Source organism: Saccopteryx bilineata, chromosome 1 (genome assembly GCF_036850765.1).
Source record: "Saccopteryx bilineata isolate mSacBil1 chromosome 1, mSacBil1_pri_phased_curated, whole genome shotgun sequence".
In the NCBI taxonomy this organism is placed as follows: domain Eukaryota; kingdom Metazoa; phylum Chordata; class Mammalia; order Chiroptera; family Emballonuridae; genus Saccopteryx; species Saccopteryx bilineata.
Genome location: NC_089490.1, coordinates 129,220,690 through 129,509,047, shown reverse-complemented (window position 1 = coordinate 129,509,047; position 288,358 = coordinate 129,220,690). Strand labels below are relative to the sequence as shown.

The following is a 288,358-nucleotide window of genomic DNA, read 5'->3' as shown; positions in this document are numbered from 1 at the left end:
TCATCAATAAAACAACACAGAATAAGTGCTGGCGAGGATGTGGAAAAAGGGAACCCTCCTGCACTGCTGGTGGGAATGCAGACTGGTGCAGCCACTGTGGAAAACAGTATGGAGATACCTCAAGAAATTAAAAATCGAACTACCTTTTGACCCAGCTATACCACTGTTAGGAATATACCCCAAGAACACCATAGCACTGTTTGAAAAGAAGAAATGCACCCCCATGTTTATGGCAGCATTGTTCACAATAGCAAAGATTTGGAAACAGCCCAAGTGTCCATCAGAGGATGAGTGGATTAAAAAGCTTTGGTATATATATACTATGGAATACTACTCAGCCATAAGAAATGATGACATAGGATCTTTTACAACAACATGGATGGGCCTTGATAACATTATACTGAGTGAAAGAAGTAAATCAGAAAAAACTAAGAACTATATGTTTCCACACATAGGTGGGACATAAAGATGAGACTCAGAGACATGAACAACAGTGTTGGGGTTACAGGGTGGGGGGAGGAGAGGGAGGGGGTTGGGGGAGGGGAGGGGCACAAAGATCATGGCTTTTCAGCATTGGCCATATTCCCCCCTTAATCTATAGACAGACAGCAAATATTTACGTATGGTGTTCCCACTATAAAGACTGCTGTCTTAGGGACAAATGCTGACAAACTATTTCAGCAGTTCCTCCTTCTTCAAAGTCTTATATGTAAACATAGAGCTCCAAGTTTCATAGGACATACTCAAGCTCACTCCATGCTTCCTGGTGCTTTAGCACAAGGGAATGCCCCCCCCCCCTTTTATTTTTTGTATTTTTTTTTTGTATTTTTTCTTTTATTTATTTATTTTTTGTATATTTCTGAGGATGGGGATGGGGAGGCAAGCAGACAGACTCCTGCATGCGCCTGACTGGGATCCACCTGGCATGCCTACCGGGGGGAATGCTCTGCCCATCTGGGATGTTGCTCTGTTACAACCGGAGTCATTCTAGCAACTAGGGCGGAGGCCATGGGGCCATCCTTAGTGCCCAGGGTGGATTTGCTCCGGTGGAGCCTTGGCTGTGGGCGGGAGGAGAGGGACCGGGAGGGGTAGAGGGGGAGGGGTGGAGAGGTAGATGGGCGCTTCTCCTGTGTGCTCTGGCCGGGAATCGAACCCGGGAATCCTGCACACCAGGCCAATGACTCCGACGGGTCTACCATATCATGCTTTTTACTTAAAAAAAAAAAAATTTACATTTCTTTTGAAAGCTGATGAACAGGAGACACCAAATCTACCTTCTTTATTAGATCTAGCTAATAACACTGTTCTGTCTTTTTTCCAAATAGCTCCAGATATATGGAAAAGATTTATATAGGCGGATGGGGATCCTCAAACCCCTCAGCGAGATCTTCTGAGAATGGCTTTTAAGATACCTAGAGGCAGAAAAAGCCCAATAGAGATCAGGGGGAACTACCAGCTTTTAGGATACACCCTTAAAGGCTCCAGCACCCCAAAGGGGTCTCATAGGATGCCATCTGGGTCCTGCTTCAATTAGGGAAAGGAAGGTCATTGAGCTAAAGCCTGCCAGGCTTACACACCTCTGCTGTGAGGAAACAGGGACACTGGAAGGTGGGCTTCCCCCTTGCTCCTCTAAGGGAGGGTTCAGTCTCTTCCAGGCCTGCTCCAGCCACCTATGACCTAACCTTGCCCAGAATGCTGGGGTTTGCCATTGAAGGCTGAAGGTGCCCAGGGTCGTCGACCCCATCTACGACACTGTGGACGAGCCTAGGGTATTTCTTCCAAGAAGCAGGTAAACTGATCTCATTTGCACAAGGGCCACTTAATTATGTTTTGCCTGAATAGTCAGGTTCTTTATTCTTCCCTCAAAGATCTCTGTTGTGGGTGTTGATAGTCCTATTTTCTGCTGCTTTGCTTAATATATAGTGATTCCTTTATTCCTCCTACCTCAATGCCCCACTCATATTTCAGGCTGGGACCTACTCTTAATTTAGAGCTCTCTTTCCTCCTTTTGCCAACTTGTATTATGAATTTACCTTTGCCACCCAGCTTAGTGTATCCCAAGGTTCTCTTTACCAGGCCACAGTCACAGAGCTCCAGGGAAAAGCAATCTGGTCTCAACTCTCCAGGCAGAGGAGAACAGAAGCTCCATATCCACGCATGCTGCAAATGGCTTTTTCCAGTCTACCTGAATCATTACCAGCTAGAAGCAGCGGTCATTGGGACTTGGACATGAGCTGCAAAGTATAGAATGGTGACAACAATTCCAGTGCCATACGGACTTTTCCTGTGGGGAACTTTCCTGGACTCCTGCTCCCTGTGACAGCTCCTAACAGACTGAACTGTGGTTGGGTTGCATTTTTCAGGGATTTGGCATGGTGAGGGGGCCAACTTGGACTTGGGGAACATGTTAAGGACACTACTCATTTATGGATTCTTGCTGTATTGGCCAAGAGTTTGCTTAAAGGCATTTAATCACTGTAAAAAAAATAGAGGACTAGATGAAGAAGATGGGGCACACATACACCATGGTATATTATTCATCTAGGAGAAATGGTGACATTGGATCACTTATAGCGGAATGGTGGAGTCTTGGTAGCATTGTGCGGGATGAAATAAGCGAATCAGAAAAAAAAACAGGAACTGCAGGATTCCATACATTAGTGGGACATAAAAGCGAGACTGAGAGGCATGAACAGGAGTGTGGTGGCTAAGGGGGGTGGGGGGAGGGAAGGAGGGAGAGGGGGAGGGGAGGGGGAGGGGTACAGAGAGAACTGGATGGAGGGTGGCAGAGGACGATCTCTCTTTGGGTGATGGGTATGCAACATAACTAAATGACAAGATAACCTGGAAATGTTTTCTTTGAATGTATGTACCCTGATTTATTGATGTCACCCCATTAAAATAAAAATTTATTTATATATATAAAAAAACAATAAAATTTTCCAAATATGAAAAAAAAAACAATATATTTTTATATAACACTGTTCATAATTATGCTTTTAACTTTATAATTGTTTTTATAATTAGAGGAATTGAATAAAATCATGTTGGCCTATATGTTTGAATAATCAAAAGAGAGCTAGAGAAATGGAAGAAATGAAGATAACCAGGGTAGAGTACATTATTTAGAAAAGAAACGAAGATTTTAATTTGTCACTGTGGTTTCCCAGAATTCAGGGTATGGTTGCAGAGATGCAGAGGATGAGGGAGAGAAAGCAGAAAAACAGAGAAGGACCCTGGGGAGGGTAGAGGAAGAGTGCTTGCTGTAAACTGGCTATAATTTTTTGAAGTAAATGTCTTGGGCATCCTCAGACTACAAGACTTTCTAAAATCAAATGGAGATAATTAGTTTAGATTTTGTTTTGTTTTGCTTTGCTTTGCCTCAGGGGGGATTAACTATATACATCTGCATCAGGTAAATAAGAGTTGACTGTGGAAACTTAAAATTGTTTACTCAAAATAGTCATTGTCCAGGTGGGTCCTGGATGTGACAATGGAATGAGTAGTGAATCTGTGTTCTTGATTCTGAAGAGGATGTTTAAAATTCCTCTCCACAGCTTCTGTAGAAGAAAAAAGTGTTTGCAGATCGTTCAAGAAGTAAGCTCCCTTATGAGTCCTCCTAATATAAAGGCTGGTAAACAAGGAAAAGAAAAAAAGCAACTAGATTACCTTTGTTCTATTTCTCAGTTTGGGCAAGGTTTCAAACACTGGGGAACAAAATTTTTGTTGCATCCACAAAAACACTTGTTCTTACCTAATTCGAGTGTGCTGATCTCAAATCTGACATTAGGTTTTCCTCTGTAAGCTATAGTTTCTTTGCAATTCAAGATTTTAGGTTTTCATCTTATTGTAAAATTTTCAATATTTAGTTTAACATAATGAAGTAGAATGTCTTCTTGGGCATCATCTTTGTGAAAATATAATAATTTATATAATGCAGTAAATACACAAATACACTAAAAGATATGATTGCAACAGAATTTGTCTACAATTTCGAAATAGAACATATTAAAACACTTATTTTAATCATAAAAAAAAAATTAAAAATTTAACTGTCTTTTGACCCAGCAATCCCACTTCTGGGCATATATCCAAAGGAATCCAAAACACTAATTTGAAAGAATATGTCACCTTCATGGTTTTTTTGAAGCATTATTTATAATAGCCAAGATATGGAAGTTACCCAACGCATCAATAGATGAGTGGATAAAAAATAAAAAGCTGTGGTACATACATACAATTGACTATTACTCTGCCACAGAAAGAATGAAATCTTACCATCTGTGGGCAGCACTGAGAGACCTGGAGGATACTATGCTAAGTGAGTTAAGTCAGTCAGAAAAAGACCAATACCATATGATCTCACTTACATATGAAATCTAAAGAAGAAAATGGCCTGACCTGTGGTGGTGCAGTGGATAAAGCATCAACCTGAAATGCTGAGGTCACTGGTTCAAAACCCTGGACTTGTCCAGTCAAGGCATATACAGGAAGCAACTACTATGAGTTGATGACCCCTGCTTCTTCCCTCACTTTCTCTCTCTCTCTCTCCATCCCCAAATCAATAAATAAAATCTAAAATAAATAAATAAAAATAAAGAACAAAATTAATAAAACAAAATTGTAACAGACTGAGAGCTATAGAGAACAGACTGGTGGTTGGCAGAGGGAAGGGAGCTTTGAGGGACTGAATAAAAAAGGTGAAGAAATTAAGAAGTGCAGATTGGTAGTTACAGAATAGTCACGGGGATGTAAAGAACAACCTAGGGAATACAGCCGATTATTGTAATAACTATGGAACAGGTAGGTACTGGAAGTACCAGGTGGACCACTTTGTAAGGTATAAGATTGTCTGACCACTATGCTGCACACCTGAAACTAATGCAAAATACTATTGAATGTAAACTGTAATTGAAAAATAAACATTTTTAAAGAATATGTAATATATAAAATGCTTTCTATCATGACTTAAAAAACAAAAGTTCTATTGAACATATAACCACTAAAATGTAAGAAGTAACATACTAGAAATAAAAACTTGCATGATAAACCCACAGATAACCTCTTCTACTTTCCTAATCTTTTAAAGAGTATATATTATTTTAAAAATGAAAACTGCAAAAAATGACATTTGCTTTTAAGTGGAAAAATTCCAAAAGAAGAAATCAGGAGAAAGATTTTTTACACAAACTAAGCTGACCCAGTAGCGCGGAGGCAGAGCAGTGGGAAATGAAACCATCAGCCAGCCGTGCAGAGCACATGCTAGGAAGCTGGGTTCTTTTTTTTTTTTTTTTTTTCAGAGACACAGAGAGAGTCAGAGAGAGGGATAGACAGGGACAGACAGACAGACAGGAATGGAGAGAGATGAGAAGCATCAATCATTAGTTTTTCGTTGCGACGCCTAAGGCTTAGTTGTTCATTGATTGCTTTCTCATATGTGCCTTGACCGTGGGCCTTCAGCAGACCGAGTAACCCCTTGCTTGAGCCAGTGACCTTGGGTTCAAACTGGTGAGCTTTGCTCAAATCAGATGAGCCCGTGCTCAAGCTGGCGATCTCGGGGTCTCGAACCTGAGTCCTCCGCATCCCAGTCCGACGCTCTATCCACTGCGCCACTGCCTGGTCAGGTGGAAGCTGGGTTCTGATTTTATTTTAATTGATCATTTTCTATAAATGCATCTTTTAAAGAAAACGTTGATCATGCTCTTTGTAGTGAAATCATAAGCAGAGCACATGCAGCTTCATGGCATTTTCGTCAGTTTTTGCTGGGGTGGTGTTGCCTGGTATCTTTCGGAACATCTCAGGAGAAAAAGGTGCGAAGTGAAAATTCAAGAAGCCTGTAGAATTCGAATTCACCCTTCTGACAGAAACCTATTTAAGACTGGAATGTAGTTCTCCATGACAACCTCAACAGTGTTTGAAGCTGGCTTATTGCTAGGTATCATATTCCAGGAAAGTGTTGCAACTAAACTTCTTGCCATATTTGCCTTAGCTATGGACCTGAAGCTAAGAAAGGCTTTGGCCATGTTCACCGTTAAAATCTCTGCTTATCAAACTGGAGCAGGCATGATAGCGAATAAACCTTGCAATAAATGACACAGAAATACTGATAGAGAGATAAAACGCTACACACTTTTCAATCTGAGCTTCTTACAGATATTCAAATATATGGACCTCAACTCAGTTCCCCCAAATTCTTTCTAATCAGATTGTGTCTACTTTCCAGAACCCTTCAAGACTATTGTATAAATCTTTAGTGTTTTTCCTATTGAGGTAGGATGACACTAGAGAAAACTCAGTTTTCCTTCAAATGCTGCACTCACCACAGCTGCCTCACACAGACTTTTGTTTCCCTGATAGGGTGGACACCTGCCTCACACATCACTTCCTACCCATGCTTGTGTGTAATGAAGATAACGCAACGCCAGGTTTTGAATACATGCTCACTTCCATGTAGGCTGTTTAAGAGTCTATATTTGCATTGTAGAATTTCTAAAAGGTAAGTGTAGGTGGGACCAGAGGGTAGACGGCGAGTAGTCGTAGTGAGTTTAAGAAAACTTGTTAGCTGTACCTGTTCTGTTTGCTCTGATACTGGTTTACTCACAGGTCACAATTCCTCCATTCCCACATCCTTTGAAACATTCTTCACTAGAGTCATTCCATAATTTTCCATATCTCTGATACTAACATTTCTTAATATATGCCATCTCCTTTAACACACATGCATACATACACCCATGAAAATGTATACCATATTGGTTTTTCAGCAGCTATATTACAAATCTATATTAGCTTTAGTTTGCATTCTTAGTGTTAATCATCCAGTTTGTAGTCATTAGTATTTTCTTCCAACTTAGTATTTATCTAACTTGGTTTTTTCCCTCAGAGATATTCTTCTTGCCAGTCCTACTCTGTGAAGCCAGGGACATGAAAAGGAGAGAGAGCTCATTCTCTCTACTCCCGCCCCCGCTGTGACAGCCCCCCAATCCGAGGGGCATCATCCACCAGGCCACATTCATGTCTATTTCTGATACAGCTTTTGTTCTTTCCCAAGACCCCTGTTAAAGTTTATGTTGCATTAAATGCTTTCATGTTGTTCCACTTCTAAATATCCACCCATTTCTTCCACCAAATTGATGGAAGCATCAGCCTCATTTCCTCCCTGTGTTCTTTTCATCCATGACTAGGTCAGCTTCTACCCAAAAAAGACATAGGATCTGGACACAGAAAACTAACTGTGTTGTCATCCACCTTACAATGTTCTTATAAAACAAGTAGATGTAAACGCTGTGAATAGTTTACAGTTTATTCAAAGTTAACGGGACACACTAGCAGTCACTTAACTCATTCAGCAAATACTCATTGAGCAGCTCCTATATGCCAAGAACTAGAATAAATGGTAGATAATACAGAGTGATATGAAATCATTTCTGCCCTCAAGAAATTTGACCTACACATCCTTTAGAGAATGCCAGTATATTTCTGTAAGTCATGTAAAATTGAGTAGGTATTAAGGAATAAGAAAAAAACTTGATTTAAAATATTTTTAGAATTATATAGCCTGGTTTGCATCATGCTTAAAGATTGATTTGTAAAATCAGAATTAGGGTGAGAACACATTACCCTTTAAGCATTAGAATGTCATCAAAAACTGTCACGTACTTGTTCTCGTGAAGGTTAGATGCTATCGAACAGAGAAGCGCAGATGGACACCCCCCCACCACCATGCCTCAGGCTCTTGCCAGAAACTACACCCACTGATAGGCAGGCAGGATCTCCTCCACTAGTCAAATTGTTATTTTCTTCTGTTTTGCTGAACAAAATACCAAAGTCTAAATTAAATTTGACTATATTTCTACTTCACAATAAAAGTCAAGCTACTGAATTTCTTGGCTTGCCCTTTTCCTCTGATAGGGATGTGTTATCATGTATAAAGAAAGCATTTGGTGGGGGAATGTGAGTTTAGAAAACTGGTTCTTTGAGGAAAAAGAAATCAAGCCATATACTGTCACCCAATAACAGTAAGTATAATAGCACATGTACTTCAAAGCTTACAAACAAACAAACAAAAATGCCTCAAACTTACATTTAAAAAATAAAATTTTTCTTATTTTTCCAAAGGTAGAAGCAGAGAGGCAGTCAGACAGACTCCCGCATGCGCCTGATCGGGATCCACTCGGCATGCCCACCAAGGGGAGATGCTCTGCCCCTCTCGGGTGTTGCTCCGTTGCAACTGGAGCCATTCTAGCACCTGAGGCCAAGGCCATGGAGATGTCTTCAGCAACCAGGCCAACTTTGCTCCAATGGAGCCTTGGCTGCAGGAGCAGAAGAGAGATAGAAAGAAAGGAGGGGGAAGGGTGGAGAAGCAGATGGACGCTTCTCCTGTGTGCCCTGGCTAGGAATTGAACCCAGGACTTCCACACACCAGGCTGACACTCTACCACTGAGCCAACCGGCCAGGGCCCAAACTTACATTTTTATTATAATTATTAATCATAGACATTCTCAGGGTAGAAAAGACAGATCTGAGGTGGTTTGTATGACAATTAAGTTACGTCAAATATTTTCACATAAAATATATTAAAGTATTAGCTCAACAAAATAGCTAACTAATAAAACTGAACATCTGTAAGAATAGTATTTTCTACTTATAAAAGCCAAATGTTTCTATTATTTGTTTCCATAATTAATCCTCAGTTGAAATAAATGTATGTCTTCTGTCTGTTGTATGTCAATTTCTTATAATCAAGTATTATTTGGTAATGTAGCTTGACACTTGCTAATGTGCTTAGAAATTCCAGAGAAGACAAAAATAGGGACTTTTTTTTTAAGTCACACAAACTTAAAATGTATAGAAAGAGAAGAAAACCAGCACAAAAGTAATGGAAGGAAAAGCAAAGGGAAGAGGAGAAGGGCGGAGGAGGGAGGAAAATGATGAGAGTGATAAATAACTACCTCTGGGATGCCACCCGAGTAAGACAGACACTAAGAAGGGCCGGCCTCTCTAGGGCCAGCCAACTACTCAGCATCCGTCTATTTCTTTGGGTGTTAGAACCCCAGTGCTACCGATGCTTCCACTAACTGCTTTTAAAGGAATAAAAAGATGCATTTATATTGAAAATAGTTGCCTCCCACATATAGTAATTAAACAACTGAACACTAAGAATTTCTTTTTTTTTTTTTTACAGAGACAAAGTCAGAGAGAGGGATAGATAGGGACAGACAGATAGGAATGGAGAGAGATGAGAAGCATCAATCATTAGTTTTTTGTTGCGACACCTTAGTCGTTCATTTCTCATATGTGCCTTGACCGTGGGGCTACAGCAGACGAAGTAACCTCTTGCTCAAGCCAGCGACCTTGGGTCCAAGCTAGTGAGCTTTTGCTCAAACCAGATGAGCCCGCGCTCAAGCCGGCGACCTTGGAGTCTGGAACCTGGGTCCTCCACATCCCAGTCCGATGCTCTATCCATTGCACCACCGCCTGGTCAGGCTGAACACTAAGAATTTCTGATTTTGTTTTCTCAAGGATATAACTTATTCTCAAACAACTAATAAAAATATTTGCACATTAATTTTGACCAAATCTACAGTATATCTTGGATTTATATTCCATTTGCAAAACTTGCAATTGAGGTACATTAACTGGGCTTATACCTTTTTCTAGTATACATCATTACTATGCATTTTGTGAATAATAAAGACATGTTTGCAAAAAACAAAATTGTAGTAATTATCAAGCAGTATCACATATCATCAGTTACATATTGTACACTAGAAATTTTCAACTAACCTGGACTAACACCTCACTGAAGGTCAAGAAGAAAAAAACCTCCATATTATAGTCACCCTTTAACAACATGGTCTGCTTATAAGATAGAGACTTAACTTTCCAAATATTAATGTTTAATATGAATCCTTACAACAAAATTTTCTTGGCTTAATCATTTATGCAAAGACTGCTCAGAACAACTTTATCACTTATGACATGTTTTAACAGTTTTTACAAAATTCAGAATTATTTTTATGTCCCCTTGAGCTACATACACTTAAACAGGTACAGTGGAAGAAAGGGAGAAAATGTAAAATATACTTATAAGTGTGAAAATATGGAGAATATCAGTAAATGCAAACAAACATGATATATGTTATTACACCAGTGGTTCTCAAAGTGTGCGCCAGGGCGCACTGGTGCGTCCTATAAGATTTCCAGGTGCGCCCTATGGTATTCCAGAGAAATATGTGCCTCTTGGGGACCAAAAAACCAACAGGGTTTTTGGAGTTTAGATTTTGGGGGGACAGAGGTGTGGGGAATTGGCTGTAAGATGACAGTCTGCCCAACCCCCCACCTCACTTGCCTGATTAGTTTGCAAAAAGCTGTTAAAATGTGGTGCTGGATTGTTTACACTACCCCCATGTTCCCCAGAAAGACTGGAGGCAAGTTTCTTCTATCTTTTGTTTGGTGTCAAGTTAAGATGATATGTATGGTGGGGGTTTTCAGCATTCATCAAAATTAAGAGTAAAAAGGGAGGAATTCTTCAATGTATTGACGAGGAAATGAGAGTTTGCCTTTCAAATATATGCCCAAACATTGAAGAAATCGCTAGGACACATCAGGCTCATCTTTCTCATAAACACAAGAATGAAAAAACTTAACACATTCGTGCTGGGATCTGCCAAATTTACTAAATCTTAGTAAGAATGTATCTATATAAATAAAAAAATAGCTTTTTTGTCGGTTTTTCATTTTTTAACCCCTCTTTTTTATGAATTCTAGAAAGCGTAACTCAAAAAATGTAACATAAAAATGTCTTTTAATGTCAGAATAAATTTAATTTTGTCATATTTATTTCGTTTAATTACGATAAAAGCACACTTGGACTTTACATTTTTTTCTTTAATATTTGACTTAATTACTATAACATATTTCTCAGAAATTTGTATATAGTGTGCCTACAATTACTTGTAGAAATTTAAATGCGCTCTGACTTCAAAAAGTTTGAGAACCACTGTATTAGACTATCAGAACTTGTTTCTTTGGTATTATTTTTGAGAAAATAAAAAGAAGTTGTCTTTTCTCATTTTTTGTTTAAGTGAGAGTAAGGGCAAGAGTGAAATAGGCTCTTGCCTGTGCCCCTACCAAAATCCACCTGGCAACCCTCAATTCTGGACAATGCTTAAATCAATCGAGATATTTTAAGTGCCTGAGACTGACATGCTTGGACCAACTGAGCTATCCTCAGCGTCTGGGGACAACACTTTAACCAGTCAAACCACTGGCTGCAAGAGAGGAAAAGGGAGAAAAGGGGTAGAGGGAGGAGAACAGAAGCAGATGGTCACTTCTCTTGTATGCCCTGACCAGGAATTAAACCTGGGAGGTACATACACCAGGCCAACACTCTATCTACTGAGCCATCTAGCCAGGGCCCCTTTTCTCATTATTTATTTATTTTTTATTTATTTATTTTTTTGATAGAGACAGAGAGTCAAAGAGAGGGACAGATAGGGACAAACAGGGAGGAAGAAAGATGAGAAGCACCAATTCTTCATTGTAGCACCTTACTTGTTCAATGATTGCTTTCTCATATGTGCCTTGACTGGGGAGGCTACAGCTGAGCAAGTGAACCCTTACTCAAGACAGTAACCTTGGGCTTCAAGCCAGCAACCTTTGGGCTCAAGCCTGCGACATTGCACTCAAGCTAGTGAGCCTACACTCAAGCTGGATGAGTCCACGCTCAAGCTCATGACCTCGAGGTTTGAACCTGAGTCCTCCACATCCCAGTCTGACACTCATCCACTGCACCGCCGTCTGGTCAGGCTTATTTATTTATTTGTTTGTTTATTTATTTTATTTAGTGAGAGGAAGAGAGGAAGAGTGACAGACTCCCGCATGTGCTCTGACCAAGATCTCCCCAGCAAACCCACTAAGGGCATTGCTCTTTTCTCAGCAACCAAGTGCCAATGGAGGCCATGGAGCCATTCTCAGCACCTGGGGTCAACTTGCTTTAATCGAGCCATGGCTGCAAGAGGAGAAGACAGACAGAGAGAGAAGTGAAAGAGGGGTGGGGTAGAGAAGCAAATGGGCACTTCTCCTGTGTGCCCTGACTGGGAATTCAACCCAGGACATTCAAACACAGGGCTGATGCTCTACCACTGAGCTAACTGCCCAGGCCTTTCTTTAAAATTTTGTTTATTTATTGATTTTTAGAGAGAAGAGAGAGAGAAAGATGTGGGAAAGCAGGAAGCATCAACTAGTAGTTGCTTTTTGTAAGTGCCTTGACCAGGCAAGCCCAGGGTTTCAAACCAGTGACTTCAGCATTTCAGTTCGATGCTTTATCCACTGCACCACCACAGGTCTGGCACTTTTTCTCATTTTTAATCAGTCCTCTAATGTGTAATGAAAAGTACACAATAGGTTCCAGCTGCATATATAGTTTGTCCCCTTCAAATTTTTCATCTTCATTCTGAGTAAAAGAATTTCTCAAATTGGATTTTATAAGCAGAAAATGCATCTATTCTCTATTTGGTACAATTCCAAAAGTTATATTATTAAATTTTATGTGATCTGAAGAAAATTGCCTTATAAATTTGTGACAGTTGTATAAAGGTAAAATTTATATTCTTGGTAGGTGTTCTACAAACCACCCTAGAACGAAAGTTCTTTGATCTCTCTGTAACACTTGCTATTGCAGATGGACAGGAAATTCCTTATTCATCGGTTTGTTCAACATAATTTTATAGCACATGATTCAAGACGTACTGTAGGAGCAGAGGGTGTGCCTCAAAGAAGAGAAAGGAATCGATGATCATGAGCTTTGTATTATCCAGTCTTATTATGAGAAATGACCGAGTCAACAGTATGAATTACTCTTAATATCCCCAAAATAACATTAATAAGGTGCTAATTTCTACATCTAATTTTCAGTTTACATTTTTAAATTCCTTAAGATTTTATAGGTGGAGAAATGAAAACATGTACTTTGGTCGATGTTTCTGAGGGTGTTTATTAGCAATGCAAAATGAGGTGGAGAACCAAAGCAGGCCTCTGGGTGTCTCCTGCCATCAGGAAACAATCATATGCTTGCGTTTAAGCCTAGGTATCTGTTTTTGCTCTATTTGGTTGCTTTCTTTACAGCTCAGTTTTTCTATTCATCCTGAAAATAGAACAGACTTGATGTCATCTCCATACCTCGATGAATATTATTTTTTTCCAAGTGAAAAATCCAAGCACCAAATAAATTAGGCGACTTGTTCATTAATCAGGAATTAAATTAATAACCTTCCCGTTCTCAGAGTATTATATCATATACAAATCCACTTTTCTTTATTAATCCTACTAACAGTAAAATTTTTGCCTCATTTTAAAAAATAATATACAAATAAATCATGCTTGCAGCAGAAAAGTAGAAAATAGGGTTAACAGGAGGAAAAGGACCACCCATTATCCTTCAGGAGAAAAGTGTTCTAATCATCTTGGTGTATCCTAGAGTAGCATTTATTATTATGCATATTTATGTAAATAATGCTTTCACAAAAATAAGGTAATCCTAGCCAAAACATTTGGAGAGCAGCTTTCTTACTAGACAGTAGATAATTATCATACTTCTAGTATTAATAAGTTTTTATGTGCCTTGTTTCTCAAATGCTTACTTCAATTATAAAGAATTGAATTTAAAGATGGTTTAATATATATTCATACTTTCCAATCAATTTTAAAAATTAGTTACCATTATTAGCAATTAAAGTTTATTGGGAAACCTGCATGCATGAATTTGTTGCCATCACTATCACTTTTATAAAAGTATTTTTTTGCTTTGACATTTTAAAGGTATATAATAGGCATCACATTTGTTTTGCAACTATTAAACAGAAGCATTTTATTCCCCACCTCAACACCCAATATCAGATTTCAACACAACCACCATCTGAGAGACCAAGCCTTGGAGGCTTATTGTACTAGGGCTAGAATGGCCTGTTTGGAGCTTCTTGATCAAGGCAGTAAGCTAGAGGCCCTGGCCGGGTTGCTCAGTGGATAGAGGTTGCAGGTTCCACCACGGTGAGGGCACAGGGAGAAGCAATCAATGAGTACACAACTCAATGGAACTAAGTGGAGCCGGTTGATGAGGCTCCTCTCCCTCTCCATCTCTCTCTCTCTCTCTCTCTCTCTCTCTCAAATTAATGGAAAAAAAGACAATGAGCTTGAAAACCAGGCTGGTGGAAAAGAAATTTACTAAACTTTTTATCTCCCATTTAACAAAGAGCATCTGCCACAGAGTAGGGAAGTTATCTTTGATGTCATTAATGCACTCAGCTATGAGGATCAAGAGGAAGATAGGGGAATGTGGTATAGGAGAAATGGAGAGATACAGTATTAATAGAATCCAAGACAGCATTGATTGTAAGAAGCACCATTATACCACCAAAAAAGAAAATATTCTGCTAGTTACACTAGGATTTGACATAAATTCTGAGACCCTATTTCAAAGATGTTAAAATACAAGAAGGGTGGAGAGCCTTCTTCAAATGCATGAAAATGCTGTAAAGGAAAGGACCAGAAAGGAGGCAGTGGGCTATTCTGATTGCCTCACTCTGGGACTGCAGAGACAGGAGGAGGGAGGAAGGCTCACAGGCTAATCTGAGGGTGGTACTGAGGGCAGAGAGGGGATCTCACTGCTTCCAGTTAGGGTTCCAAAAGAAGGCTGCCTCTCAGACAATCCCCACAGTCAGAGAAAAAAAATGGCAACCCAGTGTAATTGGGCAGGGAGGGAAGTTTGAAACCAGGTACCCAAAGTTTCCTTCTACTCCTATGTGTTATAGATGGGACCCAAAAGTGCCGGTCCCAAGGGTGAGCATGTGAAGGCACATGCACTGCTACCCAGTGAGTTTGCCACAGGGTCCTGCAGCGTATCCCTCCCCACTCTGGTGAAGGGTGAGGTGACTCCTAGTCTACTAGGCCGGTGGCCAGATAGAGAACAGGGCAGAAACTCAGAGGGGACTGCAGTGTGCGAGGTAAAGCCAAGTCAGTCAGGGAGAACCACCCGACTCGAATCATGCTGAGTGACAAGACCATGAGTTACACAGGCAGACCTCAGTCGCAAATGCCAGCGGAGTGAGCAGCAGCCTGGCAGACAGGCAGCATTGCCACAGAGAAAAGAGAGGCCAGAGCACAGAACAAGGACACCCCCCCGCCCAAAGCCACAAGGTCACAAAACCACATCCCTCCACGTGAAATCTGAAAGACTAACATTTTACCTAAAGGATCTTATACACTTATCTAAAGAGATTTTTAAATTTATGTAACTGAATCCATTTTTAAAAGGAACGGACTGACACCCAGCTTTTTACTGGTCCTCCAGCAGATGGGGCCTTGATGATATTAGATTGGTTTTAGACAGTAAAGTTTTATTTCTCTTTCTGGCTTTATTGAGACGTATTGAATTGACAGATGACATTGCATAAGTTTAAGGTCTATAGAGTATTGATTGTCTACAATGAAGTTTTAGACAAATGTAAGAACTACATTTTTTCTGTACCTCTGATTTGCAGAGTAAGTGAATATGTGACCCCAAAAGTAATTCTTCTCTTCTTCTTAGTCAAAATACGGTATTTGATTATGTCAAACTCTGTTATTTCTAAGCATATGTAGAAAGATAAAGCATATTCTCTGTGAACCTTTCTTGATCTCTGGAGCCAGAAGCAATCGCTCCCCGTTCTAAACGTTTACAGCACATTGGTTCCCAAAATGTGACCCCTGGACCATCAGCATCCATGCCACCTGGGAACCTGTTAGAAATGAACATTGTTGGATCCCCTCTTAGAATTACTGTATCAGATACTTTGAGGGGTGAGGCCCAGCAATCTGGTTTTTGTTGTTGTTAGCAAGAAAGAGAGAGGGACAGACAGGGACAGACAGGAAGGGAGAGAGCCAGCAATCTGTATTTTAACAAAACATTTAACAAATATTCTGATCTTTGCTAAAATTTGAGAACCATTTTCATAGCACTCAGGGCTTCCTTTTATGAGATCTATTAAAATTCCATCATTATGGTGCCCAGGTTTCAAAATTCTATGTCTTCAGGCTATAAATAAACTTCAGTCATCCTTGTCGAAGTCATCAATAGACTCCTGAGTCATCCTTCTCAATTCCTTGCAGATCCACCTCCTGGCTCGAGATTACTCTTGCCAACACTTCTCTGTTCATAACTCATCTTACTTTCAATATCTATATAAATGATCTTTCTCATATCCTGGCCTCTGACTTAATGAAGCCCAATGCCTCCTTTCTGATTCAGTTGCTCTATCAGCATGCCATTGATCTTATCATTACCAGCAATTCAACCCCTAGTATCAGTCCCAAGCAGCTTACTCCCTTACTATCATCTATTTCACTGGTAGTCAACCTGGTCCCTACCGCCCACTAGTGGGCATTCCAGCTTTCATGGTGGGCGGTAGCAGAGCAACCAAAGTATAAGTATAAATAAAAAGATAGATTTAACTATAGTAAGTTGTTTTATAAAGATTTATTCTGCCAAACTTAGCGAAAATCTGACATAAAGTACTTGGTAAGTAATTATTATTATATGCTTTAACTTGCTGTAACTCTGCTTTATAAATTTTATAAAATAAAGTTACTTCCCTACTTTATAAATCACCATTACTGTGAAACCAGTGGGTGGTTAGAAAATTTTACTACTAACAGAGATACAAAAGTGGGCAGTAGGTATACAAGGTTGGCTACCCCTGATCTACTTCCTATCTTTCTAACTACTTGAACTCCAACAGCTTTTAACCCCCCATTATCCCATGAATCCACCACTGTTACATAGGAACCTGCCTTTTGTACATTCTATTTTTCTTTCTTAGTTGGATTACAGCTGATCATTATATCATTCTCATGCACTATTTTCAACTCTCTTCCTCTTCTGTCTCTCTGTGTTGTTTACTTGTAAACTCCAACCCTGGTTAAAGCCACTGCTAAGCTTGCTTGACACCTGCACTGCTGACTAATAGAGAAAAATGTAATATTGCGCTAACGGCTAGCCAGTCTCATTTTAAATGTGTTACTATTGGACCTCTAGGGAGTATGACAGTCATACTACATTCTCTTAATTCATTCACTCTCCCATCCTTCTAGATGACTACTTCATACCTTCTCCTCACTCCTCAGGTGCCAACAGCTCCTTCCCAATCCATATTGCCATTCTGCTAATGATAGCTTTGCTTCCTAGTTCACTGAGAAAATAGAAGCCATGCTAATAGGACTTTTCCCATGCACCTGCCAGTGCACCCATGCTATTTCCTGTCCTTATGACCTCACCCACTCCCATAATCCCTTTACAGAAAATCTCCCAAACAGGCTGTGCACATTTGTTGTCCCCAATATTTTTTGTCTTCTTTTCATTTGAATCTTTTGGCTCTTTTTATTTTAATCACTGATCTTTAGAGAGAGGGGGAGGGAGGGAGAGAGAGAAAGACAGGGAGAGATAGAAAGACAGGGAGAGAAAGAGAGAGACATCAGTTCACCACTCCACCCATTCATGCTGTCATTGGTTGGTTCTTGTTTGTGTCCTGACCAGGGATCAAATCCACAACCTCAGCACGTGGGGACAATGCTCCAACTAACTGAGCTACCCAGCCACGGCCAGATGTTGGATCTTTTATCAGTCTACTTGAATTCCGATATTTATATCCAATACCTAGACATCTCTACTTGTTCATCTAATAGAAAACTTTCAATCCTACTGGTCAGCCAACTTTGACACAAGATTGGCTGCCGTGTGGAGAAAGGATTCAAGAAAAACAAGAGACTACACAGGGGTCCTGGTGAGACGGCTAAAGTAGTAGTGCAAGGTATTTTTCCCCGCCGAGGAAGAAGGAAGGGCATAGGCACCAAGTGTGGATAAGCAAAAGCTTTATTTAGTACGGCGCCTCCTGCCCAACAAGGTTCTCTGGTCTGTGAAAGGGGGCCAGAGAAGTCACACGGAGGAAACCGGATGGGGGAAATTTAAAGGGTCGTTAGGGTGGTCGAGCTAATATGACGTGGCAAAATTTCATTGGCTGGCAGACAACCGCTCTTTTCCAAAAGACTCCTGGAAAGTTTCTTTTGGCGCGCATGGGTGCGAGCGGTTCCAGCCAAAGTTCCCTGGTCTGATTCCTCATGTGGCCTTCCCCCATTGCCCACCGACCTCACAAGTAGTCCTGGTAAAATATAACATTGGTGTGAACTCTAATAGTGATGGTAGAGATGAGGAGAAGTGGACTCATTTAACATCTTAAAAGTAGAATCAAAGGACTTGATGATGGATGGGATAGCAGCACAGACAAAGAAGAATTCTGTAAAAGACACTATCTTCTAATGTTCCGAGTCATCACAAACTCTCAGAAAAATGTACCAAAAGGTCTTGAGGGAAGCTGTCTCCTGAGGGCAGCAGAACAGCATGAATTTTCAAAGGCCAGTTATGTTTTAATCTCTTAAAGGATGCGGCAACGTTCTATTTTTCATGCAATACCTCATAATTGCTTCTTTGGCCAGTAGCAGAGACAAAACTTCATCCCAGGTGAAAAGTTTAACATAAAAATATGTGAAAATCTGATAAAGAGCGGGCAGAATTCTGGAGAGACTCAGGAAATAAGCTCATGCTTGTGGTGAAGGCAGAATTGAGATGTGATCATTGTATCTGAGTCCTAATACATGTGCCTCCAAACATAACACTGTGTACTGTATATGAGCTAAAGGGACAAAAAGTACTTGTGGACTCATCATCTCAAAGTCAAAAACTGAATGCAACCAAATTTTAGGTGGCACAATAGGAATTCTGAAGTCATTTTATTTTTCTCTTTTTATGAGAGCAAAAATAAGCTTAGCACACATTTATTGCTCAGATGTGGCCTGTTCCTCTCTACCATGGTGTCTCCTGATTAGTTCTCCTTTTCTCTTCATCAAAGAGTTCTTTTCAGATTAAAGAAAGAAAGAAAGAAAGAAAGAAAGAAAGAAAGAAAGAAAGAAAGAAAGAAAGAAAGAAAGAAAGGAGGGAGGCTGTGTTCGTAGAATTGTTTACCGGAAGAGGAGAGAGACACATCTGATTCCTTTTTTCTTTTTTAATGAACTGGGATGAAAGAAATGAAGAAATAGGAGAAAGTGGGACATTTAAAAGAGAAAAGAAACATGAAATAAACAGAGAAAAAGAGAGGAATGTAGGAAAATTCTCGTTTGTAGCAGGAGAATAGAGAGTTAACCTTTGCAATGAGAGGGGGTGAGATGCTGCTGGGAGCAAACACAGTTTCTATTTCTGTTTCTGAATTAAAGGGTCTATAGAAAGTTTAGGCATTAAAGAAATAACACACTGTGTAAATTTAAACTTTTGTTTAAAAATTATAATATGTTTGGTTTATTACTCTGAAACAAATAGTACCTATTTTCCTGTGATGAAAACAGTAAGGAAAAAAATTAATCAGCAGGAATTCTGTTAATTGTCACTTAAGCAAAACCATTTCCTTTCTTTGAAACCCAGCTGAAAATGTCCACAAGACAAGAAGTTTGCTGCAAATCCAAGGTACAAACAATCATTACAGGACAAACAAAGGAAATTATTCCATCATAAATCTGTCAAAACAGCCCATTCAGACCATTACAAAGGCCTTATCAGCTCTGGTTATTTCTCTTTTCTTTCTTCAAAAAGGGACAGATAGTCACTGGAATCACACAACTTGAAATGTGGGAGGGGCACTGATATTCAAGTGGCTCAGTACTCTCCATGTGTTTGCATTAATTTAATGTGAATCAAAGTCTATGCATGGAATCTTCAGTGCAAGAGAACTTAGTAGCTCTCAAGGGAACCCATTCCAGATTGGATAGAACTTCTTTCCATAGGACTGACATAATTTCCCTGAGGTTTTCAGTTCTTTTCTGAGTTTGTCCCATTACATTTTTTTACAACTCTAATGCTTATTCCATATGCTAGCCTTTCCAAAGTGGGAAGAGAGCTATCATATTCTCCCCCGACTTTCTTTCTTCAATTGACATCTCTGACTTCATACAATTTTCTCCTGATGTTTTTTTCACATTTCTTGGATTGTTCTCCTGTTTGATTATACGTATTTTTAAGTGTAGTGCCCAGAGCTGGACAAATTTTCTAAATAGTCTAATAAGGAAGAGGAGAGTAAAAGTATAACCTCTTTCATTTAAGGTATTATATTATATATTATTTTTAATGTTTTGTTGTAAAGTAGCATACCTTAATTCCATAGGTTATGTAGAGACACCAAAGCAAGATACAGAAGAATTTTTAAGAGATTTATTAATAAGCTGGCTGCATATGTCTTACACGGAGTATAGCTGACCCAAATTGTGTAGCCTTGAATGTAGCTGTGAGGCTAGTTATATAGACTTGATCACATACAGGTTGGAGAGAAAAGGAAGGGGAACATGACACAATAATCAGTCATTATAACATTTGTCTATAGGATCTATAAAAAACATTCCTACACATTAAAACAGCTATGTCACTCTACATATCAAAGACATTCACAAATCTTTTGGTGTCTTCCTCCCGTTCCTTTGTCTAGAGGTATATGTTACTCTCAGGACTCCAGGAAGGAAGGAAGAGTTAAAATCAGAGTAGCATATGTAAATATTGTCTCTTATTGAAAGGGAAAGGAAGTTCTTCAGATAATCTTTATTCCTTCAGAGAACTATAGTTAAACTAAATGACCCAGTCGTCCTTGTAAGCCAGGAAGCTCCCACATCCTTCTCCCTCCATTCTCTAAAGAAAGGAGGATGCCGAAATAGCTCAGTTGGGAGAACGTTAGACTGAAGATCTAAAGAAAGGAGGGAGCAAGAAGCCTGACTTTTCCTCTTTAAAATGGCGTTGCCAGTACTAAGTTTTACAGTTCTTTGGCACCTTACCACAGTTTGCTATATAATTGATATACTTGTTACATAGTATCAAAATAATATTTCATTTTTACGTTGATACAGGTCTTGTTCATAAATATTGTAGCAATTTACATGGCTGATTTTCTGAATGTAAGAAAAACCTTAAATATTAGCTACATCAATTTTATTTTGTTTGCTTCATCTCATCCTTTTAACTATCAAGAATTAAGACTTAGACCACACTTAAATTTTTGTAATTGTCCCTAATATGAAACTGACCAAATCTTCATATTTTAAAGAATGATAATAACTTTGTAGAGGTAATGTTAGCTGGCACAAAAGGCCACAGGATCTCTTTTGTGTACAATGTAACACCATCTGAACACCATATGTCTAATCTTAGCATATTTCTCACATGATGTACCTCCCTCCCTTCACTGGCATCCTGATCTCCAGCAAAGATATGAACCAGAGAAATACAAATAATTTGCAACATTTTTTCATGGATAATTAAGGAATTAATTATTTTTGGTCTAAATTTATTATTACTGAAAATTAGTTATAGATTGAGTTAAAAATAATTCTCTATTGTGGTGCTTCAATCAGCCAGTCATGACCTATCAGTGAAACCAATTTACTAGACCAGTATATTTTTTAAAAAATATATAAAATAGAATAGAAACTTTTAAAGCACATCCCATATAGCAAAGTTAAGTGTTCTTTTACAACATTTTGTTTTAGTGTTCTGTATGTAAATATGTATTGTGAGTTGCAACATAAATATATTTCTTATAGTAAGTTATGGTCAAGAATTTTAAAAGGCATAGCTTCATAGGCAATCCAACAAGGCCCTGTGTCTTACAGGGCTAGCTTCCTTTCCAGTATCTAGGAATATCTAGTCTTTCTTTTTTTTCCATCTATCTGCAGTTAACATGAGATTTCCTACGAATTCAAAAATCTGGGTAGTAGGAGTGGTCAACAGTGCGCTCACCAGCTACCTGAGCTCAGACTACTGTGAAATCAGATGGGTTGATGATACGAACACAAGGGATGCATACAGGATGATACGGAGAACACAGGGATGCATGCAGGATGATACAGAGAACACAGGGATGCATACAGGATGATATGGAGAACACAGGGATGCATACAGGATGATACGGAGAACACAGGGATGCATACAGGATGATACGGAGAACACAGGGATGCATACAGGATGATATGGAGAACACAGGGATGCATACAGGATGATATGGAGAACACAGGGATGCATACAGGATAATACGGAGAACACAGGGATGCATACAGGATGATACGGAGAACACAGGGATGCATACAGGATGATACAGAGAACACAGGGATGCATACAGGATGATACGGAGAACACAGGGATGCATACAGGAATCAGAACACAGAGTACGAAAGTGAAGTGGGCATGTATAGGCACCCTTAGGCCATCCATCATTGGCAAGTCAGTATGCATGAGAGCAAAGATGAGAGGTGATCAAACCATTTCTGCAGTGAAAACAATGGAACATTATACAAAAACACTTCAGGTTAGTGGTTGAGCGCTTTGGCTCTGAAGCCTGACCCTCTGACCTCTAATCTCTGTTCTCTTTCTTGCTGGCTGAGTGCCTTGTATTTATCATCTACAAAATGGGAGGAAAAGAATTATTATCTCATAGGATTGTTGTGAGGCTTAAGTGAGCCAATATGTGTAAAGAACTTATATAGATTTTGGCAAATAGTAAAGATTCAATAAAAGTAATGTGTTTGTTTTTTTGAGAAGTTTACAGAGGTTAGAGGGAGAATAGAGAGTAGTAGTTAATAAGGAAATAACTAGATAAAGCTAAATGCAATGACTTTCACAATATAATCACAGTGTGTTTATTAGATGGGTAGGATTCAATATTAAGACAGACCTGAAACTCCTTACATTTTATTCTGGGGTAAATGTCAGTTCTCATCACACTGACTTGGTTGAGGTTATCTTCATTGAAATCATGATATACAGCCATAAATGAAAAATTACTGTTGAAATGAGAAATGCAACTGTTGATTTTCTCATATTAGTGTCCTTTGTCTAATCTAAAACCACCCCTACTTTAAAATTACCTATCTTGGTGTGTGTCTTACTTTTGGAAAGATTCACCACCAACTCTGGGTGTCATCACTGCAGAGACACAGGTTATCCAAGGCAGGGAAGGCCTCGGCAATTAGAGCAAAGAGACAGGAAGGAGGTGGACTGCAGGGGCAGAAAAGCAGTTATCTGTTGAGAATGAGTTGGTGCAGGAAAGAGACACATGGTTCCCAAAATTGTGTCCCAGATTCCAGCTCAGGGCATGAGGGTGAATGGAAAGAGTGGATTTGCCTTAGGAAGCCATGCTTTACTAACTGGTACCCAAGACCTACAAAAGAATGCTGTTGCAAAATTATAGCCTGTAAGTTATCAGATAGTCTGTCTCCCCATTAAGGATAACTTTGCCTTTCAACCATAATAAGGATAGTTAACAAGTAGATAGTGATGATATATTGTCATAGCTCAAACACGTTTTTCTTTCCCTACCTCCCAAAGCATGAAAGTAGACAAAAAGCATACTTTTCATCTATTTTTTATATCTACTCTACCCCAATAGCCAAATCACTATAAAATCTGATTGAAAAACAATGTTGATCACACTTTATTTTTAATTGGTTACAGACCATAGTCATGGCAACTTTCCATAGATATCAACTATAAACAAATGTCCTTTAAATAATATTTTCAATATAAACCATATTTAGGATTCTTAAAGACATTACTCAACCCTATCTTCCATTTTATGAATTGGGTGACAGTATTTATATTCTATTCTTAATTTTTATTTTTAAATGCAAGTGGAAGGTCCCAGCCTTTGGGAGGGCTAACTGCATATACATTGATTCATTTATCTTTTTTTCCTTCTTTTCCAAGATAGAGAGACAGACTCCCACATGCAACCCAACTGGATTCATCTACAACCCCTGTCTGGGGCTGATGCTTTGCTCATCTGAAGCCATACTTGCATCTGAGCTATTTTTAGCACCTGAGGTAAAGGCTCCATGAAGCCATCCTCAGAACCTGGGACCAATGTGCTTGAATTAATCAAGTCATGGCCCTGGGAGGAGAAAAGAGAGGGAGAGAGAGAAAGGAAGAGGAGAGGTGGAGAAGAAGATGATAGTTTCTCCTCTGTGCCCTCACTGGGAATTAAACCTGGGACATCCACATGCCAAAGCAACACTCTACCACTGAGCCAATCAGCCAGGGCCCTATCTGTTTATCCTCTTTGACTCTCCATTCCTGACATAATTGCTCAAATGGAGCCTCCTCTGGTGACCTAGTATGGCTTCTAAACGCCCATGGCCAGTCCTATAGGAAAGGAAGGTGGGAGAATGTTGTTAATGTATATGTGAGTATTTATATAATATGCCTCCAGTATTTATGGCTTGAAACAAACCAGCTATCATTTGAAACCCTACTATATAATAAACATTATTAGTAACCAACTTTTAGAAATAGCTGACTTGTGCAAAGAATTACAATTCAGGCAATTATATTCCATCTTTATGATAAATAATGAAGATTGTGTCCCTAAAGCCAACTTCTACAAATAACATTTTTTGTTAAGAGCATCTATGCATTTTATTAGCACTTACATGCATCATTTAGCATGTATTAAAAGGTTTAGTCTTCATTTCAGATATCATTCCAACTACACCCTCTGTTAGGGAATTCATCAGTAGAGACATATGAGGCATACATTTTTGAAGTATTAGTCAATGTTTTTCTCTAATTTTTTCCCTACTTCTTCATTTTTTACCATATTTTATTTATTTTTTTTAATAAATAAATTTTTATTAATTTTAATGGGGTGACATCAATAAATCAAGGTACATATATTCAAAGAAAACATGTCCAGGTTATCTTGTCATTCAATTATGTTGCATACCCATCACCCAAAGTCAGATTTTCCTCTGTCACCTTCTATCTAGTTTTCTTTGTGCCCCTCCCTCTCCTCTTCCCCCTCTCCCTCCTTCCCTCTCCCCACCCCCTGTAACCACTACACTCTTGACCATGTCTCTTAGTCTCGTTTTTATGTCCCACCAATGTATGGAATCATGCAGTTCTTGTTTTTTTCTGATTTACTTATTTCACTCCGTATAATGTTATCAAGATCCCACCATTTTGTTGTAAGTGATCCGATGTCATCATTTCTTATGGCTGAATAGTATACCGTGGTGTATATGTGCCACATCTTCTTTATCCAGTCTTCTATTTTTTTTACAGTGATTAAAGCCTTTAAGCAAACTCTTGGCCAATACAGCAAGAATCCATAAAAGAGTAGTGTCTTTATCAAGTTCACCAAGTCCAAGTTGGCCCCAACACCATGCCAAGTCCCTGATAAATGCAACCCAATCCCAGTTCAGTCTGTTAGGAGCTGTCACAAGGAGCAGGAGTCCAGGAAAAGTTCATATCCAGGAAAAGTCCGCATGGCACTGGAATTGTTGTCACAATTCTATACTTTGCAGCTCACGTCCCAGTCCCAATGACCGCTGCTTCTAGCTGGTAATGATTCAGGTAGACTGGAAAAGCCATCTGCAGCATGTGTGGAGATGGAGCTTCTGTTCTCCTCTGTCTAGAGAGATGAGACCAGGTTGCTTTTCCCTGGAGCTCTGTGACTGTGGTTTGGTAAAGAGAACCTTGGGGTACACTAAGCTGGGTGGCAAAGGTAGATTCATAATAGAAGTTGGCAAAAGGGGGAAAGAGAGCTCTAAATTAGGAGTAGGCCCCAGCCTGAAATATGAGTGGGGCATTGAGGTAGGAGGAATAAAGGAAACACTATATATTAAATAAAGCAGCAGAAAATGGGACTATCAACACCCACAGTAGAGACATATAAGGCAGGATATATTTTTGAAGTATTAGTCAATGTTTTTCTCTAATTTTTCCCTACTTCTTCATTTTTACCATCTTTTAAATAGCAGATAAATTATTGTGAGCTATCAGAATGAGTTAATAAAGAACAAAGAAAAAAGATGAGGTTTTTTTTGGCATTTGAATCTCCAAAATCCAGGCTGAAAGGGAATTTGAAATAAGATTTAAAAGTCTACTTGGTGATTTAGAGAAAGAGCTCCCACCCAAAATCACACAAAGATTTCCCAGATGTGGGGAAGGAGACATATTAGAAAGAAGACCAAAAAATAGATGCTAATATGTCCCCGGAAAAAGGATCCATCCCCTCTCCTTCTCTTTCATCTATTCATATGTCAGTTGAAAAGGAGGGATTACTGAAGCTCTAGAAATGTCTGTGGGTTCCCAGATCAAGAATAGCTTCAATGAGAAAAGGCTGTGAGATGTAGAGAGATACTGAGGATATGGTCCCTGTGGGAGCTGGAGTGGTGGGAGGTTTTTATATTCCCGGTGTTGGTTGTCACAGTGGATGCCAGCACAGAGAAATGATGACCAGAGACCAGATGCAAACCATATACCCTATCCCCCAACTTTGTCACTTGGAACACCCTCCAGAAATTAGATGCAACTCTGGAAAGGGTGGGAGGAAATCCCCAAGTTGTTAGAGATTAAATTCTGCTGCATTGCAAGAATGGGAACTCAAATCAGAAATTAGGTTATAGAAAAATAAACAGGGGTCTGACCTATGGTGGCACAGTGGATAAAGCGTCGACCTGGAACCCTGAGGCACCAATTCAAAACCCTGCGCTGCCTGGTCAAGGTACATATAGGATTGGATGCTTCCTGCTTCTCTCCCCCTTTCACTCTGTCTGTCTGTCTGTCTCTCTCTCTCTCTCTCCTCTCTAAAATGAATAAATAAATAAAAATAAATAAACATGAATGTCTTGCATAGTTAACTTTGCCAACTGGCAGTCATTTTGCTTCACTTATATCTGTAGTAGATAGTCATACTTTCATACTTCAGATTGAATCAAGAAAGGAGTAGTATTTGAAGCTTACAAATAGAAATCAAGAAGAAAAAATAAATTCACTAAAGACAAAACGTCCCTTTCCACTTGACCCCTGCATCTAGTGCTATTATAGTCACTGAGGTTGTCCTATTTGTTTGTGTAACTACATGCTTATCTTTGCTTGAAAATTCCTGGACCCTGTTTCTATTGAGTTATGTGACCTTTAGCTTGCACCCTTCGGAGTCTCTGATCATGTTAAACTTTTGTCCTGGGACTTGTTTATTTTGAAGAAAAAGTTTATCAGGTGAGTCATCAATTGATGGAATCCTTTGCAAAAATCCTCCTGTCCAACATGAACTAGAATCTTCCTTTCATGGCTTTTCTCGGTGTTTTACACTTCACAGCAGCCCCTCCTTCATACTCATGGAATCTCCTATTTTCCCTCCTCCACCTGTCAGGGCATGATCCCGGACAATCATCCAGAAAAGGCAAAGATTAATGGGGGAGGAATGGAGACCACCAAGCAGATTCCTTTGAAAAAAATTAGACATTTGAAGCTTTGGAGATTCAGGGAACAACTGGACAGCTGAGTAGGTGGGAAGGGAAGGGGAAGTGGAAATAAAAAAACTAGATACAAGACTATTTTAGTGGTCCAGAAAATAGATAATTGCATTTTGGACTGATAGTCATGTTGAGATACACTTGTTTTAGGAATATACCATGTTTTTATTCCTTTTTTTTAAATTTAATAAATTACATATAAGACAAATAATAGCTGATGCCAACCCAAAATGACCTAGAAATAACACAATTGAAAACTAGAGGCAGACAACACCAAGCCTAGACTCAACCAACTCTACAAACAAAACACCCAAACACAGAAAATGAGAAGACAAAGAAGTTCAATCCAAATGAAACCACAAGAGAACCTTCAGGAGATGAACTGAGTGATATGGAAATAATCAAACTTCCAGATGTGGAGTTCAAAATAATGATTGTAAGGATGCTTAGGGATCTGAGAACAACAATGGATGGTCATTACAAACACCTAAATAAAGAAATAGCAAGTATAAAAAAGGATATTGAAATATTAAAAAAGAATCAGTCAAAGATGACAAATACAATATCAGAAATGAAGACCACAATGGAAGGAATTAAAAACAGGATGGATAGAGCTGAGGATCGAATCAGTGAGTTGGAGAACAACTTGAATGAAGGCAAGAAAGCAGAGAAGAAATTTAAAAAGGGACTCAAAAAGTCTGAGGAAACTCTTAGAGAGCTCTGTGACAACATGAAGAGAAATAACATCTGCATCATAAGGGTTCCTGAAGAAGAAGAGAAAGAACAAGGGATAGGGACTTTGTTCAATCATATCATATCTGAAAACTTCCCTAAATTAATGCAGGATAAACTCTCACAAGTTCAAGAAGCACAGAGAACTCCATTAAAGAGAAACCCAAAGAAACCTACACCAAGACACATCATAATTAAAATACAACAGCTAAGTGGTAAAGAGAAAATATTAAAAACTTCAAGAGAGGCCCTGGCCGGTTGGCTCAGCGGTAGAGCGTCGGCCTAGCGTGCGGAGGACCCGGGTTCGATTCCCGGCCAGGGCACACAGGAGAAGCACCCATTTGCTTCTCCACCCCTCCGCCGCGCTTTCCTCTCTGTCTCTCTCTTCCCCTCCCGCAGCCAGGGCTCCATTGGAGCAAAGATGGCCCGGGCGCTGGGGATGGCTCTGTGGCCTCTGCCTCGGGCGCTAGAGTGGCTCTGGTCGCAACATGGCGACGCCCAGGATGGGCAGAGCATCGCCCCCTGGTGGGCAGAGCATCGCCCCTGGTGGGCGTGCCGGGTGGATCCCGGTCGGGCGCATGCGGGAGTCTGTCTGAATGTCTCTCCCTGTTTCCAAGCTTCAGAAAAATGAAAAAAAAAATAAAAAAAAAACTTCAAGAGATCCTGACCAGGTGGTGGCGCAGTGGATAGAGCGTTGGACTGGGATGCCGAGGACCCAGGTTCGAGACCCGAGGTCACCAGTTTGAGCACGGGCTCATCTGGCTTGAGCAAAATAAAAAATACTCACCAGCTTAGACCCAAGGTCGCTGGCTCAAGCAAGAAGTTATTCGGTCTGCTGAAGGCCCACGGTCAAGGCACATATGAGAAAGCAATCAATTAACAACTAAGGTGTCACAATGAAAAAACTGATGATTGATGCTTCTCATCTCTCTCCGTTCCTGTCTGTCTGTCTCTATCTATCCCTCGCTCTAACTCTCTCTGTGTGTCCCTGTAAAGAAAAAGAAAAAAAAAGCTATCACCTACAAAGGAGCTCCCATAAGGATGACATCTGACTTCTCAACAGAAACATTTGAGGCCAGAAGGGAATGGCAAGAAATATTCAAAATAATGCAGAACAAGAACCTACAACCAAGACTACTTTATCCAGCAAGGCTATCATTTAAAATCGAAAGAGAGGCCCTGGCCGGTTGGCTCAGTGGCAGAGCGTCGGCCTGGCGTGCAGAGGTCCCGGGTTTGATTCCCTGCCAGGGCACACAGGAGAAGCGCCCATCTGCTTCTCCACCCCTCCCCCTCTCCTTCTTCTCTCTCTCTTCCCCTCCCGCAACAGCTGAGGCTCCATTGGAGCAAAAATGGCCCGGGCGCTGGGGATGGCTCCTTGGCCTCTGCCCCAGGCACTGGAGTGGCTCTGGTCACAACAGAGCATCGCCCCTGGTGGGTGTGCCGGGTGGATCCCGGTTGGGCGCATGCGGGAGTCTGTCTGACTGTCTCTCCCCGTTTCCAGCTTCAGAAAAATACAAAAAAAAAAAAATCGAAGGAGAAATAAAAAACTTCCCAAACAAAAAAAACTCAATAAATTCATTACAACCAAACCAATGCTGCAGGAAATGTTAAGGGGCCTATTGTAATCAGATCAAAGTAGGAAAAGAATATAGCAAAAAAAGGAATACAGTTTTAAAGAATAAAATGGCAATAAAGAACTACATATCAATAATAACCTTAAATGTAAATGGATTATATGATCCAATCAAAAGACATAGGGTAGCTGCATGGATAAGAAAACAGGACCCGTGCATATGCTGTCTACAAGAGACACACCTTAAAACAAAAGATGCACATAGATTGAAGGTAAAAGTATAGAAAAACTATTTCATGCAAATGGAAATGAAAAAAAAGCTGGGGTAGCAATACTTATATCAGACAAAATGGACTTTTTTAAAATTTTTTTAAAATTTTATTTATTCATTTTAGAGAGGAGAGAGAAAGGGAGAGAGAGAGACAGAGAGGGTGAGAGAGAGGAGAGAGAGACAGAGAGAGAAGGTGGGGAGGAGCTGGAAGCATCAACTCCCATATGTGCCTTGACCAGGCAAACCCAGGGTTTCAAACCGGCGACCTCAGCATTCCCAGGTTGATGCTTTATCCACTGCACCACCACAGGTCAGGACCAAAATGGACTTTAAAACAAAGGATATTGTAAGAGATAAAGAAGGCCACTACAGCCTGACCTGTGGTGGCGCAGGGGAAGCGTCGACCTGGAAATGCTGAGGTCGCCGCTTCGAAACCCTGGGCTTGCCTGGTCAAGGCACATATGGGAGTTGATGCTTCCAGCTCTTCCCCCCTTCTCTCTCTCTCTGTCTCTCTCCTCTCTCCCTCTCTGTCTCTCTTTCTCTCTACTTCTCTCTCTCCTCTCAAAATGAATAAATTAAATAAAATAAAAATAAAAATAAACAAGAAGAAGGCCACTACATAATGATAAGGGAGTAATCCAACAGGAAGATATAACTATTATAAATATCTATGCACCTAATATAGGAGCACCTAAATATATAAAGCAGACTTGTCGGCCTAGCGTGCGGAGGACCCAGGTTTAATTCCCGGCCAGGGCACATAGGAGAAGCGCCCATTTGCTTCTCCACCCCTCCGCAGCGCCTTCCTCTCTGTCTCTCTCTTCCCCTCCTGCAGCCAAGGCTCCATTGGAGCAAAGATGGCCCGGGCGCTGGGGTTGGCTCTGTGGCCTCTGCCTCAGGCACTAGAGTGGCTCTGGTTGCAACATGGCGACGCCTGGGATGGGCAGAGCATCACCCCCTGGTGGGCAGAGCGTAGCCCCATGGTGGGCGTGCCGGGTGGATCCCGGTCGGGCGCATGCGGGAGTCTGTCTGACTGTCTATCCCTGTTTCCAGCTTCAGAAAAATGCAAAATAAATAAATAAATAAATAAATAAATAAATAAAGCAGACTTTGATGGATATAAAGGGCGAGATCAACAGCAATACTATAATAGTAGGGGATTTCAATACACCACTAACATCACTAGATAGATCCTCAAGAAAAAAAATTAACAAAGAAACAGCAGACTTAAGGAACACACTAGATCAACTCAATTTAATAGATATCTTCAGAACCTTTCGCCCTAAAGCAGCAGAATATACATTCTTTTCAAGTGCTTATGGTACATTTTCTAGGATAGACCACATGTTAGGGCACAAAGCTGGTCTCAACAAATTTAAGAAGATTGAAATCATATCAAGCATTTTCTCTGATCACAATGGCATGAAACTAGAAATGAACCACAACAGAAAAGCTCAAAAATTCTCAAACACATGGAAACTAAATAGCAGGTTGTTAAATAACAAATGGATTAAGAATGAGATCAAAGAAGAAATAAAAAAATTTCAAAAAACGAATGACAATGAGCATACAACAACTCAAAATTTATGGGACACAGCAAAAGCAGTACTGAGAGGGAAGTTCATAGCACTACAAGCACACCTTAAGAAATTAGAAAAAGCTCAAATAAACAACTTAACCCTGCATCTAAAGAACTAGAAAAAGAAAAGCAAGTAAAGCCCAAATGTAGTAGAAGGAAGGAAATAATAAAGATCAGAGCAGAAATAAATGACATAGAGGCTAAAGAAACAATACAGAGGATCAATGAAACTAGGAGCTGGTTCTTTGAAAAGGTAAAAAAGATCAATGAACCTTTAATCAGACTCATCAAGAAAAAAGAGAGAAGAGAGGACTCAAATAAATAAAATTAGAAATGAGAGTGGAGAAATAACAACTGACACAACAGAAATACAAAATATTGTAAGAAAATACTATGAAGAACTGTATGCCAAAAAGCTAGACAACCTAGAGGAAATAGACAAATTCCTTGAAACATACAATCTTCCAAAAATCAATCTGGAAGAATCAGAAAACTTAAACAGACCGATTACACCAAATTAGATTGAAACTGTTATCAAAATACTCCCAACAAAGAAAAGTCCAGGGCCTGATGGCTTCACAACAGAATTCTACCAAATAATCAAAGAAGAACTAACTCCTATCCTTCTCAAGCTATTTCAAAAAATTCAAGAGAAAGGAAGACTTCCAAGCTCCTTTAATGAGGCGAGCATAATTCTGATTCCAAAACCAGGCAAAGACAACACAAAGAAAGAAAATTATAGGCCAATATCCCTGATGAATATAGATGCTAAAATCCTCAACACAATATTAGCAAACCAGATCCAATAATATATGGAAAAAATCATACACCATGATCAAGTGGGATTTATTCTGGGGAGGCAAGGCTGGTATAATATTTGCAAATCAATCAATGTGATTCATCACATAAACAAAAAGAAGGAGAAAAACCACATGATAATTTCAATAGATGCAGAAAAAGCATTTGATAAAATCCAGCACCCATTCAGGATCAAAACTCTCAGCAAAGTAGGAATACAGGGAACATACCTCAACATGATAAAAGTCATCTATGACAAACCCACAGCCAATATCAATGGGCAAAAATTAAAAGCAATCCCTTTAAGATCGGGAACAAAGCAGGAGTGCCCCCTTTCACCACTCTTATTCAACATAGTCCTGGAAGTCCTAGCCACAGCAATCAGACAAGAAGAAGAAATAAAAGGCATTCAAGTTGGAAAAGAAGAAGTAAAAGTATCATTATTTGCAAATGATATGATATTGTATATAGAAAACCCTAAAGTCTCAGTCAAAAAACTACTGGACTTGATAAATGAATTCAGCAAGGTGGCAGGATATAAAATTAATACTCAGAAATCAGAGGCATTTTTATACGCCAACAATGAACAGTCAGAAAGAGAAATTAAGGAAACAATCCCTTTCACTATTACAACCAAAAAAATAAAGTACCTAGGAGTAAATTTAACCAAGGAGACTAAAGACTTGTACTCGGAAAATTATAAAACATTGATAAAAGAAATCAAGGAAGATACAAACAAGTGGAAGCATATAATGTGCTCATGGTTAGGAATAATAAACAGCATTATAATGTCTATATTACCCAAAGCAATCTATAAATTCAATGCAATACCAATTAAAATACCAATGATATACTTCAAAGATATAGATCACATATTCCAAAAATTTATATGGAACCAAAAAAGAACAAGAATAGCCTCAGCAATCTTAAAAAAGAAGAGTAAAGTGGGAGGTATCACACTTCCTGATATCAAGTTATACTACAAGGCCATTGTACTCAAAACAGCCTGGTACTGGCATAAAAACAGGCATATACATCAATGGAACAGAACAGAGAACCCAGAAATAAACCCACAGCTCTATGGACAACTGATATTTGACAAAGGAGGTAAGGAAATACAATGGAGTAAAGACAGCTTCTTTAACAAATGGTGTTGGGAAAATTGGACAGCAACCTGCAAAACAATGAAACTAGACCACCAGCTTACACCACTCACAAAAATAAACTCAAAATGGATAAAAGACTTAAATGTAAGCCATGAAACCATAAGCATCTTAGAAGAAAACATAGGCAGTAAGCTCTCCGACATCTTCGGAGCAATATATTTGCTGATTTATCTCCACGAGTAAGTGAAATAAAAGACAGGATAAACAAATGGGACTATATCAAACTAAAAAGCTTTTGCACAGCTAAAGACAATAAGAACAGAATAAAAAGACAAACTACACAATGGGAGAACATATTTGACAATACATCTGATAAGGGGTTAATAACCAAAATTTATAAAGAACTTGTAAAACTCAACACCAGGAAAGTAAACAATCCGATCAAAAAATGGGCAAAAAGGCCCTGGCCGGTTTGCTCAGTGGTAGAGCATCGGCCTGGCGTGCAGAAGTCCTGGGTTTGATTCCCGGGCAGGGCACACAGGAGAAGCGCCCATCTGCTTCTCCACCCATCCCCCTCTCCTTCCTCTCTGTCTCTCTCTTCCCCTCCCGCAGCCAAGGCTCCATTGGAGCAAAGATGGCCCGGCACTGGGGATGGCTCCGTGGTCTCTGCCTCAGGCACTAGAATGGCTCTGGTCGTGACAGAGCGACGCCCCGGATGGGCAGAGCATTGCCCCCTGCTGGGCGTGCCGGGTGGATCCCGGTCGAGTGCATGCGGGTGTCTGTCGGACTGTCTCCCCATTTCCAGCTTCAGAAAAGTACAAAAAAAAGAAAATGGGCAAAAGAAATAAATAGACACTTCTCCAAAGAGGACATACAGATGGCCAATAGGCATATGAAAAAATACTCAACATAACTAATCATTAGAGAAATGCAAATTAAAACCATAATGAGATATCACCTCACACCAGTCAGAATGGCGCTCATCAACAAAACAACACAGAGTTAGTGTTGGCGAGGATGTGGAGAAAAGAGAACCCTCCTGCACTGCTGGTGGGAATGCAGACTGGTGCAGCCACTATGGAAAACAGTATGGAAATTCCTCAAAAAATTCAAAATCAAACTGCCTTTTGACCTAGCTATCCCACTTTTAGGAATATACCCCCAAGAACACCATAGAACTGCTCCAAAAGGAGAAATGCACCCCCATGTTTGTGGCAGCATTGTTCACAATAGCGAAGATCTGGAAACAGCCCAAGTGTCTATCAGAGGATGAGTGGATTTAAAAGCTTTGGTACATATACACTATGGAATACTACTCAGTCATAAGAAATGATGACATCAGATCATTTACAATAACATGGATGGACCTTGATGACATTATACGAAGTGAAATAAGTAAATCAGAAAAAACTAAGAATTATATGAATCCATACATAAATGGGAGATAAAAATGAGACTCAGAGACATGGACAAGAATGTGATGGTAATGGGGGTGGGGTGGGGGGTTAAGGGGGTGCGAGGAAGGAGAGAGGGAGTGGGGGAGGGGAGGGGCACAAAGAAAAACAGATAGAAAGTGACGTAAGACAATTTGACTTTGGGTGATGGGTATGCAACATAATCAAATGTCAAAATAATCTGGAGATGTTTTCTCTCAACATATGTACCTTGAAAAAAAAAAGAATTAAATTACATATAAAGTATGTGTTTTAAGTCAGCTAAGCAGTTTAAGTGAATATAAATATTTCCAGTTCCTTAAAATGGATTAAAAACTGATAATAACATAAGTCCACAAACTCAGAAATGCTATCATGAAACTGCAACATAAGCCTTTCTATTTTTTTTTTTTTTTTTTTTTTTACAGAGGCAGAGATAGACAGGGACAGACAGACAGGAACGGAGAGAGATGAGAAGCATCAATCATCAGTTTCTCGTTGTGCGCGTTGCGACTTCTTAGTTGTTCATTGATTGCTTTCTCACATGTGCCTTGACCGTGGGCCTTCAGCAGACCGAGTAACCCCCTGCTGGAGCCAGCGACCTTGGGTCCAAGCTGGTGAGCTCTTTGCTCAAGCCAGATGAGCCCGCGCTCAAGCTGGCGACCTCGGGGTCTCGAACCTGGGTCCTTCCGCATCCCAGTCCGACGCTCTATCCACTGCACCACCACCTGGTCAGGCTAAGCCTTTCTATTTTGAAAGTAGAACCACCTGGATTTGGATATAGGATATGAAATAAAGAGAAGGATTTAAGGTTTGATTCCTGTGCAGGTCACAGTTATCTGGAATTTCACTGTGCCTAGGGCTACATTAAAAAAACTAAAATTGATTAAACACCAAACTAAAAGAAAAGAAAATGTCTTAATTTTTTAAACTTGAACTTGTCATGTGTTGGGCAGATATTATGCTCACTGTGTTAAAGATGGCACTCCCCACGTGGAAGCCCATTGCCCAGATGATATTAGTTGCCCTTCTTGCTTGGGATGGGTGTGATTATATTAATGTGTGTTGGGGGCAGGCAGGATCCTTGTAGCCTGGGGTTTGGTTTTGGGACTAAGCCTTTCCCACCCTTTTTGATGTGGGGTGGTGCACTCTCATGAGGAATCCCATTATGCCTCAGATAAGTGACTTTGTATCAGAGACTTCCTTGTTTGAATATTGAATTAAAGGTTTTGATTTCTGCACTATAAAATGGGGACAGACTGGGAGCTTGCTCTCTCTCGGTTCCTGAGATTAGCAAGAGAGCAGAGCAGAGAAAGGCCATGTGGAGGAGAGGAGAAGCAGCCAAGATCATGGAGTGCTGAGTGAGAAGCCAGTTTGTGCAGAGTTTGTGCAGGGAGAAGGAAGAAGACGGGGAACAGAGGTGAATAAGTCTGGTGAGCTAAAAACCTTTGATTCTAGGAAATTCGGATAAGTCAGTAGCTTTGTGAGCGCTGAATGAGTGAGTTTTGGATCCCAGTGTGTGTTTTTACTTGCCCACCGGGTGCAAGCTAGTGTTAAAGCTAATGGCCCACCAGTTATTGGCTCTGTTGTCATTACCATCTGTCTGAATCTAATGGGAACCTGCATGTGAATGGCCATGATAGCGGCTCCTGGGCTTACATCATGGAATCAAGAACAACAACAACAAAAAAAAATCCCTGTTTAATCAAGTATTTCACCTACCCAGTAAAGCTCCATAGAAAGCACAAAGTTGCATCAGATTTAAAAGCAACATGCAAAACAGAAGTTCCCAAATTAACGGAAAGCCAGTAGGTTTTTCTTCTCCACTTAAGAGTGCAAAATGCAATCACCTGACTACAGTCAGCTAGGTTCCCTGCTGGTGGTTAGAAAATTTACCTATGGGTGAATAATAGCTAAGAGCAGTGTGTACTAATTCCGCCCTAAGCAAAATGTGTGAGGTAAGCCAAGTCATCTTCTCCTGTTCTGTCCCTCCTTTCTCTTGATGCCTAACTCACTTCTCCCAAGACTCACTGGCACCCAGGGTTCCCACACAGCAACCTGCCTGTACAGTCTATAACCCAAGAAATAGCATTTCATTTTTCTCGGATTCATGAAAACATTCTTTTATGTCCCACTCGCTAAGACAACTTCTCTTCGTAACCTAAAAACATGTGGCAAAGCGTCAGATACTTACAATTTAGTTCTGTAAATAATGTAGTGTTTTTATCTAAATACTTTTTTTTTTTCTCAAGGAAAGAGGATACGTGAAAATGTCAGGACTAGTGATGAGAAGGGCGTACTGAGCAGAATAATGTTAATGATATGAAAAAGATGAAGATTTCTAGTCATGTCAGGCTATCCTGGTAAGCATTGTGCCCATAATATTCCCTACTTAAAACCAGGCTTCCCCACTCCCAATCCCACGCCACCTGCTCCCCCTCAGGGAGCATGGTGGTCGCCGGGTCCCTTATATGGAGAAAGCAGGCATGGGGAGGGTGCTGGCTGGCCAGGAACCAAGGTAGAGGAAGCAGCCTTCGGCTTCTCCAGACAAGGTGCAGAAGACTGCTCACAGGCCCAGAGTCAGGCTTCTACAAACAACAGCAGAAGGGTCAAAGATTATTTCCTGTCATAGTCACCATGGAGACAGTCGCCAAAATAGTTAACTATCAAACTCTGCCTTCCCAGACTGAGCAGAGAGGACACAGAGGAGCCCAGGTGCTGACAAGCAGGGACCGGGCACACCAAAGGAAGCACTGGGGTAGTAAGCCAGTGCTCGGTTGGACTGCTGAGGAGCAAACACAATGATCTCTATGCTCCAGCCAGAGGATTAAGCTTTACTTAACAAACATCTGACTGCTAGAGCCATTCCTGTTCATTTAAGAGCCGGCATATTGATGGGTTCTGTTTTCCGTAATATCTGATTCTCTTACCTGAGTGGGGTGTGTTCAGAGCTCACAACCAGTATGTAAAATACTCTCTCTCTTTTTTAATCAAAAGTTTATTTTTCAGAGAAGTTTTAGGTTCTCAGAAAAATGAGTCGACTTTACAGAGGTTTCCCATACACTCCCTGCCCTGCACAGGCAGAGCCTCCCGGTTACCAGCCTCCACCACCAGAGTCGCACATTTGTTCGAGTAGTTGACCCTGTAGTGACCGTTCCTTCTCACCCAGTGTCCGTGGTTTACATGAAGGCTCCCTGTTGGTGTTGTGCCTTCTATGTGTTTGGACAAATGTGTTATAACATGTGTTCAACATTGTACATACAGAATATTTTCACTGCCCCAAAAATATTCCTTACATAAAGATTTGATTTTTAAAATAAGATTGTTCTTGTAAACATGGAAAAATGCTAAATTTGATTTCTTAGTTGTAAACAAAAAATTTTCTTCACTTCTGTTTCCAACTCTTATCTGAGAGTTTCATATACCAGGCAAATGTACCAATGTCCATGTATTAAACATCTTTTCTTGATATAAAACATTTAAAACTCCTCTGAAAGGTCAAGAAGGGTCAAATAATTGTATTTTCATCATCATTCCTCGCTGTCTTTTCCACCCCACCCTGCTCTGCCCTTCATATTTCTCTTATGCAAGGTTGCTCATTACTGGCCTGCCATTTTATATGTTCTGTGCTTGTATGTTTACCGTTTGGACTAAAAGCCAATGTGGGACTAGTAAGTGGACAGAGAGATGGTTGGGTAGGAGCTTCTGTCATTCCTCGTCCAGGCCCTCATTAAACTCCATTACCTCGGAGATCATTCAGGTTCACTGCCAGACCTCTTCAATAAAATGGGTATTACAATAAAGTAAGTTGTAACCTTTTCACCGGTGGAGGAGTATTGCCTTTGATTTGTAAAAAACAAAACAAAACAAAATCACAACATCTGTGAACCGCAATAAAACTAAGTATGCCTGTATGCTTGTCTTTTTTCTACCAGCAGTCTGTGCGCTATAGGGATGGGATTTTTTGCTCACCATTATATCCCAAACACTTAGAACAATGCCAGACCACAGCAGGCATGCAAATATTTTTTAAATGATTGAAAAAGATGTTGTTTGTGAGATCTTTTATTCAGACATTCCAAATGGCTTAACCACCCCTGTTTGCCCAGCATCCTGATTTGCCTACTTGAACAGAACTTGGGAGAAAGGAGATGGTCTCATCACTGGCCGTAAGTTGTCTCTATAATGAAGAAACAGGTTCAGCTACCACTTTCCCAGAGATAATAGAAATTTCTATCATTAGCCTGAAGCAAATCAAATAAATGAAAGCTTTTTTTGCGCTGGAAGAAATCCTGAGTCTATGTGGGCTGCAAGAAGCAGCAACTGGGTGTGGAGTTTCCCTGTTCGTTCGTCTGGTTGAAGAAGTGTATTTCAGCAGGTTTTATTGGATTCCACAGGGGGAGAAACAGGGAGATGGCCACTTACCTTTTTCTAGGAACACAGGGTTTGCCATCTCACTCTTTGCATTGAGTAGTTTGTTCACATGACTTCCCAAAGCAAACCATTTTTTAAAAAGTTCTCAGGAAACAATGCCGGTTTCTGACTTTACGGCAGCTGAGTAAGACAAAAGAAAAAGGGAAGGCAAGGAAGAATGTCTCCTCTGGGAGACGGTGCCACACATCTGGGATTCCTTCCTGCCAAATATGAACCAGTGCCGGAATGGTCACACTTAAATCAGTACAAAGTGTTTATTAACATTAGCTTACTAGGAGGGGTTTCATCCAAGTCTTGTTTAAAACTTGCATTTCACATTTCAAAGTGAATGACACAGATCTTAAGTGTTGAAATCCTGAAAGCTGGCAGGTGTCAGGTTTTAGGAGCTTCAGATGTCACAAAGGAAATAGAGCCACAGTTCCACTTACCTCAGAATAAATTCTCTCCTATTCTTTCTGCTAAACTTCATCCAAATTATGTGGCTTTTTAGTCACTGCACTCTGTGTGTCAAAAAACAAATTGCATTCATCTTGGAATTTCCAACAGCATGGCAGGTAAGGTACCCAAAGTGACTTTCCCAATAAAAACAAGTAAAATGTTGGCTAAAAATAGCAGAAATGTAAGAAAAATTCAGATCTTCCAACCAAGTAAAAGAACTCTGTGAGAGAAATTTACAGCCTGACTCTCACAGGGATTTACAGCCTGAATTCATACTGCTGCTGTGATCCAAAAAAAGCTTAGAGTATATGGCAGAAGAAAATAAAATCCAGACTTCTAAAATTTCCCAAAAGATCCAAGGCAAAGGAATAACTCACAATTGAAGATCACAAAACATACAAGGTAACAAGGCTCCACAAACAAGAGATAGAAATAACAGAGGGAAAGATCCCAAAGAGCTGCTGATTAAATACAGAATATAAAACAATTATCATCAGTATGTTTAAAGAAATAAAAGTGAAAACTCAAATATGAGTAAAGAGTAAGAGACTCTAAAGATGAATAAACAGATTTTTAAAAGAACCAAATAGAATTTCTAAATGTCAAAAATCAAATAGAACTTGAGAACTGGAAGATACAAATATTCAGAATATATCCCAGAGAGAGATATAAAAATATGAAATAGGGCCCTGGCTGGATAGCTCAGTTGGTTAGAGCATCATCCCAACATGCTAAGGTTGCAAGTTTGATCCCTGATCAGGACACATAACCAATGACATCATGAATAGGTAGAACAATAAATTAATGTTTCTCTCTCTCTCTCTTCCTTTCTCTGTAAAAATCAATTTTGAAAAACATAAAATAAAAGTTAAAGGCATGGAATGTAGAGTGAGTTCCAATTATCATTCCAGAATTACATAACAGAATAGGGAAGAAATAATATTTGTCAAGGTAAAGTCTGGGGATTTTCCAGAAGTTTTAAAAGACACAGATACAAGGGACCCAAACCAAACAAAACAAGCAAAATAAAAAACCTCATATGTAGTCACAACTGTATAACACCAAAGACAAAAAGACTTCAACAGCATGCAGAGAGGAGACACATTACCCACAACAGAATAACAGTTAGACAGTTGACTTTATAACAGCAATAATGAAAGCTAAAAATTAGTGAAATAATGTCTTCAGCCTGACCTCTGGTGGCGCAGTGGATCAAGCGTTGACCTAGAATGCTGAGGTTGCCAGTTTGAAACACCGAGCTTGCCTGGTCAAGGCACATATGAGGAGCAACTTCTATGATTTGATGCTTCCCACTACTCACCCTCCCCCTTCTCTCTCTCCTCTTTCTAAAATAAAAAAGGAAAGAAATATCTTCAATAATTATGCCAATAATGAGAAAAAAACAAATATCAACCTAGTAGTCTATATTTTAAGAACTAATGAATAATGATTTTAAATAGTAAATTAAATGATTTTCTGACCAAAAACAAAACAGACAGACAAAAAAACAGAGAGACTGTACAGTCAAAAGAGCTCACTAAAGGAATTTTAAAAGGAAGGACTCAGTTGCAAAAGAAATGGTGCACAAAGATATTGGTAGTCTGCGGGCAAAATAAAACACTGATTGTTTAAAAAACAAAAAACAAAAAAACTCCACTGATTGTTTTTAATAATTGATTATAATGTTTTAATGTAATAAAGACCAATGCTGATAATTAGACTAAAATATAGTTATAATATCTTATAAATAGTGAAGGGGTAAGCAGAATTAAACATTTCTAAGGTCTTAGCATTTTTTTGGAAGGTAAAAATAATGAATAACTGTAAACTCTGAGAAGTATTCCAGTTAAAACAGTCGAATTATAACCGAAGTGAAAGACATAGTACATATTACTTCCAAGTTAGTGCATGAGAAAAAGTCAAATAAGAAAAGGAAAGCTCCTGACCAGGCGGTGGCACAGTGGATAAAGCGTTGGACTGGGATGCCGAGGACCCAGGTTCGAGACTCTGAGGTTGCCGGCTTGAGCACGGGCTCATCTGGTTTGAGCAAAAGCTCACCAGCTTGGACCCAAGGTCACTGGTTCAAGCAAGGGGTTACTCGGTCTGCTGAAGGCCCGCGGTCAAGGCACATATGAGAAAGCAATCAATGAACACCTAAGGTGTTGCAACGAAACAGTAATGATTGATGCTTCTCATCTCTCTTCGTTCCTGTCTGTCAGTCCCTATCTATCCCTCTCTCTGACTCTCTCTCTGTCTCTGTAAAAAAAAAAAAAAGAAAAGAAAAAAGAAAGAAAGAAAAAGAAGGGAAAACTCCATGAATTTGAAAGAGCAAAAGTGAGGCGGGGTTGCAGAAAAGGGAGCGCAAACAGAAAAGGTATAACAAGGTTTATTGCTACAGTCCTAATATTCCAATAACCACAATAAATGGAAATGTATTCCATTTTCCCACACACAAACACACAAAAGCAAATACTAAACTGAATTTTTTTTAATCTAGCTGTTTAAAGCTTGTACCTCTAAAACAGAGGAATCTAAAATAATCAATAAAATAAATCATTCAGTGTTTGTGTTTTCCTGAATTTTCTAGTTTTGGAATTAAGCTAATGACAAGTAGCCTTCGCAGTCACTGTAAACAAGCAGTTACTAGGCAACCGCTGCCTGCTCTGTATCTATGTACTGTGGGAGTTCTCAGGGAAGAAAAAGAAGCAACCACTAATCCTTATAAAATCACAACTTGGATGAATTTTCTAGCCTTAGATACTTTTTTATGGGCATGGCTTTTATATCTTGTATATGAAATGTTCTTTTCTTTTCAACAAGTACCCTAAAATCAAGATTTTGAAACCATGTGTTCTTCCTCTATTTTCTACTTCCATCATCCTGCTCACCAAAAGAAACACAGAATCCAATACTCTGGCAAAGCCTGCCTTAATTTAATTCTAATTGCTATCATTTGTGTTACAGGGACTAGACACAAAGCATTAGTTCTTAATATTTAAATGGTCAGTAGCTTTCTAATTGACTACATTGCATATTCCCAAGCTATCCAGTAAATCTGTTTTAGCCTTTAATAGTATTATGTAATGGAATTTGACATGTTCCATCTCTTCAACCCTCTGGAGTCATTGAAGTGCTTCCCTCTTGAGAGCCAGGTAACAAGGGCAGTTGATTCTGTTAACTGTCCTGACTGCTACAAGGGAGAATGATTCACAATAGTAATTTTCCTGACGTGTATGACTACAAAATCATACAAAGAAGAACCAAAAGGACCATAGGAAGCTTCTCCAGGCTGATCCTCTCTAATTTAACCACTGCACAGTCTGAGACCCAGAGAAAGGAAGTGATTTTCCCAATGTGTCCCAGTTAGTTAAATGCAAAAACAAAACAAAAAAAAAAAAAAGAGAGAGAGAGAGAGAGAAAAGAAAAAAAAAGAAGTCAGGTCTCCTAACACCCTCCAGTTTAGGGAGCTGCTTATTCACTCTACCACTGTCCATCTAGCATTCTGTTAAAGCCTTAAAGGCCTAATCGGAAGAATACAAACTGTTGACCGGGGGAGCTTCTTATTTCAGTACTCATCAGAATGATGGATTCCAACATTCTTGGGTCATTAACTCCAAGATGTTACAGCAGAACAAATGGCAGCGTGTCCAGAGCCACACTCCCATTCTGAGACACGCATGTATTCCTTCTGGCACCATCATTCTATTCACAGGGAGTTCAAAGACTGAACCTCTGTATATGTGGGCAGCAGCGGGGGTGGCAGTCATTCTGGTACCAAATACTAATTTCCCAAAGGCAGCTTCACACATGGCACCAGGGCTTTGTTACATCTTACGGGTAATCGTTTTAGTGAAATGGTCTTTTTATGTTCCAACAAGATGAAGCCCTTTCTTAGTGTCTATCTACTTCTACTCTTCTCGTGTGAAACAACATTGTAGAAACTAAAAAGGATCTAAGATAAATGACTAAAAAGACTGAAGGGTGGCATGTGGTTTCTCGTAGGAATCTAATGTGGTGGGGATGTTAACCTAAAGAACAATCAGGTGGTGATTTAAGTGTAGGACAAATATATTAAGAGATATTTTAAGGAGGGATTGACTTACTGAAAATCAAAATGCTAATCTTTAAAGTAGCTTCAAATGTTGTGGCAGTTACAGAATAGCCACAAGGATGTAAAGTACAGTATAGGGACTATAATCAACAATATTGTAATGACTATATGGGCCAGATGGGTACCAGATTTATTGGGATGATCACTTACTAAGTAATATAATGTCTAATTACTGGGTTGTACCTGAAACTAATATAATATTGCATGTCAACTGTATTTGAAAAAAATTTTAAGTTATTAAAGTAGCTTCAAGTTTTGGGTTCTGTAATACAGTGTGTCCGTAAAGTCATGGTGCACTTTTGACCAGTCACAGGAAAGCAACAAAAGGCAATAGAAATGTGAAATCTGCACCAAATAAAAGGAAAACCCTCCTAGTTTCTGTAGGATGATGTGGCAGCATATGCGCATGCGCAGATGGTGACGTAACACCGTGTATACAGCAGAGCAGCCCACAGCCATGCCAGTCCAGATATGGACGGTACAGAGGAAAGTTCAGTGTGTTCTGTGGCTCGCTAAATTTGAATCCATGATCAAAGTGCAACGTGAATATTGGCGCGTTTATAACGAAGTGCCACCACATAGGAATAACATTACTCAGTGGGGTAAGCAATTGAAGGAAACTGACAGTTTGGTGGAGAAACCCCGTTCTGGTAGGTCATCAGTGACGAGTCTGTAGAGGCTATACGAGATAACTACCTAAGGAGCCCTAAAAAATCTGTGCGTGAGCCCACATCGAACTGCACTGAATAGGTATGAAACTGAGAGAGTTTTCCTTTTATTTGGTGCAGATTTCACATTTCTATCGTCTTTTGTTGCTTTCCTGTGACGGGTCAAAAGTGCACCATGACTTTACGGACACACTGTATATTGCCACTAAAACTAAGAATTAACTATGTGTTTGGTAAATTCTATAAGTATGTGATTAGCTCTGCAAGAAACTGTCAATGTGTTTTCCAAAGTGGCTGTACGCTTTTGCAACTCCATGTGCAATGTTGAGAGTTCCAGTTTTCCTACCACACTGTCAGCACCTGATATTGTCAACTTTAAAAAGTTAACCATTACAGTAATTATGTGCTTTTTATATCCTACCTAAAAATTCTCTGCCTAATCCAAGGTCATAAAGGTTTTCCCCAGGTGTTGGAACATAAAAAGACTCATATTTAGGTATAATCTTGATTTTTCTGTCTGAAATTGTGAGTCACAAGAACAAGGAATAGGTTTAGAACTCCTTTGGCAAAAAAAAAATGTAAAAAAAGAAAAGCATTGGGAAGCAGTTGGAATATATATCACACACATACACACACACCCCATTTCAATATTTCCTAACATTTGTGTAAACATACGCAACTAGGAATTATGGGCAGAAAAGATGGTTAAGACGTGGTAGAACCACTGATTTCTTTCTAATGTATTTCCTTTTATTTAAAGAGGTGAAGCCTGAGAATTTAAATAATAGAAAACATTTTAAAATCAGCACACATCTAATTAAGAAACACAAGGTAGGGACCAGTGATTCACAACAGGGCAGGAGCCACACCCTTCTATGGAAACATATCAGAAACACTGGGGAGATTTTCAAATTCTCTATACCTACATGTGATTCTGGTAAAAATTCACCTTTATCCATTGGAAATAGAGGTACATTGAACCACTTTACATAAGGGCATATCGTATTTTTGGCCCCCGTAAGACGCAAAATACTAATTGAGTAAGGGAGGAAAAACACTATCCCCTCCCCAAAAGTGGAGGGGAAAATGCCCGTGCGCCTTATGGAATAAAAAATACGGTATTTTATTAAATATTTTAACATACCATTTAGTTCAGAATATTTTCTTTCTTATTTTCCTTCATAAAACCCTAGGTGTGTCTTGTGGTCAGGTGCATCTCATGGAGTAAAAAATACGGTAATTTATCTCTCAGGTAAGTTGCCATGGACAAATCTTGTGAGTCATTGCTATCATAAGTGCCTTGGATGTTGTCTACTGAGAGTGCATGAAAGGGTTTAAACTGGGTCTTGGAGAAAGAATAGGATTTAGCCTGACCAGGCGGTGGTGCAGTGGATAGAGCGTCGGACTGGGATGCCGAGGACCCATGTTCGAGACCCCGAGGTCGCCAGCTTGAGCGCGGGCTCATCTGGTTTTGTTAGATTCAGGGAGTACTGACATGCTGGGGCTGCCAAGAGTGTACAAGGTCCCTGTGACACTGAGAACAAAGAGTTCAGCAACATCCTGCATTGAGTCAGAGACCCTTATCAGAAGTTTATGTTTGAAATTCTCCACTGAGTAATACCCCTCCCCCGTAACTGCGCACGACCTCCCTAGCCAATGACTAACAGCCATATCAGCTTCTGTGTAATGCTTGCTCATCCTAGATAGCCACCCTATAAAAAGGAGCCATTTTAGAAGCTCGTGGCGGCCCTGGCCGGTTGGCTCAGCGGTAGAGCGTCGGCCTAGCGTGCGGAGGACCCGGGTTCGATTCCCGGCCAGGGCACACAGGAGAAGCGCCCATTTGCTTCTCCACCCCTCCGCCGCGCTTTCCTCTCTGTCTCTCTCTTCCCCTCCCGCAGCCAAGGCTCCATTGGAGCAGAGATGGCCCGGGCGCTGGGGATGGCTCTGTGGCCTCTGCCTCAGGCGCTAGAGTGGCTCTGGTCGCAATATGGCGACGCCCAGGAGGGGCAGAGCATCGCCCCCTGGTGGGCAGAGCGTCGCCCCTGGTGGGCGTGCCGGGTGGATCCCGGTCGGGCGCATGCGGGAGTCTGTCTGACTGTCTCTCCCCGTTTCCAGCTTCAGAAAAATGAAAAAAAAAAAAATGAGAAGAAAAAAGAAGCTCGTGGCTGCAGTGCTCCAGTCTCTTCGGAGGCGTGGGTTGCCTGCAGTCCCTACGCAGGTTTGGGGGGCTGCAGTGTTCCCCTGTGTGGGTTACCTGCATCCCTGTGCAGGTCTGGGGGGCTGCAGTGTTCCCCTGTGTGGGTTACCTGCAGTCCCTGCACAGGTTTGGGGGGCTGCAGTGCTCCCTTGCATGGGTTGCCTGCAGTCCCTGTGCAGGTCTGCAATAAAACTTATAAAATTCACTTTGTGTCTGCTGTGGCCTATCTCGCTAGGATGTAACAGTTTGAGCAAAAAGTTCACCAGCTTGGACCCAGGGTCGCTGCCTCGAGCAAGGGGTTACTCGGTCTGCTGAAGCCCCGCAGTCAAGGCACATATGAGAAAGCAATCAATGAACAACTAAGGTGTCGCAATGCGCAACAAAAAACTAAATGATTGATGCTTCTCATCTCTCTGTTCCTGTCTGTCTATCTCTCTCTCTGACTCTCTCTCTGTCTCTGTAAAAAAAAAAAAAAAAAAGAATAGGATTTAGATAGAGCAGATGAAGATCATTTCAGGTATAATAACTGGTAAAGAGGCAAGAAATTAACAAGGAGATATTCATTTTCCCTTGGAGTACAAGTTAATGCAGGGAGATAAGTTGGGAGGGATAGATCAGGGTTAAACTGTGGAATATAAATTCCATAAAAGCAAAGATTTTGCCTATGTTGTTCACTTCTGTATGCCCAGCACCTGAAGCAGTGCCTGGCATATAATAGGCCCTCGTGTATATTGAATTAATGAAGGCTTGCTGTCAAATGAAAAAGTTAAGACGTTATCTTTCAGCATCTAGACAGTGGAGAATAATTGAAGAGAGCAATGAAGGTGTGAGCCCAGAGTTACAAAAGAACTCAGGATGAAGCTAACAATATGGAAAACTAAGGTATAGAAGGCTAAGGCCAGAGAGTTGGGTGACTGTGATTGGCAGCTATAGCAGATGATCATGAGATAAGAGAGGGAATTTTCCCAAAAGGAGATTGCTGCGGCCAAAAGAGGAACAGGGATGCTGAGAAGGAGAAACCTTGATGTCTAATACGGGGACACAGATGAAAATGGGAATAAGGCTGTCTCTGGGAAAGGCTTTTTATCATTGTTTTGTGTTTGTTTTTACTGTACTATATTCATTCTTTTAAGGGCCCTCTATTAATCTCTAGATAGAGCTGGACAGAGATCACAAGGCAGCAGTGCAAGGCAGACACTAGATCAAAATGCAGCAGTGGTTTCCCTCCCTTACTCAATTGATTGTTACTACAGAGCAGTGATGTTTTGAGATAATAGGAACTTTTATTTTAATTCTCCATTAGTTTATGTGAATAATATATGAAACCAAAAAGATTCTAAACCTTACATAGTACTCTGTAGATAGATAAAATCTATTTCCCCTTTCCCAAGAAGTACTAATAGGTTGAGCTCAAATGTCGTTGCTTATGTTTTTAAGCCACTTGTAGCTCAGTAACATGACATCCAATTACCTGAGTGGAACCAACTATACTGAGGGAATGGACATCAGTATGAAATTCAGGGGAGCAGGCATCACTGGCAGCCATTTGTTCCTGAATTGGATCAGAAGAATTTCAGCAATCACAAATCTGCGGCAGGTACTCACATCTGTCTCCACGAAATGCTGGCTATGACTACTCAGTGTTCATGTGAAGAGGTCTGAGTTCTTCATGGCATGCCAGACTGATTGCAGTTATTGGGAAATTATTCTATCATCCAGTTTCACTATATGCTTTTCAAAGGAAAATAAGTCAGTTTCAGTTAAGCATCTAAGTATCTCTAGCCTATCTGTTCAGCATTGTGCTCAGATGATAAGATAAATAGGGCTGAGGCCCTGGCTGGTTAGCTCAGTTGGTTAGAATGTCGTCCCAAAACAACAAGGTTGCAGGTTTGATCCCTGGTCAGAGTATGTATGGGAAGCAACCAATGAATGTATAATAAGTGGAAGAGCAAATTAATGCTTCCCCCTCTCTCTCCCTTCCTCTCTCTGTCTCTCTAAAATCAATCAATTAAGAAAAATAGGGCTCAAATTTTCCAAGTTGCTTCCTGTAATAATTCAAATATAAGTATCTTAGAGCACTAACCAAGAAAATAAAAACATTTTTAAAGGCTCATAAATAACAATCTACCATGTGGAATGTAGTATGAGGAGAAAAACAATTCAATATTTGTATTTGATCAAATATAGGCTGGGTTGTCAGTCATATTAAGTAGTTGCTAGGTTTTGGTAAACATTTTTGTTTGTGTGAAATAGCCAAGTTTTGGGGTTGTTTTTTTTTTTACAAAGACAGAGATAAAGTCAGAGGGAGGGATAGGTAGGGACAGACTGACAGGAACGGAGAGAGATGAGAAACATCAATCATTAGTATTTCGTTGCAACACCTTAGTTGTTCATTGATTGCTTTCTCATATGTGCCTTGACCGTGGGCCTTCAGCAGACCCAGTAACCACTTGCTTGAGCCAGTTACCTTGGGTCCAAGCTGGTGAGCTTTTGCTCAAACCAGATGAGCGAGCGCTCAAGCTGGCGACCTTGGAGTCTCAAACCTGGGTCCTCCAGCATCCCAGTCCAACACTCTATCCACTGCGCCACTGCCTGGTCAGGCTAGCCAAGTATTTTAATGACTAATAATTACTTTGTGACATCTATTTGAAGTTTGTGTTTTCCATAAGGACTTCATACGTCTTAAATGAAAGAATGTTTTAGGGTTTAAAAACAAACAAACTGGTTTTTGATTAAAATTAACAGAGATCCTTAACTCTTGGTACCAATGCTCTTCCCCAGGGACAGAGTAAACAAATTTAAAACCTCTTCCTGAAGGCAAGCTCAGACTTTGTTTCATGTGTAATTGAACAGGTTACACTGGTTCAATGTCAAACTGACGGGATGGCTGTAATTCTTCCTTGAGGACCTTGCAAGGGATGCCCTTGGAAGATAAGGAAAGAGATGACTAAATCATGGTGCTAGTATCTGGGGATCTTTGTCTTCAGCAAACACACACATCCATCATCTTTACCCTTCATGTGCTGCCTTGGAGCGAAGTGAGGGAGGCAAGCTGATTCCTTCTCCGAGTGGGTAAGTATCCTCATCAAACAGTGCCAGGGCAGCCTGACCAGGCAGTGGTGCAGTGGATAGAGCATTGGACTGAATGCGGAGGACCCAGGTTTGAGACCCCGAGATCGCCAGTTTGAGCGCGGGCTCATCTGATTTGAGCAAAGCTCATCAGCTTGGACTCGAGGTCGCTGGCTCGAGCAAGTTACTCCGTCTGCTGAAGACCCACGGTCAAGGCACATATGAGAAAGCGGTCAATGAACAACTAAGGTGGTCGCAACAAAAAATTAATGGTTGATGTTTTTCATCTTTCTCCATTCCTGTCTGTCTCTCCCTATCTATCCCTCTCTCTGACTCCCGCTGCTGTCTGGGGGGCAACGACAGGGTGTGAAGAAGCAAACTTTGTATTAGAGGAACAATGAGGAACAGAAGACCAAGTCAAAGGGGAGAAGTAGAGAAATTTTACACTGTTGCTAATGAACAGGATCTTAAAACAAAGCTTAGTGTGGTAATTTCCTTGAATTGAAAAACAACCTCTCAAAATAAAATCTTGAGAACTAAATTTTTATCTCTCATACCATTTTTTTTTTACCGTTCACTAACTGAAAACAGTCTTTCTTCTTTTCTCTTTCAAAAGGCAGCAAGCGCCTGACCAGGTGGTGGCGCAGTGGATAGAGCATTGGACTGGGATGTGGAGGACCCAGGTTCGAGACCCCTGAGGTCGCCAGCTTGAGCGTGGACTCATCTGGTTTGAGCAAAGCTCACCAGCTTGGACCCAAGGTCGCTGGCTCGAGCAGGAGGTTACTCGGTCTGCTGAAGGCCCATGGTCAAGGCACATATGAGAAAGCAATCAATGAACAACTAAGGTGTTGCAACGAAATATTGATGATTGATGCTTTTCATCTCTCCGTTCCTGTCTGTCTGTCCCTATCTATCTTTCTCTCTGACTCTCGCTCTGTCTCTGAAAAAAAAAAAAGGCAGCAAGCATCCTTGTACATGTATGCCTTATTAACAGAATACATCTAAATATTATGATAACAAAGGAGAGAAACTGGGAGATCGGGCAACCAGGGTGAAGGAATAAAAAATAAACTTTGTGTATTTTATAGTATGTTTCCTTTTGTTCCTTATAAATTTTATATTGTATTCATATATTAAGAATAAATTAAAAGGTAGTTGTACATAGTTTAACCATTTATATTTTGAGTATTTTTTATTTTCTTCAATAATTTTCCATTATGGAAATAATCGTGTTGTGCTTGACCTGTGGTGGTGCAGAGGATGAAGCATCAACCTGGGATGCTGAGGTCACCAGTTCAAAACCCTGGGCTTGCCCGGTTAAGGCACATATGAGAAGCAACTACTACAAGTTGATGCTTCCTGCTTCTCCTCCTGTCTCTTTCTCTCCGCTCCCTAAAATCAATAAATAAAATCTTTTTTAAGAAAAGAACCATGTTGTTTTACTATCCCTCTTATCTAAAATTTTGACGTTTTTCTCTAGAAAGTTACTTTTAACTTTGAAAAATTTTATAAAAATTATAGTAAGGTTAGTAACAACTAACTCCTACACTGCGGTTCACAATTTATAAAATGTTTTCATTTATATTTTGCATCTTTTTTTTATTCATTCACTCATTCATTCAATAAGGATTCGGTGAGTGCCTACTGCTTTCCAGATTCCTGAGCTAGAAGGAGGAGGTCACGTGAATAAACTGCTGCCAAGGAGCTCAGTTGAACAGTCCAGCAGGGTATGCAGAAATGTGAAAAGTAAAGATGAAAAACAACAGTATAGTGAAATAAATGCGAGAGCAGGACTATATATAAAATATGAGACAGAATCAGAATCTTAACTCAGTTTGGGGTAGGATGAAGTCATGTCGTTGATGCATTTTTAAAGCTGAAAAAGTTAGCCAGCCTGAAAAGGAGAAAAGGCACATAGGATTAAAGAAGGACCTGTTCAATGGTTACAAAGACATTCAAGAGTGTGGTATGCTTAGGAAACCGCATGAAATTTAGTATTGCTGTAGCACAGTGCATGTTGGGGAGTAGCAGGCAATGAGGCTGCAGAGGTTGGCAGAGCCTGGATCTTGAAAAACCCTGTAGACTCCATGGCAGTCACTACATTAAAAAGTCTTGGAGATGGAGGAAAGAAATAGAAGCCTTACAAATGCATAAAAAACAGAATCTACTTTACCTTAAAAATAAGTCCTATTTTTCTTTTCTTGTAAGACTTAGAATTATTTTTATACTTATTTTTTTGGTACAGCATACCTGCTCATTTCAACAGTAAATGAGGGCTATCCCACCCTGAGAGTCTTTCTGGACCTGTGAGAGTTATTACTGAGTTCCCATTCAGCAAAGCCAGGCTCTTCTAGTCGGCCTCATGACTCCAGCTCTAAACTGAGTCTATGTAACAACTAGGGGCTGTTACATAAAAGAGCACTTTTAACTGTCAGGGGCCACAAACCACGAGATCCACTGTTGGTCTAGATGCAAATGGTGTGTGAGAGAGAAGTATAAGAAAGCAGAACAAAGGGAAGGATGCAAAGAAAGAAAAGTCAAAAGGTAAGATGAAGAGAAAGACACAGGGAAGAAAACAAGAAAGGGAAGGGAAGAAAGGTCACAGAGTAGGAAAAAGAAAGAAACAAGAAAGGATGCAGTAGAAAGATTTGAGTGCCCAGTAACACCCAGAGTGCCATATAACAATTAATATTCAAAATATCTCTGCAAGGCAAATGTTATTCCTATTTCCTGTTATAAGAAACCAAGGCTCTGATCAGCTAAGTAATTCAAAATCATGTAACTAGTCTAAGTGACAAAATGGATTTAAACTTTTTAACTCTAAAACCCCACAATTTGTCCACTGAAATCTCTACTTTCCAATTTGAAGTTGGAACACCTGGATTTGGATCAGATGCTTATACTGTGCCTTTGGGCATTTTTAGTTAGCTACCTTGAATCTGTTCTGGCAATTAAAAGCTAGGGATTAGAATAATTGCCCTCTTTTTCTTCCTAGTTATTGGAGGTGGCAGTGAGATGAAGTATGTGAGAATATTATATATATACACACACACACACACACACACACACACACACACACACTGTAAAGGACTACATAAAAATAAAGTATTATTAACAAAGCAATAATCCATGCTGTGTTATTCCTTTAAATCTTCAGTGTTAAGGCCCTGGCCGGTTGACTAAGCGGTAGAGCGTCGGCCTGGCGTGTGGGGGACCCGGGTTTGATTCCCGGCCAGGGTACATAGGAGAAGCGCCCATTTGCTTCTCCACCCCGACCCCCTCCTTCCTCTTTGTCTCTTTCTTCCCCTCCCGCAGCGAGGCTCCATTGGAGCAAAGATGGCCCGGGTGCTGGTGATGGCTCCTTGGCCTCTACCCCAGGCGCTAGAGTGGCTCTAGTCGCTGCAGAGCGACGCTCCGGAGGGGCAGAGTGTCGCCCCTGGTGGGCGTGCCGGGTGGATCCCGGTCGGGCGCATGCGGGAGTCTGTCTGACTGTCTCTCCCCGTTTCCAGCTTCAGAAGAATACAAAAAAAAAAAAAAGTAAATCTTCAGTGTTAGGGGCCAAAGAGATTCAAGGACTTTTCCACCATTATAGCTGAGTGTCTGTTTTGGATATGCACACTGGCAGACTATTTCCACTTGGATCCTTCTTTAGTGACTATGAGTCCATTCAGAAGCAAGATAAATAGGCGACTATGGAATCTTCCAGTGTTGGCCAAAGATCCTTAGGCATGTCATTCCTTTACAAGGTCACTCTGTACAATTCTACTGGCCTATAGAATATAAGGTTTCTACATTACTGCCAGAGCTAATTCAAGTTTTTCAATAGAAGGCTTCTTCTAAGTCTCTTGCTCAAATTTTAGGATATTAAACTGAAGGTTGGAAATTACTTCAAAAATCTCAAAGAAGATGACCCAGGTAGTTATGGGCTATCATGGTCTCAACAAGGGAGTCAACTGAAATGACAAGAAAACTAAGCAAGCCATTCTTTTGTTTTGTTACCTACCTTAGTCACTCATTGGCTCCATAAAGATGAGGCATCATTAATCCCTATCTTATTTACTGCCTTAAGACAGATCACCCCTATTCCCGACCCTGACTTTATTCCAAATATACTAAGGTGCAGGAAGATTACAAGGCCATGCATACAGTAGTGTCACAGACTACATTAAAGGAAACATCCTTGACAATCAACCTTGAATATTCTTTTTATTTCCCTGAGGTCATTCCTTCTACATTATTAACAACTACTTCATTCACAGATTTTGATGTTTTTCAGGAAACTTCTACAGTATCAATCTTATTAGAATAACTGGGCTCTACAGAATAGGAAATAAAGAGTATATCCTAATTTACAGAACAAAAATACAATAGCATTCTGTTGTATCTGACATGGTCTCAGGATCAATTAATCAAGCTTGGTATACACAAGCCCTCCTTGACTTATCCAAGTACTCTCATTTTCTTGGGTCCTCAATCTCCTAGGAATGCAGGATATAGCCACACGTTCAGAAGGACTACCTTCAATGACATTTCTCAGCAAATGGAGTAGTTCTGTTCCAGTCTACTGCAAAATATCTGAACAGCCATCTAACAGTTTCTTGATACCTTCAGCATCAGCAAGGGAAGCAGTCAGCCTCCCATTTTCCCCTTGAGTTCAGCCCATTGTCCCTGTCAAGCCAGCTAAAGCAAAAGCATCTTTATGAGGATAATCATATGTGTGAGACTATTATTAAAGTTTCTCAACAGATTCATTCATCCCCCATTCTTACAGAAACAGTTTTGCATGAACATAAATATAAAATTTGTATGGGATATTGCGTCCAACTCAACTCTTTTTTTTTTTTTTTATATAATTTTATTTTTTTAATGGGGTGACATCAATAAATCAGGATACATATATTCAAAGATGACAAGTCCAGGTTATCTTGTCGTTCAATTATGTTGCATACCCACCACCCAAAGTCAGATTGTCCTCTGTCACCCTCTATCTTGTTTTCTTTGTGCCCCTCCCACCCCCTATCCCTCTCCCATTCCCCCCTCCCCCCTGTAACCACCACACTCTTATCAATGTCTCTTAGCTTCACTATTATGTTCCACCTACGTATGGAATAATACAGTTCCTGTTTTTTTCTGTTTTACTTATTTCGCTTCGTATCATGTTATCAAGATCCCACCATTTTGCTGTAAATGTTCCGATGTCATCATTTCTTATGGCTGAGTAGTATTCCATAGTGTATATGTGCCACATCTTCTTTATCCAGTCATCTATTGATGGGCTTTTTGGTTGTTTCCATGTCCTGGCCACTGTGAACAATGCTGCAATAAACATGGGGCTGCATGTGTCTTTACGTATCAATGTTTCTGAGTTTTGGGGATATATACCCAGTAGAGGGATTGCTGGGTCATAAGGTAGTTCTATTTGCAGTTTTTTGAGGAACCACCATACTTTCTTCCATAATGGTTGTACTACTTTACATTCCCACCAACAGTGTATGAGGGTTCCTTTTTCTCCACAGCCTCTCCAACATTTGCTATTACCTGACTTGCTAATAACAGCTAATCGAACAGGTGTGAGGTGGTATCTCATTGCCGTTTTGATTTGCATTTCTCTAATAGCTAAAGAAGATGAGCATCTTTTCATATATCTGTTGGCCATTTGTATTTCTTCCTGGGAGAAGTGTCTATTCATATCCTCTTCCCATTTTTTTATTGGATTGTTTGTTTGTTTGTTGTTGAGTTTTATGAGTTCTTTGTATATTTTGGATATTAGGCCCTTATCTGAGCTGTTGTTTGAAAATATCATTTCCCATTTAGTTGGCTTTCTGTTTATTTTGTTATCAGTTTCCCTTGCTGAGCAAAAACTTCTTAGTCTGATGTAGTCCCATTCATTAATTTTTGCCTTCACTTCTCTTGCCATTGGAGTCAAATTCATAAAATGCTCTTTAAAACCCAGGTCCATGAGTTGAGTACCTATGTCTTCTTCTATGTACTTAATTGTTTCAGGTCTTATGTTTAGATCTTTGATCCATTTTGAGTTAATTTTTGTACAGGGGGAGAGACTGTAGTCCAGTTTCATTCTTTTGCATGTGGCTTTCCAGTTTTCCCAGCACCATTTATTGAAGAGGCTTTCTTTTCTCCATTGTGTGTTGTTGGCCCCTTTATCAAAAATTATTTGACTATATATATGTGGTTTTATTTCTGGACTTTCTATTCTGTTCCATTGGTCTGAGTGTCTATTTTTCTGCCAATACCATGCTGTTTTGATTGTCGTGGCCCTATAATAGAGTTTGAAGTCAGGTATTGTTATGCCCCCAGCTTCATTCTTTTTCTTTAGGATTGCTTTGGCTATTCGGGGTTTTTTATAGTTCCATATAAATCTGATGATTTTTTGCTCTATTTCTTTAAAAAATGTCATTGGAATTTTGATGGGAATTGCATTAAATTTGTATATTGCTTTGGGTAATATAGCCATCTTGATTATATTTATTCTTCCTAGCCAAGAACAAGGTATATTCTTCCATCTCATTATATCTTTTTCGATTTCCCTTAACAATGGTTTATAGTTTTCATTATATAAGTCCTTTACATTCTTTGTTATGTTTATTCCTAAGTATTTTATTTTTTTTGTTGCAATCGTGAAGGGGATTATTCTTTTGAGTTCCTTCTCAGTTGTTTCATTGTTGGCATATAGAAAGGCTATTGACTTCTGTATGTTAATTTTGTATCCTGCGACCTTACTGTATTGGCTTATTGTTTCTAGTAGTCTTTTTGTGGATTCTTTGGGGTTTTCGATGTATAGGATCATATCATCTGCAAAAAGTGATACCTTTACTTCTTCTTTTCCGATATGGATGCCTTTTATTTCTTTGTCTTGTCTGATTGCTCTGGCTAGAACCTCTAGTACCACATTAAATAAGAGTGGAGAGAGTGGACAACCCTGTCTTGTTCCTGATTTAAGGGGGAAAGCCTTCAGTTTAGTGCCATTTAATATGATGTTAGCTGATGGTTTATCATATATGGCCTTTATCATGTTGAGATATTTTCCTTCTATACCCATTTTGTTGAGAGTCTTAAACATAAAATTGTGTTGTATTTTATCGAAAGCCTTTTCTGCGTCTATTGATAAGATCATGTGGTTTTTGTTCTTTGTTTTGTTGATATGGTATATTACATTAACCGTTTTACGTATGTTGAACCATCCTTGAGATTCTGGGATGAATCCTACTTGATCATGATGTATTATTTTTTTAATATGTTGTTGTATTCGATTTGCTAGTATTTTGTTTAGTATTTTAGCATCTGTATTCATTAGAGATATTGGTCTGTAGTTTTCTTTTTTTGTGCCATCCTTGCCTGGTTTTGGTATGAGGGTTATGTTGGCCTCATAAAATGTGTTTGGAAGTATTGCTTCTTCTTCAATTTTTTGGAAGACTTTGAGTAGAATAGGAACCAAGTCTTCTTTGAATGTTTGATAAAATTCGCTGGTATAGCCGTCAGGGCCTGGACTTTTATTTTTGGGGAGGTTTTTAATGGTTTTTTCTATTTCTTCTCTACTGATAGGTCTGTTTAGGCTTTCTGCTTCTTCTTGACTCAGTCTAGGAAGGTTGTATTTTTCTAGGAATTTATCCATTTCTTCTAGGTTGTTGAATTTAGTGACATAAAGTTTTTCATAGTATTCTACAATAATTCTTTGTATATCTACAGTGTCCGTGGTGATTTCTCCTCTTTCATTTTGGATTTTGTTTATATGAGTTCTTTCTCTTTTTTCCTTGGTAAGTCTTGCCAAAGGTTTGTCAATTTTGTTGATCTTTTCAAAGAACCAGCTCCTTGTTCTATTAATTTTTTCTATAGTTTTTCTGTTCTCTAATTCATTTATTTCTGCTCTGATTTTTATTATCTCCTTTCTTCGGCTGGTTTTGGGTTGTCTTTGTTCTTCTTTTTCTAGTTCCTTAAGGTGGGAAGTTAAGTGGTTCACTTGGGCTCTCTCTTGTTTGTTCATATATGCCTGAAGCGATATGAACTTCCCTCTTATCACTGCTTTTGCTGCATCCCATAGATTCTGATATGTCGTATTGTCATTTTCATTAGTCTGTATATATCTTTTGATCTCTGCACTTATTTCTTCTTTGACCCATTCATTTTTTAAAAGTATGTTGTTTAGTTTCCACATTTTTGTGGGATTTTTTTCCTCTTTTTTGCAGTTGAATTCTAGTTTCAAGGCTTTATGATCAGAAAATATGCTTGGTACAACTTCAATTTTTCTGAATTTGCTGATATTGTTTTTGTGGCCCAACATATGGTCAATTCTTGAGAATGATCCATGTACACTGGAGAAAAATGTATACTCAGTCACTTTGGGATGAAATGTCCTGTAGATGTCTATCATATCCAGGTGCTCTAGTGTTTTGTTTAAGGCCACTATGTCTTTGTTGATTCTCTGTTTGGATGACCGATCTAGAGCCGTCAGCGGTGTATTGAGGTCTCCAAGTATGATTGTATTTTTGTCAGTTTTTGTTTTAAGATCAATAAGTAGCTGTCTTATATATTTTGGTGCTCCTTGGTTTGGTGCATATATATTAAGAATTGTTATGTCTTCTTGATTCAGTGTCCCCTTAGCCATTATGAAATGGCCATTTTTGTCTCTAAGTACTTTTCCTGTCTTGTAGTCAGCATTATCCGATATGAGTATTGCTACACCTGCTTTTTTTTGGATGTTATTTGCTTGGAGTATTGTTTTCCAGCCTTTCACTTTGAATTTGTTTTTATCCTTGTTACTTAGATGAGTTTCCTGTAGGCAGCATACAGTTGGATTTTCTTTTTTAATCCATTCTGCTACTCTGTGCCTTTTTATTGGTGAGTTTAATCCGTTTACATTTAGTGTAATTATTGATACTTGTGAGTTCCCTATTGCCATTTTATATCTTGCTTTCTGTTAGTTTTGTGTCTTGTTTGATCCTTCTCTTTCGTTTTTCTATCTTTTGTTTTTATTTGGTTGTATTCCATACATCTTTCCTCTGTTGCTATCTTTTTTATCTCATGTGCTTCTGTGGTGGTTTTTTCAATGGTGGTTACCTTTGAGTAATGAAAAGGGTCCCTACCCTGTTCATTGTAGCGAACTATTTTGTGAGTACTTTTGCACTCCATCGTCCTTTGCTACTGTTAATCTCCGTCTTCTCCCCCTCTTTCTTTTTGTTGTTGTCACAGTTTAAATTTGGTTTTATTGTGTTCTTCTTGGAGCTTTTACTTGTGGCTCTGTTTTTTTTTGTTCTTTGTATCTGATTGGAGAACCCCCTTTAGTAATTCCTGGAGTGGGGGTTTTCTGATGATAAATTCCCTCATCTTTTCTGTATCTGTGAATGTTTTTATTTCTCCTTCGTATTTGAAGGATAGCTTTGATGGGTATAGTATTCGTGGCTGAAAGTTCCTCTCTTTCAGGACTTTAAATATTGGGGTCCACTCTCTTCTAGCTTGTAGAGTTTCTGCTGAGAAATCTGATGATAATCTAATGGGCCTTCCTTTATATGTTGTATTCTTCTTTTCCCTGGCTGCCTTGAGAATTTTTTCTTTGCTGTTGGTTTGTGTCAATTTCATTATGATATGCCTTGGAGTAGGTTTGTTGGGGTTAAGAAAACTTGGAGTTCTGTTTGCTTCTTGAACTTGAGGCTTTAGTTCTTTCCACAGGCTTGGGAAGTTCTCATCAATTATTTGTTTAAGTATGTTCTCCATTCCATTTTCTCTCTCTTCTCCCTCTGATATACCTATTATTCTTATGTTATTCTTTTTGATGGAGTCAGATAATTCTTGTAGGGCTATCTCATTTTTTTTAATTTTTGAGTCTCTTTCTTCTTCTCTCTGTTGTGCCTCAAGTTGCTTGTCTTCTATTTCACTAATCCTCTCTTCTATCTGACCTGTTCTATTAGCTAAGCTTGTTACTTTGTTTTTCAGCTCGTGAATTGAGTTTTTCATCTCTGTTTGATTTGTTTTTATAGTTTCAATTTCCTTGGACATATATTCTTTGTGTTCATGGAGTTGTTTTCTGAGCTCCCTATATTGCCTTTCTGTGTTTTCTTGTATATCTCGGAGGATTTTTAGGATTTCTATCTTAAATTCTCTGTCACTTAGCTCCAAGGTTTCCAATATATTAAATTTTTTCTCCATAGATTTTTCCTCATCTAGCTGTGTTACCTCTCTTTCTTTTGTATCCATGATATTCGATTTTCTCTTCCTTAATGGCATCTGAGGGTGGTTTTGTTGATAGTATTAATGAGATTTAATAAAGAATAAAAAGTTAAAAAAATAAAAAAATAACAAATCGAAAAGAGTTGTTTTTTTTTTGAAAAAAATTAATAATGAAATAAAGAAAAATAAAATAAAATAAAAATTTTTTAAAAAAGGAAATTATTCCCCCCCTCTTTTTTTTCTCTCCTCTCCTCTCCCCTCTTTCTTGAGAAAATCTTGTGGTGGACTGTGAGTTATAACAAACAATGCCTGTGATGGAGGGCCTGAATTGGGGAAAAGTAATAAAGGGGCAAAAAAGAGAGAAAGAAAAAAAAAAAAAAAAAGGAAAAAAAAAAAAAAGAGCGTATGGACCCACAAAAAGCAAATAAGGAAAAAATTTGGGTCAAGAATAAAATGATTTGCTTTTAGGTGTTGGTTTTCTAAGAGTTATGATGAGAGGAATAAGAGGAAAATGGAAAAATGGGGGGACAAATTAAAAACTTACTATTGTATTTAGTGGAACAAGAACTAGATAATATGGAGAGCCAGGGATGGGAGCACTGCTAGTGAGTTAAAAAGGTAAAGTAAAAACCCCCCAAAATGCCACAAACATAGGTTTGAGTCCCAGATAAGATAATTTGTTTGTTATTGAGGTTTGAATGAGAGGAGATGTAAAGGAGAAAGGAAGAAACTAATATAGAGGGAGAAAAGAAAGAGAGAGAGAGAGAAAAAAAGAGGGAACCACTAAAAGAAGAAAAAAGAAAGGAGAGAGAGAGAGAGAGTTAAGGGTTTTGGAGTGCAACCCTCATAGAGAGAAAGGAAGAGAAGAGAAATGATAATGGGAGATGTAACACTTATGGGTAGTGTAGTTCAGGGAGAGGAGAGAGTAAGACCGGTAGAGAGTTAATCGGCCAAATTGGAGGAGGAAAAAAAAGTCTCAAGAATGAAGATAAGAGAAACAAACGAACAAATATAATAAAATGGGATAGGTTATAAAGTCTGCAGATTATTCTTGATTTTGAGAGGTTATCTTCTTGCTTTTTCTTTTCTCTCCCTCTTCCTGGTCGGTGACTCTGTACCCCGGGTTCTGCCCCTTTGGCACGCTCAGGTAGAGGTTTGCAGTTGATAAGTCTCTATGGCAATGTCATGTATTGTGCTTTATTCTCGTTGGGAGTCGAGGCTCATTAGCATTTATAGGCTCCGACAGTGAGAGAGTCCGTGTTCCTGGAGCCTTTCTCCTAGTCTTTCCTTCCTCAATTAGTAGCCTGATAGCCCAGGTATGGGGTTGCTGCTGCCTCTGCCTGGATAGTAAGAGGCTCAAATTGCTGGCAACTCCCCACTCTATTTCCACTCAGCACAGGGCTCTGGGTAAGGCTCAGTCAGTCAGAGCTGCTAGCATAATCAGGCGGGTTTTCCGCCCACTCGAACACCTCTGGCTCTGCCACTCTATCCGGTAACACAAGCGGGCGCCCACTTCCGGGGCTCTTGGAGGAAACTCTCACTCACTGTCTGCAACCAGGATATCCGGCCAGCGGTCTCACGCTCTGAGTGAAACCCCCAACCGCAGGGAAAAGTTGCAGCGTTGGAATTGAGTCTCGCTCCGTCCCCGTGTGCGGCTTTTGCAAGGCGCTGGGGCGGCCCGAGATTCCGCTTTGGCCCACACAAAGGCCCCTGACTCTGCCCCTCTGTGCGATAACACGGGCGCGCACTGCCGAGGCACTCGGAGGAATCGCTCACTCCTTATCTGCGCGCGCAAACCAGGATATGAGGCTGGCTGCGGTTCCCTCTGAGTGAAACAGCCTCCAGCACGGAAAATCTCCACCGTTGGGATTAGTTCTCACTCCCTCCCGTGCATGGCTTTCCCAGGGCGCTGGGGCTGCCCAGAGACTCTGCCCTCAGCCCACAGAAAGGCCTCTGACCCTGCCTCTCCGTGGGGCAACACGGGCACCCACTTCCGCGGCTTAGGAAGAAATCTCTCTTCCACTAACTGCGCACCGACCAGGAGACCGGGTAAAATGGCCTCTCCGCTTGTCTTTCTTTGTTTGGGTTTGGCGCGAGTGTTAGCTTGTATTGCCCGGGTTGCCACAGGATCAGATTTTCCTCGGCTTGGATCTCTGAGCCACAGCCTGGTTCGGCCGTTTTTGCTGCGGCGGCCTGGATCTATTCACCCCCTTTGCCCGCCTCAGTTTCTATATTCACAGTTACCAGAAAAAGCCGCCCTGTTTAGGTTAGTGAGGAAGGCGGAGCATTTCTTACTCCCTATTTCCTTCGGGGTTTGGTTATATATTTAGCCAATTTTTCACTCAATCATACCTTTGGGTGTATTGCGAAGAATCTGGAAGCTCCAAGTATAGGTTTTTCTGTTTCTGGTTGAAGATCTTGTTGAGTTTTGGGGGAGATTTATCGGTATCGCTTCCTACTCCGCCATTACTCTCCAACTCAACTCTTTTGCCTGGGCAATTGCTTGTTTTACCAGTAACCTCTTAGAGCAGTGGTAGTCAACCTGGTTCCTACCGCCCACTAGTGGGCCTTCCAGCTTTCATGGTGGGCGGTAGCAGAGCAACCAAAGTATAAATAAAAAGATAGATTTAACTATAGTAAGTTGTTTTATAAAGATTTATTCTGCCAAACTTAGCGAAAATCCAACATAAAGTACTTGGTAAGTAATTATTATTATATGCTTTAACTTGCTGTAACTCTGCTTTATAAAGTTACTTCCCTACTTTATAAATCACCATTACTGTGGAACCGGTGGGTGGATAGAAAATTTTACTACTAAAAGAGATACAAAAGTGGGCAGTAGGTATAAAAAGGTTGACTACCCTTGTCTTAGAGGAAGGTTCATCCTTTCAATTTATTATGAAAATTCAATCTTATTCTGAGGAGGCTTCATCACTTACTCAATAACATGATCTATCTCTTTCTGAGCTGCCCAAATTTGGAAATGCATTTGGATTACCTGAAAGTATGGGCTCAAAGACTACAATGCATTTTCTTAGTGACTGGTACCCAGGCACAGAACATTAGAGCTGCCATTCTCCCAACCTCCAAAACATCAACTTCCATTCCATTATGAGGTGGATCTCACCAGCCTGATGATCTCATTAGCCTTCACTTTTCCTTAGCCAAGGGAGAAGCAATGCTATCAGAAATCCAAGTGCATCAACAATTGCATGAGAAACACAGCAAATTGATGTAGAAATTAGGTAAAATAAACAATTGTTAAATTAAATTGTCAAAAGATAAGCAATAAATCATTCCTTCTTTATGTAAATTGTATTAACACACTATCAATTAATTCTAATCACTTATTTCCCCTTGGCAGTACGGATGGTCAATTGTAAATTTATGTCACTCAGGTCACCACTATCGTAAACAATTCATGTAATGGCTCCTCCACTAGGAAAGTAATTGCATAATTAGAAACAGCATACACAAATGTGAAAATACTGTAAGTTGCCTGTTTAAAATACTCATTACAATCCTTAGCATAAAGACACAAGTAATTTAACAATAAATAATAAATTCTACAATAGGTTAAAATTCTACTATGCATGAGTGAAGAATTATTGAATCTTTACCTTTCCACTGTATTTTTATTTTAGACTATAAATAAACTCATCATACTAATTTTAAGACTACCAAAAAATAGCACTGTATCTTGCCTCAACTCTGTTCTCTTATCAAGCTACCATAACTGGCAAGGACACTTGTCTTACACACTTCTGAGACAGCTGATTACATTTGAATCCTCTACTCTAACTTAATTCATAAGTTTTTGGAAGTTAATTAATTACCAGCATCTCAACTGGCATATCCTTTGGTTGGCCTTATCTCAGTCTTCTGAATCTCTCTGCAGAGCCTGTGACATTTCTTTATTCCTTTCTCCCTCTCTATCCTTGAATTTTCCTTCTCTTCTACCCCTTTTAATAGGATCTCCATGACTGTCTTTGAACTTGGTAAATACACAAGCATAATCTAATACTTGTTTTTAAATAGGCTAACATTTTATCTGTGCTTTTAATATTTTAATCTAAATAGTTTATTATCACATTCCTTACTAAGAAAGAAATTATAGGGGCATTTAAATTCAATATTATATTTTCTCCTTTGACACTTTTCATTTTTAATTTATTTAAAACAAATATTAAATTAATTTAAAAAGTTACAAATGGGTATACTTCTAGTCAGACACTAAATTAAGTTGGCATCTTTCACTAGGAGGAACTTGTTTCAATAGACACAACCTACTAATTGAATATTGAATATTAAGACAGACTATAAAGATCATATATTAACTGAACCATATGAAATTGCCAATATTCCACTGACTTTTGCAAATAAAAATGGCAATTTTACGTTTCAATCAAGCATGTTCATTTTAATCATGGAACTAGAGATCTCAATGAAACCAAACTTGAAAAGTATAAATTCAGTTTCTGGGTTTTCCTAAATTAAGTCTAATATTTCAAATATTTACAATAATATGGAAATTTCTAGATTTGGTCACATTAGTAGTACTTCCATAACAAAATTAGCATCTTTACACTTTTGTTCTCCCCATGTGTGTAATTGTACTGGTGACTTACATTAAAATGTGCCAGAAATAATAAACCAATAACTCAGTCTCTCATAAAACAATGTTGGACAAAGTACTGTAGACCGTTTTGCCCTCAATTAAGAGCACATAAACGTACTGTAAAGTCAGGAATACAAGCACAGTATTCAATAATTCAAACATTTGGTAATCTTCCTCTAAACCAGGGGTAGTCAACCTTTTTATACCTCTCACCCACTTTTGTATCTCTGTTAGTAGCAAAATTTTCTAACCGCTCACCGGTTCCACAGTAATGGTGATTTATAAAGTAGGGAAGTAACTTTACTTTATAAAATTTATAAAGCAGAGTTACAGCAAGTTAAAGCATATAATAATAATTACTTACCAAGTACTTTATGTTGAATTTTTGCTAAGTTTGGCAGAATAAATCTTTATAAAACAACTTATTATAGTTAAATCTATCTTTTTATTTATACTTTGGTTGCTCTACTACCGCCCACCATGAAAACTGGAACGCCCACTAGTGGGCAGTAGGGACCAGGTTGACTACCACTGCTCTAACCTAAGCTGGGTCTTGTTCAGGTTGATTCTTAATATTTACATGAAGCATCAATATCAATCAATCCATATATTGAAAAGTCTATACATAAGCTGTAATGATGTTTATACACACCTACCATACAGTTATTTTGTACAATATTCAAATGAATGAACTTTCTGGATGAAAATCTCAGTGTTTATGACTGAAAATTTTGTTGTATACTATGATTACTAAAATAAAAATTTTAGTAGAATATTTTTGCTCCACATTCATTGAAATACGTATAATTGACATATAACATTGGGTAAGTTTAAAATGTACACTCGATGAACTTTTTTTTTTTTTTTTTTTCATTTTTCTGAAGCTGGAAACAGGGAGAGACAGTCAGACAGACTCCTGCATGCGCCCGACCGGGATCCACCCGGCACGCCCACCAGGGGCGACGCTCTGCCCACCAGGGGGCGATGCTCTGCCCATCCTGGGCGTCGCCATGTTGCGACCAGAGCCACTCTAGCGCCTGGGGCAGAGGCCACAGAGCCATCCCCAGCGCCCGGGCCATTTTTGCTCCAATGGAGCCTTGGCTGCGGGAGGGGAAGAGAGAGACAGAGAGGGAAAGCGCGGCGGAGGGGTGGAGAAGCAAATGGGCGCCTCGCCTGTGTGCCCTGGCCGGGAATCGAACCCGGGTCCTCCGCACGCTAGGCCGACGCTCTACCGCTGAGCCAACCGGCCAGGGCCACTCGATGAACTTATATATTGCAAACTGATTCCAGGATAGGGTTAACTATCACCTCCATCACTTCACATAATTACCATTTCTTTTTTGTGGGGAGGATATTTAAAATCTACTCTTAGTGATTTTCAAATTTATAATACAGTATAAACTATAATCATAGTACTGTGAATCAGAGTCCCAGAACTTATTTGTCCTGTAATGAAGTTTGTATCCTTTGACCAACACCCCCTCTTTTTCCCCACCCCCACTCCCTGTAATTGCTACCCAGCTTCCTAGTTCAGCTTTTCTAACCATGAGGCTTCCATAAAATATCTTATAGCTAGCTATAGTAGTCTATTTTATGCTGATAACATAACTTTAACCACATACAAAAACTCTATGCTTTTATTCCCTTTATGGTTTTGATGTCACAAACTACCTTTATATTGTGTATTGACAAATTATTATAGCTATAGTTTTTAATACTCTGGTCCTTTATCTTATACTAATGGGGTTGACATGGCACTTTATTATACTATTAGACTATTCTAAATTTTACTAGATATGTACCTTTACCATGGGTTTTATATTGTCATGTTTTCATGTTACTAAATTATCATCCTTTCAACTGATCTACTGTGGTATATTCCCTCTGCTTTCATTTGTCTCTGGGAAATTTATTTCTCCTCCATTTCTGAGAGAAAGCTTTGCCATGCACAGTATTCCTGTTTGGGAGTTTTATTTTAGCACTTTTAATATATCTTATTCTCTTCTGGCCTGTAAGATTTTTGCTGAGAAATCTGCTAAATCTGCTAAGAGCTTTATAGCCACTAGCTTATAAGTTACAAGCTTTTGTTTCTTTTGCTGTTTTTAAGATTCTCTGTTTGCCTATGATCTTTGTCAGTTTTATTATCATCATGTATCTTTTTTTGTTGTTGTATTTTTCTGAAGCTGGAAACAAGGAGGCAGTCAGACAGACTCCCGCATGCGCCCAACCGGGATCCACCCGGCACTCCCACCAGGGGCCGATGCTCTGCCCATCTGGGGCATCGCTCTGTTGCAACCAGAGCCATTCTAGCGCCTGAGGCAGAGGCCACAGAGCCATCCTCAGTGCCCGGGCCAACTTTGCTCCAATGGAGCCTTGGCTGCGGGAGGGGAAGAGAGAGACAGAGAGGAAGGAGAGGGGGAGGGATGGAGAAGCAGATGGGCGCCTCTCCTGTGTGCCCTGGCCGGGAATCGAACACAGGACTCCTGCATGCCAGGCCGACGCTCTATCACTGAGCCAACCAGCTAGGGCCTCATGTATCTTGGTGAGGATCTCTTTAATTTTGTTTGGTGACCTATGAACTTCATGAACTTGGATATCCAAATCTCAGGTGTCAATATTTGAGAAGTTCTCAGCCATTAATTCTTTAAATGAAATTTCTGTCTCTTTCTCCCTCTCTTCTTCTAATAATTTGCAAATTGGTAATTTTGGTGGTATCCCATGGAACATGTAAGTTTTCATCCCTCTCATTCTTTTTTCTTTGTTCCCCTCTAACTGAATAATTTCAAAGCCCCTGTCTTCAATATCATATCCTTTCTTCTGATTGACCTGTTGTTGATGCTCTTTGGTGTGTTGCATTTCATTCACTGTATTCCTTATCTCCAGAATTTCCATGTTTGTTTGTTTTTTGTATGATTTCTATCTGGGTTAAACTCCTCATTTTATTCCTAATTTTGTTAACTGTTTTTCTGTGTTTTCTTCTAGATCATGAAGCTTCCTTAAAACAACTATTTTGAATTCTTTGTTGGGTAAATTGTAGATCTCCATGTCTTTGGGTCCAGTTATTGAAAGACTATTGTGGATCTTTTCTTTTCTTTTTTTTTACAGATACAGAGTCAGAGAGAGGAACAGACAGACAGGAACGGAGAGATGAGAAGCATCAATCAGTAGTTTTTCGTTGCGACACCTTAGTTTTCATTGATTGCTTTCTCATATGTGCCTTGATCGCGGGCCTTCAGCAGACCGAGTAACCCCTTGCTTGAGCCAGTGACCTTGGGTCCAAGCTGGTGAGCTTTGCTCAAACCAGATGAGCCCGCTCTCAAGCTGGAGACCTCAGGGTCTCGAACCTGGGTCCTCTGCATCCCAATCCAATGCTCTATCCACTGCACCACTGCCTGATCAGGTGACTATTGTGGTTCTTTAGTGGAGTCATGTTACCTAAATATTTCATGTTCCTTGAAGTTTTCCCTTGCTGTCTTTGCATTTGAAGGAGCACCGCCTCCTCTAGTCTTTACTAGCTGTCTTTGGGGAGAGGACTAACGTCCACCAGTCCTGCGAGAGATTCTGAAGTTATTTCAGAACTCTTACCTCTTGTAGCAAAACTTTAAGTTTGTATGCCTTCTCATGCCCAGGTAGAGTGATGAAAGCCTCTTTTGTTTTTCAAAAGGTGGCACCAGAGCGAGTTTGTGGTCTTCTCCTGACCTACACATTCAAGCCAGCTTTCTGTATGTGCTATCTATCTGTGAAAGCTCACTCTTTAACTGCTGCCATCGGAAGTATGTGCTTCAAGCTGGCCACAGGTGAGAGTGTGTGAGGAACCCAAAGTACTACTGCTTGCCCATGAGCCAGTTGGGAGGACCCACGAGTAAGGTGTTCCCAGCAGCTAGGTTTCTTGATAGACTCTGCAATGCAGTCAGGAGGCTCACGTCCCTTTAAAACCCTGCAGAAGATCCAATGCTCTCTCAGCCTCTCCGCCCCCACCATCACATAGCTCACAATTCAGTTCTCTGGTAGGACAAGAAATGAGACCCCTTGGCAGTGTCCTGTACAGCCGGGGAGGCAGGTGCTCACTCACACGCTTGTTCTCTCCCCTGTGGGAGGAATCACTAGCTGAGGAGCTCTCTCAAGCCCTAAGCTGTGCCACCTCAGAGGAGGAGTAATGCAGGTAAAATCAAGCTGTATATCTTACCCACTTCAATGAGTCCAAAATCATATTTTTTGCTCCAACAATGTGCTGGAACTTCTCTAGAAACCTGGACTTCAACGAAAGCTCTCTTGTCCCTGGGTGGATGTTAAGATAGTGTCTTCCAGAGGCTCCTGGGCCATGGCTGAGAGGAGCTGGATCCAGTTCACAAGCTCCTGCAGGTAGGGTCTAGAGCTGGGGCTGAGACCTGCCAGAACTGTCTACTCCCTGACACATAGGTGGGCAAACTCCTCCCAGGTCCCCTGGCATGACAGTGGATACTACAGCTCCCTCAAAGGCAGTTTTGTCTGTGAATGGATGCCAAATTTTTGGAGATTTTTTTTTGGGAGGGGGGCAAAAACAAGAATGTCTTTTGCTATAATAATGCTGATGTTGGAATCATTTAATATAATTTAAAGTATACCCATTCTCTCTACTAGGGTAATTTTCACTCTCGTATATACTAAGTCTGGACTTAAGCTTAAATTCCAGTTTTGGATAGGTGACAAATTTTTTCAATTTAAATTTTGTCCACTATCTTGACTATAGTAAATCCTCAATATGGATCCAATTTTAAAAGAATCAACAACTAACAGGCATTCCTCTATTTTTGTCTGAAAATGGTCACTTCTACCAAAAGGCTGGAATACATACTTCAAGATAAGGTCAAGCACTGTGGGGAGGTGGAGAAGCAGGGGTGTGGGGAGGTTGTGGCAGTGAGAGATGCTTCAAGGACATCTAGTTAAGCAGATAGCGTGAGTCAGCCAAACAATCTTGACAGCAAACAACATGAAATACAGTCACAGTCTTTCAAAATGCAGCCATACAAATATTCTCCCAATTGGTTGAGCATAGTAACAGCAATTCATAAACAGTATCTACAGATGTAAACTAACATGTATATAAGACTGTATCAACAAGTAGCATAGCCTTAGCACATCAGAAAGGAAGAAACATAAATTGAGAATAGAAAAGAGCCCAGTGTTTGAAGATGGGTTATGAAACATTTTTGTATCAAGAAATAAATCAGGCCTGACCAGGCGGTGGCGCAGTGGATAGAGCCTTGGACTGGGATGCCGAGGACCCAGGTTCGAGAACCCGAGGTCGCCAGCTTGAGCGCGGGCGCATCTGGCTTCAGCAAAATAAAAAAAAAAAAATGCTCACCAGCTTGGACCCAAGGTCACTGGCTCAAGCAAGGGGTTACTCGGTCTGCTGAAAGCCTGCGGTCAAGGCACATATGAGAAAAGCAATCAATGAACAACTAAGGTGTCGCAACGAAAAACTGATGATTGATGCTTCTCATCTCTCTCCATTCCTGTCTGTCTGTCCCTATCTATCCCTCTCTCTGACTCTCTCTCTCTGTCTCTGTAAAGAAAAAATCAATCAATCAATCAGGGGAGTATCCTTCTATTTTCTGGGTAAGATACAGTGAATTCATGAGGTGCTTAATAAAGCCAATTAGGTTTTCAAAAATAATAAATAAATAAGTAAAAATAAATGAGGGACCCCAACTGGGCACACATTTAAAAAATGGGTATTAAGAATCAGACACAAAAAATTGAAGGAATTAAGAAGTACAAACTGCCAGTTATAAAAATAGTCACAGAGATGCAAAATACAGTTTAGGGAATATAATCATTAATATTATAGTAACTAGCCTGACCAGGTGGTGGCGCAGTGGATAGAGCGCCAGACTGGGATGCGGAGGACCCAGGTTTGAGACCTCGAGGTCACCAGCTTGAGCGCGGGCTCATCTAGTTTGAGCAAAAGCTCACCAGCTTGGACCCAAGGTCACTGGCTGGAGCAAGGGGTTACTCAGTCTGCTGAAGGCCCGCGGTCAAGGCACATATGAGAAAGCAATCAATGAACAACTAAGGTGTTGCAACGAAACACTAATGCTTGATGCTTCTCATCTCTCCTTTTCTGTCTGTCTGTCCCTATCTATCCCTCTCTCTCTTTCTCTGTAAAAACAAAAACAAAAAATACTATAATAACTACGTATAGTGTCAGATGGGTACCAGACTTAGTAATCATTTCATAAGTTATATATATGTCTAGTCATTATGTTATATACCTGAAACTAATATAATATTATATGCCAACTGTAACTGAGAAATAAAAAGACATAAATATCAATCCAAAAAGAAGGAAATATGAAGAAGTATTTCAGTATTGGGTTACAACGAATCAAATCTTACAAGTCTAAGATGCTAGGCTTGGTCATACTTGTTCATGATTTATGTAGGTGTATACATAAACATAGTGGTAAGGAATAAAAATGGCTCTAGCCTTAGAAGACAGATCCAAAGGCTGAGAAGTCAGGAGTTAAATAAAAAAGAGCAATGTTGTTTTCCTGGATGGAAAGGGGGCCTGCTGAACCACTTTTTATACACCATCTGTTGAGGAGATCCAACGTGGCAATGGAGTAGAGGGAAAGTACACTCACTTCCCTCCTAGGACTCAAGTGGAATTCCAACTAAAATACAGAACTGACCTGAATAACCAACTGAAGACTAGATTGTCAAGAATCTCATGACCAAGGATTTACGGAAGCCACATCAAGACCAACAGGCAGGATGGAGACATGAAAAGGGCTGGCCTGGTTCCCATGGACAGCGGCTGAGATTCTGGAGGGATATCTCTGTTGCAAAGGTTCCCCCTGAGGAGCACCAGAGCTGGGAAGAGGTGTCCACATAACATCTGGCTGTGAAAAGCAGTGGTGATTCTGCCCACCAGGGTGATATGGGAGTCTAGCAGATACAGGCACCTTCTTAAAGAGTCAATACACAAAACGTCATTCACAGCACTCACTATGGGCTCCAGCAGAGGCAAGGGAAAGTGGACTAGAGTCCCGTAAGGAGAGACTGTGGTTTGTGGCTTTGGAGAGAAAGCCACCAGGATCCTGGTGCTGAGTCATTCTCCTATATTGTGGACACCATCTTTTTGGGGTGGAATACTCGGTTCCATTAGGCATCAGCCTGGTGGAATGCAACAGCTCCACTCTTTGGACTATCTATCGCCCCACCCTCCACAACTCACACCCTGCTGAGGTCAGCTGACTGGGCTGACTCATGAGCTGTCAGTGACCAAGTCATGTGGCTTTAGGATGGTGGCCATGTCCCCCACTTTCTGGTGCACCTGAGGTGCAATGAACCTCCGCCGCATGGGAGAGCCACTAGGCCCACCACACAGGCTCCCAGTGGCCGCACCCTCTGACTTTTGGCAGACTAACCTTGCTGAGCTCAGCTTCCTGGCAGAATCTGGGACAGAATGAGTTGTGTGGCTATAGATCAGGTGTACCAACAATACATCCAACACAAGGTTAAAATCCAAAATTTATAAAGAACTTATATAACTCAACACCAAAAAACCAAAGAATTCAATTTAAAAATGGCAAATTACGTTACAGACACTTCTCCAAAGAGAACATGCAGATGGCCAAAAGACATATTAAAAGATGCTCAACATCACTAATCTTCAGAGAAATGCGAATCAAAGCCACAGTGAAATATCACCTCACACCTGTCAGAATGGCTATCATCAATAAAACAAGGCCCTGGCCAGTTGGCTCGGTGGTAGAGTGTCAGCCTGGCATGCAGGAGTCCTGGGTTCAATTCCCGGCCAGGGCACACAGGAGAAGCGCCTATCTGCTTCTCCACCCCTCCCCCTCTCCTTCCTCTCTGTCTCTCTCTTGCCTTCCCACAGCCAAGGCTCCATTGGAGCAAAGTTTGCCCGGGCGCTGAGAATGGCTCTGTGGCCTCTGCCTCAGGTGCTAGAATGGCTCTGGTTGCAACAGAGCAACGCCCCAGATGGGCAGAGTATCGCCCCCTGGTGGGCATGCCGGGTGGATCCCAGTTGGGCGCATGCGGGAGTCTGTCTGACTGCCTCCCTGTTTCCAACTTCAGAAAAATACAAAAAAATTTTTTTTAAATAAAAATAAATAAATAAAACAACAAACAAGTGATGGCAAGGATGTGGAGAAAAGGGAGCCCTCACACACTGTTGGTGGGAATGCAGACTGGTGCAGCCACAATGGAAAACAAAATAGTTACCACCAAAAAAAAAAGTAAAATGAAATTTCGTTATGATCCAGCAATTCCACTTCTGGGTATATAGTCAGAGACCTGAAACACTAATTCTAAAGAATATATGCATCCCCATGTCATTGTAGAGTTATTTATAACAGGTAAGATTTGGAAGCAAAGTGCCCATCAGTAGATGAATGGAAGAAAAGGCTGTGATAGCTATACAATGGAATACTACTTAGCCATTAAAAAGAAAGACCAGCCCTGGCCGGTTGGCTCAGTGGTAGAGTGTCGACCTGGCGTGCAGGAGTCCTGGGTTTGATTCTCGGCCAGGGCACACAGGAGAAGCGCCCATTTGTTTCTCCACCTCTCTCCCTCTCCTTCCTCTCTGTCTCTCTCTTCCCCTCCCGCAGCCAGGGCTCCATTGGAGCAAAGTTGGCCCGGGCACTGGGGGTGGCTCTATGGCCTCTGCCTCAGGTGCTAGAATGGCTCTGGTTGCAACAGAGCATCGCCCCCTGGTGGGCGTGCCGGGTGGATCCCAGTTGGGCGCATGCGGGAGTCTGTCTGACTGCCTCCCCGTTTCCAACTTCAGAAAAATACAAAAAAAAAAAAAGACCACTTATCTGCTACAGCATGGATAAACCTGGAGAGTATTAAGCTAAGTGAAACAGCCAGTCAGAGAAAGATAATAGCTTATGATTTCACATATATGTGAAATCTAATGAACAAAATAAACCAAGAAACAAAATGCCTGACCTGTGGTGGCGCAGTGGGTAAAGCATTGACCTGGAATGCTGAGGTCGCCAGTTCAAAACCCTGGGCTTGCCTGGTCAAGGCACATATGAGAAGCAATTACTATGAGTTGATGCTTCCCACTCCTTTCCCTTCTTCCCATTATCCCCCCCCCCCAAACCAATAAATAAAATAAACCAACAAAGAAAACAGAAACTGACTCGGATACAGAGAACAGACTTAAGGCTGTCAGAGGGCAGAGGGGTTGGGAGGTTGGATGTAAATGCTGAAGGAACTAAACAAAAACAAAAACAAAACAAATGAACATAGACAAGAGTATGGTGATTATCAGAGGGAAAGGGGAGTAGGGGAAGGCAGGAGTGGGTATACAGGGGATAAATGGTGAAGGACAGAGACTTAACTTTGGGTGATGAACACACAATACAACATATAGATGATGCACTAGAGAATTGTACACTTGAGCCTTATACACAGGTGGTAGCACAGTGAATAGTGTTGGCCTGGGACACAGAGGACCCAGGTTCGAAACCCTGAGGTCACTGGCTTGAGCGTGGGATCATAGATATGATCCCATGTTTGCTGGCTTGAAGCCCAAGGTTGCTGGCTTGAGCAAGGGGTCACTGGCTCGGTTGCAGCCCTGCCCCCCAGTCAGGGGACATATGAGAAAGCAATCAATGAACAACTAAAGTGCCGAAACAAAGAATTGATGCTTCTTATCTCTCTCCATTCCTGCCTATCTGTCCCTATCTGTCCCTCTCTCTCTAAAATTAAAAAAAAAAATTGTACACTTGAAAGCTATACTTTTATTAACCAGTGTCCCATAACTTGAATAAAAATTTAAAAAGTAAATAAACTCCAGTTGTTTTTTTACATAGAAAATACTTAATCTCTGTATTTAAAGAAAGAGGTTTTTCCTTCTTCCATTAAACAAAAAACGAAGAATACAAGGTATTCTGAGGTACCCAGCCAGGTAGCTGAGTACCCAGCCAGGTAGCTCAGTTGATTAGAGCTTCATTTCCATACACTAAGGTTGTGGGTTTGATCCGCAGTCAGGGCACATAAAAGAATCAACCAATAAATGCATAAATAATTGGAAAAGCAAGTCAATGTTTCTCTCTAAAAGCAATATTTTAAAAATGACAAGCCTAGAATTAGCAGTCAACATTTAAATAACATGTTTCTTACAATGTGCTATGAGCCTCCAGATGAAGAAGTTCAAGAAGACAAGTCACCGAATCTACCCATTTAACCATGACTTTTCTGAGATGAGGAGACCACTATTCTATTCAAGGACAAAAATAAATAATCTAGTCACTTTCCTTTCTTCTGAGTCTGCAAAGTAACCGCTTTTATTCTTCTATTTCAATATGAAAAGTTAATGAACATTAAATTTTTGGCAGAAAAAATGAAAGTTAACATTATCCAATATGGGTAAATAAAATCTACACCAACTACGTAAAAATTCTACTTTTAAATGAGTAACACATAAACAAAATTACTTAAACAAAACATGGTTTGTTGGAAAAGCACTACATATGCTGCAGACTAACCACCAAGATTTTATGTTAAATATTGTAAACCTCCCCTAAATTCTGTAATTTTTTAAAATTTCTAAAACTTATCAGTCATTAAATATATTTTCTTAAAGGAATACTCCAAATACTTAAATTTCATATATTTTAATAGCTTTATTTGGCAAAGAGAAGCCTAAGAATTCTTTAGAAAACATTTCTAGAGGGAAAACCTTTTACCATAAAATAAATTTGTGTGATTTGGGAGAACAAATCTCAAATGTAGTTTTTTTGACATATGTGCCAATCTTACAATTAATACAAAAAAGATAGTTAGTTGAAATATTTTAAAAATGTAAAAACCAGTCCAGCCAACATAACTATACAATCTTGCTGTAAAAGTACTTATATCAAATTCCACCCAAAATATTTATGCAATATAGTAAATTTAGTTCTTCAAAGTCATCCTTTACTGCCGGCTTGCTTTTCCATTTTCTGTTGTCTCCATTCTGAAAAACAGGAGGAAAAAAAAAAAAGTAGGTAAAATAAAACATTAGCCATCCATAATTTTTCTCCTTTCATTAATTTCATATGAAATTAAACTAATATATTCATCAAGCAGAAGAATATCAGCACTTTAGAAAAGAACTATAAAGGTAGAGTTCCTCTGGTGCAGATGAATAAAAATTGAGGCTCAGAGAGATTCAGTGACTTTCCCAAGGTTTCTTTTTAAAGGCCACATTTCCCCCTATACTTCTGCAAGTAAAACTAAGAAAAAAACTCTGCCATTTAGTCAAAGATTTATTTCTGTTTCCACTAAAGAGGTTCCGTTGCCAATACATCATCAAAAGGTCTTCTAAAAAGGAGATTAAAATAATCAAATGAGATTTATTCAATTAAAATATTCCTAATATTGTATTACATAATAATTGAAAAATATTTCCCCCCATTATTTTATAAGTTCAGTGTTACATACTATGTTTTCTCTTTGACTTTTCTCTCTATGGTGTTTACTGAACGATGAAAACAAAATGACCTAAGAAGTAAATACTTTCAGGGTTACAATCAATATAATCATGCCTATTATAAGTACTAAGAATCAAAGAAGTTAATTATTTCCCTCTTTGTAGGTAACATGTATCAATTCATGATATTACTAATAAAAACAGCTGAACACCACAAACAAGCAGTGTTTAGCATATTTTCACTTATTTAAGGCAAAACAAAACCAATTTCCACAATAAATAATACAAACCCATTTTCTTCTTTAAGATGTTGATATAACTCAGCTCTGTTATTAACAGAGTTCAAACGTCCAGCAAACTCCTGATGCTTTCTGGAATTGGCAGTATTGATTCTATTACTCCACAAGGATAATAAGGACACTGGCCCTGGTGTTATATTTGACAGAAGAGAAAAAGTTAGAAGAATTCACTATTTTGAAATTTACAAATTAAAAAAAATTACCTTTAATTCTATTGTTTTATACAATTAAAGCATTATTTCTCCCTTATTAACCCTTTGAGTAGTAAGAACGTTCATGTATGTCCTCGTGCCTCCTGACCATCCAGAGTACAATTGATTTAAAAAATGTGTAAGGCGGCCTGACCTGTAGTGGTGCAATGGATAAAGCATCAACCTGGAATGCTGAGGTCACCAATTCAAAACCCTGCACTTGCCTGGTCAAGGCACATATGGGAGTTGATGCTTCCTGCTCCTTCCCCCTTTCTCTCTCTCTCTCTCACTTTCCTCTCTAAAATGAATAAATAAATAAAAATATTTAAAAAATAAAAAATGTGTAAGGCAGCATTAAAAAAAGGCAAATGTATGTTCTTGTTTCCATAAATTGGTTATCAAACAAACATGATTTTAAGTTAATAAAACTAACTAGAACTAATTACATTTTTTGAAAAAAACAAACAAAACTCACTCCCAGGGTCAGCGAGCACAAAAAAAAATCACTACTCAAAGGGTTAAAGATTTTTTTTTCTTTTTTTATAGAGACAGAGAGAGAGTCAGAGAGAGGGATAGATAGGGACAGAGAGAGATGAGAATCATCAATCATCAGTTTTTCGTTGCGACACCTTAGTTGTTCATTGATTGCTTTCTCATATGTGCCTTGACCGCAGGCCTTCAGCAGACCGAGTAACCCCTTGCTCCAGCCAGCGACCTTGGGTACAAACTGGTGAGCTTTGCTTAAACCAGATGAGCCCACACTCAAGCTGGCGACCTTGGGGTCTCGAATCTGGGTCCTTCTGCATCCCAGTCCAACGCTCTATCCACTATGCCACCACCTGGTCAGGCAAAGGGTTAAAGATTTTATGTGTAAAGGTGTTCCTAAAGCCACCTAGTAGTTTGGTGGTTTGCTGGAAGTACTCAAATGACTAAAAATACAGTTGCAGTCACAGCTAAGAATCATTATAGTAACACAGTAAGGAGACATAGCCAAATCAGTAAGGCAAAGACAAGAGGAATCCATTTGCAGGCTTCCCATGCGCTCTCCCTCCGGCAGGGCTTACACAGAGTGCTGCCCTTGCCAGCAGCAGAAATGCAGCCCTGTGTGCACAAGACCTCTGCTGGGAAAGCCCATTTGAGACTCAGAGTTGAGGGTCTTTATTCACTGCTGGTCACAATGGCATTCACTGCCAAAATACAAATACCAGAATTCCAGACTCCCAAAAGAAAAGCAGTTGTTCAGTTCAGATGAAAGGCAAATACTTGGTCATTGAGAGAATGTTTTAAAAGCCAAATTCCCAGATATCAGTCAGGGGCCAAACTTACAAGCAGGCTTTTCTAATGTTTAATAGCCTTAAGCCTGCTATGTTAACTCTTTTCTGTATAATATGAAAAGACAAAAAGACTAGAATATCCCAAGCTACTTTGAAAAGTAAAAAAAAGTTAGAAGACTCACTACCTGATAATAAGAGTCTACTTGTAGTGATCATGATAGTACTGTAGTGGCAAAGGACAGACACACAGACCAAACATAAAAGAAAACCCAGAAATAAATTCCCATATATAAAATCAGTTGAGTTCTGATAAAGGTGCAAAGCAGTTCAACGAAGAGGGGGTCTTTCACAAAGGCTGCCGGAACAATTAAGATGTTAAGAAGAACACTGTCTCATACTTTGCAACTTATTTTAAAAAACTCAAAATGGATCATAGCTTAAATGTAAAATCCAAAATTATGGAACTCCTAAAAAAATACTTTAAAAAATTTTTTTGCGACAGGTAAAGCACAGATTTCTTACATATAACAGAAAAAGCATAATCAGAAAGAAAAAAATTGGTATTTTAGAATTTATCAAAATTAGAAACTTGTGCTCTGTAAGTCACTGTTAGGAGGAGGACATGCCACAGACTGGGAGGAAATATTTGCAAATCACATTCCCAAAAAAGGATTTGTATTCAGAATAAATTTTAAAAATTCTCAAAATTCAACAACAAAAAACAAACAGCTCAATTAAAAATGATTAAATATCTGAATGAACCCTATCAAAGAAGACGTACAGATGGTAAATAAATAAATGAAAAGAGGCTCACCATCATAAGTCATGAGAAAAATATAAAATAAAACCACAATGAAATACTACTAGATACCTATTAATAAAAAAAAAATGTAGGTAGAATTTAGAAAACAACAGAACATATAAAGGAGAAAATAAAATTAATTATAATACCACTGCTCTGACAACCATAAATATTGTCTTTTTTCAATGCTAATCTGTATCAGTAAGATTACATTTTGGTTTTTCTGTTACTACATCATACAAAGAAAGCTGAATAGATTTTCTCCAAATCTGGAGTTCATGTTTGGAATAGTCCAACCTTACATGGAGAGTAAGTATATAGCAGGTGCAATATTTACTTTGGAGAGTCCTAGGGGGTTATTTTTCAAAGCAGATTAAACTGAGGTAGAATAAAAGGCCCATATAAATTGCTAATAAGAAGAGACATGCAAATTAGGTTGTAAAATAGAATGCAAGAAAAAATAAGTTTCAAGTACCAACTTTGAATGGAAAGTTACAAGGACAGACAGTGATTTACAATTAAGCTGCTTCTCATATCGGCTCCTGAACAGAGTATTTCCAGAATGAAAGGCAACAGGAATCTACTATTTAATTTCACTGTAAGTGAGAAGCTAGTGTATAGGTATATAAAAGCTTAAAAAACAAAACAAAACAAAATAGAGATCATGGTATATATGGTTTTATAGCCTGTTTAAAAACACACACACATATATTCATTCATGTATTCATTCATTCATCAAATAATAACTAAACTTTTTTTATGGGCCAGGGACTGGACTGGGTGATAGTGATATGATAGCTATAACAGTAAAATTTTAAAAGCCCCTGTCTGTAAATGTTTCAAACTCCTAGTAGAGGAAAGATATTAAGAAGCAATGTCTGACACAGTGGATAGAGCGTTGGACTGGGATGCCGAGGACCCAGGTTTGAGACTCTGAGCTCACCAGCTTGAGTGCAGGCTCATCTGGTTTGAGCAAAAACTCATCAGCTGGGACCCAAGGTCGCTGGCTCGTGCAAGGGGTTTACTCGGTCTGCTGAAGGCCCACAGTCAAGGCACATGCTAGAAAGCAATCAATGAACAACTAAGGTGTCGCAATGCGCAACAAAAAACTAATGATTGATGCTTCTCATCTCTCCGTTCCTGTCTGTCCCTGTCTATCCCTCTCTCTGACTTTCTGTCTCTGTAAAAAAAAAAAAAAAAAAAAAAAAAAAAAAAAAAAAAAAAAAGCAATGTCAATGCAGTACAAAGTGCTATCCCACTAGTAACCCTGGGAGGCATAGAAAGCACAAAGTAACATCTGACTTAATTGGGAAAGGAAGTCAGGAAGTCTTTCCTAAAAAAGAACTTGCTTACACTGAAGTCTGAATGATGTGCAGGGTGGGGCGAAAGCAGGCTTACAATAATTAATAAATAATAATTTATAAGAATAAACTGTTTTGCGAACTCACAACTGTAAACCCACTTTTGCTCAATGCTGTATGTTAGCAAGGGGAAAGAGTAGCATTGTAGCAATAACTGTCCTTGGCCTATATAAATTACACCCTGTGAACACACCATCATTTAGTCATTTTCTTACTAATATGTGTTTTGGCTGCTTGCAACTTCTTGCCACTAAAAGTTATATTGAGTTCTATTTTTCTAAGATATTGGAAGAATTTCTTAGAATTGTTTAGATTAAACCTAAATATCTCATCCTAATCAACAGTGGCATATTTTGGCATGGGAGAAGCAGAATAATTTTTTAAATTGAATTTACTGGGGTGACAACTGGTTAACAAAATTAATACTGGTTTCAAGTGTTCAATTCTACAACACATGCAAACTAGGGAATTCATCATTAAATAAATGATTAAAAAAATCTTGATCAATTTCTCTAAAGATGTGGATGGAGGGAGATTTGACATGGGGTAGAGAAGTAGAATAATTTATCAACACTTTTATTATCCAGGCATCCAAGCAAATGCCTGAGAGGCAAATATGACAAGATCACCTTTATCTCTGATTTCAAAGAAATCAGTGAACTGGAGAATATTAGCTTAAACCACTATATATACTATAGCAGATGCATATGACACACAAGCAAGCCTACCTTTTCCCTAACATGAGCTGCCAATAATCATAACCTGACCAGCCCTGAGGTCTCATCGCCTCAGGAGAGGCATAATGGCAAGAAATCAGACCTTTAAGTACAAGTGCTCATTTTCCAAAGGCTTCATCAATGAAGCTATGACACTATTGTTCTTTAATACTGACAAATATATTTACTGCTTATATTTTCCAAGGCTGTAAACAAAGAATCTTCTAAATAAAGAATCTTCTAAACAACAACAGGACAACAGTACCTCCTCCTGACATATCCAACAATATTAGTAACACTGTACAAAACAGAACTAAGTTGAACAACTTTTTACAAACCTAGTAACCACAGTTCCTACCTTTTGATTTTTCTACTGTTGGATTTTCATCCATCTCAACAAGGGGCTTTTTATTGGGAGGTTCAGGAGAATCAGGTGAATCTTTTATAATTTCAGCTTCAGCCAACTCTTCTTTCCCACGTTCTAAGATGCCTTTTAATCTTATAGAGGGACAAAAAATAACATTTAAAGTTAATAATAATAATAATAATAAAATCATACCTCTTTAAGTCTAAGATCTTTTAGATTTTAAGAATAAATGAATACACATTATATTTACTGAAAAATGAAATAAATACACATTAAATGAACTTCTATTAAATGAGATGTGAATGTTCTATATGCAGAATATGATATGCCAAAAGGTACCATTGTGCTATGTCAATACCAACAAGTCACCTCTCTGAATCTTGCCAAGGCTTTTCCTGTTCATAATCTTTCACTGTTTTCTCTGACTTGTCCTCTTTGTCCTCTCTCTTTCTTCCTCGTTTCTTTCGTTCTTCTTCTTCTGGGGGTTTGCTCCTACAGGCCATCAGACATTCCAAGACTCTTTGATGTTTCTCTGAGTTATTGATATGGGCTCTAACAAGGGTTTCTAATTCATTCCACATTATACGGTATTGTTCATCTCTGAAGTAAAGATTTAAAATAACAGATCTTAGAAATACTCTTTAAGTAATATTAAAGTATCACTTGCTACTGGTAAAATAAAAGGAAATAATTAAACATGGACTTCTTTTCTCTTCCTACTTAATGGAGCAATTCTAAGTTATAAGGTATCCAATTCTGCTATTCTGTATCATTTCATCTCAATTATATGTGTGCACACACACACATACCCCAAACATAATTTACATATGGAATAAGTTAGCTTAAAAAACAGTATGGGCCTGACTTGTGGTGGCACAGTGGATAAAGCGTCGACCTGGAAATGCTGAGGTCACCGGTTCGAAACCCTGGGCTTGCCTGGTCAAGGCACGTATGGGAGTTGATTCTTCCAGCTCATCCCCCCTGTCTGTCTGTCTGTCTGTCTCTCCTCTCTAAAAAAAAAAAAATGAATAAAATAAAAATTAAAAAAAAAAACCCAGTATGTATTGGCCCTGGCCGGTTGGCTCAGTAGTAGAGCGTCAGCCTGGCATGCGGGAGTCCCGGGTTCGATTCCCGGCCAGGGCACACAGGAGAAGCGCCTATCTGCTTCTCCACCCCTCCCCCTCTCCTTCCTCTCTGTCTCTCTCTTCCCCTCCCACAGCTAAGGCTCCATTGGAGCAAAGTTGGCCTGGACACTGAGGATGGCTCCATGGCCTCTGCCTCAGGCACTAGAATGGCTCTGGTTGCAACAGAGCGATGCCCCAGATGGGCAGAGCATCGCCCCCTGGTGGGTGTGCCAGGTGGATCCTGGTCGGGCACATGCGGGAGTCTGTCTGACTGCCTCCCTGTTTCCAACTTCAGAAAAATACAAACCCCCCCCAAAAAAAACCCACACAAAAAACAGTATGTATCGCCTGACCAGGTGGTGGCGCAGTGGATAGGGCATCAGATTGGGATGCGGAGGACCCAGGTTCCAGACCCTGAGGTCACCAGCTTGAGCGCGAGCTCATCCAGTTTGAGCAAGGCTCACCAGCTTGAGCCCAAGGTCGCTGGCTCGAGCAAGGGGTTACTCGGTCTGCTGAAGGCCTAGGGTCAAGGCACATATGAGAAAGCAAGCAAAGAACAACTAAGGTGTCACAACGAAAAACTGATGATTGATGCTTCTCATCTCTCTCCCTTCCTGTCTGTCTCTGTCTATCCCTCTCTCTGACTCTGTCTCTGTAAAAAAAAACACAAAAAACCCAGTATGTATCAAATAAATATTATATATAGAGAAAAAATTACCTTTTAGGGCCTTTTCCTCTTGTACCAACTGTGGAAATAGGTAGAGGATCATTTTTTCTTTCCATATCAACTAAGTTGTATATTGTTTTTTGACAGTTTAACACATCTTCTTCTGTCAAAGATTCTTTCACAATAACACTGGCTAATGGAACTACCTGGTACATTAAAGAAAAAAATAAAAATCTGTCTTGAAAAACAACTATCAAAACATCAAGGCAGAAGTTCAACTTATTTTAAACATCGCGATGCCTCATCAATTTTATGTTGCTAATTATTTAACAGTAGCAAACTCATATAGTTCATTCTTTGCTTGAGAAATGGCTCTGAAAAGAATATATAACTAATCAAGAAGAAAAGCTGAAACGAACACTTACCGCTTGCATGTTAAAAATGGTGGTTTGTGAAATAATCATAGGCCAGTAACGGGTGTGTTTTTCTAACTGATCTTTTGCTCGTTCCAAAGGGATCTCAAGACTTCCATCAATTTTATATCTGGGGTCTAGAAAAGGAGTTAATCTGTTTTCCCTCATAAATTCACCAAAATCCTAATGATAACCAAATAAGATAAAATTAGAAACTATTTTCTAATGCTTCAGTATGGATTACATGTAACAAGTCTGTTTCCCTGATGTCTTCTGTCCTGTGATATGCAACAAAGCATTTTCTCTAACAGCGCCCCCTACACCACCTCGAATTTTTTTCATTTCTTTTGAACATGAAACCTACCAGCCTTTATTACAATGGAAATGCTGAGGGCCTCATATATAAATAAGTTCATTGTTGTTTCTACTTTTTAAAAATGAAGAAACACTTATTTTTCTTAAATTCTGTAATTTAACTTTTTTATCATATACAGAAAAAAGAACTAGTGAATCATAATTATATTAGAATACCAATGTTTACTAAAAAGCTATGGACATGGCATCAAAATGTCAACAGTGGTTATCTTTGAATGACTGAATTCTAAGTAATTTAGTCTTTGTTTTTTTTGTAAGACATCTATATTTCTAAATTTTCTACAATGAATATTTGTTAGTTTTCATTTTATTTAAATAAATCTAAAAACAATAAAAAAAGGTCTATCAAAAATAATCACTTACAGTATATAACACTTTAGTTTACAAAATACACTCATACACATCAATCTCATTTAATTTTTACGACCATCTCAAAAAGTATATAGCCATGAAGAGCAAATATAAATGATGGGAGGAGGAATAAAAAATTAAAATCAGAACAATCGAATTTCTACCAAAAATAAGATAGAATTTCCTTATATAAAACTTTAAATAGGCCCTGGTCAGTTGGCTCAGCGGTAGACCATCAGCCTGGTGTGTGGAAGTAAGTCCCAGGTTCAACTCCCGGTCAGGGCACACAGGAGAAGTGCCCATCTACTTCTCTACCCTTCCCCCTCTCTTTTCTCTCTGTCTCTCTTCCCCTCCCACAGCCAAGGCTCCATTGGAGCAAAGTTGGCCTGGGCGCTGAGGGTGGCTCCATGGCCTCTGCCTCAGGTGTTAGAATGGCTCCGATTGCAGCGAAGCAATGCCCCAGAGGGGCCCAGCATTGCCCCCAGGTGGACATGCTGGGTGGATCCCAGTCTGGCGCATGCGGGAGTCTGTCTGTCTGCCTCCCCACTTCTCACTTCAGGGAAAAAAAAAAAAGCTTTAAATAACACAAAAATTAAGTATTATTTCAAAGTAGCAGCAATCTAACTATTGAAATGTTTTTTGTTTGCCATTAAGTTACCAGAACTAAAGTTTCACCCAAAATATTAATTCAAATCAATTCTATACATTCTTATAATTCCAATATGTCAATGCTATTCAGGTACTTCTAAGTATACAATGAATACATAAAGAAGACTACATAGTGATAAATAGCTCTTTTGAGCAAGTATTAAAGGAAATTCACCTAATTAAAATAATCAACTTCCCAAAAACTTTTTGTCACAGATCTTATGTCACAGTATATATTAGGTACTCCATAACTACTTGATGAATGAGGACAGACTCAAATCATAAAATTTATAGACATCAGAGTCTTACTGTGATCCGGTAGTCCGTAACTCTTCCTCCACATCCTTCGCTAATTGAAGGTGGATCTTCTAGAATGGATCGAGAACTGCTAAGGACATGCAAAAATATCTCTCCTCCATGGCTACTAAGCATATGACTGATGACTTTGGAACCTGACTTTCGTGGTTGTTCCAACAAAACAGAACGACCTGTCAAAAGTAATGAAATTCAAATGGGCTCTTATTTTTTCCCTTAAGGTTTATGTTAGATTTTTCATTTTACATATTAACCCTCATATTTTACCAGCATTGCTAATTTAGTATATCTGCGTTTCAAGTCTGAAAAGTCTGAATTCTAGCCGTAGCTTCTCTTGGTCACTTCGAGCTTACATAGTTACAGGATGGTTTCCCAAAGTAAATACAGTGGTCGCCAATATAATGTTTGGTTACACTCTTCCTTCAAATACAAGTTCATATAAAATTTTTCCCCCCTTGGATAGCAAGAAGAAAGGTGAGACAACTGTTGAATAACCCTCAAGTTCTCATAGCTCTGAAACATTTGGGGGTGAAAGCAAAGTCTCAGTTCACTTCTACAATCACTATTTATCAGCACTATTATTGTTAACTACCTTCTATTTCATGTGACCAAACATTTTTAATCTGGACTTGACATAGACTGATAATCAAATTGTGCTTAATATAGCTATGAAATTAATCCTATGACAAAAGCTGGCTAACTCATCTTATCAGTGGTTAACAAACTACTTGATCATAAAAATCATCAGGGAAGCCACTAGAATATAGATTTAGTAAATAAAATCCAATAATTTGGTTTAAAAAAAATTTTTTTTCAGCTTGACCAGATGGTGGCACAGCGGATCGAGCATCAGCTTGGGATACTGAGGACCCAAGTTCAAAACTTCGAGGCTGCCGGCTTGAGCATGGGCTCACCAGCTCGAGCATGGGATCACAGACGTGCCCCTGTGGCCACTGGCTTGAGCCCAAAGGTTGCTGGCTTGAAGCCCAAGGTCACTGGCTCAGTTGGAGCCCCGCAGTCAAGGCACATATGAGAAAGCAATCAGTGAACAACTATTTGATGCTTCTCATTTCTCTCCCTTCCTAACTGTCCCTGTCTGTATTCCCCCCCACACACTCACAAAAATTCACACAACAAAACCACATTTTTAAGGCCACATGTGTAAGAATAATATTGTATATTTAAAATGTTATAATAAAGGCACAGTGTTCAAAGAGAAATAAATACACTGTATTCTTTTTTATTATTATTCATTTTAGAGAGGAGAGACAGAGAGGAGAGAGAGACAGAGAGAGAGAAGGGGGGAGGAGCTGGCAGCATCAACTCCCACATGTGCCTTGACCAGGCAAGCCCAGGGTTTCGAACCGGCGACCTTAGCATTTCCAGGTCGACGCTTTATCCACTGTGCCACCACAGGTCAGGCGAGAAATAAATACATATATACTTTGTAAGTTAAAATTCAATAGGCCAAGATAAATGGTCTGTATTATTCTATCTTCCAAAAAAAAACCCAAAACACAAAAAACTGTAGACTCTAATGACCAAATTTTTAAATTAAAAACACTATAAATAAAACTTAATTAGATACCTGAAAGAAATAAAGTCATCTTATTTTATACACTAGCAAAGGTTATTTACAATTGTATAACTTTAGAACAGTTTGGGAAATAAAATGGTTAAACAATGTTGAAAAAGTGGCTTTTCCAGAGCTCACATTTTCACATATTCTCACCAGTGATTTCACTTGTAATTATCTCAGACAAAACAATTAAATGATGAAAGTTACCATTTAGAAGAAAATTAGTAAGGCAGGAGGAAGGTCTACTATTTACATCTACAGGTGAAATTCGGTAAGCGCCAGTGCAATAGTGTAATTCTGAAATAGAAGAAAACAATGATTTGCAAGAAAATAAAAAATATTTCCAGAAAGGAGAAAAAACACTTGTTTCTTGAAACTGTAAAACAATGAAAAACAAAAATTCCAAAGGAAGCTAGTTAATGAGACTTTAGAATATTTAAGACCGTTTTAAAATACCTACCAATGTTATTTGTCCTTGGTGTGCACCACTTCAATGTTATTGTTTCTTTAAATGAGCCCTCTCTACTGCTACCACCTAGGTGGGTATCACCTGCAAAAATAAGTCAGAGAAACAGTAATGTTACATTCAAGACCACAAACTTCCAGTCATTTGCCCAAGGTTTCTGAAAGAGTTTAAATTTTATAATGTATCTCTGGGAGGACATCTTTTTTATGAAGTCTCCTAGAAAAATACCAAATAGAGTTTGGATATTAGCCATGGTAAAAATAAATATTTATTCTCTAAATTTCTCATCAATTAATGTAATCATCTCAGTCACTGCACTGAAAGTCAACAGCAAATTGTTTTTAATTTCAATAATCTACAAATGCTCCCCTCTGATACCGTTAAATAATAAAATAACATGGTTAAGTACTTAAGGAAAACTTAAGGAAATGCACAATTTAGTTATACTGAATCCTAATGAATGTATAAGAAACATAAAATGAGAGACCTAGAAAGTAAGTATATAACCTAACAGTAAGCACTTTTTGCCTGAATGCAATCTACAGTAAACAGATATTAATAAAATAATGAATAAATGCTATTCATTGGTATAATGAATAAATGTTAACTATAGAGTTAACAAAGCTCTGAGGGTAATATATTCCGTGCTATGAGAGTCTTTAAAAAGAGATCTGATCTATGCTGAGACATCAGGGAAGGTTTTTTGAGAAGTAAAAACTAGTTTGAATTCTAAAATGATGAACAGGAATTAACAAAAAAAATAAAGGAAAACATATTTGAGCAAGGAAAACAGCAGAGGCCAAAATACTGTGGCAGGTGAGAGCAGGAAGAGGTTCAGGGCCTTGTAAAATATTTAAACTGTTTTATCTTTATCTTAAGGGCAGCAGAAAAGCATTAGAAGGTGCTAAGATAAGGGGACTGTGTCATTGTCATAATTAGCACTGCGACACTTATTCTAGTTAGCAGGTCTAGAGTAGATAAGACATACCATTTACGAGGCAACTATGGGATACTAGGTTAAGAAAATAATAGGCTAGATTATGAATAAGGAGATAGTAATAGTAGTGGAGGTGTGGAGGTGCAGATGTGGATGCATTTGAGAGATACGTCATAGATAAAGCCAAAAAAATGTGATGATATGCTTATATAGAGAACCATGTGAAGACAAAAATAGCCATCTATAAGCCACAGAGAGAGAAGGAAATCAACCATGTAGTCAGCCTAATCTTGGCTTTCTAAGCCTTTAGAACAGAAAATAAAATCTCTGCAGTTTAAGCCAAAAAATAAAAATAAAAGAAACTATGATAAAAAGATTAGATATGAAGAATGACAGACCTTCTAAAGATGACTTGGAGGGTCCTGCCTTATACAGTGTGTCTGTAAAGTCATGGTGCACTTTTGACCCGTCACAGGAAAGCAACAAGACGATAGAAATGTGAAATCTGCACCAAATAAAAAGAAAACTCTCCCAGTTTCATACCTATTCAGTGCAGTTTGATGTGGGCTCACACACAGATTTTTTAGGGCTCCTTAGGTAGCTATCCCGTATAGCCTCTACAGACTTCGTCACTGACTGATGGCCTACCAGAACGGGTTTCTCCACCAAACTGCCGGTTTCTTTCAACTGCTTATCCCACCGAGTAATGTTATTCCTATGTGGTGGCACTTTGTTATAAACACGCCGATATTCACGTTGCACTTTGGTCATGGATTCAAATTTAGTGAGCCACAGAACACACTGAACTTTCCTCTGTACCGTCCACATCTCGACTGGCATGGCCGTGGGCTGCCCCGCTGTATACACGGTGTTACGTCATCATCTGCGCATGCGCACATGCTGCCACATCATTCTACAGAAACTGGGAGGGTTTTCCTTTTATTTGGTGCAGATTTCACATTTCTATCATTTTTTGTTGTTTTCCTGTGACTGGTCAAAAGTACACCATGACTTTACGGACACACTGTGTAACTAGATAAACAATAGGGTCATTCACTGAGAGAGGGAACATTAGAAAACTAGTTTAGACGGCAAAGCTCTATAGATGTTTTGGGTATGTTGAAGGCCCTCAAATAACGCTGTTTTATTCAACATCACTTCGTTTCAATGTTGATGATATGTTATAGGAACTTAACTCTTGTTTGTATCAATTAGCCTAAGGTAAAACTGGTTTTATTATATGTTATTTCATTTAAAATTGCAGAGCCTATTGAATTTAAGTAAGGAATTGCTGTAATTAGGCAATAAAATATACAGATGCTCCTTAACCTATGATAGGGTTACACCTTGATAAACCTATTTTAAGTAAAAAATGCATTTAATATACCTAACCTATTGATCATCATAGCTTAGCCTAACCTACCTTAAATGTGCTCACAACACAATATCCAAAAACACTGGCAACAGAGTGCACTGTAGACTATCAGCTGTTTACCCCCGTGAGCACGAGGCTGACTGGGAGCTGCAACTCGCTGCCACTGCCCAGCCTCATGAGAAAGTGTCGTGCTGCATATCTCCAGCCCCAGAAAAGACACAATTCAAAATTCAGAGTATGGTTTCTACTGGATGCGTATCACTTTCATGCCATCATAAAGTTGAAAAATCAAAAAAGTGTTAAGTGAGATCATTGTAAGCAGGGGACCATCTGCATAGAACTGGAGCTTGAAGAAGATATCTGGCCTAAATTTCAGCCTACTCATCAGAATCCAGGTCTATGTCACCTCCTCTGTAAAGTCTGCCCAACTCAGAGGTATAGTCACATGCCACCCACTGCGTTCCCCCAGCACTCTGTCCCTACGGCTACCACAGTGTTTTGCATGTGGCACCCATCTATAACAAAGAACTACAGCTCCATAAACAAATATTTTAGAGAAAGAGGTTGTGTTATAAAGAACATTTTTACCATTTTTTTCTAAGTTTGAAAAATATTCTAAAAACTGTATTACCTCACAGGTTCTTAATAATTCCCACATATTGTATTTGTTTAAATTCATTTTTAGAGAGGAGACAGAAAGGAAGAGAGAGAGCGATAGAGAGAGAGAGTAGATAGAGGACCAGAAAGCGTATGTGCCTTGACCAGGCAAGCCCAGGCTTTTGAACCAGCAAACTCAGTGTTCTAGGTAGATGCTTTATCCACTATGCCACCACAGGTCAAGCCTATATATTGTATTTTATTTTATTTTATTTTTTATTTTTCCAAAGTGAGATGCAGGGGGAAGCAGACAGACAGATTCCCGCATGCTCCTAACTGAGATCCATCTGGCATGCCCACCAGGGGGTGATGCTCTGCCCACCTGGGACGTTGCTCCGTCGCAACTGGAGCCATTCTAGTGCCTGAGACAGAGGCCATGGAGCCATCCTCAGCATCTGGGCCAACTTTGCTCCAATGGAGCCTTGGCTGTGGGAGGGGAAGAGAGAGACAGAGAAAAAGGAGAGGGGGAAGGGTAGAGAAGCAGATGGGCGCTTCTCCTGTGTGCCCTGGCCAGGAATCCAACCTGGGACTTCTACATGCCGGGCCAACGCTCTACCGCTGAGCCAACTGGCCAGGGCTTACATATTGTATTTTTAAAAATAACATTTTTACATTCCTTTGTTAAACATTAATATATTCATTTACCTTAATAGTTTTCCTCCTGTTATAAATTTATGTTACTTTCATGGCAAAATTCCTTATAAATGTAACAAATACTATGATTGGCTGGCTCAAGGTATTCAATTTAGAAAAGATGTATACAACATGATCAAAGTCAAGCCCTAGCCGGTTGGCTCAGCGGTAAAGCATTGGCCTGGTGTGTGGAAGTCCTGGGTTCTATTCCTGGCCAGGGTACACAGGAGAAGCACCCATCTGCTTCTCTACCCTTCTCCCTCTCCTTCCCCCCCTGCAGCCAAGGCTCCATTGGAGCAAAGTTGGCTTGGGCACTGAGGATGGCTCCATGGCCTCTGCCTCAGGCACTAGAATGGCTCTGGTTGCAATGGAACAATGGCCCCAGATGGGCAGAGCATCGCCCCCTAGTGGGCATGCTAGGTGGATCTCAGTCGGGCGCATGCAGGAGTCTGTCTGTCCCTCACCCCTCGCCCCCGGCTTCTCACTTTGGAAAAATAAAAACAAACCCAAAAACAAAAACAAAACATGATCAAAGTCAATCATTTAATTCTCTGATAGCAGCAGTTTACACAGAGAACATTTTAAAAGATTTAACAAAATGTCAAATTCTAAAGACAATTACATCAAATTTTGAGAATGCATACAATATTATAATTCATCTAATCTAACATCTTTAATTTATAAGTGCATACACTGAAGTCTAGAAACACCTGGGACTTGCTAGCTGGTGGCAAAGCTTTAGCTAAAACTATTATCTCCTAACTCCAGAGTCTTTTTCCCTAAAGTATGCTAATACTGTTGCAGAAATGGGCAGTTTGGGAGAAAAGACCTACAAATTCACTACTTTGTAGAGAAAAAACCACTAAATTTCAAGAAAATTGATTTTTATCTAGGCAAGCTGTAAGTCTAGCACTCTTTCAAGTCAGCTCCTGTCCTCCCTTCCCAAGGTGGTTTGCCTGCAAAAGAAAAACTAATAGTCATTGACATGACTCCAATGGCTCCCCTTCCCTAAGTAAATTCTACAGAAACAACACTAGTCCCATGGTCATTAATAGGTAACATTGTCAGATAAGCTTGGAAAGGAATAAACTCAAGTCAATCAGGTTTGTTTACTGAAGAAACATCTCAAAGCTGCTGGTATGCTTTCACATGTTGCAGCTTACAAATGAAGACTTTTCAATGTTTGTTACTCACCACTTTTCAGGAAATCTACATGTGCATCTTTGTGATGAAGTAGCTCCACATCATAATTGGCAGATGTGTTAGCATGTTGTTCTTCCTTAAAGCAAAATTTAAAATAACTTGGATTTCTTTTCCAAATAATGAAGTTATTTATTAACTATTAATTTTGCTTTTGCTTAAAATGAGACCAAATACACCCAACAAAAATTAGCTATAGTAATGGTATAGCTTGCTCAGTAATTAATCTATTTAAAGATGCAACAGTTTTACACTGAAATATGAACGCTATTAAAAAATTGCTGGCTATATATAAGTAATACAATACCTAATTATTTCTCGTATATTATGTCAGAATTAACACATGATTAGTCCAGAAATGTTAGAAATATTTTTATTCCTAATGCAGAGTCTTGAACAATATACACAATTGTCTGTAAACAAATACAATGTAATTGAAATAGTTTATGTAAATTGAAAGTAAAACAGTTGTTTAAAAAAGGAAAAAGCATCTTTAAATACCTACAGTCAGTCAGCAAACATCAACTACATAAAATAGCAACTACTGACTAATAACTTGTTTTTACTAAGTAGTAAACAGGAACTTTATATTATTTATCTACAAGGAAAAAAAAGATTGAAGAAAGAATCACACAAGTAACAGACAAATATAATCAAATACTAAGAGTAAGGTATCTGTCACCCTTAGAGTATTTTTCTTGTAACTCATGAAATTGTATATAATAAAGTACTCCTATTATGCTACTTTATTTGTTAACTGCCTCTGTATACCAATTATGCTACTTTACTTGTTAACCGATACAGAAGCACTTAACAAGTAAAGTAGTGTAATAGGTATACTTTATTATAAAGCTACAATTACTATTAAATGGGGATAAAGCTATAATTTCTATTAAAGAGCCAGTCAATGGTATGAGGAGGAAATTAATAATAAAAGCTATTTCTCAAGCAATTTAGTGTTCACCATACAGTTGCAAAGCAATGAAACTGGGACATATAAGGAAATCTATATGTATTTTTAGATATGGGGTTATTTTATTTGTAAACATAATTAATAAAATTAAAATCAACTCCACTTAGCAAAATTTCATTTAAAGCTTACAATGGTCCAGGCTTCTGTTAGTTCTAGACAACTTAATAATAAGATGAAAAGAAACAGGTAATAACAAATTCCTAAGAATAACCATTAATAAAATCATAAAACTCACACCCTCAGTTTTTCAGAAGGGTAATAAATTTATTTAAACTATGAGCTATTTTTCCCTAGCCAGACTTACTAGTAACAAACACCTCTATATTTGGTGGGCAAAAAACACAGAAAATAAAAAGACCCACTAGAATACACAATGTAAGTAAAATCTAATAACAACTGTTAGAAAAAGAATCACAGAAAAAGTAATCATTTAAGACAGAGATTTTACTTTGATGAAAATTATGAGAACATAAAAGCAAAAATGCTGATATAGAATTCTTATTAGAGAGAAAAACACAGCATTTTGTTCTGTGATCCTTTCTGGTTGCTTTTCAGTGTTTACTGACCTGGTCAAAGACACTGAATGTGGGCTAGCAAAACAGAAAACATAATATGGGGAGAAAAAGTTAAGGTTCAATTAAAATAAATAATGCATGTCAAATAAATGTTTAAAAAGCAAAACAGAGATTCCTAAATAATAAGAAAAAGAACTGCTCACCTTCATTGGAATATTTGTAATAGTAGTTGAAGCCAAGTCAAAATGTTGCTGTACTAAAATATTTAATTTGGTAGCAAGATGCCGTCCTGCACGAACACTATGAACTTCGCTGGTTAAAACGGGGGATAACTATAGAAAAGTATAGAAAAAATAAACCCCACAAAACATTAATACACTGTAACTGAGTACTAAATATTTTGCTTCAACCCATAAAAATTAAGTGTTTTTACTCTTTAGAATTTGGAGAAATAAAAAGGTCCATAAATTAAGCATGAGCATTATTTTAGTAATAAATGTTCCTATATTCATTCATTTAACAAATATAGGTACCAAGCAGAACTTACCACATTATATACCAGAAACTGTGTGAGCTATTGAAGGATATAGCAGTGAACAGGCAAACTTTCTGTCCTCCTGAAACTTAAACAGTCTTTGATTTAAATATATATTTTATTTGTAATCTTACTTCTATTTCTCTATATACAAATGGGTCTGAAGTGGCCCACAGAAATACTGTACAAAAAAACAATTCATTTTGTGGAAAGGACAAATTCCTGAAGCTAAAACTATTTATAATGAATGTGGAAATCACTACAGACATATTTTATCACCAAAAAATGTGATAAGGCAGTCAAAAGTTACTTATAACAAGGTAACACAAAACTTCACTCATTCCAGGGTAACAATATTTAATGCAAAGACATTTTTATAGCTATCATGCAGCAAAGCAAACACACCGCCACATTATCAAAAGATGCAAGAGAAAGTTAGTAAAAAAAGGGCTTATACTGGAAACTACCTAAAAACACAATAAAACTAGTGATCTAAAAATACCACTTAATTAGCCCTGGCCGGTTGGCTCAGCGGTAGAGCGTCGGCCTGGCGTGCGGGGGACCCGGGTTCGATTCCCGGCCAGGGCACATAGGAGAAGCAGCCATTTGCTTCTCCACCCCCCCCCCTCCTTCCTCTCTGTCTCTCTCTTCCCCTTCCGCAGCCAAGGCTCCATTGGAGCAAAGATGGCCTGGGCACTGGGGATGGCTCCTTGGCCTTTGCCCCAGGCGCTAGAGTGGCTCTGGCTGTGGCAGAGCGACGCCCGGAAGGGGCAGAGCATCGCCCCCTGGTGGGCAGAGCATCTCCCCTGGTGGGCATGCCGGGTGGATCCCGGTCGGGCGCATGCGGGAGTCTGTCTGACTGTCTCTCCCCCGTTTCCAGCTTCAGAAAAATAAAAAAAAAATTAAAAAAAAAATTAAAAATACCACTTAACAACAAAACATTCATAGACTAAGGAAAGAGTTCACATTTTATATTAAATAAGGCTAAATAAAAAACTTGAACATAAGAACATACATATTTAATATAATTATATAAACACATATATCTATATTTCTAAACATAAGACTACAGAGGATATCATGTGATGCAAATCTTTATAAAAATCAAGAAACTTATCTTCTCCCTTAAAAATGTTCAAATTAGCCTGACCAGATAGTGGTGCAGTGGATAAAGCGTCGGCCTGGGACGCCGAGGACCCAGTTTCAAAACCCCAAGGTCCCTGGCTTGTGTGCAGGGTTGCCGGCTTGGGTGTGGGGTCGTTGGCTTAAGCTCTAAGGTTGGTGGCTTGAAGCCTAAGATTGCTGGCTTGAGCAAGTGGTCACTGGCTCAGCTTGAAGCCCCCAAGTCAAGGCACATATGAGAAAGCAATCAATGAATAATTAAGATGCCACAACTATGAGTTGATGTTTCTCATCTTTCTACCTTCCTGTCTGTCTGTCTCTGCCCCCTCTAAAAAAAATTCAAATTCACGAAGTAAAATCAAGGTTGGAAATTCGTTTTTTTCCCCCATCTGAATGGGTAAAGTTAACTTCTATGTTATTGTGGAGTATTTTTGTTAAAGAGAGTATTTTTCCTAATGAGCAAATAAAAGACTTTAATAGACTAAAACATAATTAAAGCAACTAAAATCCATAGTGGTACTTAAAATTTTAGAAATAATGCACACTACGCATGTTTTTATGACACAATTAAATATCAACAGGCAAGCAAAACAGAAAACATTCTAAAATGTACAATTATAACATAAAGAACCAACCTAGGTGGATCTGCTATACAGGTTGGTCTAAATATAGGGTGAGCAAAAGTAGGTTTACATTTGTTCATATGAAAAATAATACAATAATTAATAATAATATGAGAAAAATTCCTGTTTTGCATACTCACAACTGTAAACCTACTTTTGCCCCACCTTGCATTTTCTTGGCAGAAAATGTTGGCAATATGATCATTATAATGTTCACCCTTCTCAGCATTTATGTTTTTGGGGTTTTTTTTTTACAGAGACAGAGAGAGAGTCAGAGAGAGGGATAGATAGGGACAGACAGGAACAGAGAGAGATGAGAAGCATCAATCATCAGTTTTTCGTTGCGACACCTTAGTTGTTCATTGATTGCTTTCCTTTTTTTTTTTTAATAAATTTTTATTAATGGTAATGGGATGACATTAATAAATCAGGGTACATATATTCAAAGAAAACATGTCTAGGTTATTTTGTCATCAAATTATGTTGCAAACCCCTCGCCCAAAGTCAGATTGTCCTCCGTCACCCTCTATCTAGTTCTCTGTGCCCCTCCCCCTCCCCCTCCCCCTAACTCTCTCCCTCCCTCCCTCCCTCCCATGTCCTCCCTCCCCCCCCACCCTTGGTAACCACCACACTCTTGTCCATGTCTCTTAGTCTCATTTTTATGTTCCACCAATGTATGGAATCATGTAGTTCTTGTTTTTTTCTGATTTGCTTATTTCACTCCTTATAATGTTATCAAGATCCCACCATTTTGCTGTAAATGATCTGATGTCATCATTTCTTATGGCTGAGTAGTATTCCATAGTGTATATGTGCCACATCTTCTTTATCCAGTCTTCTATTGAAGGGCTTTTTGGTTGTTTCCATGTCTTGGCCACTGTGAACAGTGCTGCAATGAACATGGGGCTACATGTGTCTTCACGTATCAATGTTTCTGAGGTTTTGGGGTATATACCCAGTAGAGGGATTGCTGGGTCATAAGGTAGTTCTATTTGCAGTTTTTTGAGGAACCACCATACTTTCCTCCATAATGGTTGTACTACTTTACAGTCCCACCAACAGTGAATGAGGGTTCCTTTTTCTCCACAGCCTCTCCAACATTTGCTATTACCCGTCTTGTTGATAATAGCTAATCTAACAGGAGTGAGGTGGTATCTCATTGTAGTTTTGATTTGCATTTCTCTAATAACTAATGAAGCTGAGCATCTTTTCATATATCTGTTGGCCATTTGTATCTCTTCCTGGGAGAAGTGTCTGTTCATGTCCTCTTCCCATTTTTTTATTGGATTGTTTGTTTGTTTGTTGTTGAGTTTTATGAGTTCTTTGTAAATTTTGGATATTAGGCCCTTATCTGAGCTGTCGTTTGAAAATATCAGTTCCCATATAGTTGGCTGTCTGTTTATTTTGATATCAGTTTCTCTTGCTGAGCAAAAACTTTTAATTCTGATGTAGTCCCATTCATTTATCTTTGCCTTCACTTCTCTTGCCATTGGAGTCAAGTTCATAAAATGTTCTTTAAAACCCAGGTCCATGATTTTAGTACCTATGTCTTCTTCTATGTACTTTATTGTTTCAGGTCTTAAATTTAGGTCTTTGATCCATTTTGAATTAATTTTAGTACACGGGGACAGGCTGTAGTCGAGTTTCATTCTTTTGCATGTGGCTTTCCAGTTTTCCCAACACCATTTGTTGAAGAGGCTTTCTTTTCTCCATTGTGTGTTGTTGGCCCCTTTATCAAAGATTATTTGACCATATATATGTGGTTTTATTTCTGGGCTTTCTATTCTGTTCCATTGGTCTGAGTGTTTATTTTTTGCCAATACCATGCTGTTTTGATTATCGTGGCCCTATAATATAGTTTAAAGTCAGGTATTGTAATGCCCCCAGCTTCATTCTTTTTCCTTAGGATTGTTTTGGCTATTCGGGGTTTTTTATAGTTCCATATAAATCTGATGATTTTTTGTTCCATTTCTTTAAAAAATCTCATAGGGATTTTGATGGGAATTGCATTAAATTTGTATATTGCTTTGGGTAATATGGCCATTTTGATTATATTTATTCTTCCTATCCAAGAACAAGGAATATTTTTCCATCTCATTGTATCTTTTTCGATTTCCCTTAACAATGCTTTGTAATTTTCATTATATAGGTCCTTTACGTTCTTTGTTATGTTTATTCCTAGGTATTTTATTTTCTTTGTTGCAATCGTGAAGGGGATTATTTTTTTGAGTTCGTTTTCTAATATTTCATTGTTGGCATATAGAAAGGCTATGGACTTTTGTATGTTAATTTTGTATCCTGCGACCTTACTGTATTGGTTTATTGTTTCTAATAATCTTTTTGTGGAGTCCTTCGGGTTTTCGATGTATAGGATCATATCATCAGCAAAAAGTGATAGCTTTACTTCTTCTTTTCCGATATGGATGCCTTTTATTTCTTTGTCTTGTCTGATTGCTCTGGCCAGAACTCCTAGCACCACGTTGAATAAGAGTGGAGAGAGTGGACAACCCTGTCTTGTTCCTGATTTAAGGTAGAAAGTCCTCAGTTTTATGCCGTTTAATAGGATGTTGGCTGATGGTTTATCATATATGGCCTTTATCATGTTGAGATATTTTCCTTCTATACCCATTTTGTTCAGAGTCTTAAACATAAAATTGTGTTGTATTTTATCAAAAGCCTTTTCTGCATCTATTGATAAGATCATGTGGTTTTTGTTCTTTGTTTTGTTGATATGGTGTATTACGTTAACCGTTTTGCGTATGTTGAACCATCCTTGAGATTCTGGGATGAATCCCACTTGATCATGATGTATTATTTTTTTAATATGTTGTTGTATTCGGTTTGCCAGTATTTTGTTTAGTATTTTAGCATCTGTATTCATTAGAGATATTGGTCTGTAGTTTTCTTTCTTTGTGCCATCCTTGCCAGGTTTTGGTATGAGGGTTATGTTGGCCTCATAAAATGTGTTTGGAAGTATTGCTTCTTCTTCAATTTTTTGGAAGACTTTGAGTAGAATAGGAACCAAGTCTTCTTTGAATGTTTGATAGAATTCACTAGTATAACCGTCTGGGCCTGGACTTTTATTTTTGGGGAGGTTTTTAATAGTTTTTTTATTTCCTCCCTGCTGATTGGTCTGTTTAGGCTTTCTGCTTCTTCATGACTCAGTCTAGGAAGGTTGTATTGTTCTAGGAATTTATCCATTTCTTCTAGATTGTTGTATTTGGTGGCATATAATTTTTCATAGTATTCTACAATAATTCTTTGTATATCTATGATGTCTGTGGTGATCTCTCCTCTTTCATTTTGGATTTTATTTATTTGAGTCCTGTGTCTTTTTTCCTTGGTGAGTCTTGCCAAGGATTTGTCAATTTTGTTGATCTTTTCAAAGAACCAGCTCCTTGTTTTATTGATTTTTTCTATAGTTTTTCTGTTCTCTATTTCATTTATTTCTGCTCTGATTTTTATTATCTCCTTTCTTCGGCTGGTTTTGGGTTGTCTTTGTTCTTCTTTTTCTAGTTCCTTAAGGTGTGAAGTTAAGTGGTTTACTTCGGCTCTCTCTTGTTTGTTCATATAGGCCTGAAGTGATATGAACTTTCCTCTTATTACTGCTTTTGCTGCATCCCAGAGATTCTGATATGTCGTATTGTCATTTTCATTTGTCTGTATATATCTTTTGATTTCTGCGCTTATTTCTTCTTTGACCCATTCATTTTTTAGAAGTATGTTGTTTAGTTTCCACATTTTTGTGGGTTTTCCCCCCTCTTTTTGCAGTTGAATTCTAGTTTCAAGGCTTTATGATCAGAAAATATGCTTGGTACAATTTCAATTTTTCTAAATTTGCTGATATTGCCTTTGTGGCCCAACATATGGTCAATTCTTGAGAATGTTCCATGTACACTAGAGAAAAATGTATACTCTGTCGCTTTGGGATGAAGTGTCCTGTAGATGTCTATCATATCCAGGTGTTCTAGTATTTCGTTTAAGGCCACTATATCTTTATTGATTCTCTGTTTGGATGACCGATCTAGAGCCGTCAGCGGTGTATTGAGGTCTCCAAGTATGATTGTATTTTTGTTAGTTTTTGTTTTAAGGTCAATAAGTAGCTGTCTTATATATTTTGGTGCTCCTTGGTTTGGTGCATATATATTAAGGATTGTTATGTCTTCTTGATTCAAGTTCCCCTTAATCATTATGAAATGACCATTTTTGTCTCTGAGTACTTTTTCTGTCTTGTAGTCAGCATTATTAGATATGAGTATTGCTACGCCTGCTTTTTTTTGGGTGTTGTTTGCTTGGAGTATTGTTTTCCAGCCTTTCACTTTGAATTTGTTTTTATCCTTGTTGCTTAGATGTGTTTCTTGTAGGCAGCATATAGTTGGATTTTCTTTTTTAATCCATTCTGCTACTCTGTGTCTTTTTATTGGTAAGTTTAATCCATTTACATTTAGTGTAATTATTGACACTTGTGGGTTCCCTACTGCCATTTTATAAATTGCTTTCTGTTAGTTTTGTATCTAGTTTGATTCTTCTCTTTTGTTTTTCTATCATTTGTTTTTGTTTGTTTGTGTTCCATACTTCTTTCCTCTGTTGCTACCTTTTTTAAGTCAAGTGTTTTTGTGGTGGTTTTTTTAAGGGTGGTTACCATTAAGTAATGAAAAGGGTACCTACCATATTCATTGTAGTACCCTATCTTATAAGTATTTCTGCACTTCATCATCCTTTGCTACTGTTAATCTCCATCCTCTCCCCCCTTTTTTTCCTTTGTTATCACAGTTTAAGTTTGGTTTTATTGTGTTCTTGGTGGAGCTGTTACTTGTGGTGTTGTTTTCTTTTGTTCTTTGAATCTGGTTGGAAAACCCCCTTTAGTATTTCCTGGAGTGGGGGCTTTCTGTTGATAAATTCTCTCATCTTTTCTGTATTTGTGAATGTTTTTATATCTCCTTCATACTTGAAGGATAGCTTTGATGGGTATAGTATTCTTGGCTGAAAGTTCCTCTCTTTCAGGGCTTTAAATATTGGGGTCCACTCTCTTCTAGCTTGTAGAGTTTCTGCTGAGAAATCTGATGATAATCTAATAGGCCTTCCTTTATATGTTGTACTCTTCTTTTCCCTGGCTGCCTTGAGAATTTTTTCTTTGTCATTGGTTTGTGTCATCTTTATTATGATGTGCCTTGGAGTGGGTTTGTTGGGGTTAAGAAAACTTGGTGTTCTGTTTGCTTCTTGAATTTGAGGCTTTAGTTCCTTCCACAGGCTTGGGAAGTTCTCGTCTATTATTTGTTTGAGTATATTCTCCATTCCATTTTCTTTCTCTTCTCCCTCTGATATACCTATTATTCTTATGTTATTCTTTCTGATGGAGTCAGACAATTCCTGTAGGGCTTTCTCGTTTTTTATTATTTTTGAGTCTCTTTCTTCTTCTCTCTGTTGTGCCTCAAGTTGTTTGTCTTCTATTTCACTAATCCTATCTTCAATCTGGGCTGTTCTGTTAGCTAAGCTTGTTACCTCGTTTTTCAGCTCTTGAATTGAGTTTTTCATTTCTGTTTGATTTGTTTTTATAGTTTCAATTTCCTTGGTAATATATTCTTTGTGTTCATTGAGTTGTTTTCTGATCTCCCTATATTGCCTTTCTGTGTTTTCTTGTATATCTCTGAGTATTTTTAAGATTTCTATTTTAAATTCTCTGTCATTTAGCTCCGAGGCTTCCAATATGTTAAGTCTTTTCTCCATAGATTTTTCCGCATCTATTTGTGTTACCTCTCTTTCTTTTGTATCCATAATATTCGATTTCCTCTTTCTTATCGGCTTTCTGTTGATAAATTCTCTCATCTTTTCTGTATTTGTGAGGGTGAGGGTGGTCTTATTGATAGCACTAATTAGAATTAATAAAGAGTAAAAAGTAAAAAAAAAAAAAAAAAAAGGTAAAACACCCCACAAAAAAAAAACAGTAATAATTTATTATTTCCCCCTTTTTTTCTCTCTTCTCTTTCCCTCCTCTCCTCTCCTCAGGGAAATATCGTGCCTATAATGGAGGGCCTGATTTGGGGTGAAGAGTTCAAGGGGCAAAAAAAAGGGAGTAGGGACCTACTAAATGCAAAAAAAAAAAAAAAAAAAAAAGGAAGAAAATCTTAGACAAGCATAAGATGATTTGCTTGTAAGTGATGGTCAACTAAGAGATATAATGAGAGGGATAAGAGGGAACCAGAAAAAAGGACCAAAAAAGAATAATAAAGAAGAAAAAATAAAAATAATAAGTAAAAATCTGTTGTATTAAGTGGAGCGAAGACTAAATACAATGGAGACCTTGGGTTGGGAGGACCCAAAATGCCACAAAAATAAACAAACAAGAAAAAAAAATAAAAACAAAAGCAAAAAAGAGAAATAAAGCCAAAAAAAAGCCTTGAGTCCCAAATTAACTAATTTGTTCGTGACTGAGGATTATATGGGAGGAAAGTAAAATGAGAAAAGAAAAAACGAATAGAAAGGAAAAAATAAGAAAAAGAGAAAAACGAAGGAAGAAATAAAATAGGAAGAGAAAAAAACAAAATAAAGCAAGACAAAAAAAAACAAAAACAAAAGAGGAGAGAGTGAGAGTTAAGTGTTTTGGAGTATAACCTTAAAGGAGGGTGAGGATAAAGAAGAAAAATAAAATGCAACACTCATGGGTAGTGTAGTTCAAGAAAGGGGAAGCATAAGATGGGCAGAGAATAGAAGGACCGAGGTGGAGGAAATAAAGGCAAAAAGATAGAAGAAACAAACAACAACAACAAAAAAAAAAAATTAGTGGATCAAGTTGTAAAGTCTGTGGGTTTTTCTTGATTTTGAGAGGTTAACTTCTTCCTTTTTCTTTTCTCTCCCTCTTCCTGGTCGGTGACTCTGTACCCCAGGCTCTGCCCCTGTGTCACTCTTAGGTAGGGATTTGCAGTTGATGGGATTCTATGGCAATGTCATATAATTGGCTTTAGTCTTGCTGGAAGTAAAGGCTTGTTGGCGTTTGCAGGGTCCAACGATGAGAGAGTTTGCTTTCCTGGATTCTCTCTCCTAGTCCCCCCTTTCTGAATTAGCAGCCTGGTGATCCAGCTATAAGGCTGCAACTGCTTCTGCCTGGGGAGTAAGAGGCTCAAAGAGCTGGGAAATCCCCACTCTATCCCCACTCAGTGCAAGGCTTTGGGAAAGGCTCTGACAGTCAGGGCCTCCAGTGTAATCAGGCGGGGGTGGGAGTCAATTGTTGTCAAGGTGACTGTTCAGCGCCTATCATTTAGTTGGACCTCTCAACCCAGGCTTTCCACACTTTGTAGCCTGTTTTTGCAGGGAAGAAGAGGCACTAGTCTCTGCTTACGACTAGTGTAGTATAGACCTTATTATCTGCCAAGTCCTTCTTGTTAGCGTTTATCCCTGAATATGGAGGCTCTATCAATCAGAAGTTGCCCCCGCCCCTTTAGCGAGAGGCACTAAAAAATATCACGCCTCTTGTCTTGGATCGCTGAACTGAGAGAGATCTTATCAATTAGAACCGAGGGTGCGCAGATTTTATGGGTTAAGCTAATTTCAGTGATTGGGTCACAGCTGTGCTTCCGAAGGTATTTTAGGCTGCCTGCGCGTGCCCCTCCCCCAACGCTTGATTGTTAGCTTGAATGGCTGGGTGAGGTGCCCCGCCCACGGAGAGAATCTCCCAAGCCTCTCCCGCTCGCCCCGCCGCTGGCGGCTGGACCGCACCAGGCGCAGGATAATGGAGCCCCCTGGGTGTGCGGGCCAGCAGGGCGCCTTGGGCGCGTGGAATGCCCAAGGCACGCGCGCGAATGGGGCGCTCCGGGCACCGGTGGCCGGCGACCCCCACTCGCAGTGTGCGGGCCGCTGGGAACGTCAGCGGTGCTCAACCGGACCGGGCGCGTGCGCGGCTGCTCGCGGGGGCTCGCGGCGGCTCGCGGTTCCCAAGTATATGGGCTGACTCACCACAGGCGCACTTCCTCGCGGTTTGAAAGATCGTCCCTGTGGCAGAATCCTCCACACCCTCGTCTCTCAGATTCAAGTGATAACAGTCCTTTCACTATCAGTTTGTGTGAAACTCCGGAATGCTCCGAGGATAAATTTTTCTGTTTCTAGTTGATAAATTTGTTGTGATTTAGGGGAGAGCTGTCGGACACGCTGCTCACGGCGCCATTTCCGTGATGTCACCATTGATTGCTTTCTTATATGTGCCCTGACCTTGGGCCTTCAGCAGACCGAGTAACCCCTTTGCTCAAGCTAGCGACCTTGGGTCCAAGCTGGTGAGCTTTGCTCAAACCAGATGAGCCTGCACTCAAGCTGGCGACCTTGGGGTCTCGAACCTGGGTCCTCTGCATCCCAGTTTGACACTCTATCCACTGTGCCACTGCCTGGTCAAGCAGCATTATGTTAATAACAACCTTTTCTTCCATTATTTCTGCACTTACATCTTTTTTAGGACGATCAGACACAAGGCTGTCTTCACCAACTGGGTAGGTATGGATCAAGATGAGCTCACACTTCTGAATCTGCATGAGACTTAAAGAGAAACTTTTCACTTAGAATATAAGAATATATTCTTTGTAAAAAACCTAGGCAAGTAACTATGGACACTTTAATATATCAAAACAGTATATTTCTATAATCTGATACTACTGTTAACACAAAAGCTAAATATTTAGAAAATCTATGTAACTGTTGTACTTATACAAACATTAAATAACTAATTCAAGTGAAATTTTCTGTTTGAAGGATAATATAAAATGAATTTCTTATAATCAGATATAATTTTCAAATGATAACTGTCATAGAGAAAATGAATATTTTGTGCATTAGTTTCCTTTTTACTAATGTTTTGAAGGACAAAATCAATCAATACTAACCATGACCTATAATTGGTTATTCAAAGAAAACCCCATTTTATTTTAAAACTTCTAAACCTAAAGAAATGTGGGAAGAAAAGTACTATTCAATGAATACTGATATATTCTGAAACTAGACTCACTAAGTGATAGCCATATTTGTTCTCTATATATACCTAAATAGATATATACTTTTTTTGTTAAGCCATTAGAGATAAATTGCAGAGGAAATGATATAGCATTCCTAAATATGTCAGCATGCTTCTCCTAGTGAGAATAATCCTATTCACTTACAATAATACTAGTACTCCACTTAAGTAAATTAGTAATAGTTCAAGCTAATATAGACTAAACATTGTAACTGTCCAAAACATATCTTTAACAGCTTTTTTCTTTAAAAAAAAATTCATACAATGCAATTTGTTAGGCTTTGATTGGTACATAGTGAATAACGCCACCAACAATTTACTCATGTTACAAATCTGAAAGAATATGAGAGCAAGCCATCAAACTAAATATGCATTATAAATGTATATATTGTTATAGCTCTGAATTACCTTTCCCATGGGAAAAAAGTAAAATTTTAAAGTGAAAGGGAAAATGGGGAAAAAGTTTCTCATCAAATACACCTTTTGACTAATTTGTAGAGTCAGAATTCAAGAGAATTCCACCAATTGCTATGAAAATTATTGAAATCATTAGAATGAAATATAGGACTATAAAGTGGAATATTTATTTCATTTATGGGTTATACTCACTGATCTGAATTTGCAGCAAGCTTGTTATGCTCATGAATTGTTTCCTGAACACAGTCCTCAAGCATTCTCACATGACTATCACTAGTAGCATAAAAAAGATACAACAAACTTAAAGGAATAAATAGTAAGAGAAAAAATTAAACACACTGTTTAACTACAGGCATTTAAAACTACTTCAGTAAGGTTGGTCTTAAGTGTGCTCCTTCACAACACAAAATAACCAGCTGAAAAATTAGTGACCCCGGCTAAGTAGTTCAGTTGGTTAGTGTCATCCCAATATACCAAAGTTGCAGATCAGAGCACATATAAGAATCAACCCATGGACACATAAGTACGCAGAACAACAAATCAATATTTCTCTCTCCTTTCCTCTCTCTCTCTAAAATCAATTAAAAAAAAAAACTATTGAGAGAAGTAATAACCTACATATGACAACCTAAAGTTTTCACTGAAATGAGTCTTTATTTTAGAATTGGATAAACAAAGCTTCAATATTAGAAAGGCCATTTATGATATGCTTAAATGCTAACAAATTGTTCTTGCTTTTTAAAAGACAAGCTGCAACAGGACATTAAAATTCTCTGTGAATTTACTGAGAATTACTAAGATTAACGTCTCACCTTTTTGCATTAGTAATACAAATTATTCGCCCTCTATTTCCAACACGTTCTGCATTCTCCATTAGTAGAGTACGGGCCTCATGTTGGTACTCTGTAATTTTACAGAGGGTTTCCACTGCTGCAACGAGACCATGTAGAATACTGCAGCATTCAGGATCTGCCCGTGGATTAGGGGGCCCAACAGTGGCTAATGCTGCCATTAGCTAAATAAAAGGGGAAACAATTATGTTGGCAAGAGTATGCATAAGTCAGGCATGTACATCATAAGAAAAATAAACTATAAACCAGTGCATCTTATAAATATGGACACAATATTCTCAACAAATTACTAGCAAGCTGAATTACGGTAAGCAACAACATATAACAAGAATTATATACATCATGACCAAGGGGTAATACCCTAAGAATGCAAAGTTAATTTAAAATCCAAAAATTAATTAATGTGAATATCATATCAACAGGAATTTTTAAAAATTACATGATCTCAAAAAACACAAGATAAGTACTTGACAAAATCTAAGACCTTTGATTAAACCACTCAACAAAGTAAAATAGAAGAAAACTTCCTTTAGCAGATAAATGGAATCTATGAAAAATCTATAGATAATACCATGCTAACAGTGAAGACTGGATGTTTTCTCTCTGTGATCAGAAACAGAATGATGACATCCAGTCTCATCACAGGGAAATAAGAGAAGAAAAAGATAAAAAGAAATCCAGGTTGGAAAGGAAAAAGTAAAACTATCTCCATGGTGCAGATGAATGAATAGTCTTATATGTAGGAAGTCCTAGAAACTATAAACAATTATTAGAAATAATAAGCAAGTTCAACAAGATTGCAGAATATATGATTAATATGTGAAAATCAATTTCAGGCCCTGGCTGGGTAGTTCATTAGTTGAAAGGTCGTCCCAATCTGCCAAGGTTGTCATTCGATCCCCAGTCAGGGCACATACAAGAGCCAACCAGTGAATGCACACATACGTAGAACAACAAATTGATGTGCCCCTCTCACTCTGCCTTCCTTTTTCCTCTCTTAAATAAATAAATAAATGAAAAAATCAATTGTACTGCCATAGACTTGCAAGGAACAATCCAAAAATGAAAGTAACAAAATAATTCATCTACAAAAGCAACAGAGAATAAAATACTTAAGAACAAATTTTAAAAAACAAATGCAAATCTTAGTCTGAGAACTAGAAAACACTGTTGAAAAAAATTAAAGATCTAAATGTGTGGAAAATGTATCATGTTCATGGATTGGAAAACATACTATTGTTAAAATGGCAATATTATCCAAACTGAACTAAAAATTAAACATAATTCCTGTTAGAATCACAGACTTCTTTATAGAAATTGAAAAGCAGATTTAAAAATGCATATGACTTGCAAGGGACCCAAAACTGCCAAAATAATCTTCAAAAGAACAAAGTAGGAGGACTTTGCTTTGTATATGCATAAAGATACTCTGGAAAGACCTATAAAAACCTAGTATCTGTGGGGATCAGCAGTGATATGCTGGCAAACCAATTCCCCAAGAGGAGGAAAAAAAGCCCTAATTTGTAGTGATTGCCAAAATCTATGGTTAAATATTCCCACCATAGGTGATTTTAAGCTTCCCTGTACATGAAGTTGGTGGGAGATGCACATAGTCAGCTCTCCCAAGTTGGTATGAGCAGGCTCTAGCACATCACTAACTGGGACATGCAATGAGTGGGAAACTTGTCAAAGTTTACCTTTTACCTACATAACACACACCTATGTATATATGCACATATGCACACATGTATGTATACATGTACTTTTTATTTTAGAACTACATATGTATTACCTATTCATAAAAAGTAATCAAGAGAGAAAGTACAAACAACTATATAGTCACTGGTGTATAGAAGCTTAATAAAAAGTACCATTGTAGGGGAAGACTGCTATGGTACTACAGAACACAGCAGAAAGAAAGCTGACAATATTTTTGTAATAAAATTTAAGATGTATAGAACAGAGTTATGAGCTTTAACACAAAGAGCCCTACAGCCCACTGGCTGCTTGACTCAGTGGGAGAGCATCAGCCCTGTGTGTGGATGTCCCAGGTTCGATACCAGGTCAGGGTACACAGGAGAAGCACCATCTGCTTCTCCACCCCTCCCCCTAGCCTTTCTCTCTCTCTCTCTCTCTCTCTCTCTTCCCCTCTTGCAGATGAAAGTGAGTTCGCCCTGGGTGCTGAGGATGGCTCCATGGCCTCCATCCACCTCAGGCACTAAGAAAAGCTCAGTTGGAGCAACAGCCCCAGATGGGCACAGCACCACCCCCTAGTGGGCATACCAGGTGGATCCCGGTCAGAGAGCAGGAGAGAGTTCGTCTCTGCCTCCCCTCACTGAATTAAAAAAAAAAAAAAAAAAGACAGAGCCCTGGAGCCAGGTATATAAGTTAAACAACCTTTGGCCCTGTGGGCCTCAGATCCTTCACCTTTACAATTAGGTAGTCAAACCACAAGATGTTTACAATCCTTCTAGCCCAAATCTTCTTCAATCAATCTACCTCACATGTTACTCATGATTATTCACAATATCTAGGGAAAGGTATGACATGGATAACCAAAGCTAAGAACCGAATATGTTAACATAGAGATTATGTGCAAAATGCCAACTACTTTATATCCTCTTTGAAACACCAGTGATTTGATATATAATATAGTTGCCTTCAGTTTCCACTTCAGTTTACAATTTAAAAGCAATGAGTATGATATAAGGTGCTGTGACCTGCAGAAAGTAGAAAGTAGTATTTCTCTTATCATCAGTACACCTACCATTAATACATGCATACCTTTTACTGCATTGCAGAGGTGACATAAGACAAATCTATACAAATCTGTACTTATTTTTATTCATACACAACGGAAGAAGTTTCAGCTTTTCACAGTACCTCTTAAAAGAAGTAAAACAGACTACATGCCATTGCAAAAAGACAGCACAGGGGAATGTATGGAATCCTTAGTATTATTTTTTCAAGCAATAAAGAATATAGAACATTCTGAAGTAATATAAATGCAAAGCCAAGCCAATAAAAGCCTACCCCTTGAGTGAGTTACACACCCCACAGGTTAGATGTGTTTAATATTATAATATTAATCAGAACAATTTTAAGACCAAATGTGATAAACACACTTTCTTTAAAAGTGTTCCATCTAAAATACATTTGGATGGGATTATTTACACTTAAGTGCATCCATTAACAGAAAAATTTTAAAATGAAATAATTCAAACAATGTATTCAAATATTTCAATAATGCCTGTCTCTCATGTTCATATTCATCTTTAGACAAATAATGTTCAAAAAGCATAAACTTGATAGATTTTTTGTGTGTGACAGAGACAAAGAGAGGGACAGATAGGGACAGACAGACAGGAAGGGAGAGAGATGCGGCACCTTAGTTGTTCATTGATTGCTTTCTCATATGTGCCTTGGCTGTGGGGGCCACAGCAGACTGAGTGACCTCTTGCTCAAGCCAGCGACCTTGTGCTCAAGCTGGTGAGCCCTGCTGTAACCAGATGAGCCTGCGCTCAAGCTGGCAATGTCAGGGGTTTTGAATCTGGGCCCTCTGCGTCCCAGACCGACGCTCTATCCACTGCGCCACTGCTCAGTCAGGCTAAACTTGATAGATTGAACATGGGTTTATTTCTGCTCCCTCCTAAAATTGCATTGAAACTGTAGTAAAATTTAATTTTAGCCTGACCAGGCGGTGACGCAGTGGATAGAGCGTTGGACTGGGATGAAGAGGACCCGGGTTCGAAACCCCGAGGTCGCCAGTTTGAGTGCGGGCTCATCTGGTTTGAGCAAAAGCCCACCAACTTGAACCCAAGGTTGCTGGCTACAGCAAGGGGTTGCTCCGTCTGCTGGAGGCCCGCGGTCAAGGCACATATGAGAGAGCAATCAATGAACAACTAAGGTGTTGCAACGCGCAATGAAAAACTAATGATTGATGCTTCTCATCTCTCTCCGTTCCTGTCTGTCTGTTCCTATCTATCCCTCTCTCTGACTCACTCTCTGTCTCTGTAAAAAATAAATAAATAAAATTAAATTTAAAAAAATTTTAATTTTAAAATGCATATACCAAAGGGGGGGGCATAAACCCACACAGATGAAGAGAATGGAAGAGGAGATGAGCAAATAAGTGATGCCAACAAGAATATCAAAATGGATGGAAGAATGGTAATGGACTTCACAGGACTGAATAAGCTGAAATCTAAGTGCCTACATGGGAAAAGAGGTAAGATAATATGCCTTCAGAATTCAGGAGAAATTCAGGAACTGGAAGCATCAAGTACCATATAAGAATGAGTGAAGCAAGATATCTGAAACAACAAATGGCTTAAAGTAAGTATAAGAAGCGACTCCCAGATCTTACATTACACCCTACCCATGTGACTACATCTCTCCAATTTCCCCCAGATATACAATGACATTCCTTGGAGGAACTGAACCAGAAAGGTACCAAGCATGAATACGACAAACCACAGCAGCGTGTAAGGGTAAGACTCTAAACCAGTACTGCCCATCAGAAATGTTCTATATCTGTCATGTCCAATATGGTAGTCACCATCCACTTGTGGGGTACTGAGCCCTTGAAGCACAGCTAGTGCTACAGAAAAACTGAATTTTTTGGTATTTAATTTTAATTAATGTAAATTTGAACAGTAGTTATTTAATAGCTAATAGCAGCTATGTATGGCTAATACCTCCTATATTAGAGCACAGTACTAGACCAAAAACAGAAAGACTGTGAAAGTTTGCACGGCAGACTCGATTCTTTACCCTGGCTCCCAGAAGGCTGACAGCCAAGTTTACAGCATATAGGTGGAACAGTGCAGAATCTTCTCTGAAGATTCAAAACAGTCCCAGAGAGAAGATCTGTTGATTCTGCATCTGGAGGTCCCCAAGTGAAAACAATTACATTAAACCACAGTGAAGTCCAGTCAGTAATACCTGCTTCACAACATGCAGATCTTCTAATCTGCTGTTTAGTGACTTGTCTTTAAGTAAAGCTGTACAACTAAATATAAGCAGGCATTTAAGAAAAGTCTCAATATGAAAAAAACTCTGAGAACACAGAGAAATAAAAAAAAAACAAACTTCAAATGAACTATTAACGAATACCCTCAGATTTAAAAATAATACCCATAAAACAAGAGAAGGATATGACAAAAATGGATATAATTAAAGCATAAGTCAAAATTCTTGGAGATTAAAAATACAATCAAATAAAAGTTTCTATATAAGGGTTAAAATGAAATAGTCAAAAGGCTCAGAAAGTAGAACAATAAACTAGTGAGAAAAAGAATAAGGAGTTTAATCCAGGAGGTCTAACATCCCACTAATAAGCATTCTAGAAAGACATAAAACAGAGACAACATTATCAAAGAAATACAAGGAAATTTTTCCTGAAAACTATAATAGCACATGAATGAGAAAAGACTAACACCAAGGTACACCACAGAAATTTCAGGAAAAAGAAGCAGAAAGAAAAGACTAAAAGATTTCAGAGAGAAATTATGAAGAAAAATGATGCTGGACTTCTCAACAACACTAGAAGCTACAAAAGAGTAGAGTAATGCCCTTAGAATTTTGAGGAAAAAGGTATTTCTAATCTGAAATTTCCATATCCTCAGTATCAATAAAATGTAAAGTAAGTTACAGAAATTATGGAGCTTATACTCTACAAGAATAAAAAGCTCATAAAAAAAGAGGAAAATAGGAGATGACGTCAGAGTAATGGCGGAGTAGGAAGCGATACCGATAAATCTCCCCCAAAACTCAACAAGATCTTCAACCAGAAACAGAAAAACCTATACTTGGAGCTTCCAGATTCTTCGCAATACACCCAAAGGTATGATTGAGTGAAAAATTGGCTAAATATATAACCAAACCCCGAAGGAAATAGGGAGTAAGAAATGCTCCGCCTTCCTCACTAACCTAAACAGGGCGGCTTTCTCTGGTAACTGTGAATATAGAAACTGAGGCGGGCAAAGGGGGTGAATAGATCCAGGCCGCCGCAGCAAAAACGGCCGAACCAGGCTGTGGCTCAGAGATCCAAGCCGAGGAAAATCTGATCCTGTGGCAACCCGGGCAATACAAGCTAATACTCGCGCCAAACCCAAACAAAGAAAGACAAGCGGAGCGGCCATTTTACCCGGTCTCCTGGTCGGTGCGCAGTTAGTGGAAGAGAGATTTCTTCCTAAGCCGCGGAAGTGGGTGCCCGTGTTGCCCCACGGAGAGGCAGGGTCAGAGGCCTTTCTGTGGGCTGAGGGCAGAGTCTCTGGGCAGCCCCAGCGCCCTGGGAAAGCCACGCACGGGAGGGAGTGAGAACTAATCCCAACGGTGGAGATTTTCCGTGCTGGAGGCTGTTTCACTCAGAGGGAACCACAGCCGGCCTCATATCCTGGTTTGCGCGCGCAGATAAGGAGTGAGCGATTCCTCCGAGTGCCTCGGCAGTGCGCGCCCGTGTTATCGCACAGAGGGGCAGAGTCAGGGGCCTTTGTGTGGGCCAAAGCGGAATCTCGGGCCGCCCCAGCGCCTTGCAAAAGCCGCGCACGGGGACGGAGCGAGACTCAATTCCAACGCTGCAACTTTTCCCTGCGGTTGGGGGTTTCACTCAGAGCGTGAGACCGCTGGCCGGATATCCTGGTTGCAGACAGTGAGTGAGAGTTTCCTCCAAGAGCCCCGGAAGTGGGCGCCCGCTTGTGTTACCGGATAGAGTGGCAGAGCCAGAGGTGTTCGAGTGGGCGGAAAGCCCGCCTGATTATGCTAGCAGCTCTGACTGACTGAGCCTTACCCAGAGCCCTGTGCTGAGTGGAAATAGAGTGGGGAGTTGCCAGCAATTTGAGCCTCTTACTATCCAGGCAGAGGCAGCAGCAACCCCATACCTGGGCTATCAGGCTACTAATTGAGGAAGGAAAGACTAGGAGAAAGGCTCCAGGAACACGGACTCTCTCACTGTCGGAGCCTATAAATGCTAATGAGCCTCGACTCCCAACGAGAATAAAGCACAATACATGACATTGCCATAGAGACTTATCAACTGCAAACCTCTACCTGAGCGTGCCAAAGGGGCAGAACCCGGGGTACAGAGTCACCGACCAGGAAGAGGGAGAGAAAAGAAAAAGCAAGAAGATAACCTCTCAAAATCAAGAATAATCTGCAGACTTTATAACCTATCCCATTTTATTATATTTGTTCGTTTGTTTCTCTTATCTTCATTCTTGAGACTTTTTTTTCCTCCTCCAATTTGGCCGATTAACTCTCTACCGGTCTTACTCTCTCCTCTCCTTGAACTACACTACCCGTAAGTGTTACATCTCCCATTATCTTTTCTCTTCTCTTCCTTTCTCTCTATGAGGGTTGCACTCCAAAACCCTTAACTCTCTCTCTCTCTCTCCTTTCTTTTTTCTTCTTTTAGTGGTTCCCTCTTTTTTTCTCTCTCTCTCTTTCTTTTCTCCCTCTATATTAGTTTCTTCCTTTCTCCTTTACATCTCCTCTCATTCAAACCTCAATAACAAACAAATTATCTTATCTGGGACTCAAACCTATGTTTGTGGCATTTTGGGGGGTTTTTACTTCACCTTTTTAACTCACTAGCAGTGCTCCCATCCCTGGCTCTCCATATTATCTAGTTCTTGTTCCACTAAATACAATAGTAAGTTTTTAATTTGTCCCCCCATTTTTCCATTTTCCTCTTATTCCTCTCATCATAACTCTTAGAAAACCAACACCTAAAAGCAAATCATTTTATTCTTGACCCAAATTTTTTCCTTATTTGCTTTTTGTGGGTCCATACGCTCTTTTTTTTTTTTTTCCTTTTTTTTTTTTTTTTTTTCTTTCTCTCTTTTTTGCCCCTTTATTACTTTTCCCCAATTCAGGCCCTCCATCACAGGCATTGTTTGTTATAACTCACAGTCCACCACAAGATTTTCTCAAGAAAGAGGGGAGAGGAGAGGAGAGAAAAAAAAGAGGGGGGGAATAATTTCCTTTTTTAAAAAATTTTTATTTTATTTTATTTTTCTTTATTTCATTATTAATTTTTTTCAAAAAAAAAACAACTCTTTTCGATTTGTTATTTTTTTATTTTTTTAACTTTTTATTCTTTATTAAATCTCATTAATACTATCAACAAAACCACCCTCAGATGCCATTAAGGAAGAGAAAATCGAATATCATGGATACAAAAGAAAGAGAGGTAACACAGCTAGATGAGGAAAAATCTATGGAGAAAAAATTTAATATATTGGAAACCTTGGAGCTAAGTGACAGAGAATTTAAGATAGAAATCCTAAAAATCCTCCGAGATATACAAGAAAACACAGAAAGGCAATATAGGGAGCTCAGAAAACAACTCCATGAACACAAAGAATATATGTCCAAGGAAATTGAAACTATAAAAACAAATCAAACAGAGATGAAAAACTCAATTCACGAGCTGAAAAACAAAGTAACAAGCTTAGCTAATAGAACAGGTCAGATAGAAGAGAGGATTAGTGAAATAGAAGACAAGCAACTTGAGGCACAACAGAGAGAAGAAGAAAGAGACTCAAAAATTAAAAAAAATGAGATAGCCCTACAAGAATTATCTGACTCCATCAAAAGAATAACATAAGAATAATAGGTATATCAGAGGGAGAAGAGAGAGAAAATGGAATGGAGAACATACTTAAACAAATAATTGATGAGAACTTCCCAAGCCTGTGGAAAGAACTAAAGCCTCAAGTTCAAGAAGCAAACAGAACTCCAAGTTTTCTTAACCCCAACAAACCTACTCCAAGGCATATCATAATGAAATTGACACAAACCAACAGCAAAGAAAAAATTCTCAAGGCAGCCAGGGAAAAGAAGAATACAACATATAAAGGAAGGCCCATTAGATTATCATCAGATTTCTCAGCAGAAACTCTACAAGCTAGAAGAGAGTGGACCCCAATATTTAAAGTCCTGAAAGAGAGGAACTTTCAGCCACGAATACTATACCCATCAAAGCTATCCTTCAAATACGAAGGAGAAATAAAAACATTCACAGATACAGAAAAGATGAGGGAATTTATCATCAGAAAACCCCCACTCCAGGAATTACTAAAGGGGGTTCTCCAATCAGATACAAAGAACAAAAAAAAAACAGAGCCACAAGTAAAAGCTCCAAGAAGAACACAATAAAACCAAATTTAAACTGTGACAACAACAAAAAGAAAGAGGGGGAGAAGACGGAGATTAACAGTAGCAAAGGACGATGGAGTGCAAAAGTACTCACAAAATAGTTCGCTACAATGAACAGGGTAGGGACCCTTTTCATTACTCAAAGGTAACCACCATTGAAAAAACCACCACAGAAGCACATGAGATAAAAAAGATAGCAACAGAGGAAAGATGTATGGAATACAACCAAATAAAAAAAAAGATAGAAAAACAAAAGAGAAGGATCAAACAAGACACAAAACTAACAGAAAGCAAGATATAAAATGGCAATAGGGAACTCAAAAGTATCAATAATTACACTAAATGTAAATGGATTAAACTCACCAATAAAAAGGCACAGAGTAGCAGAATGGATTAAAAAAGAAAATCCAACTGTATGCTGCCTACAGGAAACTCATCTAAGTAACAAGGATAAAAACAAATTCAAAGTGAAAGGCTGGAAAACAATACTCCAAGCAAATAACATCCAAAAAAAAGCAGGTGTAGCAATACTCATATCGGATAATGCTGACTACAAGACAGGAAAAGTACTTAGAGACAAAAATGGCCATTTCATAATGGCTAAGGGGACACTGAATCAAGAAGACATAACAATTCTTAATATATATGCACCAAACCAAGGAGCACCAAAATATATAAGACAGCTACTTATTGATCTTAAAACAAAAACTGACAAAAATACAATCATACTTGGAGACCTCAATACACCGCTGACGGCTCTAGATCGGTCATCCAAACAGAGAATCAACAAAGACATAGTGGCCTTAAACAAAACACTAGAGCACCTGGATATGATAGACATCTACAGGACATTTCATCCCAAAGTGACTGAGTATACATTTTTCTCCAGTGTACATGGATCATTCTCAAGAATTGACCATATGTTGGGCCACAAAAACAATATCAGCAAATTCAGAAAAATTGAAGTTGTACCAAGCATATTTTCTGATCATAAAGCCTTGAAATTAGAATTCAACTGCAAAAAAGAGGAAAAAAATCCCACAAAAATGTGGAAACTAAACAACATACTTTTAAAAAATGAATGGGTCAAAGAAGAAATAAGTGCAGAGATCAAAAGATATATACAGACTAATGAAAATGACAATACGACATATCAGAATCTATGGGATGCAGCAAAAGCAGTGATAAGAGGGAAGTTCATATCGCTTCAGGCATATATGAACAAACAAGAGAGAACCCAAGTGAACCACTTAACTTCCCACCTTAAGGAACTAGAAAAAGAAGAACAAAGACAACCCAAAACCAGCCGAAGAAAGGAGATAATAAAAATCAGAGCAGAAATAAATGAATTAGAGAACAGAAAAACTATAGAAAAAATTAATAGAACAAGGAGCTGGTTCTTTGAAAAGATCAACAAAATTGACAAACCGTTGGCAAGACTTACCAAGGAAAAAAGAGAAAGAACTCATATAAACAAAATCCAAAATGAAAGAGGAGAAATCACCACGGACACCGTAGATATACAAAGAATTATTGTAGAATACTATGAAAAACTTTATGCCACTAAATTCAACAACCTAGAAGAAATGGATAAATTCCTAGAACAATACAACCTTCCTAGACTGAGTCAAGAAGAAGCAGAAAGCCTAAACAGACCTATCAGTAGAGAAGAAATAGAAAAAACCATTAAAAACCTCCCCAAAAATAAAAGTCCAGGCCCTGACGGCTATACCAGCGAATTTTATCAAACATTCAAAGAAGACTTGGTTCCTATTCTACTCAAAGTCTTCCAAAAAATTGAAGAAGAAGCAATACTTCCAAACACATTTTATGAGGCCAACATAACCCTCATACCAAAACCAGGCAAGGATGGCACAAAAAAAGAAAACTACAGACCAATATCTCTAATGAATACAGATGCTAAAATACTAAACAAAATACTAGCAAATCGAATACAACAACATATTAAAAAAATAATACATCATGATCAAGTGGGATTCATCCCAGAATCTCAAGGATGGTTCAACATACGTAAAACGGTTAATGTAATACACCATATCAACAAAACAAAGAACAAAAACCACATGATCTTATCAATAGACGCAGAAAAGGCTTTCGATAAAATACAACACAATTTTATGTTTAAGACTCTCAACAAAATGGGTATAGAAGGAAAATATCTCAACATGATAAAGGCCATATATGATAAACCATCAGCTAACATCATATTAAATGGCACTAAACTGAAGGCTTTCCCCCTTAAATCAGGAACAAGACAGGGTTGTCCACTCTCTCCACTCTTATTTAATGTGGTACTAGAGGTTCTAGCCAGAGCAATCAGACAAGACAAAGAAATAAAAGGCATCCATATCGGAAAAGAAGAAGTAAAGGTATCACTTTTTGCTGATGATATGATCCTATACATCGAAAACCCCAAAGAATCCACAAAAAGACTACTAGAAACAATAAGCCAATACAGTAAGGTCGCAGGATACAAAATTAACATACAGAAGTCAATAGCCTTTCTATATGCCAACAATGAAACAACTGAGAAGGAACTCAAAAGAATAATCCCCTTCACGATTGCAACAAAAAAAAATAAAATACTTAGGAATAAACATAACAAAGAATGTAAAGGACCTATATAATGAAAACTATAAACCATTGTTAAGGGAAATCGAAAAAGATATAATGAGATGGAAGAATATACCTTGTTCTTGGCTAGGAAGAATAAATATAATCAAGATGGCTATATTACCCAAAGCAATATACAAAGTTAATGCAATTCCCATCAAAATTCCAATGACATTTTTTTAAAGAAATAGAGCAAAAAATCATCAGATTTATATGGAACTATAAAAAACCCCGAATAGCCAAAGCAATCCTAAAGAAAAAGAATGAAGCTGGGGGCATAACAATACCTGACTTCAAACTCTATTATAGGGCCACGACAATCAAAACAGCATGGTATTGGCAGAAAAATAGACACTCAGACCAATGGAACAGAATAGAAAGTCCAGAAATAAAACCACATATATATAGTCAAATAATTTTTGATAAAGGGGCCAACAACACACAATGGAGAAAAGAAAGCCTCTTCAATAAATGGTGCTGGGAAAACTGGAAAGCCACATGCAAAAGAATGAAACTGGACTACAGTATCTCCCCCTGTACAAAAATTAACTCAAAATGGATCAAAGATCTAAACATAAGACCTGAAACAATTAAGTACATAGAAGAAGACATAGGTACTCAACTCATGGACCTGGGTTTTAAAGAGAATTTTATGAATTTGACTCCAATGGCAAGAGAAGTGAAGGCAAAAATTAATGAATGGGACTACATCAGACTAAGAAGTTTTTGCTCAGCAAGGGAAACTGATAACAAAATAAACAGAAAGCCAACTAAATGGGAAATGATATTTTCAAACAACAGCTCAGATAAGGGCCTAATATCCAAAATATACAAAGAACTCATAAAACTCAACAACAAACAAACAAACAATCCAATAAAAAAATGGGAAGAGGATATGAATAGACACTTCTCCCAGGAAGAAATACAAATGGCCAACAGATATATGAAAAGATGCTCATCTTCTTTAGCTATTAGAGAAATGCAAATCAAAACGGCAATGAGATACCACCTCACACCTGTTCGATTAGCTGTTATTAGCAAGTCAGGTAATAGCAAATGTTGGAGAGGCTGTGGAGAAAAAGGAACCCTCATACACTGTTGGTGGGAATGTAAAGTAGTACAACCATTATGGAAGAAAGTATGGTGGTTCCTCAAAAAACTGAAAATAGAACTACCTTATGACCCAGCAATCCCTCTACTGGGTATATATCCCCAAAACTCAGAAACATTGATACGTAAAGACACATGCAGCCCTATGTTTATTGCAGCATTGTTCACAGTGGCCAGGACATGGAAACAACCAAAAAGCCCATCAATAGATGACTGGATAAAGAAGATGTGGCACATATACACTATGGAATACTACTCAGCCATAAGAAATGATGACATCGGAACATTTACAGCAAAATGGTGGGATCTTGATAACATGATACGAAGCGAAATAAGTAAATCAGAAAAAAACAGGAACTGTATTATTCCATACGTAGGTGGGACATAATAGTGAAACTAAGAGACATTGATAAGAGTGTGGTGGTTACGGGGGGGAGGGGGGAATGGGAGAGGGATAGGGGGTGGGAGGGGCACAAAGAAAACAAGATAGAAGGTGACAGAGGACAATCTGACTTTGGGTGGTGGGTATGCAACATAATTGAACGACAAGATAACCTGGACTTGTTATCTTTGAATATATGTATCCTGATTTATTGATGTCACCCCATTAAAAAAATAAAATTATAAAAAAAAAAAAAAAAAAAAAGAGGAAAATATAGGGAGAGGAGGATGACGCAGTACACCAGACCTAGAAAGTGCCCAGTTTCAATTGGAGCAGAAGACTATACTCCAAGACGATTTTCAATCAATCAATAAACAAAATAAAACTGCTAAATTTCTAATACACTTATGACTTTAAAAAAAATGGAAAATTTCTATAGAGAAAAAGTAGCAACAGACAACACAGAAAACTAAGCATATTTGGGGGGGGGGGAGAAAAAAAGAAATAATAAATTCCAGGAACAAAATGTTGTACAAAAAAGGAAATAATATATAAGTCAAATCATTATGCTGTTCACCTTAAACTAATACAGTGATGTATGTCATTATATATACTGTATGTCGACCACATGTCAATAAAACCTTAAAGAAAGAGAAAGAAATAATCATATATATCATCTAACTTAGCAGTCATTAACACTTTATATAGAGTTTATAAAGTAAACATGAAAATTTGAATTACCCAAAAGTTCTGATATAAGAATATTGAGACAATGAAGGAAGGGAAGGGGACAGGCATACAGTGGCATGGGTGACAGGGAATATAAAAGGTAAATCCTTATCAATAACAATGATAAATAACTGGAAGTAAAAAATTTTATTTAGAAAAAAAGAAGTAAATACTAAATGGGCCAGAATTGAAATTTTGCTTGTAGGAAGTGGGGAAAGACTGCAATGGAGATAAAGTTGGTTTTTTTTCAGTATTAGTTGGTTTTTAAAAACTATATACAAATACTACATGGATTAAAAAAAGTCTAAAGCATTTTTTTAAATAAATATTACATTCAGATAATTTTCAAAAAGGCCATAGCTCAAAATCTAATCATACCTCTTGCAAATTTTGGTCTTCTTGAGTCCAAGAATTTAAAACATGTGCTCCAGAGTCACTCACAATGAAATTCACCTAATAGATTACAAAGAAATAATTAGTATTCAAATCCAATTCCATTTGATCACATCACATTCAAAATGTAAAGTTTGCTAATAGTTGATAGTAAAAAGAATTTAAAAGTAAAATAATATGAAGTCTATAGCACTGATTTGTTGACTGAGGTACTCATCCATTTTAGAGGCATAGAATGCCTAGTATAAAGTTAGGTGCTCTTCTCAGCCCTGGGGATATGAGCTAAAATAGTTCTGTCATAATATGGGGAAAGCAGGGGTTTGGCAGGTGTTGTATGACAAGAAAGCAGTGTAGAGAATAAACAAACAAGGTCATTTCAAAGAGTGATAAATGTGAAGATAAGGTAACTACTTCGGGTTGGCTGGACAGAAAAGGGCTCTCTATAGAAGTGGCAACTGAAGAAAATCCAAATCGACCAAATGAAATCAGCCATGGAAAGAGCTGGGGATAGAGCTTTACAGGTATAGGGAACAACAAATGCAAAGGCCCGCCTCTGAGTACTGTCAAAAGGGTGAAGGATAGAGCGGACAGAAGGGCAGAAAAATAGGGAGCAGCCATATGACTTTAGGAACTGCAAGTCAAAATAATGGGTTTGGACTTTATTCTAAATTTTAAAGTAAAATGCAGATAAAATTATATTTTAATTTTGAATACATCTGATTGTTTAACATTAGATTCTCTATGTTCAGCCTTGCTGTACTGCCTTGCCTACCCATCTAAGAACTGCCTAGCTCTCAGCTTAGGCTGCTCCAGAATGAGACAGACAGTAAGTCATCCACATATGGCTAATCAAATTACTTTCCCAAATTAAAAGAGATTCTGAAACCTGAAGAAAAATTTTATACTTAAAAATGTCTATTTAGCCTGACCAGATGGTGGTGCAATGGATAGAGCATTAGCCTGGGATGCTGACGACCCAGGTTCAAAACCCTGAGGTAGCCACTTGAGGACAGGCTCACCAGCTTGAGCATGGGATCATAGACATGACCCCATAGTTGCTAGCTTCAGCAAGAGGTCACTGGCTTGGCTGGAGCCTCTGGGTCAAGGCACATATGAGAAAACAATCAATGAACAACTAAGGTGCCGCAACTACAAGTTGCTACTTCTCACCTCTATCCCTTCCTGTCTGTTTGTCCCTGTCTGTTCCTCTCTCTCCCTCTTTCTCTCTCTCTCACACACACACACACACACACACACAAAAGTCTATCGATATGCAACTTTACTCCTAATGATAAAAGCAATCTCCACTTAGCATTCTTAAGAGCATTTCTTTCTAATATGGCCAAATCCTGCAGCAGTATAGCACTCATTCACTAAAACTACAATATAGGCAACCAGCCTGCTTAGGTTCAAATTCTGGTTATGCCTCTAACTAGCTATATGACTCAGGACAAGTTTCTTCTCTTTATCTTCATTTCTGAAGATACACGGCAGTATTAATTCAGAGGGTACATATCAGCACAGTCTGACAAATTGCTTACAGCCAACATCCCTGCTGCTTAGGCTAGCTAGCAACAATCAATGGTCAATGCCCGTTCCAATTTGGTTCGGTTATTATATACTTGGAATATTATCCCAGTAATTATAGTAGCTACCATATAGACTTGTTATGAGAATTAGAGGTAATATACGTAAAACACTTTGGAATATGTCTGGCACCCATAAGTGCTCCATAACTGTTAACTGTTACTGTTGGTCCCAATTAAATACACATGACATTTAACCCCAAAGGGAAGTTCTACATATCACATATATATATATTTTTTGGTATCTTTCTGAAGCTGGAAACGGGGAGAGACAGCCAGACACACTCCCCCCCCCCCCCCCCGCATGCACCCAACCGGGATCCACCCGGCACGCCCACCAGGGGCCTCGCTCTGCCCACCAGGAGGCGACGCTCCGCCCCTCCAGGGCGTAGCTCCGCTGCGACCAGAGCCACTCCAGCGCCCGGGGCATTGGCCAAGGAGCCATCCCCAGCGCCCAGGCCATCCCTGCTCCAATGGAGCTTTGGCTGCGGGAGGGGAAGAGAGAGACAGAGAGGAAGGAGAGGGGGAGGGGTGGAGAAGCAGATGGGCGCTTCTCCTGTGTGCCCTGGCCAGGAATCGAACCCAGGACCTCTGCACGCCAGGCCAACGCTCCACCACTGAGCCAACCAGCCAGGGCCTACATATCACATTTTTAAGTAGTAAACACACAGTTCTAAATCAAATCTACAGTAAATTCATATATATAAAAAAAGTACATTCCCAAAATTATTTTGCTTGTACTTCACACTCACCAGCTTTTTGAAAGGAAATATATCATACATTATTCTACAATATTCCATGGAAGATTCTACTGAGCAAGTCCACAATGATTTAGATATGGGGGCTAATGGGATGATTCCTTGGGTCCTATTCTTCACCAGCATATCAAACTCAACATGCTGTCTGCATGATTCTGCCATGTAAGGACAGTGATCCACAACAAATACTGTTTTATGAGATTCAGAAAAAATCTTCATTTTGTTTTAACCTGCAAGGGATAAAATATATTAGCTAAATGTCTTATATAAAAACATTTAATACCTTAAATTTTTTCGAATGTCTTTTCTTCAAGAAGATTTGGTAGGGAACATGAATAATCAGTATCCAAAGAAATTTATCCAACAAAGGACAATAATTAATGAGGTCATGACTAGAAAGTAACTATAATTTCAAGGAATGACCTACCATATTAAGCTCTCACTCTATCAGTCACAGGCAAAACTAAATTCTACACATTTTTTTTTTGCTTTTTGAATAAACTTAAAATGATCAAAAGAAAATACTTTTTACAAGTAATTGTTCTTTACATAACAACAAACACAATAAACGACAAATACTTTTCAAACACATTTTTAATGATCCTTGCTACTTGACAGCAATCATATATAAACCTCCAAACCCAAGTCAGCAGTTTTGAGCTTCCCTCCAAAAAGTCTCAAGACTTCTGAGAAGGAAAGGGGTAGACTTAACAGGAAATAAAAGTGACAGCAATAGTAAAGATCAAACATAATAGACATCTAACATAACTGCTGCATATCGGGTCTTCGCATTAGGATAAGGACCCCAAATTCACACTGCCCCCCTTAGCTTTCGAAACACCACGGTAATTTATCACGTAGAACAGATGGCCACCATCATATTGGTGGGGAGGAGAAACTTTTAAAACTTTTTCTTATAAAAACTCCCGTGTTTCGTTAATAAAATCCTATACCGAATAGACAATTTACATTCAAAAAGCACATGGTAAGCAGAACAAGTGTTCATCTAAACGAACTGACTTTTTACGACCCAGTTATCTTCTTCTGCTTTCAAACGCACTTCCCCTTCATGCAAAACTCTTCTTTGAGAAATCTAGACACACTCTGCTGGAGGGTGCGGGGCGGAAAGTATAAGGTGAGTGGATAAGGAAGACCTCAGGGTTGAGGTTAGCTTACTTTCGTGCCTGGTCCTGAAGTGAAAGCGAACAGAGGCTACGGACCACAGCCTCTCTGGCAAGGGCTGCCGTTTGGGTGGGGAGGGTCAGCGCACAGTCAAGAGTGTCAGGTACCAAAGACAGGGGACTACGCTTTCTCCGTTCATCTCTTAGCACACCGGTTCTTCCCAGGCTTCCGAAATGCGGGAGCGCGCGCGCGTGCGCGCGTGCACACACTCACACACTGGGATTCGCGCGTGCGCAAAGCACTCTTCGACGGCCCCGCCAAACTGCCCTTCCCCCTCAGTGGGGCAGACGCGCAGCCCGGGTCGCTGAACTGGAAGAGGGCGGAGCCAAAAGGGAAAAAAAATGCTTCTAATCTTCAAGATTTTCTACCCGTTAATTTTCGCAATCACCCATTGGGAAGTTTGTTCCGGGCGACCTGAGAATCTCCCCACCAGCGAAGTACCCACCACAGTACCAGCTAAGCCAGTCAGGGGCCCTTAAGCGCCAAGACCTCCCTCCCGGCCTCCCTTCCTCGGCCTCTTCACCTAGGCCGGTTTCCTGGCAAAACTCGCGAGACTTTGTGAGAAACCAACAGGAAAAAAAAACAGGTAGGTGAATGGGGTGGAACTTAGAATGGGCCCGCCTCCACCTCTCGCGCATGTCTGCGACCAACGACAAGTCGTCTCTTGGCTCCGCCCCCGCGGTGACGAAAGGCGGGAAATCTCGCGAGGTTGGAGCTCTGTGGGCGCTAATCTTCGCGGTTCCGCGGCCAGTGATGGGGCTGAGCCTTGTGAAGCCTCCAGTGGTCTCCCGACTCGTGCTGCGGTGTTCTGCGTGCTCGCGGGAGAAGCTGAACGGGCGAGGCGACTGACTTTCCTCTGGGTGCACAGGTCCCGGGTGGCAGAGGCTTTGAGTCCCAGTTGCCACAGCGGACGGCTGCGAGGGACCGAGACCGGAGTAAGTAGAATCAATCCGGGGACAGGAACAGGCGTAGGGGCTCGGAAGCTGCCTTTCCTGGGCGGCTCTGGGGCTTTGCTCTTCACGAACCGCCGAGCGTCCGGCTCTCCGTGTTTCCTCCGCGGGTTACCCCTCCTGGGAGCCGCACTTCCCCTCTCCGGCCTCAGCTCTGAGCTTCTTTTTCTGAAGAGCGTCAAGTTTAATGAAAAGCTTTGGCCCTGGCCCTCTGGACACACCTTCCTTATCTGTTTTCTTCCTGCCTAATCCACTCGGGAGCTCACTATGAAGGGGAGGGAAAAGGGACCCTTTCGGCTTCCTGTTTATCTCTTAGCAGCATAGAATATGGACAATTAGTCCCTCTTTCTTGAAACTGCCCTCCAAGGAATACTACTCTTTTCCCAGTTTTCTGCCTTTCTTCTGCATCTTGTTTTTGGTAATGGTACAAGTACCCATCCTGCTGTCCAAATCTTTGTCATTGATTCTGCGTTTACACTCGCACTGCGCGATATTCTTCTTTCACCAGTATTGTTCCAGTTGCCCTCTCTCAACTAAGGATCCTTATCATCACCCTTCCAAAGTAGTTATTCTGAAATAAGATCTGTTGATATCGTTCCTTAAACTTTTTAAATAACCGTATTGCTGACAATTATTTCCTAATGGTTAAGCGGTATCATTCAGGACTTTTTACTATCTGCTCCAATTTATTATACCTTTTTAGTTTCATCTTGCTTATCTAACCATACCAGACAACTGGCTGTTTCCCCAAACATGTGCACTTCCATAGCTCTGTGCCTTTGTATGTACTGTACCATCTGTCTAGAATGCTTATGCTTCCTTTTTTTTTTTAACCACCTGTCGAAACCCAGATTGTAGATCATTGTCATCTCAGACTCCCCGAGGTGACATTGGTAAACCACTGTGCTCCAAAAGCGCTTGAAACAGTTCTGCAGTATTTACTAGGTTGTATTATTTATTCATATTTGTCTCTTGTACCAACTTGAGCTTAAGTCTGGAATCATGTCCAAATCATCTCTGTAGCAAACGCTAGTCTAATGTTTGGCACATAGCAGGTACATATTTACATATACACATATACAAATATAAATATGTATAATGTAATAGTTCTAAAGATTCCATTAGAAGTCCTTGGTGCCCTTAAAATCATAGAATTTTTAGAACCAGAAGGAACCTTGTATATTAGCTAAACGGCCACTGACCTGTTTTGAATATTAGGAACCGTGGACCTCTAATACACAAGTAGTTGTACTTTTGGTATTTATTGATTGAGATTATGCAAAATGGTAAAAAAAAAAAAATTACTATGCTTTTAAGTGGTTTGTTATTTTATTATACTAGTATGTGTCTATATTTGAAAAAGAGTGGACTCCATGTGTGAGACAAATATTTTAGACTGCATACCCTGCTTGGTGTATGTACATCCATGTAACTCTTCCAGTTGCTCCTTGCCTAATAGGTTAGAAATAACTGGTTTAGATTAGGTTATTTCTTTGAATTGTCATATCTGTTTGTGAATCTGCAAAATTTACATTTACCCACAATTCTAAGATAATGTGTTTTTAAAATTTTTTTCCTGTATTGTTACTTTCAAATTCTATTCCTTCCAACTTTAAAAATTCATTTTTATAAAGCTTAAAATGTTCTCATTTTGTAATTTTTAAAGACTGAAAATTTTCTATGCTTTCAAATACACTGATGTGCCTGTGTAAGGTGATTATTTTTACATGTTGTTTACATGCATTCTTTCTTAAAATTTTTAGATTCTAAGTTTATAAGAAAGCCACACTATGCCTTATTATTTTTCTATTTCCATATGTATCTGTTAATATTATCTATTAATTGACATTAATGGTACCTGCCTGAGCAACCCTATAAAAATTTTTAACTCAACTAGGTTGTTGACATTTGAAGACCCTCAATGACATATCCATAGGTCAGTGCTTCTGTAAGTCCATCTCTAGGATACTGGGTTTGTGCATAAAAGAGAAAGAAGAGTGACTTGAATTTTTAAAATACTTTGTTTACGCCTGACCAGGCGGTGGCGCAGTGGATAGAGCGTCGGACTGGGATGCAGAGGACACAGGTTCGAGACCCCAAGCTCACCAGCTTGAGCGCGGGCTCATCTGACTTGATCGAAAGCTCACCAGCTTGGACCCAAGGTCGCTGGCTCGAGCAAGGTGTTACTCGGTCTGCTGAAGGCCCACAGTCAAGGCACATATGAGAAAGCAATCAATGAACAACTAAGGTGTTGCAACGAAAAACTGATGATTGATGCTTCTCATCTCTCTCCGTTCCTGTCTGTCTGTCCCTATCTATCCCTCTCTCTGACTTTCTATCTCTGTAAAAAAAAAAAACACAAATTGTTTACTAGCCTACCCAAGTGGTGGCACAGTGGATTGAGTGTAGGACTGGGGCACGGAAGACCCAAGTTAGGTCACTGGCTTGATGGCTTGAGCTCAGGCTCATCCAGCTTGACCGCGGGGTGGTCAGCTTGAACCTGGAATCATAGATATGACCCCATGGTCGCTGGCTTGAGCCCAAAGGTTACAGGCTTGAAGCCCAAGGTTGCTAACTTGTGTAAGGGGTCACTTGCTCTGCTGTAGCCCCCAGTCAAGGCACATATGAGAAAGCAATCAATGAACAACTCACAAGCTGGAATGAAGAATTGATACTTCTCATCTCTCCCTTCCTGTCTGTCCCTATCTGTCCCTTGCTCTGACTCTCTGTCTCTGTCAAAAAAAAACCCAAAATCTAAAACTAAACCACTGTCACTTGCAGTTACGGGTGGGTGATGGTTTTTCTTTTGTCAGCAGCAGAATGTTCTGAACCCATTGCTAGGAGTCTGAAGGTTATTGAGTGGTAAAGTGGGTGAATATATAGTTAATGCAGGGGAGAAAAACCTGCTTTAGAAAAACTTCACCTGTAATTTGGGCCTACCCATAGAAGGTAATGTAAATAATAATTAAGATAAGCACTATGAAAATAGGCAGATTAATTGAGAATATGTACTCTTTTTTCTTTTAATTTTACTGGAGCCTATTTTTAAAGCTTGTTAGAGATTTTGGAAACAATCTTCCACTTCACTTACCAACCAAAAAAGGGAAAAAACACAATGTTTTTCAAAAAAGGTGTCAAAGTAAATATATATATTATAAAATATTTTGTTGTTTCACATACAGGAAATGAACATGCAGATTCTTAGAAACACTTTGTCACTGTTTTTCTGAAATGCTAATAAAATTATGCTTTGACCATTACCGGGGGGGGGGGGGGGGGGATGTGGAAATTCATTGCTCTCCAGTTAGCCATAGTTTTTAGATATGTTATAGACAAAATTTATAAAATGTAGTTTATTTTGATAGTAGTATTTTTATGCAATCTAGAGAATGTTTTTTAAAGTCAGGGTTAATTGTAATTTTAAAAAGCTTCTCGGGCCTGACCTGTGGTGGCGCAATGGATAAAGCGTCGACCTGGAAATGCTGAGGTCGCCGGTTTGAAACCCTGGGCTTGCCTGGTCGAGGCACATATGGGAGTTGATGCTTCCAGCTCCTCCCCCCTTCTCTCTCTCTGTCTCTCCTCTCTCTCTCTCTCTCTCTCTCCCTCTCCTCTCTAAAATGAATAAATAGCCTGACCAGGCGGTGGCGCAGTGGATAGAGCATCAGACTGGGATGTGGAAGACCCAGGTTCAAGACCCCGAGGTTGCCAGATTGAGCGCGGGCTCATCTGGCTTGAGCAAAAAAAGCTTGCCAGCTTGGATCCAAGGTCGCTGGCTTGAGCAAGGGGTTATTCGGTCTGCTGAAGGCCCGTGGTCAAGGCACATATGAGAAAGCAATCAATGAACAACTAAGGTGTCGCAATGCGCAACAAAAAACTAATAATTGATGCTTCTCATCTCTCCGTTCCTGTCTGTCTGTCCCTGTCTATCCCTCACTCTGACTCTCTCTCTATCTCTGTAAAAAAATAAAAAATAATAATAAAATAAAATTTAAAAAGATAAAAAAAATAAAATGAATAAATAAATAAAAAGCTTATCGGGAAACATTTTCTGGTCTTAAAATAAACTATAATGCTTAATTAAAGTGGATGCTAGGCTTTTAATAGTTATAAGAAAAAATATTTAAAATTTTATTTTTTTCATCCTTTCTTCATTTACACTCCCATTTATTTTTTTTATTGCTTTGATTTTCCAGCCAGGGAGACGAAGATGGTTCTTCCATAGGTAAAAGCAAACAGGGTCCTGGGAGTCCATCCACCTTGTTTCCTGAGTAGAGCACTACCTGGGGGCCAACAGTTCTACGTATTTCTGGTCCTAACTTGGCTCCTTCCTTACTGCATGGTGCTTTCATTCAGCTCCCTACATTTGGAATCCCCGAGTCTTATTTCCTTATTGATAAAATGAGGATAACACTTGTCCTGTTGAGGAAAAGACATTATTAGATACTAGTCCTCAGGTTCAGAAAGCTACCAACAGTTTAAATTAACTGAAATGATTATCTAGCAGGTTGATGGAGTGCTCTAGAGGTCCATTTGAATTGAGGTTGGAGAGAAGGCTAATAGATAAAGTGATTTTGAAAGAGAAAAAGATGGCTGGTCATATCATATACTAAGAGTTTATTTTACAACTGTAACTGATGAGGCAGCATTGTATTGATATAGAGATTGATAAATAGACCCACAGAAAACAGAGAGCTCAGAAACACCTATAACATTTGTTGGAAAAACATGTAACAGGTGTGGCATTAATATTTAACCGGGGGTATTCCAACCCCCCCAAAAATATTATGTGACATGATAGAGGTGTTAATTATTGCTACAATGGCAATCATATTGCAATATATAAATATATAAAATCAACATGTACACCTTAAACTTACTATTATATGTCAAATATATTTCAGTTTTTTAAAAAATTAAGTGGAGGTCGCCCTGGCCGGTTGGCTCAGTGGTAGAGCATCGGCCTGGTGTGCAGAAGTCCCGGGTTCGATTCCCAACCAGGGCACACAGGAGAAGCGCCCATCTGCTTCTCCACCCCTCCCCCTCTCCTTCCTTGCTGTCTCTCTCTTCCCCTCCCGCAGCCGAGGCTCCACTGGAGCAAAGATGGCCCGGGCGCTGGGGATGGCTCCTCGGCCTCTGCCCCAGGTGCTAGAGTGGCTCTGGTCACAACAGAGCATCGCCCCCTGGTGGGCAGAGCTTCGCCCCTGGTGGGCGTGCAGGGTGGATCCCGGCGGGTGCATGCGGGAGTCTGTCTGTCTCTCCCCGTTTCCGGCTTCAGAAAAATACAGGAAAAAAAAAAATTAAGTGGAGGAAGAATGAACTATCCGATGAATGGGACTGGGGCAACTAGAGGCCCCCATAAGAAAAAAGAAAATATATCACCTGACCAGGAGGTCGCACAGAGAATAGAGCGTCAGCCTGGGACAATAGGACCCAGGTTTGAAACCGCAAGGTCACTGGCCTGAGCATGGGCTCATCCAGCTTGAGCGTGGGCTCACCAGCTTGAGTGCGGGATCATAGACATGACCCCATCATCACTGGTTTCAGCCCAGTGGTTGCTGGCTTGAGCCCAAGGTCACTGAATTGGCTAAAGCCCAACCTCACCCTGCCATCAAGGCACATATGAGAAAGCAATCAATGAACAACTAAGGTGTTGCAACTATGAGTTGATGATTCTCATCTCTGCCTTACTGTCAGTCTGTCCCTGTCTGTACCTCCCCTCACTAAAAAAAAAAAAAAGAAAATATAAATAGATACCAGCCTTATATATACATGCAGGTAAACACCAGATGAATTAAAGACAAAGGCTGCCTGACCAGGCGGTGGTGCAGTGGATAGAGCGTCGGACTGGGATGCGGAAGACCCAGGTTCGAGACCCTGAGGTCGCCAACTTGAGCACTAGCTCATCTGGGTTGAGCAAAAAAAAAGCTCACCAGCTCGGACCTAAGGTCCCTGAGCAAGGGGTCACTCGGTCTGCTGAAGGCCCACATCAAGGTACATATAAGAAAGCAATCAATGAACAACTAAGGTGTCGCAATGAAAAACTTATGATTGATGCTTCTCATCTCTGTTTGTTCCTGCCTGTCCCTATCTGTCCCTCTCTCTGACTCTCTCTGTCTCTGTAAAAAATTTAAAAATATTTTTAAAAAATTAAAAAGAAAAAAAAAGAGTGGTGCCCTGGCCGATTGGCTCAGCGGTAGAGCGTCGGCCTGGCGTGTGGGGGACCCGGGTTTGATTCCTGGCCAGGGCATATAGGAGAAGCGCCCATTTGCTTCTCCACCCCTCCTTCCTCTCTGTCTCTCTCTTCCCTTCCCGCAGCCAAGGCTCCATTGGAGCAAAGATGTCCCAGGCACTGGGGATGGCTCCTTGGCCTCTGCCCCAGGCGCTAGAGTGGCTCTGGTCTCCGCAAAGCGATGCCCTGGAGGGCAGAGCATTGCCCCCTGGTGGGCAGAGCGTAGCCCCTGGTGGATGTGCCGGGTGGATCCCAGTCGGGCGCATGCGGGAGTCTGTCGGACTGTCTCTCCCCATTTCCAGCTTCAGAAAAAAAAGAAGAAAAAAAAAAGAGTGGTGAAAGGGGCACCACTGCCTTGCCTTGTTCCTGATCTTAAGAGGATTGCTTTTAATTTTTGCACATTGAGTATGATGTTGGCTGTGGGTTTGTCATAGATGGCCTTTATCATGTTGAGATATGTTCCCTGTATTCCCACTTTGCTGAGAGTTTTGATCATAAGTCGGTGCTGGATTTTATCAAATCTTTTTCTGCATCTATTGATATAATCATGTGATTTTTCTCCTTCCTTTTGTTTTTGTGATGAATCACATTGATTTGTGAATATTGTACCATCCTTGCCTCCCCAGAATAAATCCCACTTGATCATGATGTATGATTTTCTTCATGTATTGCTGGATCCAGTTTGCTAATATATTGTTGAGAACTTTAGTATCTAAGTTCACAAAGGATATTAGCCTATAGTTTTCTTTCTTTGTATTGTATTTGCCTGGTTTTGGAATCAGAATTATGCTTCCCTCATAAAAGGAGCTTGAAAGTCTTCCCTCCTCTTGAATTTTTTTAAATAGCTTGAGAAGGATAGGAGTTAGTTCTTTGAATGAAAATTTGATAGAATTTGCCTGTGAAGCTATCTGGCCCAGGGCTTTTGTCTGTCGGTAGTATTTTGATAACTGTTTCGATCTCATTTGTTGTAATCGGTCTGTTTAGGTTTTCTGATTTTTCCAGATGGATTTTTGAAAGATGATATGTTTCAAGGAATTTGTTCATTTCACCTGGGTTGTCTAATTTTTTGGTGTACAGTTCTTCATAGTATTTTCTTAAAATTCTTTGTATTTCTGTGGTGTCAGTTGTTACTTCTCCACTCTCATTTCTAATTTTATTTATTTGAGTCCTCTTTTTTTTTTTTGGTGAGTCTAGTTAAAGGTTCATTAATTTTGTTTACCTTTTCAAAAAATCAGCTCTTGGTTTCATTAATCTGTATTTTTTTTTTTTTTTTAGCCTCTATATCATTTATTTCCACTCTGATCCTTATTATTTCCTTCCTTCTACCTCCTCTGGGCTTTATTTGTTGGTCTTTTTCTAATTCTTTTAGATGCAGGGTTAAGTTGTTTATTTGAGTTTTTCTTTTTTTTTTTTATTAAATTTAATGCAGTGACATTGATAAATCAGGGTACATATGTTGAGAGAAAATATCTCTAGATTATTTTGACATTTGATTGTGCTGTATACCCCTCCTGCAAAGTTAAATTGTCTTCTGTCACCGTCTATCTGGTTTCTTTGTGTGCCCCTCCCCTCCCCTAAACCCCTCTCCTCCTTCTTCACCCCATCCCCCCTCCACAACCACCCGCCCCTGTTGCCATCACATTCTTGTTCATGTCTCTGAGTCTCATTTTTATGTCCCTTCTATGTATGGATTCATCTCAGTTTTTTTCTGATTTACTTATTTCACTCCGTATAATGTTGTCAAGGTCCATCCATGTTATTGTAAATGATCCAATGTCATCATTTCTTATGGCTGAGTAGTATTCCATAGTATATATGTACCAAAGTTTTTAATCCACTCGTCCTCTGACGGACACTTGGGCTGTTTCCAGATCTTTGCTATTGTGAACCAAGGCTGCCACAAACATGGGGTGCATTTCTCCTTTTCGAGCCGTTTTATGGTGTCCTTGAGGTATATTCCTAAAGAGTGGGATAGCTGGGTCAAAAGGCAGTTCGATTTTCAGTTTTTGAGGAATCTCCATACTGTTTTCCACAGTGGCTGCACCAGTCTGCATTCCCACCAGCAGTGCAGGAGGTTCCCTTTTCTCCACATCCTCGCCAGCACTTATTCTTGTTGTTTTTGTTGATAAGACGCCATTCTGACTGGTGTAAGGTGATATCTCATTGTGGTTTTAATTTGCATTTCTCTAATGATTAGTGATGTTGAGCATTTTTTCATATGCCTATTGGCCATCTGTATGTCCTCTTTGGAGAAGTGTCTATTCATCTCTTTTGCCCATTTTTGGATTGGGTTGTTTGTCTCCTGGTGTTGAGTTTTAACAAGTTCTTATAAATTTTGGTTATTAACCCTTATCAGACGTATTGTCAAATATGTTCTCCCATTGTGTAGTTTGTCTTTTATTCTGTTCTTGTTGTCTTTAGCTGTGCAAAAGCTTTTTAGTTTGATATAGTCCCATTTGGTTTACCCTGTCTTTTATTTCACTTCCCCGTGGAGATAAATCAGCAAATATATGCTCTGAGAGATGTCCGAGAGCTTACTGCCTATGTTTTCTTCTAAGATGCTTATGGTTTCACTGCCTACATTCAAGTCTTTTATCCATTTTGAATTTATTTTGTGAGTGGTTGTAAGCTGGTGATCTAGTTTCATTTTTTTGCAGGTAGCTGTCCAATTTTCCCAACACCATTTGTTAAAGAGGCTGTCTTTACTCCATTGTATTTCCTTACCTCCTTTGTCAAATATCAGTTGTCCATAGAACTGTGGTTTATTTCTGGGTTCTCTGTTCTGTTCCATTGATCTATATGCCTGTTCTTATGCCAGTGCCAGGCTGTTTGAGTACAATGGCCTTGTAGTATAACTTTGATATCATGAAGTGTGATACCTCCCACTTTATTTCTTCTTTTTAAGATTGCTGAGGCTATTCGTGTCCTTTTTTTGGTTCCATATAAATTTTTGGAATATGTGTTCTATATCTTTGAAGTATGTCATTGGTATTTTAATTGGTATTGCATTGAATTTATAGATTGCTTTGGGTAATATAGACATTTAATGATGTTATTCTTCCTAACCATGAGCATGGTATATGCTTCCACTTGTTTGTCTTCCTTGATTTCTTTATCAATGTTTTGTAATTTTCCGAGTACAAGTCTTTAGTCTCCTTGGTTAAGTTTACTCCTAGGTACTTTATTTTTGTTGGTTGTAATTGTGAAGGGGATTGTTTCCTTAATTTCTCTTTCCTGACTGTTCATTGTTGGTATATAAAAAATGCTTCTGATTTCTGAGTATTGATTTTATATCCTGCCACTTTGCTGAATTTATTTATCAGGTCCAGTAGTTTTTTGACTGAGACTTTAGGGTTTTCTATATCAATATCATATCATCTGCAAATAATGATAGTTTTACTTCTTCTTTTCCAACTTGAATGCCTTTTATTTCTTCTTCTTGTCTGATTGCTGTGGCTAGGACTTCCAGGACTATGTTAAATAAGAGTGGTGAAAGGGGGCACCCCAGCCTTGTTCCTGATCTTAAGGGTATTGCTTTTAATTTTTTCCCATTGAGTATGATGTTGGCTGTGGGTTTGTCATAGATGGCTTTTATCATGTTGAGGTATGTTCCCTGTATTCCCACTTTGCTGAGAGTTTTGATCATGAATGGGTGCTGGATTTTATCAAATGCTTTTTCTGCATCTATTGAAATTATCATATGGTTTTTCTCCTTCTTTTTGTTTATGTGATGAATCACATTGATTGATTTGCAAATATTATACCAGCCTTGCCTCCCCAGAATAAATCCCACTTGATCATGGTGTATGATTTTTTTCCATATATTGTTGGATCCGGTTTGCTAATATTTTGTTGAGGATTTTAGCATCTATATTCATCAGAGATATTGGCCTATAATTTTCTTTCTTTGTGTTATCTTTGCCTGGTTTTGGAATCAGATAATTATGCTCGCCTCATAAAGGTGTTTAGGAAGTCTTCCATTCCTCTTGATTTTTTGAAATAGTTTGAGAAGGATAGGAGTTAGTTCGTCTTTGAATATTTGGTAGAATTCCGTTGTGAAGCATCGGGCCCCGGACTTTCTTTGTTGGGAGTTTTTTTGATAACTGTTTCGATCTCCTTGGTGTAATCGGTCTGTTTAAGTTTTTCTGAGTCTTCCAGATTGATTTTGTGAAGATTGTATGTTTTCAAGGAATTTGTCCATTCATCTAGGTTGTCTAGTTTTTGGCATCCAGTTCTTCATAGTATTTTCTTACAATATTTGTATTTCTGTTGTGTCAGTTGTGATTTCTCCTCTCTCATTTCTAATTTTATTTATTTGAGTCCTCTCTCTCTTTTTCTTGGTGAGTCTACTTAAAGGTTCATCAATCTTGTTACCTTTTCAAAGAACCAGCTCCTAGTTTCATTGATCCTCTGTATTGTTTCTTTAGCCTCTATGTCATTTATTTCTGCTCTGATCTTTATTATTTCCTTCCTTCTACTACATTTGGGCTTTACTTGCTGTTCTTTTTCTAATTCTTTTAGATGCAGGGTTAAGTTGTTTATTTGAGTTTTTCTTGCTTCTTATGATATTCCTGTAATGCTATAAACTTCCCTCTTAGGACTGTTTTTGCTGCGTCCCATAAATTTTGAGTTGGTTGTATGTTCATTTTCATTTGTTTCATGGAAATTTTTTATTTCTTCCTTGATCTTGTTAATCTATTTGTTACTTAATAACATGCTATTTAGCCTCCAAGTGTTTAAATGTTTTTCAGTTTTTCTATTGTATTAATAGTTGATTTCTAGTTTCATACCATTGTGATCCAAGAAGATGCTTGATACGATTCCAGTCTTCTTAAATTTATTGAGACTCATTTTGTGTCCTACCGTGTGGTCTATTCTAGAGAATGTACCATGAGCACTTGAAAAGAATGTATATTCTGCTGCTTTGGGGTGAAAAGTTCTGAAGATATTTATTAAATCCAGTTGATCTAGTGTGTCCTTTAAGTCTGCTATTTCCTTGTTAATTTTCTTTTTTTTTATTTCTTTTTTTAAATTTTTTTAATTTTTAATTTTTATTTTTTGTATTTTTCTGAAGCTGGAAACAGGGAGGCAGTCAGACAGACTCCCGCATGTGCCCGACCGGGATCTGCCTGGCACGCCCATCTGGGGCATCGCTCTTTCGTGACCAGAGCCAGTCTAGCGCCTGAGGCAGAGGCCATGGAGCCATCCCCAGCACCCGGGCCATCTTTGCTCCAATGGAGCCTTGGCTGCGGGAGGGGAAGAGAGAGACAGAGAGGAAGGAGAGGGGGAGGGGTGGAGAAGCAGATGGGCGCTTCTCCTGTGTGCCCTGGCCGGGAATCAAACCCGGGACTTTTGCTCACCAGGCCGAGCCAACTGGCCAGGGCTATTTTTTATTTTTTACAGAGATAGAGAGGGAGTCAGAGAGAGAGATAGACAGGGACAGACAGACAGGAACGGAGAGAGATGAGAAGCATCAATCATTAGTTTTTCATTGTGCGTTGCAACATTTTAGTTGTTCATTGATTGCTTTCTCATATGTGCCTTGACCACAGGCCTTCAGCAGACCGAGTAATGCCTTGCTATAGCCAGCGATCTTGGGTTCAAGCTGATGGGCTTTTGCTCAAACCAGATGAGCCCGCACTCAAGCTTGCGACCTCTGGGTCTCAAACCTTGGTCCTCTACATCCCAGTCTGACGCTGTATCCACTGCGCCACCGCCTGTTCAGGAGTTAATTTTATTTTTGAGGATCAATCAAGTGATGTTAGTGGGGTATTGAAATCCCCTACTATTATAGTATTGCTGTTGATTTCACCCTTTATGTCCATCAAAGTCTAATTTATATATTTAGGTGATCCTATATTAGGTGCATAGATATTTTTAATGGTTATATCTTCCTGTTGGATTACTCCTTTTAATCATTATGTAGTGACCTTCTTTATTCCTTACCTTTGTTTTAAAGTCTATTTTGTCAGATATAAGTATTGCTACTCCAGCTTTTTCTTCATTAACATTTGCATGAAATTTTTTTTTTCATTACTTTCAGTCTAAGTGTATAATTTGTTTTGAGGTGGGTCTCTTGTAGACAGCATATGTACAGCTCCTGTTTTCTTATCCATGCATGTACCCTGTGTCTTTTCATTGGAGCATTTAATCCATTTGCATTTAAGGTTATTATTGATATGTAGTCGTTTATTGCCATTTTATTCTTTAAATCTACATTCCTCTTTTTCTCAATTTTCCCCCCTTTGTTCTGTTTACAACAGGCCCCTTAACATTTCTGGCAGCATTGGTTTGGTTGTAATGAATTCTTTGAGTTTTTTTGTCTGGGAAGCTTTTTATTTCTACTTCAATTTTAAACAATAGCTTTGCTGGATAAAGAAGTCTTGGTTGTAGGTTCTTGTTCTGCATTACTTTGAATATTTCTTGCCATTCCTTTTTGGCCTCTTAATGTTTCTGTTGAGAAGTAGGATGTCATCCTTATTGGGGCTCCTTTGTAGGTGATTGACTGCTTTTCTCTTGCTTTGGTATTTTTATCTTTGTTATTTATATCTCTTAGCTATGGTATTTTAATTATGATGTATCTTGGTGGTAGGTCTTTTTGGGTTCCTCTTTAATGAGATTCTCAGCTTCTTGAACTTGTGTGACTTTTTCCTGCATCAATTTAGGGAAGTTTTCAGCTATGATTTCTTCAGGTTCTCTATCTCGTGTTTTTTCTCTTCTCCTTTAGGAACCCCTGTTATGCAGATGTTGTTTCTGTTCATGTTGTCACAGAGCTCTCTTAGAGTTTCCTCAGACTTTCTGATCCTCTTTTCTTTTTGCTGTTCTGCTTCCGTGCTTTTGCTTATCTTGTCCTCTGAATCGCTGATTCAATCCTTTGCTTCATCCAGCACACTTTTAATTCCTTTTAGTGTAGTCTTCATTTCTGCTATTGTGTTTGTCATTTCTGTCTGACTTTTTTATGATTTCAATGTCCTTTTTTGTGTGTGTGTGGAATAACAAAAGGCTTTATTGAATACAGAGCACGCATCCCGCCCAGTGAGGTTCCCTGACCCAGAGGAAAGATGGAGGCCAAGGAAGTCGCTCAGTGTCCTTTTTGATGCCAGCTGTCTCTTTGTTTAGGTGTTCATTATGTCCATCTACTGTTGCTCTAAGCTCCTTGATCATCCTAACAATTATTATTCTAAACTCTGCATCCAGTATCTTGTTTATATTCTTTTCATTTAATTCTTTTCTGGGGATTTCTCTTGTTGATTCATTTGAGTTGCACTTCTCTGTCTTCCCATTTTGTCTCTGTATAGACTGCTCCTTTTTATGTATTGTTTGTGTAGCTAGCTAAGTATAGGGTCGGTGTTGTCTTTTTCCAGCTTTCATTTGTGTTGTTTCTAAATCTTCTTGGGATGGCTTCAGCTGTTTGTGACAGCGTTTTCTATGCCTTAGTTGGGTCAGGTGTGAGGAGCCTTTTCTTAAGATACCACTCTAACTATGGTTGTTAGGTCCTGAGCTGATGCTCTTTGTATCTGGCCACTGAATGTACCAGCCCTGGGCCTCCCTGGCCAGAACCTGGTGCAAATCATTGGGGTCGCTGCTTTTGACGGGCCCTTAGCAATCTTCTTGGAGCTACAGGTGATCCAGAATTTGTGTCTGCCTCTCCTGGGCCCTGATGCCATTGTAACTATCAGCTGCACTTCTACTCTGGCTTTTATCCACTCTTGGCCAATTGTGAGGCCTCTCCTTTTCTGAAGTGAGGTCTTTCCACCGACCCCCCTCTTCCTCTGCCTCCTCAGGCACTCGGGCACCAGCACGGGCTTGTGGGCTGCAGCTTGTTCTGCTCCATGGGCATTGGGGATTCCTCGCTTCACAGGGTTCTGCCCTTCATGGGTTCTTGGGAGGCCTCCTTGGGCTCCACCCCATCCACTTGCAGGCCAAGTGCCACAGCTGCCTCTGCTGCTGGGCCCTGCCTCCCTTCAGAGGGTACTCAGCAGGTTGGGGCAGCCATGTAGCCCAGATCCTCAGCACTCAAAACCTGTGTCCCTGATGCGCCCCCGCTTCTAAGTGTCTCTCTGCACTGACTGGAGCAGGAGAGCCTCTGGTGGGTGGGGTAATTGCTTCTCTTTGCTGGCTTTGTTCTCCCAGGAAGAATGTCCACTTTAGGTTTGGGGAGTCACCAGTACAGGGTTCAGGGTGGCTGTCCCCCACAGTCTCTTCCTGTACCCCCAGACAACACTCTCCTCTCGCAACTCCAGTCCTCTTGATGATTCCCGCTCCTGTAGCCTCCCGTACCCCGCTCCCCGGGTAAGTTGCTGTGAACAAGATTTTCTGCGGGGTCCCTTTAAGACAGAGCCTGGGTCTGAGAGTTCTGTCTCCCTCTCGCAAACAGTAACCTGGCTCTTCTTTCAGCTAACTACTGTCCGTACACCTCCTCTAGTCTCTGGGGCACCAGGCTATGGTTCCAGTCCTGTGGCTGAGGATCCACAACTCTCTGGGCAACCCACCCTGCCGTGAGAGACCATTCAGGCTGCCTCTCACTCCTGGGAGCGGGGCAGCCCTTTCTGCATCTGCCTTTCCTACCAGCTCAGTGTGGTTTCTTCAGTGATGCTTGCTTATAGATTCCTCTTAGTTTAGTGTAAAGTTGGTTTTTCAAGATGATTGTTACTAAGTTATGTTGTAATCCACTTTGGTTCTGGGAAGTGGGAGTTGTAACATTCACCTACTCCATCGCCATTTTCCCTCCAGGAGTGATTTTTTTTTTTTTTTTTATAAATTAAGAAAACACAAAATAGTCCTTTATTGGATTACAGTTCTATTCATTTTAACATGTATACAGGATCACGTAACTGCCAGTGCAATGGGGATGCAGAACTACTCATAGTCCCAGAACAGTCCTTATGTGCCACACCCTCTTCCCACCCCTAACTCCTCATAGCCATTGATCTTATCTGACACTAGTTTTGTTCTTTGGCAGAAATGGTGTAACCTTTTGAGACATATTTTTTTTTTCATTCAGCATAATGCCTTTGATATTTGTCTAAATTAGTACTTCATTCTATATCAGTACTTCATTCTGTATTGCTGAGTAGTATTCCATTGTATTGACTGTAAATTGTCTGTACTACAGTTTGTCCACTCATTTCTCTCAACTAACTACTAAGAAGTGGTATTGCTTGGTTATAGGGCAGCTGTATGTTTAACTTTGTAAGAAGTAGCCCTGGTTGGTTGGCTCAGCGGTAGAGCATCAGCCTGGCGTGTGAATGTCCCAGGTTTGATTCTTGGTCAGGGCACACAGGAGAAGTGCCAATATGCTTCTCCACCCCTCTCTCTCTCTCTCTCATTCTCTCTCTCTCTCTCTTTTATATCTCTCTCTCTTCCTCTCCTGCAGCCATGGCTTGATTGGAGTGAGCTTACCTTGAGTGCTGAGGATGGCTCCATGGCCTCCACCTCAGGCGCTAAGAAAAGCTTGGTTGCTGAGCAACAGAGCAACGCCCCAGATGGGCAGAATGTTGTTCCCCTAGTGGGCTTGCTGGGTAGATCCCAGTCGAGGCACATGTGGGAGTCTATCTCTGCCTCCCCTCCTCTCACTGAATTAAAAAAACTTTGTAAGAAACTGCCAAACCTTTTTCCAAAATACCTATATTATTTTGCATTCTCACCAGTATTGTATGAGAGTTCCAATTGCTCTACACCCTTTTCAGCACTTGGTATGTCAGTACTTTTTATTTTAGCCAATTTAATAGGGCTGTAGTGGATTTCATCATGGTTTTAATTGTATTTCTACAATTACTAGCTGTTGCTGATGAACATGTTTTCATATACTTATTTGCCACCCATATATATTTTTTCTCTAAAATTCATCTAAAGATGAATATACCTACCACACTATTCTTTTTTTAATACCTTTATTGAGATTTAATTCACATATTATATATCTTTATCGATATATAACATATACCACTTAAATGGGTAAATATTTATTTAAAGCATACCATTTGGTGGTGGTGTTTTGTTTGTTAGTTTTGTTTTGTTTTTGTATATTTACAGAATTGTACAACCCATCACCACAACTTTAGAATATTTTTATCATTCCAGAAAGAAATCCTACTCTGTTAATAGCCATTCCCCATTCTTCTTACCTCTCCCCAGTCTCCCCCTTTCCCCCAATGCCAGAAAACCACTAATCTTTCTGTTTCTATGGCTTTAGCTCTTCTAGACAGCATGTAAATGAATCATAAAATATGTGGGGTTAGCAACCGGGTTCTTTCACTGAGCCTAATTTTTCAGTTTTTATCCATTTTGTAGTATGTGCCAGTATATCATTCCTCTTCTTTTGCCAAAAATTTTCCACTTTATGAATATACCACATTTTATTTACTGATTTATGAGTTGATGGATATTTGGGTTAGTTCTAGTTTTTGGCTATTGTGAATAATGTGGCTGTGAACATTTATGTACTGTTTTTGGCATGACACATTTTCATTTTTGATGTATACCTACGAGTAAAATTGCTATATCACATTTAACCTTTTGAAGAACTACCAAACCGTTTTCCAAAGTGCCTGCACTTTCCATCCAGCAATTTATGAAAGTTCCAAATTCTGTATTCTGGCCAACACTTGTTAGCTGTCTTTTTTACATTAGCCATTCTAGTAGAATGGAAGCATCTCGAATGTGGTTTTGATTTGTATTTCCCTGGTAGCTAATCATGTTGGAATTCTTTTCGTGTGCTCATTAGCACTGGGCTTTCTTTAGATTAGTGTTTATGTAATGTATATTTTTCCATCCTTTTACTTTTAACCTACTTATGTCATGTTTGAAGTGAGTTTTGTATATACAACATATAGTTTGGTTTTGTCTTTTAAAGTTTATTCTGATAGTCTTTTAGTTGGTGTGTTTAGAACATTTATATTTAGTGTAATTATTAATATATTTGGGTTTAAGTCCACCATGTTATCATTTGTTTTCTGTTTGTTCCATTACTATTTTGTTCCTTTGTTTCCTTTTTTCACTTTTTTGGAGTTACTATTTTTAATTCATTTTAATTAGTCTTTTATGGATTTTAACTGCTTTCTCTGCACAGCATTTTTGGGGGGTTTTCCTAGGAATTACTATATATATATGTATGTATGTAAATTTTTAACATTCTATCTACAATTGACATTTTATATTTTCAAGTGAAATGTTGAAATTTTATCACTGCATATAGGTCTCCTTTACCTCCTGTGTTTATGTTGTAGTTATATTCACAAATTGAAAATTTTATCAGACAAAAGTTATAATTCATGTTTTCAAACATCTGTCATTTTAAAGCATTCATGAAGAGAATAGTTTACTATATTTGCCTAGATATTTATGATTTTTGTTAATCTTTTATTTTGAATTCTCTAAGTTTCCTTCTGATATTATTTTGCTTATCTCTGAAGAATTTCTTTTAGAACAGATCTAGAAATGAACTGTTTTTTACTTCATCTGAGAATAATTTTTTATCTGTATATATATGAAGGCTATTTATTTTTGTTAGACGTAGGATTCTGGGTTGACAGCACTTTAAGTATTCTACTTCTACTGGCCTTTTGAGGTGTTTTTTTTTCTTGTCTTCAGTTTTCAGAAATTTGATTATGATGTGTCTGAGCTTGTACTGTCTTGGATTTATTTTGTTTGAGGTTTACTGAGGACGGGAAATGATGAAAACAGGAAGATTTCTGAGAAAGAAGCAAAGCGCTGCATAATTTAAATTCATAAGGAATTGTTCCAGTTAAATATGTTTTCATATTATTTGATAAATTAGAATGTCTTTGGTAGGACATACAAAGTATAATATTATTTTAACCATTCTGAGTATTATGGCTTTTCAACAGGGATTTTTAACCCATCTATAACACAAGCATACTAGTATATTAGTATATTTAGGAATGTTGCATATTAGTAAACCATAGAGAGAAGTTACTTTTAAATCCTGTGTGAGACATTAAAAAAATATCTTTAAAGAATGGTTTTAATCTGTTTCAACTTTACAAATTTTTCAGATTAATTTACTTACAAACACTGGGCCACATCTTTGCTATCCAAGACATTTTCCCATCAGTGTGCAACATTGTAGCAAAATTTTTTTCTTGCTGTTATGAGATGTTTGCTGGAATTTCCAGTGTCCATTTGAGGTTTTATCTAGTGCTATCAGGTAGCCATTCTGATAGTGGGAGCTCTTATCTAATGGATTTTATAACTTGATACCCCATGTTTCTTTTTGGCATTTGTTAGACCAGTTTTTTTTTTTTTTTTTTTTTTTTTTTTTTTTTTTTTTTTGAGTCTGTGGTGGAATTTTTGAACTTCTCCATGGATTTGTTATGACTTTATTGTTGTTTTATATGAGGCCCTTAATGATCTGGTGAAAGCTCTAAAGATGCTTTGACTAATTTAGTGGAGGCTGGTTATTGCTCTCAGGACAGGAGGCTAAGCCTTAGCTACTGAGTGAAGGCATAGGATTTAATAGGTAGTGTAGTGGGTTTTAGGTGCCATGTTGTTGAATTAATGTTCCCAGAACACAGCATAACCTTTTTATATTGCAAAGGGAAAGATTTAGTATCTAGGAAGGCTTCATGTAGATTCAGGGCTCTGTTCCAATTCATCTATGCTTATGTATTCTTTTGCTCAGAGGATTCTGGGAACATAGTTTTGTGGGGGTTTTTGGCAACTTAAGTTTACTCAGTATAGGTCTCATCAGAATTACTTATCTGATCATATGTAGGAGTCTTAGGCATTTTATTTGGAAATATCTTATTCACTAAATTTGTAGATGTTGTGTTACAGAGCATATTATTCAGATAGTGGTCCCAGTAATATCATTTAGGGATTGGGACCTGAGATTTGGAGGTATTTAGTACTTGAATTGTTCTATTAAACCAAGATAAACTTTGTTTATCTTGTCTTTTGAGAAACTTTGTTTCTCAAGTCTTTTACAGTTTTCTCTTGATTTTCAAATGCTTTATTATAAGTCAGTTTGTCTCATCACAATTCCCCACCCCCTTTTTTAGATAATTCCCCTCAGTTTAGAGGAAGGACAAGGCATTGTTGGACGTTAATATCTCCTTTGTAAGAGGATCTTGGACATATTTTGGATAGCTGTCCTTTTGTGTTTTAGTCAGTGTGGGACATTGGATCCTTTAGTGATCCTTTTGATTATTATATTTTCAAGTACCTTGATCTAAACCTCTCAAATCTTAAAAGACAAATCCTTTATTCTCTTCAATAAATAGTGCCAGGAAAACTGGACAGACACATGCAAGGAAATTAAATAGGACCACTTTCTTATACCACATAACAGAAATATACTCAAAATGGATAAAAGGCTTACATATAAGACATGAAACCATAAAAATCTTAGAAGAAAACATGGGCTGTCAACTCTTTGATACTGCTCTTTTTTTTTTAATGTTTTTTTTATTATTTTATTTATTCATTTTAGAAAGGAGAGAGAGAGGGAGAGAGAGAGAAGGGGGGGGAGGAGCAGGAAGCATCAACTCCTGTATGTGCCTTGTCCAGGCAAGCTCATGGTTTCGAACTGGCGACCTCAGCATTTCCAGGTCGACACTTTATCCACTGTGCCACCACAGGTCAGGCTGATACTGCTCTTAGCAATATGTTTGGTTATGTCTTCTTGGGTTGGGCAACAAAAGAAAAAATAAACAAATGGGACTGCATCAAACTAAGGAGTTTTTGCACTCCAAAGGAAACCATCACCAAAGCGAAAGACAACCTACTGAATAGAAGATATTTGCAGCTGGTACATCTGATAAGGGGTTAATAGCCTAAATATATAAGGAACTCATGATTTAACACCAAAAAACAACCCAATTTAAAAATGGGCAGAGGACCTGAATAGATATTTCTCCAAAGAGGACATACAGATGGCTAATAGACATGAAGAGATGCTTAACATTACTAATCATCAGGGAAATGCAAATTAAAACTACAATGAAATATCACTTCACACCTGTCAGAATGGCTATCATCAACAAATAATAAGTGCTGGCAAGGATGTGGAGAAAAGAGAGACCTCACACACTGTCAGTGTGGGATTGTAAATTAGTGTAGCCACTATGGAAACATGGATATACCTCAAAAAATTAAAAATATAGCTTTCTCTACCTTTGGGTATTTATTTTGGGGAAAATAAAACCAAAACACTAACTCAAAAAGATATATGCATGCTCACTTTGGCAGCACGTGTACTAAAACTGGGAAAGATACAAGCATCTGTATGTTCATTGCAGCATGAATAGCAATAGCTAAAATTTGAAACAACCTAGATGTCTATCAAGAGATTAATGGAGCCCTGGCCAGTGACTCAGTGATTAGAGCATTGGCCCAGTGTATGGATGTCCCAGGTTCAATTCCCTGTCAGGGCACACCAGAGAAGTGACATCAGCTTCTCTCCCCCTTCTCTCCCTCTTCTCCCATAGCCAGTGGCTCAATTGGTTTGAGTATAGCCCCAACATGCTGAAAATGGCTCAATTGGTTCAAGCGCCAGCCTCAGGTGCTGAGGATAGTTTGGTACTCAAGCATCAGGCCCAGACATGGTTGCCAGGTAGATCCTGGTCAGAGCATATGTGGGAGTCTGTCTCACTATCTCCCCTCCTCTCTCACTTAAGAAAAAGAGAGGGAGAAATTAGTGGATAAAGAAGTCTATAGACACATGGTAGAATATTATGCAGCAATAAAATACGAAATATTGCCATTTGAGAAAACAAGGATGGACTTAGAGGGTCTCATGCTAAGTGAAATAAACCAGTCACAGGAAGACAGTACCATATGATTTCACTAATATGTGGAATCTAAAATAAATGAATAAGCAAAACACAAACAAGCCATAGATATAGAGAAAAAGCTGATAATTGCGCAGGGTGAGGGGGGTGGAGATGAAAAAGTTTTTTATATTTCAAGTTTCCCATTGAAAGACAAAACAAAATATGTTTTTGCCACTTACTAAGGAAGGTGAAAGAGGACTATAATGTAACTTCATGTAAGAAGCAAAAGTTCTTCCAGAAGAAGGTTGACATTGTGATGAAGCATAACACATAGAGGCCACTTTGGCTAGCAGTAGTGTGCATTTGTGAACATTGTCTCAGGTCACCTGACCAAGCAGAAGCTAGGAAGGATCTTGTAGTCGAAGACTGACAATCATTGACTATAGAAACAGACTAATAAAGTGACATGTTTTTCACAAATGACAAGGGGGTGCCTTCATTAGCAGCACAATTTCTGTATGATATAAAATATATTCATTGGATGTGTACTTTTTTGTCTATCATAAATTCAGGGTATTTTACATACATTCTGATGATGTCTGCAAGTTGTTTGTTTATGCTCTAATTTTTTCAAAGATTATAAATTCACTTTCAAGATTGTGCCATCCTAACAGAAGCAGAACCACAGGCGTTCTTAAATGTTATATTTCCCTAGACAGTAATAAATGTAGCTTCAGAAGTGTATCTGTGTTAATGTGAAACGAAAATAAGATGATCATGTCAGCTGTGTTTTGAGACTTGATTTTAATTTTAATTATCGATATTCTTTTAGAAATGAGTTGCACAATTGAAAAGGCACTTGCTGATGCTAAAGCTCTTGTTGAGAGACTGAGAGATCACGATGACGCGGCGGAGGCCCTGATTGAGCAGACCACGGCCCTCAACAAGCGGGTAGAAGCCATGAAGCAGGTGTGGTCTTTTTTCTGTTCATTCTAGTTTTTTTTTTTTCTCTTAAAAAAGCAGTCGCCCTGGCTGGTTGGCTCAGCGGTAGAGCGTCGGCCTGGCGTGCGGGGGACCTGGGTTCGATTCCCGGCCAGGGCACATAGGAGAAGCGCCCATTTGCTTCTCCACCCCCCCTCTTCCTCTCTCTCTCTTCCCCTCCTGCAGCCAAGGCTCCATTGGAGCAAAGATGGCCTTGCACTGGGGATGGCTCCTTGGCCTCTGCCCCAGGCCCTAGAGTGGCTCTGGTCGCAGCAGAGCGACGCCCCAGAGGGGCAGAGCATCGCCTCCTGGTGGGCAAAGCATCGCCTCCTGGTGGGCAAAGCATCGCCCCTGGTGGGTGTGCCGGGTGGATCCCGGTCAGGCGCATGCGGGAGTCTGTCTGACTGTCTCTCCCCATTTCCAACTTCAGAAAAAAAAAAAAAAAAAAAAGCAGTCACTGACATTTATGTATTGCTTGAGTCATTAACTTCTGCTTAATTAGTATTTAGTTAGTTTTTTTAATGCTCTCTCTAAAATGTAAAAGTAGCTTGACTGTATTTGTTTTACTATACAGTAGAATATAATTTTGTCGTATTCAGGTGACATATACATTGCTCACAAAAATTAGGGGATATTTCAAAATGAATGGGAAGTGATAAAAAAAGCATTTGATTTTTTTATTAAACAAGAACATCAGAAAAGCAAACAAGTCAAAAAGAATTGTTCAATTATGCAAATGAGATGCAAAACCAACTTTTATTTCATTGGTGAAAATGCACTATACAAAAGGCTGAAAGTACTGGAGTATCTGCATGTTCCCTGATCCCCTAGTTTTTGTGAGCAGTATTTATTATATATAAAACCTATAGACTTCATCACTTTTTTTCTGGCAGATACACATTTGAATTTAGAAAATATTAATTTATTCAGTCTAAATACATTTGACAAAGACAAAATAATTACAAATGCAGACAGATTTTGCTCTGTTTCATATTTTTATAATGTGGAAATGTTTATATTTTTTCTATATAAATATTTTTCTTTATAAAAGTACATAGGTGATGTTATTTAACAATAAAAAAATGTTTTTGAAATGCAGGGCAGTATGTAGTTTTACTTTGTGTTGTTACTGCATTTGTACTTGCTACCTCATTTTTTCACCTAATGCTGCCACTTAAAGAAGACATGAGCCCTGGCCGGATAGCTTAGTTGGTTAGAGCATCATCCCGAAGCACAGAGGTTTGCTTGTTCTATCCTGGTCAGGGCACACACAGGAACAGATTGTGTTCCTGTCTCTCTCCCTCTCTCTAAAGTCAATAAAATAAACATTAAAAAAAGAAGAAGAAGATGAGAACATGAAAAGGGCTTCACTTCTTGTTACCCCTAGTTTTGTATGGAAGGACTTTCCAGTGGGTCATGGACTAGCTACCATTTTAAAATCTCAGATATTATGATGGAAACCAGTGGGGAAAGTGTATATTCATACCTGCTTTTTCCCCATTTAGAAATAATGGAACAAGTTTACTATGTTTTGCAACTCTGTTGTCCAAAACAGATTATATACCTCCCTCACTGTGCAGTTTGTCTCATGCATTCCAGTGAATGTATACTGGTATTAAGTTATAAAAAAAAAAAAAAAGTTTGACAACAAAATTTAGAACCAGAAATGTTATAATGACTATGTTACTAAGTGGTTCATCAAAATGCCTTGAAAATAAAGGAGTGCAATTTTAAAGTTAGATTCCTACTTACAAAAAGATATTTTTTGCATTTATTTTGCATATGTTGAGATACAGTATACCATAAAATTCTTTTGAAGGATACAGTTTATTGGATTTTAGAATAGTCAGAGGTTGTGAAGCCATAATCACTAATTCCAGAATATTCTTTTGACTCCAAAGCCCCTATCTCCCTTCCTCTAGCCCTTGGCAATCACTAATCTATCTTGATGGATTTGCATAAACAGTGTTTTCATGGTCATCCATATTGTAGAGGATAGCAGTACTTCATTCCTTTTTATTACCAAATAATACTCCCTTGTAAGAATACATCACATTGTGTCTATTGTGTATCAATTGATGGACAGTTGACTATTATAAATAATACTGCTATGAATATTTGCACAAATTTCTGTGTAAGCATGTTTTCAGTTATCTTGGATATTCACTGCTCACAAAAATTAGGGGATATTTGAAAATGAATATGAAGCGATAAAAAAAGCATTTGATTATTTTTTTTATTAAAGAAGAACAGAAAAGCAAACGACAAGTCAAAGAAAGTTGTTCAGTTATGCAGATGAGATGCACACTCAATTATCGTGATTGAGTAGCAGGTGACATATTGGTGAGGGTGAACAGAAGCAGGTCAGACTGGACGAGAGTGCCACACACTGACTGTTCAGTAGGGTGTATGGTCACCCAAGACTGCCAAAACACTGACAGCAGTGGGGCAGGACAGGATCAGATCGTCCAGCAGTTCTTGTGGGATCCTCTGCCACTCTTGCTCCAGGGCAACCTCCAGCTCAAGAAGTGTGTAGGAGGCATCGGACAGTTTGCCAGACGTCTTCCCAGTGCATCCCAAGCATGTTCAATGGGATTCAGGTCTGGAGAACGTGAAGGCCAGTCCATGCGTTTGATTCCTGTCTCCTAAAGCATGTTGTTGATGAGATGTGCACAGTGCGATCTTGCATTATCATCCATGAAAAGAAAGTTGTTTCCAACTGCTCCAGTATAAGATACCACTACAAGGTGCAGGACCTCATCTCGATATCTGACAGCAGTCAGCAATCCATTTCTGATGACATGGAGGTCAGTACGACCACCAATGTTGATGCCAGCCCACACCATGATTCCACCACCACTGAAGGAGTCCATTTCTCACATGGAACGTGGATTCTCCCATGCTCCTCCTTCACACCAGATCAGGACACGATGATTGTCAGGCTGCAGACTGAACGGTGACTCATCAGGGAAAAGAACAGTTGACCACTCATCAGGGTTCCAATGACGATGCTCATCAGTCCACCTTCTACGGGTTCTATGGTATTCTGCAGATAATGGAATGCATTCCATTGCTTGTCGGGCATGCAGTCCAACAGATGGAGCCAATTTCTTATGGTCTGGGTGCATATCTGTCATCTACTGGCAGCAAGAAACCGTCCCTGCAGCTCTGTTCCTTTGCTGCGCCTGTTCCTTCTTGCCAGTAAGATCAAGTAGTGGTTGTCTCTTGCTGTTGTGGTAGATGGGCAACCCTGCCCTTGTCTTCTTCGTACTGTGCCAGTCTCTTGAAAGTGATTCCATAGTCTGCTAATTATGCTTTGGGATGTTGTAAGTGCTGTTGCCACTGTTGTTTGTGTTTGATCAGCTTCAAGACATCCTATGACTCTCCAGGCTTTGTGTTCTAGCAAATCGTGTTGCAGGGGCATTGCAAGGGCTGGGAAATAGCAGGATGTGCACTTTCAAGATTAGGGGACATGCAGATATTCCAGTACTTTCAGCCTTTTTTTTTTTTATGGCAGAGACAGAGTCAGAGAGAGGGATAGACAGACAGGAAGGGAGAGAGAAGAGAAACATCAACCCTTCCTTGGGGCTCCCTAGCTGTTCATTGATTGATTTCTCATATGTGCCTTGACCTAGGGGGCTACAGCAGACCGAGTGACTCCTTGCTCGAGCCAGTGACCTTGGGCTCAGCTGGTAAGCCTTGCTCAAACCAGATGAGCCCAAGCTCAAGCTGGCGACCTCGGGGTCTCAAACCTGGGTCCTCCACATCCCAGTCCGACGCTCTTATCCACTGTGCCACCGCCTGGTCAGGCAACTTTCGACCTTTTGTATAGCGCATTTTCATCAATGAAATAAAAGTTGGCCTTGCATCTCTTTGCATAATTGAACAACTTTTTGATTTGTCATTTGCTTTTCTGATGTTTTTGTTTAATAAAAAAAAATCAGCCTGACCAGATGGTGGCGCAGTGGATAGAGCGTCGGACTGGGATGCTTGGACCCAGGTTCGAGACCCCGAGGTCGCCAGCTTGAGTGCGGGCTAATCTGGCTTGACCAAAGAAAAAGCTCACCAGCTTGGACGCAAGGTCGCTGGCTTGAGCAAGGGGTTACTCGGTCTGCTGAAGGCCCGCGGTCAAGGCACATATGAGGAAGCAATCAATGAACAACTAAGGTGTTGCAACAAAAAACTGATGATTGATGCTTCTCATCTCTCTCTGTTTCTGTCTGTCTGTCTCTATCCCTCTCTCTGACTCTCTCTCTTTCCCTGTTTAAAAAAAAAAAATCAAATGCTTCTATTATTTTATCGCTTCCTATTCATTTTGATATATTCCTTAATTTTTTGAGCAGTATATAACTGAGAGTCATATAATAGCTCTATGTTTAACTTCTTGAGGATCTGCCAGACTGTTTTCAAGAGTGGTTGCATGTTACATTCCCATCAACAATATGTGAGGTTTACAATTACTGTACATTCTCCCCAACACTTGTTATTATTTATCTTTTTGATTAAAGTCATCCTAGGAGTTGGGGCTAGTATCTTGTATTGAGTTGCATGTCCTAATGACAAATGATGTTAAGCTTCTTTTCATGTGCTATTGGCCATATGTATATTTCATATGTAATGCCTCTTCAAATCCTTGCCAGTTTTTTTTCCAACTTTATTGAGCTATAATCAACATAAGACATTGTACAGCGTGATGATTTGATAAACATGTCATGAAGTGACTAACACAGTAAGGTTAGTTAGCATTTACCTTACCTCACATACCGGTAATTATCTTTTGCATGTGTGTGGTGAGAACATTTAAGATCTACTCTTAGCAAGTTTCAAGTATATAATACAGAATTGTTAACTATGGCCACCATGCTATACATGGTCCCAGAACTTATTTGTCTTATTTTCCCATTTTTAATTCGGTTATTTATTTTATCATTCAGTTATGAGAGTTCTTTATATATTCTGGTTATTAGATCCTTATCAGATATATGTCTCAGATTTATATTTTCTTCCTATGTGTGTTTTATTTTATTTTTTATATTTTCATTAGTATCAGGAAGAAATTCAAGAACTTAATGAAGTTGCAAGACACCGACCGCGGTCTACATTAGTTATGGGAATCCAGCAAGAAAACAGACAGATCAGAGAATTGCAGCAAGAGAACAAAGGCAAGATACATTATTACTCCATATAGCAAATCAAAAGAGCGTTTTATTTGCAATTGTGCTATCAGCTGGAGATCAATTAATATTGTCAAAAATGGGAAAACAATTGACTAGACTTTTTTATGTTAACTCATCTGTAGTTCAATGTCTAATTCATATTTATTGCTTTCTATCCTGTTCTACATTTGAATGTTTACCTTGCTCAGAGTTCTCTTAGATTCTCACCATAAGTATCCATTTTATGCCGTTGCTGTTACCTGTGAAATAACTTCATTCTCTGCAGTCCCACTGCTTTGTTCTCTGCTTTAGGTGTTCATAGTCTTTTCCTGATCTGTCCTCATTGGTATTCCTGATTCCATTCTCTTTTCCCCTGCACTCCATCTTCAACACGGGCATCAGATAATTTTCAAAAATATATCTGATCAGCATGGATAGACCTAGAAATTATTATGCTTAAGTGAAATAAATCAGAGAAAGACAAGTACCATATGCTTTCTCCTCTATGTGGAATCTAATGAACAAAATTAATTAGTAAAATAGAAACAGACTCATACATAGACAGCAGGCTGACAGCTGTCAGGTCATGAGGCTGGGTGAGGAAAGTGGAGAGAATAGAGCAAAAAAGGCCAAAATATCTTTATAGACACGGACAACAATGTAGAGATTGTGGGGGGAGTCAGTGGAGGGCATAGGGTTGATAAATGGTGATGGATAACTTGTGGGGGTGAACACACAATATGGTGTACAGTGATGTGTTGTAGAATTGGGCACCTGACACCTGTGTAACTATGTTAACCAGTGTTATTCCAATAAGGTTAAAAAATTATATATATATATTTGATACTATTTTCCTTAAGAACCTTCATTGACAGCAGGTCCTCAACTAATACGTATAATTTTGTTCAATGTTTTGTTTAATGTTGGTGAGATTCTGTATGAACTTAACTTTTGTTTGTATCAATTAGACTTTGGTAAAATTGAATTCGTTAAACATCATTTTGCTAAAGTCACAGAACCTATCAGTGACAGTGAGGACTTATTATGTACTTATTTCCTTATCCAATGGCCTTCAAAGTCAATTCCAGACCTTCTTTTTGGCCTCTTCTTCCCACTCTTTTCTTCATGAATGCTTTGGCCATCCTAAACTAGTTCCTGAACATACCATTCTCTTTCATGCCTCCCTGCAGAGACTGTCCTTTACCTTATTTTTTAACTTTAGGATTGCAAGTTCATCTCAATACTGTACTTCTGTGAAGCTTCCACCAGTATCTCCTCACAGACTTCTCATGTATATTTGAGTAGAGCACCTCTCTGCACTTGCCATATTGTATTATAATTATTTATATATATATATTTTTTCACTACACTCTGACCTCCATTGCCTTTTGGTATTCCTAATATAGAGCATCATCTGATACCTAATTGTTCAGTAAATTTTGAAATGATTCTCAAAAAATTAGTCTTAAATGGTCATTTAAAAAATTAATAAAGGACTCCATTTGGTATGTTTTATTTCTTATACAGCTAATATTTTATCCATCATGTTATCTTTTTAAAATACTCTCTTTATAAGTTGCTATTTTAATAACTGTAATATGGAAGAAAATATTTTGTACATCTTTAACTGAAGTTTGAATAAAATATACTGTTATTTTTGATAGAATTACGTACATCCCTGGAAGAACATCAGTCTGCTCTGGAACTTATAATGAGCAAGTATCGGGAACAAATGTTTAGGTTGCTAATGGCTAGCAAAAAAGATGATCCGGGTATAATAATGAAGTTAAAAGAGCAGCACTCCAAGGTAATCCATTCTATAAATATAGTTTGAAGTAGAAAAGAAGGATTATTGGTTAACTTGTGTTCAGATATTTTAAAAAATGACACAAATAGCTAACATATTGAGTATTTTTTTGACATTTTCTACTTACTATTTTTTCATTTCTTATATATCATTTTGTTTGATTTACTGTCTGACTCCCATTGTTCCTAATAGCTTTAATATATATTAAAAATTAAACTTCATTTGGGAAATAAAGGTAAGTATTCAATATTTTTATAAGGTTATCTGCTTTTAAGAATTATTTTTAAAATAGATTTGTTTATTGACATCAGTTGTATAAGCAAAAATTGAAACACTGAAAACATTTAAAAATTTAAACACAAAGGTAAGATTTGTTTTTCTTAAAAGTATTTTCTGAATAAGGCTAATTCATCTAAACTTTAAGAATGGAAAAAATACCGGTTAGGGAGAGGAAAAGAACCAACATATTACAATTTTGCTCCCCTCCCCACATATCACTTATCAGGAAGATCATTTTTAAAGACAGCTGAACTGGTTCAAGTGTTCTTCCTTTTTTCATCATACTTGTTGTCATCCTGTGTCTGTTCCCTTTGTGTATGTCCCTGAGTTTGCTAACAACTGCTACGAAGACAAGTAGAATAATATTGACTATTTATCTTTTATTTTAAACTGAATTTTAACTGCTGGTATGCAATAAAGTATTAGAACAGATTGTGATTACTAGGCTATTATCTGTAATGGATAACAGCGAGCTGACTTACTAGTTACAACTAATATTATTTAAGAAATATTGATTGTTATAAGACATTTTATCTTTTTCAATTACTGAAACACATTTTAGATTCTTTAAAATGTTTCTTCCATCTCGGTGATTGTAAGTATTTTTAAATTATTAATTGTCCTATTAAAATGAAATACCTAGTAAATAGGTCATTGTGTTACAACTTTATGTATTGAGGAAGTTAGTAATAGATACCTCTTTGTCAAATAGTAAAGTAGTATATTAAATTAATAAATATGGGCTTAATGTTAGCGAATTATGCTATATTCATCTCCTAACCAAAAGGAAAACATTAGATATTTAAGTAGCAGTCTTTTGAAAATAAAATGTATTTATTGTTGAGGTTATTACAAAAATATTTACACTTAAATGGATACCTTAAGAGTTTTTTTAAAGGTACAAAGGTGAATGATTTATGATTATTGGCTTAAAAAATATATTCTTGAGAAATTCCAGAAGTTCTTATGTTTAATAACAAAAGAAATTTTTTTAAGATCTAAAGAAAAGACTATTCTGACCAAAAAAAAGTGCTAAGAGTAAGATACTATAGCTTGCTAGACCCATCTGGTAGGAGCTGTGACAGAAGTGGATGTTTTCTAAAACCCATTAGATTTTACCATTCACCAGAGCTTTTTTTATTAATGAAGTGAAATAAAACATTTCTTAAGATAGCTATAAATCCTTTTAAATTATGTAAATTAAACTCATTGTAAGTGCTGATCCTTGCCTTCCATAAAATGACTATTCAGTTACTTGTTATTAATTCTAACTAATACCTATTAATGTTTGTGATTTTGATTTTTCCCAAAAAGGAGACACTTTGACTCAATTAAACAAACATCTATTAATACTTGCCCTTGTTTAGTAATTTAATAATAAGATGAATGACTGAATAAGATACCTAAATACCTAGGATACTGACCTGGTATCCTAGGTCGTAACTATCTGATATCAGGTAGGATATACTGAATCCTAAAGTAGAAACATGAATTATTTCTGTACTACTAGAGGAAGCAAAATTAGTTCTCATGAAGAGAAACTGGAAAGATATAAGGAAAGGAAGAACTCCATCTAAATTCAATCTTGAATTAGCAGGGGTTGGGTGTCAACAATCAGAAGTGGGTGAGCAGAGAAACTGGTATGAAGAAGGTGCAGAAATATGAGATTCTGAAATGTGTTTAGGTACCAGTGCTCTGACATGCCTAAACACAAAAATAATTTTATAATACATTTAGAGGGAACAGTTACACATAACAGCATTTTGGAGTAACCCTTTTCAGACTACTGTAATAAAGAATTTTACCCTTATCTACAAGCTTTTTGAACACACATTTAAAAATCAAAGTGAGAACTCATTTTCATCTAAATACCTGTTTTTTCATTATTTTTGAACAGATGCCTTTTTGGAAATCTTAAAAAAGCAAACATTTCAAAAACAGTTGGCTAACACGCATGAACTAACACTCATTCAGTTTTTAAATTACGGATAATGTCCGTATTAACATTATAATGACTCTATACTACAGATTGACATGGTACATCGTAACAACTCCGAAGGATTCTTCCTTGATGCATCTCGACACATCCTTGAAGCACCTCAGCATGGACTGGAGAGGAGGCACTTGGAAGCAAATCAGAATGTACACTAAATAAAACAGTCAATTTTGGGGATGTGGGTGGAAGAGGTTATCCATTTAAAAAGTTATTTTACATTGAATTTTTCTGCTAGATTAGATCAGCAAATCAATAAAATTAAGTATTAAACTGCTGTGCGTTGATAGCCATGCAGAAATATTCAGTGTAGAAACCTTAAATCTGTCATTAATGCTCGTGCATTGTCATACACACTGTTACACAGTGGCAGGCCTTCACGGTGGTTCCGGCCAGCTTTCTTTTCTTGCTCTTATTAGTTGTTGCTGCAAATTAGTAAATTTGAAACAGTTACTTTCTGGGCATCAAAGATATGTTCTTGGCAGTGATTTTAATTTGATTTCATAAAAATTTTGATCAAATTATTAAATGAACTCTTAACTCAGATTTTTGACAGTTTGTAATCCTCTTGTCTGAGTTTACAATTAAAATGCCTTTGTTTATATGTTATTAGGTGTAGTAGTATATTCTCCACTGTGTCTTACCAGTAACTGCCTTTTTTTTTTTTTTAATCTTATGGCTGGTTAAGCAAAGTTGAAATAAATATAATATAAACAGAAGTTACAAATGAGAGACATGTCAAGACATCAAGACACTTCAAGGGTTTTTTTGCTGACACCTCTTGCCTTATAAGACAGTTTTTTTGGGGCCTTGGCCAGTTGGCTCAGTGGTAGAGCATCGGCCTGGCATGCAGAAGTCCTGGGTTCAATTTCTGGCCAGGGCACACAGGAGAAGCGCCCATCTGCTTCTCCACCCCTCCCCCTCTCCTTCCTCTCTGTCTCTCTCTTCCCCTCCCGCAGCCAAGGCTCCATTGGAGCAAAGATGGCCTGGGCGCTGGGGATGGCTCCTTGGCCTCTGCCCCAGGCGCTAGAGTGGCTCTGGTCGCAACAGAGCGACGCCCCAGAGGGGCAGAGCATCGCCCCCTGGTGAGCGTGCCGGGTGGGTCCCGGTCGGGCACATGCGGGAGTCTGACTGTCTCTCTCCGTTTCCAGCTTCAGAAAAATACAAAAAAAAAAAAAGACAGTTTTTTTTGAAGCGCAGGTCTCGGCCTCTTGTGCCTAGTACAAGATCTGTGATACCTCTCTAAGACTTTATTGTAGTGAGTGAGCCGTCCATGAACTGGGCCTATAAAGATACTGTTCTGTTTGAAGAATTGGGTTTTTTTATCTCATGATTTTATTAGAATACATTCTGTCCTGAAAAAACAGTGGTATCTTGTTTTCTTTCATTTTACAGGCAAAGAATTGCTTCCTGTATTGTCTTTTAACCTAGGTCGGTCCCATAGGATACCAAGTCAGCAACTGAGAAAGCTGTTTGTAGTCAAAATTTTTAGTCATTACCCTTATTCAATTTGCTGATGCAGTTACCTGTTCTTAACTTACTTTTAAACTTTATATGCTCCTTTGGTATTAAGAGGGATTTTAATCATGTTGCAGAATATGACAGATGTTTGTCTTGATATCATTCTCTGCTACCATAATCTAATTCAGAACTGTCCAATAGTTTCTGATGATGGGCATGTTCTTTATTAGCGCTGTTCAATATGGAAGCTACTGGCCCACATGTGGCTTTTGAGTACTTGAAGCATCATTAATGCAACTGAGGGACTGAATTGCTAATTTCTTTATAATGTATTTTATTTTACTTAATATAAATTTAAACAGCACAATATTGGACAGTGTCAATGAGTCCTTTATTTTACCCTTTCTGTTTACTAGCATGGTATAGTTTTTCCCATTAAAATAATATGAGGACCTGCATTTTTATTTGTTAAGAAGATATTAAATATGTCCTGGCCAGGTAGCTCAGGTGATAACCATAACACCAAGGTTATGGGTTTGATCCCCAGGCAGGGCACATGCAAAAATGAACCAATGAATGTGCAAATAAGTGGACCAACAAATTGGTGGGGTTTTTTTCCCTTCTCTCTCTAAAATAAATCAATAAATAACATTCAAAGGATATTAAATGTGTGTTTACTAAGGATATTCCCATTTGTTGTTCATCTTCTTCCATAGTTTACTAGTTTTACTGGGAGGTTCTGTTCAAATCTTTTCTACAAATACAGAATATGCAACTCTTTAAGAGACTTAATGGTTATTTGGGGAACTATTAACTCCTATGTTTAACTTTTGGCCTTAATATAGTAAACCCTCGATTGCCTGTGAACACTAGTCTGTAGAAGCTTTTCATTTAAAAAATGATTCTCAAGTTTATGTTGAATTTAAATGTTTTGTCTGTATCTTTCACTTGATTTGTAAGCTCCTTGAAGAAAGGGAACATGTCTTAACAATTCATATTTCTGTTGCCTAGCACCGTGCCTGGCACACTGAATGAGATCGGAAGAAATTCATGTTACTTGTTGCACACACACAAAAAAAGTGAATGTCTATTTTCTACTAAAATTATATTAAGAACAGTTTGCAAAGAATGCCAATTAATTTAACACTTAAAAGTAGATAGAACTATGTTCATTTTACTCATCTGTGATATACTGAACAATAGGTAAATATAAACAAGATAGTTTCCACTGTCAAAGAGGATTATAATATAGAGATGTTCTAGATTGGATTGAGATAAATTTTTAGGCACGAATAATACAGAAAAGATTTATAAGTCATGAAAACTTCTAAAAAAAAAAGTTAAGAAATAAAGTAAAAAAAAAAAGATTGTGTCAGAAATTTTTATCTTTCCCACTATTTTGATCAATAGTATAGGTAGGTGCAAAAAAAAAAGTTGTTTGAGGAATGTGAAATATGAGGACTGTTTGTACAAGTGGGTTTAAATTGTGCTGCTGATCCTTTTAGTCTAACAGAAATCTGATCTCAAAAGCACAATCATAGCTTCCTTGTAAATGTGTGATATATTACATTTGTACTAAATGGCCATGTACTTGATTCTGCATGACTACTACATTCATCTTAAGTGGCAATGCAGATGTTATAAAAAGAGGGTCCAAAAATAAAAATAATAAAAGTATTTCACTAATTTGCAGTTCCCATCTTTTTTTTTTTTTTTCAGGAATTACAAGCACATGTTGACCAGATAACTGAAATGGCAGCAGTAATGAGGAAGGCCATTGAAATTGATGAGCAACAGGGTTGTAAGGAACAGGAAAGAATTTTTCAACTTGAAGTAAGTTTTAAATTGTGAATGTGGGTGAAAACTCATACAGAGATTTATGCCATAATATATATCCCATAAATCATTATCCTTGACTTTGTGTGAAATAATTCATTCCAGTACTAAGAGGAGGCTCTGGTCCCAGGCTGTTATTCACAGACTTTCTGAGTTTATATACATATAAACTTAGATGTTATTTTCTTCATCTCTACTGTGATTTCTGAGGTTCTGTCTACAATTACAGCTGCATACATAAGATTTGGAATTGTGGAAGACAGTGAACAAATGATTCTTACCTCTTTAAAAAAGTATTCTCTGGATTCAAGTTGTCAGTTTCAACTGCGTGTATCATTTAGTACATATCTGTCAGTTACAGAACTTGCTTTTTATTTGTCATATGTTTGGCTTTTCTTTTGAAGTTAGTACTCCTGTAGCTAGCTGCTTGGTGACTGCATCTTTGTTTTTGTTTGCCTTCTTACAGCAAGAAAACAAAGGCTTGAGAGAGATCCTTCAAATAACTCGAGAATCATTTTTGAACCTTAGAAAAGATGATGTATCAGAAAGTACGTCTTTATCAGCGTTAGTGACCAACAGTGACCTGAGTCTGAGAAAGAGCTGAAGAGTGTGAGCTTCTGAGGAGGCCCAGACTGTCCCTGGGACGGACCTGCTGCAGTGAATGAGTACCAGGAAAGCAACCCCCAGCTACCCGTGTTTCCTATAATGTGTACAGTGCACTGACAATGACATTCTAAGAGATAGCAACAACAAAATCATAGTTTCTGGTCATAGACTTTATTCCAAAATATAATTGAAAGGTAGAAACTAAGACTTTGGTAATTTCTGAACAAATTGAAGATTTTTCAGTGACTAGTGAACTTACCAAGAGCTTTCAGTAGTGCTGTTGCTTTCTGGATTGTACCTCGATAAATAGGAATATTCCCAGTAAATGTTCAGCAATTCATAAAATTATCCCACAGTTTTAAAATACAAATTTTGGCACAGTTTGGTGAATGGAAGATCATCATATTAAATTTTATCCTCCCTGATTGATGTCAATGTTAACAAATAGCTTATGTACCATGAGACTTCCACATTAATGATTGCCTATCTACCTTCCCATTTAAATTTTCGGCAAAGAAATTTCAGTTTGAAAGGCTGTAGAAATGTTTTTATGCATCGTAAATAAAAGAGGTATTTATTTTAGCTAACTTACCATAATTAATACTCAGCAAACAATTGTCCATAATTGCTAAGAGAAGAAAATAGCATTTCAGGATTGAAAGAGAAAGAAGACTACTTTCTAAGAAAGAAGATCTTATAAAGAGACATATTTAGTAGGTTAAACTACTCTTTTGAAAGAATATTTGGTTCTAAATAAATAATGAAGATGAGATATTTCTCTTCTCAGGTTGATCTGTAAGGATATGATGAAGCTCATTTAACAGAGTTACAATGTTTGATAAAGCAAGCTAGGTATGGTTATGTCCAAGTAAACTGGGAAATCCTCTGCCTCATAGAGCCCTTTTTAAAAAGGAACTATTAAGGGAAATGGAAAAGTAAATTAAAATTTAAAAAATATTTCTTTCTTGATCTGTTCTTAAGCACCATTTTGTCTTCATAACCGTTTTTTCTTACAACCTTTTTAAGAGGGACAAAATATATGATGAAGTTAAAAGTACTTATTTTATTTCTTTATAAAATACATATCCAGTATGTAAAATTTTAAAAGCCACGAGAAATAGAATGTGCTTTAACATCAATTGAAATCTAAATTTTTCTTAGTAAATATAGAATAAAAAGATAAAAGGAGTGTCACATGTGATTAAATATATTATGTTCATTTATATTAAATACATATTAAAATTAGCACAATAGAAAATTTACTTTTGAGTATAAATTTTAAAAATTTATGTGGCAATTTTTATGTATAATTTCATATATTGGTAAAATTAAAAACTACTTTTCAGGATTTTTCTATTTTAGGTTTGGGATAAGTGGGGTTGATGGGACTGAATGAATAGAAAAGGGCTATTGGACCCAAATATTAAACTGATTTTTCTTCTCATTCAGAGGCCTTAATGTTTTATAAATAAATGACAGTTTTTGTTTTTAACTTTTCTATTCATTTTTGGGAAAGTATCCCTTAATTTGATGGCACATTCATTCCTATAGTTTTTTGCCAAGTTAGAATTAAAGAAAAGAAGCTACACAGTTAAGTCTGAGGTAGTTCATTGAGGCAGCTCTATTACAAAACAGTACTTGATAAATAATTATTTTTGTAAACAGATTAGTTAATTTATTCTTAGTCTTTATGTAGATATAATTTTCAGAGCTTGGTGTTTAAATGTTTACTTTGTTATATAGAAACAGGTTTCCATCCCATGCTTTTTTTAAAGCAGAACCTGAAATTTCTGTCTGAAGGTATGTAAGTGCATAGGAGCCTATTTTATCAATAAAGAGTAATTAAAATTGGTATGCTCTCCCAGTTAATTTGAAAATAGTGCTTACGTACATTTATTTTTAGGGCTTTTTAGCTGTTCTTAACCACAAAACTAGTACTTAGCAACTTCTATCTATATATTTTAGGAATTGGCCTGCAATTTATTTCTGATTCTGTAAACCCTTTTATCTTCTGTAGTGGGTTTAAGAGCATCTCCTCAAAGGTATATCCAAGCCCTGGCCAGGTAGCTTAGTTAGTTATAGTGTCCCCTTCACACCAAGGTGGCAGGTTCAATTCTTGGTCAGGGTACATGCAAAAAATAGTGCATAAGTGGGTGGGACAACAGATGTTTCTGTCTCTGTCCCTTTCTCTCAAATCAGCAAATAAAATCTTAAAAAAAAAAAAAAAAGTATATCCAAGTCCTAACCTGCTACAGCTATAAATGTGACCATATGTGCAAATAGTCTTTGTAGATGGAACAATTTTGGGATTAGATCATCCTAGATTTAGGATGGGTCCTAAATCCAGTGACTGGTTTCTTTATAAGAGAGGAGATTTGAAACACAGAGGGACACAAGGAGCCATATGCAGGGAGTTCAGCAACCCAAGGAGCGTAAGGAATAAGGTGCGCACCAGAAGCTAGGTGAGAGGCCCGGAATGATATCCCTCAGAGCCTCCAGAAGGGACCTGACTGCCTTCCTGATTTTCAAAACAGAATACATTTCTGTTAAGCTGCCAGCCTGTGATAATTTACAGCATGCCTCCTAAATGAATACCTTCATCATTTATCATATACCCACTTAATTTTTAATCTTATGTAGGGAATGCTATTCTAAAAACGTTATGTACAACCTTGCCTGACCAGGTGATGGTGCAGAAAGTAGATAGACATTGACCTGGGACTCTGAGAACCCAGGTTCAAAACCCCGAGGTCGCCTGACCACGCAGTGGCGCAGTGGATAGTGTCGGACTGGGATGCACGGGACCCAGGTTCGAGACCCTGAGGTCGCCAGCTTGATTGAGCACGGGCTCATCTGGTTTGAGCAAAAGCTCACCAGCTTGAACCCAAGGTCGCTGGCTCAAGCAAGGGGTTACTCCGTCTGCTGAAGGCCCATGGTCAAGGCACATGAGAAAGCAATCAATGAACAACTAAGGTGTCGCAATGCACAATGAAAAACTAATGATTGATGCTTCTCATCTCTCTCTGTCCCTGTCTATCCCTCTCTCTGACTCTCTGTCTCTGTAAAAAATAAATTAATTAAAAAAAAAAGTTTTAAAAAAAACCCCGAGGTCACCAGTTTGAGCACCGGCTCACTGGCTTGAGCATGGGATCATAGACATGACCCCATGGTTACTGGCTCAGCTGGAGGCCCCTGGTCAAGGCACATATGAGAAGCAATTAGTGAACAACTAAAGTGCCACAACTGTGAGTTGATGCTTCTCATCTGTCTCCCTTGTCTATCCCTGTCTGTCCCTCTCTCAAGTTATATACAACCTCAAAGATAAAATGTTTTCTGTTCAAATTGGTATTCTTTGACATTTAATAGTAAGGTGACTTCCAAACATTTCTAAACTACCTCAGTGATGAATGGAATATCAGAAATCCAGAAAATTCGTGCAGACCACTCTCAACTTTGTCAGAGAAGAATTATTTCTAATTGAAATTTGGGGAGACTTTTTTTTTTTACCTCACTGCCTGCCCCTCAATTTCTTTTTTCCCCCTCTAACAGCAGAGAGCCCCAGGGCTCAGTTCTTATTCCTATTATGTATCTATAGTCACTTCCTTGGTGATCTTACCCAATCTCATGACTTGAAATACCACCTCTCTACTGGATGACTCCCAGACTTACAGCGCTCATTCGGTCTCACATGACTCCAGACTCCTCCAGACCCTGGCTATCAAGAGGTGCCCCAAATTAAAATGTCCAAAGCTGAACTCCCAACTTGAATTCCCGACCTCTCTCCGTATTTCTTCTCCATCTCAGTTGATATGGCGTCTTTGACCCCACTTCCTCTTGTTTTGCACCCAGTTCATCAGCAAATATTATTGACTCCCTTCTAAATAGATCAGAATCCTACTCTTTCTCACCATCTCCACTGCTTCCCCGGTTAAAGCCACATGATAATATTAGAGTGAACAAATTGGATTCAACCTAAATCTCCTATTATAGGGAAATAGTGTATTTAATTAAACATAATTTAATGTACAAGTTAAATGGTCAGTATCTACTTAGTGCAGTTTATTATATACTATGACTCAAAGATTCTAGCAACAGGAAAAAATATGTACTTAAATTTGCATAATAAAAAGATTAATATTAAACTGCATTATAGTTATATATGTAAAAAAAGCATAGGGTAAAATGTTCAGAAGAAGCAAATACCAATATACAGTGGCCTCTTGAACACATTAGTGCAAACTGGGTAGGTCCACTTATACCTGGATTTTTGTCAGCAAGTACCTGTACTGTTGCTGATCCATGGTTGGGGTCCAGGGATGTGGAAGGTCGGCTGTATGTATAGATCTAAGCCACTTTATGTAGAGGACCGGGACATCTACTGGTTTCAGTATCTAAGGGTCAAAGACTATCATTGTATTACAATTTTTTAAAATTTTGCTTCTGTGCTGATGTAGCTTGACCCAGACCTGCCAACCCTCTCAGTGTAATGACTGTACGGTGGTCCCTGGGTCAGCCCCCGTTCCCATTTACCTGAGCCCCTCTCTACCTGTTATGTCCTTGCAAACACAATGTCCACAGATCCTCCAGTCAACAAGGTAAAAGGATCTGTAAAGTGTATTAGTTTGGTAGGGTTCCCACATAACAAAATACCAGACTATGCGGCTTAAACAGCAATTGATTTTCTCACAGTACTGGAAGCTAGAAGTCCAAGATCGAGTTAGTTTCCTCTGAGGCCTCTGCTTGCAGATGGCCTCCTTCTCGCCCTGTCCTTACATGGACTTTCCCCTGGTGTCTCTGCATGTCCTAATCTCTTTTTATAAGACATTAGATTAGATTAGATTAGATTAGGGCCCATCCTAATGCCCTCATTTTAACTTAATTACCTCTTTAAAGTCCTATCTCCAAATAGTCACATTCTGAGGTACTGGGAGGTTAGGGTTTCAACATGACTCTGGAGCGGGACACAATGCATTCTGTGACAAAAAAGAAAACACAATAGGAAAGCTCTGGTGGGAGGCCCAGTACTAAGGAAATCAGAGCAAAGAATTTGGGGGTTTTAATGGAATTTTTAAAAAATATTTTTAAAGACTTGATTCATTTGAGAGAGAGAGAGAGAGGAGGAGGAGGAGCAGGAACCATCAACTCCCATATGTACCTTGACCAGGCAAGCCCAGAATTTCGAACCAGTGACTTCAGTGTTCCAGGTCGACACTTTTTCCACTGCGCCACCACAGGTCAGGTGGGAGTTTTAATGGAATTTAATAACAGGTATCAATATACCATCAAGGTGTGAACTTTACACCAAAACCATCAATACAAATGCTGCTGTATGGATCGTTACCTCCATAGATAAATATTTTTTGAGTATTATCTTTTGAAATGAATAATAGCCCATGACCTCAGAGAATTAACTTGGAAAAACATGTTTTCACTGCATAAAATTGTAACTCCCCCAAAGAGATCATGGCAGTGTTAGAAGCCTCTTAACAATTCACCTGCCTGACCAGGCGGTGGCGCAGTGGATAGAGCGTCAGACTGGAATGCGGAGGACCCAGGTTCGAGACCCCGAGGCCACCAGCTTGAGCGTGGGCTCATCTGGTATGAATGAGGCTCACCAGCTAGCACCCAAGGTCACTGGCTTGAGCAAAGGGTTACTTGGTCTGCTGTAGCCCCACAGTCAAGGCACATATGAGAAAGCAATCAATGAACTAAGGTGTCTCAATGAAAAACTGATGATTGATGCTTCTCATCTCTCTCTGTTCCTGTCTGTCTGTCCCTATCTATCCCTCTCTCTAACTCTCCTCTGTCTCTGTAAAAATTAAAATATTAAAAAAAAAATTCACTAGAGGAAAAATGAAAATAATAGTTACATTCTCTTTAATTTTTTTTAATTTTATTTATTTTAGAGGAGAGAGAGAGAGAGAGGAGGGGGGAGGAGCAAGAAGCATCAACTCCCATATGTGCCTTGACCAGGGAAGCCCAGGGTTTCAAACTGGTGACCTCAGCATTCCAATCCATGCTTTACCCACTGTGCCACCACAGGCCAGGCTATATTCTTTTTAGTGAGAGGAGGGGAGGCAGAGATAGGCTTCTGCATGTGCCCCAACCGGGCTCCACCCAGCATGCCCACAAGTGGGCAATACTCTTACTCATCTGGGGTGTTGCTTCTTTGCAGCCAGAGACATTTTAGTGCCTGAGGTGGAGGCCACAGAGCCATCCTAAGTGCCAGGGCCAACCTGCTCTAATTGAGACTTGGCTGCAGTAAGGGAAGAAAAGAGAGAGAAGAGGGGAAGGGTTAGAGAAGCAGATGGGCACTTCTCCTGTGTGCTGTGACTGGGAATCAAACCCGAGACATCCACATGCTGGGCCAATGGCCTAGTTACATTTTCATTATGATAGAACTTCTGAAGCACACTTGGAAAGGGAATCAGGCATCCCAAATTTGGTTATGGGCACTATTTTATAACTGACTTTATATAATGGACACCTTCGTCCAAGAATTCCTCAGCTGTAAAATAAAGGTGTCAGATAACATGATTTCTAAAGTCCATTCCTGGTCTAATATTCTAGCAATTTCTTCGTTAGAATCAGTTTACTATCCCATCTTCAATAGAACTCAACTGGTCTGTAGCTCTGGTTAGCTGCTGTGGTTTGGCAACCTGGTACTTAACCTGTAACAGGTTATCAGAAAAAAAACACTGAAAGAGCAGCCTAATTTTCCAATAGTACTTTTCTTCAGTTTGATACACCTGAAGTTCTAATGACAATACAAATTAATCCATGAAAGACATCAGCTTGCCCCAGATTTCCTTCATTTCCTATTATTTCATTTATACTTAAACTGACTTGATAATTATTTTTCTAATTAAGTAATTTCATTTTTAAACCTATGAAACTGTCCTCTTACATCTTATTACTATGGTACAAATACAGTTGGTAAAAAAAAATTTATAAGAACTTTTGGCATTTTTTTCAAAATTGGAATTTATTATTTAAAAAATTGTACAAACCGGCTTTTTATTACTCACAAATTATCAAAAAAAAAATTTTGAACAATTTGTATCCCCCAAAAAAGTATGCCCTGTCTTTACAATCTTCATTGAAAGTGCATTTTGATACAGAAAATAACTGTCACAAACATTCTGTATAACTTTGTTAGAATGTACAAATATATGGCAGAAGGCAGAATCCCTACAGTGAAAAACAAAAAAAAAAAATTTCCTTCAAGTATTACTGCACTTAAACAGTGTGGATTACAGAATAATCAGTAAACAAACACCTATGTGAAAATTTTCAAAGCAAAATGATTAGTTTTAGATTTTTTTCATTTTGTTTCAGCCTTTATAAAACACTTTTAAAAATAAAAGTTGAAAAGTTTTCAGTTAACTGAAACTTCAAAAATCTATTGTGGCCTGAGCAGGCGGTGGTGCAGTGGATAGAGCGTCAGACTGGGATGCAGAGGACCCAGGTTCGAGACCCTGAGGTCGCCAACTTGAGCGCAGACTCATCTGGTTTTAGCAAAAGCTCACCAGCTTGGACCCAAGGTCGCTGGCTCGTGCAAGGGGTTACTTGGTCTGCTGAAGGCCCGTGGTCAAGGCACGTATGAGAAAGCAATCAATGAACAACTAAGGTGTTGCAACGCGCAATGAAAAACTAATGATTGATGCTTCTCATCTCTCTCCGTTCCTGTCTGTCCCTGTCTCCCTCTCTCTGACTCACTCTCTGTCTGTAAAAAAAATGAAAAAAAAAATTGTGCTTTGAAAAAACTCTTAAAAGCAGCATCATTTCAAATAGTGGTTAACTCACAAATGTGCATACAACCACCCTGTCACTCAGGCATGTCAGTCACCAGCTGAAAAGTCCAAGGCAGAGCTGGTGGCACAGGCTCCAACAGCAGAGAAGAGGAGCAGGTATGCAGATCAGGGCATCCGGGTACATTTTATGTTGAAAAGGATCAAAACTGAAGGGACTCTCCTACCAAATGCCAAGGTCCTAATTAAAACAACTCCATGAAACAGCAGAATCCTTTTAGACTTCATCACTTTACAACATAGATGGTACAAAGGCTTCCTATAGAAGAGAAATTTTTTGAGAGTATTTTTACATCTATGCTAATAATTTAGCAGAAAGAATTACAAATGCAAAATGTAAAGTTTTCCTTATTAATGGAACTATAAATTAAGGTAGGAGCCATTCTATATCAATTCAATATAAAAACAAAACAATTCATGTCACCTAATACAGTTTAAATCTGTGATCAGCTGCCAACACTATTTTAATGGGCCTCAAAAGAAGAAAAATAGGCCATTATTTGGAATATAAATAAATCATCAATATAAAAATTCTGATTTTTACATAAATTCGACCTGTTTTCAAATAAATAATTTAGCTATTTAAATTGCCATTTTAAGCAAGAAAAGGCAAAAACAAAGGTTATCTACTGAACTATATATATATACTTAAAATGATTGATATGGTAAATTTTTTTATCATAAAAGTAAGCAAAAGAACGGTATGTTTGATAATATGATACTACAAAAGATGCAACTAAGTAATCAGATTGCTTTTAAGTTAGTTCTCCTTCTTTTGTACACTGAAGACCCAGTATCAAATTCCTAAACCTTTAAACAGTGGCAAAATATTCCCTCTAACACTTAAATCTGTGCCCCTGCCTCCTAGGTTTAGACAAACTAAGGTGAGAGAATTAAGAAGTTATAAAAAGAACATCAGGTCCCGGGTTTCGGCACCAAAAAAAACAAAACAAAACATCAGGGCTGTACATGAGATTCATTGTTTTATTTTAGTGTATCTTTTTAACTGAGCAAGTTGATCCTGTAAACCAGGGGTAGTCAACCTTTTTATACCTACCGCCCAGTTTTGTATCTCTGTTAGTAGTAAAATTTTCTAACTGCCCAACAGTTCCACAGTAATGGTGATTTAAAAAGTAGGGAAGTAATTTTACTTTATAAAATTTATAAAGCAGAGCCTGACCAGGCGGTGGCACAGTGGTTAAAGCGTCGGTCTGGGATGTGGAAGACCCAGGTTCAAGACCCCGAGGTCACCAGCTTGAACGCGGGCTAATCTGGCTTGAGCAAAAAGCTCACCAGCTTGGACCCAACGTCGCTGGCTTGAGCAAGAGGTTACTCGGACTGCTGAAGGCCCGCAGTCAAGGCACATATGAGAAAGCAATCAATGAACAACTAAGGTGTCACAACGAAAAACTGATGATTGATGCTTCTCATCTCTCTTTGTTCCTGTCTGTCTGCCCCTAACTATCCCTCTCTTTTGACTCTCTCTCTGACCCTGTAAAAAAAAAAAATTATAAAGCAGAGTTACAGCAAGTTAAAGCATAAAATAATTACTTACCAAGTACTTTATGTTGGATTTTCACTGTTTGGCAGAATAAATCTTTATAAAACAATTTACTATAGTTAAATCTATCTTTTTTTTAAGTTTTAAATTTTTTATTTTTATTTTTTACAGACAGTGAGTCAGAGAGAGGGATAGACAGGGACAGACAGACAGGAACGGAGAGAGATGAGAAGCATCAATCATTAGTTTTTCATTGCACATTGCAACACCTTAGTTGTTCATTGATTGCTTTCTCATATGTGCCTTGACCGCGGGCCTTCAGCAGATGGAGTAACCCCTTGCTGGAGCCAGTGACCTTGGGTTCAAGCTGGTGGGCTTTTTCTCAAACCAGATGAGCCTGCGCTCAAGCTGGCGACCTCGGAGTCTCAAACCTGGGTCCTCTGCATCCCAGTCCGATGCTCTATCCACTGTGCCACCACCTGGTCAGGCCTATAGTTAAATCTATCTTTTTATTTATACTTTGGTTGCTCTGCTACAGCCCACCATGAAAGCTGGAACGCCCACTAGTGGGCAGTAGGGACCAGGTTGACTACCACTGCTGTAAACCAAAAAAGGTAATTTCTTAAGTATTTTGGAATTAGGAAAAGGCTCCCTAATATTTTGGTCATCTTTTTCATTCACTCAGAATTATCATAATCTCCTTGGCATATCCTCAGCATGTATCAGTAAGGACACCACACAGACACATAAGACCGTTTTCTTATCAGACTTGCACTGGAGATGGCTGAAGCAGGCTGGGCATACACACCCAAGCTGAGGCAGTGCCTGGGTTGTACTTCAGGATCACACGGAGGAAACTCTCAGGCAACTACAGAAGTAGGGGTGTTCTCTCTCCAGCTGGCTGTTCCTTCCGGAAGAGCTCTCTGATCTGGGTTAATTGGCCATAGAGCCTCTCTCTCAGTGGAGGAATGTGGTAGCTGGGATCCAGGATGTTGGTCACTCTGCGTTCCCTCTCTCGTTTCCATAACTTGTATGGGTGGGGAGGAAAAGAAGGTTGCCCTCTTTCTCTTCGAATCTGTAACGTAATTCCACTTACAGCCAGCATCCCCCATACCGCCAGGATAATAAAGTCTAAAAACAGGAAAAAGCAGTTTGAACTTTTGTATTTTAAAACCTAGTAGATATAAAAAGTAACCCTTCTTAGCTTAAATTTCATCATCCTTTCTTAGTCATATCAGACTCTGGTGAGTCTATCCAAATATATGTTATTTCCTTACATACAAACCACGGGAATGAGTGAGGAAGATATAGTCTTAAATTTGAAAACAGGAATGTTCTATTCTATCTGAAAGTTCAAAGAGGTTGTGAAGGAAACATTTGTTTGAATCCTGGACATTCCAATATTTTATGAGCAGTGCCCACAGGCCCAGGGTTTGTTGTGTTTCCCACAAGGGGGCAGGTGAACAAGCAGCATCTCAGTACCCCTCACAAGAATACCTCACGGAGCACTGGGCCCCACCATGCTCGTTCTCCCACTCCCCACACCACGCAGATCAAGTGGGTACAGACGGGCGTGAAGAGATTCAACAAAAGGCTTCTAGCAAGAGCTTTGCAAAATATTGTCTTGAATGTAAAACTTCCACGACATGGATTTCTAGGTCTGTACCATGAACCCCAATGAAGGCAGGCTCAGGAGAGCAGAGGGAAGGATTTGTCCTTAAATACGCATAACAACGTTTGCCTTCAATTCTAAAGCATGCTTTTCATCCTCCATGTTTTAACATTTCTGAAACCAACCTACCTGACAATGTTTGTGAACATTTAATTTGGTGGTCTTTTTTCCTTCAAAAAGTTAATTGAAAATTTTTAATGGGTAGAAATCTTACAACTAAAGAAATAATACACTTACCAACTAAAAATCACTTTCAATTAGCAAATTACATGATTTTATTTTTTAGTTTTATTTAGACAATTAATTTTAATGGGGTGATATTGGTCAACTAGAGTACATAGATTCAGAGAAAACATCTCCAAATCATTTTGACATTCAATTATGTTGTATATCCATCACCCAGAGTCAAACCATCCTCTATCACCCTTCATTTGGTTTTCTTTATGCCCCTCCCCTTACATGCTTTCTTAAAGGAGGGAAATGGATTAACTTTAAAAACCAGGTTGTCAGGCCCTGGCCGGTTGGCTCAGCGGTAGAGTGTCGACCTGGCGTGCGGGGGACCCGGGTTTGATTCCCAGCCAGGGCACATAGGAGAAGCGCCCACTTGCTTCTCCACCCCCCCCCCTCCTTCCTCTCTGTCTCTCTCTTCCCCTCCCGCAGCCAAGGCTCCATTGGAGCAAAGATGGCCAGGGCGCTGGGGATGGCTCCTTGGCCTCTGCCCCAGGCGCTAGAGTGGCTCTGGTCGCGGCACAGCAATGCCCTGGAGGGGCAGAGCATCACCCCCTGGTGGGCAGAGCATCGCCCCTGGTGGGCGTGCCGGGTGGATCCAGGTCGGGCGCATGCGGGAGTCTGTCTGACTGTCTCTCCCCGTTTCCAGCTTCAGAAAAATACAAAAAAAACCCAACAAAAAACAGGTTGTCGGATTCATGCTTTGAGAGAACCAAGATGGCAGCAGAGTAGGCAGATGCACTGGCTCCCAACGCACACCACCAAACTAAAAAGCTTTTGCACAGCTAAAAACAATATGAACAAAATAAAAAGGCAAGCCACACAAGGGGAGAACATATTCCACAATATGTCTGATAAAGGAATTAATAACCAAAATTTATAAAGAACTTGTAAAACTCAACACCAGGAAGATAAACAGTCCAATCAAAAAATGGGCAAAAGACCTGGCCGGTTTGCTCACTGGTAGAGCATCGGCCTGGCGTGCAGGAGTCCCGGGTTCGATTCCCGGGCCAGGGCACACAGGAGAAGCGCGCATTTGCTTCTCCACTCCTCCCCCTCTCCTTCCTCTCTGTCTCTCTCTTCCCCTCCCGCAGCCAAGGCTCCATCGGAGCAAAGTTGGCCCGGGTGCTGAGGATGGCTCCATAGCCTCGGCCTCAGGCGCTAGAATGGCCCTGGTTGCAACAGAGCAACGCCCTGGATGGGCAGAGCATCGCCCTCTGGTGGGCATGCCGGGTGGATCCCGGTCAGGTGCATGTGGGAGTCTGTCTGACTGCCTCCCTGTTTCCAACTTCAGAAAAATACAAAAAAAAAAAAGGTAAAAGAGATGAATAGACACTTCTCCAAAGAGGACATACAGATGGCCAATAGGCAGATAAAAATATTCAACATTACTAATCATTAGAGAAATGCAAATTAAAACCACAATGAGATATCACCTCACACCAGTAAGAATGGCGCTCATCAACAAAACAACACAAAGTAAGTGCTGGCGAGGATGTGGAGAAAAGGGAACCCTCCTGCACTGCTGGTGGGAATGCAGACTGGTGCAGCCACTGTGGAAAACAGTATGGAGATTCCTCAAAAAATTAAAAATCAAACTGCCTTTTGACTCAGCCATCCCACTTTTAGGAATATACCCCAAGAATACCATAGCACAGTTTGAAAAGGAGAAATGCACCCCCATGTTTATTGCAGCATTGTTCACAATAGCCAAGACCTGAAAACAGCCCAAGTTTCAGTGGATGATTGGATTAAAAAGGTGTGGTACATATATACAATGGAATACTATGGGGCCATGAAAAAGAAGGAAATATTTTTTGTGACAACATGGATGGAACTGGCAACTATTATGTTAAGTGAAATAAGCCAGGCAGAGAAAGAAAAATATCATATGACCTCACTCATATGAGGAATCCGACAGACAATATGAACTGAGGAGCAGAATAGAGACAGAGGCGGGATCAAAGGATCCAGAAGGAAAGCGGACAGAGGGAAAGGGGATGATAGGGTGATAGGATAGGATGAGAGCAGAAAAGCAAATCCTGAAGGGGGAGGGCAACAGGGGGGATGTACTGGGGAACACGGGTGACATTAGAATCTATGTAAACACAATAAATTTTTAAAAAGAGAGAGAAAAAAAAAATAGAAAAACCAGGTTGTTGCCTGACCTGTGGTGGCGCAGTGGATAAAGCGTCAACCTGGAAACGCTGAGGTTGCTGGTTCAAAACCCTGGGCTTGCCTGGTCAAGGCACATATGGAAGTTGATGCTTCCTGCTCCTCCCCCCCCTTCTCTATAATAAATAAATAAAATCTTAAAAAAAAATAAAAGAAAAGAAAAAAAAAAGAAAAAAATTAAAGGGGCAATGAACCAAAAAAAATTCCAGAACTGAAAACATTTAAAAAAAAAAAAAAAAAAGAAAAACCAGGTTGTCATTCTCATCCCTCATCCCACCCCAACCCGTTAGGAGACATCTTTATTCTCAGTATATTTCTCACAGCTGGAAATTGGCCAGGTAAACCTAAGTAATCCTGATTTAGGAATGTCTTAACAAAGTCCATTTAATAGATTTTTAGAAGTATTAACTTCACCCACCTACGAAATTTAAATTCTTTGCTTCTATGATCATAAGTTATCATTAACTGAGGACTCAAATATCCTTTGTTCAGTGTTTGTTTCCTCCTGTGTCCAGTTGACTTTCTTTCCACCCAGTTAACCGTCTTTCAAACTAGTTAACAAGTGCGTTAGTTAGCACAGGTGGGCCAATGTTCCTAGCGGACTATCATTCCAGTTCTCAAGTCAGAGTCTTACCATTAGTTTGCAAAGGCACGTTTGTGAAAGCTGCGCGGAAACGAGGGCTGAGTGCTCTCAGGAGGACGTTCAAGGTGATGTAAGAAAGGCTTGTATACATGTAGCTGTCAACGGCCAAGACCACAGAGTAGGAGCCAATGAACCCACAAGTCAGTATGTTCAGCTGTGGAAGAGTGGAAAGTTTAGGCTTCACCTCTGGTAGAACAACTAAAGTTTCTAACTCTTACCACTGGCCTCATTCACAGGGAATCACTTCTGTTGCCACGGGGGACATGAGAGGGGGGCAAGTCTTAGAGCTGAATAAAAGTTAAAGTTGGAAAGATAAACTGAAAATAATCTCAACACCCATAGTTTACCTTATAATAAAAAATATCTTCCCTGTGAAGGAACGTCACCTATAAATTTTAATTTAAAGAGGAACCAGATGGTGCATTACAGTAAGTACAGTGGTCCCTCATCTATCGCGGGGATTAGATTCCAGGAACCCCCCACACAATAGTGAAAATCCATGAAGCAGTGACCTTATATTTATTTTATATACATTTTAAGGCTTTATAAACCCTCCCTACACTCTTATAAACCTTTCCCGCACTCTTATAAACACTTCCTATGCTCCTAAACACTTTTTACACTCCTAAACCTATGTAATTTTAACAACATATAAAATTCTATATGGGTACTCACCCATGAATATACGCTATGCATATTATTTCAATATAATATTCTTTTAATATGTTTTAATATTTTTATATTCTTTTCAATTTTTTAGGTTAGAAAATGCTTATTTTACCACAAAAAATAATATATAAAAATACCTATATACTGCAAAAACCCACAATATAGTGAAAACTCTGCAATACAAAATTAGATATATACAATTTAAAAATCTGCAATATAGGCCCTGGCCGGTTGGCTCAGTGGTAGAGCGTCGGCCTGGCGTGCAGGAGTCCCGGGTTCGATTCCCGGCCAGGGCACACAGGAGAAGCGCCCATCTGCTTCTCCACTCCTCTCCCTCTCCTTCCTCTCTGTTTCTCTCTTCCCCTCCCGCAGCAAAGGCTCCATTGGAGCAAAGTTGGCCCGGGCACTGAGGATGGCTCCATGGCCTCTGCCTCAGGCGCTAGAGTGGCTCTGGTTGCAACAGAGCGACGCCCCAGATGGGCAGAGCATCGCCCCCTGGTGGGCATGCCGGGTGGATCCCGGTCCGGCGCATGCGGGAGTCTAACTGCCTCCCCGTTTCCAACTTCAGAAAAATAAGGAAAAAAAAAAAATCTGCGATACAGTGAGACGGCGAAAAGTAAACTGTGATATGGCGAGGGACTACTTATATTCCCTTCTCTGCTCCCACTGCTAAAGCACATTAACAGTGACAACCTGCTCCACGTGATTAAAAAAACACTGTATGGTCATTGTAATTGGTACTTCCTTGCTTTCATAGCAACAAGGCTATTTAAAATTAATCGTCTGATACAGAGTATCATAAAGTTCTCCCTAGTGAATAAAACATGCAAACTGATGCAATCAGTAAACAACAGAAGGCCCATGAGGATATAGTAAATAAATCCAACCTGTGATGAAACACTTACTATTCTTAGGCAGCCCATGAAAACTACTGGAATGAAAACAGCTATACAAGAGAAGGTCACCCAGAACACGGCATCATTACGAAATATTGTTAGGTTTCCTGAAAAAAGCAAAAAGAAATCATACATCAACAATAGGTTCACCAGGTTAAACTTCACTTTCTCAACATCTGAACATACGTAGGAAGTTTTTTCTTTCTTTTTTTTTCCCTCCAGAAAATTTATTTACAAAACATCAGTCTTTGATATTTTAGTAGAAAAATAATTTGGCATTTAGCGCTCCTAGTTTACATTTTCTTCTGTTATTATACAAAGCCTTTTCCTTTTATTTCCCAGAGGAGAGGAGCAGATACGAGATGTATTTGTGTAGTTGGTTGACTGGCGAGGAGGTGAGCACAGAAGCTATTGCAGGTGGGTAAGCATATTTACAAACAGCGACAGCATTTTCACTCCTGTGGGCCTGCTCACCACTCAAGCCTGCCGTTGTCCAATAGCAGCCATGTAAAGCGCATGACCAAGTGAGCGTGGCTATCTCAGTAAAACTTCATTTACAGAACAGGAAGACTGGGTTCTCAGGTGAAGTTGGCCAACCCTTGCTTTGGAGTCAAACACCTTGTCTCTGCAAAACCTACCAGTGACGGCAGGTTAAAAACCGCAGGTTCCTCATCTGTCCAAAGGTCATACTTCCAAGTGTTACTGAGGGATAGATGAAGCGCAGTGCTTCTGACGTAGCAATTAAACGTGTGTTCCTAACTGAGAAAGAAAGAGGACCATCCACACTGTATGTGAGTGAGGTCAGTGCAGTTTCCTGGTGGACGTGAGCTTTAATTGGAAATGATTCTTGCCTCCATGGGTGTTCTTTGGCCTTTTGACTCTGGCATACTTGAAAGGATTAAAAAAAATAACTGTATTTCTTAATTTACTAATGTTATAAGTATCTTCTCCCATATTGCTCAGTGAAGCCACAAGGATGATTTGGGCAAAACAAGTCCTCAGTTTTTGTATTTTTACTTCATGGGTAACATTTCATACTATTTCCTATTTTGCAATGGCCACCAGGAAGCTACAAATGAAACCTGTAGCTCAACTATCAAAATTCAGCAGTTCTAACTTTATAATATTAATTACAATGAAGGAGGTACTTTAAAAAAAATTTTTTTTATTAATTTTAATTTATTGTGTTAACATGGTTCAAGTATCCCATTCAATATAACACCCTCACCCCCACCCCGTGTTTCTCATTATACCCCTTTGGTCCCCCTCCCCCAAACTCTCCTTTCCCCTCTTCCCTCTTGGATTTGCTGTCCCGTTACCTGTATCTATGTGTTATGTGTATATATAATTTCACTAATCCCCTTCTCTGATCCTATCCCCTCATTCCCTTTCCCTCTGACAGCTGACCCTATGATCCCTGTGACCCCGTCTCTGCCTCTATTCCGTTCCTCAGTTCACATTGTTCATTAGATTCCACATATAAGTGAGATCATATATTTGTCTTTCTCCGCCTGGCTTATTTCATTTAGCATGATGATCTCCAGGCCCATCCATGCCATTGCAAAAGGTAAGATTTCCTGCTTCCTCACGGCCCCATAGTATTCCATTGTGTATATGTACCACACCTTTTTAATCCACTCGTCCACTGACAGACACTTGGGCTGTTTCCAGATCTTGGCTATTGTAAACAATGCTGCCATAAACATGGGGGTGCATTACTTCTTTGAATCAGTGATTTGGTGTTCTTAGGATATATTCCTAAAAGTGGGTTGGCTGGGTCAAAAGGCAGTTCGATTTTTAATTTTTTGAGGAGTCTCCATACTGTTTTCCACAGTGGCTGCACCAGTCTGCATTCCCACCAGCAGTGCAGGAGGGTTCCCTTTTCTCCACATCCTCGCCAGCACTTATTCTGTGTTATTTTGTTGATGTGCGCCATTCTGACTGGTGTGAGGTGATATCTCATTGTGGTTTTAATTTGCATTTCTCTAATGATTAGTGACGTTGAACATTTTTTCATATGCCCATTGGCCATCTGTATGTCCTCTTTGGAGAAGCATCTATTCAGTTCCTTTTACCATTAAAAAAAAATTTTTTTTTTTCTACAGAGACAGAGAGAGAGTCAGAGAGGGATAGATAGGAACATACAGACAGGAACGAAGAGAGGTGAGAAGCATCAATCATCAGTTTTTTGTTGCGACACCTTAGTTGTTTATTGATGGCTTTATCGTATGTGCCTTGACCCTGGGCCTTCAGCAGACCGAGTAACCTCTTGCTCGAGCCAGCAACCTTGGGTCCAAGCTGGTGAGCTTTTGCTCAAACCAGATAAGCCTGTGCTCAAGCTGGCGACTTCGGGGTCTCGAACCTGGGTCCTTCCTCATCCCAATCCGACGCTCTATCCACTGCGCCACCACCTGGTCAGGCTTGCCTATTTTTTAATTGGATTGTTTACTTCCTGGTGTTGAGCTTTAGAAGTTTTTTTTTTTTAATTTATTTATTCATTTTAGAGAGGAGGAAGAGAGAGAGAGAGAGAGAGAGAGAGAGAGAGAGAGAGAGAGAAGGGAAAGGAACAGGAAGCATCAACTCCCATATGTGCCTTGACCAGGCAGGACCAGGGTTTTGCACTGGAGACCTTGGTGTTCGAGGCTGACGCTTAATCCACTGCACCACCACAGGTCAGGCAGAGCTTTAGAAGTTCTCTATAAAGTTTGGTTATTAACCTCTTATCATATGTATTGGTGAATATGTTCTCCCACTGTGCAGATTGTCTTTTTATTTTGTTCATGTTGTCTTTTGCTGTGCAAAAGCTTTTTAGTTTAATACAGTCCCATTTGTTTATTTTGCCCTTTATTTCACTTGCCCATGGAGATAAATTGGCAAAAATATGGCTATGAGAGATATCGGAGAGTTTACTGCTTATGTTTTCTTCCAAGATGTTTATGGTTTCACTATTTACATTTAAGTTTTTTATCCATTTTGAGTTTATTTTTGTGAATGATGTAAGTTGGTGGTCTAACCTATAAGGTTTAATGTAATAACCAGGGAATGTGTTGGCAATTAGAAATGATTTCTGATTTTATTCATTTAACTGTCAATATAATCACCTTTGAAGGGTGTGTCCTAGCAGATAGAAGGTGAGAGTAAAATCAAGCAGGTAAATGCTCTGCATCAATTACCAAGATAATTTAGATGATGTCTGACTAGTCCAAGCTGTTCCTTTCACTAGCTGTGAAACTGAGCCTCACTTTCCTATCCCATAAAATGAGAAGATTGAACCACTTCATCTCCAAACTCCAAATCATCAATCCTAGCTCTAAATATCTATGATTTTGTAATGCAAAGTAAAAAATACAAGTAAATGACATTCAGAGTTAACCACCTGAACTCCTGCCTAATATAAGCAGTAAAATCCATTTAGTAAATTTTTGCCATCAGTGCATCTCCTACCTAGCCACTGCAGAGTGGAAGATGTGTTCTCCTAATGCATCAGGAAAGGCGGGAGAGCTCACCACTTACCTGCTCCTACTGAACCTTCTCCAAAATGTGACACACCCAGGTTACCCAGGACAAATATATTAGAACTCCTATTTACAAATTAAGTTTTGGCCTGACCTGTGGTGGCGCAGTGGATAAAGCATCAACCTGGAAACGCTGAGGTCGCCGGTTCGAAACCCTGGGCTTGCCTGGTCAAGGCACATATGGGAGTTGATGCTTCCAGCTCCTCCCCCCCTTCTCTCTCTCTGTCTCTCCTCTCTCTCTCTCTGTCTGTCTCTCCCTCTCCTCTCTAAAATGAATAAATAAAAAATTTTTAAAAATAAATAAATAAATTATAAATTAAGTTTAAATAACAATATAAGCCTGACAGCTATTTCATACTGACACTGGCACCACCATTCAGTCCACCTGCAGGTGGCCCTCTATCTTGAGACCTATGTATCTAGGAAGAGAGGGAGTTCTATCGATTCCATAGGTAAATGAAATCACGTGGTTATTTGTCTGTCTCTGTCTGACTTATTTCACTCAGCACACCATCTGTTGCATATAGTAAGATTTCATTCTTTTTTACGGTCAAGTAATACACCACAGTGTAAATGTAACAAAGTTTGTCTATTCGTGGGCACTTTGGTCACGTCCATATCTTGGCTATTGTAAATAATGCTATGATGAACACAGGGATGCATATAATTCCTCTGATTTCGTGTTTTGGGTTTCTTTGTATATATTCTCAGAAGTGGGTTCACAGGGTCATAAGGCAGTTCCAATTTTAAATATTTGAGGAACCTCTATCCCAGGGGTAGTCAACCTTTTTATACCTACCACTCACTTTTGTATCTCTGTTAGTAGTAAAATTTTCTAACCACCCACCGGTTCCACAGTAATGGTGATTTATAAAGTAGAGAAGTAACTTTACTTTATAAAATTTATAAAGCAGAGTTACAGCAAGTTAAAGCATATAATAATAGCCCTGGCCAGTTGGCTCAGTGGTAAAGCGTTGGCCTGGCGTGCAGAAGTCCCGGGTTTGATTCCCGGGCCAGGGCACACAGGAGAAGCGTGCATCTGCTTCTCCTCTCCTCCCCCTCTCCTTCCTCTCTGTCTCTCTCTTCCCCTCCTGCAGCCAAGGCTCCATTGGAGCAAAGTTGGCCTGAGCACTGAGGATGGCTCTATGGCCTCTGCCTCAGGCGCTAGAATGGCTCTGGTTGCAACAGAACAACTCCCCAGATGGGCAGAGCATCGCCCCCTGGTGGGCATGCCAGGTAGATCCCGGTCGGGCGCATGCAGGAGTCTGTCTGACTGCCTCCTCGTTTCCAACTTCAGAAAAATACAAAAGAAAAAAAAAAACATATAATAATTACTTACTAAGTACTTTATGTTGGATTTTTGCTGAGTTTAGCAGAATAAATCTTTATAAAACAACTTACTATAGTTAATTCTCTTTTTATTTATACTTTGGTTGCTCCGCTACCGCCCACCATGAAAGCTGGAATGCCCACTAGTGGGCGGTAGGGACCAGGTTGACTACCGAGGCTCTATACTGTTTTCCATCATGGCTGTACCAATCTACATTCCCATTAACCTAATTGAAAAATTGTTAAAAAGCTACCTGCAGGGGGTGCTGTGGGAATGAACTTGGTTATAGGCTTGCTAAAATCAGAACAAAGGATCTCTTAATGGTCAGTAAACACACGGTTGTCAATTCTCTCTGATCTTAAAAAAAAGTCTTTCGAGAGCCAACTGCACTATTACACTCTACTGTTCTCAAGAGATGATAACCTCAAGAGACAACTACACTTGTGTCTGTCATTTCTATCAACTTCAATCTGATGTGGTAATAAAAGAGCTAAACATTATCATAAGGAAACAGCTTAATAAAGTACCTTAGAATTCCTTTTTTTTTTTTCTAGAATTCCATTTTTGACAAAACAAAGTTAACCAGATTTTTTGCATTGACAGAAATTGACTTTTTTTTTCTTTTTTCAAGAAACTGACTTAAAAATAAAAAAAACCCAGGATCATTCCCGTGCCACTGTCATAGGATGACTGCAAGTAGGTACCTTAGGAACACAGTTTGGCAAAGGGTGGCAGTGGAGGTTAGGGGGAAAAGACAAGACTTGGAACAAAGCACCAAGTTCCCCAAATCAGCGGCCAGCAGAGCAGCCCTAAATTTATCTGCAGGATAGGCTGGGCTTCTGCTTAAGATTCATCTGAAGAAAGAGTTCCAGGGGTTAAAAGAAAAACAAACAAAAAAGAAACACTGTTCTGCCATATATTAAAAATGCCCCTTACCTCCATTAAATCTAACAGAAAGCACACCTTATCACAACAAGTAGATACAAAAGCTACCTATAATAGGCCTCTGTAAATCATCTATTACAGGTGCCTTTGAGGAAAGAGGGATTCTTATAAGTACTGGTCCCTCCTCAAGTGCCACATTATCAAAGGCCAATTTCCAGAACTCTACAACTGGAGAGCCCAAATAAGACCTTTCAAACAATGAACTGAACACACACAACATTAGTATGCATCTCTTACCCAGCGGAGTGAAGAAAGTCACTGACGAGATAAGGAAGCCTAGCACCAGTCCAACACACAGCATGCAGAGCATGAGGGTTCCAAATCGCCACCAAGTAGCTACCAAGAAAATCCCACCAATGACTCCAGCGATGGCTGTCAGAATCAGACGAACTGCACAAAGAATAAAGATGAACTTCTCTGACTGCGTGCTGTAGACACAATATACATTACCAGAGCCATCCTTAGACTTGCTGTTGGTCAGGCATTAACAGGACGTTGGAGGGCTCTTCAGCAGTGCCCTGAAACCAGCCTGAACCTCCTGGGGGAAACCAGTCTCTGACATGAACAGTGGCGAGAGCTATAACTCCCAGGACTAATGACAGGAAAGGCTTGGCACAACATATAAAGTGAGGCTGAGGAAGAAGGGTTGACAAGCATTCTGTCACACATGAGAAGGAAGGAGGAGTTGTGTTTGTTTTAAGGTAAAGAAAACCTTAAGGCCCTGGCCGGCCAGGGAACACAGGAGAAGCGCCCATCTGCTCCTCTACCATTCCCTTTTTGCTCTCCTCTTCTCCTCTCCTCCTACAGACAAGGCTCAATTACAGCAAGTTGGCCCAGGCACTGAGGATGGCTCCATGGCCTTGCCTCAGGCACTAAAAAAATGGCTGTTTGCAAGGGAGCAAGGGTCCCAGGTGGGCAGAGCATCGCCCCCTAGTGGGCTTGCCAGATAGATCCCATGCGGGGCGCATGAGGGAGTCTGTCTCTGCCTCCCCTCCTCACCAAATAAAATTAAAAAAAAATATCTTAACAGTTTGACTTGTAAATCTCATATTTCAATATACCACGTAGCTGGAATACAGGTTTCTAATCCATATGGCCCTTTATTTCCCTAAGTTCCAAGTAACTGACCAAGTACCAAAAACTTGGAAGACAAAGTCTGAATGAGCAGTTTAGAAAAGATGGTTAGAACATAAGTTTTACAGTATTTTACACACCAATACAGTAAAGCAAAGGTGAAGTGTAAACACAGCATCTTCCTTTCTGAACACCTAAATGACATTATTCTTACTTACCATCATACTTCATAGGTGTCAGTCTTGTAATCAGTACGTAAAAGAAGAGTCCCATGAAGATAAAGCCTATGAAGAATAATTCTAACAGCAAACCACCAGGAAAGGGAAGAAACATAAGCTACGGTTAGAGATTCTTTTTACAATGCAATTTAAATATCTAATATACAAATTCATGCTTACACATTAAGGCATTCGGAGAAGAGAAATAATTATCTAAAAGGCAGGAACAATTTAGAACCCACTGGGAGTAAATATGACTATTAAATAGGTACAATATTAAAGTATTAACCATAGGAAATGCCTTCTTGTATAAAGGTCAAATTCAATTGCTTTATTTCACAGCTCATTTTAATATATTTTATACTTTCTTCTTAAAACGAGAATAGTACTTTTGTCATTGTGTTAGAGCTGAAACTGCACACTAAATGTTAACTAGTAATACAAGTAAAAATAAAAATTTAAAGGTAAAGAATAATATTCCAAAGTCAAATGTGACTTTTATCTCCTATTAACTCATCCTCTCCTGTTTAGGATGAGCAATCAATCCTTCCTTGTGTTTATCCACTGAAGCCCCTATTAATATCTTTGTGACCTTGCATACAGTTAAGCAATTAAATGCTTTGCTACAGAATCATTCTTTACTCTGAGGAATTAAATACTCTTCACAATAGTCTCTTCTCAAGGAAAAAACAGTATAGTGATGGAGGAAAAAGAATTGCTATTCAAACCATATATTTAAGCAAGTTTAAAGAGTTTTATGAGATCAGGATTATGTTCACTCTCCCCTTGATATTCCATTTATACTCCTTGTTAATGAATTAAATAAGGATTTTTTTGTAACTGCAAACATTAATTACACAAAAGGCAACTCCCAAAATTAAAATAAATTCAGTGAGCATAACTTATAGCCTACTCCACAGCCCGCACTGGGTTTCACTGAGTGGACTGTGGAGTTCCCATTTCAGCAGATATTTCAGGCTCACTGTACATGAAGCCCTACAGCCTGATTTTATATGAAACCATGTCCATCACCATCACCATCACCAAAATCCACACACATTTTCTTACACTGACTTTCCAATTTCTTTTTTTGTGTGTGTGTGTGTATTTTGCTGAAGCTGGAAATGGGGAGGCAGTCAGATAGACTCCCGCATGCACCCGACCGGGATCCACCCGGCACGCCCACCAGGGAGTGATGCTCTGCCCATCTGGGGCGTCGCTCTGTCGTGACCAGAGCCACTCTAGCGCCTGGGGCAGAGGCCAAGGAGCCATCCCCAGCACCCGGGCCTTTTGCTCCAATGGATAGAGAGGAAGGAGAGGGGGAGGGGTGGGGAGGCAGACGAGCACCTCTCCTGTGTGCCCTGGCCGGGAATCGAACCCGGGACTTCCGCACGCCAGGCTGACGCTCTACAACTGAGCCAACCGGCCAGGGCTGACTTTCCAATTTCTAACCTGTTATCTTTAGCTAACTAGCCAATCTAGCAAAGACTGAAGAAGTCTTTGGCACAAATCAAATTTTATTCTCCTAACAAGAGGAGATTGTACTCCATTATTGAGAAAAGAGAAAAAATACAAATACTAAGCAACTCAGTAGCACTTTACTAAAACAACTTAGCCAAAAGTCTATGAAAATAGTGGAGATAAACAGTTGCTTATTCCCCTTACAAGTCATAAATTTCCCAAAGCATTTAAGAAAAAAGACCACAAGGCATATACATAAATAGCGACTACATCAGACATAATACCTGTTTTCCAGAATCTGTGTCCGAAGAAACAAATGAAGAGACCAAGCAGGGCAAAAAGTGTGAAAAACACTTTGGTAGAAACTCTTCCTAAAAAATAAAAATTTAGTGGATAATACATGCAATTTTATAATTTGTATTTAATTAATAGAACAAAAGCTTCATGAAAAAAAGCAAAGTTAACTAACAATAATTTATTCCATACATGTGTAATTTATTTTAAAAATATCCTTGCCACCCCTAAATGAATAATTGTACGTAGGCAATGGCTGCTGGTATAACAAACAGAGAAATAAATATATGCTTCCTGATAGAAGTACGTAACATATTCCTGGGGGAGGGGCAGGGAGGAAGTGGTAAAGGAGGAGGAGAGAGTACTGAAAACAAGTAATTCTGTTTCTTCATAAATAAACTACAAGAGAAAGAGGAGGCAGGGAGGAGGAAGAACTGGATTAAAACAGATTTAAAGGACACATTAGCCTGACCAGGCGGTGGTGCAGTGGATAGAGCATTGGTCTGGGATGCCGAGGACCCAGGTTCAAGACCCCAAGGTTGCCAGCTTGAGCGCGGGCTCATCTGGCTTGAGCAAAATAAAAAATAAAAATGCTCACCAGCTTAGACCCAAGATCGCTGGCTCAAGCAAGGGGCTACTTGGTCTGCTGAAGGCCCACAGTCAAGGCACATATGAGAAAGCAATCAATGAACTGAGGTGTCACAATGAAAAACTGATAATTGATGCTTCTCATCTCTCTCCATTCCTGTCTGTCTGTCCCTATCTATCCCTCTCTCTGACTCTTTCTCTGTCCCTGTAAAGAAAAAATAAATAAATAAATAAATAAACTTAAAAAAAAAAAAAGTCACATTAATAAAACGTTCAGCCCTCATCTGAAACCTGATCAAACAAACCAACAAACCATAAAAAAGCAATTGGGATGATTGGGGAATGTATTCATTGGCTGTTAAATTAAAGCCATTAAGGAATTACCTTCAATATTTTTAACTGAAACTTGTGTTGATGATACTATGGCTATACATTTTAAACATAGCACTTATCTTTAAACTACAGGTACTGAAATTCTGTGAGTGAAATGATGATTCAGGGATTTACTCTAAAAGAATCCAGTGATAAAGGAGGTCAAGAGGCAGAGACACAGGTGAGTGTACAACTGAAACAAGATAATGCCTATGAATGAAAATTGTTAAGACTGAATAATGCTATGTAGAAGCTGACTGAAGTTTTCCATAACAAACTTTAACTAAAACTACATTAATATAAAAGAACACGTATTACACTGTTAAGTCACACATGAACAAATTACTACCTATCTCATCAATTACACTTACTGCTTTGCAAAAAGAAATGTAGCATTATAAAAACAATACATCACAATATGCTTCATGATGCCACAGATTCCATGTCCCGTGATCCTTAATAGGCACAAACTTAAACACAGAACCATGATTTTGAAAGACAGGGCATATTGAAAAGAAAAAAATGCTCGCTAAATTCATTACCACCATGACTCTTTAAGATAAACATAAGAGAAGAATCCCTGAACTAAAACCAAAACACAAACACCTACACAAACTCGTGTGAAAAACACTTAACAGTGGTTAGTTGAAGATACCATATATTTAAATAAAAAACACAAGACAGAAGATCAGAATTTGTAGGACTTAATACATACCCTATATATCAGCTTTTCTGAGATTGAAGAACCCAAAAGAAAGGAAAAACAAAAAATAATGCTATATTCTGCTTGTTTTAAGACCTGTTGCTAGAAATTGATAAAGGAAGGAATATAGTCTGCCTATTTTAAAGGAGAAACTGTAATTCACTCCCAGTTGTTGAGAGAAAGCTCTTTTTTATAGAATACTATAGAGAGGTACAAATAGAATAAAAAGAAAACAGCAGAACATGTTAATTAGCATTTGAGAAATCTGGGTAAAGATTATGCAGACATTCTGAGTACTATTTTTACATCTTTTCCTTGGAACTATTTCAAAATAAAATGTTAAGCACACTCATACAGAATGACCTTGCCAAACCTCTACTGCCCTCATTGTCCCTAACGAAAACTGTCATCTCTCATCTGGCTTACAACGCCTGCTAATCAACTGTTTCTGCTCATGCCCCCGACTTTTCTCAAAAACCAGTCACAGTGATCCCATTAAAATATGACTCCAATCAAGGCAATATCTGCTCAAACCCTCCAATGCCTTTCAATTTCGCTCCGAATAAAAGCTACGTGTTGTGACCTAAAAGGCCACTGGTTTTCTTTCCATTCCCTGGGCAGCAGCATACGGGTAGTCTCCCAGTTCACTGGCAGCAGCATGCGGGTAGTCTCCCAGCTCCCTGGCAGCAGCATGCGGGTAGTCTCCCAGTTCCCTGGCAGCAGCATACGGGTAGTCTCCCAGTTCCCTGGCAGCAGCATGCGGGTAGTCTCCCAGCTCCCTGGCAGCAGCATGCGGGTAGTCTCCCAGTTCCCTGGCAGCAGCATGCGGGTAGTCTCCCAGTTCCCTGGCAGCAGCATGCGGGTAGTCTCCCAGCTCCCTGGCAGCAGCATGCGGGTAGTCTCCCAGCTCCCTGGCAGCAGCATGCGGGTAGTCTCCCAGCTCCCGGGCAGCAGCATGCGGGTAGTCTCCCAGCTCCCTGGCAGCAGCATGCGGGTAGTCTCCCAGCTCCCAGGCAGCAGCATGCGGGTAGTCTCCCAGTTCCCTGGCAGCAGCATGCGGGTAGTCTCCCAGCTCCCAGGCAGCAGCATGCGGGTAGTCTCCCAGCTCCCTGGCAGCAGCATGCGGGTAGTCTCCCAGTTCCCTGGCAGCAGCATGCGGGTAGTCTCCCAGCTCCCAGGCAGCAGCATGCGGGTAGTCTCCCAGCTCCCTGGCAGCAGCATGCGGGTAGTCTCCCAGTTCCCTGGCAGCAGCATGCGGGTAGTCTCCCAGCTCCCAGGCAGCAGCATGCGGGTAGTCTCCCAGCTCCCTGGCAGCAGCATGCGGGTAGTCTCCCAGCTCCCTGGCAGCAGCATGCGGGTAGTCTCCCAGTTCCCTGGCAGCAGCATGCGGGTAGTCTCCCAGCTCCCTGGCAGCAGCAAGCAGGTAGGGTAGTCTCCCAGCTCCCTGGCAGCAGCAAGCGGGTAGGGTAGTCTCCCAGCTCCCTGGCAGCAGCAAGCGGGTAGGGTAGTCTCCCAGTTCCCTGGCAGCAGCATGCGGGTAGTCTCCCAGCTCCCTGGCAGCAGCATGCGGGTAGTCTCCCAGCTCCCTGGCAGCAGCATGCGGGTAGTCTCCCAGCTCCCTGGCAGCAGCATGCGGGTAGTCTCCCAGCTCCCTGGCAGCAGCATGCGGGTAGTCTCCCAGCTCCCAGGCAGCAGCATGCGGGTAGTCTCCCAGTTCCCTGGCAGCAGCATGCGGGTAGTCTCCCAGTTCCCTGGCAGCAGCATGCGGGTAGTCTCCCAGCTCCCAGGCAGCAGCATGCGGGTAGTCTCCCAGCTCCCTGGCAGCAGCATGCGGGTAGTCTCCCAGCTCCCTGGCAGCAGCATGCGGGTAGTCTCCCAGTTCCCTGGCAGCAGCATGCGGGTAGTCTCCCAGCTCCCTGGCAGCAGCAAGCAGGTAGGGTAGTCTCCCAGCTCCCTGGCAGCAGCAAGCGGGTAGGGTAGTCTCCCAGCTCCCTGGCAGCAGCAAGCGGGTAGGGTAGTCTCCCAGTTCCCTGGCAGCAGCATGCAGGTAGTCTCCCAGCTCCCTGGCAGCAGCAAGCGGGTAGGGTAGTCTCCCAGCTCCCTGGCAGCAGCATGCGGGTAGTCTCCCAGTTCCCTGGCAGCAGCATGCGGGTAGTCTCCCAGTTCCCTGGCAGCAGCATGCGGGTAGTCTCCCAGTTCCCTGGCAACAGCTCTCTGGTAGTCGCCCACCTTCATGAGCAGCCTGCCCCTGCACCACTGCCCCATGGGCTCCCCCAGCTGTTCTCACTGCCATTGTTCAAACATACCAATATGCTCCCAGCTGAGGGACTCCGCAAGGACTGTTCCCTTTACTGGCATGTACCCCACACACGCCTCGCTTCGGGTCTCTACTGAAACACTGCCTTCCCACAAGGACTTCCCTGGCCATGCTACCTCAAACTCCTCTCCCCACCACATTTCACCTCCCTGTCCCACTACCTCACTGTGGCTTCTCAGCAGTCATCCCTTTCTCATGTATTATATATGTCACGGATTTTTCTTGTCTCTCTCATCTCCCCACTAAAATAGAAGCTCCAGGAGCGGAAGTATTTTGTCTTTTCACTTCTATATCCCAGTGCTGAGAATAGAGAGCAGAGAGTGGGAAAGTATAGGGTCCTAAAAGGCATTTTTAGAATGAATGAATAAATGAATATCACACAAAAGTATTTTTAAATATTCTTAAGTTCTTTCTATATTAGCTGATACAGTTCTGCAAAGCCAAAGAAGAATTTGCAAAGTTCAAATACTCACCAAGAGAAGAACAGTTACCCTCCATTGTGTCAAAGCTGCAAGCATATGTGTGAGCAGGAACATAAGCAGCAGATGTATTGAGCAGTGGGTCCCAAACAATGACATTATAAATGACACCTTGTCCCCGGAGGGAGGAGAAGGACACACTTGTCTTATCATTAGCTGTTAGGGTAACCACCTGAGGCCAAAAATAATGCATGATTAGTGTTTAGATTCATTTTAAAGCTATTCTCTTATAATCCACCTGCATGTGATATTAAATGGCAGTATTAAAATATAATTATTAACATACATGTATACTAACCTACTTAACTTTGTCAAAGACTGTCTCACACAGTTTTGTATTTATAAGCTCTTAAATAAAATGTTCCTAAAGTTTTGTATAGTGTTAAATGTTAATAATTAAGCAAAATAAGATATAAATGACATGTAAAGGCTAGTTAGAACAAGACAAATAATTTTTTCCTCATCTTTTAGATAGTAAACAAGATAAGGGCAGGAACTACATTTCTCTCGCTCACTAATCTTTCCACAGTTCTTAGCACAATGCCCAGCATGGAATGAGTGTTCAACAAATGTTAGCTATTGTTACTAGTGACAAAGCTGACAAAGTTATTTAACATCCTTAGAGTACCCACTTATTTTTAACAGACTATGAAATAAGAAAACATTACATGTAGCTGTGTTATGCAATAATCCTTAACTTCAAAAATACCCTTTTATAGGTTATTTTTTTCAATAAGTAATATATATACCAAAAGAAACAGAAACCTTATATAATCACATAATACATAGTTATCTTCCTATTAATATAAGTGAGAAAATTAAATATTAGAGTTTTAGGAATTATTATGAGCCTCTTAGAGCAGTGGTCCCCACCAACCTTTTCTTGGCCACAGGCTGGTTTAATGTCAGAAAATATTTTCACGGACCGGCCTTTAGGGTGGGATGGATAAATGCACAAAATAAAATTATGCAACCAGTGTAAAAACTGTGGTATTTTTTTAATTTAATTTAATTTAATTTTACAGGGACAGAGTCAGAGAGAGGGATAGATAGGGACAGACAGACAGGAACGGAGAGAGATGAGAAGCATCAATCATCAGTTTTTCATTGCGACACCTTAGTTGTTCATTGATTGCTTTCTCATATGTGCCTTGACCACAGGCCTTCAGCAGACCGAGTAACCCCTTGCTCAAGCCAGCAACCTTGGGTCCAAGCTGGTGAGCTTTTTACTCAAGCCAGATGAGCCCACGCTCAAGCTGGCGACCTCGGGGTCTCGAACCTGGGTCCTCCGCATCCCAGTCTGATGTTCTATCCACTGCGCCACCGCCTGATCAGGCAAAACTGTGGTATTTTTAAATATGATTGTCGAACTTACAAGACATGCGTCAAGAGTGAGTCTTAGATGGATGTATCAGAGGGAATCTGGTCATTTTTAAAAAATAAAACATCGTTCAGACTTAAATATAAATGAAACAGAAATAATATAAGTTATTTATTCTTCCTCTGCAGACTGATACTAAATGGCCCACGGACCGGTCCACGGCCCGGGGGTTGGGGACCACTGTCTTAGAATACTTCCACTGTTTAAATATACTGCTTAGCCTTCATAAATATGTTTCCTGGGCAAAGTATTTGGTCAAGTTCAACAAAATTTAACTCCTACTAACCCAAGTTTTTATTATAAAACCTTCCTTACAGGAAAATTTAAAAAAATAATACAAAGAATAAACTACATACCACTTCTTAGATTTAACCACTGTTAATATTTTACCATATTTGGTTTCCTAACCTTCCCTCTTTTTCCTCCCCCACTCTATTTCTTCCTACAGAACCATTTTTTTTTTTAGAGACAGAGAGAGTCAGAGAGAGGGATAGATAGGGACAGACAGGAACGGAGAGAGATGAGAAGTATCAACCGTTTTTTGTTGCGACACGTTAGTTATTCATTGATTGCTTTCTCATATGTGCCTTGAGGGGGGGGGCTACAGCAGACCGAGTAACCCCACCAGATGAGCCTGCGCACAAGCTGGCAACCTAGAGGTCTCGAACCTGGGTCTTCCACATCCCAGTCCAACACTCTATTCACTGCATCACTGCCTGGTCAGGCCCTACAGAACCATTTTATTTTATTTATTTATTTATTTATTTTACAGGGACAGAGAGGGAGTCAGAGAGAGGGATAGACAGGACAGACAGACAGGAACAGAGAGAGATGAGAAGCATCAATCATCAGTTTTTCGTTGCGACACCTTACTTGTTCATTGATTGCTTTCTCATATGTGCCTTGACCACGGACCTTCAGCAGACTGAGTAACCCCTTGCTTGAGCCAGCGACCTTGGGATCAAGCTGGCGAGCCTTTTGCTCAAGCCAGATGAGCCCGCGCTCAAACTGGCGACCTCGAGGTCTCGAAGCTGGGTCCTCTGCATCCCAGTCCAATGCCCTATCCACTGCGTCACCGCCTGGTCAGGCTAGAACCATCTTTATTATATGCGGCTTAAGTGTCTGTTTGTCGCCGATAGCTTATTGGTTGCTTGCGTAACTGTACTAGCCAATGGGGTGAAGGTGCCACGGCTGAACGCAAATTGAGCGGGTCAAGGGGAAGGTGAACATTTGTTTGCATTGGCAATCATCTGCTTTTGAAACAATTTAAGGCTGAACGCAAACTGAGCATGTCAGGGGGAAGGTGAACATTTGTTTGCATTGGCAATCATCTGTTTTACATAAAAACTACATCTTAACGTAATTTCTTTTAAGAATGCCTCCTAGAAAATACAGCACTGAAGAGGAGAGAAAAAGAGCTAAAGCTACACAAAAACGGCTTTCTCGACAAAAAGAAACCACTGAGCAGAGAAAGACAAGGCTTGCTTCAGTCACAGAGCAAATGCGTCTTTCTCGGCAAAATGAGACTGATGAGCAAAGAGAAACAAGGCTTGCCTCAGATGCAAGACAAAAAAGCCTGTCTCGACAAAATGAGTCCCTTGAACAAAGGCAGAGAAGGGAACGACATGACGTATTTAAGTGTTGATTCCGTTGTAGCTGATAATAAAGCGAGTGCCAACAACTTTCCAATGGAATTTTTAAATAGTCTGTCGCCTTCTGGCATGCCACCTCACAAATTGAGGTTAAAGATTGGAGCAATTATTATGCTGTTAAGAAATCTTAACACCAGAAGGGGTCTTTGCAATGGTACAAGACTAGAGGTTCTCCAATTGAAAAATAATGTCATAATAGCTAAGTCTTTGACTGGCTCCTCTAAAGGTGAAATACATGTCATTCCAAGAATTGATTTGGCTCCATCTCAAACAGGGTTGCCGTTTCAATTGAGACGTAGACAATTTCCTGTAAAACCTGCCTTTGCTATGACCATCAATAAGTCTCAGGGCCAAACGCTTAAGTGTGTTGGCATTTTTTTACCTGAGCCTGCATTTGGACACAGTCAACTTTATGTTGCCTGTTCAAGAGTTCGTGAAAGAACGGACATAAAATTAAAAATAATTGATGGTCTTCTGCAAGGTGAGCTTAAAAATGATGGAAAGATCTACACAAGAAATGTTGTGTAAAAAGAGATCTTTGAGGCCCTGGCCGTTTGGCTCAGTGGTAGAGCGTCGGCCTGGTGTGCAGAAGTCCCGGGTTCGATTCCCGGCCAGGGCACACAAGAGAAGCGCCCATCTGCTTCTCCACTCCTCCCCCTCTCCTTCCTCTCTGTCTCTCTCTTCCCCTCCCGCAGCCAAGGCTCCATTGGAGCAAAGATGGCCCGGGTGCTGGGGATGGCTCCTTGGCCTCTGCCCCAGGCACTAGAGTGGCTCTGGTCGCAACAGAGCGACGCCCCGGAGAAGCAGAGCATTGCCCCCTGGTGGGTAGAGCGTCGCCCCCTGGTGGGCGTGCCGGGTGGATCCCAGTCGGGCGCATGTGGAAGTCTGTCTGACTGTCTCTCCCTGTTTCCAGCTTCAGAAAAATACCAAAAAAAAAAAAAAAATTAAAAAAAAAAAGAAGAGATCTTTGACATGTGAATTAACATTTTATTATTTAAATCACCTTTATTTATTGAGCTAGCGGTGGCTCTTAAGAAATGTACTGCCAGTGGTTTCCTTCATTGCACTCTACTTTAAGCAATTAAGCAAGTAGAAGGGGGAAACCCCATGGGGCACTAAGCAAAGGGGCATCCTCGCCGCCTGCCCTGGGTAATTCAGTTTGAATTAGCAGACACCTTTGCACAAATCATTTTAATTACAATTTATAATATCTAGAACAGCGGTCATTTCGTATGACCACCAGGCTTTCTAGTTTTAAAATAAGTTACAGATATCATAACATTTTCCTTCCAAATACCACAAGCGTGCATGTCCTAAAACAGTGTTTCTCAAACTTGATGTGTCTATGAATCACTGCGATAGTTTGTTAAAATTCAAATTCTGATCCTACTGGTCAGAGGAGGTACCTGACATTCTGGTTTTCTAACACTCTCTGATGATGCCAATACTATGCATTCATCTACCACACTTTGAGGAGCAAGGTACGATGTATAAAGGATATTCTCCTATACCAGTGATGGGCAATCTTTTGAGCTTGGTGTGTCAAAATTCGCCAAAAAACCGAGCATAACTCAGGTAGTGTGTCACTTCGAGAAAAAAACCCATAATTTCACAATATTTATAGTTTAAATAACAAAAATCTATAATTGTAATATATAACTGTATTTAATAAACCAAAATCTAATTATTTAACTTACCTGCTTAGTGACTTCTTTGTTCATCTGTCAGTTGGTTTCTTTTGTTGGTCTTGATATTATTTAACTTGTGTGGGGTGCCGTGAACTAAGATAAGTGAGGAGGAGGGGTAATTCTTTAACTAACCTGCTTATTAGTGACTTTTTTGTTGTTGAATTTCATTGGCAAATCTTCAATTGAAAGTTGGTATTTTGTACACTTCAAGCCCAAGCAAGCACTACTAACTTCATCTGTCAATCTGTTCCTTTTGTTGGTTTTAATATTATTTAACGCTGAGAATAAGGTCTCACAAAAGTACGTAGAGGGAAAAATTGTGAGTAAAGCCATTGCTATATTTTTCAGGGTGCTAAAAGTGTCTGGTAAACAGTTCCAGGCACTCCAAATTTCCTGTTCGTAGTGGCACTCCTCTTGATTCTCCAAGTGGCACCTTTCCAGATTCTCAAGCTTTGACCTCAAGTCAACAAATACCTGAGCCCAGATGCTGTCTTGAAATTCTGCAAGTTGCATCTTATGTAAATTAAGATGGCTGCTGCTATTTCTAATGGTGAGAAATGGCACCCATAGCACAGGTCCTCGCCTCTCCCATCCTCCCCCTCACTTATCTTAGTAATGATGGTCAATTAGAAATCTACAACACCTCAGAACAGTAGATTGGATGATGGCTGCTGTGGTTATGTGGTTGCTTGTAATGGTGATCACAGGGCCTCCAGAGATGTGTCCCCTGCGGCATTCTGCTGCTCCCTGCTCTGCTGGCCGGAAGTGAGGTCAAAGATCCCCTAATGGTCTAACCGGAAGTCCCAGAACTAGATGCTCTGTCCCGGAGTTCTGGTTTTTTGGCCTACAGATCTCCAGTACAGAGTGTCTACACTACAGCAAATGTTTTATCCTTGGCTTCTGCACCTGGCCGTGTAGGAGCCGAGGATGAAACGTCCTTCTCAGCATGCAGCCGCGTGTCATTGAAAATAGCTACGCATGTCACTGCTGACATGCGTGTCATAAGTTCGCCATCATGGTCCTATACCCACAATACCTTAGCTCACTTAAGAAAATAATATCTTCGCCATAACAGAAGGTGCATATTTGGATTTTCCCAAACATCTCTTATAACTTTTCCCCCCTTTAACTAAGATCCAACCAAGTTTCATGTATATAATATTTATCTCTGATCTCCATAATTTAGAATAGTCCTTCCAATGACCCTATGCCCACTCACCCAATGACTTCTGAAGAGATTAAGGGCAATCATTTTGTAAATACTATACAGCCTGACTTTAAAGTGGTTAAGGACAGTCATTTTATAGACTATTACACAATCTGCATTTTTCAAAGTTGTCCAATTATACTTTTATACCCTGTGTTTCCTGTAAACAGGAACTCCAAAGACTGTATTCAGGCTAAACATGCTTTGTTAGAATAGTCCATAGGTGATGGGTCATGGTGATAATGTCAGACTGAATTCATGTGAGCACATAATGCAGGTAGATCCACTATCAGTGAAGCTATGTTGACTACATGGGTAAGGAAGAGATAACCAGACCACTCCATTCTAAAATAGTTTTCCCTGGACAGTTAGAATCTGGGGGTGCTAATAGGCACCCTGAGAATACCGTGTCTCTCAACAATCTTTCATCAATTGTTTTTGCCTAAATTATTTCATTGAAAATCACAAAATGGTAATTTTTCTAATTCTAATTATTCCTTCTACATTTATTAGTGGGCAATGTTTTGTAAAGAAGAGCTTTTTCTTGCCTGACCTGTGGTGGCACAGTGGATAAAGCATCAACCTAGAACACCGAGGTTGCTGGTTTGAGACCCTGGGCTTGCCTGGTCAAGGCACATATGGGAGTTGATGCTTCCTGCTCCTTCCCCCTTCTGTCTCTCTCTCTCCTCTCTAAAATGAATAAATAAAACTTTAATAAAAAAAAGAAGAGCTTTTTCTCATCAATGGAGGATGAATTATAGTTCCTCCTTTGAAAAAGGCAGGGCAAATTCCTTCCCTTAATAAATTTTCAGAGTAATTTGGTATGAGTTCTTCCAATCATAGCAACTTGGGAGTTTTCTTTTACTTTATATTTTTATATCAGTACAAACTTGTTTTTATTTATTCAATACTTATAATCAATCATTTTCTTTTTGATCACTGAATTGTCCCAAAGTTGGCTAGTGTGAACCTTTTCAAAAAGGTTCAAGAGTCCTTTTGACATGTCCTCATTAGTCACTAAGGGTTTCCTTCCATTTTGGCATACAATATACTGCTCTTACCTGAAAGTTAAAAAGTAACCTAAGAAGGCACGGTACTATGAGTTCTTATATTCTCCATAAGAATAAACATGGTCTTCAAAATGTTTTATTTTAAAAGGATAAACTGATTAATTCTTTTCCAAAGAGCTTCCTAACTTGTGAATAAGCACAATGAATTTTCTTGTATAAGCCTCCCACGTAGCATGGGGCAATGACAGCTCCGGTGAAGCAACAAAACGAGATCTGGCTCTAACATAGATTGAGCCCTCTAGGCTAACCATATAAGCCCTGTTTTAATCACTTCTTTCTATGTCACCTGGGAAGAAGAGCAGTCTAGAAAAACTCTTCTCATCAACCGTAAGACTGAAAAGTGACCTTGCATATAAAACTGCTATCAAGCACCTTTCAAGACATAAAAAAATGTCTTGCCCTCTACAAAAATCATCTAAAGCATGAACCTCAGACTTCCATGTGTAGAGGATTCACCTGGGGGGGGATCTCAAAAAATGCAAATTCTGATCTCAGTGGTCTGGGGTGGAGCCAAAGAGTCTGCAACTCGAACAAATTCCTGGTGATGCCAGTGCTCTGGCCCATACCTCCTCTGTGGAGAAAGCTCAGAGAAAAATTTTCTCTAATACAGAGGCTTGGAGTTTGGGTTTAAATATTAATGCCAATGAGTGCATCTTTAAATAGGGTCTCATTTTTTTTTTCTCAAAACACTATAACCTTTATATTTGCCAAAAGTTTTAATCAAATGGGTATAGGAGTACACAGAAAATTACCACCCCTTTCCATCCATATCTCAAGATAACCAGGTCATATATGTGACTCCAACTGCGATATAACATCCTTCACATCATCTCTTTAAAGGCCAACATTACTGTGAGATACCACTGGCAAAGACTCCCAAGATGGTAACAAAATAAAAGAGAGTAGCATGAGAACCCCAGAGAGACCAAGCCAACAGTAAAGAAATAAGCTCCTGGCCTGACCTGTGGTGGCGCAGTGAATAAAGCGTCGACCTGGAAATGCTGAGGTCGCCAGTTCGAAACCCTGGGCTTGCCTGGTCAAGGCACATGTGGGAGTTGATGCTTCCAGCTCCTCCCCCCCTTCTCTCTCTCTGTCTCTCCTCTCTCTCTCTCTCCCTCTCCTCTCTAAAATGAATAAATAAAAAAAATTTTTTTTAAAAAGAAAGAAGCTCCTGGTAGCTTCTCCCTATTCAACTCTTACAAAGGTGTCACAATCTGGCTGCTCAAATCACAAGAATCAGATTTACCTTAATAGCATTGGCTGTCACCTGCGGCACTTCAGTCATCCTCTGCAGGTGTTTCAGCATACCCTCTTCAGAGAGGTTCTTCTCAGGCAGAAAATACTGATAGACATCATACAGCAACCTCCACCGAGTGTCCTGACCCATCCTGCTGTCACATGGTGGAGAGTCTGTGCCTCTAAAGTCAAGCAACAAAACTGAACATCAATCTCTCATGTGGAGGTAGCCCCAGCTATAAAAAGGAACAAAAACTCACATTTCAAACTTCTGAAACAGTAATTCCAATTTTGGCATTATGAATAAAAATAACATACTGGCAGCCTGACCAGGAGGTGGCACACTGGACAGAACATTGACCTGGGATGCTGAGGTCCCAGGTTCCAAGCCCCAAGATCACCAGCTTGAGTGGGCTCATCCAGCTTAAACACAGGCTCGCCAGTGTGAGCACAGGACCATCGAAATAACCCTATAATTGCTGGCTCCGGCCCATGGTTGCTGGATTGAGCCTAAGGTGGTTGGCTTGAGCAAGGGGTCACTGGCTCGGCTTGAGCCCCCTAGTCAAGGCAACTTATGGGAAGCAATCAATGAACAGCTAAAGTGATGCAACTACAAGTTGATGCTTCTCATCTCTCTTCCTTCTTCCCTCTCTCTCTCTCCCCCTAACATCTGGTTGTTTAACCATACTGCCTGCCAATGTGTTACTTTTTAAAATTTTTAATTTTTTTAGTGAGAGACAAAGAGAGAAGAAGAGATGAAGGAAAGGAGAGCGATTGGAAGCATCAAATCATAGTTGCATCACTTTAGTTGTTCACTGATTAATGTCACTCAGGCCTACAGACAAATGCCAGCTTTGCCATTTGTTAGCTGTAAGTAGGCAAGTAAGTCACTTAATCTCAATGACCCTCGGGAACATCTCTGTAAAATAAGAACAACTGCCCTCTCTTCATAAAATTCTGAGGATTAAATGACAAAGAACTTAGAGCACTCAGAACTGTGGGTGATGCACTGAGAGCATTCAATGTTACTCGACCTGAGCTCCCAGTATTATTAAAGCAGAAACTAAAGCAGAGTTTTAATTAAAATGATAAAGTCCTTACAAAAAAGAAAAAAAGAAAGAAAGAAAGTATGTTTCATGGCTCCAAAACGCTTTCCATATTTAAAACCTTTATGGAAACTAAGAAGTACTCAAAGTTCATGACAGAGACTCAGTATCTGGCACTTCATAGGAAAAGAGGAGGGCAATGTTAACTAGATGACAGTACAGTATAATTACAATGTATGAATTACTTTCATTCAAAAAAATTAATTCGCCTGACCAGGCAGTGGCGCAGTGAATAGACGGTCAGACTGGGATGCGGAGGACCCAGGTTCGAGACTCCGAGGTCGCCAGCTTGAGCGCGGGCTATCTAGTTTGAGCAAAAGCTCACCAGCTTGGACCCAAGGTCGCTGGCTTGAGCAAGGGGTTACTCGGTCTGCTATAGCCCCCCGGTCAAGGCACATATGAGAAAGCAATCAATGAACAACTACGGTGTTGCAACGAAAAACTAATGACTGATGCTTCTCATCTCTCTCCATTCCTGTCTGTCTGTCCTATCTATCCCTCTCTCTGACTCTCTCTCTGTCTCTGTTAAAATAAATAAATAAATAAACAAATTAAACTCTTATCTAAAAAAAAAAATTCAATTTCACTAAAGAAAATGATGGATTTTGACCAAGTTCACTGAATCTACAGACCAGCTAGTTATGAATGTTCTAAAAGTAATGATAAGAACCAGACATACCTTGCATAGCCTAGATTTGCTGGGGCAAATTTGATAGTTGTTTCAAAGAAATCATACTCCAAGTAAATGTTGGGATCAATGTCTAAATCAAACTCCAAATTACAGCCTCCAGGGATGGGATCTGGATTAAAAATAAGGAAGTTACTCAACTCAGAGTTTTTATATATTCAAATTATACTCAGAAAACAGAATTCTACTCTCACAAGAACTTTATATAGAGAAGTTAAATATTAAAGGGTAAAATTAACTAAGGTTAAGGGCTCTAGAACAGGGGCCAACAAATCCTTTCTGTAAAGGGTCAGACAGTGCCTGTTTTAGGCTTATGGGCCTAATGGTCTCTGAGGCAGCTACTCAGCCCTGCTCTCATGGCACAATGGCCATAGACAACACATAAGCAAAGGGGCTGCGTTCTAGTACGATGCTATGCACAAACTGGCAGCAAGCTGGATTTGGCTCAGTCTGTAGTTTGTCAAACTCTGCTCTAGAGTTGAAATGGCCAGAAGAGACAGATTCTTAAGCAGGATGCAAGCATAGGTTTCAGGGGCTCTGTGAGCACCCTGAAATTCTATGTTGAATGTGTACATTTTCTAGGGAGAGAGGTTTTTACTAGATTTTGGAGTCTATGACACCACAAAAAGAAGGTAAGAACCCAGGGATGGAGGGGAAAAGAACACAGCAAAGAAGAAAGGAACTCCGTGATTAATAAAGAAAGGGATGTCCACTTGCCACATTTCTTTCAACAGGGAGAAAAAGTCAGCGTTGTCCTCAATTCTGGAAGAGTCTTTGTTTGTATGTAGAAGAATAAAAGTAAAAGACTTCAAAAGAGCTCCAAGACCACATATTGGAATAGTATTTGAATGTTTAATTAAACACTAAATAAGTTTTGGGGATTTCATTTCTATTCATAATGTGGCTAAAACAACTCTTCTGCTTAGGAATCCTATTCGTGATCTTTGAGAGAGACAAAACTTAACTCAGTCGCCTAACACGAGCTCTACTCCATACAAAGAACTACCTAGTGGATTCAAGTGGAGAGACTGAGATAAGACAGAGCAAGGTGAACCAAGTTACAGATTGATAAGATCTCAACTTCACACACTCATCTGTCATTCCCACAGGTAGGTCTCAGTGTCTTTAAACTATGGAATCCTGGTGGTTGACATTCCGTGAGATTTGGAATGGAGATACACCATGTGCACACGATGTTTCAACTTTGTGGGGATTTTTTTCAAGAATTCTGTGATCTTCTTTCCTCCTCTCCTTACGCTACATTTACAAATATTTACCTTATCTGAAAAAGGGATATGTACAGTATTGTAATTGAAGTTCTAATGTTCATAATTTTTCTTTGTACACTGTCCTTGATGGAAGTTTGAGGTCCATGGTTTTTGATCAGGTAATTACCCTTTTGCTACAGATAACACCTTCTTTCGTCAACTCTGGTCACTTTTGGATTCCTCCTCCTTTACTAGCTACTGCTCCCTCTTCTTCTCATTACCACCGAACTTTGAGCACAGTCTGAATTCCCTCACCTCACCTTCACTCCTCAGTCACTGTAATCTAGTTTCCAGCTCCATTTCACCACTTAATGACTCTCATTAAAGGCCGGACTGACTGCACTTTCAAATAGACACGTTCAGTCACTTCTCTTGACCTCTCTGCAAAGTGCCATCTCCCACTCCTTACTTCAGGCAGAACTGTGGGCTCTCCTCTTACCTCCCGACTACTCGGTCTTCCACATCTTCCTTGGCAGTCAGCAGTCCCCAGAAACAGTACCTGGCACGTAGGAGGCACCAAGAAAGTATCTGCTATTCTTGTCCCCCTAAATCTCTAAGTACATGCCTGGACGATCGCACTCACTTCTGTGGTTTTATGAACAGCTATTCAGTTAAATATTTAATCTCACTCCTCCACTCCACCAGGCCCTTATTTCAAATTGCCTACTATGCATTTCCATCCAGGTATCCTACAAGTGTTTCAAATTCATTGTGTCCCAAACTTGAAGTCACCATCAACCCCATCCCAACCCCCTAAAACAGAGGTCAGGAACCTTTCTAGCTGAGAAAACCATGAACGCCACATATGTATTTTAAAATGGAATTCCGTAAGAGCCATACAACGACCCGTGTACATTACGCATTATCCAATAAAAATTTGGTGTTGTCCCAGAGGACAGCTGTGATTGGCTCCAGCCACCCACAACCATGAACATGAGCAGTAGGAAATGAATGGATTGTAATACATGAGAATATTTTATATTTTTAACGTTATTTTTTTTAATTAAAGATTTGTCTGCGAGCCAGATGCAGCCATCATAACAGCCACATATGGCTCGCGAGCCATAGGTTCCCGACCCCTGCCCTAAAACATCCAGCACCACCATCACCCTAATTCTACACATTTTGCATCATTATCTCTCAGCTGCCCAAACAGGAAACCCATGCTCCCGCTTTAAAAATCCATAACCACTGGTCACTATATCTTATTAATTTTACTTTCCAAATATCTCCAACCCAGACCCCTTCTCTAGCTCCCTCCCTCATGGCCTCTGTTCAGGTTCTCATTTCTCACTTTGAGCCCTCAAAGGTGTGCTGAGTTCTAACTCTGCGATGCGGTCTCCAACCCACTCCCCACACTGCTTCTAGAGTGAATTTTCTAGGACGTGAAATGCATAATGTCATTCCTCTGCTTAAAAATTCTCTGTGCTTCCTCAGAACCGACCTCAGAACAGAGGTTATGTACTTCACACTGTACATAAGGCCCTCACACTATGCTCCAGCCACAGCTACTACCTGCCATTCTCCAAACCTGGGGTCCCCGAATGCAGCCCCAAGGCTATTTACCCGGTCCCCGCCGCACTTCCGGATGGGGCACCTCTTTCATTGGTGGTCAGTGAGAGGAGCACAGGATGCGCCACAAAGCGCGGCGTTGCTCACGTATAGTACTACTTCCGGTGACGCAGGACGCACGCGTCAGGGCTCCGGAAGCGCATCATATCACTTGTTACATCTAGCAGTGACAAATATGGAACCCGACATTGACCATCTCATTAGCCAAAAGCAGGCCCATAGTTCCCATTGAAATACTGGTCAGTTTGTTGATTTAAATTTACTTGTTCTTTATTTTAAATATTGTATTTGTTCCCATTTTGGTTTTTTTACATTAAAATAAGATATGTGCAATGTGCATAGGGATTTGTTCATATTTTTTTTCATAGTCCGGCCCTCCAACGGTCTGAGGGACAGTGAACTGGCCCCCTGTGTAAAAAGTTTGGGGACCCCTGCTCCAAACACTCCATTTTTCCTCAAAACCGTTTTCTGCCTAGAATAACCAACTAAAGTATTAAGGGCTGTATCTCACCTTCTTCACCAAAGACTCCTTAAATGATTTTCAAAGAATAAATGTATTCTCCTAGTTCCCAACTAGGCTTATAATCATCATGCTAAGTCTCTGGCTCCCTTGCTATTAAAACCTTTCTGATTAAACATATTTTACTTACAGTAAAACTTTTAATAAGATTACAGTTTCCCCTAAATTTTCATAAACAAGTCCCATATTCCGGAAAGTAGTTGGGGAGTCGAAGACAGAAAGGTTACCTCTTTCTGAGTAGGAGAGCGGAATGGCCAGATTTTGGACAGGCTCAGCATCTCCAGTCTCCAAATACCAAGAGCACATACTCTGCTCTGGTCTAAGAATGAAAACCAGTCCTCTGTCAGTGCCTGTTCCTGAGGTACTGGGAAGGACAGTCTGCAAGGAGGAGGAGAAGTCGTTATGAATAGGACGTTGAGCAAAAGCTTTCAATTCCAGAGCTGATCTAATACGCATGCCCTATTCCAAATCTTCCCAAAACAAACAGAAATAAAAACATCTTTTTTAGATAATTATTCTTTTCACCTCTATATGCATGTACGTGCACTCACGTGTCCATGGAAGAACTACTGAAATCACATGATCTTTTATCAGATGCAACAAAAGTCCCAAGCCTTTCTCCAAAATTAAAATTTACTGCCTGACCAAGTGGTGGCACAGTGGATAGAGCATCGGACTGGGATATTGAGGACCTAGGTTCAAAACCCTGAGGTCACCAGCTTGAGTGCAGGGTCATCTGATTTGAGCAAAAAGCTCACCAGCTTGGACCCAAGGTCGCTGGCTCAAGCAAGGGGTCACTCGGTCTGCTGAAGGCCCGCGGTCAAGGCACATATGAGAAAGCAATCAATGAACAACTAAGGTGTCGCAATGCGCAACAAAAAACTAATGATTGATGCTTCTCATCTCTCCATTCCTGTCTGTCTGTCCCTGTCTATCCCTCACTCTGACTCTCTGTCTCTGTAAAAAAAAAAATTAAGATTTACTATGTCAGGTACTAAGATTATTGTAGAATGTAAAATAAGTTCATAATAATTTTGATATCCTTTATTCAGAGAAAATCAATCCCTGGGTTGGGGGAGCGCAATGCTTCACAAGCTGTGGAATATGGCTCCCGAGGCATTCAGGGCAAGAGCGGGCTTTTCGGGGCATCAGAAATAGCAATGCAACCTGACCAGGCGGTGGCACAGTGGATAGAGCATTGGGCTGAGATGCAGAAGACCCAGGTTCAAGACCCCGAGGTCGCCAGCTTGAGCGCGGGCTCATCTGGTTTGAGCAAAGCTCACCAGCTTGGACCCAAGGTCGCTGGCTTGAGCAAGGGGTTACTCCATCTGCTGAAGGTCCACAGTCAAGGCACATATGAGAATGCAATCGATGAACAACTAAGGTGTCACAACGAAAAACTGATGATTGATGCTTCTCATCTCTCTCCATTCCTGTCGTCCCTATCTATCCCTCTCTCTGACTCTGAAAAAAAAGAAAAGAAATAGCAATGTAGAAACAGACCATGATGGGCTATGAGGTCCTATTTTTAGGGTAAGGTAAGCTAGCAAAACTGAGTTGGAAGATTGAGTGACATATGTTAGGCTTCCTTGATAGGTTTTCTCCATAGTGCAGACTGACTCGCAGGTTGACTTTTCCATGACAGATACGCTTCAATTTGACAAGCATAGGGGAGAAAGACCCAATTGCAGTATTAGTTGACAAACTACAGCGTCAACAACAGTTTCAAAGAACCAACTGCCATAATGACCCATAAAAGTGCCGCACTTCCTCAGGAAAGGCAGAGGAAACAGTCTCTTCATGCAGACTGCTCACCTCCAGAGCTAAGTGCGTTTCTGGTCACTGTCTCAGCAGTTAGATACAGTGAGAACTAAAGGCAGCACAATGAAGGAACACTATTCTAAGTAAAGATAACTTAGAACCTTTCTGCTTGAAAATTGGGCCCAAAATGTTCTTTTTATCCAGGCTACTTTTGTCATGAGTTATGCCGACATCCCTTGATCCAAGCGCTATTTCCTCAGAGGTAAAAACAGGCATTGTAACTACTTTGTTGAGCTTTTGTGGTAACTAGATTAATTATATGGAAAACCAGACACAGGGGTTTCTAAGTAGGAGACCCAGAGACCTTCCACAGGTCCCCATGAATCATATGGAAGGCTCTGGCCAGCAGGCTCAGTGGTAGAGCATTGGCCCAGCATGTGGGTTCGATTCTTGGTCAGGGCACAAAGGAGAAGCATCCATTTCCTTCTCCACCCCACCTCCTCTCGCTTCTCTCTCTCTCTCTCCTCCTACAGCCATGGCTCAATTAGAGCAAGTTGGCCCTGGGTCCTGAGGATGGCTCCACGGCCTCCACCTCAGGTGCTAAGAAGGACTCTGTTGCTGAGCAACAGAGCAATGACCCAGATGGGCAGAGCATTGCCCCATACTGGGCTTCCCAGGTAAATCCAATCAGGGCATGTTTGGGAGTCTGTCTCCTCTCACTGAATAAAAAAGAAAAAGAAAGAAAGAAAAGAAAAGAGAAAAGAAATCATACGGACATATCTATATATTCTGCCAGGTAAAGTCCACTGATTTGAGCAGATCTATGGCCCCAGGAACTAAGAACCACCAGCCTAGTACATAGCAGGTAGGCAATAAACATAATTTTTTTTCTCCATCCTTTCTCTTCCTTCAACTGCTGTCTGCGCTGGGATATTATTAGAAGGAAATTAGCCCTGGCCGGTTGGCTCAGTGGTAGAGCATCGGCCTGGCGTGCAGGAGTCCCGGGTTCGATTCCCGGCCAGGGCACACAGGAGACGCGCCCATCTGCTTCTCCACCCCTGCCCCTCTCCTTCCTCTCTGTCTCTCTCTTCCCCTCCCACAGCCAAGGCTCCATTGGAGCAAAGTTGGCCTGGGCGCTGGGGATGGCTCTGTGGCCTCTGCCTCAGGCGCTAGAATGGCTCTGACTGCGACAGAGCAATGCCCCAGATGGGCAGAGTACCGCCCCCTGGTGGGCATGCCGGGTGGATCCCAGTTGGGCACATGCGGGATTCTGTCTGACTGCCTCCCTGTGTCCAACTTCAGAAAAATACAAAAAAATTAAAAATAAAAATAGAAGGAAATTATGTACGTGCCATTTTACTACGTCTCCTATGTACGGGCCTGAATAGGAAGTTTCCCTTTGAATACAGTGCCAGAAAAAACTTTCCTTAAGTAATTGGCATGTTTCTTCCTTCTAAGAAGGTTATGAAATTTGTTTTGATTTCTGCCCTGGCTGCCAAGAACTAAAGCAAAATCAATGTATGCATCGTAGACACCATTATCTCTTACAATGAACAATTCATTCCTTCCTGTTTTCCTGGATCCACTTCTTTAAATTCTATTCTATGGCACACAATTTCAAAACCTTCGTGGTAGGAGCAGGAAATCAGAAAAAAATAACATCCAAAATACTTAGTTTGAAAGACAATATGATGAATGCCTATAAAATATATATGAATTGGACTAAGAGTTTTGTCTAGCAAATTCTAGAATATAAAAAGAAATGGAGCATCATACAGAGTGGGATTTATTTGTCTAATGGGTCACAGAGGCTAAAGAGAAACAGATTCGTAAAAGGGTAAGACAAATGGCAGGTCCTTAATAGCTTAAGCTAATCCAGGGCACCTGAAAAACTCTGCAAAGTTGAGGTTGCAGTTAAGGGGTTTACTGATTTCTGTAAGAGTTCTAAATGCTGCTAAAAGCCCACCACTGGATGAGATGAACTCAGTGTTAGGATGTTTTTGTTTCCATCAGATACCAAAGAATATAGTTGATCCTACAGGGTCTTATTAAATGCACAGATCTTAGTAAACTTCAAGACTAAATGGCTAAACAAAAATGGAAACCCATTAAAATGTACTGTCAGGTGAAAATCATTCAGGGCCTAGTAGAGTCAGAAAAAGTAGGAAATCATGAGGAAAGCTTTAACTACATGGGGACAGAAAAATTTGACACAGGTCATCTCCCCCCAAACTCAGAACTCTGTCACTCCTCTCTCTCAAAGGTCACGCTCACGAAAGGCCTGAGGTACTCACCTCTTAGCTGGTTTAAATCACTAACCTGACAGAAAACAAATTTGATATATAAAGTTAACCAAAAGAAACATCAAATTCTAATGCTTATGCTAAATACAAGGCTCCAAAATACAGAGAGTTTTTATAGAAATAATCCTTGTACTTACCTTAGAAAAAGAAATTGTTGTATTCTGGTACTGTGAGTGTATTTGAAAAATAAGAAAAGTCACATTGCTGGAAATATTTCGCAAAATAGCTTCCTCTGGAAAGGGCCTGCTAAGCGTGAAGTATCTAAATTTCCCCACAGAAAATTCAATAATACCTACAATGAGAGAAACATTTCATTGTAATATATGTGCCTCTACTACCAATTTGTAGAAATCACATAGACATACACACTACTAATTTAATCCTCAGAAAGAAAAACTGGTTGAGAGGATTACTATTACTGCTCCTATTTCACTGAGGGGGACAATCAGACTTAAAGGCCTGAAGCAGCCCACCAGGGTGACTCAGCTAGTGAGTGGCAGAACCAAGAACTAAATTGGGAAAAGGGTATTTCAAAAGATGTGAACAATACTTAAGGTAGCTGAGGAAGTTCAAGGTGCCTGTATTTCAGACCAGACAAATCCCCAGTTAGTAGCAAGTACAATATAACAATTCTATTCCAGAGGCCCAGAATTTAAGGATTAACAACCTTGAGGGGCTACTAACAATTGTGAGTGCATTGGTATTAAAGAACAGTATGAACTAATGAATTCTGAAGTCATCTTGGAGACATACAGGTGGCTTCAGTTTTATCCCATCACTTACTAGCTGTGTGATCTTCTTAGGCAACTTTCTTAATCCCCTTAAACCTCAATTTCTTCATCTGTCAAATGGGACTGTATCACCTAGCTTGCAAAAGGTGTCATCAACTTTGGCAAAAATGTCACTTGAATGCCCACCACAGATTGTCACATACAATCATGAACCACAGGTATTCTGGAAATAAGAGCTTTTTGTTTGTTTGTTTAAGGACCAAATTCAGGGTCCACACAAAAGATAGGTTATAACAAGTCTTCCAACAACTGAGCCAGGCCTTTCCCATCTGCCTGCCTGCATTTCTGGTTGTGTTTAACTCACTCTGTCCACGGTTCTCTGTGTGTCTTTCTCCTAGCTGCACGCCAGTTCTTTATTTTTTGAACCTAATTCTCAAATAATCCACTAAATAGGTAAATGAGGGTGAAGATAAATCACAAGAAAAAAATACTTGGAGACCAAAATGTTCACTTCTTTAAAAGACAGTAGGAAAAATAGAACCATAGAAATTAAAATATATTATTAAACAACTAGTAACTTAAAACAGAATTAGTAGTAGGGGTATTAAATACAAATACAGGTATCCTGGGAATATATTTTAAGTGTTTTCTCTGTTCTTTACACATTTTATTCTTTATAAAATTTCTATAATGATAGTGGGATGTTCTTAACAAAAAGAAATTGAATAATTTGGAAAAAACCTTCATGCTTAATGGTATTCAAAACACAGGTTCTGTCTCAACCCTTACTCTGAAATGTATAAAATACAGGCAAAGTACACTCTATCTACCTCAACACAATGGGGAGACTCTCCACCTTTCTGTCACTTGCTTTGTTTCCCCTTAAACTAGTAGTATTTTCCCAGATAACATACAATCTTTATTTTAAAAAGATAAAAAACATAGAAAAAGTTAATCCCTCTAGGAAGTCTACAGTGCAGAAATAATCACTATAACAGTTTAGTATACATCTTTCAGATTTTAGCAGATATCTGCATGAGCATTTTTATGTAGATGTAAAAAAAACATTTCATATATGTACGTTGTTTGTTGTAGCTCACTTGATAGATCTTCAATATCTTTCCACATCAACATAAATAATTCTTGGTTTACATTTTAAAAGCTGCTTTACAGCCTGACCAGGCGGTGGCACAGTGGACAGAGCGTTGGACTCGGATGCGTGGACCCAGGTTCTAGACCCCAAGGTCACCAGCTTGAGCGCGGGATCATCTGGTTTGAGCAAGGCTCACCAGCTTGGACCCAAGGTCGTTGGCTTGAGCAAGGGGTTACTCAGTCTGCTGAAGGCCTGTGGTCAAGGCACCTATGAGAAAGCAATCAATGAACAACTAAGATGTTGCAACGCGCAACAAAAAACTAATGATTGTTGCTTCTCATTTCTCCGTTCCAGTCTATCCCTCTGTTAAAAAAAAAAAAAAGTTTAAAAAAATAAATAAAAGCTGCTTTACATTTTAAAAGCTATATAATATTATTAATCATCCCCCTACTGATGATCATATGGGATGTTAACAATTCCAGCATGAATAACAAACAATAAAATAGCTCTGCTTTATGAAAGAGCATTCTAAAAGGCATATATTTCAGGTAATAAGCCCACTTGCTGATGTGTGTTTAGCTGTGACAGTGCAACAGATCATCTTTGACCACAAATGATACATACAACTACCTAGGAAGTCTTGTTCTCATTATGAAAGTCAGAAATAAATAAAACAAACAGCGCACCTGAGAATACAATGATTAGAACCAAAACACTATAGAGTCTCTGCTACTGATTTTTTCAAGAACATCTGACATTTCAGAAGCTAACCGTCTTTCCCCAAATGACTGTAGCAAGAACCAGGCAGACACCAAATAAAGAACAGAGATATTTTAATATTTACAAAACTGGTCAATTCACAAAATAAGTAGGGATATTAAAAGAAGGTACCTCTAGGTGTGTATTTTAAATAATTTATTTCTTTTCCTTACCCATTTCCTTATTTTTCAAAATTTCTATAGGGCTCATGAGGTGTACTTATTAGAAAGAAATTCTAAAACAATGGTTATCCACCCTGGTTGTTGTTGCCTGGGCTCCTCTCCAGAGCAGTTTAATCAAAATCCCTGGGGTTAGGGTCCAAATACTTATTAACGTAACATACAGAGAAGTGCACAAAGTTTATGCTGCCAGGTCGAGAAAGCATTCTAGCATCTGAGAGGTGTCCCTATGACCCGCCCCCTGCCAATCCCTCCTCCCCAGAGGTAACCATAATCCTAACTTCTAACTCCATAGGTAAGTTTTACTTGTTTTTGAAATTTAATTAAATGGAAGCATACAACATGAATTCTTTTGTATCTAGCTTTTTAAAAATTAACATTATATTTGGAAGACTCATTCCCCACTGTTATAACTATAATTAATTCATTTTCAGTATTGTATACTTGAAATAAATATAGCACAATTTACTCATCTTTCTACTGTTAGAAGCATTTGGATTACTTTTCCTAAGGAATTTTTATAATTCCATTCAGACATTTTTTGAATATGTCTTCTGGTGCACACGTGTACATATTTCTATTGGGTAGAACCTATGAGAATTATCAGATAATAGGGTATACTTATGCTCAATGTTAGTAGATACTGCCAGTTACCCAACACAGTATACCCTTTATACCCTTTATACCCCTAGCAACTTGTGGGAAAGTATATATAGTGACAGCTCAATGATTTAAATTTGCATTTCTCTAATTACTGATGATAGTAGGAACACTGTTCTGCTTATTGGCTATCCTTTTTTATGAAAAGGGTCTATTCAAGTCTTTTGCCCATTTAAAAAATTGGATTGTCTGTCCCTACCGAATTTTAGGAGTTCTTCATATATCAATATGAGTATTCTGTCAGATGTATATTACAAATATCTCCTTTCCCTCTTGTAGTTTGTTTCTACTCTCTTGTTACTCTTAAATTAACAATAATTTTAATTTCAATGTAGGCCAATTTCTCAAGTTTTTCCTTTATAATTTTAAAGAAAGCTTTGCTAACATATTTCCAAGACCATGAAGAGACATTCCTGATGTTAATTTCTAGACCTCTGTTTTACCTTTCACATTTAAGGTTAAAATCAACCTGAAATTGATTTAATGGTGTGTATGTTGGGGGGGTTAGGGTCAAGTTCACTTTTTTCATATGTATTGAATATATCCAGTTAACATAGCAACCTTTATTATTTTTTTTTTAAGTTTTCTTTTTAGATTTTTATAGATTCATTTTTATTAAAAAGAGAGAGGAGAGAGAGAGAGAGGAAAGAGAGAGAGAGAACAGGGGGTTAGAGCAGGAAATATCAACTCCAACATGTGTCTTGACCAGGCAAGTCGGGGTTTCCAACTGGTGACCTCAGCATTCCAGGTCGACACTTTATCCACTGCGCCACCACAGGCCAGGTGACATAGCAACCTTTATTGAAAATACAGTTCCATCTTTCACATAAGTAACCACATGTGAGGATTTACTTCTGGACTCCTCCAGACTCTATAACCCCAATATTACAATGTTTCAATTTCTGTCCCAAATTTGTTCTTCCTCTTTAAGACTGTCTTGACTATTTTTGGCCCCTTTTCACTTCCATATAAATTTTAGAAAGTAGCTTGTCAATTTTCCCACACACAAAAAAAGCCTCCTGAGATTTGACTGTGATGGCACTAAATGGATTAATTTAGGGAGGAATGATATCTTTTTATAACAGAATTTTCTAATCTACAAATTCGAGATGTCTCTCTATTTATAGTTTTCCAAGTTATCCCAAGAATGTTGTATAGTTTTCTGTGTAGAGGTCTTCACCTTTCCTGTTATAATTATCTCTAGGTATTTAATGTTCCTTGATACTATTATAAACTTACTATTTCTTTTAAATTTCAATTCCTACTTGTCTCTTCACCAACATGCCTTTTTTTTTTTTTTTTTTTTCTTTTTTTTTTCTGAAGCCGGAAATGGGGAGAGACAGTCAGACAGACTCCCACATGTGCCCGACCGGGATCCACCCGGCACAATGCTCTGCCCACCAGAGGGCGATGCTCTGCCCCTCCGGGGCATCGCTCTGCCGTGACCAGAGCCACTCTAGCACCTGGGGCAGAGGCCAAGGAGCCATCCCCAGCGCCCAGGCCATCTTTGCTCCAATGGAGCCTTGGCTGCAGGAGGGGAAGAGAGAGAGAGGAAGGAGGGGGGGGGTGGAGAAGCAAATGGGCGCTTCTCCTATGTGCCCTGGCCGGGAATCGAACCCAAGTCCCCCGCACACCAGGCTGACGCTCCACCGCTGAGCCAACCGGCCAGGGCCCATGCCTTTTTTTTTTTTTAAGGTTCTCCAGCTGATTTCTACGTTCAGCCAGGTTTTTGAGACCTCCTAGCTCAATGTTTGATGAATTAGGAAAGGATGAGTATATATTTCCTATTCTTATTTATCTTTAATCTAACTTCTGTGTGAAAATCCCTTAGCTGTGTTACCTCTGCAGTGTGGTAGCCATTTCACAATTTTTATAGGAGATTTCATATTAACAAAATCAGTTATGATTTCACTCCAGGCTATACAGGGCTTTCCCATATTTGACATTCCGAGGCCTAGTACAGCACTGGACACCTAGCTGGCGCACAGTAAATAGCTCAATTTTGTGACCTCAGGGAGGTAATTTCCTTTCTCAGGGCCTCAGTTCCCTCATGATAAAAGAAAAATTGTGTTGCATAAATAAATCACTTTATTTATTGTATCAAACAAAAGGGGGGAAATTTGAAAACTGTCCAGCAGTACACAATAAAGTGTCATTATTAACTTCCATCAGACGTCCAGTGTTTCAGAGGCTCATGTCACTATTAATAATGAAAAAAAGAAGTCAAGCATTCAGTATGGTCCCACAAATAAACTACTGCAGGGGCCGGGAACCTATGTGTGCATCTGGCTCACAGACAAATCTTTAATAAAACAAAAATAATGTTAAATATATAAAACATTCTCATGTATTACAATCCATTCATTTCCTACTGCTCATGTTCATGGTTGTGGGTGGCTGGAGTCAATCACAGCTGTCCTCCAGGACAACACCAAATTTTTATTGGATAATGTGTAAGGTACACAGGTCATTGTATTGCTCTCACAAAATTATATTTTAAAATATGTGGCGTTCATGGCTCTCTCAGCCAAAAAGGTTCCCGATCCCCTGGACTAGTGGGAAGAACAGGACTAATAAGTATAAATGTTCGACACCCCACCCCCCAAGTTGAAAAGGACGCTTCCTTAGAGTGATAAGGAAAAATACTGAAGTCAACAGCCCTGGCCGGCTGGCTCAGTGGTAGAGTGTCGGCCTGGCGTGCAGGAGTCCCGGGTTCGATTCCTGGCCAGGGCACACAGGAGAGGCGCCCATCTGTTTCTCCACCCCTCCCCCTCTCCTTCCTCTCTGTCTCTTTCTTCCCCTCCCGAAGCCAAGGCTCCATTGGAGCAGCGTTTGCCCAGGCGCTGAGTATGGCTCTGTGGCCTCTGCCTCAGGCGCTAGAATGGCTCTGATTGCGGCAGAGCATCGCCCCCTGGTGGGCATGCCGGGTGGATCCCGGTCGGGCGCATGCAGGAGTCTGTCTGACTGCCTCCCCATTTCCAACTTCAGAGAAATACAAAAAAGAAAAAAGAAAAAAAAAAAGAAAAGCACATATGACAAATAAAGGCATATAACCAAAAATATATCCTGAAGAAGCTAACAGGAATTTAATTCGCTTCTGGGCATCTGGAAAGGGATTCATCAGAAACATTTTATGAGGTATAATTAGATCTTGTGACTTTGGGAGTAGGAGGGAAACAGAACATCAAACTGTTGTACGGTACCAAAAAGGTGAAAAATTGATATTGATATTCTGAGAGGAAAAGTCAGGCTTTCCTGTCCCATCCCTCCTTAGGGAGGGGAGAGAGAAGGATGTAGAAATTTTTGGCTTGCAAGAACAAAGGGTCATTCAGTTTTAAATCTAAAATAAAGGTTAACCAAGAAACTTCTTCTCTTTCAATGGGAGACAGAATTTACACACCACCTTGCATTGATTGTAGTTCCTCCCCCTCCCTGGAATCTTGAGGGTTAAATGCCTCTAGGCTAGTGAGGGAAGATGAACCCTGAGAGATTTGTAAACATCTTTGATTGTGTTACCTTGAAAGTCTTTTTTTTTTATTTTTTTTTATTTTTATTTATTTATTCATTTTAGAGAGGAGAGGGAGAGACAGAGAGAGAGAAGGGGGAGGAGCTGGAAGTATCAACTCCCATATGTGCCTTGACCAGGCAAGCCCAGGGTTTCGAACCGGCAACCTCAGCATTTCCAGGGCGATGCTTTATCCACTGCGCCACCACAGGTCAGGCCACCTTGAAAGTCTTAATGTTTCTGTGTATCCCCTAAACAAATGTTTTCAGCTTGTACCTTGACCTCACGCTCTCCCCGCCCCTGTGTGATCAAGGGTATATAAGCAGCCCCTGAACTATTTTTGGCACTGCACCATTTGGGCCTGCAGATGCCCCATGTCAGCCATATGTGGCCGGCATACTAATAAATCTCCTTCTTCAATAAATAAAACTCTTCAAAATTCATCTGGACTGGGTGTCTCTATGTGAACTCGATGAAATGAGGTACAGTGCCTTTCAGAATCTTGAGTGCAATACTTTATAACAAAACGATATGACAGAGCACACAGCTAATATGGAGACAAAGCACTATGCTGTAGCTCTCTTCTAAAAAGCAGTGCCGGCCCTGGCCGGTTGGCTCAGTGGTCGAGTGTCGGCCTGGCATGCGGGAGTCCCGGGTTCAATTCCCGGCCAGGGCACACAGGAGAAGCGCCCATCTGCTTCTCCACCCCTCCCCCTCTCCTTCCTCTCTGTCTCTCTCTTCCCCTCCCGCAGCCGAGGCTCCATTGGAGCAAAGATGGCCAGGGCGCTGAGGATGTCTCTATGGCCTCTGCCTCAGGCGCTAGAATGGCTCTGATTCCAACAGAGCAACGCCCCAGAGCGGCAGAGCATCGCCCCCTGGTGGGCATGCCGGGTGGATCCCAGTCAAGCGCATGCGGGAATCTGTCTGACTGCCTCCATTTCCAGCTTCGGAAAAATGCAAAAATAAAATAAAATAAAAAATAAAAAGCAGTGTCTCTGTTTTCTCTGCCAAAAATATTTTTTTTTTTGCCATCAGACTCATAGCAGAGGGCTCTTTTCTATTCTTCATACTCTTTCTCATTCCCCACCCCCAGCCACTTTTTCTTTCCAAGAATTCCATTCTAAAAGAGCTACCCTGTCCTAATCTTTCCCTTTTCTTTCCCAATCAAATCCTAAATTTGCACACTTAAAATTTTTCAACTCTTCCTTTTTACTATTTTGCCAAAATTTACCTCCATTGTTTGTGTTTTCACGCAACAACCAAATTCTAGCAGAGATCTGTGAAAGCTGAGTCTTCATAATTCTCTTCTGATGAATAGGCAAAAACAAAAGCAGTTCATTTAGCTACTTCAACTGGTCAGCATTCAATTGCCCCTTCTAATTTCTCACTTATGTCTTATGAATTTTCATTATCCCTAAAAGGTGAAACACAAAAATGAGCATACTATACCTTTCACTCATTTTCACAAGAAACCGACTACTTGGAACTACACAAATGGCCTGCTACCTTACTTAGAGAACTATCAATAACACAAATATCAGAAGGTTCAAATTACATTCTGCTCAACTCCAATTACTACATAATTCCACATGAGTTAACGGATATGAAACAAACAATAATGCAAGACTTTTAGCCTGACCAGGCGGTGGCGCAGTGGATAGAGCTTCGGACTGGGATGCAGAGGACCCAGTTTCAAGACCCCGAGGTCGCCAGCTTCAGCGCAGGCTCATCTGGCTTGAGCAAAAGCTCACCAGCTTGTTCCCAAGGTCGCTGGCTCAAGCAAGGGGTTACTCAGTCTGCTGAAGGCCCGCGGTCAAGGCACATATGAGAAAGCAATCAATGAACAACTAAGGTGTAGCAACGAAAAAATTGATGATTGATGCTTCTCATCTCTCTCTCCGTTCCTGTCTGTCTGTCCCTATCTATCCCTCTCTGACTCTCTCTCTCTGTAAAAAAAAAAAAAAAAAAAAAAAGACTTTTAAAGGGCAGCAGAGAACTGAGACTTTGAGATAAGGGAAAACCTGTTTAAATGTATGATGCACCTGTGTGCCCTGCTGGTCACAGAAAGCTCCTTCCTCATTCTAGGAACTCGACCTGCCACCTTCAAAGATTCATTTGGCTTTCAAGCCACTACACAAGTTAGGCTGTCCTGCTAATGATGGATAAACCCTCCTAAATTACAGCAGTTGCTTAATTTCTTCAATCCTCAAATAGAAACCCAACCATTTTCCAGTAGAAGAATGCAAAGCTTGAACTAAGTCTTTCTTAATTTCTATAGTGATTTTTATCTGCCAGTGTGGTGAACATCAGCTTTTATTATCACTCAACAGTGAAATTCCCTTATGTTTTCCTTCTGCACAAAGCAACACTACTCATGCAAGGCAAAAAGAATAGCATGGTAGAGGAAATGTCAGTGCTGAAATAGCAGAAAATGAGGCAAGAAACAGCATCTGAAAAATAGCAACCTTACAATTACTTAGATTTCTCAACTTTGGTGTAAAAAATTTCCTAATGTTATTAAATACTAACACAAAGAACAAGAGATCAAAAGGTCTGGAACACAGACCTCCTCCTGACTGAGGAGCTATCCAGGATCAACTACAAACTCAATCTCTCAAATTCTTCATCTGTTGAAATGGAGTAGTATCTCTTCTATCTCCCTCGTAAAGCTATTTTGAGAAATGAGAATTCCCAGAACAACTAAGTACAAAGCACCATACTAACTAAAATATTCTTATTGGGGGCAACTTTGTTGGAAGTGGAAGGACCATGAAATTTGCAGCAAGACATCCTTAGGTTCAAAGCTTCCTGTTTCTCCATTAGCTTTCTTTTTTTTTTTTTGTATTTTTCTGAAGCTGGAAACGGGGAGAGACAGTCAGTCCGCATTAGCTTTTGCTTGTTGTAGTGAGCATCATCTTGGTCCTCAGCTTCATCCCCTGCCAAGGACTGATTATTTCATCACAGGATGAAATAACACTGCCACGAAAAGCAGCTGGCACCTTCTGCACTGCAGTCAAAGTTAGTGCCCAATTATAAAAAAGGCTATTTTTTCCCCTGCAAAAACATAACTGCTCTTTCAGCTTTGGTCTTAAGTTCTATCCAAAGATTCTAGAATCAGTTTGCACAAGAGCTAAATGGTGAGGAACACAATCACAAGACTCAGATAATGTTTCAGAACTGTAAGTAGTTTCTTTGAGCTCAAACCAAAAATAAAGATGTGCTTAACGTCAAGGAAAAAGCACATGATTACCAGCCTGGCATAATTAGTGCTTTTCACAGTTTATATATTAACAAACCACGAATTACTGCTAAAACCCACTCACCAAGCACATGACCTACAATCTAAAACCCAATCTGAGTTCACTTTTTCTCTAAAACTGTCGAGCTTACCAATTAGATAAGCATAGATTTTGGAGTGTGAAAACCTGCTGCAGCCCAGAGGGTTGTCCATCATAAAGACCCAGGTTCGCCTGGCCTGTGGTGGTGCAGTGGATAAACCTTCGGCCTGGAATGCCAAGGTTGCCGGTTCGAAACCCTGGGCTGCCCTGGCCAAGGCACATACAACAAGTGAGCAATGAACAACTAACATGAAGCACCTATGAGTTGATACTTCCCAATCCATACTCCCCTTTCTCTCCTGTCTCTGTAAAATCAATGAATAAAGTATTAAAAAAAAAAAAAAAGACCCAGGTTCAGCACTAAGCTTCACGGTCCAAAAGCTCATATAAAACCACTCAGGAGCAAAGAGGTGTTTTTAAGTGTTAAATTTAACCCACAAACAGGGCTGCTCCCTGATGGAAATAATAATATGTCTGAACAGGAGAGCTACGTCTCTTCCCACATCCACAATCGGGAGTCCTACTTAGAAAAAGGGAGTTTCTCTCTTCAGGAAAGGGCTTCCTCGATACATTCCTGCCGAGTCTGAACTCACCACCTCTCTGCCAGGCGGACAGACCCCGAGCTGGATTTCCACTTTCCAAGAAATGCAAAAGCAACTCGGGCTGTAGACGCGAGGCGCCAACGACCTTACCCTCGCTAGAGTTCTCCACCGTCTCCGCTCCACCAGCCACCCTGGGTTGCGACGCCAGCGCCGCGAGCGCCATCAGCCGAAGGAGCCCCATAGCCGCCCGGGCCCGGCGGAGCCCACGCCACGGTCGGAAGGCGGCGTGCTCCGGCCCGCGCAGCCCGGCGCTCGCTACCCTGGGGCGCCCTCGCTCCGCGCCATCGCCGGCCAGGTGCTCGCGCCGCACGCCAGCCAGATCCGCAGTGCTGGCGAGCAACCTGTGTCGCACGCCCGGGATCCCGGGTTCCTCTCCAGGCATTGACCGTCCACTCCCAAAGCCGCGCTTCCGACTCGCCACGCCCCCTCACGTCACCGCTTCGTAGTCCCGGGCTGGGGCGGGGCAGAGTTGGGCGGCCCGGGCGGAACAGAACGGGGGCGGAGCAGGACGGAGCAGGGGCGGGGCGGGGCGGTACCAGGCGGTACGGGGCGGCCCGGGCGGGACGGAGCGGGAGCGAGGGCGGAGCGGGCGGCCGAGGGTTGTCAGCAGGCGGCGAGCGCCTCCTCGTGGCGCTCACCCGGCTTTTGGCAGAGGCGTCCCAAGATCCCCGCCTGCGGGACTGGAGGAGACCCCAGGAAGTTCTGTGGTGCAACCTGTACTTCTCCCTTTTTTATCTTTCCCACTTACGAAAAGCACCGTTAGAGTAAAAATAACTCTGTTGCGGCCTAACGCCTCTCTGCTCCTGATCCGAAGTGTAACGGTCCTTCGAAAAAATATCAAAAAAACTCAAGAACAGTTGTTTTCCCGTAGCAATTGCCTCAGCGGCTAGTATGCAAGTGCAAGGTTAATGCTGTTTTTGCAGTAATGACTGCGCTGGGGGTGAGCAGCATATTAAAAAATAGTTTTGTTTTCTCTAAGCAAAATATCCTCGAAGACTCAAGACCTTAGTCTGAACTCCCTTAGATCTCATACGTGAGGCTGCTATTTAAAGGACAGTAGTAATCCATGTGACAGATCGCTCGTGAGATGATTGTGGAATTCGACTTATAGATTGAATGTTATTTTGGGAAAATAGCCCTGCTTTCCTTTTCCTGCTCTTCAATTTTTTATTTATTTATATATTTTAATGAGTAACTATCTTGAAAATTACATACCATATTCAGTTAGTCCACTACTAAGCTTAAAAACTATGGCAATCACCATCTGTTAACAGGCAGAGCTCTTTTCCTGTTCTCCCTCTGCCTGATTCAAATTTTCATACCTCTGGTAGCACTATCTATTCCTACGATGTTTAGTCACTCTCCCACATGCCTCGCTGTTGGGCAAATGAGTTTGTATAATTTGTACTTTTTTAGTTTGCTCACTTTTATTGTTAAAAAATGGTGCTGGGCAGCCACCTGTGTGCCTGTCCTCAGAGCAGGGCAGTTGATTGCAAATTGTGGATTGTATTCCTGCTTGGGAGGGGCCATTGATTTGCTGTTTGCTGGAGGAGGAGTGGTTATGGGCCCAGCCAGTTTTGCAAGGAGAGCAGAGAGAAAGAATGCAGAGTGCTGAGGAAGAAACCAGTTGGGGAGGGGGGGGCTTGTGCAGATGGGGAACCAAAGTTGAGGGGCTTTGTGAGCTCCACTGAGACTGGTGGGGCCTTTAATTCTAGGAGAAACCAGAGAATGTGTCAGGGCTTTGAGAGCCGTGAATGAAACGGAAGTGTTTTCCCTGCCTATTTGCTCATCTGCCAGTGCAAGACTTTAATGTGGGAGACTTTAATAAAAGGAATGGCCCACCATTTTCTGGCTCCACTGTTTCTTTACCATCTGCTCAAATTCAATGAGAACCTGCATGTGAATGGCCACAACTATGGAAGCACCTGGCCCTATACTCACATTCCTGTAATTCTAAGAGGAAATTCCATTAAAATGAGGGTAGCATTTGTGTTTTGTTTTTGGTTTGTTTTTACTCTGAAGGTAGTTTTTATATTTTGTTTTTTGGATTAAAACTTTTTTTTCTTTTTTTTTCTTTTTTAATTTATTTATTTATTTTATTTATTCATTTTTAGAGAGGAGAGAGAGACAGAAAAGGAGAGAGAGGAGAGAGAAACAGAGAGAGAGAGAAGGGGGGAGGAGCTGGAAGCATCAACTCCCATATGTGCCTTGACCAGGCAAGCCCAGGGTTTCAAACCAGCAACCTCAGCATTTCCACATCGAAGCTTTATTCACTGCGCCACCACAGGTCAGGCAGGGATTAAAACTTTTATTGAGGCCCTGGCTGGTTGACTCTTGGTAGAGTGTCGGCCTGGCGTGCAGGAGTCCTGGGTTCTATTCCCTGCCAGGGCACACAGGAGAAGCGCCCATCTGCTTCTCCACCCCTCCCCCTCTCCTTCCTCTCTGTCTCTCTCTTCCCCTCCCGCAGCCGAGGCTCCATTGGAGCAAAGTTGCCCCAGGCGCTGAGGATGGCTCTGTGGCCTCTGCCTCAGGCGCTGGAATGGCTCTGGTTGCAACAGAGCGATGCCCCAGATGGGCAGAGCATCGCCCGCTAGTGGGCATGCCGGATTGATCCCAGTTGGGCGCATGCAGGAGTCTGTCTGACTGCCTCTCTGTTTCCAACTTCAGAAAAATACAAAACAAACAAATAAATAAAAAACAAAAAAAACTTTTATTGAATTTATTGGGGTAACATTGGTTAATAAAATTATACATGTTGAGGCCCTGGCCGGTTGGCTCAGTTGTAGAGCGTCGGCATGGCGTGCGGAAGTCCCGGGTTTGATTCCCAGCCAGGGCACACAGGAGAAGCACCCATCTGCTTCTGCACCCCTCCCCCTCTCCTTCCTCTCTATCTCTCTCTTCCCCTCCCGCAGCCAAGGCTCCATTGGTGCAAAGTTGGCCCGGGCGCTGGGGATGGCTTCATGGCCTCTGCCTCAGGTGCTAGAGTGGCTCTGGTTGCAACAGAGCAACGCCCCAGGTGGGCAGAGCATCGCCCCTTGGTGGGCATGCCGGGTGGATCCCGGTCAGGTGCATGCAGTAGTCTGTCTGACTGCCTCCCCGTTTCCAACTTCAGAAAAATACAAAAACAATCAATAAATAAATAAATAAAATAAAATTATACATGTTTCAAGTATTCAATTCTATAATACATCATCTATATGTTGCATTGTGTGTTCACCACACCAAGTCAAGTCTCCCTCCATCACCGTCTATCCCCCCATCTTTTCACCTCCTCTGCTGTTGGAATCCATGGGAGTCCGAAAGACCAGAGTAACAGGCTTTATTGAAAGGAAGAAAGGAACCCTGCCGGGCACTTCTCCCAGGGAGAAGAGCACCAGTTACAGACTAGAGTCGAGTTATATAGTGTTTGGGAGAGCCTGAGGGGATACTGAGGCAAAAGTTCTGGTATGTCTGGAATGCTCCTTCTTGGGGGGCTTGTCAGCTTCCTGGAATTCCTCTGTCTCAGGGGCGATAGTCCAGTAAGGGTGAGGTCTGACAGATAAGCGGAACATCAAGAGGGCAGTTTGGAATACACATATCTATCACCCCCTATCTTTCTTTTATGGCAAGATACCAAAGAATTGCAAAAATTAATATTTTAGGAGAAGGAGTCAGGTTTCTTGTCCTCTCCTTTCTGTAGAGAATGAGGGGAGAGAAATGTGAAAGTTTCCTGACTTGCAGAGACATACGACATACTGTGTAGGAAACCTCCTTTTACTAGGAAGCTTAAAGGGCATTTTATAATTTGAGCTAAACATACAGAAAAATTTTGTAAATATAATTTCTATACTTGTGTGTGATTTAAATTAGCTCAGAATGAAAGACAGCATTGTGTTGTAAATAGAGAGATTTCCTGCTGGGTTTTGAGAGGAAGTGGAGAGGGAACTGGATTCCCTAATCCCCCACCTGTGAGGAGGAAAATAAACACCTAGCTAGGTGTGGGAGAAGGGAAGAAAGTTAAGCAAGCCCTTTCCTTTCCCTTTCTTTCTTTCTTTCTTTAATGGCCATTCACAAACCCTTATCCCCTGGCACCATGTAGGCTCCCCTCCCATCCTGAAGGTGTATAGTTAATGTATATACCTCTAAACAAAGGAATAGCAGATGAACACTGAAAGATTTGGGAATGTCTTTTAATATGTAAAACATTTTTCACTATTGTGTTACCTTATAAGTTTTAATATGTAAAAATATTTTTTATAAATCCTATAGATGAATGTTAAGCTTGCTAATGATTGTATCATCTTCCCCTCCTTCTCCTTTTCCCACCATCCTGTGTGTGTGATCAAAGGTATATAACTTGCCTTAGGGCTATATTCTGCACTGCACGATTTGGGTCAACTATGCCCCGTGTTAGTCATATGTGGCCGGCATATTAATAAATCTCTCCTTTTTTTTTTTTTTATTCATTTTTTAAGAGAGGAGAAGGAGAGACAGAGAGAGAAAGAGGAGAGACAGAGAGAGAGAGAAGAGGGGGAGGAGCTGGAAGCATCAACTCCCATATGTGCCTTGACCAGGCAAGCCCAGGGTTTCAAACCAGCGACCCCAGCATTTCCAGGTCGACGCTTTATCCACTGCGCCACCACAGGTCAGGCAATCTCCTCCTTTTTATAAAACTCCTTAAAAATTCATTTCGGCCTGACCAGGCGGTGGCGCAGTGGATATAGCATTGGACTGAAATGTGGAGGACCCAGGTTTGAGACCCTGAGGTCATCTCTGATGGATACATGAATTTACCAAAACTTCCAAACTGCCCTTTTGCTCTTCTGCTTGGCTATCTGACCCCACCCTTATTGGACTATCGCCCCTGAAACAGAAAAGTTCTAGGAAGCTGGTCAGCCACCCCGAGGAGAAGCGTTCCAAGAAGCCAATATCGTAAAACTACAGAAGGGAGCATACCAGAACTGCTGATACAATACACACTTGCTCAAAGCTCTCCCTTAACCCTATAAAAAATTTGCCTCAGAATCTGTTTGGGTGCACTTCTCCCAGAGGAGTGCCCCGGCAGGTCTTTCTCCTCTAATAAAGCTTGCACACCTGGTGTTCGAGTGCCATCTCATTCTTACAATCTCATCAGCTTGGACCCAAGGTCGCTGGCTCAAGCAAGGGGTTACTCAGTCTGCTGTGGCCCCAAGGTCAAGGCACATATGAGAAAGCAATCAATGAACAACTGAGGTGTTGCAACGAAAAACTAATGATTGATGCTTCTCATCTCTCTCCGTTCCTGTCTTCTCTGACTCTCTCTCTGTCTCTGTGAATTAAAAAAGAAAAATTTGGCCCTGGCTGGTTGGCTCAGTGGTAGAGCGTCAGCCTGGCGTGCAGAAGTCTCGGGTTCGATTCCCAGCCAGGGCATACAGGAGAAGCGCCCATTTGCTTCTCCACCCCTCCCCCTCTCCTTCCTCTCTGTCTCTCTCTTCCCCTCCCGCAGCGAGGCTCCATTGGAGCAAAGATGGCCTGGGTGCTGGGGGTGGCTCCTTGGCCTCTGCCCCAGGCACTAGAGTGGCTCTGGTTGCAGCAGAGCAACGCCCCGGAGGGGCAGAGTATCGCCCCCTGGTGGGCAGAGTGTTGCCCCCTGGTGGGCGTGCCGGGTGGATCCCGGTCGGGCGCATGTGGGAGTCTGTCTGACTGTCTCTCCCCATTTCCAGCTTCAGAAAAATACAAAAAAAAAAAAAAAAAAAAAAGAAAAATTCATTTGTATTTGGTGTCTCTACGTAAACCCGGCAGAACGTTACTTTACAACACTTTCTCTCCTGCAAACCCCACACAGTTTCCTGTGTGTCTATTGTTACATCCCAGGAGACAGACCACAGCAAACCCAAAGTGAATTTTATAAGTTTTATTGCAAACCTGCACAGGGACAGCAGGCAACCCATGCAAGGGAACACTGCAGCCCTGAGCTTCTAAAATGGCTCCTTTTTATAGGGTGGCTATCTAGGCTGAGCAAGCACTATACAGAAGCAGATGTGGCACCTAGCTATTCACTAGGGAGGTCGTGCGCAGCACAGCAATGGGGGGGGGGTAGCTCAGTGGAGAATTTCAAACATAAACTTCTGATAAGGGTCTCTGACTCATAGAATGCAGGATGTTGGGTCTACATTTCTAACGGTTGTTTATCTTTTTTTTTTTTTCTAGCCATGTACTGGATGTACTCAGTTTTCATGGCTGGTGGCCTGCACCACTTGGCCTAAGATGTCACATTCCCCTGTTTTCTTCTTACTAGCTCAAATCATTGAACTTTGGTGTTGCTCATCCGAACTGGGTATAATAACAAATGCTGTGGTGCAACCGCAACAAACTGGAACTGGACCCTAAACTGATGTAATCAATTGGGTTTTATACACTGGCCAGTGATTAGCCTACTACGCCTCTCACAACGGTCAGTGATGAGCTCAGGGGGAGAGGGGTATTTATAGGCGAAACCTACAAGGTTACAATGTTTTCAGCACGTTTGTACAATATCTTTGCAAAAGTCCACAAGCACACACTGTTCTAAGATAATAAACTACTTTCCTGCAATATCTGCAGGGCTGATACACAAGGAACGTGTCCTGCCTTTGCTAGCAAGATTAGATTTGCTGAGGCTCATGAGAATTTTCTACTTTAGCTGTAGCTATAAGCTAATTACTAGGTCAGGGGTCCTCCCTAGTATGTGTTGGCATGCTGATAGTGTGCCCTTAGTACTACAAGCTTTACGGACTAATTTCTTTCTGCCTTGCATTTTTCTTCTCTGTACTAACTTCTTACAACTTGCACAAACCTTCTGCAACTTACATAAACCTTCAATTTTTATGAACTTTCTTTACTATTCATATATAACCAGCTTTCACAACAACTTACTTTTTCCTTTTCTTTTCAAAAGTACCTCTACACTGAATACCTTTTATTATTAAAACTATACAATTCCTTTCTAGTCAGAACTCTTGATTTAAAAATCTTTAACCTTTAGTGACAATTAAGTTGACTTTCTTTTTATCCTAGTTTCCCTTTTCCTAAAGCCTGATTAAAAGAGTCCTTAGTTTTTTTCTCTAGGCATTAGCCATGCGTGGACCAGTTAACTTCTGGTTTGTGGCTGAAGCAGGGCATGCTGTCCTTCTCAGGGTCAGCTTACAAGGGTTGGCGGGGTCAGTCTTCGCTGTCCACAAAGGTGTCTCTGCTGGGACTGCAAGCTTCAGCCGGCTGCGGTGGACCCAGGCGGGTATGCCTTCTACCTTGGCAGTAGTGGGAGTGGTCAGGATCATGGTGTACGGATCCGTCCACGTGGGAGTCAGTCCTTGGGTGGTGTACTGCTAGAAGTGCCTCTTGGACAGTCTTTGAACAGTTTGCTAAGTAACCTATAAAACCTGTAAGTACTTAGGGAAAGGGTGTTACATTTCTACACTTTGCAGTTTAGAGGTTAAGTCCTAGTGACCACTGCTTCCAGCTGGAATTAGCAGCAGGTCCCAGCCTATAATAGGCATGGGGCATTGAGATAAGAGAAATAAAGGAGATACTAAACATTAAATAAAGCAATAAAATCAGACTGTCAATACTCACAGTAGAGATCTTTGAGGGATAAATAAAACTTAAATATTCAAGCAAGGCATAGTAGATGGCCCTTGTGTTTACAAGAAATGAGATTAGCTTATCTGCTACTTAGAAGAAATACCTTAGGCTCGTGAATGATGTCCTTGGGCCTTCAGTGGCAATTCCCAGCACACTGGGCAAGGTCAGGTCACAGGTAAGCTGGAGCAGGGCTAGAAGAGACTGAACCCTCCCTCCATGGAGCAAGGGGGCAGCTTACCTTCTTTTTTTTTTTTTTTTTTTTTTTATAATTTTATTTTTTTACTGGGGTGACATCAATAAATCAGGATACATATATTCAAAGATAACAAGTCCAGGTTATCTTGTCGTTCAATTATGTTGCATTCCCACCACCCAAAGTCAGATTGTCCTCTGTCACCTTCTATCTTGTTTTCTTTGTGCCCCTCCCCACCCCCTATCCCTATCCCATTCCCCCCTCCCCCCCGTAACCACCACACTCTTATCAATGTCTCTTAGTTTCACTATTATGTCCCACCTACGTATGGAATAATACAGTTCCTGTTTTTTTCTGATTTACTTATTTCGCTTCGTATCATGTTATCAAGATCCCACCATTTTGCTGTAAATGTTCCGATGTCGCAGCTTACCTTCTCATGTCCCTCTTTCCACAGCACAGGTATGTCAACCGGTGGGGCCAGGAAGCCTGGCAGGCTTCAGTTCAATGACCTTTCTTTCCACTCTGGAGCAGGGCCTTGATGAAATGCTATGAAGCGCCTTAGGACACTGGAGCCAAAAGTTGGTATTTCCTGACTTCTTTTGGGCCTTATTTGCCTTTTCTGTTACTTCCTTGGTCATTATAGACCTTAAAAGCCATGCTCCGAAGATCTCACTGAGGGGCTTGACTAAGAGAGCAAAATTGGGAATCCTGTATTTAAAGAAGCCTATTAGACCGAGGAAAGATAAGATTTGATCTGTGGTGGTTTCAGGATTATGTCTCTAGAGTTCTCTTTTCTACCTATTATGTTAAGAATTCTTCTATTAAGCCAATCAATAGTAATATTTGTTACTCTGGGTTTTGTGACCTAACATTGAACAATTAACAATTACTGAATTATTATATATCCCCTAATATTTAAACTAAAATTTTAACATCACAGGCTATGAAATAGCAAAGAGAATTAACAAAAGACTGTTGAAATAACATATACATTTCTAACATAGAAAATGTTTTTTGTGTTTTTTTTTACAACAACAGATCCTTGGTACAAAAAGGAAGTCTTTGTATTTGACAGACTATACAATTCTATATGCTCTACTATTAGTACAAATTTAGTACGATTTACAATAAGAGATTATAAACTACTATTCCTAATGAACTACTGATTTTCAGAGAAAAATAAGGAATGGTCAAAATGTAGTTACTATTTTGTGGCTTCCCAGCTGGCAAAGAGATGCTAACCCTCTTTTTGACCTATAGAGCTTTACAACATTAAGTCATTATAAGGGTTGGGGTAGTAAACTAAAAAAACACACAATTTTATAAACTTATTTTCTTTTTTTTTTTTTTTTTTCATTTTTTTTCTGAAGCTGGAAACAGGGAGAGACAGTCAGACAGACTCCCGCATGCGCCCGACCGGGATCCACCCGGCACGCCCACCAGGGGCGGTGCTCTGCCCCCCAGGGGGCGATGCTCTGCCCATCCTGGGCGTCGCCATATTGCGACCAGAGCCACTCTAGCGCCTGAGGCAGAGGCCACAGAGCCATGCCCAGCGCCCGGGCCATCTCTGCTCCAATGGAGCCTTGGCTGCGGGAGGGGAAGAGAGAGACAAAGAGGAAAGCGCGGCGGAGGGGTGGAGAAGCAAATGGGCGCTTCTCCTGTGTGCCCTGGCCGGGAATCGAACCCGGGTCCTCCGCACGCTAGGCCGACGCTCTACCGCTGAGCCAACCGGCCAGGGCCAAACTTATTTTCTTAACAGTGGGGTATTCTAGTTTACTTAAGGTCCTCAATTTCCTCAGGGACATAGTAATCCTATAATTCCCTAAATCTTCTCCTCTGGTCTGGCTCCACATGGAGGCGGAGATTTCCTGGAGCCAAAGCAGAGGAGGGCAGGGGCTGTATAGCAAGGTGATGATAACTTCTAGCTTACTGCACTGTTATCTTTTTTTTTTTATAATAATATTTATTATTTATTACTGTATTTTTTTCATTTTTTTATTAAATTTAAAGCAGTGACATTGATAAATCAGGGTACATATATTGAGAGAAAATATCTCTAGATTATTTTGACATTTGATTGTGCTGTATACCCCTCCCCCACAGTTAAATTGTCTTCTGTCACCTTCTATCTGGTTTTCTTTGTGCCCCTCCCCTAACCCCTCTCTCCCTCTAAAATCGAACTGCCTTTTGACCCAGCTATCCCACTTTTAGGAATATACCCCAAGGACACCATAGAACGGCTCGAAAAGGAGAAATGTACCCGCATGTTTGTGGCAGCATTGTTCACAATAGCGAAGATCTGGAAACAGCCAAGTGTCCATCAGAGGACGAGTGGATTAAAAAGCTTTGGTACATATATACTATGGAATACTACTCAGCCATAAGAAATGATGACATCGGATCATTTACAATAACATGGATGGACCTTGACTACATTATACGGAGTGAAATAAGTAAATCAGAAAAAAAACTAAGATGAATCCATACATAGAAGGGACATAAAAATGAGACTCAGAGACATGAACAAGAATGTGATGTTATCTTTTGCCTGACTAAGCAGTGGCTCAGCCCTTGAGCCGGTGCCCAAGGGGAAGGGGCAAGTGCCTGAAACAGTGAGGGGAGCCTGCCACTTCTCCTGCAGCCAGCTGCAGCCTGGCTGCCTTTTCTTTCTCTACCTCTGCTGCTATACTGGGCTACATACTGACCGTGCCACCTGCCTGCAGGTGGGTGCTGGTGATAGTACGCTAAACTCTCTATGTTTTCTATGGGTCTAGCAATCCTTGGTTTGGCCAGTCTGCTCTTAAGTTGGCCATTCTAGTTCACAAAGAGTTTGCAACGTGGCGGAATCAACAGGAGTCCCATAGTCTCGTGCCCTGCGAGAGAAATCAGAAAAGTTATCAAGCAAGTACTGAAGAGGCGTTAGGGCAGCAGATTGCCCCTGACCCATGGCCCTTGACTCTCGAAGGAATCCTGTGAGGAAGCAATGGGCGAAGCAGACAAACAAACCAAATATGCACACAAAACAAACAAAACTTCTAAACCAGAACCAAAGGGAGAAGGCAGCGTCCTGCATTCCCCAACCGACCGAGTGGGGAGAAATCAGGTGGCGTCCCGCCTGCTCCACTACACCCTTTTCTAACTAGAGCTCTGTTTCCAAATATTCAAACAGGAAGCTTCCTTACCAGTCTTGAGACTCCAAATGTTTCGAATCAAATTCAGTTTCCAAACAGCAACTGCCGGAGGCTGGCCAGCTACCAACGTCTGCTGCAGCCCACTCCATGAGGAGGGGTCTTACATGGCCTATCTCGCTGGGGGCCTCCATGTGTTACATCCCAGGAGACAGACCACATCAAACCCAAAGTGAATTTTATAAGTTTTATTGCAAACCTGCGCAGGGACGGCAGGCAACCCACGCAAGGGAACACTGCAGCCCCGAGCTTCTAAAATGGCTCCTTTTTATAGGGTGGCTATCTAGGCTGAGCAAGCACTATACAGAAGCAGATGTGGCACCTAGCTATTCGCTAGGGAGGTCGCGCGCAGCACAGCAACAGGGGGGGTATAGCTCAGTGGAGAATTTCAAACATAAACTTCTGATAAGGGTCTCTGACTCATAGAATGCAGGATGTTGGATCTACATTTCTAACAGTTGTTTATCTTTTTTTTCTAGCCATGTACTGGATGTACTCAGTTTTCATGGCTGGTGGCCTGCACCGCTTGTCCTAAGATGTCACATCTATAAGTCTTGAATGGAGACGAAAGCAGGTATCCAGGAAAAGGGCATGAAAAGACCTCTGTGAAACTTGCCCATTTAGTCCACTCCACTCTGTCACCTTCGCTCTGTATTTTTAAACTCATGTTTGACACGGATCAGCGGGGCTAGTAATTGTCCAGGTCCTGAGTGAGAAAGGTGTGGAATGAAGAAATAAACTCAGAGAGAAAAAGGATGGGATTTGGAGGTCTCTGCACAGCCGATGCTTACAAAAGCAGTTCTCTACCCCCAAACTGCTTTATTTATAGGGCAGAGCAAAGTCATTAGCAAAACAAAGAAAGCTTAGATACAACGTTGCATTTCTGAGGCAAACCAAGAACTAATTCTCCCAAGTGCAGAAAACCCAGCATCCTGCATAACATTTTCACTTCACAAAACAAAGGGTAAAAGAAAACTGCCTCCAGTTTATTCAAGGGAAGAGGGGGAATGGGAGGAGGGAAACACAGCTAAAACAGAGTGCAGAAGGGCATGTATCAATAAATTGCACTTACCAACTTAAACAGTCAGAGGTTGTGGGGAAGAACTTAGCCTTTAGCAACTTAACTAAGCAAGTGAGGTGGGGGGATGGGCTGCAAGGATCCTGTCAGCTTACTGCCAGTCTCCCACACCTGTCCCCCAAAAATCTAAACTGAAAGGACCCTGTCAGCTTGCAGTCTCCAACATATGTTCTTGTGGGTAGCACCTTACATGACTTTGACTGTTTTCATTAAATTCAATAAATGTTCATTTAGTAACTATTATAAGAAAATCATTATGCTAAGCAATTCATTAATTAGTTCATAAATATGCATTCAATGGCTTCTATGTGTCAGGCTAAAAGCCTGGTGCTAGCTATTGAAAATATGGAAACAAAATATACTGCTCACAAAAATTAAGGGATATTTCAAAATGAATATGAAGCGATAAAAAAAGCATTTGATTTTTTTTATTAAATAAGAACATCATCCCTGACCAGGCGGTGGCGCAGTGGATAAGAGCGTCGGACTGGGATGCAGAAGACCCAGATTCGAGACCTTGAGGTCGCCAGCTTGAGCGCGGGCTCATCTGGTTTGAGCAAAAGCCTACCAGCTTGAACCCAAGGTCGCTGGGTCCAGCAAGGGGTTACTCGGTCTGCTGAAGGCCCATGGTCAAGGCACATATGAGAAAGCAATCAGTGAACAACTAAGGTGTTGCAACGCACAATGAAAAACTAATGATTGGTGCTTCTCATCTCTCCATTCCTGTCTGTCTGTCCCTGTCTATCCCTCTCTCTGACTCACTCTCTGTCTCTCAAATAAATAAATAAATAAATAAATAAATAAATAAATAAATAGAACATCATGCCTGACCAGGCAGTGGTGCAGTGGATAGAGTGTCGGACTGGGATGTGGAGGACCCAGGTTCGAAGCCCCTAGGTCGCCAGTTTCAGCACGGGTTCATCTGGTTTGAGCAAGGCTCACCAGCTTAAACCCAAGGTCGCTGGCTTGAGCAAAGGGTCACTCTGTCTGCCGTAGCCCCCAGTCAAGGCACATATGACAAAGCAATCACTGAGAAACTAAGGTTAGCAACAAAGATGACGCTTCTCATCTCTTACCCTTCCAGTCTGTTCCTCTCTCTGTTTCTGTCACACAAAAAAAGATCATCAGAAAAGCAAATGACAAGTCAAAGAAAGTTGTTCAATTATGCAAATGAGATGTAAAACCAACTTTTATTTCATTGGTGAAAATGCACTGTAAAGCCAGTAGCCAGGGCCACCATCACAGCCACCTGGCCCAAGCAGGTTCACATTAGATTCAGACAGACGGTAATGAAACAACGGAGCCAAGAACTGGTGGGCCATCATCTTTTTTTTTTTTTTTTTTTTTTTTCTGAAGCTGGAAACGGGGAGAGACAGTCAGACAGACTCCCGCATGCGCCCGACCGGGATCCACCCAGCATGCCCACCATGGGGCGACGCTCTGCCCACCAGGGGGCGATGCTCTGCCCCTCCAGGCGTCGCTCTGCCACGACCAGAGCCACTCTAGCGCCTGGGGCAGAGGCCAAGGAGCCATCCCCAGCGCCCGGGCCATCTTTGCTCCAATGGAGCTTTGGCTGCAGGAGGGGAAGAGAGAGACAGAGAGGAAGGAGGGGGCGGGGGTGGAGAAGCAAATGGGCGCTTCTCCTATGTGCCCTGGTGGGGAATCGAACCCGGGTCCCCCGCACGCCAGGCCGACGCTCTACCGCTGAGCCAACCGGCCAGGGCCTTTTTTTCATTTTTCTGAAGCTGGAAACAGGGAGAGACAGTCAGACAGACTCCCGCATGCGCCCGACCGGGATCCACCCAGCACGCCCACCAGGGGTGACGCTCTGCCCACCAGGGGGCGATGCTCTGCCCATCCTGGGCGTCGCCATGTTGCAACCAGAGCCACTCTAGAGCCTGAGGCAGAGGCCACAGAGCCATCCCCAGCGCCCGGGCCATCTTTGCTCCAATGGAGCCTTGGCTGCGGGAGGGGAAGAGAGAGACAGAGAGGAAAGTGCAGCGGAGGGGTGGAGATACAAATGGGCGCTTCTCCTGTGTGCCCTGGCCGGGAATCGAACCCGGGTCCTCCGCACGCTAGGCCGACGCTCTACCGCTGAGCCAACCGGCCAGGGCAGGGCCATCATCTTTAATCCTAGCTTGTATCCGGCGGGCAAGTAAAAACACACACTGGGCTCCAAAACCCACTCATTCAGTGCTCACAAAGCTACTGACTTATCCGAGTTTCCTAGAATCAAAGGTTTCTAGCTCACCAGACTTATTCACCTCTGTTCCCCATCTCCTTCCTTCTCCCTGCACAAACTCTGCACAAACTGGCTTCTCACTCTGCACTCTACCATCTTGGCTGCTTCTCCTGGCCTCCTCCACGTGGCCTCTTGCTGCTCTCCTCTCTGCTCTCTCCTCTAATGTTAATCTCAGGAACCAAGAGAGCAAGCTCCCGTTCTGCCCCCTTTTTTTTTTTTTCTGAAGTTGGAAACGGGGAGGCAGTCAGACAGACTCCTGCATACGTCTGACCAGATCCACCCAGCATGCCCACCATGGGGCGATGCTCTGCCCATCTGGGGCGACGCTCTGTTGCAACCAGAGCCATTCTAGTGACTGAGGCAGAGGCCACAGAGCCATCCCCAGCTCCTGGGCCAACTTTGCTCCAATGGAGCCTTGGCTGAGGGAGGGGAAGAGAGAGACAGAGAGGAAGGAGAGGGGGAGGGGTGGAGAAGCAGATGCGTGCTTCTCCTGTAAGGCCTGGTTGGGAATCGAACCTGGGACTCCTGTACGCCAGGCCGATGCTCTACCACTGAGCCAACCGGCCAGGGCCTCTGCCCCCATCTTATACTGCAGAAATCAAAACCTTTAATCCAATATACAAAATAGGGAAGTCTCTAATACAAAGTCACTTATCTGAGGCATGATGGGATTATACCACCCCACAGCAAAAAGCAGGGGTCCCCAAACTACGGCTCGCGGGCCACATGCGGCCCCCTGAGGCCATTTATCCGGCCCCCGCTGCACTTCCGGAAGGGGCATTGGTGGTCAGTGACAAGAGCATAGTTCCCATTGAAATACTGGTCAGCTTGTTGATTTAAATTTACTTGTTCTTTATTTTAAATATTGTATTTGTTCCCATTTTGTTTTCTTACTTTAAAATAAGATATGTGCAGTGTGCATAAGGAGTTGTTCATAGTTTTTTATAGTCTGGCCCTCCAATGGTCTGAAGAACAGTGAACTGGCCCCCTGTGTAAAAAGTTTGGGGACCCCTGGCAAAAAGGGTGGGAAAGGCTTAGTCCTAAAACTAATCCCCAGGCTACAAGGATCCTGCCTGCCCACAGCCAGCCCCCAACACACATTAATATAACCTGGGAGACGGGCTTCTATGTGGGCAGCGCCATCTTTAACAAGGTGAGCATTATATATTTTATCTGCCCAACATGCACTATACAAAAGGTGAAAGTACTGGAGTATCTGCATGGTCCCCGATGCCCTAATTTTTGTGAGCACTATGTTACCTGTCCTCAAGTATCTCATGGTGCTGAGGAAATTAGATTAATGTATGAATAATTACACCTCAGTATGTGTAAAGCCAGTATACATGGCCACCATCACAGCCACCTGGCCCATGCAAGTTCGCATTGGATTTGGATAGTCAGTAAAGAAACAACGGAGCCACGAACTGGTGGCCCATTATCTTTAATCCTAGCTCACACCTGGCGGGCAGGTAAAAACACACACTGGGCTCCAGAACCCACTCATTCAGGGCTCACAAAGCTACTGACTTATCTGAGTTTCCTAGAATCAAAGGTATCTATTGATACCTCACCAGTCTCATTCTACTTTTGTTCCCCATCTCGTTCTCTCTGCACTAACTGGTTTCTCCTTTAGCACTTCACCATCTTGGCTTGCTCTTTCCTCTCCTCCACGTGGCCTTTCTCTGCTCTCTGCTCTAATGATAATCTCAGGAACCAAGAGTGTGCAAGCTCCCGGTCTGCCCCACTTTATAGTATAGAATTCAAAACCTTTAATCCAGCCTGATCAGGCGATGGTGCAGTGGATAGAGCATTGGATTGCGATGCGGAAGACCCAGGTTTGAGACCCTGAGGTTGCCAGTTTGAATACGGGCTCATCTGGTTTGAGCAAAAAGCTCACCAGCTTGAGCCCAAGGTCGCTGGCTCAAGCAAGGGGTTACTCGGTCTGCTGAAGGCCCGTGGTCAAGGTACATATGAGAAAGCAATCAATGAACAACTAAGGTGTTGCAATGTGTAACAAAAAACTAATGATTGATGCTTCTCATCTCTCTCTGTTCCTGTCTGTCTGTTCCGTCTATCCCTCTCTCTGACTCTCTCTCTGTCTCTGTTAAAAAAAAAAATTAATCAAAACCTTTAATCCAATATACAAACAAGGTAGTGTCTGATACGAAGTCACTTATCTGAAACATAACGGGATTCCTCATGAGAGTGCACCACCCTACATCAAAAAGGGTGGAAAAAGCTTAATCTTAAAACTAAGCCTTGCCTGACCTGTGGTTGCGCAGTGGATAAAGCGTTGATCTGGAAATGCTGAGGTCACTGGTTCAAAACCCTGGGCTTGCCTGGTCAAGGCACATATGGGAGTTGATGTTTCCAGCTCCTCCCACCTTCTCTCTCTCTGTCTCTCTCTCCTATCTCTCCCTCTCTGTCTCTCTCTCCTCTCTAAAAATGAATAAATAAATAAAAAAATTAAAACTAAGCCTTAGGCTATAAGAATCCTGCCTGCTTACAGCCTGTCCCTCACACCCAATGCAAACTATAAGCAAGCAAACATATATATCATATTTACAAACTTATTTGACCAACAGTATGTTAAATAAAATAATAGATGTATAAGGAACAATTGTAAAGATTGGGAGTAATTAACCAGCATTTCAGGAAAAGTTTCCTAAAGAAGGAGATATTTAAAATAAAGTTTGAATAAACAAGCAAATATTAAGCAAATGCCTATTTCTAGCATCTCAGCTAAGATGACAGTGAACCTTGAAAAATAGTCAGAGCCTGACCAGGCAGTTGCACAGTGGATAGAGATAGAGCATCAGACTGGGATGCGGAAGACCCAGGTTCGAGACCCCGAGGTCACCAGTTTGAGTGACGGCTCATCTGGTTTGAGCAAAAGCTCACCAGCTTGAGCCCAAGGTCGCTGGCTTGAGCAAAGGGTTACTCGGTCTGCTGAAGGCCTGCAGTCAAGGCACGTATGAGAAGGCAATCAATGAATAATTAAGGTGTTGCAATGTGCAACAAAAAACTAATTATTGATGCTTCTCATCTCTCCATTCCTATCTGTCTGTCCCTGTCTCTCCCTCTCTCTGACTCTCTCTCTGTCTCTGTAAAAACAAACAAACAAACAAAAAAACCCAAAAATTACTCTGATTGCAACAGAGCAAGAGCCCCAAATGGGCAGAGCATTGCCCCCTAGTGGGCTTGCCAGGTGGATCCCAGTGGGGATATATGCAGGAGTCTGTCTCTCTGCCTCCCTTACTCTCACTAAAATAAAAATTAAAAAAAACAAAACAAAACAGAGATCACTGACATCAACCTGAGGTCTCTGTGGAGCTACTGAAAACCTATAAGGAAGATAATGAATGACAGAACAAAAGCTGTGTCATAACATAAGTTGTCTTGAAGTGGCTCCTCTACCCTAGGCCCCCCAGATCTCTTCAATCAGGTTACAAAACTTAGTATTCCTCTATAGTGAGTTCTCTCATTCATCCCTCTGTAGCCAACCAGTCACCAATTCATGTTAATTTTTCCTTCAAAAATATCAGGGTCAATACCTAATCTAGGCCCAACTCAGCTCATCTTTATTATATGCGGCTTAAGTGTCTGTTTGTCGCCGATAGCTTATTGGTTGCTTGCGTAACTGTACTAGCCAATGGGGTGAAGTTGCCATGGCATTCAAATAGTCCCGCCTTCTGGCATGCCACCTCACAAATTGAGGTTAAAGATTGGAGCAATTATTATGCTGTTAAGAAATCTTAACACCAGAATGGGTCTTTGCAATGGTACAAGACTAGAGGTTCCCCAATTGAAAAATAATGTCATAATAGCTAAGTCTTTGACTGGCTCCTTCCTCTAAAGGTGAAATACATGTCATTCCAAGAATTGATTTGGCTCCATCTCAAACAGGGTTGCCGTTTCAATTGAGACGTAGACAATTTCCTGTAAAACTTGCCTTTGCTATGACCATCAATAAGTCTCAGGGCCAAACGCTTAAGCGTGTTAGCATTTTTTTACCTGAGCCTGCATTTGGACACGGTCAACTTTATGTTGCCTGTTCAAGAGTTCATGAAAGAATGGAGGTAAAATTAAAAATAATTGATGGTCCTCTGCAAGGCGAGCTTAAAAATGATGGAAAGATCTACACAAGAAATGTTGTGTACAAAAAGATCTTTGACATGTGAATTAACATTTTATTTTTTAAATCACCTTTATTTATTGAGCTAGCGGTGGCTCTTAAGAAATGTACCGCCAGTGGTTTCCTTCATTGCACTCTACTTTAAGCAATTAAGCAAGTAGAAGGGGGAAACCCCGTGGGGCAGTAAGCAAAGGGGCGTCCTTGCCGCCTGCCCTGGGTAATTCAGTTAGCAGACACCTTTGCACAAATCATTTTAACTACAATTTATAATATCTAGAACAGCGGTCATTTCATATGACCGCCGGGCTTTCTAGTTCTTGGATAACTGTAAAACCCTCATAGTGAGTCTCTGGCGTATTCATCTTTGCAAACCTAGCACTCAACATACTTCCGGGCACATGGCAGGCATTCAATAAATAAGATAGTCTTAGCTGGGGGTGGGAGGAGAATGCCCCAAATCATAGATAAAACAAACTGGAGTTATCTGTCATTATGTCTATTATAGGAGCAGGTGCCTCACCAGAGGTTCTAAATTAAATACCAGCAGGTATGAATATTATTTGGGAATGGGAGTAGAGGTGAAACAGAAGTGGAGCTTCTCAGTTAGAGTTGGGATAAATCCAACAAGCTAAATCCCCCATGGATAGTTTCCTTCACCTTCCTCCTATCCCAGGAGGGCAATAAGGATAATCAGCCTGAGAAAGAGTCTGTTTCCAGTCCACAAACCAGTCATTGGCTGAATCCAGGTGGTTTTCTTTCCCACTATTCCCAGGCTAACTTTCCTTAATACCAAATTTACACTATCACTCTTCACACTTACACTTTCAATAGATTCCAACTCTAAGTCTGAATTGCGCAGCTTATCTTGAAAAAGAAAAATTGAACCTGCTCTTCCTATGCCTGTTGCTTATTTTCCAGGAATCTCTCTTCTGACTACACACAGTAAACATCCGCTCCCCTTTCCACTAAAGCTCACACTGCCACATAAACAAGAGATGGTTATTACAATAATTGCCTCTTACCTCTTAAGTCCAAATGCTCTCCTCACCTTTGCACAGGGAGACCTTTCTTCTCTGTACTTTTTCAACACAGGCAATACAGCTCAGTGTAGTACTTGGTCCGGTCAGCTTCCCTACACCACAGTCAGAATTTTAAAGCACACACCCAATATCCACTTCGGTAAGGCCCCCCCCCCTCCCACCCCATACCCAGAATCAAAAGGAGGCATCCTAACACGGACTTTCCTGATTGCCTAGTGATTTTTTATTTTGTATTTGTTGAGGGTGAAGTCAGTATAGCGACTCCCTAGTATTTCTGAGTTGCTTGCTGTGCATATGTTTTGTGGTCCACCTGGAAAGCAAAAGTATGTAAAATAAATATGCAAGTAGATGCTTAAAAATGAATACATGGGAGGGAAGGGGAAATTCAAGTTGAAAACCTCATAATTTAACAATCTCCATAAAGTGTTTAATACCTAGAAGCCTGGTACGTTAGCTCCAAAAGCCAGTGGACCCCAGAGAGTCCTCAAGTTATTCAAAATAACCCCAACAGAGACTTTTCCCAGGTGGATCTACCTAAGTCAAGTGAACCTCGGTGAAGTCCCACCCTCTCTTTGAAGGAGTGAAGTTGTGCTTGACTCCACCCCTTGCAAGAACACAGCACTGTGATTAGCCATGACGCATAATGCCGCCCAATCGTGTACGAGCAGCCGCTTGAGTGTCCTTTTGCTTAAGGGAGAAACATGGCGGATCGGCTCACGCAGCTGCAGGACGCCGTGAACTCGGTGAGCAATTTCACTCAATTGATGTCTGTCTTCCTCTTGACTGAGGTAAAGCCAGAGAGGAAAAGGGGCTCCAGCGCTGAGAGCCGAAAGTGAGGAGCCCGCTGAAACAGGGCTTTAGCACAAAGCGGTCGGCCGGCGGGAGGCGTCGCCGCGTCCTCGGAGGTCTCAGGCGGCTGCCGGGCGGTGCGGAAGCTGCTGGAAGGAGCGGCCTCTTTCCTCTGCGAAGGGGAGACCCTCCATCCCGACTCGGGTTTCACCACCCTGACCTGTTCTCTGTGTACAGGTTTATTTTGTCGGGGATGCTCGTAGGATCTCTTCTCGTTCGGGAGGAGGGGACAAGCAGCAGAAGCGCCCCCCTCCCGTATTATTTATGTGAACCCGCGGAGTAGAGCCTGTGCTTTTGATGATTGATCTTTGTCATTAGTTGTTAGCTCAGAGTATCCTTCGCCAAAACTTTCATGTTGGTGCAGGAGTGATGGTGAATTTAGTTTCATCTTAGTTGGTACCTATAGATCAGGGTCTCATTCCATCTCCATCATAAATCAGTTGGGGAAAATGGTAGTGCATTTTTCTAATCCTCGTATATTTCCATTTATTTAAGTCTTTAATAACTCACCAAAAGTCCATTTCCTATTAAAGGGCATATCTTATAAGTAGCCCTACCCCGTACTTTGATCCTTCTGATTATTTTTCCTGTTATACCTAGGTGGAAAGTATATGCAAAGCGTAGGATTCATGTACTTACTACCATTAACAGTGAAATAGTTTTCTGTTGATACTTATATTTCTCAATGTCGTTCTATTTTTACTTGGATATCCCAGGTAAGATGCCTATAGAGAGAGAATATGTTACTGGAAAGTGTAGGTACCTGGTCCCTTGCCAGTTTTTTTCACACTGTATACTACTCATAAGTTGTCATTCTTGTTATTACATCAGTTTTTGTATTCTTGAATGTGGATCAATTTGTGATAAACTGATTTACTTGGTGTGCTTATAAAAGACCTTTTGAGGATGAGAAGTCCAGCTCCTAATGTTATAAAGTACCGCTCCCCAGGTTCTGAAAGGCACTATACCTCATTTCACTGAGTTCACGTAGAGACACCCAGTCCAGATGAATTTTGAAGAGTTTTTGTTTGTTTGTTTGTTTGTTTGTTTTTTTCCTGAAGCTGGAAACGGGGAGAGACAGTCAGACAGACTCCCGCATGCGCCCGACCGGGATCCACCCGGCACGCCCACCAGGGGGCGACGCTCCCCCGAGACCAGAGCCACTCCAGTGCCCCAGGCAGAGGCCAAGGAGCCATCCCCAGCGCCCGGGCCATCCCGGCTCCAGTGGAGCCTCAGCTGCGGGAGGGGAAGAGAGAGACAGAGAGGAAGGAGGGGAGGGGGGTGGAGAAGCAAATGGGCGCTTCTCCTATGTGCCCTGGCCGGGAATCGAACCCGGGTCCCCCGCATGCCAGGCCGATGCTCTACGGCTGAGCCAACCGGCCAGGGCCTTGAAGAGTTTTATTAGAGGAGATTTATTAATATGCCGACCACATATGGCTGACAGGGGGCATCTGCAAGCCCAAATCCTGCAGTGCAAAAAATAGTTCAGGGGCTGTTTATATACCCTTGATGGGGGGGAAGGGGGAGCAAGATACATTGGTACGAGCTGGCAACATTTGTTTAGGGGATACACAGAAATATTAAGACTTTCAAGATAACACAATCAAAGATGTTTACAAATCTCTCAGGGTTCATCTTCCCTCACTAGCCTAGAGGTATTTTACCCACAAGATTCCAGGGAGGGGGAGGAACTACAATCAATGCAAGGTGGTATGTAAATTTTGCCTCCTATTGAAAGAGAAGAAGTTTCTAGGTTAACCTTTATTTTAGATTTAAAACTGAATGACCTATATTGTTCTTGCAAGCCAGAAACTTCTACATTATTCTCCCTCCCCTCCCTAATTGAGGGACAGGAAAGCCTGATAGGAAAGGCTGACCTTTCCTCCCAGAATATCAATATAAATTTTCGGCTTTTGGTACCTTACAACATCCACACTGGTTTTATTTCCTAAGTCAAATCCTTGACTTAATTTACTGAGGAGTATGAGGCTGTTGTTTAGGGATATTAATTTATAATACATAACATATTTAATAGACAGCATTAATAGTATAGTTTATTAAAGAAACAAATGTTGATTAATTTCTTATGGATTGTACAATTTTTTTGCAATTTATATAAAACTAATTGGTTTTTGTAACAATTTACCTTTTTATTTATTTATTTTTTTCATTTTTCCGAAGCTGGAAACGGGGAGGCAGTCAGACAGACTCCCACATGCCAGGATCTACCCGGCACGGCCACCAGGGGCGATGCTCTGCCCCTCCAGGGCGTCACTCTGTTGTGACCAGAGCCACTCTAGCGCCTGGGGCAGAGGCCAAGGAGCCATCCCCAGCGCCCGGGCCATCTTTGCTCCAATGGAGTCTCGGCTGCAGGAGGGGAAGAGAGAGACAGAGAGGAAGGAGAGGGGGAGGGGTGGAGAAGCAGATGGGTGCTTCTCCTGTGTGCCCTGGCTGGGAATTGAACCCGGGACTTCTGCACACCAGGCCGACGCTCTACCACTGAGCCAACCGGCCAGGGCCATGTCACAAATGTTCTTAACATGTTAATGTAATTTCACTAAGTCTGAGAAATTTTTTTTTTTTTACAGAGAGTCAGAGAGAGAGATAGATAGGGACAGACACACAAGAACGGAGAGGGATGAGAAGCATCAGTCATCAGTTTTTCGTTGCGACACCTTAGTTGTTCATTGATTGCTTTCTCATATGTGCCTTGACCGTGGGCCTTCAGCAGACTAAGTAACCCCTTGCTTGAGCCAGTGACCTTGGGTCCAAGCTGGTGAGCTTTGCTCAAACCAGATGAGCCTGCGCTCAAGCTGGCGACCTCGAGGTCTTGAACCTGGGTCCTCCGCATCCCAATCCGATGCTCTATCTACTGCGCAACCACCTGATCAGGCTGAGAAATGTTTTAAAGAACAGGAGTTACATATATTCAAGAAAAGTCCACAGTCATTGGAGTTGTGGTCACATTTCTATACTTTGCAGCTAGAGTTTAAGTCCTAGTGACCACTGCTTTTAGCTGGAATTAGAAGTAGGTTCCAGCGTACAGTAGGCATGGGGCATTGAGACAAGAGGAATAAAGGAGACACTATACATTAAATAAAGCAATAAAATCAGACTGTCAATACCCACAGTAGAGATCTTTGAGGGATAAATAAAACTCAAATATTCAGGCAAGGCATAGTAAATTGCCCTTAGTTTTAAAGAAATGAGCTCAGTTCACCTGCTATTTGGAAGAAATACCTTAGGCTCGTGAATCATGTCGTGAGATGGGGCCAATGACTGGCTTTGGCACCTTTTAGCCTTCAGTGGCAATTCCCAGTATGTTGGGCAAGGTCAAGTCACAGGTAGCTGAAGCAGGGCTAGAAGAGACTGAACCCTCCCTCTGTGGAGCAAGGGAGCAGCTTACCCATATCCCTCTTTCCACAGCAAAGACATGTTCCTTCGTGGGGCCGAGAAGCTTGGTAGGCTTCAGTTCAATGACCTTTTTTTTAAACTTTTGATGTAAGGCCCTGATGGAATCCCATGAAGCCCTTTTTGAGTGCTAGAGCCTTTAGAGCAGGGGTCCCCAAATTTTTTACACAGGGGGCCAGTTCACTGTCCCTCAGACCGTTGGAGGGCCGGACTATAAAAAAAACTATGAACAAATCCCTATGCACACTACACATATCTTATTTTAAAGTAAAAAAACAAAACGGGAACAAATACAATATTTAAAATAAATAACAAGTAAATTTAAATCAACAAACTGACCAGTATTTCAATGGGAACTATGCTCCTCTCACTGACCACCAATAAAAGAGGTGCCACTTCCAGAAGTGCCGCAGGGACCGGATAAACGGCCTCAGGGGGCCGCATGCAGCCCGTGGGCCGTAGTTTGGGGACCCTGCTTTAGAGCATATGCCAAAAGCTGATATTTCCTGATTTTTTTTTTTTTATAGGGACAGAGTCAGAGAGAGGGATAGATAGGGACAGACAGGAACAGAGAGAGATGAGAAGCATCAATCATCAGTTTTTTATTGCGACACCTTAGTTCATTGATTGCTTTCTCATATGTGCCTTGACTGCGGGCCTTCACCAGACCGAGTAACCCCTTGCTCGAGCCAGCGACCTTGGGTTCAAGCTGATGGGCTTTTCCTCAAACCAGATGAGCCCGCACTCAAGCTGGCGACCTCGGGGTCTCGAACTTGGGTCCTCCGCATCCCAGTCTGACGCTCTATCCACTGCGCCACCGCCTAGTCAGGCTCCTGATTTCTTTTGGGCCTTATTTGCCTTTTCTGTTACTACCTTGGCTATTATAGACCTTAAAAGCCATGCTCAGAAGATTTCACTGAGGGGCTTGAGAGCCCTTTTTGTCTATATCAACTCCTGGAAAAGGACAAAACAGCATTAGTAGTTAGATTAAATTAAGAAGAACAAGTTTTTGGTGCCTTTTTTAGAATTCCAGAGTCTCTTCGCTGTTGAATAATTCAGTACATTAGCATTCAAAATAAATTTCAACAGTATTGTTTCAAAATGATAACAAACTAAACATTATGTAAAAAGACATTATTAACAACTCCTAATATTTAAACTAAGATTCCAATATTACGGGGCTATAAAACAGCAAATAAAAGAATTAACAAAAGGTCTTTTAAATAACACATATATTTTAGTATGGAAAATATTTTTATTTTTATTTTTATTTTTGTATTTTTCCGAAGCTGGAAACGGGGAGGCAGTCAGACAGACTCCCGCATGTACCAGACCGGGATCCACCCGGCATGCCCACCAGGGGGCGATGCTTTGCCCATCTTGGGGCGTTGCTCTGCCGCAATCAGAGCCATTCTAACGCCTGAGGCAGAGGCCACAGAGCCATCCTCAGCGCCCTGGCAAACTTTGCTCCAGTGGAGCCCTGGCTGCGGGAAGGGAAGAGAGAGACAGAGAGGAAGGAGAGGGGAAGGGGTGGAGAAGCAGATGGGCGCTTCTCCTGTGTGCCCTGGCCGGGAATCGAACCTGGGACTCCTGCACACCAGGCCGATGCTCTACCACTGAGCCAACTGGCCAGGGCCTTGGAAAATATTTTTATATAATAAGGAATTTTTGGTATAAACTATTCAGCTGGCAAAGAGATATTAACTTTCTTTTTTATGAGGGGTGGGGTTGATGCCTGAGGGAGAAGCAGACACCAAGAACTGAGAACTTGCTGCTTTTACTCTTTTTTTTCCCTGCAGTTTGTCCTGTATCCAAGCCTCTTAGCAAGACAATGGGGCTTCTCTCTGGCATAGCGGTCAGGAACCTTTTTGGCTGAGAGAGCCATGAACGCCACATATTTTAAAATGTAATTCCGTGAGAGCCATGCAACGACCCGTGTACTTTACGCATTATCCAATAAAAATTTGGCGTTGTCCCGGAGGACAGCTGTGATTGGCTCCAGCCACCGCAACCATGAACATGAGCGGTAGGAAATGAAAGAATTGTAATACATGAGAATGTTTTATATTTTTAACATTTTTTTTATTAAAGATTTGTCTGCAAGCCAGATGCAGCCATCATAAGAGCCACATCTGGCTCGCGAGCCGTAGGTTCCCGACCCCTGCCCTAGCAGGACTCGAATCAATTTGCCATTTGTAAATTAACTGCCTTGTTTTGAGCAGCTAAATATAATTTTCACAAAATTACTTACTTTCCCACTAGTGAGTTGCTTTAGCCTATATGAGGTTTCCATTTTTTCCTGCAATTTCCTGAATATTCTTTTTACAGTTTTATTATGGCTAATGTAGCAGGTCTTCTTTATGAACTCCATGTCTTCTAAGTAACTGAAAGACTTGGAGAGACTCCAACACCCTCTCCCCCCACGGGAGAGTGTTGGAACTTTTTTTCATTTTTATACCAGTGGGGGCAATAAGCCATTATTCCCAACACATGGAGAGTTTATTTTTAATTTTATTCCCTATAATTCTAATATTTATGATTCTATTACTCCTTTTAGAGTTGCAATTTAATTTAAGAAACTACCAATTAACTAGTATGGTCCACATCTATGGTTTGTTAATTTTTAAATTCCTTTTTTTTCTTTATGATTTTTCTAAAGCAAAGTTTTAATTTTTAATATTATCCTTACCTTGTAATTTCTAAATGGGCAAAACCTTTTTTGGTTAGTGGACATTTGAAACTAATTTCTATTCTATATTTTAGTTATTTTATTCTTTCTTGTTTTTTTCTGTTGTTTTACACACAGCAGGCTGAATTTTTTTCTTCTTTTTTTTTGTATTTTTCTGAAGCTGGAAACGGGGAGAGACAGACAGACTCCCGCATGCGCCCGACGGGGATCCACCCGGCACGCCCACCAGGGGGCGATGCTCTGCCCCTCCGGGGCGTCGCTCTGTTGCGACCAGAGCCACACCAGAGCCACTCTAGCACCTGGGGCAGAGGCCAAGGAGCCATCCCCAGCGCCCGGGCCATCTTTACTCCAATGGAGCCTCGCTGTGGGAGAGGAAGAGAGAGAGACAGAGAGGAAGGAGAGGGGGAGGGGTGGAGAAGCAGATGGGCGCTTCTCCTGTGTGCTCTGGCCGGGAATCGAACCCGGGACTTCTGCACGCCAGGCTGACGCTCTACCACTGAGCCAAAGCTGGCTGAATTTTAACCTAACCGTGCGCCTGGAGGCAGTGGGCTGTTTATTGTTTGTCTTCTGCTCGGGTGCAGCACAACAGCAGAGACCGGAGAAGGACGGAGAGGGGAGGGGGCATGTGTATCAGCTCCGCTTGTTGCCGCTTGGTTTTTCTTTCACTCAAACTGCTTACTTGTTAGTCCTTTTGTTCCAGAGTTTGGAGAAACCCTTTCAATTTGTGGGCTCCACTTTTCTTTCATTTAAATTGCTTGCTTGCCCACCCTTTCTGTATTAAGCAAGCTTTTAAGCCACTGTGGTGGATTCATTGTTAAATTTAGCTACTGATCAATGTATGGAAATTGATCGGGACAACCTGGGTTCCCAATTATTATATTCCAGACTGTCCTTATTATCCAGGGATTAGAATTCCCGGTTGCTATTACTTATTACAAAACTGAAACTTGTTTCAGGAGAATCTAAGAATTAGTGCACCGATAAAACAAAAATAAGACAGATAAGACAGATGGTTAACTAGCACCCAGAATAAAAGTATTTGACTGTAGAGATAGTAATTATTACACAAGACAAGGGGAAGAGGCCAACCGAAGAGAATGATTTTTCCTTTCAGGCACCCTGAAGGTAGATTTTTGAGAACAGAGAAAGTCATTTAACATAGCTTTTAGTCAGAAGCTTGCAATTTTGACATAAAAGGCTTAAACAGACATTTAAACATTGAACAAAGGACTATACACAATGCACGACTTTCAATTAAATAATATCGGATAATTTGATAAACAGACAAAGCCTCATAGATGAGGGAAGAGCTCCCCTTGTGGCCTCTTAGGTGCACGCAGGTCACGGCACCAGATTTCTTAACCAGGGGTTTTAGAAACAGAAACATTAAAATAAAGACTGCTCTCCTCTCCCTCTCTCTCTCCTTTCTAAAACGAATAAATAAAAATAAATCTCTCTAAAATAAAGACTGAGATCTTGACTGTGAAGCCAGTAGGCACGGCCACCATCACAGCAGCCTGGCCCATGCAGGTTTGCATTGGATTTGGACAGTCGGTAAAGAAACAACAGAGCCAAAAGCTGGTGGGCCATCATCTTTAATCCTAGCTTGCACCCAGCGGGCAAGTAAAAACACACACTGGGCTCCAAAACCCACTCGTTCAGTGCTCACAAAGCTACTGACTTATCCGAGTTTCCTAGAATCAAAGGTTTCTAGCTCACCAGACTTATTCACCTCTGTTCCCCATCTCTTTCCTTCTCCCTGCACAAACTGCACAAACTGGCTTCTCACTCAGCACTTCACCATCTTGGCTGCTTCTGGCTTCCTTCATGTGGCCTTTCTCTGCTCTCTTCTGTCTCCTCTAATGCTAATCTCAGGAACCAAGAGAGCAAGCTCTCATTCTGCCCCCATTTTATAGTGTAGAAATCAAAACCTTGAATCCAATATACAAAATAGGGAAGTCTCTAGTACAAAGTCACTTATCTGGGGCATGATGGGATTGCACCACCCCACATCAAAAAGGGTGGGAAAGGCTTAGTCCTAAAACCAAGCCCCAGGCCTAAAACCAATGCCCACAGCCCATCCCCAACACACATTAATATTACCTGGGCAACGGGCTTCCATGTGGGCAGCGCCATCTTTTCTTTTATTTATTTATTTATTTATTTATTTATTTGTTTGTTTTTTATTCATTTTAGAGAGGAGAGAGAAGGGGAAGGAGCAGGAAGCATCAACTCCTATATGTGCCTTGACCAGGCAAGCCCAGGGTTTTGAACAGGCAACCTCAGCAATCCAGGTCGATGCTGTATCCACTGCGCCACCACAGGTCAGGCAGCACCATCTTTAACAAAGTGAGCATAATATATTTTATCTGCCCAACATTGACAAACACCGACGTCTCTTGGAAGTCTTGGGTTGAGATTAATCCAGGTTAGCTCAGCCTCTACTGATTCAGTATGATGCGAGACTGACTAATCCTGGATGGACTGAACCTCCATTAGCTTTCCTAGAGATAGACACATCGTCCCCACTTCTGGCATTTTACCGAGAGCCTCATCTAGATACCTCTGGAAGTCCTGGGCAGGATGAAGTCTCCACTAGTACCTCTCATAGAGAAACAGATATCCCCAAGAGTCTCAAGCAGGACCCAATCCCACTAGTCATCCTTCCAGAGTGCAAAGCCAGCAGCCAGGGCCACTATCACAGCAGCCTCCTGGCCCATGCAGGTTCGCATTGGATTCGGACAGTCGGTAAAGAAACAATGGAGCCAAGAACTGATAGGCCATTTTCTTTAATTCTAGCTTGCACCCGGCGGGCAAGTAAAAATACACACTGGGCTCCAAAACCCACTCACATTCAGTGCTCACAAAGCCACTGACTTATCCGAGTTTCCTAGAATCAAAGGTTTCTAGCTCACCAGACTTATTCTCCTTAGTTCCCCATCTCCTTCCAGGGGTCGTCAAACTTTTTATAAAGACCGCCCACTTTTGCAGTGCTGGTCAACCTGGTCCCTACCGCCCACAAGTGGGCGGTCCAGCTTTCATGGTGGGCCAATCGCAGCGCTGTTTGGTTGTGTGGTAGGAACCAGGTTGACCAGCACTGCAAAAGTGGGCGGTTTTTATAAAAAGTTTGAAGACCCCTGCTAGTACACAAAGGACACAAACTGGCATCTCACTCAGCACTCCGCCATCTTGGCTGCTTCTCCTGGCCACATGGCCTCTTTCTGCTGCTCTCTGCTCTGCTCCCTCTGCTCTCTCATGCTAATCATCGCAGGAACCAAGAGCTAGCAAGCTCCTATTCTGCCCCTATTTTATAGTGTAGAAATCCAAACCTTTAATCCAATATACAAAATAGGGAAGTCTCTAATACAAAGTCACTTATCTGGGGCATGATGGGATTGTACCACCCCACATCAAAAAGGGTCAAAAAAGCTTAATCCCAAAACCAAGCCCCAGGCTACAAGGATTCTGCCTGCCCACTGCCTGCCCCCAACACACATTAATATCACCTGGACGATGGCCTCCACGTGGGCAGTGCCATCTTTAACAAAGTGAGCATAATATATTTTATCTGCCCAACACAGAGTATAACTAGAAGTCCCTCTCCTAGCAAAACCCAAAGCAGGACCACTAAAACTCCCCACTGAAGTCTTGGTCTTGGAGAGCCTGCGGGGACTTATGACCATGCCTGGTCTGTTTTGCGGCAGATCCAGTTCAAAACATAAAGACTAGTAACAATCAGCAAAACAGTTTTGAAAGCCCTATTTATTTCCATTGGGGTTCCACATTCCCAGAGTCACAATTCAGCAAAGCCCCCAAATTCACTTTACCTACATTCTAGTCCGACACAGACTACAAACTAGTTACAACTCTGCTACCGCCCACCGTGAAAGCTGGAACACCCACTAGTGGGCAGGAGGGACCAGGTTTACCAGCACTGCAAAAGTGGGTGGTTTTTATAAAAAGGTTCACCATCATGGGTTTAAGGGATACACAGAAATATTAAGACTTTCAAGGTGCCTGACCTGTGGTGGTGTAGTGGATAAAGCATTGACATGGAATGCTGAAGTCGCCGGTTGGAAACACTGCACTGTGGTCAAAGCACATATGGGAGTTGATGCTTCTTGCTCTTCCCCATATCTCTCTCTCTCTCTCTCTCTCTCTCTCTCCCCCCCCTGTAAAATTAATAAATAATAAATATTAAAAAAAAAAGACTTTCAAGGTAACAAAGATTTTTACAAATCTCTCAGGGTTCATCTTCCCTCACTAGCCTAGAGGTATTTTACCCTCAAGATTCCAGGAAGGGGGAGGAACTATAATCAATGCAAGGCGGTATTTAAATTCTGCCTCCTATTGAAAGTAGTTTCTTGGTTAACCTTTATTTTAGATTTAAAACTAAATGACCCATTGTTGTTGTAAGTCAGGGACGGGACAGGAAAGCCTGATAGGAAAGCCTGACCTTTCCTCCCAGAATATTAATATCAATTTTCAGCTTTTGGTACCTTACAACACTAAATGTTGATGAATTCACCAAAATAAATTCTACCTAGTGGTGATTTTCCTGGGCTGCCAGCCAACCTCCCTCAGGAAGATACTCCTTTGAGGTTTTACAAAATCCAATCATAATGGTGCTGCTGGGTAGAAATGTTATTTAAGGGAAATGTTGCTTATTCATACCTGTGTTGTAGCCAGAAAAGGAGCAAAATCAAAGTGAATTTGGCCTTCATTCCAAGGTAGGCATGCTTATCATTGGATTTTGGAGAGAAGCCTCTAGGTTTACTACTATGAGTGCCTACTGTGTATTTAAACACTATCGTGTTTACAGAGAGATACTCCTTAAGGAGTTCACAGTCTGATTTGAAAAATATCATATATTCAGGAGACAGTTAGTGCAAAAGCAGTATGTGCTTAGGGAGTTATGAGTCAACTATTTTCAGCTTTAAGTGCTGAAGTAAATTGGAATATAGTCATGAACTAAAAAAGAGGGAATCTTCTTAGCATTTATCTGAATTGTAATTCTTTTGTAAAATTATTAATTTTTTGTTTTTAATAATGAGCTTTATATAGCTATATATTTTTATAAAAAATGTTAAGCATATTATTTTTTTTTTACAGAGACAGAGAGAGAGTCAGAGAGAGGGATAGACAGGGACAAACAGACAGGAACAGAGAGAGATGAGAAGCATCAATCATCAGTTTTTCATTGTGACACCTTAGTTGTTCATTGATTGCTTTCTCATATGTGCCCCGACCGCAGGCCTTCAGCAGACGGAGTAACCCCTTGCTCGAGCTAGCGACCTTGGGATCTAAGCTGGTGAGCTTTTTTGCTCAAACCAGATGAGCTTGCGCTCAAGCTGGTGAACTCGGGGTGTCTAACCTGGGTCTTCCACATCCCAGTCCGACGCTCTATCCACTGCGCCACCGATGGTTAGGCCAAGCATATTATTTTTTAAAAGTTACTCATAATTCCACCAAGATAACATTTGTTTTACCCTCAGAACTCCTTAAGGGCAGAAACTGTCTAGTTGACGATAATCTCTGTAATGTTTATGCCTATACAGTGCATGTCATAAAGTTGATTTTCAATAAATATTTGTTGAATAAATGGATCTTGAGAGCTTTTGAAGGTCAGAGCAGTTAGCCACTGTGTTGAATATTTCTTTTGTTTTTTCTATTCCTTATAACAATGCTGTACTGTGAGAATGTTACCACTTTAAAAATAAAAAGACTTAAGTTACAAAAAACAGAATCAGAATTGACATTTGTAAGCTTCTGAACACTTACTACTGCTCTATTATATTTGCAAAATGTGAGCAAAAGTAGTATAGTCAGGAATTAATTTATCACTAGTCAGGTATATATGAGGAGCAGTAGAAAGTGCATAAGTAGAATTGATTTAGATGATTGAAAGCTTTGAAACAGTCTAAAGCATTGGAGATTTATTTTTTATTTTAGCATTGGAGATTTATCTTTTGTGTTTTTTTTTAGAAAGTTTTCTTTTGAGTTTAGTTTTTAAAGCATAGTTTTTTTTTGTTTTTTAATTTTTCTTTTTTATTAATTTTTAGAGAGGAGAGGAGAGAGAGAGAGAAAGAGAGAGAGAGAGAGAGAGAGAAGGGGGAGGGAGGAGCAGGAAGCATCAACTCCCATATGTGCCTTGACCAGGCAAGCCCAGGGTTTTGAACCAGCGACCTCAGCATTCTAGGTCGACGCTTTATCCACTGCGCCACCACAGGTCAGGCTTGTGTTTTTTTTTTTTAAGTGAGAGGATGGGAGACAGAGACAGACTCCCACATGCATGGAGACTGGGATTCACCTGGCAAACCCCCTACAGGCAAGGTTTTGCCCATCTAAGCCATTGTTTGACAACTGAGCTAATTTCAGCACCTGAGGTGGAGGCTCCATGAAGCCATCCTCAACTCCTGGGGCCAACTCACTGGAACCAATTGAGCCATGGCTGCAGGAAGGGGAGCGAGAAAGGTGGAGAAGCAGATGGTCGCTTTTCCTGTGTTCCTCCACCAGGAATTGAACCTGAGACATCCATATGCCCAGCCAACTCTACCACTGAGCAAGCCAGCCAGGGCCTGGAGATTTATCTTTAAAAATATTTTATTTTTATTGATTTTAGAGAGAGGAACCGGCGGAGGGGACAAACATCAATTTATTTTTCCACTTACTTATACATTCATTGGTTAATTCTTGCATATGCCCTGACCAGGGATCAAACTCACAACCTTGGCACTTTGGGATGACACTTTAACCAATTGAACTGCCAGGCGAGGGCCTGGAGGTTTATCTTGAAAGATCGTGCTGGCTGCGCTCAAAATTTTTGAGTGGAGTAAAATAACTTAGTGAACTAGAAAACAGTAAAGAAGCTAATTTAACTATTCTTTTTTTTTCTTTCTTTTTCTTTTTGTATTTTTTCTGAAGCTGGAAACGGGGAGAGACAGTCAGACAGACTGCCGCATGCACCCCACCGGGATCCACCTGGCACGCCCACCAGGGGCGAAGCTCTGCCCACCAGGGGGCGATGCTCTGCCCCTCCGGGGCGTCGCTCTGCCGTGACCAGAGCCACTCTAGCGCCTGGGCAGAGGCCAAGGAGCCATCCCTAGCGCCCGGGCCATCTTTGCTCCAATGGAGCCTTGGCTGCGGGAGGGGAAGAAAGAGACAGAGAGGAAGGGGGGGGGGTGGAGAAGCAAATGGGCGCTTCTCCTATGTGCCCTGGCTGGGAATCGAACCCGGGTCCCCCGCACGCCAGGCCGACGCTCTACCGCTGAGCCAACCGGCCAGGTAATTTAACTATTCTTATGTGAGATATTTGGTTGAACTAACAGCAATGATAGAAGGAAAAGAGAAAGATTTGTAGTATTAGCAGGATTTGAAGATGAAAGGAAAGTAAGAGTCTAAAGTTCTACTGATTAACTAGGAGAATCTCAATACAAATTAGATGTTAAACAAAGAAAACAGTTGACTTTGAGTTCAGTCATTCAAATAATGGCAGAAGTTTATTGGAAATGCATATTCATTGATTAAAAATAAGGAATTGAGATTTGATGAGAGGTCAGGACTATTGATAGAAGTTGGTGGGGAGACTAGGAGTCTTAAGTTTGGAGCTGGTGAGGAATTAGTATTCTAAATCTTCAAAACTGCTTAAGAAATACTTTGAGAGCACCAGGAATTTGCAAACTTCGATTATGAAGAAAAACGTTTCTAAATACTAAGGTGCTATCTTTTTCCCATTATTTCTTTAGACTGTAACTATGCTGGTCACAGAAAAAGGATCAATACTTTGTACATGAATTGCACGTATTTTATTCACCCTGGACCCATACTTAGATACTTGCCGGTCAAATTTGCTTTTTCCCATTAGTACCCAACAAAAATCCTTACTTACATATAAAAAAAAAAATCCTTACTTGTGCTTGCAACAAGTATTGACATATGTTTGTCTTGTCATCCTGTTACCTTGGGAAGGAAAGAAAGATGATTTTATATTTTATCTAACTGTTTCAAGTAGATTGCTACCAAACCTATTTTCTTTGCATGATTAAAACTTTTAGTCACTGTTAATAAATGGCTAATTTTTTTTCCCTAAATTACTTTTTTTCTGTTTTATTATGTTGCTGAAAGATCATTATAGAAACTTGTTGCCATTATCAGTAAAATTCTTAAGTTTGATAAATCCTTTCTAACTTGATAATCCTTTCTAATCTTTGGCCTCAAGCTTGCAGACCAGTTTTGTAATGCCATTGGCGTGTTGCAGCAATGCGGTCCTCCTGCCTCTTTTAGTAACATTCAGACAGCAGTTAACAAAGACCAGCCGGCTAATCCTACAGAAGGTAAACAGATTTTTTTGGCTTCCCTTAGTTTGACTCTGTTACTTGTCATCTTTTCAAAATAGATTTATTGAGAAATTCAGCTTATTGATGGCTTTCTAAAAATACTGTTGTTTGAGAATATTACTGCAAGCTTTGTCATAAAGAAAATGAATTTGTTATAGTCAATTTGATATATCATTACATATATCACATAGTTAATTATGACATTACATGTCAAATAAGAGATTGTTACTCCTTTAGAGGAAAATTTGTATGAATTTAACTGAATTTTACTTCTGGGATCTTAGTAAGGAAGGCATCTCATTTACAGATCTTTTATTCAAGTCAATACCATATTATCCTAATAAGTAATATAGAATATGGTTAATTCCCAATTTGAGTTAATATTAAAGGTAATTCTCACTCATGTAATGAGATTGATGTGTTAAAATTAATCATTAGAGACCTACTATAGAAAAAGTTATATAAATTTTTCTGGTTTTATTAACTTAATGTTTAATTTCTGTTTCTGAAAACTTGAGCTTCTCCAGTATCCTAATTAGTAGTATCTTTCTCCAGAATATGCCCAGCTTTTTGCAGCTCTGATTGCACGCACAGCAAAAGACATTGATGTTTTGATAGATTCCTTGCCAAGTGAAGAATCTACAGCTGCTTTACAGGTAAAAATCTCTTTTCCTTTGAGTACTCTGCAAATAGGGAATTTTGCATTGAAGGAGATAGATTATAATATAACTGTTTGTTATAATATTTTAAGTTTAAGATTAAATAAGTTTCATTCATTTTGAATTAGTGTAATCTGTTAAAGATTTCATGAATATGTACATATAGCTGTCCAGTTTTGAGTTATAAAGATATTTCCTATTTTCCTCAGTTTAGGTTCTTACCTAGCAAAGAATGAGAGGAGGGTGGCATTCTGCATCTGGAATAGAATAATAGTGTCCAAGAGCAGTGCGGAAGGGAGTCATGTAAACATCTAGAGATCTCTATTTGCATATTCATGGTGTTCTCTCTCTCTCCTTTCTAAAAGAAAAAAAAAAAAAGGCCTGACTTGTGGTGGTGCAGTGGATAAAGCATTGACCTGCAACACTGAGGGCGCTAGTTTAAAATCCTGGGCTTGCCTGATCAAGGCACATATGGGAGTTGATGCTTCCTGCTCCTCCCCACTTCTCTCTTTCTCTCTCTCTCCTCTCGTAAAAAAAAAAGAGAGAGAGAGAGAGAGAGAGAAAATTCATGGTTTTAATGAATTCATATAGGGAAAACTTGTAATAGTTTCTTTATTTTAGAATTTTGCCACTGAAAGATCTACCACAATAGTTTCATGTCATCTAGATTAAAAAGTAAATACTTCAGTGTCTTTCCTTCTCAGCTGTTGTTATTAATCTCCAAGTTTTCATTCCTCAAAAGAGTTTTAAATTTGTGTCTTACAAAGGCTGCGAGCTTGTATAAGCTAGAAGAAGAAAACCACGAAGCTGCTACATGTCTGGAGGATGTTGTTTATCGAGGGGACATGCTTCTGGAGAAGATACAAAGTGCACTTGCTGATATTGCGCAGTCACAGCTGAAGACAAGAAGTAGCACCCATAGCCAGTCTCTTCCAGACTCATAGTACTCATGTATACCGTGTGGATGAGAAAAGAACTGTTTGAATGCCATTAAGAGTTCTGCATCAGATTTAGATGTAAGCCTTACCAAGAGTTACAGAAACATTAAGCACTATAACATGTTATCTTTTTAGCTATTTTAATAGTTTTCTATTTTCACTCTTGATAAATTAGCCTGTAAAATTGTGATTGAACCAGCTTTAAACCATCATTATGTCATCATTTTTATTATTTGAGTGAAATTGAGGCAGCTATTGCATTAATGATTATAATATAATTAAACAGATATACTATACAATTCTTTTGTGACATAATTTCTATATTTATTATTGTCATATTTTTACAGTCTTTTTACAAATAAAAACCCTCGAGCCAGAGGAGAGGTGGCTAAGTGCAGAGATACAGGCCGTTTCGGTTTCGGTGGCTATCCTTTAGACTCTTTGGAGGTCACATTATAGAAGTTTGGAGCTTGAGCAGGGAAAGTTTCTGAAACCCTGTTGCATTTAAGAAACAAAGAGAATTAGTGTGAATTAGGTCACTTTTATGGAAACTTTTTTTTCAGAACCTCATAGCCATTTTACTTCATCTCTGTACTTGGTTCTATTAAGAAACCCTCTTCTCTGTCTATGGAATTTCCATTCTATTGCAAGAATTTTTCTTCATTCAGAATTACTTTTTTCTCCATAACTTTTCACCTGCTTCTTTTTATTCTTCCCTTTAATTTCAGCAGTGAAGCATGTTTCCTGAGTCATGTATTCCTTCTTATTCTTTTTATTTCAAAGCCTTGTCTTCTGATCTTGTTAACTTCATCTTCATTGCTACGTTGAAACCTAACCATAACATACATCCACTACATCAGTTACTTCAATATGATTTTCTGTATTGCACCTTAGTTTGTAGTGCTGACACTTGTGCGTTATTCAATATGATTACTGACCCAGCTCTTGGATCTCCTTGAGTCTAATAATTATCTCCATGAGAAAGCTGGAGTTAAAAGGTGTTTCACATTGTAATTGGTTCTAGCTCCAGAGGCTACATATCAAGGATATCCTGAGCTAAATTTCCAGCAATCTGTTACGTATCCAGAGTTGGGTTTTTTTTTTTTTGTTTTTTTGTTTGTTTGTTTTACAGAGGCAGAGAGAGAGTCAGAGAGAGGGATAGACAGGGACAGACAGACAGGAATGGAGAGATGAGAAGCACCAATCATTAGTTTTTCATTGCGCGTTGCAACACCTTAGTTGTTCATTGATTGCTTTCTCATATGTGCCTTGACTGCATCCTTCAGCAGACTGAGTAACCCCTTGCTTGAGCCAGCGACCTTGGGTCCAAGCTGGTGAGCTTTTGCTCAAACCAGATGATCCCGTGCTCAAGCTGGTGACCGCAGGGTCTCGAACCTGGGTCCTTCCACATCCCAGTCCAATGCTCTATCCACTGCGCCACTGCTTGGTCAGGCCTAGAGTTTTGTTTTGTTTTTAAAAGCAAGAACAGTAGAGATGTATTACCTGTTATTCCTATCATAATCAAGCTCTTCCACAGTTCTTGAAAAATACTGCTTAGTAGCACCTTTTTAAAAATTTTTTTTAATATTCATTTTTAGAGAGGAGAGGGAGAGACAGAGAGAGAGAGAGAGAGAGAGAGAGAGAGAGAGAGAGAGAGGAGAGACAGAGAGAGAGAAGGGGGGAGAAGCTGGAAGCATCAACTCCGATATGTGCCTTGACCAGGCAAGCCCAGGGTTTCAAACTGGCGATCTCAGCATTTCCAGGTCGACGCTTTATCCACTGCGCCACCACAGGTCAGGCTTAGTAGCACTTTTTAACTCCTATAATATAATTTATAGAATCATTAACTTAAAGTTAAATTAAATGTTATACTAATAGATATTTAAAATGTTTGACATTTTAAAAAATTTATTCACTTTAGAGAGGGTAGGGGTGGGGGAAGGGCAAGAAGCCTCAACTCCCATATATGCCTTGACCAGGCAAGCCCAGGGTTTCAAACTGGTGACCTCAGCGTTCCAGATCAACACTTTAGCCACTGTGCAACCACAGGTCAGCCTATTGTCTTACATTGCTTTAAATGCATTTTATTTTTACATACTGACATGAGATTTCTAGCAGATAAAGAACCATAAAAGAAAGTAATCTTTGAAATACTGAAGCCTATTCAACACAGGATAAGTAAGAAAAATTGCAACCTTAAGCTGGTACATTGACTGCTGTTAAAATATCCCTTTCTGAAAGAAATTTATGTACAGGTATATATATATATATATTAATTATACATTTTTTTGAGTAGAGGAAGGGAAAGAAAGAAAGAAAGAAATATCAGTTTGTTTTTCCACTTATTTATGCGTTCACTGGTTGATTTTTGTATGTGCCCTAACAAGGGATTGAACCCACAACCTTGGTATATCAGGATGACGCTCTAACCAAATTACCTGGCCAGAGCAAATTTTTTGTATTTGATATTGTCTCCCTCCCCCCCCCCCCCCTCAGTTTAAGGTATTGTAGAAAAAAGACACCCATTCTGAAATATTCATAAAGATGGCCTGACCGGGCAGTGGCGCAGTGGATAGAGTGTCGGACTGGGATGTGGAGGACCCAGGTTTGAGACCCCGAGGTCACCAGCTTGAGTGCAGGCTCATCTAGTTTGAGCAAAACCTCACCAGCTTGGACCCAATGTCGTTGGCTCGAGCAAGCAGTTACTCAGTCTGCTGCAGCCCATGGTCAAGGCACATACGAGGAAGCAGTCAATGAACAACTAAGGTGTCGCAACGAAAAACTAATGTTGGTGCTTCTCATCTCTCTCTGTTCCTGTCTGTCTGTCCCTATCTATCCCTCTCTCTGACTCTCTGTCACTGTAAAAAAATAAAAAGATTTATTAAAAAAAAGAAATACTCATAAAGATTATATAACAAAATTCTTGAAGGTTATATATACCAGCTTCTCTTAGCCATCATTTTATGGATATGTGTATTGGATCAGGAGATTCTCAGCTGAAATAAATGGATAGTCAGTGATGATCTTGCTGCCTAGTGAATAGCTTTGGGAGGACCAAAAACAATGTTTTTGTCTAGCATCCCCTGATCTAGTCCTCCCTTCCTTTTACCCAGATATAAATTGTTTTAAGAATTATCAGACATTTGGTCCTGTCTAAAATGTCCACAGAGATACTTGGTTCATGCCAGAAGGCCCTTGTTATTTGGTCCTATTGAAAATATCCCTGAGCATATTTGGTCTGTCCTGAATAGTCCTTGATATTTGGTCTTGTCTAAAACATTCATACTTAGAAAATTTCTGGGTTCAAATAGTTCATAACATTTATTTGTTCTTTTGGTCTACAACAGTGGTAGTCAACCTGGTCCCTACCACCCACTAGTGGGCGTTCCAGCTTTCATGGTGGGCAGTAGCGGAGTAACCAAAGTATAAATAAAAAGATAGATTTTACTATAGTGAGTTGTTTTATAAAGATTTTTTCTGCCAAACTTAGCAAAAATCTGACATAAAGTACTTTGTAAGTAATTATTTTTATATGCTTTAACTTGCTGTAACTGCTTTATAAATTTTATAAAGTAAAGTTACTTCCCTACTTTATAAATCACCATTACTGTGGAACTGGTGGGCGGTTAGAAAATTTTACTACTAACAGATACAAAAGTAGGCGGTAGGTATAAAGAGGTTGACTACCCCTGCTCTACAGGATTAATATATAAAAAATTCCATTGTTTTAATGATCCAATAATTGTGTCTATATTGCCAATTGTAATGCTGGTGGCTGAGGCCAGGCAGGTCCACCCTGGATTCAGGCAGATGGTAAAGAAACTTCAGACCAAAAAACATTAGAGCCATTTGGTTTAATAAAATCACAACGGTGGGCAAGCACACAGGCAGGGGAAACCTCCAGACCATAAATAGCAAGAATGGCCCCTCACGGTGGGCAGGCAACCCGCCATCCACAATCCCCCATCTCTCCTGAGCACAAGCACCCCTGGCGTTATGTAGGCTGTGCACATGTGCCTCTGCCAGGTGCTCATCCGCTAGTCAAGCAAAGTGCTTGCTTGCTAACATAGCTGCCCCACACCAATAATAACCTTCCTTGCCACAGGAACTAGTGGCACGTGGGGATTAGGTAGGTGGGTTGGCATGGACCAAATGTCTCTCTTGACCTTTCTGACAGGACCAGATGTCCTGCAAGCTATTTAAGGAGAAAAATCCTGAGAAGTGGCGCCATTGTCTCTCTCTCCCCAAAGGACTGTAGACCCTATGCCCTACTGGAATCTTCTGGAGACGTCAGGGAAGCTAGGGATACAAACCTTCATGGCTTTGTTGGATATAGGTCCCCAAGTAATTGTTATACTTGGTCCAGTGGGGAGACGGGCACCTGAATTCAACTGGAGGTCTGGGCAAAGTAACTAGTGTTGTAAATGTAATAATACAACATTATGAGTAGGGTTCTTGAGACCAGTATGCCGGACTGTGGTCATGGTTTTTATGTGAATAGATTATTGGGATGGGCATCCCGTACACTTGGAATTGTCCCCCACACAAATGCCAGAAAGGATATTCCCACTCAAGACCTGCTAAAGGTAGAGAGGTAGTAGTGTGGCATATAAAACAATCCCCAAGCCATCTCCCTGCCCATTGCCTATGGGATGCCTGGCCTCTGATAGTTGACTTGAACCCTGTGTTCCTGGAAAACAGTAATAGTTAAGAAACCCTTTCAAACTACTGTTATCCCAGAGAATGACCTAAGGCAAAGAATTACCTTTTCCTCTATGACTAAAATAAGATGTGTGCATTACTCCTTTGTTTACAGATCCCGACCCTCAAAATTCTCACTCTTTGTCTTAAAAGTAATTTAACTGTCCCTCAGACCAGTCTGGACAAAATGTCCTTTAATTTGATCAGACTGTAGGATTTCCCCCCGTAGGCCCTTGTATTGGAATGTGGAGTAGTTCCTCCTCAATGACACCTTAAGATTGAGCACCAAAAAAAAAAAAAAAAAAAAAAGACATTCCCTGATCCATTTTCCCATTATGTCACCCGCTCATGTCCTTCACACCCAGAGTTTTCTAGCCTGTTTACTTCTTCCTGTTAAAAAAAAAGTCCCTTTTCACATCATCTTTGAGATGCTACGGATCTTATGCTTAGAGCATTCTTCCTATTGCCTTAGTCTTTCTGCCCTATTGCAGTAGTTCCTCTCTCCCTATTGCAGCTGTTTTTCAACTAGTCTTTTCCTATCTACATTTGGATTTTTTTTTAATTTATTGTGTTTACATAGATTCTAGTGTTGCCCCAAATGCATCCCCCCTACCCCGTATTCCCCTCAACATCTCCCTAGACCCCCTCCCAAAATCTCCCTCCCCCTTCCCTTCAGGTTTATTCCACCCTATCATCCCCTTTCCCTCTGTTCTCTTTTCCTCTGGTCCTTTTGATCCCTCCTCTGTCTCAGTTCTGTTCCTCAGTTCACATTGTTCATTGGATTCCTCAAATGAGTGAGGTCATATGATCTTTTTCTTTCTCTGCTTGGCTTACTTCAGTTAACATAATAGTTTCCAAGTCCATCCACATTGTTGAAAAGGTAATATTTCCTTTTTCGTGACCCCATAGTATTTCATTGTATATATGTACCACAGTTTTTAATCCATTCGTCCACTGACGGACACTTGGGCTGTTTCTAGATCTTCACTATTGTGAACAATGCTGCCACTTCCTGATACCAAGTTATACTACAAGACCATTGTACTCAAAACAGCTTGGTACTGGCATAAGAACAAGCATACAGATTAATGGGACAGAACAGAGAACCCAGAAATAAACCCACACCTTTATGGACAATTGATATTTGACAAAGGAGGTAAGAGCATACAATGGAGTAAAGATAGTCTCTTTAATAAATGGTTTTGGAAAATTGGACAGCTACCTGCAAAAAAATGAAATTAGACCATCGACTTACACCATTCACAAAAATAAACTCAAAGTGGATAAAAGACTTAAATGTAAGTTATGAAACCATAAGCATCTTAGAAGAAAACACAGGAAATAAGGTCACTGACATCTCTCGCAGCAATATATTTGCTGATTTTTCTCCACGAGCAAGTGAAATAAAAGACTAGATAAACAAATGGGACTATATCAAACTAAAAAGCTTTTGTACAGCTAAAGACAATATGAACAGAATTAAAAGACAAATCACACAATGGGAGAACATATTTGACAACACATCTGATAAAGGGTTAATAATCAAAATTTATAAAGAACTTGTAAAAAATACCAGTAAACAATCCGATCAAAAAATGAGCAAAAGAAATGAATAGACACTTCTCCAAAGAGGACATACAGATGGCCAATAGATGAAAAGATGTTCAATATCACTAATCATTAGAGAAATGCAAATTAAAACCACAATGAGATATCACCTCACACCAGTCAGAATGACGTTCATTAGCAAAACAACACACGATAGGTGTGCGAGGATGTGGAGAAAAGGGAACCCTCCTGCACTGCTGGTGGGAATGCAGACTGGTGCAGCCACTGTGGAAAACAGTATGGAGATTCCTCAAAAAATTAAAAATCAAACTGCCTTTTGACCCAGCTGTTGGGCAGATAAAATGTATTATGCTCACTTTGTTAAAAACGGCGCTGCCCACGTGAGGCCGTCGCCCAGGTGATATTAATGTGTGTTGAGAATCCTTGTAGCCTGGGGCTTGGTTTTGGGATTAAGCCTTTCCCACCCTTTTTGATGTGGGGTGGTACAATCCAATCATGCCTCAGAGAGGTGACTTTGTATTAGAGACTTCCCTACTTTGTATATTGGATTAGAGGTTGTGAAGCTACAGTATAAAGTGGGGGCAAAACGGGAGTTTGCCCTCTTGGTTCCTGAGATTATCATTAGAGGAGAGAGTAGAGCCAGCAGCAGAAGGAGGCCACATGGAGTAGGCCAGGAGAAGCAGCCAAGATGGCGGAGTGCTGAGTGAGATGCCAGCTTGTACAGAGTTTGTATCTGGGATAAGGAAGGAGATGGGGAACTGAGGAGAATAAGGCTGGTGAGCTAGAAACCTTTGATTCTAGGAAACTCAGATAAGTCAGTGGCTTTGTGAGCACTGAATGTGAGTGGGTTTTGGAGCCCAGTGTGTGTTTTTACTTGCCCGCTGGGTGCAAGCTAGAATTAAAGAAAATGGCCTATCAGTTTGTGGCTCCGTTGTTTCTTTACCGACTGTCCGAATCCTATGCGAACCTGCATGGGCCGGGTGGCTGTGATGGTGGCCTTGGCCCTGGCTTCTGGCTTTACACCAGCCATCCCTCTTTTAGGAATATATCCCAAGAACACCATATCACTGACTCAAGAAAAGAAATGCACCCCCATGTTTATGGATATGTTTTCATTTGACGCTTTTCTCAGTTGTGTAGGAAAATAAATCCCAGGACTCATCACAGAGCCCCGAGGCTGAGGCTGGGTCAAAGGAGCAGAGGAATGTACTTACCTTGCTCTATAATTAGAGACAGTAATAAATCTGTCTCTAATTCAGAACATCTTGTGTTGCACATTCAGGGTAAAATTAATAAATTTGAATATTAAAAACCCAACACATTAGAGACAACTCAGGGATCAATGTGAAATCATAACAGATCAGGATATAATTCAGAACTTAATGAAAATAAAGTATACATAGAAACTTCTGGCATTCTAAGACAGCATTTAGCATAAAATGCAAGTATTACTTTTCTTGCTTATATCAGAAAAAACCAAAATTTAGCTAAACTTTTGACAGAAAGGAGGAAATAATAAAGTTAACAAATTAAGAAAAGAACCATACTGTGAGAGAATTAGGAAGGCCCGAAGTTGGGGATTAAAACTGAGTGAGCGGAGGACCCCGGTTCGATTCCCGGCCAGGGCACATAGGAGAAGCGCCCATTTGCTTCTCCACCCCTCCGCCGCGCCTTCCTCTCTGTCTCTCTTCCCCTCCCGCAGCCAAGGCTCCATTGGAGCAAAAGATGGCCCGGGCGCTGGGGATGGCTCTGTGGCCTCTGACCCAGGCGCTAGAGTGGCTCTGGTTGCAATATGGCGACACCCAGGAGGGTCGCAACATGGCGACGCCCAGGATGGGCAGAGCATCGCCCCCTGGTGGGCAGAGCGTCGCCCCCTGGTGGGCGTGCCGGGTGGATCCGGGTCGGGCGCATGCGGGAGTCTGTCTGACTGTCTCTCCCTGTTTCCAGCTTCAGAAAAATGAAAAAAAAAAAAAAAACAAAAAAAAACTGAGTGATACGCCTGACCAGGCGGTGGCGCAGTGGATAGAGCATCAAACTGGGATATAAGAAGACCCAGTTACGAGACCCTGAGGTCGCCAGCTTGAGTGCGGGCTCATCTGATTTGAACAAAAGCTCACCAGCTTGAGCCCAAGGTCGCTGGCTTGAGCAAGGGGTTACTTGGTCTGCTGAAGGCCCGCGGTCAAGGCACATATGAGAAAGTAATCAATGAACAACTAAGGTGTTGCAATGCGCAATGAAAAATTAATGATTGATGCTTCTCATCTCTCCGTTCCTGTTTGTCCCTGTCTATCCCTCTCTCTGACTTTCTCTCTGTCTCTGTAAAAAAGAAAAAAAGAAAGAAAGAAACTAAGTGATACAGTTGATAACTTAGACAAGCTTGATCAAGGATAAATAAAGCTGGCATAAATAAACAATATGAAGAATTAAAGCTCGACCAGGCAGTGGCACAGTGGATAGAAAGTCAGATTGGGACGCAGAAGACCCAGGTTCGAAACCCCGAGGTCGCCAGCTTAAGCGCTGGCTCATCTGGTTTGAACAAGGCTCACCAGCTTGAGCAAGGAGTCACTAGCTTGAGCAAGGGGTCACTCGGTCTGCTGTAGACCCCCTGTCAAAGCACATATGAGAATGCAATTAACGAACAACTAAGATGCTGCAACAAGAATTGATACTTCTCTCTCCTTGTCTGTCCCTATCTCCCTCTTTCTGTCTCTCTCACAAGAAAAAGAAAATGTCAAATGAATTGATTTTAAAATAGTAAGAGAACATTTGATTAAGTTCGTGCCAATATTTGAGAATTTTGGTGAAAAGAATATATTCCTAGAAATAGCAAACAGGCTCAAGAAGATATATACATCATGGCCCTTTAACTTTTAAAGAAATTCAATCAATTGCCAAAACTCTTCTCTACCCCCTCCCCCAACAGTTTAGTAGTGTTACTAAACATTCAGAAAAAAATTTCCAATTTTACATAAGATAGATAAAGTGTATTACCAAAATATGACACAGTACAAAAACAAAAATTACAACTGGTCTCACTTATGAACATGCAAAAATATTAAGAAGTTAAAGTATTAAAAAATTGAATATATCACAATAAATCTATGTTTAATCCCAGGAATACATGGTAGTTTTATCTTTATATATTACCTTTTATTTTTATTGACTCCAAGGTGTCCTTTTTTAAAAACTTTTTTATTTTTACCGTATCTTAATTCAGTAGGAAACTGATTTTTCCTTCATGGAGCATAAGAGAATGGTATATTTTACAATTGTATTCTTTGATTTGATTTTAAAAAGTAAAGTAAATTGTCACATTGATAGATTAAAATCAGAATCATGGTTATTTAACTTGATGTGGGAAAAGTAATAAAACTCAACATCTATTCATGAAAAAACTCTAGGCAAGGGAGAAGCAGAAAAAAATTTTTAACTATGAAGGGTGTCTTACAGAATCTAGTAAACGTGACATTGAAAGGCCAGGTGCATTTCCTTTAAGTTTGGGAACAAGATAAAGTGTGTGCCATAAGCACATCTCATTTTGTGCCAATAGTCCTAATCCATACATTGAAGCATGAGAAAGAAAAACTGTAAGAAAAAAAAATTCATGTCATTTAAAAATGAAACAATTACAGAGAGAGAAAAGAAGATTCCATTGATAAATTTTGGAAGGGTCATTGGACATAAAAACCATTGTCACACTCTTGCAACAAATGGTAGAAGAAATTCTTTTTGAAAAAGAACATTTTCAATAGCATAAATAAGTGAGGTTTTAAGGAATAAATATAATAAAAATGTTACACGTTTAAAAAATGTTTCACGTTTAAGGAGAAATAGAAACAAAATTTAAAAAATTATAAAACAAATATTTTTTAAAACCTGAATAAAAGGAGAGTAATACCATTGTTATGAAAGAGAAGAGTCAGTGTTTTAAATGTCACTTTTCCTCAACAAGTGCATAGATTTAACACAATTTTTTAAAAATCTTTTTTTAAAATTTTTATTTTTTTACAGAGACAGAGAGTCAGAGTGAGGGACAGACAGGGACAGACAGGAACGGAGAGATGAGAAGCATCAATCATTAGTTTTTCGCTGCGCATTGCGACACCCTAGTCGCTCATTGATTGCTTTCTCATATGTGCCTTGACCGCGGGCCTTCAGCAGGCCGAGTAACCCCTTGCTTGAGCCAGCGACCTTGGGTCCAGGCTGGCGAACCCTTACCCAAACCAGATGATCCTGCGCTCAAGCTGGCGACCTCGGGGTCTCAAACCTGGGTCCTCCGCATCCCAGTCCGACGCTCCATCCACTGCGCCACCGCCCGGTCAGGCTTAACACAATTTTAACTAAGTTTCCAAATGGGATTTCTGTGGAAATTGACAAGTTATTTTTAAAATTTATATGGAAGTACAGTGTCCATAAAAATCAAGATACTACTGAGGAAAGAAAACAGAATGACAGCTTCCTTTTAATAGTAGTTCAGTTAGCACATATTAGTGCAGAAATAAACAAGTAGACCAATGGAAGAGACTGGAACAATTTATTTTTTAAAAGTTACTCATAATTCCACCAAGATAACATTTGTTTTACCCTCAGAACTCCTTAAGGGCAGAAACTGTCTAGTTGACGATAATCTCTGTAATTTGATGTAAAAACTTGATTTGTCCATAGATGCTGCTGCAAATCACTGAAGATAGACTAGAAATGGTGCTGGAATGTTGGTTTTATAAATGCCATCTGTTAAAGTCAGTACCTTGTGGGGTCTCTTAGGGGCTGATAAAAATGTTTTAGAATTAGTGGTGAACAACTCAATATACTAAAACACTGAATTGTGTACTCTAAAGGGGTGAATTCTATGGTATGTGAAGTGTATCTCAATAAAGCCATTATAAAAAAATCCTTGCCAGGTAGATTAAAAACTTACATGTGAAGGGAGGCGATCTAAAATGTTTTGAAGACATTAGGAAAATATGACTGGAGTAGGAAAGGAGTTTTATAAGTGGACACAAAAAGTTTCCATCATAAAAGAAAAGTTACAATAAATAATGTGTCAGACACATTTGCAAACTTTTAAAAATTTTTTATTTATTTATATTTTTACAGGGACAGAGAGTCAGAGAGAGGGATAGACAGTAACAGAGAGAGATAAGAAGCATCAATCATCAGTTTTTCTTTTTTTTTTTTTTTTTCTTTTCTTTTTTTTGCATTTCTCTGAAGCTGGAAACAGGGACAGTAAGACAGACTCCCGCATGTGCCCGACCGGGATCCACCCGGCACGCCCACCAGAGGTGACGCTCTGCCCACGAGGGGGCGATGTTCTGCCCATCCTGGACGTCGCCATGTTGCTACCAGAGCCACTCTAGCGCCTGAGGCAGAGGCCACAGAGCCATCCCCAGCGCCCGGGCCATCTTTGCTCCAAAGGAGCCTTGGCTGCGGGAGGGGAAGAGAGAGACAGAGAGGAAAGCGCGGCGGAGGGGTGGAGAAGCAAATGGGCGCTTCTCCTGCGTGCCCTGGCCAGGAATCGAACCCGGGTCCTCCGCACGCTAGGCCGACGCTCTACCGCTGAGCCAACCGGCCAGGGCCAATCATCAGTTTTTCATTGCAACATCTTAGTTGTTCATTGATTGCTTTCTCATATGTGCCTTGACCACGGGCCTTCAACAGACTGAGTAACAACCCCTTGCTGGAACCAGCGACCCTGGATCCAAGCTGGTGAGCTTTTTTTATTTATTTTTTGTTCAAGCCAGATGAGCCTGAGCTCAAGTTGACAACCTCGGGGTCTCGAACCTGGGTCCTTCTGCATCCCAGTCCGATGCTCTATCCACTGCACCACTGCCTGGTCAGGTCATTTGCAAACTTTTATATACACTAACTAATTTAGAAAATGTTAATAGATCAGTTGCATGAAAATTTAGACCTGTGCATCAAAGTACTCTAAAAGAGTGAAAATACTATGTATGTTCACAGCAGGTCTATAATGTATGTTTATATAACTTAAAGCAGGGAGATTTCAAAGACAAAATTCAGGGTAATGATTACCTCTGGTGGGGAAAAGGAAAGCCATCAGGAAAGAGCACGGAGAGCCTTTTAAGGTAGTATAATAATATTCATTTTCTTGAACTGGGAGTTACGCTCTTAATAAAACAATATGTAATGCAAACTATATTTAAAATGGTTTCAATGATAAAGATTAAGGTAGCACATTTTTAAGCAGCATGACACATTGTTTCACCAGTGTTTGAATTCAGCAAAAGTAGCTTGCTAGTACCCATTTTAGATATTGCTGGAAGAGGCTGTTCAATCTTCCTCCACATGACTGACCCACACTCTGTTGCTTGTATTCTTTCTGAAAAGTTCAACAGTACCTAGAATTTTGAAGGATGAACTGCTTTGCTACTGTGTCCCTGCTCCCCATCCTTGCACCTGCCTCTTTAGGGTTGCCATTTTCCCCCTAGTTTCCCGAGAGAGGCCCCAGATAGTGGTAGGAATGCTCCATTAAGGCACCGAGGCTACTGGTTAACCGGAGCTTCCGAGACCAAACAGATACCAATTTCCACCACAAGAGGGCAGTTTGACCCTGAACTTTGGTTCTATTTAGAAAGTAATTGGATAGGATGTTTTGTGACAGAGGGGTACTTGGGGATTATGGTATTTACCCGTATATAAGAAGCAGCCTTTTCTGAAAAATTTGGGGTCTAAAAACTGGGTGCATCTTATGCAGTGGTTATGGATATTTCTACTTGCATTTCCCGCTTTTTCGCGCTTTTTTTTGTACTCATTGTTGTATATTTTTTTTCTTGCATTTCCTGCTGTTTCATGCTTGTTGTCTTTGCGCTCATTGTTTCGCACTTGTTACCTGTATATTATGGTAGGTTATGTTTTGCCATGTTCTGCCCAGAAATGGCTCAGAAAAGATTTTTGTATAGTGCTGAATTCAAGTTGAAAGCAATCCAGTTTGCAAAAGTGAATGGAAATCGTGCTGCTCAACTATTTCCTCCTCCAACTGAGAAATCAATCCGAGACTGGCTACGGGAATAAGAAACCCCACTAAAAATGCCATGGCAGAAAAGGCCATGAGAGGCAAAATGACCTGATTTAGAGAAGGAATTGAAGATAATGGATTGAAGAGCAAAGGGCAATTGGAATTCCTGTGTCCACAAAGTTGGTTCAGCATGAGTCAAGAAGAATTGCTGATGAAAAGAAGTTACTGATTTCAAAGGAGGACACAATTGGTGCTTCAGGTCCATGAAACAGAATGGACTAAGCATGTGTATACTCACCAGACTTGCCCAAAAGTGCCTGAAAGCTATGAGCAGATGGTCCCTGAATTTCATCATTTTGCCATTCAATCTCAGAAGACACATCAATTTGAGTTGTGACAGATTGCAAATATGAGCAAAGTCCCCCTTCAATCTGATGTCCCAAGTAACGTAACTGTTGATAAAAGGGGGTGAAAACTGTAACTGTGAAGACAAGTGGACGTGAAAAGAGCCACTATACAGTTATTCTAGCTTGTTGTGCCGACGGAACCAAGCTGCCTCCTATGCTGATTTTCAAAGGCAAAACAATGCCAAAAGAAGACATTCCTTGAGGAGTGATTGTCCACATTCACGACAAGGGTTGATGGATCAGGATGGGATGAAGATCTGGTTTGAGAAAGTTTGGAGAAGGAGACCAGGTGGGCTCTTATGCAAACCTGCCCTATTGGTGCTTGATCAGTTCAGGGCACACGTAACAAAAAACACAAAGAAGATTGCTGCAGAGCAAAATATATAACTTGCCGTCATACCTGGAGGCTTGGCATCCCAGCTCCAAACACTTGATGTTAATATTAACAAACCCTTCAAAGCTGCCATGAGAGATGAATAGAACCAATGGATGAAGTCTTCTGGGACAATTTTATACCACAAGAAGAGTGAAGAAACCAACTATCGGCGAAGTTTGTACCTGGGTGAAAAGATCCTGGGATAATATCAAGATTGAGATCATTGTCAAGTCATTTAAGAAGTGTGGCATTTCAAATGCCATAGGTGGAACTGAAGACAAAGCAATATATGAAGACAGTGATTCGTCATCAGACACAAATGAGGACAAGCTAATGGATGGGAGTTTTGACAGAGATGAGGAGTTGTATGAATTTTATGATGAATAAAACTTTCATTCAATATGTAATACTTTTTTATTTTATTTATTCATTTTTAGAGAGGAGAGAGGGAGAGAGAGAGACAGAGAGAGAGAAAGAGAGGAGAGAGAGACAGAGAGAGAGAAGGGGGGAGGAGCTGGAAGCATCAACTCCCATATGTGCCTTGACCAGGCAAGCTCAGGGTTTCAAAGTGGCGACCTCAGCATTTCCAGGTCGACGCTTTATCCACTGCGCCACCACAGGTCAGGCTGTAATACATTTTTTTTCAAATTTCAGGCCCCAATATTAAGGTGCATCTTATACATGGGAGCATCTTATACCTGGGGAAATATGGGCTGGCTTGTTAGTGGTAGACACAAGTTAAGATTCTCCTAGAATCCACTTAAAGCTGGTATTTTGATTCTGATTTGAACTAGTGTCATCCTAGAGCAACAACTTGAATGTGATGACCAAAGGTTTCTTTCCGTCTGAAAACAAAGGCACAGTGACCCAACTTCATGGTATAAGACTTTTAGGTTCCTTATAGGGAGATTGTAAAGTACTAGATCAGCTACAGAGGAAATGAGCACTTTCTCTGGATTGTAAATTATCTTTTATGTGTATATTCATGCGTTTCTGTGTTTGCTCGATAGGCCACACATCAGAAATCGGCTATTGCCTGACCTGTGGTGGCGCAGTGGATAAAGCGTCGACCTGGAAATGCTGAGGTTGCCAGTTCGAAACCCTGGGCTTGCCTGGTCAAGGCACATATGGGAGTTGATGCTTCCAGTTCCTCCCCCCTGTCTCTCTCTCCTCCCTCTCTGTCTCTCTCTCTCCCTCTCTCTCCACTCTAAAATGAATTAAAAAAAATTAAAAATTGTAAAAAAGAAAGAAAGAAAGAAAGAAATCGGCTATTTTCTAGGTGAAGGGCAGCCCTATATGGAAAGGCAATGTAATAAGTGATTAATAGTATAGGCTCATGTGCTACCCTGCCTGAGGACTACCACTTATTAATTGTATGGGTATTTAGATTGTTTTAAATTTTTGTCCAAAACAAATGAATCTGATATGAATACTTATATACAAGGGTTTATATAAACATATTTTTCTTTCTCTTGAGTAAATATGTAAGAGTAGAATGGCTGGATCATATGTAAATAGTTAACATTTTCAAGAATGCAAAACTGTTCTTTAAGACATTGTATGGACATAAGAAAGAGAAACAAAAAACAAAACACATAAAAACACATTTGTCATTTCAAGGGAAAAGGAACACTTAATGAGTGAGAAAATATGAATCTGCATTTTGAAAGAAACACCTCTACTGTAAGGCATTTGGACAACAGATGTTTAGACATATTTCCATCATTATGGGATTTTGTGGCCAAAAATGATGTAAGTCAGCTTTAAAACTCTTCCATCAAAATACTTAAAATAGCTATTGAAATCCCAATGTCGGAGAGTGACATCACGGAAATGGCGCCGTGAGAAGCGCGTCCGACAGCTCTCCCCTAAATCACAACAAATTTATCAACTAGAAACAGAAAAATTTATCCTCGGAGCATTCCGGAGTTCCACACAAACTGAAAGCAAAAGGACTGTTATCACTTGAATCTGAGAGACGAGGGTGTGGAGGAAGCTACCGCAGCGACGCTCACTCAAGCCGCCAGGGAGTGCGCCTGCGGTGAGTCAGCCCATATACTTGGGAACCGCAAGCCGCTGCGAGCGGCCGACCGCGAGCCGCCGCGAGCCCCCCCCCCAGCTGCCGCGAACCCCCGCGAACCGCCACCGCGAGCTGCCGCGAGCCCCCGCGAACCGCCACCGCGAGCGGCCGCCACGAGCCGACGCGCGCGCGCCCGGTCCGGTTGAGCACCGCTGACAGTTCCCAGCGGCCCGCACACTGCGAGTGGGGGTCACCGGCCACCGGTGCCCGGAGCGCCCCATTCGCGCGCGTGCCTTGGGCATTCCACGCGCCCAGGGCGCCCTACTGGCCCGCACACCCAGGGGGCTCCATTATCCTGCGCCTGGTGCGGTCCAGCCACCAGCGGTGGGGCGAGCGGGAGAGGCTTGGGAGCTTCTCTCCGTGGGCGGGGCACCTCACCCAGCCATTCAAGCTAACAATCAAGCGTTGGGGGAGGGGCACGCGCAGGCAGCCTAAAATACCTTCGGAAACACAGCTGCGACCCAATCACTGAAATTAGCTTAACCCATGAAATCTGCGCACCCTCGGTTCTAATTGATAAGATCTCTCTCAGTTCAGCGATCCAAGACAAGAGGCGTGATATTTTTTAGTGTCTCTCGCTAAAGGGGCGGGGGCAACTTCTGATTGATAGAGCCTCCATATTCAGGGATAAACGCTAACAAGAAGGACTTGGCAGATAATAAGGTCTATACTACACTAGTCGTAAGCAGAGACTAGTGCCTCTTCTTCCCTGCAAAAACAGGCTACAAAGTGTGGAAAGCCTGGGTTGAGAGGTCCAACTAAATGATAGGCGCTGAACAGTCACCTTGACAACAATTGACTCCCACCCCCGCCTGATTACACTGGAGGCCCTGACTGTCAGAGCCTTTCCCAAAGCCTTGCACTGAGTGGGGATAGAGTGGGGATTTCCCAGCTCTTTGAGCCTCTTACTCCCCAGGCAGAAGCAGTTGCAGCCTTATAGCTGGATCACCAGGCTGCTAATTCAGAAAGGGGGGACTAGGAGAGAGAATCCAGGAAAGCAAACTCTCTCATCGTTGGACCCTGCAAACGCCAACAAGCCTTTACTTCCAGCAAGACTAAAGCCAATTATATGACATTGCCATAGAATCCCATCAACTGCAAATCTCTACCTAAGAGTGACACAGGGGCAGAGCCTGGGGTACAGAGTCACCGACTAGGAAGAGGGAGAGAAAAGAAAAAGGAAGAAGTTAACCTCTCAAAATCAAGAAAAACCCACAGACTTTGCAACTTGATCCACTAATTTTTTGTTGTTGTTGTTGTTTGTTTCTTCTATCTTTTTGCCTTTATTTCCTCCACTTCGGTCCTTCTATTCTCTGCCCATCTTATGCTTCCCCTTTCTTGAACTACACTACCCATGAGTGTTGCATTTTATTTTTCTTCTTCATCCTCACCCTCCTTTAAGGTTATACTCCAAAACACTTAACTCTCACTCTCTCCTCTTTTGTTTTTTTTTGTCTTGCTTTATATTTTTTTCTCCTCCTATTTTATTTGTTCCTTCGTTTTTCTCTTTTTCTTATTTTTTTCCTTTCTATTCGTTTTTTCTTTTCTCATTTTACTTTCCTCCCATATAATCCTCAATCACGAACAAATTAGTTAATTTGGGACTCAAGGCTTTTTTTTGGCTTTATTTCTCTTTTTTGCTTTTGTTTTTATATATTTTTTCTCTTGTTTGTTTATTTTTGTGGCATTTTGGGTCCTCCCAACCCAAGGTCTCCATTGTATTTAGTCTTCGCTCCACTTAATACAACAGATTTTTACTTATTATTTTTATTTTTTCTTCTTTATTATTCTTTTTTGGTCCTTTTTTCTGATTCCCTCTTATCCCTCTCACTATATCTCTTAGTTGACCATCACTTACAAGCAAATCATCTTATGCTTGTCTAAGATTTTCTTCCTTTTTTTTTTTTTTTTTTTTTTTTGCATTTAGTAGGTCCCTACTCCCTTTTTTTGCCCCTTGAACTCTTCACCCCAAATCAGGCCCTCCATTATAGGCACGATATTTCCCTGAGGAGGGGAGAGGAGGGAAAGAGAAGAGAGAAAAAAAGGGGGAAATAATAAATTATTACTGTTTTTTTTTGTGGGGTGTTTTACCCTTTTTTTTTTTCTTTTTACTCTTTATTAATTCTAATTAGTGCTATCAATAAGACCACCCTCAGATGCCGATAAGAAAGAGAAAATCGAATATTATGGATACAAAAGAAAGAGAGGTAACACAAATAGATGTGGAAAAATCTATGGAGAAAAGACTTAACATATTGGAAGCCTTGGAGCTAAATGACAGAGAATTTAAAATAGAAATCTTAAAAATACTCAGAGATATACAAGAAAACACAGAAAGGCAATATAGGGAGATCAGAAAACAACTCAATGAACACAAAGAATATATTACCAAGGAAATTGAAACTATAAAAACAAATCAAACAGAAATGAAAAACTCAATTCACGAGCTGAAAAACGAGGTAACAAGCTTAGCTAACAGAACAGCCCAGATTGAAGATAGGATTAGTGAAATAGAAGACAAACAACTTGAGGCACAACAGAGAGAAGAAGAAAGAGACTCAAAAATAATAAAAAATGAGAAAGCCCTACAGGAATTGTCTGACTCCATCAGAAAGAATAACATAAGAATAATAGGTATATCAGAGGGAGAAGAGAAAGAAAATGGAATGGAGAATATACTCAAACAAATAATAGACGAGAACTTCCCAAGCCTGTGGAAGGAACTAAAGCCTCAAATTCAAGAAGCAAACAGAACACCAAGTTTTCTTAACCCCAACAAACCCACTCCAAGGCACATCATAATAAAGATGACTCAAATCAATGACAAAGAAAAAATTCTCAAGGCAGCCAGGGAAAAGAAGAGTACAACATATAAAGGAAGGCCTATTAGATTATCATCAGATTTCTCAGCAGAAACTCTACAAGCTAGAAGAGAGTGGACCCCAATATTTAAAGCCCTGAAAGAGAGGAACTTTCAGCCAAGAATACTATACCCATCAAAGCTATCCTTCAAGTATGAAGGAGATATAAAAACATTCACAAATACAGAAAAGATGAGAGAATTTATCAACAGAAAGCCCCCACTCCAGGAAATACTAAAGGGGGTTTTCCAACCAGATTCAAAGAACAAAAGAAAACAACACCACAAGTAACAGCTCCACCAAGAACACAATAAAACCAAACTTAAACTGTGACAACAAAGGAAAAAAAGGGGGGAGAGGATGGAGATTAACAGTAGCAAAGGATGATGAAGTGCAGAAATACTTATAAGATAGGGTACTACAATGAATATGGTAGGTACCCTTTTCATTACTTAATGGTAACCACCCTTAAAAAAACCACCACAAAAACACTTGACTTAAAAAAGGTAGCAACAGAGGAAAGAAGTATGGAACACAAACAAACAAAAACAAATGATAGAAAAACAAAAGAGAAGAATCAAACTAGATACAAAACTAACAGAAAGCAATTTATAAAATGGCAGTAGGGAACCCACAAGTGTCAATAATTACACTAAATGTAAATGGATTAAACTTACCAATAAAAAGACACAGAGTAGCAGAATGGATTAAAAAAGAAAATCCAACTATATGCTGCCTACAAGAAACACATCTAAGCAACAAGGATAAAAACAAATTCAAAGTGAAAGGCTGGAAAACAATACTCCAAGCAAACAACACCCCAAAAAAAGCAGGCGTAGCAATACTCATATCAAATAATGCTGACTACAAGACAGAAAAAGTACTCAGAGACAAAAATGGTCATTTCATAATGATTAAGGGGAAGTTGAATCAAGAAGACATAACAATCCTTAATATATATGCACCAAACCAAGGAGCACCAAAATATATAAGACAGCTACTTATTGACCTTAAAACAAAAACTAACAAAAATACAATCATACTTGGAGACCTCAATACACCGCTGACGGTTCTAGATCGGTCATCCAAACAGAGAATCAATAAAGATATAGTGGCCTTAAACGAAATACTAGAACACCTGGATATGATAGACATCTACAGGACACTTCATCCCAAAGCGACAGAGTATACATTTTTCTCTAGTGTACACGGAACATTCTCAAGAATTGACCATATGTTGGGCCACAAAGACAATATCAGCAAATTTAGAAAAATTGAAAAAATATTTTCTGATCATAAAGCCTTGAAACTAGAATTCAACTGCAAAAAAGAGGGGGAAAAACCCACAAAAATGTGGAAACTAAACAACATACTTCTAAAAAATGAATGGGTCAAAGAAGAAATAAGTGCAGAAATCAAAAGATATATACAGACAAATGAAAATGAAAATACGACATATCAGAATCTCTGGGATGCAGCAAAAGCAGTAATAAGAGGAAAGTTCATATCACTTCAGGCCTATATGAACAAACAAGAGAGAGCCGAAGTAAACCACTTAACTTCACACCTTAAGGAACTAGAAAAAGAAGAACAAAGACAACCCAAAACCAGCCGAAGAAAGGAGATAATAAAAATCAGAGCAGAAATAAATGAAATAGAGAACAGAAAAACTATAGAAAAAATCAATAAAACAAGGAGCTGGTTCTTTGAAAAGATCAACAAAATTGACAAACCCTTGGCAAGACTCACCAAGGAAAAAAGACACAGGACTCAAATAAATAAAATCCAAAATGAAAGAGGAGAGATCACCACAGACATCATAGAAATACAAAGAATTATTGTAGAATACTATGAAAAATTATATGCCACCAAATACAACAATCTAGAAGAAATGGATAAATTCCTAGAACAATACAACCTTCCTAGACTGAGTCATGAAGAAGCAGAAAGCCTAAACAGACCAATCAGCAGGGAGGAAATAGAAAAAACTATTAAAAATCTCCCCAAAAATAAAAGTCCAGGCCCAGACGGTTATACTAGTGAATTCTATCAAACATTCAAAGAAGACTTGGTTCCTATTCTACTCAAAGTCTTCCAAAAAATTGAAGAAGAAGCAATACTTCCAAACACATTTTATGAGGCCAACATAACCCTCATACCAAAACCTGGCAAGGATGGCACAAAGAAAGAAAACTACAGACCAATATCTCTAATGAATACAGATGCTAAAATACTAAACAAAATACTGGCAAACCGAATACAACAACATATTAAAAAAATAATACATCATGATCAAGTGGGATTCATCCCAGAATCTCAAGGATGGTTCAACATACGCAAAACGGTTAACGTAATACACCATATCAACAAAACAAAGAACAAAAACCACATGATCTTATCAATAGATGCAGAAAAGGCTTTTGATAAAATACAACACAATTTTATGTTTAAGACTCTCAACAAAATGGGTATAGAAGGAAAATATCTCAACATGATAAAGGCCATATATGATAAACCATCAGCCAACATCCTATTAAACGGCATAAAACTGAGGACTTTCTACCTTAAATCAGGAACAAGACAGGGTTGTCCACTCTCTCCACTCTTATTCAACGCGGTGCTAGAAGTTCTGGCCAGAGCAATCAGACAAGACAAAGAAATAAAAGGCATCCATATCGGAAAAGAAGAAGTAAAGGTATCACTTTTTGCTGATGATATGATCCTATACATCGAAAACCCGAAGGACTCCACAAAAAGATTATTAGAAACAATAAACCAATACAGTAAGGTCGCAGGATACAAAATTAACATACAAAAGTCCATAGCCTTTCTATATGCCAACAATGAAATATTAGAAAACGAACTCAAAAAAATAATCCCCTTCACGATTGCAACAAAAAAAATAAAATACCTAGGAATAAACATAACAAAGAACGTAAAGGACCTATATAATGAAAATTACAAAGCATTGTTAAGGGAAATCGAAAAAGATACAATGAGATGGAAAAATATTCCTTGTTCTTGGATAGGAAGAATAAATATAATCAAAATGGCCATATTACCCAAAGCAATATACAAATTTAATGCAATTCCCATCAAAATCCCTATGAGATTTTTTAAAGAAATGGAACAAAAAATCATCAGATTTATATGGAACTATAAAAAACCCCGAATAGCCAAAACAATCCTAAGGAAAAAGAATGAAGCTGGGGGCATTACAATACCTGACTTTAAACTATATTATAGGGCCACGATAATCAAAACAGCATGGTATTGGCAAAAAAATAGACACTCAGACCAATGGAACAGAATAGAAAGCCCAGAAATAAAACCACATATATATGGTCAAATAATCTTTGATAAAGGGGCCAACAACACACAATGGAGAAAAGAAAGCCTCTTCAACAAATGGTGTTGGGAAAACTGGAAAGCCACATGCAAAAGAATGAAACTCGACTACAGCCTGTCCCCGTGTACTAAAATTAATTCAAAATGGATCAAAGACCTAAATATAAGACCTGAAACAATAAAGTACATAGAAGAAGACATAGGTACTAAAATCATGGACCTGGGTTTTAAAGAACATTTTATGAACTTGACTCCAATGGCAAGAGAAGTGAAGGCAAAGATAAATGAATGGGACTACATCAGAATTAAAAGTTTTTGCTCAGCAAGAGAAACTGATATCAAAATAAACAGAAAGCCAACTATATGGGAACTGATATTTTCAAACGACAGCTCAGATAAGGGCCTAATATCCAAAATTTACAAAGAACTCATAAAACTCAACAACAAACAAACAAACAATCCAATAAAAAAATGGAAGAGGACATGAACAGACACTTCTCCCAGGAAGAGATACAAATGGCCAACAGATATATGAAAAGATGCTCAGCTTCATTAGTTATTAGAGAAATGCAAATCAAAACTACAATGAGATACCACCTCACTCCTGTTAGATTAGCTATTATCAACAAGACGGGTAATAGCAAATGTTGGAGAGGCTGTGGAGAAAAAGGAACCCTCATTCACTGTTGGTGGGACTGTAAAGTAGTACAACCATTATGGAGGAAAGTATGGTGGTTCCTCAAAAAACTGCAAATAGAACTACCTTATGACCCAGCAATCCCTCTACTGGGTATATACCCCAAAACCTCAGAAACATTGATACGTGAAGACACATGTAGCCCATGTTCATTGCAGCACTGTTCACAGTGGCCAAGACATGGAAACAACCAAAAAGCCCTTCAATAGAAGACTGGATAAAGAAGATGTGGCACATATACACTATGGAATACTACTCAGCCATAAGAAATGATGACATCAGATCATTTACAGCAAAATGGTGGGATCTTGATAACATTATAAGGAGTGAAATAAGCAAATCAGAAAAAAACAAGAACTACATGATTCCATACATTGATGGAACATAAAAATGAGACTAAGAGACATGGACAAGAGTGTGGTGGTTACCAAGGGTGGGGGGGGGGAGGGAGGACATGGGAGGGAGGGAGGGAGAGAGTTAGGGGGAGGGGGAGGGGCACAGAGAACTAGATAGAGGGTGACGGAGGACAATCTGACTTTGGGCGAGGGGTTTGCAACATAATTTGATGACAAAATAACCTAGACATGTTTTCTTTGAATATATGTACCCTGATTTATTAATGTCATCCCATTACCATTAATAAAAATTTATTAAAAAAAAATACTTAAAATATTTCTAAAAATTATCTGTCCTATATTTAGATCTTCTAAAAAGTTAGTTTTGATCCCATTTTTTAAAAATACGAAAATGAAAACTTTTTTATTGTTTGCAAGAACAAAATTTTTTTCCTTTTCTTTTTTTTCTTCTTATTTTCTAACAAGAACAAATTTTTGACATCTAGGAAAGAGGACATTTATTACTTAAATGAAAAAAAACTCCACCTTTTATTTTGCCCTGGCTGGATGCTTGGTTGGTTAGAGCATCATCCCGATGTACAAAGCTTTCTGGTTTGGTCCCAGTCAGAGCACTGATTGATGTTTCTGTCTGTTCTCTCCCTTCCTCTCTCTCTCAAATCGATCAATAAAAAAATTTTAAAAACCTTTTTATGTTGATGGATAGATAGAAAAATAAATACTCTCATTCTTATATTTTTCTAACTCTTCAATGAAATCCAGAAAAAAATTTTTTTTGGAAAAGCACTTGTGAACATTTAATCAACTACCCTCCATGTGGCTTTAATTACCAGGACACAGCTCCCCCGAACACCCTTAATCTTCTCTTTAGTTTTTTGCTGAAAAATTTGGCTTTCCTGATGACAGGCTGCTCTGGGAGCTTCCCTTCCCCAGAACTTGGCAGCGGCCTGATCGCACCACATCGGTGACAGGAGCAGCTGTGGGTTTGGCTTCGGCAGCATGTACCCGTGTCTGCTGAACATGGGGGACAGTGGCCAAGGTCCCCAGTTTATCGAGGTTGACCACTGGGCAGAAGCTCTGGTTTCTCTTTAAGAGGTAATGCCTCAAAGGCTAACTTTCCCAAAGTAACCTGGGTGACATTAGTCAAAGGTGGTCCTGTGATGATGTGTGCCACCAGCATTCCCTCGGCCTTCGGTGCCTCCTGTACTTGCCAGCGCAGCCGTGGCTATGGCTCCTGTGCTTGCCAGCGCAGCCGTGGCTATGGCTCCTGTGCTTGCCAACGCAGCCGTGGCTATGGCTCCTGTGCTTGCCAGCGCAGCCGTGGCTATGGCTCCTGTGCTTGCCAGCGCAGCCGTGGCTATGGCTCCTGTGCTTGCCAGCGCAGCCGTGGCTATGGCTCCTGTGCTTGCCAGCGCAGCCGTGGCTATGGCTCCTGTGGCCCTGAACTGTCCGGATCTTCCCCAGTTTGGATGGCATGTTGGTGGCCAAAACAAAAGAGCTATATCCATAATTCTTTGCAGTATATATTTTTTAGATGTGACAACTATTAATACCAAATATTGAAATAAATGAAACTTTTAACCAGAACTTTGTATCACTTTATACCATGGAATCAAACCAAATTTTATAAAAACAAAGCATATTCAATTATATTTCTATCACTAAATTTTTTTTTTTTTTGGTAGAGGCAAAGAAATGTTTTATTGATAGTAAAATAGAACTTTTTTTGTGTGGCAGAGACAGAGACAGTCAGAGAGAGGGACAGATAGGGACAGACAGACAGGAAGGGAGAGATGAGAAACATCAATTCTTTGTTGTGGCTCTTTAGTTGTTCATTGATTGCTTTCTCATATGTGCCTTGACCGTGGGCCTTCAGCAGACCGAATAACCCCTTACTCGAGCCAGCGACCTTGGGCTCAAGCTGGTGAGCTTTGCTCAAACCAGATGAGCCCGTGCTCAAGCTGGCGACCTCGGGGTCTCAAACCTGGGTCCTCCACATTCCAGTCTGACACTCTGTCCACTGCGCCACTGCCTGGTCAGGCAAAATGGAACATATTTAAGAATATTGTTTAATTTCTATATCCTTACAAAATTCCTATCTTTTTAGGCATGACTTATAATGTATAAAATGTGTTAGTATAGCACTACATATGTATAAAGAGATATGCATATACATATCAGGGGTATCACCTCAACATTTGTTTGGATGAGGTATCTAATAAAAAACATTTGAGGGCCCTGGCCGGTTGGCTCAGTGGTAGAGCGTTGGCCTGGCGTGCAGAAGTCCCGGGTTCGATTCCCGGCCAGGGCACACAGGAGAAGCGCCCATCTGCTTCTCCACCCCCTCTCCTTCCCCTCTCTCTCTTCCCCTCCCGCAGCCAAGGCTCCATTGGAGCAAAGATGGCCTGGGCGCTGGGTATGGCTCCTTGGCCTTTGCCCCAGGCGCTGGAGTGGCTCTGGTCGCAACAGAGCGACGCCCGGGAGGGGCAGAGCATCGCCCCCTGGTGGGTAGAGCATCGCCCCCTGGTGGGCGTGCCGGGGGGCGGGGGGATCCCGGTTGGGTGCATGCAGGAGTCTAACTGTCTCTCCCCGTTTCCAGCTTCAGAAAAATACAAAAAAAGACAAACAAAACAAAACAAAACAAAAAAAACATTTGAGGATTATAGATGATGACAAAGCAACCCATGTATTTAATTAAATATCAGGTTATCTCAATGGCAACATTTAGTCAAAGTGTTATTTATCTACAGCAGTCAGCCTTCCAAAGGAAAAATCCCAGAAAGTGGTACATTTTAACCCAGGTGTTAATGTGTTATAGAGACCAGTTTTGGTTTGTTTTGTTTTTGGTGACAGAGACAGAAAGAGGGACAGATAGGAACAGACACAGGAAGAGAAAGAGATGAGAAGCATCAATTCTTCTTTGTGGCACCTTAGTTGTTCATGATTGCTTTCTCATTAGTGCCTTGACCAAGGGGCTACAGCAGAGCAAGTGACCCCTTGCTTAAGCCAGCGACCTTGGGCTTCAATCCAGCGACCTTTGGGCTCAAGCAAGCGACCATGGGGTCATGTCTATGATCCCATGCTCAAGCCAGGTACTCTGCACTCAAGCTCGTGAGCCTGCGCTCAAGCTGGCAACCTTAGGGTTTTAAACCTGGGTCCTCTGCATCCTAGTCCAATGCTCTATCCACTGAGCAATTGCCTGGTCAGGCTTGAGACCAGTTCTTTTTTTTTTTTTTTTACACAGAGAGTGAGTCAGAGAGAGGGATAGACAGGGACAGATAGACAGGAATGGAGAGAGATGAGAAGCATTAATCATTAGTTTTTCATTGCACGTTGCAACACCTTAGTTCTTCATTGATTGCTTTCTCATATGTGCCTTGACCGTGGGCCTTCAGCAGACTGAGTAACCCCTGGCTGGAGCCAGTGACCATGGGTCTAAGCTGGTGAGTTTTTGCTCAAACCAGATGAGCCCACGCTCAAGCTGGCGACCTCGGGGTCTCGAACCCGGGTCCTCTGCATCCCAGTCTGACGCTCTATCCACTGTGCCACCACCTGGTCAGGCAAGGATGCTCTTGATGAGCAGTAAAAATTAATTTTATTAAATCTTGACCCTTTTACATATCTTTAAAAAATTTTTTTTTTTTAATATTTTTTTTTTCATTTTTCTGAAGCTGGAAACAGGGAGAGACAGTGAGACAGACTCCCGCATGCGCCCAACCGGGATCCACCCGGCATGCTCTGCCCACCAGGGGGCGATGCTCTGCCCATCCTGGGCATTGCCATGTTGCGACCAGAGCCACTCCAGCGCCTGAGGCAGAGGCCACAGAGCCATCCCCAGCGCCCGGGCCATCTTTGCTCCAATGGAGCCTTGGCTGCGGGAGGGGAAGAGAGAGACAGAGAGGAAAGCGCGGCGGAGGGGTGGAGAAGCAAATGGGCGCTTCTCCTGTGTGCCCTGGCCGGGAATCGAGCCCGGGTCCTCCGCACGCTAGGCCGATGCTCTACCGCTGAGCCAACCGGCCAGGGCCAATTTTTTTTTTTTTTTTTACAGAGACAGAGAGTCAGGGAGAGGGATAGACAGGGACAGACAGGAAAGGAGAGATGAGAAGCATCAATCATTAGTTTTTTGTTGCGTATTGCAACACCTTAGCTTTCATTGATTGCTTTCTCATATATGCCTTGACCGCAGTAACCAAGTAACCCCTTGCTCAAGCCAGCAACCTTGGGCTCAAGCCTGTGAGCTTTTGCTCCAACCAGATGAGCCTGCGCTCAAGTTGGAGACCTTGGGGTCTCAAACCTGGGTCTTCCGCATCCCAGTCCAATGCTCTATCCACTGCGCCACCGCCTGGTCAGGCTACACATCTTTTTATTATTCTGTATGACAAACCATGAAGCATGCATACATCACTTCTGCTATATACCCATGTATGATGGTTTTATCAAGGAAAAAGAACTTATACAGTTTTTTGAGTTGTGAGCTGAACTAGCTGCTTTTTTCAGGGAATATCATTTACTAAAACATAGAGACAAATGACAGGTATTTAGACTTAGGTAAGTTAAGAAATATTGTCCAAGGTGAATCAAGCAATTCTGTCACTTCAAGGAATGCAAATAATAGATAAAATTTGATATCAAGTGAAAATTATAATTTTGGGAAACTTGTATCTTCCACATGAGCTTGATAGCTTTTCAAATCCTTAATGACTTTGCTGATATCTTTGTTATGAGATCAGTGATGTTATTAACAATTATGATTTTAAGAATACTGTTTATTGAAATGAGTTAACATATGGAAGGTCTGATTAACTCAGCCAACCATATTTTCCCTACACAACCAATGCTTGGTGTTACAAAATCATTCACAGGTAAAGTACCCATTCAAATGCAATGGATTTTAATAGAATACAGTAAGAAAGTTCACTGATAATTTTTGAAACTCATTGCAACTGATCTTTTATAAACTGGCACTTGTTGAATCTTAATGTAATATCAAAGAAGAAAATCCAAAATTATCTGAAAATGCTATTAAAATGCTCCTCCATGTTAAAAGTGAATATCCAGATTATCTTCACATACTTTCACCCAAAAACAACATGTAAAGATTGCACTCAGAAGCAGATAGGACAATCCGGCATGTATAACATCTTTCTGTTCTCACTGTTGTTTTTTTAATACAACTTTTTTTTTTTTTTTTTAACAGAGGCAGAGATAGACAGGGACAGACAGACAGGAACGGAGAGATTAGAAGCATCAATCATCAGTTTCTCGTTGCGCGATGCGACTTCTTAATTGTTCATTGATTGCTTTCTCACATGTGCCTTGACCGTGGGCCTTTAGCAGACTGAGTAACCCCCTGCTGGAGCCAGCGACTTTGGGTCCAAGCTGGTGAGCTCTTTGCTCAAGCTGGCGACCTCGGGGTCTTGAACCTGGGTCCTTCCGCATCCCAGTCCGACACTCTATCCACTGCGCCACCACCTGGTCAGGCTTAATACAACTTTTATAAAATATGTATTATTTATATTTATATGTAATGGTTTTATTCTTTTAATTTTAAAATAAATTAATATTTTAACAATTTATTAATTTTAATAGATATATTCCATGTGACCCACAGTTCTTTGGTGCCCTTTATAATTTTTAAAAGTATAAGGAGTCTTGAGACCAAAATGTTTGAGACCTAGTTCCTCAAAAGATAGATAAGGCAGTACAAAACCTCTACCCTACTAAGATTTTTTTAAAGGTATAAGTAAAAGGAGGAGATGCTGATTCCAAACAGTGATTGGGGCAGATATAACAATTGGTGGTTCCATTTTGTTTTTCTCTTTACTCTTTGCTCTAGTGTTTAAGGTCTGTTATGGTTTTGTATTTTATCTAAGTTATTTTATTGTGGCAAGAAGAATTCTCACAATATAGATGACCTTCATAAGTCACATAACCTTGTTGACAGGGTCTCAGCCACTGAGACTACCAGAAGCATTGGCTTTAGGTTCAAAAGGCCTAAGTTGAGCTTAGGAAAGGTAGAATCTTAATATGCAGTCTCCTGAATATTGCTGCAGAACCAGCTATGCACTCCCCTGAATATTGCTGTAAGAACATGGTGAAAGATTATTGATACATCACCTTTGAACGACTCTTCACTATTTGGAAGACATAACATAAATGTCTCAGTAATCCTCACTGTTTACAATTTTCATATTTCTTTTTCAGACCCAGGATTGGCTAAAATTGGAAGATTTTTCTTAAATTACCAATAATTTTCTTCCAGAGCTAAAAATTTAAGAAAATCCTTAGACAGCATGGTCATATCTATGATCTTGAAACTGTTGTTCTTAGCCTACAGAAAAAAAGTGACATCTTAAAAACAAGTCTTTTTCCAAAGAAAAATACCAATAAGAGATTGAGTATGCACTTTAATTTTAGAAGAGTTAAGTTCCATCCTGATGTACTGTGTTCTCTCAGACAATGGCTTATTCTAAAAGCTTCAGCAAATAACGCAAAACAGTACAGTAAATCCCTGTCCTTTCTAAGAGCAGAGAGGTGCTGGGAGAAATTTCTCTCTAACCCTGGCTGAGGCCCTCTTTATTTATTAGAGGAATTAAACTTAATTCCCTTGATTTGTACATATTCTTTGTGACAATGGTTGATACATAGGAATTCAGAAAGGCTTTTTCAGATTTGAGATACAAACTCAATGTCAGCCTTCCTTTCAGTTTGGCTAAAATGAAAACAAAGGACTGGCTGCAAACTAAAGCATACTATGGAGAATCCAGGACTTACATGTTGACTCAGCATTGAGGTTTACTTCCACGGTTTTGCTGGAAATTAGACGCAGCCACTGAGACTACCAGAAGCATTGACTTTAGGTTCAGTAGGCATAAGCTGAGCTTGGGAAGGTAAGAACCTAAATATGCAGTCTCCTATATATTTCTGCAGAAGCAGCTATGCACTCCCCTGAATATTGCTGTAAGAACTTGATTGAAAGATTATTGATGCATCACCTTTGAACAACTCTTTACTATTTGGAAGATACAACATAATGGTTTGGAAGCATAGGCTCTGGGTTTGAACCCTGGCTATACCTCTTTCAAGCCATGTGATCTTGGTTAAGTCACATCACCACTCCATGTCTCAGATACTCTAGCTATAAAATAATAATGATCTACCTAATCCTATGAGTTAACCTCATAGTTAATATAAATAATAAGTGTCAAGTATTGCCCTAGCTGGTTGCTCAGCAGTAGAGCGTCGGTCAGGCATGTGGAAGTCCCGGGTTCGATTCCCAGCCAGGGCACACAGGAAAAGTGCCCATCTGCTTCTCTACCTTTCTCCCTCTCCTTTCTCTTTCTCTCTTTCTTCCCCTCCTGCAGCCAAGGCTCCATTGGAGCAAAGTTGGTCCAGGTGTTGAGGATGGCTCCATGGCCTCCACCTCAGGTGCTAGAATGGCTCCAACCGCAACAGAGCAACGCCCCCAATGGGCAGAGCGTCGCCCCCTGGTGGGCATGCCGGGTGGATCCAGTTGGGCACATGCGGGAGTCTGTCTCTCTGCCTCCCCACTTCTAACTTCAGAAAAAAAAATTGTCAAGTATTTAGTCTGATATGAAGTAACCAATAAATGTTATTTATAATTGAGTTTCTTCTATTTCTTGAGCCTCACAACATCCCTGTGGTTATTGTGGGGTAGATATCTCTAACCCTGAGGGTGAACTGAGACTCAAACTTTAATTCTTCATCCACCCAGAGCCTGCTGGTGGAAGGCCGTCTGATTCTAAACTCAGGGCATTTCCCAATACTCCATCCTAAATCTATAATTTTAATTCATTTCTTAGAAGTATAAAGATAAAAATAATAAAATCTTGATCTTACATAGTTTTGGGCCTCATAGAATAAATTCAAAGGATTGATAGAATCCAGGTAAGTATATAATCTTGAACTTAGAACTTTTGTGAACAAAGCATTCATTATCTAATTACTAGATTTATTCAATTTTCTGTTGACTATATTTTGTTTTATTTCCTTGACATGCTATCAGAATCCATTTTTCTTCAGCAGATATGATATTTATGGGCTAAACTTTTTACACTTAGGCACATTGGCTCACACTTGACATGGTAATTTCTCAGTTCCAGAGTGTAGAGACCAGCTTTGCGTTGTCGAGTCCAGCGCAGTGGTCTGAACAATGGAGTGCACTATAGGAGGTCCCTTACTTATTCATCCAGCAAAGAGTTCTTGCATTTCTTGCACCCCCATCTTAGGCAGCTACTGCCCCGGGGTACAGCAATAAATAAGCCAGATGAGCATTTTGCTCTTAAAGAGATACATTATGGAGGAGGAAATGAGGAATTGACAAATACCTTAAAAATATAATAAATATTTATATATATATAATTTTAATTTTAATTTTTTTAAATTTTTATTTTTTGGCAGAGACAGAGAGAGGGACAGATAGGGACAGACAGACAGGAAGGGAGAGAGATGAGAAACATCAATTCTTCGTTGCGGTTCCCTAGTTGTTCATTGATTGCTTTCTCATATGTGCCTTGACCACCGGGGCTACAGCAGACCGAGTGACCCCTTGCTCAAGCCAGCGACCTTGGGCTCAAGCTGGTGAGCCTTGCTCAAACCAGATGAGTTTGCACTCAAGCTGGAGAGCTCAGGATCTCGAACCTGGGTCCTTCCGCATCCCAGTTTGACGCTCTATTCACTGCGCCACCACCTGGTCAGGCTATATATATAATTTTAGATAGTGTAAGTATAAGCCAAGAAAACAATTAAACAGAGTGATGGGATACAGACTGATGGGAAGAGACAATGGTGGGAAATCTCAAATAAGTTTTCTGGGAAGACCTATCCATGTAATTTGAACTGAAACTTTGATCATTAGAGAAAACCAACTGAGCAAAGAGCCAGGGCTCAGGCAGTAGAAACAGCAAGTTCAAAAACTCCAAGGTGGGGACACATTTGGCATGCTGCAGGGACATAAAGGCAGTACTGTATTATGAAAAATAAAACTCAAAATTCTTTTTTTTTTTTTTTTTGTATTTTTCTGAAGTTGGGAACAGGGAGGCAGTCAGACTCCTGCATGCACCAGACTGGGATCCACCCGGCATGCCCACTAGGGGGCGATGCTCTGCCCATCTGGGTCGTTGCTCTGTTGCAACCTGAGCCATTCTAGCGCCTGAGGCAGAGGCCACAGAGCCATCCTCAGCTCTGGGGCCAACTTTGCTCCAATGGAGCCTTGGCTGCGGGAGGGGAAGAGAGAGAGAGAGAGAAAGGAGAGGGGGAAGGGTGGAGAAGCAGATGGGCGCTTCTCCTGTGTGCCGATTGGGAATCGAACCCGGGACTTCCACATGGCTGGCTGATGCTCTACCGCTGAGCCAACCAGCTAGGATTGAGAACCAAAACTTTTATACTTAGGAGAATTAGTTTGTGAAATGTTCGTTTCTCTTATTAAACTTCACCAATGACCTAGTGTCCTTATTTATAAATATTATCTTTAAGCATACATGATTGTCCACAATTAATATAAAATCTCACTCTATTGCCACTTAATCTCTTCCCATTTTCTTTTCACTCAATGTGTTATTCACAACTAGCCCTTTTCCTTACTTGCTCTTAGACACACACATACACACACACACACACATAATCTCACACTCTTATATGAAGTGTCCAGAACAGGCAAATCTATCGTAACAGAAAGTGGTTGCACAGGGCTGGGGAGATGACGGATTGGAGGGTGATGGTTAAGGACTACAGGGTATCTTTTTGAGGTAAAGAAAATGCTGCAATATTGATAGTGGTAATAGATACACATTTCTTTGAGTGTACTAATACCCAATTTAACTGTATATGTATATATTTAAAATTTTTATTTATTGAGTTTAGTGAGAGAGGAAAGGATAGAGAGAAACACAAACAGTTGTGGGATTCAGCCAGTTTACACTGCTTCGGCAGAACTGAGACCTAATTTTTTGTTGAGCTCTGCGAACAGGGAGGCAGTCAGACTCCTGCATGCACCAGACTGGGATCCACCCAGCATGCCCACCAGGGGGCGATGCTCTGCCCATCTTGGGGCATCGCTCTGCTGCAATCAGAGCCATTCTAGCACCTGAGACAGAGGCCACAGAGCCATCCTCAGCACCCGGGCAAACTTTGCTCCAGTGGAGCCTTGTCTGCGGGAGGGGAAGAGAGAGACAGAGAGGAAGGAGAGGGGGAGGGGTGGAGAAGCTTCTCCTGTGTGCCCTGGCCGGGAATCGAACCCAGGACTCCTGCACGCCAGGCCGATGCTTTACCACTGAGCCAACTGGCCAGGGCAGAAACATCAATTCTTTGTTGCAGCACCTTAGTTGTTCATTGACTGCTTTCCCATATGTGCCTTGACTGGGGGCTACAGCAGAGTGAGTGACACCTTGCTCAAGCCAGTGACCTTGGGCTTCAAGCCAGTGATTTTTGGGCTCAAACCAGCGACCATGGGGTCACATCTCTGATCCCAAAGCCAGTGACCTCACACTCAAGCTGGCAGGCCTGCACTCAAGCCAGATGAGTCCATACTCAAGCCGGCGACCTCAGGGTTTCGAACCTGTGTCCTCCATGTCCCAGTCCAATGCTCCATCCACTGCACCACAGCCTGGTCAGGCTCAGTATATCATTTTTTAATACTTAAAATGGTCATTAGGGCAGAGAACTGGTTGTTAAGTTATTTGAATCCCATCACTGGACAGGAACATAGATCTGTTCTTGTATGTGCCCTGACCAGGAATCAAATTGGAAACCTCTGCACTTTGGGACAATGCTCCAACCAACAAAACTATCTGGCCAGTGCTGAATTGTATATTTTATCTGGGTGAATTCCATATTAGTGAATTATATCTCAATGAAGCTGTTTTAAAAGCTTATAGAGGATAAATGGAATAATGATACCATACAAAACAAGGCAACAAAGAAGAAATAAGAGAATAAAAATAGATGGGCAAATAAAAACAATTAAAAAGATGGTACACTTAAACCCAAGCATTTTAATAATTACATTAAGTTGGGCTAACGTCTCTCTTTGAAAAAAGACATATAGAATAGCAAGGGACCAAGAACAAAGAAGACAATCAGAGAGAGGAAAGAACTAGAGACTAATTTAAGTTATCATGTATCAGGACTAACTTGAAAGCTATGATAGTACAAGAATAGACAAGTAGAATGCTGAGCTTAGAACAAATCTACGTACATATAGTCATGTGATTTACAATCAAGAAGCCACTGCAATTCAGCAGGAAAAAGATGATTGTTTTAATAAATGGTGTCAAATTCCTTGAGAACCCATATGAAAAAAATTAACCCTCATCCCTTCCTAATAAATTTATTTGAGATTATCAAGCACCTGAATATGCCTTTCATCAAATAAACTGAAGAAAATATAGAAATATACTCATTGCCCTAATGAAGTATTGGCAGAGTGGCATGAGGAAATTTTCTGGGAAGCTGGAAATATTCTATATCCTTTGCAGATGTTTATACAATGGGTATAATGTATATACATGTAAAATATATTACATGTATATGAAAAGTTCATTAAATTGTATACTTAAGATTTGTGCACTACTACATAAAAGTTATCTTAAAAATAAATAAGTTGGTTGAGAGTTATAGTTCTATATTAGTACACAGAATGATGGTAAACAAAATTAACTTCATATTTG

At 40.3% G+C, this 288,358-nt stretch overlaps 4 protein-coding genes across 8 annotated transcripts; 2 read left to right on the top strand and 2 right to left on the bottom strand.

The window, feature by feature from the left end:
- Positions 1 to 75,208: 75,208 nt before the first annotated feature.
- On the bottom strand, positions 75,209 to 124,316 carry INTS13 (integrator complex subunit 13). Of its 2 annotated transcripts, XM_066265938.1 has the most exons (17): positions 123,716 to 124,316; positions 122,534 to 122,769; positions 120,181 to 120,255; positions 105,750 to 105,952; positions 105,130 to 105,210; positions 103,958 to 104,048; positions 93,452 to 93,580; positions 91,755 to 91,839; positions 86,953 to 87,042; positions 86,700 to 86,789; positions 84,908 to 85,086; positions 83,237 to 83,407; positions 82,863 to 83,017; positions 81,390 to 81,620; positions 81,012 to 81,151; positions 76,301 to 76,436; positions 75,209 to 75,554 (listed from the first exon to the last, which is right to left on the bottom strand). In XM_066265938.1, exons 2-17 carry the CDS (start codon positions 122,756 to 122,758, stop codon positions 75,515 to 75,517), a joined length of 2,121 nt encoding a protein of 706 aa, XP_066122035.1. In that variant the 5' UTR covers positions 122,759 to 122,769; positions 123,716 to 124,316; the 3' UTR covers positions 75,209 to 75,514. The 2 variants fall into 2 exon arrangements, with proteins under 2 accessions (XP_066122035.1, XP_066122042.1); XM_066265945.1 differs by lacking the exon at positions 105,130 to 105,210.
- Positions 124,317 to 124,452: 136 nt separating this feature from the next.
- On the top strand, positions 124,453 to 161,606 carry FGFR1OP2 (FGFR1 oncogene partner 2). 2 transcript variants are annotated; one of them, XM_066265957.1, is made up of 7 exons: positions 124,453 to 124,656; positions 146,468 to 146,604; positions 151,661 to 151,778; positions 153,437 to 153,579; positions 155,887 to 156,000; positions 159,032 to 159,145; positions 159,615 to 161,606. In XM_066265957.1, exons 2-7 carry the CDS (start codon positions 146,470 to 146,472, stop codon positions 159,750 to 159,752), a joined length of 762 nt encoding a protein of 253 aa, XP_066122054.1. In that variant the 5' UTR covers positions 124,453 to 124,656; positions 146,468 to 146,469; the 3' UTR covers positions 159,753 to 161,606. The 2 variants fall into 2 exon arrangements, with proteins under 2 accessions (XP_066122054.1, XP_066122064.1); XM_066265967.1 differs by lacking the exon at positions 155,887 to 156,000 and having other exon boundaries at positions 124,454 to 124,656.
- Positions 161,607 to 166,730: 5,124 nt separating this feature from the next.
- Positions 166,731 to 217,375, bottom strand: TM7SF3 (transmembrane 7 superfamily member 3). 2 transcript variants are annotated; one of them, XR_010730222.1, is made up of 13 exons: positions 217,055 to 217,375; positions 206,235 to 206,389; positions 202,261 to 202,411; positions 198,665 to 198,785; positions 196,890 to 197,061; positions 188,640 to 188,817; positions 184,177 to 184,263; positions 182,432 to 182,512; positions 181,377 to 181,529; positions 175,359 to 175,456; positions 173,776 to 173,938; positions 167,805 to 170,197; positions 166,731 to 167,759 (listed from the first exon to the last, which is right to left on the bottom strand). XR_010730222.1 is itself a non-coding variant. In XM_066265921.1 (12 exons), exons 1-12 carry the CDS (start codon positions 217,344 to 217,346, stop codon positions 169,935 to 169,937), a joined length of 1,914 nt encoding a protein of 637 aa, XP_066122018.1. In that variant the 5' UTR covers positions 217,347 to 217,375; the 3' UTR covers positions 166,731 to 169,934. The 2 variants fall into 2 exon arrangements, 1 of the variants encoding a protein (XP_066122018.1); XM_066265921.1 differs by having other exon boundaries at positions 166,731 to 170,197.
- A 19,722-nt stretch (positions 217,376 to 237,097) lies between these two features.
- MED21 (mediator complex subunit 21) lies at positions 237,098 to 253,602 on the top strand. Of its 2 annotated transcripts, XM_066253233.1 has the most exons (5): positions 237,112 to 237,164; positions 245,567 to 245,719; positions 251,589 to 251,703; positions 252,262 to 252,362; positions 253,133 to 253,602. In XM_066253233.1, the coding sequence occupies exons 2-5, from the start codon at positions 245,669 to 245,671 to the stop codon at positions 253,307 to 253,309; spliced, it is 444 nt and encodes a 147-aa protein (XP_066109330.1). In that variant the 5' UTR covers positions 237,112 to 237,164; positions 245,567 to 245,668; the 3' UTR covers positions 253,310 to 253,602. The 2 variants fall into 2 exon arrangements, with proteins under 2 accessions (XP_066109331.1, XP_066109330.1); XM_066253234.1 differs by lacking the exon at positions 245,567 to 245,719 and having other exon boundaries at positions 237,098 to 237,164.
- Positions 253,603 to 288,358: the final 34,756 nt, after the last annotated feature.

Bases quoted from the DNA above. Each gene is read 5' to 3' on its own strand.
- MED21 (XM_066253233.1), top strand. From the start codon at position 245,669: ATGCTGTATCCACTGCGCCACCACAGGTCAGGCAGCACCATCTTTAAC. The intron at 245,720-251,588 runs GTGAGCATAATA...TTTGGCCTCAAG, and splicing joins GCAGCACCATCTTTAACAAA to CTTGCAGACCAGTTTTGTAA. The intron at 251,704-252,261 runs GTAAACAGATTT...ATCTTTCTCCAG, and splicing joins GCCGGCTAATCCTACAGAAG to AATATGCCCAGCTTTTTGCA.
- INTS13 (XM_066265938.1), bottom strand. From the start codon at position 122,758: ATGAAGATTTTTTCTGAATCTCATAAAACAGTATTTGTTGTGGATCAC. The intron at 104,049-105,129 runs GTGAGTATAACC...TTTCTCTTTAAG, and splicing joins CTTGCTGCAAATTCAGATCA to TCTCATGCAGATTCAGAAGT. The intron at 75,555-76,300 runs GTTTGTATTATT...CCTGTTTTTCAG, and splicing joins CATCTTAAAGAAGAAAATGG to AATGGAGACAACAGAAAATG.
- TM7SF3 (XM_066265921.1), bottom strand. From the start codon at position 217,346: ATGCCTGGAGAGGAACCCGGGATCCCGGGCGTGCGACACAGGTTGCTC. The intron at 197,062-198,664 runs GTATGTCTGGTT...GCTTGACTTTAG, and splicing joins GCAAATCTAGGCTATGCAAG to AGGCACAGACTCTCCACCAT. The intron at 184,264-188,639 runs GTGAGTATTTGA...TTTATTTTTTAG, and splicing joins GGGTAACTGTTCTTCTCTTG to GAAGAGTTTCTACCAAAGTG.
- FGFR1OP2 (XM_066265957.1), top strand. From the start codon at position 146,470: ATGAGTTGCACAATTGAAAAGGCACTTGCTGATGCTAAAGCTCTTGTT. The intron at 146,605-151,660 runs GTGTGGTCTTTT...TATTTTCATTAG, and splicing joins GGGTAGAAGCCATGAAGCAG to TATCAGGAAGAAATTCAAGA. The intron at 159,146-159,614 runs GTAAGTTTTAAA...GCCTTCTTACAG, and splicing joins AAAGAATTTTTCAACTTGAA to CAAGAAAACAAAGGCTTGAG.